This window comes from Nomia melanderi, chromosome 3 (genome assembly GCF_051020985.1).
Source record: "Nomia melanderi isolate GNS246 chromosome 3, iyNomMela1, whole genome shotgun sequence".
Classification (NCBI taxonomy): Eukaryota; Metazoa; Arthropoda; class Insecta; order Hymenoptera; family Halictidae; genus Nomia; species Nomia melanderi.
Genome location: NC_135001.1, coordinates 22,916,098 through 23,201,653, shown reverse-complemented (window position 1 = coordinate 23,201,653; position 285,556 = coordinate 22,916,098). Strand labels below are relative to the sequence as shown.

The following is a 285,556-nucleotide window of genomic DNA, read 5'->3' as shown; positions in this document are numbered from 1 at the left end:
AGCCCGTGAGCTTTATTACACACAAAAGCCGTGAAATTGAACTGTGTAAATGAACCTATATTATGTCACGAATGAGAAATGTATTTATATAATGAGAGATATTTATCACGTAGGTACACGTGATATTTGATTAGCAATAAATTTTCTTAGATAATTGTACTGGAATAATAGGATAAATTATATCAGAATATTCGATTATCATCAGATTATCTTAGATAATTATATTAGAATATTTGATTATCATAAAATTATCCTAGATAATTATATTAGAATATTTCATTATCATAAAATTATCATTCAATTAAATTAACCTAACAACAAGTAGTTCAATTGAGCAAGTTTCTAATAATAAAACACTGCAACTCTCATTTCCTATTACAAGCAAACGTATCTTATATTTGTGTTAAGTTTAATACTTTCTGTAATTGTCTATATTTAATTCCAAAGCAGCAATTCGAAATAAAAATGTTAAAAAATTATTGATTGGAAGGATCGGTGAATGTTTAATTTTTCTTTCGTTTGCAACTAGGGAAGAAATAGCGACACAAGTTATATTCATCTTGGCACTTCCCCCTTTCGAAGGACGCAAGATTTATCGTCATCCGAGTGGAGTCATATAGGGTACTTTAAGAATTCCTGTGGGACGTATTGCTCGTTTTTCCGACGATAGAAAAGAATTTCTGATCCCGATGTCGGAACTACCATCAGAAAATGGATAGAGACAGTTAGAAACGTTTGGGGTTGATCCGGCGCAGAAGAAGCTCATTTATTGTTGCACAGAAATGCGAAAGGTGTTCTATAATTGATGACAGAGTCGAGAAATGAAACCTGAGGAGTGGGACTGAACAAACTTTTCTTCATATTTCGAGAATTCATTTAATACCTGATTAAGACATTATTCCAAGAAAATTGATTTTGAATGTTGGATTGCCTAAATGGTAATAAAAAGTTGAAACGGTCAATTTTAGCAACATTTCTTCATTTTAATAATTTTAGTATCATTTTAGTAACGTTTCAAACTCTTCTGCAACTTCATTGAAAATAACATTAAAGAAATTCTCTGATTTAGAACACAGAAGATTAAAACAGATACAATTTATAATTATTAATCCTTTACACTCGACTGGTTCTGTGTGGACATTTTAAATACGACATTAAAATCTTCGAGTGCAAAGGATTAAGCGAGATGTAAATATTCCAAAGATAAATATAAATTGTTTAATACAAATCATCAAAGAATCGAAGAGTAAAACCAGGAATCTCGATGCATGAATTTTCAAAGCGATAACGTACATCGAAAATAATATATTGCTAAGGAAACAAGAATATTCCATAGAAAATTGCAAAAATACTTTTAACCAGTTAAGTGTGGAATTTAGTTTGAAAAATCTCTCATTGTGCGCGCAATAAAATCAAATAATGAAGTATGTATTTAAAATCTGTCCTAACGAAAAACTAAAGCGAAACGAAGAATTACACGTTTGTCTGAAAAAATAAATAATCCATCGTTGAAAAAGTTAGCGCCATTAAGAGTTTTAAGACGACGTGTATACTCGTCGAACACAGTTAACTGGTTAAAGACAAATCTTTTCGCGCCGGTGACACCGTTTTCCATACAGAAACCGGAATCCCCGTAGAAAAGGAAACGTTCGCAGAGAAATTTCCCTTCATTTGAGACCGGCAGCTTTTTACAGATAAGCTCGGTGATCTGTTGAAAAATATTTATAAAAAGACTTCGCGCGTATCCGTGAGATCAGCGGCGACCTCCGCGGGGTCAAGCCGGGAGCTAAGTGCACGTGCACTCGGCGAATAATTTAAATTCGATTTTCCCGAACGCCACGTCTCGTATGCAAGAAATTTTATCAATATTCGTCCCCGCGATTCATACGCGACAGCTCCGTCTATATATAACGAGCATTAATTAATATTAACACGTTGATTGGAAAACTATCGTCCCGAAATATTCTATGAAACTGAACCAATATACTCGATGGAATGGGAACCGAGCAGAATCCTCTTGCATCTTATCCTATAAAAATTGATTCGCTCGTTGTGTCGAAGTAAAAGTTAATCATTCCATCGGGAAGATTGAAAAATTGTGTCACTCGTATACGATCGATGCGACATTCAACGGATTAACACTGGAAATACCGTATCAGTCAAAATGAGTGGTTTCGATTTTTTTGTTTAGCAATTATTGATATTTTCGAATTGAATATTCGAAATGATTTTGAAAATGAATAGCTTCATTTGAGTGCTATAATGAATGTCTGAAGAAACTGAAAATAATTTGTCGTTACAATTTTTGTAATTGCATATTAATCGTATTAAATGCTCGGTAGTTCTAGTGTTAACGCGTTCTGCCGAATCAGACTCGAGACGAGAATTTCGAATGTAATGGAATAAATATAAATGGCACTGACTTTTCTTAACTGTAAGTAGTGAGTTAAATAACAGGTGAATATTTAGAGACATATTATATGTATCGTAGTGGTATATGTGATATTTTATTTATTGTTCAACGTAATGGTCGTGGAACAGAAGTGGCAAAGCGATTTTTCAGCGATTAAAGTGAATTCGATGTATAAAGGCACCAGCTCGAACGTTCAAAATACGGAGTCTCGAATTGTGAATTTACAGTGCTCGCATAGTATAGTTGGATGAGCGAACTAGTAGCGGGGCCGACTTGGTTTATGGCGGTGTGCGCCGCTGACGACCCCGCTAATCCATTTTGCGAGCTATAAACGTTGCTATAAATGTTGCCTCTATATACCTTTACAGACAAAATGGTAGTAAGAAGTGAATCTCCTGTATTTCACGGTAAATTCACAGGGAAAGTTCAAAGTTACGTAGAAATTTCAATCTTTAGGAGTCTCTTTGAATATTTCAATTTTTTGAAATCGTACAGTACTGTAAAAAATGGTCAATAAAAATATCTCATATGTTTCATAGGAAAATCGCAAGTAAAATTTGAAGTTACATGTTAATTTCATTCTTTGGGAACCTGTTTGAATAATTCTACTTTTTAAAGGTGACAGATATTACTCTAAAAAAATAGCAGACACAGTTGTTCAACCTTAGTTGAAGGTTCTCCATTTCCAAAGGTGTACTATAACATTACAAAAACTAGTAGGTCACCCATTGATGTGTTTACAGCAACATCTCAGCGTAATTTTCCATGATTCTCAATCGAAAAATTCCTAAGAATTCGAAACGACTCATGAAAGGACCGTCTTCTCGATCGTGGTACAGTAAAGACCGTTCCCGAAGATCATTCGAAGTTTTATCGAGCATTGAAAAATCGGCGTCAGTTCGACGCACGTGTGCCTTACGCACTGACATTCCGCGAAACGGTTTTATTCCGGTCACGAGTCATTCAGGGGAAATGAATGGACGTGAGGTTTCCCTTTAGAATCGATTTATTCTTGTTCCCCACCGGAAAGAAATTCGGGAGGGACTCGCGCGTTACGGAAGCTAAAGGGGTGGCGCAGCACGGGGTGAGTAATGGAAAAAAGAGGAGCTGCCAGTTGGCAAGACCGTTCCTCGCCCTAACAATTCGGTTCTAACGAAATGCCTTGAAAATATCAATACACCACGTGTAACACGGTTATTCGGTTAACCGTTGATTTCATTCAATCGCGAAATAATTCTTCCCCTATTCATTGCACAAAGTTTCTTAACCCTCTGCACTCGAGAATATTTTTCGCGACAAATATTCATTATTTTCTGATGAAATATCAATGGTATTCTTTACAATGAATATAAAACAATACCTTGCATGAATTAAGTGACGAAACTATTTTATTTCGATGGTCCATGTGTTGGTAGATTATAGAAAATTTAATATTGAATTTTAAATTTTATCATTTCGCTGGGTTAAATCAAATGCCGACTGAAAGGCGCCTCTCGAGTGCAAAGGGTTAAATATAATAAATCACATTTTCTTGTCTGTAATCCTAAAAATATAGAATTAATCAGATTTTTCTTCTTGTAATTTTGTAATTCCGTAAATGTAGAATTGCAATGAATAGATTCATCTCTAATGAATCACCGAAGATGACATCCCTTCCTGTTACGAAGGAGAAACATAAAACGAATGATTAACAAAAGAATAACCGTGAAAGTACCGATAAGATGATGAACCGTGGCTTTCCAAAAAACTGACGAAATGATGCTGATGCACTCAGCGGTCTACAGGAATTTATGCCTGAATATTGCGGTATAATAAATTTGTCCGCACTCGTGACGATGAACGATTAGGAGGAATTGTGTCAAATCAATAATATATTTCTTATTCAGCGGAGCGTACGGTTGATTAATATTTATGCCGGACGCGACGGTTTAATGTCAGAGAATAAACCGCGAAGTTGATTTTAATTGGGCAGCGGATTTCGTGCGTGCCGAGCGATCTGTACGCATCGTGTGTGCCGGCTCGCTGCGTTAAGGAGTTCATTATGGAATTTACAGGGTTAGTTATCGGTGGATTCGGCTCGGTCGGTGCAACAGGAACTGATCGATCGAGCGAACGGTTTTCAATGGACGAAGCACGATTTATTGTTATTACTTCGTGCGAACAATGAACAACAAAAGTATTTCAGCGCGAAGTTCCTTTGTTATGCTTTCGCATCGAACAATGACGTATTAAAACAATCCACACTTCCTGTACTTCGTTAAATGCGAAAACAACGCACTCGTTCGGAGAGCTCGGCAATTTACATTTCAACAAAGGTATTTGCAAATCATTCATAAAGGAATTAAACATTCAGCGGATAACGTGTCACAAAAATGGCAACGAGAGTAGAATTAAAATTCTGCAAACAAAAATCGGAACCACAAAGGATCAAAATGAAAGAGGAACAATACACTAGAACTACCGAGCACTTAATACGATTAATATGCAATTCCCATAAAAATTGTAACAATAGATTACTTTCAGTTTCTTCGGGCATTCATTATAGTACTGAAATGAAACTATTTATTTTCAAAATCATTTCGAATATTCAATGCTTCGAAGGTATCAATAATTGCTAAACAAAAAAGTCGAAACCAGTCATTTTGACTGGTAGTTCTAGTGTTAAGAAGGAAAATAAAGGAATCTAAGAGATGTTACAATATAACATTTTTCATTCGTGCTAGGGACACCATAAGGGTTAACCCTTTGCACTCTGAAGTTTTTCATTGGAAATATTTTAAGATTTTCTGATGAGATAGAGAGGATATTCTATGAAACTAGCTCGAGGAATCATACTTACATTGAGAGACAAAGCTGTTTTGAATATTTCTCAAATTGACGCATTATACGAAGTTTCATATTAAGTATCAAATTTGATAATTTTATTGTGTAATCAAGTGGTGAGTGAGAGTCACCTCTCGAGTGCAAACGCTTAATACGTCCCCGCAGTATACAAACCACAACTCTATGTCTCCGCTATCATTAACGAGCCAATTGCCATCTAACACTCCCAGAAAATCGAAAAGAAACGCACCTCCACAATCGGAGCGATCAAAACGATACAATATTCGATATCCCGGTGAAATCTCATTACTCCGGCGCGCATTCACGCGGGGAAATGGAAGGCAAACACGCCGTCGGGATAAATTCAGTTGAAAAATTGATCCGAACGAGAAAATAATTTGAAAAAGAGCACTTGAAACGGACGCATGCATTATTCAGCGGCTAGTCAGGCCGCACACCCCCGGCGCGCGGCGTTGATCCCGGGGACACTGTTTTATTGAGATTTAAGCAGAGCCGACGGTCGCCTTTAAATAGCTCCGGAAGCCAGCGGAGCGAACGAGCGAGGGGAGCGGAGGGGGGGAACGAGATAGATAGTTCGCCGGGAAGTTTTCATTCATCCTGTCGTCTCCGGTGGATCATCGTCGAAGTGTTCCTACTCTTCCGTTTACGAAAGAGATTTCGCCGTTCACAGTTGCGAAAGTTTCGCCGTTCTGTATCGCCCGAGTGCATCCTACGGGCCAAGTTTCCCTGGGCGTTCACGTCCGCCCACGCAACTCCGGTGACCCTTTCGCGAACCGTTCAACCGACCCCCGTCCCGTTTGTCTGCCGGATGATAAGTCAGCGGGAAAGATGTCGGCCGACGAGCACACTGGGAATCGAGGACGTGACGTCGCACAAATCATACAAATTCGAGACAACTCCCGACAAACGAGTCCTCGGCGTCCGGCGTGCTTTGCGGACGAATGTCGACGGTTTACCGAGATCAACCTTTGTGTTTGTGATACTAAGTTGCAAACAAATGATTCAAAGTCGGACAAGAAACCAGTATGGAATTTCCTTATTCCATGCTATTTAGGCATTCGACGCGTGATTTGGAGAATCTGCGAAAGGTTTTGTATTGTTCAGAGAATTTTCGTCTGCAAAGGGTTTAGATATATGCACATTGCGTACCGGAAACGAGAAATCTCGTTTTTATTTAAATCTATCGTAATTTTGCGAAATACCACACAGTTTAAGGAAATACTGAACTTTCTTAGAACTGATTACTTGTTTAATATTTATGGAATAATAAGATGTTTGAATATTTTCCATGTAGCGATACATCACGAACTTATAAGTTGATCTCATTGAGAAATCGGCCAGTTTTCTGAGAATTAACCGAGTTTCATCGGTTTTTCTGAAAACTCGGTCGAAGAATGGTAAGCGGCGGGCTCGCGGTTCTTTCGTTTCAATTTGGAAACTGGGTTATGTTTTTCTATTTTTACAGAAACAAATTGTAACGCGTCGAATGCCTTGGGGGTGACCGGTGACCCCAGCCAAATCGAATTACTATAGTTCACTCGGTTAAAATTATTTGAGAACATTTGTATACCACAAATAATGCTAGTGCGGTGATATTGAGCTAGATAAATGTGCAATGAGACTATTGCAATTCAATCGAATAATTCAATATGTATTTTTTCCATTTTGTGTGTTTTGCTATGTAAAATCATGCGGCATTCGACGCGTTGAATAGTGAAACCGGTTTAACAGAGCTGGATTAACAGACACAGCAAAATTATAGAGTTTGACATTTAACATTAAACTTTGTACAATGCGCCGACATGTGAAATATTAAAATAAAGCAGCCTCTTTCTTTAATTTATGTACGATTTCTCGTTAAGTCAGTTTGAAAGAATGTCGTTGGTATTTCATTGAAAAATCTTAAGTATTTTTAATGAGAAACTTCCGGAGCGCAAACGGTTAATACTAATAATAGCTCGAACGTTCCCCGAAAATGACGCTATCCACGGGAGAAAACAGTTTGAAATCGTTCATTAACAATGAGCGTAATTGGGGTGATCACGTTAATGGGCTCGCTCGGCGCGCAAGAAGAGGCTAAACGCGGCTTATTCGGGACGAGCGGCCTGTTCCTGGGCGACTGCCGCGGCCGCCGCCGCCGCCGCCTTTTATGCTCCCGAATGCAGATGAGAAAAGTTTTATTAACTTACGGCGGCGGGTTAATTGAAAATTATTAAATATTCAGAACCGCCGCCGCGGCCGGCCGGCCGGCCGGGCGAACGCGAAATGAAAAACACGACGCGCTGTTTGCCGGAGGATGAATCGATCGAACGTCCTTGCCACGATTAATGCGCGCCGTACGCAATGGGACTGGACGTTTCTTGTTTTAAACGGCAGCAACAAATGCGAGCAATTACCCTGCAGGCTCTGCAGGCGATAATTACTCCCGATTCGTGCGCCGGTAATTGTGTTTCATTATTTCTGATTCTCAGGACAATTGGGACATTCGAATTCGCGAATGCGCGAAGGAATCCCGTTTATACACCGCGTTATATCGGGTGTTCGGTTATTAGTCGATTGACACTCGTTAGAACTCCTATGTTGTCGAAACAGTTTTCTTAATGAAGTTAATTGATTTTCTTATATCACGTTCTAGAAAGTTAGAACTACTCGATAGGATACTAAGAAAAATAATGTTTGAGTTTATGAGAAAAATGTCACCGAAATTTGGGTGACGTAGCAGTGAAAGTGGTAAATTATAATCATGGATAAATAGAGAAAAATTGACATGATGAAAGTGACAGTTGTGGAAATTATTTATTTCTGGAATATTTTTAACGACAAATTTTTCTTCCTACTTTTTCAATGGAAATTATATTGAGTGTATCGTATGTATTCATAATTAAGAAGTGTCAGTAATGTAATGGTTGTTATCTTTAAATATGTAAACAGATATTGCACTTAATAATTTACTAGAACAATGTTTATAATACGATGTGGAACGACGGAATAAAGTGAACGATGAATGAAGCGAGAGATCGGTTTAAACGATCATTTAAATAGAAAGTTCATTTGAAAAGTATCTAAAGTCTGTGCACGAATGGATCGATTCAAAGTATGAACTTCTATAAATATTGTTTCGCCGTCGAGGAAAGTTTTACGCGTTCCACAAAGGCACGACAAGTCTCCATTTAGAGTCGCTGATTTATTGATCGTTTTGGATAATTGCTCCGAAACGAAATGACACAATAGAAATATCACCATACGTCATTACGCGATATGGAATCGTGATTTAATAATTGCTTTACATAAATTATAATTGGACTGCAGTAGTTCGCGCGATAATTCCACGTCATTCGAACCTCATTTGGAAGATGAATATTCCGAACCTATCAATTACTGTTTTGTCCTCGAGGATGATTCGATTATTCTCAGAGACAGAATCTAAAGATAATCTTCTCAAGTTTTACACGGATAAATTCACCATTGAAAACAAAATAGCATTGTTCCCCTTACTTTGTGAATAGATTTCTGGTTAAGTTAGTTTAAAAAACTGTCGTCTATATCTCATAAAAATAAATTGAATATTTCTAGTGACAAATTTCTCGAGTGCAAAGGGTTAATAGCTTATAATCTGCATAATCGAAACAATATTTTCTTCATCTCGCAAAGTTAAACTCTTTAGGGACCGAAAGAAAGTTCATACATATTCCTGAATATTAGAAAAACAAGTTATTTTTGCAGGAAAAGTGCACGTTGAACTTTCTCATCAAAAACAGTGCAAGATGTATATCGCCATTCTTATTCCAGTCTCACAACGGTATTACAATATCCAATTAGCATGAAAAACAAATTTGCAGCACGTTCGAAGGAAATTTAGCAAAAATGCCGGCACACAGCAATTGAGAGCGTTACGACATATAATCAGAGTACGTAATACGATACGGAATAAATAAATAATAAATGAGAACCATTCGGCAGTCAAAGTGTTAAAGAGTCTTCGTCCGCAAAGGGTTAATTTCCAAAGAAATTCATTACGACACACCTAATCAAAGTATAAAATACACCATTAAATAAATAGTACAAACATATTCGAAAAATCATAAATGTACTATCTAAACCGGTACATCTAATCAACCACTGAAAACAATTTCGAATTATGATCACGATGTCCGCCAGTGTCAAAGCGAATACACGAAACACACGCAGGTGAGCTAACCGTGCAACTTCATGGCACCGTTAGTCAATTTGTTAGCATTACGATAACAAGATAGTTTGCACGGGAATAGAATCGCAGCTGCGCAGACCGTAGTGTTCCTGCCTTTAAACGTCTTCTGTTCTAATCAACTAATTTCGTTCCATCCGACGATGCGCGCGGCATGGACCACATGTTGCTCGCGTGTCCATATTGTAGGGGGGACAATTCCAGGGAGCGACTAACGCCGCCATCATAAATGCGATGCAAATGGAGAACGTAGCCGAACGCACAGCAACTTGCGCTCTCGCCGCATGCAATTTTACTTCGGCTAACCGGCGCATCTGGTTACGCTACTCCGCCTCGCGGGTAAATTGGTTGGGACCTCGGGGAATAAGTCTTTGGTCGTTGTAATAACCGGCTCTGTTAAACCGGCCTCGTTACAGCGTGACGCGAACGACACCCGTTACTCGGGAATAAGTAAATCCACGATAACGCGATGCATAGTTACCGAGGCTTACGAATTCGTTCGAGAGAGAACATTCTGTTTGCTTCTGTTAAGTATAGAGGGATGATCATTGAAATTTTACACCGGAATTAACAGTAGAACTACCGAGCATTTAATACGATTAATATACGATTCCCATAAAAATTGTAACAATAGATTATTTTCTAGAACTACCGTACCAGTCAGAATGACTGGTTCTGATTTTTTTCTTTAGCAATTATTGATATCTTCGAAGCATTGAATATTCAAAATGATTTTGAAAATGAATAGCTTCATTTGAGTGCTATAATGAATATCTGAAGAAATGGAGAATAATCTATTGTTACCATTTTTGTAGGAATTGCACATTAATCGTATTAAACGTTCGGTGGTTCTAGTGTTAAAGGAAATTTGATGCATTCTAAATATTTCATTGTTTCAATCCCTAACTATGCTATGTTCTCCGAATGTTTTCTAACACTAGAACTACGTAGCAGTCAAAATGACTGGCTTCGATTTTTTTGTGTAGCAATTATTGATATCTTCAAAGCATTGAATATTCGAAATGATTTTGAAAATGAATAGCTTCATTTGAGTGCTATAATGAATATCTGAAGAAACTGAAAATAATCTATTGTTACAATTTTTATGGGAATTGCACATTAATCGTATTAAATCGGTAGTTCTAGTATCAACAGTATCTAGTATATAGGATCTGCGAGATTCCTCTGCAGCAAGCTATCTCGAGGATAAACGAAATGCGCAGAGGGAAGATCCGCGGAAGATCCGAAGGACGTCCCGCGAGACTTCTTTCCAGCAGCGTGCAGTAGTCGCGCAGACCGTGCAGGTAAGTAAGTAGTTCGTTGTGAAATGCTAAATACCGGCGACGACCCGCGGTGTCTATTTATAGAGCCGGTTGGATCGATATACGTCCGCTATAGAGGGAAGCGAGTGACCTAGGGGCGGTCGGGCGATAGGGGGTAGCTGGCGGCGGAAGGAGAAAAGAGAGAAAGCTCGAGGAAGTCATCAAGGAGAAGGTTGGCCGGGGGAGGCCGGGGCGAAGGGGCCGGGGCACATATGTTCGACGGTTTTTATGCACCATCGCCCGCGCCCAATTTTATCTCGACGTTTCGACACTCTAGCAACGCGAGCCCGACTCGCGAAATTCTTTCAACGGCTGCCATCTTCGTCGCTGATTCGAATCTGCGCCGGGTTCGACGGGTTCTCCGCGTGTATGTGTCTTTCGAATCTACGCTGGGTCTCCAAGTATTTTCGTTGGAGCAGACACTCTTGGCTGGAACGACTGCGGATGGGTTAGGTCGCAGACTCTGTAATTCTAGAAAATCCTTTGACATGGCCCGGAAATTGACGCCCGCGATCTGCAGAACTCGAGTTCGATTTTAGGGGATGGTCGCAGGATTTTTCTGATTCGTTTGATGGTATGCTGTCGAAGGATTGATGAAGTTGTAGTAGGAATAGGGGTTGTTTGCGACGATTTAGGCGAATTGCGGTGGGACTTCAATTAGAGGTCGCTGATTCTTGCGAGCTCGATTGTTTAAGGTTTTCGTCTTTGAATTCAATGATTCGCGATCTTGAGAATTAGAGTTTGTTTTCAAGGGATGATTCGGAGGATATAGCTCAGAAGAATTGAAATGAACAAGCGGATCAGTGTTTGCGAAACGAATTAAGGAAAATTGTGTTCAAGGCGAAGCTTACGATGAAGTTAAGCTTGTTAAGGTTAAGCTTTACGTGTAATTGGAAACCTTCGGTTAAGCTTCACTTGTAATTAAAAATTTGTAATTTCAGTTTTACTTGCAATTAAGAATTTTAATGTTAAGTTCCACTTGCAATCTTTAAGTTTAGGAAAATGTTTTATGGGCAGTGCGATAAATAAGCTGTATAAGAAATGAATATCCGTCACGAAAGAATTCATGAAATTTACAAAATCCCAGATAAAAATTTAGATCACTGATTTTTAAAATGCCCGTAAGAACATTTGCATAAGATACATTAATGTACATTAAGCGTACATTAATTGCATACTTAATAAAGTGTTTTTGGAATTTAATATTACGGGATCAGGAGACATCAAAACTTTTAAGGTACGTTAGGAAAGTGGAGAAAGTTGTGAAGATGTTGCGTTGGTTAAAGCATGGCTTGTCATTAGAATGAAAAAAATTACAAATTTCCACTAAATCCTTATAATAATTCATAATATCAAAATGAGAAAAAATAGTATTCCTCATTCCTGAAAAATTACTTTCAAAATTACATTCCTTCAAATTTAATTCTCAATACTTATAATAAATTTGTACCAAGTATATTTTGCAGATTTTATTTGAAAAATTATGATCGTTTAATAGAGAAGAAAGTTGCTTCAATGTCAATCGACCTAACCAAGACAATTGAGAGCTACTAATTTAACCAGTTAACTGTGTTTGACGAGTACACACGTCATCTTGAAACTCTCAATGGCGCTAACTTTTTCAACGATGGATTATTTATTTTTTGAGAGGAACATGTAATTCTTCATTTCGCTGTAGTTTTTCGTTAGGATATATTTCAAGTGCATTTGGCCTGCATTCAACGAGTATACGCTTCGTTATTTGATTTTATTGCGCGCACAATGACAGATTTTTCAAACTAAATGCCACACTTAACTGGATAAAAAGAAAGATTGTGTATCGTTCTCCGACAAAAATCTGTAAAATTTTGCAATGGTACTCTCGCAGTTTCGGCGAGCAGCGTACACTTATCCTCGAATTCTCATAATTCCGAGCGTTCTCGTAAAAATTTCCGGCCGCTTTGCTTTCATGTTGCCCTGGCTCCCGAGAGTTAACATTAAGCCCGAACATGCCCGGCGCACGAATTATTAACAATGTGTTGCCAGCGAACCGCGCTGTTCATAGTATGCGCGTAGGTAAACTTACGTATTCCAGTAAACTGTACCTCTCTCTAGGCACTTGAGTAGGAACATGCTCGTAATTTCGTATCGCATTGTGTTTCTCGCCGAAAGATTTCGCGTTTACTTTTTAAGCAGGAATGAAACCTCGGGAAGGGACATTCATACATTTCACGGAAACTTGGAGAGGTAACTTGTTGTACTTAATTTTCGGTGAGCTGAATAAGCAATATAATCATTACAGTTGTGCTACTGACGCTTATTATTAATTATGCTGAACTAGAATTGTAGATTATTCGGATAATGTTTCGTTGAAAATGACTGTCCCATTGGAACGGTTGTTATTTACTGTAATAATCAGAATAATAATTAGTTGTGTTATTGATGGTTATTATTAGTTATGTTTAACTAGAATTATAGATTAATCGAATAATGTTTCGCTTAAAATGATTGCTCCACTGAAACTGTTTACTGTGCCAATATATTTTAATTGATCACTTGAGTGATATATTCGAAACAGAAGTGTAATGTTTGCTGTATTTGAGATTTAGGTTTTGGTTTCTTAGTTTCTTTAATTGAAGTAGAACATTTGGCAAATGAACTATTTGATGAGGCAACCAGTTTTCGGCAACCATTTTCTTCTTTATTCATTATTTTCGTTTCTCGTACGTAAAAAGTGTTCAGCCTTGTTGGTACGAGTACGGTCATTAATTATTAACGTTGCAAAACAAGGGAACTGCTTCGGATAAAAGGCACTTAATGGTTCAGTTAAGAAATTCCGTTTGTAAAACCAATCGACGTGCATTACTATTCAGAACCTCATTCCGTGTTTTCTAATTTAAATAAAAACTAAAAGCTCTCGCACTGATTTGATCATTCATTGTTATCACAGTTACCATTGGCAGAACATAATTAGGTATACATTGAAATTAGTTCTCTTCAATGAATACTTCAATTAACACAAAATAATTGTAGTTACGTAAAATAAGTTTCCAACGTGGAAATACAATTACATCAAAAGCAACGAAAGAAAACATAAAAATAATACAAATAATCAGTAATAAATATAAATGAAACTGAAATAACATGAACAGAAACTTAATTTTAATATCTGCACAATGTTGCTATTAATAATTTCCACAAAACACGAATACTTTCACACTGTCAAAAAAGAACTCGATCATTCGCCGAATGTTCCAAAATGTTAATTATATCACTGTCAACACATTAAGCTACCCAATTAAATTAGGCATCGTCAAACCACACACTATTCATATTATTCCACAAGTCTCAACCACCTTCAAATTCATTTATAATATTTATCTACATATTATGTCACAAGCATCGAATTTAAAAACAAAAAACCGACACGGCCTTTCGATCAGTCTAACACATTAAAAACGCGCGATGCGTATGAATGGCGGCGCGCCATCCAAGATGGCGGACGGAGGAACGCCGAAGAGGACGAGCGAGCGCAAGGACGCGCGCGGTTTCGTTGAAAAAAGCTGAAAGTCCGACGTGAAAACCGCGAAATGTGAAGGTTCATGTTTAATTTATTTGAGTCACGGCTCATCCGGGGTGTCACGTTTGATTTCAAAGCGTGCCGCGACCTAGTCTTATATCCTTTTTTTCCCCTCCTTTCATTCTATACTTAACGAACCCCTTTCTTCGCCGCCTCTCCTTCGAAAAGCCCGTAAAGACCCCGGCGACTATTCAGATTGGCGTTAAATCAAAGACCCGTTTGTGCCACTCGTTACTAATTTCTCGCGGCGCGCGCCCGCGCGTCATTATGTGTTTGCTTGGTAAATTGGAAACATTAATTAGACGTAGGAAAAAACTTACCGCTAACGAGAAGACGCGCTGTACACCGCGCGCCGGTTTTAATGAAGCGATCTGGGGGAATCGATTTGTCTAAGGAAAATATATAATTATATTTCATTTGGACATTTTCATTTTTTTTAGGACATCCAGTGTATTATGTTTCTAATGTCCTTTGTGTACGGTAATTATGAGAGTCGGCTGAACGAAGGATTTTAAGATTTTATCGTCCGGCTTGCGTGGATTCGGTCGAATTGAAATAATGGTAGGTGTATTTCGTGGAATATAATGACACTGTTGCATGAGGCGTTCGTGTTGAACAATCGATTGTAAGTCAATTTGAAAACTGTGAAGGGAAGAAACCCTTGTTTCTCTAAGTTCAAACGTAAATGTGGAGGAATGATTTCTTCAGAGGTTTCTAATTAACACTAGGTTTAAAGATATTTATTGTATAGTTTATTCTATTGTTCCTAGAAATACTGATGTTCATTTATTCAGCTCTGGGAAATTCAAAGTTTAAAGATGGAAAATTAGGATACATATTTGCGTTACTGCATTAATCCAAATCGACGTAAATATTTACCAAGTATTAGGAACTACTCGTTGATCCTATGCATACTCGATCGAAGTTCACTAACGTTTTGCCATCTGTAAACTAGAATGGATCGATAGGTGTAATTCTGTCTTCGACACGCCATCGCAGAGTTGCGAAATTAATATGTTCATCCGTGTGATCAAAAAACGAATTTAGAATGATGCTCGAACAGTTCGTCCCGGAAGCAGTTTCACCTCGCGATTTTCGGATTCCGCTATGAAATAAATACGAACTCGTTGTCATGGTGCCAGAGAAACTAATTTAGGTAATGGGAAACCGAGTTGCCTCGCATTAGATCAGAGAGTTGTCAAGGGTTTCATTAAGAAACTAATGCATTAAGATCCCTTTATTAACAGGAAGCGAGCATGGAAAACCGCAGAAGGGAGTTCTCGATGTAAATGATCTCGATCAAACGCATCGCAACAATACCACCCATACAACACTTTTATATTAGGTCAATTAAAAAGTCTAAAAATAGATTTTCTCAAAATTCGAGCACTCGATGACGGTCTACTTTCTTCCGCCAGCAACTTAGTTTTCTATAAACAATCAATTATTTCTCTTCTACCGCGGTCTCGATGAACAGTGCGCGTATAACCAATTTCGTAACCGGACACGATTAAAAAGAAAATGGAGTTCCTATTATCTCCGAGTGAATTCCTGTTCCGTTCGGTTTACAAAAGGAATTTCGAGTCGATCGTCCCGGCGAGAAAAGAAAAGCGAACCAGCTCGCAGTCCCTCTGAAATAGAATGTGCAGAAGCGCCCATTAGCGACCTGTTTGTACACTCCACCGCTGTGAAGTGCGCACTTTCCACGCTACTTCATCTTCTGGTAAGAAGCTGACCTCGCCGAGCGCGAGTCCCCCATTGTCTCCGATGTGAAGTGCATCTTTGCTGGCGGGAAAAAAAGGGGAAAGATGATAATTCTATGTGGACGTGTCTCTTTCACGTTGTCACCTTCCACTCTCGTTGCCATCGGATTTGCAGGTTTTTTTAAAGAAGAGAGCACCCGACAACGGGAACATCCGATGTTCATTCGATTAACGCATCGCGCGATGACGCGGGATTTTCAGTCTATCGTTTAATTGCTAATCCTACAATAATATAATAAATAATAATTATAGCGATATAAATTAAATTATAACAGTCGCAATGAAAACGATTATTTTCTGTTGTAATCGAAGGAGCAACTTTTGTGATGCTTATTTAAAGAAACGAGATTCAGTGTGAGAACAATGACGTGTTACGTCGTTCAAAAATTGTTCCGAAAATATATAAGTAGAAAATAGTATAATATGAATTGACTTATTTATGACCTATAAATTAATTACGGTTGATTCTTTGCACGCTTGTATACCACTATGATAATTTTTTTCTCGCCTCGTGAACACTTACGTGCACATGAAAATAATAAAAGATTGAGAACCTTATGGGTAGTTCATAAGCATTAAATGTAAGTACGCAATTATGCTGTTAAGAAGATCAATGATCGTTCCAGTCGCCTTGAACTTAAATTAATCCGTGAAGTTAGATTAAGGGTTGCACCGTTAACTGACGAACTACAATAAATTTCACGTGACAGTATCTAATTCGAAGTGCTCGTGTAAATTCGATGATTCCTGGGTAGTGAAATCAAATTACACTCCGCTCGGTGGTTATCTCTTACCATTTAACCCTTCTACACGAATGCGAATCACTTTTGCTTAGATTACTTCTGCAGGCGAACACTAATTTCAACGAATTCAATTCAATTACCGCGGACTTCTCGGGAAGAATCGCGTCTGGATAATTCGTAGATTCGAGCGATTAAGTTTTAAATAAGAAAACATTTTGAATCGCGTACTATTTATAATTTTGAAAGATAATTGTGTTTATTGCGGAATATTTACAAGGAATTCGCGTCTGGATAATTCGTAGATTCGAGCGATTAAGTTTCAAATAAGAAAACATTTTGAATCGTGTACTATTTATAATTTTTGAAAGATAATTATGTTTATTGCGGAATATTTACAAAGAATCACGTTAACAGATTTATTCCTCCCTGAATAATTTACCGGCAATCAGAGAGGTGAATATTTAATCCGTAACGACACGTGTAACGACTTCTGCAACGATTTGCATCTTCAACTTTCCGGGTAATTTGAAAGTTTTTTAACGACGACCTTGAACAACAAAATACACCTTCGACATGACACGCGACAGACTTGACAGCGTTGAAATCTATTACAGAGGAAAATGTCTATTTATAAGGAAAAAAAACGTCAAGTGTCCGGGTAGATGCCAATGACTAAGGGAGATATAAAAGAGTAAGAAACACGTAAGAGTGTGTAAAAATAGGAGATTATATAAGCTGTACGGATATATTAAAGCGGAACGCTATAAAAATAGAGCAACTCCTTTGAAACACTGATGTAAATATTCAATAAAATCAAACAAATCAAATTGACGTAAATAAATTAAATAAAGTACATAATTCACCTATTGTACATATACATATCTTGAATAAATTGAGGTTTTCTTATCAGTTATACACTGATAATATTTTTAAAAATCAAAAATTCACGAGCAGAACAAGTACATTCCAAAACGTAATTTCCATTCATTCAATAATTAATCCTTCGCACTCCGAAGTTTTTCACTAGAAATATTTCAACATTTTCTGATGGGATGATATTTTGTAAAACCGACTCGACGAGAAATTCACGTGGATTGGCGGACAAAGCTATTTTACGTCAATATTTCTCAGATTAACGCATTATATGAAGTATAATATTAAATATCAAACTTTATAGCCTCACTGTAGGAAATCAAGTGATGACTGAGAGTCACCTCCGGAGTGCAAAGGGTTAATCTTGCCTCTAACTGAAGTGTAATTAATCGCAATAGACTTAAAATGAAGATTAATGTATCTCATAGAACGTGAAAGCCCTAAATGTTTTTCATTTCCAGGTATGCACCACAACGTACATAGGATTTCACTTAAAAACAGATTTTACAGCCCCTCTTGCGAGTGATTTATTCCTGCTTCCTAAAAACGTCTAAAGTCCTCGGTCATTAATCAACAGAAACATCAACGAAGTAGCCACCGTAACGAGAAATCTCGTTTTTATATAAAGACACTTAGCTATGCGACTTCGCTAATTACCACAGCATTGAAAAAAATATAAAATTCGAATTGATTATCTATTTAAAATATATTACATAACAATATGATACCTGAGGTTTTCTATGTATAGTGATATAAATTGATCTCAGTGAAAATTGCCATCACTGTGTGTAGCGTGCGTGTATGCGTTGTTTTGAATAAACGCGAAAAAAAGATATTAAAAAAAACGAAGTTTGCGTTGACAACGAAAAAATATATAAATCGTCGTTGTTTAAACAAACGTCTATAAAGGGAAGATAACGGAGCAAAGCGTTAAACGCGTTCGTCCACTCGGGAGAGCGCAACGAACAACGACCGAGGTAACCCTGTAACCCAGTGCCACGTGGGAAACATCAAAGACAGATCCGGCCGGAAGATTGAAAGCCGCGTGCTCGTGTGTATAAATTGTCCACGGAGCCGACGGGGGCTGCGCGTGAAAGCAACAAAACGAAACACACAAAGAAACGAAAAAAAAGAGGGGATGGGAAAAAAGGAGCGAGCCAGCGAGCCTTCCGAATCCGCACGCGATGGGCGAGCGGTATTACAGTTGCGGAACACTCGATACACACGCGAGCCGAACCTTTTGCGCGTGTAATCCAATTTCCTCGCTTAGCCCGACATGGAAATTACGGAATTCCTCCGCGCAAATAACTAACCCCCGAAGTCGGTCAAACCCTGCGCGAATATTTTTATCGAAAGTCCCCGCTTTCGTTTCGGGCATGCAACTCGGCCGAGTTATTTTCGGGTAATTGTAAGCTGCCTCGGAAATTTCATAACCGGTCCGTTGGGGTGTTCGAACGGGGGACTGAAAAATAACGGGTGAATTTTCGACTGATCCTCGAACGTGGAAAGAGAGTTTATGGAATGTTGAAGATAATGTATGTGTAATGGAAGATGGAATGGAATGAAACGATTGTGGATTTAGATTTACTTGAGATAGGAAGTAAATTTAACAGTAGAACTACCGAGAATTTAATAAGATTGATATGCAATTTCTATGAAAATTGTAACAATAGATTATTTTCAGTTTCTTCGGGCAGTCGCTGTAGTACTCAAATGGAACTGTTTATTTTCATTTCAAAGGTTCAATGCTTCGAAGATATCAATAATTGCTGAACAACGAAATCGAAACTAGTCATTTTGACTGGAACGGTAGTTCTAGTGTTAATTGAGCGAGTTTGATATTAACATTACGTACTTTAGATCTTCATTTTAAATCCAATTTGTTCACATCTCCTTTCTGATCAAGAGCCGACATTCCAAAGAAAATAACGTTGCAAGTAAATACAAAGAAATATTTGATTCAAGCGGTAGCATCAACGCGTTACGCTTCCTTTTCCACCGAAACCCGCACTTGTCATCGCGCACGGAACAGAAGAGAACAAAAATTGATTCCCGGTTATATGAATTTTGCAGGAAAACGGAAGTAACGTAGGCTCGCAAGAAAATCAAATCCGGGGAATCTTCGTGAATTATTCCGGGGTGTCTGTGTAGGAGTCGATATACCTCCATAAATGATTCCACATATCCTTTGATAAAAGATTGAGGAGAAGAGGAAACCGGCACCTTATCTCGGGAAAGGATCTCGAATTTTTCCAGCGGTAGAGAAAGGGGAAGAGGACCGGCGGCAGCCCGGCCGCCAACCTACCGAGCATTTTCCCTTTGAAAATCTTCATCCCCGGCGAAACTTCAATCCCGAGGAATTTTCGCTCGCATTTATCTTCCGCCGTTCACCTTCGTTCAATATAATTTCATTGTCGCGGGAAAGTAGCATTTCGAAAAGTGTTTCTCAATGGAAACTTATACAACTTCCGGCCGCGGTGGCAAGGGACGCTTTAATTAAAAACGTGAAATGTGTGGACACGGCGCGGCGGAAAATAGATTGATAGTTTCCTGTTTCGTTCCTGCAACTGCGCTGCGCTCAATGGACCGTGGCAAATTGGAAATTCCAAAAATTCGACTTGCTGTTTTATGCTTCCGGAGATCGATATTTTACGAACGTCATCGAACAAACGCTATCAAGGGATTCGATCGTGGCTGTAACATTTCGAATGCGCTGTGATAAAGAAACTTAGAAAATTGTAGGCGATTTTCGTAAGTAAAATAGTAAACAAGAGTTGGGAGTCACGTTTATAACTATTATTACTGTTACTCTTAACCCTTTGCACTCGAGAGCTGACTCTCAGTCACCATTTGATTCGATCTAACAAAATTAAGTGTTATATGTAATATTAAGTTTCGTATAATGCATCAGTATGTGAAATATTTATATACAATAGCTTTGTTTTTTAATTTACGTATGTTCCGTTACTTCGTTTCATACAGTGTCGTCTATGTCTTATCGGAAAGGGTTGAATATTTAGACCTGGAAGGCCTGGAGACTAGCAGCATCGCCGATAGAGTAGTTCCTATCGAGGATGCTGCTAGGCCAATGGCTGCGAAATTGCATTAACGCATTGCCCGCCGGCTGAAATGAACAAAATGGCCCGCGCGCGATGCGTTAAGAACGTTTCGACAGGAAAGAGTTAATGTTTTGATTAGATGCATCTGCCCGGACAGTCGAGCGGCGCGCGCAACGAGAAAATTATTGTGACTCGGTAACCCGCAAACAGCGAGACACCCCATTCCATAAAAGCCGTCCATCAGGCATCAATAATGCAGAAGGGTCGTGGTGTGGCCTTGCCGCGAGATATCGACCCGCGCGCTGATATCGATTCTTTCGTGGAGAAGAGGCGCTGCGAACCCTGGCCCTGTCGCAAACCGACCCACGCTGTTGCGTTCACCTTGCGCCCCGGCGACGCTTACCTTGTAACCTTTTTTCCTCTCGGTTTCCCGGTTTCCGACGAACAGGGGTTGAAAACAATTATGACATCGGCTCTTGCAACGGTTATGGTGAACCGAAATGCAGTCGCAACAGTTGTTAGGTGTACTGGTCCTGAGTTATGTAGATTTCGGGTACCAAGGACTGGTTATTACATTGATTCTATATCGGAATATTAACCCTTTGAACTCTGTAGGCTCCAGTATTGCACCGGTTGTAATATTGAATATTTTAATGAATCAAAGGAACTACCCTAAGATTATTAGATTTTCCACGCATTCAAATTTTCTACTATGGAGGAAAATAAATAATTTTGTACTATGAATACTATAGAAATTAGTAGCAATTGCTGATAGATTACAAAACAACCTGGAGTGCTAAGGGTTAAATTTTATAGTTTTACTGTATGAAATCGAGTGATGAATGAGTCACCTCTCGAGTGCAAAGGGTTAAGTTGACTTTGCAATATTCAATATTTTGATTAATCTTAAAGAAACTACCCTAAGATCATTAGATTTTCCAGGCATTCGAATTTTGTACTATGAAGGAAAATAAATAATTTTGTACTATGAATACTATAAAAATTAGTAGCAATTGCTGATAGATTACAAAACAACCTGGAGTGCTAAAGGTTAATCCTTTGCACTCGGAAGCTTTTCATTAGAAATATTTTAACATCCTCTGATGAGATAGACAGGACATTTCGTAACACTAACTCGACGAGGAATCATATGCTTTTCTTTGCTGCAAAAGACAAACTCTATGGGAAAATTCTCAAGATTTTCGTGGCATTTAACGTGTTAAGGAACGAAGAAGTTCCAAGTGACACCTAATGCGATCGGAATTGCAGCGTTACGGTGGAACATGATGTATTAGATAAGTGAGCGCTGAATATCCACGCGTTTGTAGACTGCACGTAAGACGCCTCGGTTGCTTTATCGCGTCGTGTTTGTTTCCCGGCGAGAAACTTTCACGTGTGGAGCACACTCGAGCGAAAATTGTGCAACACTCGATTGCGAATTAAATGCTGCGAGCGAGGAGCCGAGTAAGTCAAATAATAAATTGATGTGTAAGCAGATTGCGCGAGTGCTTTAAGGTAACTGATTGCAGACTCGCTAAATCAAGACCGACGCGGGAAGCTTGAAGGGGTGAACGCGGCCCTTAAAGTTGATAGCGTCGTTTACACGCCTGCTGCGCCGTTGGATACAGCTCTTTATAATAAATGGCGAATTGTTGTTCCTTGTATGATAATGGCACCACATTTGCGCGCGTTTTATAAAACGTTAATGTGGTCGAATATTATGTTGAGGTAAACGAGACTGTAGAAAATCTCATGGAATTATGAAGTATTCTTACGATAGAGTATTATATGATAATGGAACAGAATTTTTGTGTGTTTTATAAAAAAAAAATATTAAATATTATGTAGTGATAAACGAAGACTATAAAATCTTATGGAATTATAAAACATTCTCTATACGATAATGGAACAGAATTTTCCTATGTTTTATTAAGATATTAAATATGTAATGGTAAATGAACACTGTATAAAATTGTATGTAATTATAAAATAATAACGTGCCGAGTTTATTTATTAAGTTTTCTTAGTGGACTCATCAAATTAATATATTCCTTTCACACTTCCTTTTTTCCTTCGTCTCATAAATATCCGTTTCGACGTTTAATTAATGATTTTCTCTGGCAAAGGACCTAGAAAATTAATTTATTAATGCCTCGCGCATTATGGATGATTTTTCTTAGCCTAGCATGACAGATAATACAAAACTGAATAATTTATTTCACGCGATCGTGAGACTGCAGTGTGAAACGAAGGAAAACAAGCGATTGAAAGCGTTGATTTCGTTCGATCGAAGCAAGTTCTCGCCAAAATTCTTGCTAAGATATAGTTCAAGCGCATTCCATCATTTGCATTGGAATCTAGCAAGTCTATCGCGCGTCTGACAGAGGGCAATCACAAGACAAAACAGTGCCCTTCTCAGAGCATTCTTCCTGTAAATTTCGAGCGAGTAACATTGCAGTGAAAAGATTACGATTACAACCAGTTCCCATCGTTTTATTTCACGCCTATAGAATCCTGATTTACACCATGGGTAACGGCACGCAGCAACCTTTCAATCGAATTACGAATTCCTATGAGTGGCGGCTAGTTTCAACGTTCCAGCGGTGTTTTCGATTAAGACCACGGCCACTTGTTAAAAGGCGGGGAATTGAATTCACAAGGAAATGCGGAGTTCAAGTTTTGTCGCTGAACCTTTTAACTTCACGCTGTTCCTCTGTTATTGCGGACGGTAACGCGTTTAACGGATACTTTCAACGTCTCCTGTATTAATTCGCTGGTTCGTAAGTCATGTCCATTAGGCTGCTTACTCGATTATCTGTTGAAAGTATATTTACTGGAATCGTTCTGTGGTACTTCTAACGACTGAATGATCTGTGGAAATTCTATATGAAATATCTGAAATTCTGTAAAATTTCCGACAATGTTTGTTACAGATACTTCTAACAACTGAATGATCTGTGGAAATTCTGTATGGAATATCTGAAATTCGTGTTAAAAAAGGAATCAAGGTTCCTCGAATATTATTGAGCAAAAACTGTTAAACAAGGCATTGTTTGTGATGTTGAACTCAAGGAGGTCGCGACTAAGGTGGGGACCTCGACCTTATAAGGACAGTTTCGAGAGCTGAGGACTCAGTCCACCGCGAACTCCTGAACTGGGAGGATCGGAGAGGACCAGCAGACACTCCTGAGGTCGCCTGGTACTTCCTGGAGCTTCCTGGACCTCTCTGGGTTTCAGTGGCCTACTCCTACCTTCACCCCTGACTACCAATGACCATCAATGACCATCAATGACCACCATTTTTGAGATCGTAGGCGAGAAAAATCTACCACGAAAATGGTAGCAATACGCGTACAAAGAAAACAAGTTCGTAAATGTTCAAAGTCTGGGAGTCGAAAGACATTGGTTCACAGTAGGCAGATTCTTTCTTTCATAAATCAGTGTGATTCATTTAATTAAATCTTTTCCTCCGATAACGAAGTATCCTTTAGAATACAGAGAATCACTAATTTATAAAATAATTCGATACATGACACGTTCATTTGACGAAGTAATCAGCTGCATAGGGTGAAAGGAACAAAATTTTGATTAAATTGTACAGTTAATGAATTCTTTGAATACCCTACCACTGGAAATTGAATAAATTTTTAGAATAAAGCTAATTGCATCCTGTGAACAGTGCACGAATAATACAAATGAAACAACCATACATTCTCGTTTTCCCGAATAGAAGACGAAGGAAAATAATCTAATCGAAAATCCACTGAAAAGAAACGAACTAAATTATCCTTTAATTAATCCTCTCCCAGAAACGCCAGGAACAAAACCGAACTTTTGAACAGCAATGTACGTTCCTCGCAGCGCATTACCGCGAGCGTTCATTTCGCTTGACTTTCCAGTGACTTTGAAGTTGAAGAAACGCTCCCGGTAATATCCCGCAAGGGCGCGATGGCAATCGCAGCTATGATGCTCGTATCAGCTGAATTACATCGCGCGAGCTAGCAGCGAACCGCCAGGAAAAACATTTTCCACGTCGGAGAAGCATGAATTCCGTTCCCCGTAATGGCGAGTTTGCAACCAACGAAAAATTCTGAGACCGATCGGTCCGACGATACAGAAATCGACGTTGCCTTAACCCTTTGCGGTTCGAAGTGCTCTTGGTTTCTCACTTCGAGATTCACGTCGACGTTAGTTCATTCGATTAGAGCTTAATATGACGTTCTATTTAATTATTTAAGAATATTTGGGAGTCATTGAAATGTTATATACAATATTAAGTTTCGTATAATGCATCAATATGTGAAATATTTATATAAAATAGCTTTGTTTCTCGAGTTACGTATTCTCATTCGTTAGTTTCAAAGAGCGTTGTCTATGTTTTATCGAAAAGCGTTGAACATTTCTAGTGGAAAATTTCAAAGGGTTAATAGAGTAGAAATTAAAACGTCAGGATTCTTCCTTACACCTTATCCTAGCAATCATAGTGTCAAATAATTAACGAAATAACACTAATTTCAGTTTAGTTGTGTGGAGTTGATCCTTTGCATTCAAGATGTGACTCTCACTCACGCATCAATACGTGACATATTGACATAAAATAGCTTTCTTATCAACTTATGTATGTTCTCTCGTCACCTAATGCCAAAGAATATCGTCTATATTTTTACATTTCGCCTGCAAATGGTTGAAAGCATTAATTCAATGAAACAAGTGTTAAAAATAATAAGTCCGATGCGTTAGAATGGAACGGTGAAACGCGAACGTACAGGTGATATTCATACGCCAGTCGCTGGGAAAGCGAGAAAATCGATGTCGCTCGTTTTCTGACTTGTTATCCTGTCGTTCTGTTATCCTTGATCCATCTATCCTTGATCCGTCTATTTCTAGCCGATATACGGGCAATATATTTAGACGTTTGCCTCGCTAATAAATTTTCGTTCGCCCTCGGCGCGCCTTGGAAAGGGAGGAAAACAGAAACAGGCGACAAGCATCTGTACGCAATTTTCGCGAGACCGGTGGTTACACCTAATGATTGATTTTAATGAGTGATAAAGTACAGCCGGTGGAAGGACACTGGGCGTATATAGTTCGGATAAACACGCCTCGCGCTCCATCTGCAACAACTTCCGACGTTATCTTGATAAAAATCATGCGATTTGAAGCTTTGCGCCGTCTATATTTGAAGTGGAAGGTTGCGAGAAAATGGCCGGCTGAAGTTTCGCGGATTATTACGCTCGTATAGATTAAAGATCACGCGAATATGCATCTTCTGCAAATTGCGAACACATTTGTTAAGTAATTAAAGTGTCTTAATTACGGTACTCAGTTGGAAAGTACAGTAATAAAATTGAAATTTACTCATTGTTTGCACGTTTGTGTAACGACGCGATTCTTATCCCTAATTAAACTGACTTTTAGGAATTCCTCTACAAGAATTCCAGAATGCATCCCTCTAGAGATTAATTGATTTGCAATGCGTATTGGCAAATCGGATTCTTTAATCGCTTCTCCGAGAAACGTCTGTTATCTTTTCAATAATTGCAAGAAGAAGACAGGAATGAGTTATTTTTAGTCCGGTGGTTTCAGTGTTAAAAAGAAATCCTCGCTCAAAAGGGATAGTTGAATGGGCGAGGCATAACGTACGAATTGTTCTTTTTTCATTCGTGCACTCGCAAACTCGGTGCTTTGTTGAAAGTTGGGAGTTCTCGTTGCGCGCGATCTGCTCTTCTAATTCCTCGAAACATTTTTGCGCGCTCCAGAGGAACCGTGCACACTTTCTTCCGAAATGAAAGTTTCTCGGGTAAATGTGTACTACTTATGCTGTGTTACACAACTTATTCGATGATGGATTAGATAATCAAATGCTAAAGTAACAATTGTCTTATAATTTCGAGATGCGTCTACTTTGAGCGAGTTCGCCGAAAAATTCGATATACATGTGTCTCCATTTTTGCCCGGCTGAAACGAGCAAACCAGCGTACAGCGTGGCACGACCGAGCAGTATACTTTTCTGCGGCAGTTTTTCTTCGCGCCGCGCTCGGAACCATAGTTATCATTGGCCGTAGCATTCCTCACGCGAAGAACTCTCCGCCCTCTCCCCCGCGGCGGATGTTGTACGCTAAGGAAAGGGAGGGGTCGTATGGATCGCGGCGGTCGTCGCATGATCCAATCCGAGTGATTTAAATAATTTGGCACGCCACCGATTGCCCCGCAGAATATACCGATGGACGTGGTAAATTACTTAATTGCACGGCCTCCCCGACTTCTTTTCTTAGAACGCCGGGGAACGCGGAAAGATGGCCGATACCGCGGCGCATGTAAATGCATTGCTTCCTCGCTCGCCAGAAATTGCTGGACTATTTTTAATGGAGACCTACTACCGTCAATCAATTTCGTAGAACCGATCTCAAGGTCGCACTTGGCGCCACGGAATTTTGTTATACAGCGTGGACTGTGCGAAGGGCGTGTAGAATTTGTTAGAAACATTAGGGAAGATTCTTTCAGACTCGAAGATCTTATCGGTGCGCAAATGCAGGAATTTAGTTTAATTTCTTACGAAAGCAGCTTTGTCGTGATAATAGTGGAATGGGAATCTTGAAATCGATTATTTTCAGTTAAATCTGTTATTTGTTATCTGTTATCTGTTAGTTTCGGTTGTCTGGAGAGAGGTTTTAGTAAAATATTTAATATGGATATTTAAGGAATGAATGCGTGATTGATAATCGAACTATATCGTTTATATCTCTTCGGAAAATCTTGAATATTTCCAGTGAAAAACTTCCGAGTGCAAAGGGTTAATAGAGAAAAGGTTTAAATTTCTTGTTAAACAAGAAAGGAAACGTGTCTTATAAATTGTAGAATGTCGTGATTCCACTTGAAATAATTAAAGAAACGAGGAACACACAGAATTAACCTCGCATGATCCGAATAACTGGATCTCTTAAGCATCGTGTACTTAATGCGCGCGCATTTTCGCATAATAATTGATGCTAGGGCCTGAAGGAGGAATAGCATGTCAGGGGAATATTAGTCGCGCAAATGAACAATGGGATTCTTCTCACGAAATTGTTGCCCGAGTACGCTCGATGTACAAGCCACTCCGCTAAGCCGGCACATTCGTTCTGTTACATCGATAATTGAGTTTCCACGGAGTTCGCATGTGCGACATTGCACTTTTAAATCGCACTTCAATCAACTGCAGTACTTTGAGATCGTTTTTAACCATTACTCCGGCTAATATGCGGGTAACGCGATTTACGAACACTGTGAATTATTGCCAATCAAATTACTACCTAATGAATGAACGACCATAACCAGAAATCAAATTCTCATAAATATTCACAATCTATCGAGTAACTTGGTAGGACAATACCTATTGTATATTACAAGTGAACTTCAAATGATAAAATTCGACTTATATTTGTATAACAATCAAGGATCTCAGCAAACAAAATTAACACACATAAATCCAGAAACATTCTCAACTTCTTTTAAACGCAGAATTACATTTTCGATGTAAAAGTGGATCACAGTTAACGCAATAACTACGTAACAGAAAAGTTCCCTTTTCCGACGCTTTCACTTTTAACGATATTACTCATCCTACTGTCATCAAATTTTTATTATATCATATTACTTGAATAATCTCTCGAACAATCATCCTCGATAACAGCAAAACAGGAACTGAATACAGAACCGTGTCATCCGATTCGGTAGTTCTAGCGTCAGCAGTAAATGATTAATAAAACGAAGCGACTCGTATCAATAATCGTTTATTACTTTGTTCATCAACGATAGTAAAATACTGCCGGAAACGTGCACCGGCAACGTTTGCTCCAGTTTCGCCAGGGTAATATCAGGTTTACTTCTATTCAACGCGGCCCGCAGATGTTTAGCGCTATCATTCGAAAGCTGAATATCACCTGGTACACTGACCCTCATATATTTCTCGGCGAACATAATCTATCCCCCGACGTTGGGGTAGCGTACCAATGGTGCTTAATTTATGGCCGCAGTTTACCGAAGTGAAAGGGTGTCCATATTTTCCGGCCGTGACGAAGAAGCTCGAGGAGGAGGCAAAAGGATACAAATACGATCCCCCTTTTGCCTCTTCGAGACTCCGTGCCTCGCCGGCCATTAATCTCTCTACAGACGTAATAACGCTCGAAGGAACTGGGGGGAGGGGTGGGTTTCTTTCGAAAAGAACAGCTAGTCACCGCAACGTATTCAGAGAATCGATCGTCGAAACTGGAACTCGGTGATTCGGGAATTTTTAACGTGTATTGGAAATTGTGGGTGTTACGTCCTATTATACGAAACACCCTGTATATTCCTAATAATTCTTGTTAGTATTACTGTTATTATTATTATAATGTGTTCTTATTTATTTTGGGGAATATAGGAATTATTTTTATTTTTATTATTAGCCCTTTGCACTCGAGAGTCACCACTTGATTTGATTTGTAAAATTATAGCGTCTTATATATAATATTAAGCTTTGTATGATGCATCGATATATGGAATATTGAAATAGAATAACTTCCCTTCTTAATTTATATATGTTTCCTCGTTAATTAGTTTCAAAGAACATCGTCAGTATCTCATCGAAGAATATTGAATATTTCTAGTGAAAAACTTTCGAGTGCAAAGGGTTAGTAGTATCATTATTATTATTACTACTACTATTATTGTTGGAATGATGATTATTTCTATTACTACCTCTATGTGCTGTAACAATATAACACTAGGATTTTTAGTATTTTAGTAGTTTTCCTTAGGAAATTAGTATCTATTGAATTAATATGCCACTAAATATTACTATTGTAACGTTCGAACAAAACTTGCCGATTAATCTTGACTTTTCCCACGAAAAGAGTGCTTTATAAATTGAAATTGCGGATCATCGCGGAAATAAAATTTCGGGATCGTTCCATGGGAACGGAAACCAACGGAGACTCCGCGTCCCGCAGCTGAGACAGGGATTGTATAAAATTATAATGATGATTTAATAGAATTTGCATTCGTTTTACATAAAATCTGTAATTTAATTACATCGTTAGGGAAATTAGAGCGGGAATTTCGTATTGAGAATGATTAATGCGAGAAATTTTTTCGGAAGTCCCTGAGAAATCTGCTAAATATAAAATTGACGTTAATCGCGACACAAATTCGAGCGGGGCTCATGAATTTTTCACCGACAATAGCGGCGGTGCATGCGGAATTGAATTACAGATTTCTGTATGCACACTCGGTAAGTGACACAGCCGGAATATTGATCAGCCGGAGTGGAGTGTGTCGGTATATTAAGCGCCATCTACGCGCGGACGCGCCAACTTCCTGTTGGCAGCGATGAATCTTTATAAACAATGGTACTGTCAATCGATTCAACGTTGCTTTATATAAATAAGAATTTTCTCTTGTGTTTTATGATTTCAAAAATTCCCTTTTGACATTGTCCGTTGTAGGAAATTATAAAATACCATAGGTGAATTTGCGAGACAGAGTCACAAGTGCAGTAATTTCAAAGTATTTTATTTAAAATCTTCATTGTGTTATCTGGGTCATTTACTTTCTGAAAGTTCTAGTGATTTCGTATATTATTGGTATTATGGTTATCATTATTATCATTGCTACCACCGTTCATTTATTATTACTTTTTACTGTCACTACTTTCTTTCCATTGTTATCGCTATTGTTACTTTCGTAGATATTTTTATTTTCATACCTACTTCATTAGTATTTCTACCATTATATTAATTATCACTTTTACTATTGTGCCTCTATTCGACCACGCTAAAAAATAATTAACACTACAACTACCGTACCAGTCAAAATAACCGATTCCGATTTCTTTAGCAATGAATATCTTAAAAGCATCGAACGCTCGAAACGATCTACAACACAAATAATTTCATTCGAATATTATAATGAATTTGCGAGGAAACAAAATAATCTATCATTTTTCATATGTACCACACATTAATCGTATTAAATGCTCGGTAGTTCTAGCGTTAATAAAAGACAATAACGCACACAAGGAAATCAAACCTAAGTAACGAAAACCAAGATTTCTCCTCGAACAGCCGGTCCCATCCCCGAAAAGTAATAAATCACAGCAACGAAGGAAACCGTAGCCTAAATAACAGCGCAACCATCCGACAATCCATTGAGACGCGACAGAAATAGAACCTCTTCCGAACGACTGCATATTTGCGCAGCTAAACTCATTGATAGGAGTTGCGAATCGAGTTCGAGCAGCGGAAGCAACGCTCCGGCCGCGTCATCAATCTTTCAGAAACGCCGACCGGCCGATATTCCTTAACCGACAATAAAGATTGATGCCGCGGCGTTCCTCGGAAGACAACACAAGAGCCGCAGCCGAGCGGCTCGTTAATCCGCGTTTGACATATCGACGAGGGGCGAGACAGCATCCAAACGAAGCTACTTAGGGGCTGCGCCCACTCGTTCGCGACTGCACTCTCCCCGACTGCCTCTCGTTTCCGTTACAAATACTCCTCGTTACACGTTAATCGATGATAAGGATATGCTGATTATTTACACTGATTCTTCACCGATTTGGATCAGCTTCGGATATGTTCTCAACGTCATCATTCTGAACAACTTCTTCTTGTACTATTACCGCCGTTTGGTCTTAATTGCAACCCCTTGGCGTACTATTAGCGTATTTTGCAACAAAATTGTCCTTTCTTCAAGTGGAAATTTTCTTTGAAGATAATACAATGATAATAGCAAAATAGTTGTCGCTTTGATCCTTTATTGTTTCCTTTGAATGAATAACATCGATTGTTGTTAAATTAACATTATTATTATATGTTATTGTCGAAAATAGAGATGAACATTTCTAGTGTATTGCGAAACTGTAAAGCTTCAAAACTGTCGAATGTTCACTTCTAAAAACTTTAAAGCGCCGATTATTCATGACAATGGTTTTAACAATATATGTCAAGATCAAGGTCATACGAGGGTCACTTTTGTAACTGCCCATTTCCGAATTTTCGCAAATATCTGGAAAACTAGTAACAATGACAACATATATAGGGAGTTGTTCGGAATGGTGACTTCGACAACACATCTCAAGGTCATCTCAATCAGCGAGGAATCGGTGTTGTAAATAATTAGCAAGGATATCTTCGAGATTGAATAGGCAGGCTGGACTCGTCGCTCGCGGTTGATTAACGTTTTATTGGCCGGAATCGGGGGCGGGGCGTCCAATCGCGTCGGTTCGTCAAAGAACGCTGCCGATCGGAAAGCTCTCCATTTAAGCGATACACACAAGAGAGGCGGATTCAATAGGAACGATTTTCTCGTTCGGAATGAATGGAATGCATCGAGCAACTGTTATTGTAACGTTACTCGGACTGCGTCGACGTCGCAGTAACACGATTTGAACGAGGATGCAAAGTGTTTCGAAGTTTAATCGGGAAAAGATCGTAATTAAGGAGTATAACGAAACTGATATGATTTGAATATGAACGTTTTGTCAGAGTTTTTATCAACGTGACAAATACGTAGAAAAATGGGAATGTAATTCATTGTTCTTTCTACTTGCATACGCAACGGATACGAGTACCGCAAATTGGATACTCGTGTTCCGTATAATTGGTTACTGGAATACATTAAAGGATTACGCGAGTTATATGTTTAAGAACAAGATTGGAGTAGCTTAGAAATTTTCGTTATTTATAGAACTGTGTGTTGTCTGGTAGCAACATTTGAAATGAATTTTTAACACTAGGTTTACGGACGTTTATTGTCCGGTTTATTCTATTGTTCCTAGAAAAATTGATGTTCGACCATTTAGATCTTGGAAATTAGGGATTTAAAATTAGGTTATTACGATACCTATTCTTGTAACTGCATCAACCAAAACGGACAGAGACGTTTGCCAAGTAATGTTTATGAATTCAGTATGCGTCAAATTGACGCACTCCGTAAACCTAGTGTTGAAATAAATATTCTTCAGGAAATGGTAACGATTATCAGCATGAAAATCAAACGTTTTTCCATCGAAAGAGATAATACCTACAGAATTCTATAAGTAGCAAATAATTAGAAAATAATTCAAATGTTCAGTGCTTCGACATTAAAGAAAATAATTCCCTAATATTTGTCCTCTCGGATTCGAAGACTACACTGAACAACTCTTGAACAAACATCGTGTTTATCATTACCGTGGCGCGGAGAACAAGAGATCGCAGAGAATGCACACACAGGAAGGTGTACAATTAACCTTTCGACCTCTGGCGACGAGTGCGCGCCCTCAGTTCCATTTTAGAGCGACACGTTTCGCAGCATTGCCTCGTGCAAGCTAATTTCAAGACCAGAAAACGCGGCAGAACAGAAATACTAATGCACCGAACGAAACACGCGCTGTTTAATCGACATTCGATAAACATCGATGAATCGATCGTTATCCGTCGAATAAAATATTTCGAGACGCGGAAGGGTTAATTACGTGGATATTTTAACCCTTAGAATTCCAGGTTGTTTTGTAAACTATCAGAAACTGCTACTAATTTTTATAGTATTCATAGAATTATTACATAGTATTTTATAGTATTCATAGAATTCTTATATAGTATTTTATAGTATTCATAGAATTCTTATATAGTATTTTATAGTATTCATAGTATTAATTAGAAATGCTATAACATTTCTTTGATCTTTTATTTTCCTTGGTACAAAATTTGGATGTGGAGAATCGAATAATTTTACTTTAAGATTCATTAAAATATTTAATATCATAACTGATGCGATATTGGAGTCCACAGAGTTCAAAGGGTTAAAATATCGATTCACGATAACCCGCGCAGCGTGCTCGGAAATTGAAAAGTTGAAATATTCATCGAACGCGAAGACGGCGTTGGCGACAACGATGAAACAGAGAACACGTTACGGTTCACGCCGAAAAACCGTCGGACACGCGTCTAAACATGTACATAAAAAGCGGTGGAGGTACTCACACAGAGAAGTGGTAGAGGAAGCACTTCCAGCCGGTGGGACGCTCGAGGAAATTGTAAACTTGACCCTGGAAAGTCGCTTTTCCAGCGCGCCGGTGCTCCTTCACGCGATAACGGCCCTCCCACGTGCTACGATCGCCGCCGGTGCCCAACAGTAATCTTGGATCGACACCTGAAGGTACGTGAAGCTCGGCTCAATATTGAAACATCGTGACACGCCCGTTCGAGCTGGGAATTTCAATGGTCTTCCGAGGCGCGGCTCGAGAATATTTGAACGGTTGCAAACGGGGTTCAAAGCGGTTGTGTAGCATCGTAGTTTTAAGACAGTGAGAAGGGATGTTTGTGGAGGGAAGGAGAGAATGACTGGGGATGACGGTTAACGCTAGAACTACCGAGCATTTAATACGATTAATATGCAATCTCTATAAAAATTGTAACAATAGATTATTTTCAGTTTCTTCAGACATTCATTATAGTACTCAAATGAAACTATTTATTTTCAAAATCATTTATTGCTAAACAAGAACATCGAAACCAGTCATTTTGGTACAGTAGTTCTAGTGTTAAAAGCGCGAGTCGAGCAGCAGAGCAGTGTGACAAAAAATAATAAAACAGGATAAGCGAAGAGCGATCTGCCAGTCTTCTTTTATTATTATTCATCTAATTTAAAAAATGTTCGATTTTTGTTTAAACACGCGAGTTCCAATTCCTCGTACAGTCATTCTACATAACTGTGATTGAATATATCGATTTCAACGTACCAGTTTCGGTTTTTCACTAACCAAGACTGAAAGACAATTGAAATTTTGGATAAATCGAATCGTGAATGGCGAGCAGTGTGGACCAAGCATAAAGCTCCCGTGTAATTTCATAAGGCTCGCGATGATCGTCCGTATAGTGGCTATTTCTCCGGGAACATCTGAGGCTCGAGTAGAATTTATTACACTCATTCGGCCAGGCACATTTCGATGGAAGGGACTTATTGTCCTGCGGCCCATTTTGCTTCCATGGGATCCTTCGTCAGGGAAAACAACCCCCATTACTAAATATTGTATTGCGTGCCGCACAAGTCACGCGTCGCTCCCACCTATTGTGCGCCACGATACTATGCTCTCACGCCTGCTACATGTTGTGTTTTATTAATTTATGGTCTTTGCTTAGCGTTGGTAGAATACATTGTATTTTATTAATTTATGATGTGTATTGTTGAAACAGAGCATGTTTCCCTAAACGAACTCTGCGTCTGTTACAGTGTTACCTAAGGTTCATCCTTTCGCAGTTTCTTTGATTTGTGTTGCGAAAGGTATTTTTTTTTAACACTGGAACTACCGAACATTTGATACGATTAATATGCAGTTTCTATAAAAATTGTAACAATAGATTATTTTCAGTTTTTTCAGACATTCGTTATAGTACTCTAATGAAATTATTTTGAAAATCATTTCGAATATTCAATGCTTCGAAGGTATCGATAATTGCTAAACAAAAGAATCGAAACCAGTCATTTGGACTGGTACGGTAGTTCTAGTGTTAACGCTTTGCACTCCAGAGGCGCCTCTAAATCACCAAATGATTTGACACAGCAAAACTGTAAACTTTGATATTTAATACTAAACTTTGTATAATGCATCAATGTACGAAATATTGAAAGAAAATAGTTCTCCTTCTCAATGCATGTGAGATTTCTTAATTCAATCTAAGAAAATGTCGGAAGTTTTTGCACTCGGAAGTTTTTCACTTGAAATATTCAATACTTCCCAATTAGAAGCAAACAAGATTCTTTAAAACGAATTTGTCAAGAAATCGCACATAAATTAGGGAACAAAACTATTTTCTTTCAACATTTCACGCATTGATGCACTATACAAAGTTAAATGGTAAATACAAAAGTTTATAAATTCGCTGTACCAAATCACCTCGCGCCTGGGAGTCGCCTCTCGAGTGCAAAGGGTTAAAGAATGATACGTAAATATAGATCACTTCAATCAATCGAATATTTAATTACAATCTCCCCAGATGCACGTAGAATGCAATATTCTCATTCCATTGTTCCATCAATTTCGTTTCGATCTACTCGGAAAAAAGGTGAGCGTCGAATAAATACTTATCTGCCTTAAATTCTTATTCCGAATGCTCGAATTTCTGTAATACTTCCTCTCCTTGGCAGTGGTATTATTATTCCCATCGTTCCTGTCTATCGTAAAAATTCCTCTGTCCACCGGACCGCACTGCATAATCCCGATCGAAATGAAACTGGAAATTTACGGGCACGCCGATATTCGTATCTCCACGGTCGATCGGTTTTTATTTAATAAAGATTATTCTCGAGCGTCGTGCAACCGATTTTCAAACGACGCGAGCGAGAGTCTCCGTGGAAAAAATTCAACACGATTCACGATACTATTCAATATTCGGTATTCACGGGCCACATCGTTTTTTACCATAACACTCGCGGGTCAACAGCTGATCACTGAACGTTTCGGGGAATCCACTGTTTCTAGAAACGACACTGAACTGTTTCGAATAAATTAACCCCCTGCAGGCTTGTCTAACTTTGAAGTCGCATATCAATATATTGGCATCTTGTTGATTTATCTTGTTGTGCACTCAAAGTGGCGAATAAGATTAACCCTTTTCACTCGACTTAAAATTCAATATTAAATTTTCTATAATGTATCAACACACGGAACATCAAAATAAAATAGTTCTGTCACTTAATTTATACAAGGTATTTCTTTGTGTTGCAAAAAATATCATTGATATTCCACCAGAAAATAATGAACATTTGTTGAGAAAAATATTCTCGAGTGCAAAGGGTTAAAAGGAATTTGAATTGTAAGATTTAGCGAGACTCGGTTAGACTTGGTATTATTTTTGAAAATAAAGGAATTATAGTGATTTTCTGATTGTTCGATGCCTTTTGCAACTGAACTCAATCGCGGTTAAAATACGATTTCAATGTGGACGGAGTAAAAAATTAAGGGGAGGAACTTCTGGAGAAATTAGCAGAAGTTCGGAGCGGAAATGACCGAGAAATATTGAAAGGATTCACGATCAACCGTGATTGATTGCTTCCAACGGACATTTCTAAATGAAACGAACATACTAATGAAAGAATATCAAAGTTTATAGTCCGTCTATCTAAAATAGAGAAAGGTTATTTTATTCAAGGAAATTCATTAATTTTAATTCCTACAACTGCGATGAATTCGTTTCTCTTATTTTACGTTCACTGATACGAGCTTCCGATGATTAATTGACAAAAGCGCACACACGTATTATTCCTTGCATCATATAACAATATCTCATAGATAATATTATCCGTCTATTCAAGTAAAAATTATTTCATTTGGAATTCTTATTCTTTCTAGTCGATTATTAAAAATAAAAAATCAAAGGATCATAATCCAAAAAAAAATCCGAAAGCAATGAAGGACAAGTAGAAAGTATTGTACACTGTTATCCAAGACACCAAACATAAAAATTCACCATATTTCAAGAAGTTGACCCTTTGCACTCGATTGGTGCATGAAAATTGTAAAATTTCGTATTTAACATTAAGTCTCGAGTAATCTGTCGATACGTATAATGTGGAAATAAAATACCATTTTGTCCCTTATTTTGTGAATCGATTCCTCGTTAAGTTAGTTGAAAAAAATGTCATCTATATCTCATGAAAATAAACTGAATATTTCTAGTGACAAATTTCTCGAGTGCAAAGGGTTAAACGTATAGATGATATTCACGTTTCATTTGCTAATCGAACACTTTCACTCGCTGTTCCATTTTCTTGGCACGCAGTCCGCGGGGAAGCTAACATTTGAGCGATTTTTTCGAAATTTCTCCGGAATCTTTCGGTAATTTCGAACAGGCTAGAAATCTCACGGAAGGAAATTCACGGAGACAGACGTGATTCATCGGTCTCGTAATGATTCACGTTTTCATTCGACACCTTTCCACGTAAAACTGTCACCGCTGTCCGCGGGAAAGCCGCGCTGACCTCAACACAGCCTGCGGATTGTAACTAATCCAATTACTGGCAAATAAATATCGGGCACACATCGACGTCGCACGGCAAAAACGACCCGTTGCGGAATTGAACTTCGCCGCGCGCGGACAGATACGATATCCGAAAAGCACGTCCGTGGTTGCTGACGTTCGAGCCTCGTTTTAAATCATTGTCCCGCTGGATCTTTACGTGGATTCAAATTTTCAATTGTAATGTTAGCCGTTTGTTTTCAATTGTAATGTTAACCCTTTGTTTTCAATTATAATGTTAACTCTTGGCTTTCAATTGTAATGTTAATCCTTTGTTTTCAATTATGATGTTAATCCTTTGTCTTCAATTATAATGTTAGCCGTTTGTTTTCAATTATGATGTTAACCCTTGGCTTTCAATTGTAATGCTAACCCTTTGTTTTCAATTATAATGTTAACCCTTTGCACTCCATTGGCACCTGAGTTCAGCACACGATGTATAATTTATTTTAATTTTATTACACAAAAACATATAAAAGTTTCCTTTTAATTCATTCGTATGACATAATAGGTATACGTTTCAGACACTATTTACTTGAAACGTTGTAGACAACGCAGAAGATGGGAATATCAAATTTTCTGCAGTTGTTCGAGCTTGTTACTCATAAAATTCAAATAGAATGTAACGAACACAACTGTCCTTAACTTTGTTTTATCAAATAGAAATGATACATGCGAGAAACTACATGATTATAGTTGAAAAAATATGTCGTATACCTATGAATTGAAATAAGAAAAGTCACAAAAATAAAATAAAAGAATAAACATTGTTTTCGACGAGAAGAAAATGTCAGATGCGGAAAACAGTATAATGCAAAGAGATAAAGGCTGATTTAAAGCTCTGTTATTCACGATTTTGTTTGCATATTTAATCGGATGATATTTTATTCCGAACGCGTATAATATTCGTCGGATTCGAACTTTTCGGCCACTCGTTCCTCTGTTGAACGTTTAAATATTGACGGCGCGCGGTATCGGCTTACGTTCAGTTCGTAATGGAAGGGTAAATGACGTCGTATCCTGTCAGCGGAAGCGTTTCAGGGGTTAGGTGCTGGTTACAGTTAGGTTGATAGCTGACAGTGCGAGAGGAATTTCAGTAGAAATTAAGTGGCACGTCGGAGATCGATTAAATACTGGAAAACCATTGTGTTAATACGACTACTTCAACTTCAAGGTAAACGTACACAAGCAGGCGCAAGTACTTTTATACTTGACGTGATCCCATTAAGGTAAAAGCGTCAATAGTTGACCAATTAACGCATTGAGCGCCGAACCCGCGATAACGCGGGATTTTTAGTCTATCGTTTAATTGCTAGTTCCATATTAATGTAACATTTTGGATATGCACAACACAAATCCAAAGTAAAATTTACAATTTTAAATTTTAAATTTACTTTTGCTCCTTCATTAAATAGAGACTCTATGCGTGAAAATATTGTTCGAACTTCTTACTTTATAGAACAAAGCGAGATTTTTTGAAATGATCGAAATTTTAGACATTTTTGAACATTCGATGCTTGGAAGTTCACCATCCTTGAAAATGAGAAATTTAGTAATTGGGGGTTAATAATAACTTAATACAAATGAGAAGTTAATTCCATGTAAAATCTAATTCAGGAACAGAAAATGTTTCGACTGTTGCTTGATTTAGGTTTATTAATATAAGTTGATTTATTAATATGATTTTAGGTTTATTAATATGATTTTAATATAAAATTACATTCTTGAGCGCCTTTGTCAAAAGATTGTTACTTCTAGAAACCTTCACGTTTCCCTGAAGAATGGTCAACTGGTACCAGGTCTATTACCGGTGCCTTTACCTTAATTATTTTATTGATCCTATTAACCTATAATACAATATCATTACGTACAATTATTACCTCATAGTTAATATTACATAATATTTGCTGTTACGTATTACATAATATTACTAAGTTCATTCTCATGCACGCGCAGCGGTACGAAAGTGTCCAAATATTTACGCACGGCAGCGTGTATTTATAACGAACACGAAATTCATTTTACACGAAAAGACTTTTCCACTTCAAAGGTTTAATCGTGTAACGTTAAGTGTTGTGCATAGTGCATCGGGTAGTGGTGCAATCGAAAAGGAGGTTAGGTCCGCGGGGCATCATTTTCGGGGAAATCGGTTTTCAAAGTTTCACGAGCTTCGTCACATGCGAACAGATGTAACATCTGTTGTAAAATTGACGCGACCGCTTGTTCCACGTTGTTTTGCATTTTAAACTGTTTCCCGTGGAATATTATTAACGATGCAACAATCTATTACTCATGCAATATATACAAACACCGACTACATGATGTTATTACATTTTAATATAATTTCATATAAAATTTACAAATATTTTGCATACTATGTTATTCGTTTGTACGATGTTTATATGTTGTTTGCTACGTTATATGTTTATTCGTTCGTATAAAATTGATGAATATTTTATATGTTACGTTGATGATCATTGCTTTTTGCTAATTTCAAGGAAACCGATACTTAGGAATAAGAAAAATCGGTAGAAATCGGGTAACACTGTTGAGAGTTTCCAGCAAGTAGAAACAGCGAGTAATGGCCAGACACAGCATGCAATTCATGCCCGGTAGAACGATTAATTTTCCGAATTGATTTCCACAAAGAGGCTGCCCCGCATGAAAACATCGCAGTAAACATTTTCTAGATGAGTTTACGTAGCACGTAACCTGTTTTACGGTCGAGCTACGGCTTCTGAAATTGCACATTCACCGAAATTCCATGCTTTTAAATGCAATATAACTCCTACGCACGATCATTACCTTCTACCTTAATTCTAAAAATAATAATGATGATGATAATAATAACAAGGTTATACATTTTCCATAATCCTTGTTGTAATTGAAAATAACTTCAACTGAAAATAATAAGGTTACACTAACTTTTCCAACCTCAAGCAGACAAAATGCATTCTGCAGAAAGGGAGTAAGTGCATTGACACTAGAACTACCGTGCATTTAATACGATTAATACGTAATCCTTATAAAAATTGTAACAATAGGTTACTTTCAGTTTCTTTAGACCTTCATTATAATATTCAAGTGAAATGATTTATTTTCAAAATCATTTCGAATGTCCTTATATCCCTTTGCTTTCAATTATGATGTTAATCCTTTGTTTTCAATTATGATGTTAATCCTTTGTTTCCAATTATGATGTTAATCCTTTGTTTTCAATCGTAATGTGAACCCTTTGTTTTCACTTGTAATGTTACCTCTTTGTTTCGAATATAATTACATCGAAACCAGTGATTTCGAGTGGCACGGTAATTCTAGTGTTAAAAGCGAGAGGAAAGAGAAACGGTAAACATGAATGGCTCACCTCCGCCGAAAGTGTCATTGTTGTCGGACTGCAACGTAACACTGGTGTCGGATAAGGGCGACGGAGTTGGCCTTAAGTCCGTCGGTGGTTCCAATCTCAGTAAATCACTTCCGCCATCTCCACCGCCCCCGTTTCCTTTGCCGACCTGTACAATCGTCACATTCAGAGGTCCCCGATTACCTGCCATAAAACAAAGAGAAACCGCAATGAGCCAAGAGACACCGAAATCTGCGCTCCCCAAGGTCGCGCCGGCGCGCAGCGCGGCCGCCCGCGCACAAAACCCGAAAATTCCACTTCACATAACAAAAATCTAAAACCACCAATATGTCGCTAAGTAGTCCTTGCTATGCAAAATGATTTTCATTAAAAAAATCCAAATTTTGTTCGACTAAACTCCGTTTCTGTATTGATGTAACGTTGGGACCGAAATGCAAAGTATCCATTATCATTGAAAAAGCCTCATGATGTCCTCATAATGTAAACAACAATATAAGCACCGTATGTTTAACTGTATACCTTACAAGTTTTGTCTGAAGTATTTGTTTGTGTCACTCGTATTTTTTGAATAATTCAGTTTTATTCAGGAAGCGACCGTTTCGCTGCACTGTGGAGCACAGTGTAACGGACGGCTAATTTAGCTGGAAAGTCTACATTTATATAAATAAACTTATATTTTATTAGACTAACTTATAGTTGGTAACAGTGAACATTATATTAACCCTTAACTTATTGTTGTAATATTTACAATTAGCGTGTTAAGTATTGCGCTAAGTCTCTTGTGTGAATTTTTTTCGCTTGTTATCCATTTTATATATCTATATTATCTATATAAAAATTGCCAATTAATAAATACAGTAACACCAACTATTTAGAATTTTATCTAATTAAATTGACAATCCGTTGCAGCTTTGTTAAGTGCGAACGCAGCAATTGCCTACGTAATTATTATAATTAGACCGCATGTCCTTTTTTACGGGCAACTGGCACGCAAGATAATTATTAATTACGGTTCGAGCGGGATCTCTCGAAATAGATGAAACGACAATATCATTATAAACAGTGTACAGATGTTCGCGCGAACACGCACTTTGAAAATTAATCTAGAACGAAATGATCGATTAAGGAACTTGTCAATTTCACTCTGTTACCTTCGGAATCAAATGAATAATTCCTTTTGCAACTCGGACGAGGCTACCGTTTGATCTATAATCCAGTTAATACCTAACAATCGATCTATCGCGTGATGCATAATAAACCAAATTCATCAAGTGCGTGGAATGGCAAAAACCTTAAAGATTACGGTGGAATTTTCGAAGAATATTTTGCAAAATCTACTGTTTTAATTAATGTTACAAGAAACGTTGAATATTCATGCAAACATCAATATGCAAAATAAAGTACAGTAGATTTTCCGATAGAATTTAACGAGGTTTCAATATAATCTTTAATTTCCAACATCTTCAAAAAGGGAAATAAATTTCTTTCACGTTTTATTATAGTAAATTGATTTCTGATCATGCATATTTACGCAAACGTCTACAGTGTAGCTATATAGTTACAGTGCCGCTCTCTGCAAATTACAGGGCTGCGCTGCAAGTACCTTGCCCACTTAATTCTAGTAACTTTTATTCGTTCCAACTTCTTCAGGACACTCTTTGCATAAAATATTGAAGAACGTACGTTGGCGTACATTTTAGTTTGTTGTTCCTAGAAAAGTTCGTCCATATGGATTATAGAGCAGTCTGATGACGTACCTGTCATCGAGCAATGTTTATAAAATTGTGTCAAATCAACGGTTCTCTTGTATCTAGCGTTAATCACAGTGTCGATCAACGTTTTCTCTCGTTTCGCGTCGCAGTTCATCCGACGTTAACGGAACGAAGTTTCGCGACGTTTTCGGAATGTAAAATCACATCTATTTAGAGAAATAGAATTAATATCGCAATGATAGGCGATAGGGCTCGGGGGAACGTTGCTAAGTGGTAATTAACCTCCGATTTACCGATGCCCGCCAACCTAAATCGAAGTTAAACACGTTTAACCCTTTAAACTTCCTCTCGTACTTCCAATTTCCTTGGAATCTCGGAAATGTTTTTGATCGGGCAGTGCTTCGTGTAACGCGATTAAAAAATTCTGCGTTCAATTTCACGATTACAGGGATTAATGAGGAATTACTCTGCTAAGTAACCTTTTCACCCAGCGCACGCCGATTTTGATGGAACTTGTGCGAAATATGCTTGTAGTTCTCAAGAAGATATTTGTTATATATATTTTCTTATCGGCCAACATCGATTTTCAACGAATGAAAACACCCCTTAAAGTTAAGGGTTGAAAGTATAATATATTTTTTACATTCTTGAAAGTATAGGCTGTAGAAAAGAACTCTTCTTTCGAATTGTTCGCCCCGAAATAAATAATTTAGATCTTTACCCTTCAAAGTTAAGGGTTGAAAGTGTATTTTTTACATTCTCGAAACTAGGGGCAGTAGAAAAATTTTCTTTCAAATTGTTCGCCCTGAAATAAACAATTTAGATTACTACTCCACAAAGTTGAGGGTTGAAAGTATATTTTTACAATATCTCTGAAACCAGGGGTGCAGAAAGGAAATTGTTTTTTAAATTGTTTGTCTCGAAATAAACAATTTAGATTACTACCCCACAAAGTTGAGAGTTGAAAGTATATTTTTACATTCTCGAAACTAGGGGCTGTAGAAAAATTTAGTTCGTTCCGAGGCGAACAGTTTAAAAAGTAATTTCCTTTCTGCACTAGTTTCAGAGATATAAAGAATACTTTAACCTTCAACTTTGAAGAGTGTTCTCGCCTATTCAAAATCGACGTCGGCCGAGAAGAAAAAATACGTGTCAAATATATTCTCGAAGCCTGTGTCTCATGTAAGTTTGATCAAAATTGGCGTGTGCGGGTTGAAAGGGTTCCCTTGTAAGTTCAACTTCCCCATATTTATCTTCCTTCGAAGAATCTGGCTTGCGCAGTAGCGTTTCAATCATTTTTCCATCGCTTTACGCGAGATTCCGCTGTAGAATAACTCGGTGTGAAGCAGAATCGCGTCAACGTGTGACCGAAGGTGTAAGACATTCCGCAAAAACCTCGAGAATCGTTAAGCGAACGTAATGCTCTTAAACTTGTGTAACTGTTTACATGATCTGTCTGATGGTCAGTTTAACTGTATTAAGGTTTCCGTCCACACGCCGCTAATACTTTTAGAAAACCGGAATGGAAGGCGACATCACGCCTGAAGTCCGGCAAATGTCACAGCTCTCCGATTCCACAGATTTCGACGCGTCTATTCACTGAACTCGATCAGGACTTAGCGAAGAACTCGGACTATTTCCTGAACACGCGTCAATGTCGCTCGTGAACCTTAATCCAGATCGCTACCAATACAGGAGTTAATTTGTCATTAACACTAGGTTTGAACGCGTGAAATTGACGCATATTGGATTTTATATTATTTTGTAAATGTTTACGCTGATTTTGATTGACGCGATCACACGGTATACATAATATTAAAATACCTATCTTCGACTCTACAATCAATTTCTAAAAACTTCTTCGTTTTTCAATGAGAATTCATTTTTGGTCTGAAAAATTCAGCGTGGCTTGTATAAGCCCCACGCGGCACGGAACGTGTTAATGAAAAATATTGTCGAGTGCAACGGCTTAGCTTGGTAATTAGCTTGGTAGTTCTAGCTTTAACACTAGGCATATTGGATTTTATATTATTTTGTAAATGTTCACGCCGATTTCGATTGACGCGATCACACTGACGTGTACCCCAATTGCCTACCATCGAATCTCCAGTTTCCACAGTCTAAATAAACGAGCATCGATTCTTCTAGGAATAATAGAACGAAGTGTACAGTAAATGCCCGTAGACCTAGTGATAAACAATAGGCACTATGCGTCGCATTTCGAATTAACCGGACGGTTATTGCGAAAGTTCAGTATCAGACGCGTTCGGTGCGGACTGAGGCATCGGATCACCCTATTTAGACCGCACTCGGCGCCAGTTCTCCCGAGCGTTCGTCGTTTACAGTTGAGCGTATCAGATTCAGCCCACTGCTGCTAATTAACGCGCACACTGAAATTGATTTGGACCTGATCGAATACTATCCAGTTTACCATAGGTCTCGACGGGTTTGAGCCGAGCTCCGTGCAGTATGCGCGCCGCTATCACGGCCAGTCAACGTAGAATCAAACTCGGCCGATTTCTAATTGGTTTTGTCGTGGATGTCGACGGATGATAGACAGTCCGAAACACGTACTTGAGCCGTATCTGGTAATGTGTAGAATATCTTGAAAACGTTTCGTCGTTTATGTATCTCTACAGTGTGATCGCGTCAATCAAAATCGGCGTAAACACTTACAAAATAATATTTCGAAAATTCAATATACGTCAATTTCACGCGTTCCGTAAATCTGGTGTTAACAGATTGCGTACCGACTGTGCGGATGGCAATTTTGAATGAGATCAACTTATACGACTATACATACAAAAATTCAGATATCGTATCTTTAAGTAATATATTTTAAATAGATAATCAATTCGAATCGAATTTAATATTTTCCTAAATTCTGTAGTAAATAGCAACAGTAAGTGTCTTTATAAAAAAACGAGATTCTCAGGCTTTAACATTAAAACTACCAGAGGGGTCAAATGACCCATGCTGATATCTTCTTTTTGCAATTATTAGAAAGATAACAAATGTTTCTCTGAGAAATTATTAAAGAAATTCATTTAGCACTACGGAAATTGAATCATAAATCAATTAAAGTCCGAACAGATGCACTCTTGGAGTTTCTATAGCGAAATTTTCAAAAGTCAATTGAAGTGCTCGGTAGTTTTACAATTACACGAATATGAATCCTGATCGTCTATTTCTACATCTACAATTTCCAAAATCTAAATGAACGAACATCAACTTTCCCAGGAACAATAGAATAAACTGTACAATAAATGCCCGTAAACCTAGTGTCAAGTACAAAACGATAGAAACCAACGCTCTGTGAGTGCAAGAAAGTTCCGTAGATATTCGATAGAAAGTTCAATAGACTATAGATAGAGTGTTACGTTAGAAACAAGGAGGATCCGCGTTACCTGTTCTGGAGGGAGGAAGCAGTAACCCTTGAACCTCCTCTAGAGGCATCGCCTGTCCGTGATGATCTCGGTAAGGCCGATGAGGTCGATCTTTCATGCCTCCTCCCGAACGCGGTGACTGCGTTCGTTCTCGCGTGCTTTCTCGTTGAGTAACAGTCGCGGATTTTCTCGTGGGCTAGGATCGGGGCCGAACTCGATATTCGTTGCGGGAGACGGGGCGAGTCCTGAGGGACTCCTGGCGATGACAACGGACGGTGGTGGAGTGTCATCGCCCCGCCGTCGTCCCTAAGACCATGCCCAAGTCACCAAGAACCGCGGATTACACAGCTTGCACTAGAGTACTCCAAGAAGTTTTCTCTTCCTCGGTTCTGAAACACACGGAACAAACTACTTTCAAATGTCCTGCCTCTGGTAACTTTCTATCTTAGGAAGGTAGAATTTATTCGGTTACTCCATTTTCTATCGTTCATTGTATTTGTAACTGTTATTCTCCAATATACATATATATATGATTTATTGATATTTGATTAAGAAATATGTCGTTCGATTATCTTGGTTCTGAAACACACAGAACAAACTACTTTCAAATGTCCCGCCTTTGGTAACTTTCTATCTTAGGAAGGTAGAATTTATTCAGTTATTGCATTTTCTATCGTTAATTGTATCTGTAACGGTTATTCTCCAATATATATAAGATTTATTAATATTTTATTAAGAAAGATGTCGTTCGATTATTCCAATTTATTTAAGCACTGTTTCCTGTGCAGAAACATCCTATTCTGCAGTGCCATAAATAAAACACGAGAACGATTCCGATATTCTAGACATACTATTTCATGTACTCGGCCATTATATTTCAGCGAAAGCACGTTTGAGCTTCCATTATCGATATTAACCATTAACAGCTACAGCCAAGTAATGGATTTCTCTCTATCAACGAAATTCCCACTCCTTTCGGGGTCCATCGGTAAATAATGTGAAACTTTACTTCGCTTTACAATGAACACATTCGTAGAAATTATTTGAAATTTCTTTCGCGAATGAATATTTCTTTTTGATCAAACTCGTTAGCTTCTACGAGGAATCTATCGATACGAATATGGAATAATATGTTCATGAAAATCTATGAATTGCTCATAAAAAGTGTCGTAGGAATTCTCGTGAAAGATTTACTCGTTTCGAATCAAGAAATGCCTAGAATGACGTGGAATTCTTTAACACTAGGTTTACTGGCATAAATAAATAAACGAGCATCAATTCTTTTAGGAATAATAAAACGGAGTGTACAATAAATGCCCGTAAACCTAGTGTTAAATCATTGTATCTCGAGTTGATATGTTCGTTTGTAAACGATACTACGATTCTCATTCGAAGGATCGAACTATACGCGAAATATCATCGTAACTTCTTCAAATTTAATCCGCGGATCTCGATTGATTGGATATTTTCGTTCATTCTTCATGTGAAGCACTATTATGATGCAATTACACTCGACCAATTTAGGTCGGGTATTGATTGCTACTGGAAAAAAGTTGTTTCTTCTAGGCAGACGTGTGTATAGCCGCGATGGCGCCGATTTCGGAGATCATTAACGGTAGAAATGGAACAAGTAGGGTTCGTACATTATTACGTGTCTCTCCCATTTATAATACTGCCTGCTATCAATAGAGCGGAGCTAACCTAATAAAACCTCATTATCTCTGGCACAGAATCTTCAGAAATAACATTGTGTGCACAAAATAGAAATAAAACTAAAATACGAACCGAACCTTTTTATTCGATAAAATTAAACTTTTTCGAGAGGAAACAATTGACAAGATCTTCGAAGAGAAATGTGATGAAAAAGTGATTAGTACTAAACATAAATTTTACATTATATTACATTATATAGATAATTTGAGCAATTGAAGCAATTGAGAAATAAATCTAAATTTATATCGTACAGGATAATTAGTGTAAGAAGTTTAATGATCATCGATCGCGTTATACGAAGATACATACGAATGACAGATGAAAATACCCGCGGGGAAACATTGATAAGATTATCACGATTTAAATGTCATTTCGCGACTTATCTTGCTGTTCATTCGAGTTGCCCTACCGGCTCGCGGTTTCGTCTGTCTATTTCCACTTTCATGCATTGTTAATGTTACGTCGACCTTCCGAACAATCTGAGACGGCGATCCATAATAAACTTCGACGACTTAAAATCAGATTTCAACTGTCCAATATCTTTGTCCGAGCAAGTTTCGCTATTTGTTCAGTTAATGTCGCATCATTGCCGATCGTTAATCACAAATGAAGGGAACAGATTATTGTCTCCGCAACTTTAATTAGATTTTCAGGCTACTAATCTATATTTACGTGTTCGAATTGTTTCGAGATCAATTGTAAAAAGAAATTTTCAACGAAGAATGGTTTCATTCGATTATTTAAATTGAAACATTAAGATACTACTTAAATATTCTGGAAATTAATAAGAAAAGTCGTTCATTACAAATTATTATATTATAGAAGTAATAATTATTTATTATAACTAAAAATTGCAGATTCTTATGTATTCACAGCGTACAGAATTTTCGAAGTTTCAGAGACTGCAAATTATTATAAAATTTCGAAGTCGTTAAGGGAGACAAAGTGAAACTCTGATTAATTCGAGTGTCTAAATTTGTTCACGAAAAACATGAATCGGCGTAAACATCGACGGTCTAATTATAAGGAGATCGTTTCGTGCAAATAAGTAATGTTGGTATAAATACGATCACTCCGTAAGGCGCAGCCGGTTTTAAACCGGAGTGTCGAATGTCAGCAGTTCAGGAAGTGACCTGGATTTCAGTTTGAAAGTTCCGATTTGACAAAGTTAGTGACCGGGCGAGATTATCAGGAAATGTTGTTGAAATACACGACACAAGTTCACTGAGAAGTAACAGAGTATCTTCACTAATGGAAAGTGAACTCGATAATACAGAACCCAATTTCTTTGTTTGGAATCATCGGCAGATTCTATCCACGTAAGCGCTCTAGATATCCACTCCACCCACAGAAAGAATATGAATAGACTTCAAATTTAATTATGTTCCTCAAAATAAATTTCAGCTATGTTACAAGAGATATCTTATTAATTCGAGATTGTAACTGTCTATTAAAAAATTGATTAAACGACTATAAATACGTAATTACCGAACACTCGTAAAGACCCTGAACACTAAAATTTCTGAGCAGTTAATTAGCTTTCTGAAATTCCTCTATAGAAACTCCGAAAGCGCATCTATTGAGACTTTGATTTACAATTCAGTGTTCGTGTAGCTAAATTTCTCAGAGAAATCTGTTATTCTTGTAATAATTGCCAAAAGACATCAGGAATGTGCCATTTTGACCAGTCCAGTAGTTCTAATGTCAAGTATTTTATTTTACGAAACAAGAACTCCAAACTTCTTACTTCTCGAAACCTAATGAACAGTGATTCCATGATACTTGTAGCACGTAACCAATCGACGTCGAATGAAACCACTAAAAACAATCGTCGCGCGAATCCTTCGGCCCATAACATAATGTATCCGAGCGCTGTCGCTTGATTATAATCGACAGAACTCCTCCACGGTTATTCCGACTTATAGACCAGCGGTTCTCAACCTGGTACGCGGCAAGATTTTTCGGGTACGCGTGTACCATGAAACTGAATCTTCCGAAGACGAATATTGCATACAATATTAGTATCTTCTGCTGAACATTTAAAATGCTCAACAATTCAACTGGAAATGAATTCAGAGATTTGACAAAGTCGCGATGAATTTTGTTTTTAGCTATTCCACGCTGACGTGTACACTAATTTCGTTTGTTAATCATGCGTAGAGTGATACGTTTCGAAACAATCCAATAGGCGTAAGGCAAGATTATCAATGCGTGAAAGACATTAATAATTTTGGAACAGAAACGTCTCGGCGCGTCTTTCCAGCGCAAGTGGTTAATAACACAGCCATTAATTGATTTTTGAAAATTGAATGATGAAACACGCTATTGCAGTTTCACTGCCGCTACAGAAAAGCCGCCGACGTATGTAAATACTCGCTCAAACAACGTTGCAGCATCGATACCGCTGGAGTGATCGGCGTTTACCGTCGCGATGGAGATTGGCAATTTTCCTTCCGAACCGAAGCAGTCGTTTTACGGTGCGTTTACACCGACCGAACGAATGCTCGTTCGACGCCCACCCCCGATTCGCACTCGTTTTACGCGAACGGCAACCGAGCTGTGCTTTTTACTTCAACCCTTTACGATTAGGATCCCATTTCTCTGGTGACTGACAACTACTATCGACGGATAGTTTAGATTTACATTTTATACGTTGCTTTTACATAGGTGATAGGCATATAGGCACTATATTATTACTATAATTACTATACTTGAATATTATTATTATACTATGGCTTCACACAGGTACGTAAGGGGTACATTTAACACTAGAACTATCAAATGATGAAAACGACCAATTTCTACATGCTTCTGCAATGATTGAAAAGGAACAGATGCTCCTCATGGAAGTGAGTATGAAATTTAAAACTACCCAAACTAGATTATCAATCGATCGAAACCTCAACAGACGCAACGAGTTTCTATAGAAAAATTGGAAAATCTAATCGAATTACTCGGTAGTTCCAGCGTTGAATACAAACAGTCATCGCGGGAAGCGCGGAACATAGATTGAGAGTCACTGTTATAGACAGAAAGTTCTCCTTTACGTTCGTGTGTACCCGGTCACCGGTGTGCACGCGTGCACGCCAAAGTGTTTGCTCCCAGTACACATTACGTGCGTGTGAAACGGAATCGATAGGAAATGTGTCTCGGTTACTGGGTCTAGTTCAGCGAAACTGTACAACAACGGATCGCCACCGGTATATAGTCACGCTTCGCCATTCGTGTCTTCATAGGCCGACAGTGACCTTATCGCCGCACGTGATATTTTTCTTTCGCCAATGGCCTTTCTTTCGTACACCCGTTATTACGGCGTGAAGCGATAATGCATAATTTCGAAGTGATGCGAAGTGTCATAATACCAACGCTGTTTCACCAATTCTTTATCGACGCTTTCTCTTTTGAACACCCGTTACCGAGTCGTGGAGTAACCAAGGATTGTAACGCGGCGAAGCGTGTCCATTCGAATTTTCTCGGTTCGCTGTTTGCTTGAACGATTCGAACACTGAGTGTACACCCGTTGTTACGGTGAGATAGTCAAGAATATTTTATTATACTTTTTCTTGGTAGCTTTCTTTCGAACACCCGTTACAGCCGTTTAAATAAGCTCAAATAACATTATAAAAAGCTGAGAAGATCTTTCGATCCGAACCTTGCCATTTCACCAGTAGACTTTCTCTCAAACATCCGTTATCACCGCGTGAAATAATAGAAGATAATTTTAGAGCTTCGCAACGGAGCGTGCCAATGCATCAGTTTGCCATTTTTCTTTTCGCTGGTTACCTTAATTTGTAACTCGTTTAAATGGAACAGTCACGGATCGTATTATGGCATCACGAAGAAAACTACAATTCGAATTTTCCCACTTTACCATTTTTCCTTTCATCGATATGACATATTTACCATACCTTTCAGACACCCGATGACTCGACACGAAACAACCACGTATAACATTGTGCCAATGCGACAAAGTGTCTCGACAAAAACTTCGCTATTTTATCATCTTTTTTCCTCCAGCTGTCCGTCCTTTACTCCATTATGTGTCTAAACAAGATAGCGCACGTGACCTCGTAACGCATATCACGTAACCGGGCTTTATTTAACTCTTCGAGGGATAGTAACAGTAATTGAGAGTACACAAGACCAACTCTAATCATTCAATCGATGGAACAGTGGCTGCGTTTCTAATATTAAAGGGGACATTCTTGTTCGTTCCTTCGAAAACAGCAGCGGGTCAACTCTGACCCGCCTGAGACCGTGCTAAAGGTTACACGTGGAGTGCTAGGTGCATTTTGCAAATAGCAATTCAAGGTTTCGTATAAATACGCCGTGAATTATAAATATGTGATATTCATATATAGACTTTTTTTTCTTCCGTCTATTAACAGCGACAATTAACTTGTGTTCGATGGAAGTTGAAAAACTTTATTAATACCTCGTTGAACAATTTAATAACGACGAAGTGATCTCCTTAACGTGCCTGCATGGGAAAGTCGAAATAGTAAAATTGACAAGACGTTCGCAACGTAAGATACATACAGGGTGTCTACTAAAATTAAATAAAAAAATCATTTTAAAATCCCTTACAAATCCACTAAAATATAATATTAAAAAAAACAGTTTATTACGAAATATAATTCACGAAGCATAAATATCTCACAGTACTTCAAGCCTGAAAATTCAAGCTCGTATTTCTGCATTAGAAATTTAATCTTCACTGTACACACCGTACAAGCGAAAATAAAAATGGCCCCCGCCATCCATCAATTTTCAATTAATCAGCGTCAGACGCTCGAATATCGAGCAACACAAATTTCCCGGCGGCGTTAGAAAAAAGACATAAAACGTCGCGCAGGTAAAAGTATCTCATGGTCAGTGACACATTAACAAGGTAAATGTTGTGACATTATAGGAGTGATCAATAACGTCACGAGTTAACAAAAATAGAGATGCTACATGACAACTTCGAGATGTGGCACGCATTGTTTTCGCGATTCACGTGTGTCTGTGTGTGTGTGTTTGTTTCCCCATGAACAGGAATTTTTACTTTCGCATTAGAGTCGGCCACGCGCACTTTGCCCTTCGACCGCTCTTATTCGTAACACCGAGACGCGTACTTCGAAATGCTTTTATTCGCCAATTTACCGGCCCGCGTACATTTTATTGTTTCCACGCCGCGGCTCTACGTTCTCGAGAAATCTCGAAATTCACCCGACGATGAGGTGCTTTATTTTAGAGAAAAAAAACGATGTCTTGAATTGATTATATTGTGGGAATGGATGTATTTGAATGTGTGAATAAATAGATTGATGAGTGATGAATGTGTGTAATAGATGAATGACGCGACTGTGTGAGCGTTTTGAATGAATGTTCAAAGCATTGGAATGTTCTAGATTATATTGATTTTTATGTTAATAATGTTCGTTTTTATGAATCTAGAATATTCCAAATATATGTGAAGTTAATGCATGGTAATGAAAGAATGTTCTAGAAAGTGTGCGAGTGAGACAGCATCTGAGTATATAAATAGTGTGTGCGATGTTTGATTTAGTTGGAGTTTTATTGTGTGTTGTTAAGAAATAATTATACTGTTTCTAATAGAATTCTCTTTCTCCTACAATATTATAATAAAATTATAGTTTATATATTCTTTTCACTCGTAGTGGAGTGTAAAGTATAGGAAATATAGGATATGTAATGCATTTAAAATTTATGTGGAATATGAAGACAGATCAGAGTTGCATAACGATGCATTAGTAATGGACGTTAGTAAATTATCATTTTCGCTTTAGCATTGTTGCAGGGAGGTCACGCTATGTTACGGAAGTAGCGAGTCAATTAAAAATTAATACCGCGGAGTGTTCATGCATTCACGAGAAGAGAAGAAATACCATTTCAACCTAAACGTGACATATTTTGCTGTTTTGAATTCTCCTTGGAGGATAAAAATGGTCTGCAATTTTTTAGCAAAATGAAAATACTTTATACGTGTCTTTTTAAACCATGTGCAACTATGTGCCAAGATAAATTCAACGACGTACCACACAGTGATCTTCAAAGTACAAGATTAAAAACGAAAAAATATTTCGAATGTCTATTATTTATAACAGAATAACGTTGAATGAATATTTTGATTTTGGAAAAGGAGGTTTTGTTTTATGTATTGCGTAACATATGGAAATTACTTTGCAAATGGTTCGAGCGGACATTCGAAAAGATGAAAGTATGTGCACATTTCCTAATCGACTTCGAATTTTAGTTAAAAAGTTCCATTTCAGTTTTCAGTGTTGAAGCTATAAAAATATTTTACGATTGGCAAGCACATAATAGGAAAATTAATGTCTAATAATAAAAATATTGAGCTGCGAAACTGAAACTATCTAGACTCTTTACGATCACTCACCAAAGAATCTCGGTTTACAACTTTCGACTGGAAAATGAACGATCGAATCTATATGCAAATAAACTGTGAAACATGGAATTAAACTGCAAGGTTGCGCGCGAAGTATCGAGCTCTGTTTGTAAATAGTTGCGTGGAATTAGTTGAACTACCTCCGCCTGTCGAAGAAATTATCGTCAACTGGCAAACAAGTGAAACGGAACGTACACACGTGACTGTGAAATGTTTCACCGCTATTAATTAACATTTCCTTACGAAAATACCTATAAAAACTCAAGAATCATTACACATCCTACTCGTAATACTTTCTAAATTATCAATATTCTGTAAAAAATCGAAATGTTTCAGTATCATTCACACTCAACTAATTCTAACACACTCTAAAAATTTGTAAACATTGGCTGTTGCATGAAAATCGGGCAGAAAATTAAACCACACGAAGCGTTAGTTGAATTTCTTTCATTCTTTCGATAAACTAATCGTAGAATATATAACATTCGAAGCAATTCTAGCATGTTACTCGGTATAACGTGTTTAAACAATTTGTTACACTTCCGTAGAAGCTGTCTCGGGATTCTAGACGTCACGTGAGCGAGGGAACGCCGCTGGGAACAAAGACATCTCCCTTTAGACGAACTCGTCAGTGTCAGTGTAGCTCGCATGAGACGTCTAGTCTACGCTTGATCTAATCGAGCGCCTCGAGTTTTTCATGTGACTGCGACTATACGAGGTCTGCGTCAATAATTTGTTCAATTTTGTGTGTAGAGACGCTGCCGTGTGTCTCGACACAGCTACCTTAAAGGTTACTTCAACAATGAGAAATCATTTTTATTGTTCCGTTCTTTCAGTGAAACTGCTTAGGTTTAATGATACTGCTGGGGTAAACGGAGGCGAACCGGATCGACTTCTCCGGTCGATTAGTTTATAGTAATTAATAGTTCTAATAGCTGTAGTTTATACTGATGAATGTTTTATACTAATTAATAGGTCAACTGATAACTATAGCTTATAGTAATGAATAGTTTATACTAATTAATATGTCAACTAATAACTATAGCTTATACTAATGAATAGTTTATAGTAATTAATAGTTTAATTAATAGCTATAGTTTATGTTAGTGATAGTTGAACTAATAGCTATAGTTTATACTAATTAACAGTTCAACTAATAGCTATAGCTTATATTAATTTATAGTACAACTAATAACTATAGCTTATACTATGTCAATAGGTCAATTAATAGCTATACTTTATGTTAGTAATAGTTGAACTAATAGCTATAGTCTATACTGATTAATAGTTCAACTAATAACTACAGCTTATACTAATTCATAGTTCAACTAATAACTACAGCTTATACTAATCTATAGTTCAACCAATAACTACAGCTTATACTAATTCATAGTTCAACTAATAACTACAACTTATACTAATTCATAGTTCAACAAATAGCTATAGTTTTTACTTTTGTATAATTTCCCGAAACTCAACACAGACATGGTGAACCAAGCGTACATTGGCGACGCCACGGACGCACGCGTGCCATTTATGCAACAGCCGGTTCTTCAAGTTGCACCGGCCATTTGTCAGCCGACGCGGCGCCGGCAGGCGCAGCCCGTTTGTTGTCAATTTAATTAGCGGAAATCGGAATATTTAACAAACCGACGTCCACGCCAGAATAAATAGAGCCGTACAATCGATACTTTCGAAGCCGTAATAATGCATTCTCTTATTTCCTCCTTTTACTCGGTGTCTCCAATAGGAGTGCATTATGAAATGGATTTATTTTTATCCCTTTCGCGTCCCTCCTTCCGCGTTAGCGTCGCTCTAATATCCTCTATTCATTACCATCGCGCGGTGGCAAAGGCGAGACGAGCGGCGACCATCTTAAATAATACCATCAATCAGTCATCAACTCGCTGACACGGGAATTCCGCGCAATTCGCTGGTGCTCGCCGATATCATTTCCACGATTAGTTTCTCGAGCGACCGCTTGTCTATCGGAAAGTAGACGAAGCCAGTTCTGTCACGCGAGTTTCGAAGTCAATAGTAAATATCCAGTGCCCGGCTACTTCGGCATCAATTTTAAATGACTCATTCCTAAGGGTCACGAGTGGACATGTCCCCCGCGGGAAGGGAGCGGCGTCGCAGGAGAGGAATGCTCGTATGAACGGAACCTGGGGGCCGATCGGATGAGAACTTCCTTGTGTGCTTCGACGAAAAAGTTCATTGACACTTTAACCTCTTGGTCTATGATCTCTTTCTCAATTCTGATCGATGCGGCTACTTTCTGATTAATAATTCATTGGGAAAAGAGAAAAATTCTAAGCATATGCTATGCCTGGATTGTGGTAGTCAAAAATGATTTGAACGGGAAGATGGCGATCGTTCTACATACCAAGATTATAAAATAGGAAACATGTAATATCATCATGAAGATACTGTATTCGTTCATTATACTTTGTTTTATTTCATACAAATTTCTTTTCTTTAAATTTGTCCATTTGCTCGCTCGAATGCTTCGGAATCGGTGAAGCTGTAATGCGGCATTGCGTATTAATATAACATATAATTTCATTTCCGAACGTCAATCCAATATTCACATCGATGCTCATGTAATTATATACAATACACTTAACACTGTACACGTACCAAATGCGATACTACAGAAATCGAAATGCCAATCAAACTATTTACTCTCGGTATTATTAGCAATGAGTACTCGATTATTTAATCAAAAAACTAGATTACGATTCTATAAACTTTTTCCAGAGTAAAACTACCGGACGAGTCAAATCGACCCACTTCAGAATCTTTATTTCGCGTGTATTTTGTCGCTAGAAACATTGAATTTATTTTTACGAGATATAAATGACATTTTCGTAAACTCAACGAGGAATCTATTCACAAAATAAGGGGAGCAATGGCATTTTATTTCCACATTTCACGTATCGACAGATTACTCAAGACTTAACGTTAAATACGAAATTTGACAATTTTGATGCGCCAATCGAGTGCAAAAGGTTAATTCTGATAGAACACTGGAAATAAGGCGCTCCAATTGCTCGGTAGTTTGAGCGTTCACTGCTCGTAAAGGATGATAGAACCGATGACTAACAATGTAACCACACACGGGGCAGTTTGCTTTAAAAATGATACTCGCGTAACATCATTACACGTAACGAGGAGCAGCTCGTTAGAATCATTACGACTCGAACGGAATCGATTTCAATCGATTCGCCGGAAAACCGGCTATCACTCCGTTGCGAAGCTGACGTTCGATCATCGATACACGACGAGACCCTTTAAACAAATGACGAAATATTCACGGCCTCGTCCGACAGTCGTGTTTTTAGATTACTCGCGTTTATCTATTCTACTTATCAGGATTGTTAGCCTAACCTAACCTACTTCCTTAAACGATGCGCGCCTTTCTCCGCGACGACCTTCTGGCGCATAATGACATAAGTTGAAAGGAACACGTCTAATTTTCTTTCGCAATAATATGCACTGTTAACCCTTGCACTAGCGTGGACGCAATTTTCTTGCGCAATAACACGACACACGACGCAACTTTGTTGCAAAGAAGTTACGCGTATCAGAGAATCATTAACCAGTTCACTGTGTTTGACGAGTGTACACGTGATCGTAAAGCTTGACACGATACTAATTCTTTCAACGATGAATTCTTTATTTTTTCAAACATGTAACTCTTCTTTGTTTCGCTTTGATTTTTCATTAAAATATACTCCACGTGCATTCGTCCTTCGACGAGTACACACATTTTTCGATTTTATTGCGGAACCAGAGATTTTTCCAACTAAGCTCCACGGTTAACTGGTTAAGGAAACTTAACGTCGCAATTAAAGTTGAAATTTAACGGTAACTTTATGCATCCAAGTGAACACGATACGTATCAGTCGCTCGTTCCGTCCCTAGGGATATTATGAAAAATGACAGTCTCATTTGCGACACGAGATCCTGCGGACGCATCGGAACATGACACGCGCGAGGCCGTTTCAGCAATCGACACGTTCGGATATCTGACTTGTGACCTAATAAATCTACTTCGACTATTGCGATAATTAATTCATACAGATGATATGAGTGTTTAGGAAAATATCATTTTATGAACGATATTTCTAATGCACGGACAATTGTTTTCATCAACTTGCATGTTTCTTTTAATATAAATTGCGATATCTGATTTGCGATTTAATGAAACTGATTTGACTATGATCATATTTAATGTCAAAGTAAAGGTCACAGTAAAATTAATCATTCTTTCCGACCTACTTTCGTATCTTTAACGTGATAACTAAGAATAAAGGAATACAACAAAGTTCTAAGATGAATTACGTATCACGAATGATACAGATATTTAACAGAGAACTTTGCATGTGATATAAAAAGCATAAAAATACACCCATTCCCTTTTTCTTGATTTGTGAATTTTTATGAACATGTGACTGTTCTTTGCATGTAATTATATTAGAAATGTAGATTTAACAGACAAAAGTGGAGACATAATACGAAGCGAAGTTGAATAATAAAATGTAGAACGAAAGTTATACAACGATAACAGCAACTTTATTCTCCATGAATCAAATAGATGGTATTCCTAACTTCATAGAATATTGTAGAGTGTCACACGGAACAGTCCGTTGAATCTATGCTTGTTTCACTGAGAACAAATATCTGTCACGCTCAAGTGCCACAAAGTACGACTAAACCAACGTGTCTGTCCATTACTGTATCATTCTACTTGTTGCGAACATTACAGCAGTTCGCTGTCATTTTGGATTTATGTATTCAAAACATTTATAGAAATTTATGTGAGTGATATTATACACATAAAAATGAACGAAAAATATAAATAAAATCAGTCGTATAGCCAACACTATTAAATATAAACGAAAAACATAATATCTAAACTATAGATTTTATGAACTTGAATTTATAGTTATAAGTTCATAAAATAAATAAATAAAAGGTTCTACAGTTTTTCAAGTTTCCCAAAAATACTTCACTACAAATTTTCGATTTTTTTAGAAAATATACAAAAGAATTTTATGTGGATACAAATATGTACATTTTATATATAAGAATCGGTAACCTTGTGTTTAGGTGAAGCAACAATTTTTAATGAAAAGAAAACTGAGAAAGAGAGGCTGAAATAATATTCCTTCTCCCGATACTATTAATCAGATTATAATGATGGAATATTCTAATAAATTTCACCGTAATTTGAAAAGGTCTATTTATTCGAGGATTTACGATATCACTCCTCGGAGAAGCCTACGAATTTATATTCACATTAAAGTTAGTGCCGGCACGCCGCAGATAAATCGATGGCTGCATATACTTTTAATGAAATCACTTATCTCGCATCATCATGCCGCAGCGCTGGAACGATATTGTAATCAATTCCACATCTTAAACTACGAACTCCGAGCTGAAGGCGATTTATAATGGAACGGAGGAGACAAAGGCAGCTTATTAAGAACAGTCGCGACAACCGGAGATTTATAAAAGCCATTCAGATTACATCTGACATTTCATTAATTCTGAAATTATATTTTCTCATGGGAGGGTTCTTTGTCAAAGGAATTTACGCTTCCAAACGATTATATACACAAAGTGTTTAATTGCGTGTAATAGAATATTTCGAAGATGATTATACCAGACCAGGTAGAACGATAATTATGGAATTATCTTCTAATGTGTGTTCTACCTTATTAGAATAATATAATAGAAGATATTAATTTATAGAAAATTCTAAAGTTGGTTAAGTTCCATGAGGTATCAATTATTATATAAACTTTTGAGTCTAACGATTTTTATAATCAGATATTTCGCAATGAACGTAGCTCAGAACGTGTTACATTTACTAATTAATTAATTGACTCGTCTTTCATGATTTTTCCTCGTCAACGGTGGAACCACGTCATCGAGAATAATAGCCACGTAATCTCTAATCCATTTGTTTTAATGAAAACTCTGTTTCAGCACATTTCTGTTGTCAGTTTCATAAAGTTAGTTACTTTAGAATCCAGATAATTTTTCCCATAATCAAAAGTGCACCACAATTTCAGAAAAATTAAGAACTATCAGATCAAAGCGTCAATTTTTCAACAGTTGCACATTTCTGTCGTCAGTTTTATAAAGTTAGTCACTTTAGAATCCAGACAACCTTCCCTATAATCAAAAGTGCACGACGATTCGAAAAATATCAGGAATCATTAGGTTAACGCTTCAATAGATCGACGATCGCGATCCATTCAGCGATTCTAATAAAGCAGCACCGTAATCCGTGAATCAGAAATTCCTCAGGCGTCGTGCACTTCTGGGAGTAATATAAAACTCGCCGTAACAACCGGTTCGTTTTTCAAATGGAAACGAACGTCGCCATTTCCATCACACCCCATCGGGATCTCTAAAGAAGAAGCATGGACGTGGCCATCGCCGACGCAAGAAAGAAGGAAAAACGACCTATTTCTATTTCGGTTCCAGCGTTCGAAGTTGGAAACAAAGAGAATTCGTTCGGTCGATGGAAAAAGAAGAAAGAGAAACCGTCGACCCGAAGTTTTATTGTTGCGGCAGCAGTTCGCTTTGTCGCGGCGCTAATGTATGTTCGCTTCTCGCGTTGCAATTTTAATTCATAAAGAGCCCTCCTCCTTGAAGAGGTAACCTTTAGAACTCGCACCTACGTTACAAAGTTCAGTTCCATTGTGCCAGGCAATACGAACTCTGAGATTACGAGAACTTTCGCGGAATAAACATCGACTATTACGTTAACGTTGCTGTTACTCGATGATTCTGTTCTACGGAATTTCAACGGTAGATTCACGGATGATTATTCTGCATTTTATTCTATTGTTCCCGGGAAACTACGTGTTCGTCTGTATAAATCGCGAGAATTGTAGCTTCAAAACCAGAGTATTCCATCGCGTGTTCGCGTAATTGCGCGAATCAACATTGGCTTGAACTTTGACTAAATAACGATTAAAAAATTCTATGTCAAATTCGCGGATTCTGTAAATCTAGTGTTAAACGCGAACAAATCAATTCTTCGATAGAAGTTACTGTGCCCTTCATCTGGCTTTTGATCAATAAAAAATTTGATCAATCAAAATCGACTTGAACTGTGACTAAATAACGATTAAAAAATTCTATGTCCTTCAAATTCGCAGATTCTGTAAATCTAGTGTTAAACGCGAACAAATCAATTCTTCGATAGAAGTTACTGTGCCCTTCAACTGGCTTTTGATCAATAAAAAATTTGATCAATCAAAATCGACTTGAACTGTTACGAAATAATCTTTAAAAAATTCGATATCCATCAGAGTGACTAGTTCCATAAATTTAGTCTCGACTTTATCGAAACTACTCTGCAGCAATAGAACGAGAAAGTTTGTCAAGTGTCATTATTAAAAAAATTGTCAAATTCCAGATGTTTGTGGGATCGATTCAAAACTCATTGGAAGGTGTAAACCAAGAGACTGAGCTGCTCCAAATGACCCAGTAACCGATCTCACCTAAAAGTGTACACAGTTTACGACAAGGCCTGATTGAACCCTGACCCATCCATAAACTGTCCAAACAAGAAATAGAGTCGGCCTATTCGCCTTAACGGAAGCACGTCCACCACTGCAGGACGAGCTACTTAATTTTCTCCTGTTGTTCTGTGAACATTTCTGACCTACTGGTCACATTGTTCTGTCGGAGTTGTAGGTTCATTGTTTATGAGAATCTTCTAGGGCAACAGGAGAGGCGCCCCTGTCTCGAGAAGTTGAAGCGTCCAATAAGTTCCTCCGTCGTTCTTTTGAAATATTAAGTTAGTCAGTTTTGTCATTTCACTTTTTCGTGATAATAAATATTACTGATGGGATAACTAAAAATAATAGACAATTTTCGAATGAAACAAGAATAGTTCAATAGTTAGAACTACGAAACTACCAAGTCAGAATTTCTCATTCCTCCTTTTTGCAATTATAAAGACAGATGTTTCTCTGAGAAATTATTCAAGAAATTGATGTTCGATGTGCAAACTGAATTATCAATCAATTAGTCATAACAGAAGCACTCTTGAAGTTTCTATAGAAGAATTTCAGAGAGTGAAGTATATATCAAAAATCATTTTATTACTTTTATCACTGTTATTGTTCGTAATATTTCCAATCAACGCGTTAAGTAATGTACCAAGTCACTTCTGTGAACTTTTTTATGCTTATTATCTGTTACGGTATTTTTGGCGAGTCAACTTGACATACTTCCGGTCCATTAAGGGTTAACAGAGTGAAATTTTTTTTGAAACTGCATTTAAAATTTATAGGACCTTTTAGCCAACCTAATTATATCCCTTGGATATTCAGCGTGTAATCTAATTTATAAAATCGAATCGAATTGATGCTACACAGTTATTGTATTCAGAATGATCGTTCTTGATACGAAGCCAGCGACTGTTGTACTCATATTTCATTGACTCTGGAGTACAATGTTCCCCCTGCAACTTTACGCTTCGTTGACCTCCTTAAGATCTCATTTGCATACTCATCATCCTACAACGCTACCTGCGAGTAACTAGACAAAGAACAGCGATGACGGAGTCACGCGACGTTACGGGGCACGTAATCCTGTATTTCGAGGTAATTACGAATTTGCACAAATTTTACGTCCATTCTTGCTCCCGGATATTCGTACACGATGCGTAATCTAACGAAGACTAATTGGCAGCTCAAATGAAAATGAATATTAATAGCAATAGACCCTGTAATTCCGATATTTAAATTTCTTCCATATCAAATATTATATAGATAAAAATACGACTTATACAATACATAATCAACAACTTAATCGTCGCACTATCAACAATGACACTACCAAATTACTCAACTAAAATTACCAGAGGAGTCAAAACCACCCATTCCTAATGTCTTCTTTCTGCAGTTATAAAAAAGAGAACACCTTCCTATGCGAAATTATCAAAAAAATTATTCTAAATTATCTATTAATTATATATAAATTATTCTATTATCGATTAGTCTAAATAGGTGCACTCTTAGAGTTCCTACAGAGGAATATCAGAAAGTCAATTTAACCCTTTGCACCCTTTACAGAGTTCAAAGGGTTAATATTTAATATTATACTTTGTATAACGCATCAATCTGAGAAATATTGAAATATATCTTTGTTCCTCAATGTACGTGTGACATCTCTCCGAGTTTCACAAAGTATCGTCGTTATCTCATCAGAAAATGTTAAAATATTTCTAGTGAGAAACTTGAATTGTTCTTGAATTAAATATGAATACTACGAGACAAAAATCCCTCGACATGCGTAAGTAACTATAATTGATTATAGCCGAAGAGAAAAACTGTGATTAACGATCGTTCCGAATGAAATCGTTAATCACTCGTGTGGCCCACATTTCCCGGGCGCTAAACAGTCCCACGTGTTCCGCCGGAAGCTTACGTGAGCGTAGCGCGAAGTTTCCAGTAAAAAGAGGGCTAAAAAGTTTCCAGGGAGAGACGAGTGCGTGCAAGGGGCTCGAGGTTTGCCGCGGCGAGTCGTCGTTCTTATCACTTAACGCAAATTAATTCGCCGATCACAACTGTTTCGACCGGCTATTAACATAATGGAATTCCACAATTTTATTTCGGCTCACGTAACCACGGCACAAGCGCCGAACTTCGACCCGATTACTCACGAAACGCAACCCAGCCGGTTAGTCACCCCCGCAAGTTATTGACTTGCGGGGTAAACCACCGAAAACTCGCGCAACAGTGTGCCGCTTTCGGCGAAACCCGATTAAGACGCTCGAAATCGGCTTACCGTGCTCGATACTTTTATAGGAGAGATATCGAAAACATTACCAATGATTCGCTGATGTTGTTTCTCGATGAGATTCTCGTTCGGATATTAGGTCGTCCCGTAAGTAATGCGATTTTCTCGTGTCTCCTTCATTTTTTGAAGTAATTGAGATACTTCTTTTACAATGCTATTTTATGATGGAATATTGATAGATATTAAGGTACTTGAAAATTTTAGTTTTAAACAATTTCAACCCTTAGCACTCCAGGTTGTTTTGTAATCTATCAACTGCAACTAATTTTTATATTCCTAGCGAAAATTAGAAATAACATTTCTTCGATCTTTTATTTTCCTTAGTGCAAAATTTGGATGTGTGGAAGATCTAATAATTTTAGGGCAGTTTTTTTAAGATTCATTACAATATTTAACCCTTTGCGGACGAAGATTCCCTAGAGTATACGAAACCTTCTGTAGATTCCGCCAAATCACACATCGAGTGCCTAAATAATGTAGAATAAGGAAATTACGTACTGATTTCTTACCGTTTGAGTAGTTGAATCATTTGTTTCCTACTTAATATCACAAACATGAACGTTAGATCTCGGCAAAGTGTCGACACTCGTCCGCAAAGGGTTAATATTGTAACTGGTGCAATATTGGAGCCTGCAGAGTTCAAAGGGTTAATGAACGAGGAACTCTTTTTGACCCTTTGCGAACGAACGTCGACATTTCGGCGAGATGAAACGTTGATATTTGGAAGACTGAGTCGCAGGCGAATAATCTAATTACTCGACAGCAAGAGATTAGCACGTAGTTTCTGTTTTTACTATTATTTCAGCAATCGATATATAATTTAGCTTCATCTGTTGGTTTTTTACATTTCAAAAAATCTTCGTCCGCAAAGGGTAAATTTAGAATCCCTTCTTCGTTACTCGTAGATCGTCTATCAACGCGTTGCAATTAGGTTAAAAATAGTACCGTTATGTGAACCTTTTCAGAGAGAAGAAGTATGGAGAAACCGCACTTTTTATGGGAGAACGCAATATAATTAGGCCTGTTCCTGCAATCTTTTGTAATATCTTTAACCCATTAAACGCAACGCGGATTATACTTAATTCACGTTGCGCTTGCCCAAGGGTTGCGTGAGTTCAACCTGCGAGCAACTAATTTTGCTGGAAAGCTGTTCGCAACAAAATTTACCGTTTGCGCTGTAAATGCCAGTTGCGCTGGTGTGCCGCGTTCCCGATAATTGTTTCGGGAAATATTATACCGTAAAATATTGTGAAGTGTGAATAAAATACATTGAAAAAGATGTAATCTGATACTTCCGAGGCATGAGAAACAGTCTTAAATTTGCCTTAATAAAAACACTTTATTCTTATCGCGCTGTTGCGAGCAAATGCAACGGTGGTTTCGCAGTGGAAAGGGTGAATTTGAATATTCAAAATTGTAGTATTTAAAATAAAAAGATAAATATAATTAGAAACTGTAATATAAGAGTACGTCTTTGTTTCCCACTTAGACGTCCAATTTTGAATTTACTAAAACAAACTAATTTGAATTAATTTAAGTTTACTGTTACTAATGCGGGAACCAGTGGAAAAATAAATATTGTACCACAAAGATGAAAAATTGAAATTGTAGAATAACGTTCCATGGTAGAAGTAGCATTTCCGAGAAACAGACATCGGAAATTTCCATGACGTGTGTTGCACTGGTGCTTGCAATAAGTAGAAACTGCATATAATGAACAGACACGTTAGCCAAGTCCTATTCAGTGGTGCACGTAGTTGGCTGAAATTCAACCTCAATTTTTGTTGAAAAGGAAGCGGACCACGGAACGATTTTATTTCACGTTTTTGACTTGACTTCTCATTAGAAGCGAAAACGTAGATAGGAATCTTCAACAGTGTAACGTTCTCGTTCCTTAATGAAATCTTCGATGGAAACGATTAAACAGGTTTTTCATTAAACTTTGGAAAACTGTTTTAACGACGAGCTCCCGGTGCGAGTAGCAAATTCTGCTTAACACTAAAACTATCGTACCATTCAAAATAACTAGTTCCGATTTTTTTGTTTAGCAATTGCTGATATCTTCGAAGCATTGAATATTCGAAATGATTTTGAAAGTAAGTAGTTTCATTTGAGTACTATGAAGAAACTGAAAATAATCTATTGCTATAATTTTTATAGGAATTGCATATTAATCGTATTAAATGCTCGGTAGTTCTAGTGTTAAGAGACATGGATTATTTTATGAATGAGAAGCACCACCTGTAAAGCATTAACCCTTCGCGAAGATTGTTGAAAGTATACAAAACCTTTCGCAGATTCTGTTAAATGAAACAGTGAATGCTTAAATCATGGAGAATAAGGAAACTGTGCACTGATTTCTTGTTGTTCGAATAATTCGATCATTTGTTTGTAACTTGGTGTTCCAAACATGTAAGTTTGATCTCAGCAAAATGCCGACATTCGTTCGCAAAGGGTTAAAGAATTCATTTATCTTTGGACGTCTGATTTGACCTCTTGCCCAATGATTCATTTCTCAGCTGTGCTTGACAGAACAACATTATCGTTAACCCCTTGCCGTACAATGACGAGTGAGACTCGTGATGAAGATTTCTAAACTAATTTAACGAGAATCAATGTTGTTCATTACCAACTATTTTGCTATTATCAATCTATTATCTTCAAATGAAATTTCCAGCTGAAGTAGAATGGAAAATTTTGTATTTCTTACAAATTGTTGATAGGAAAATATTACACGAGCTTAGTAACAAAAGTAAATAGTACGCCAAGGGGTTAATGGAGGAAAAAAGAACTTTATACTAATTCTGCGTCTACTACAACTGTTAAAGATTGATATGATAAACAATGACACGTAATTTATGTTGAAAATAAATGACATTTAGATTTGTTGAATTCAATTTAAAATTTTCACGAGTCTGACACGTTATTATAAGGGGTTGAGGTAATACCAGAAAATTATTCCATTGTTCGGAGAAAATACACATTATCGAATGTGAAAAACGTATCGTGGCATTTATTATTCATTACGCGATCATGCAATGTTGTCGATTTTCGATAATGCGATCTCGGTAGAGACAGTGTGCAGAAATAGTACTGTAATAAACGTGTCTTTATTTTTAGAAAGACAATGAATTCTTTCGTCGACAATTGATATTGTGTCCACTAATATCATACACAATCTATAATTAATAATGTTAATTGAGGAAACCTTCACGTTGTAATAACCATTAATTTGTACGTTGCGAGGATACATAAAGCTGTACGCGTTAAATTATCTACAATTTCAATGGAGATTAGAAAAATGAATTTTTCCAACGTTTCTAATAATAATGAAATTTAAGAACAGTCCAATGATTCATCGCTCTATCGGTGCCCAGCTCTAGTGGACACATATCGATCACATTATTTGCGACACTGATAGTCAATTTAGAAAATAAACGGCCATCGGAGGTTTTTTTTATTTTCCGCGTCCCATTCGCCGATAAAATATACAGCTCGACAAACAACCAGCAGCGACAATAAAAATCAAACATTGAACGAAAACAGTCCCTTTCAAACGGACACCAAACAAAACGGGTATATATAAATTTAAATTAAACTTATTCACAATTCAAAATGGCACAATAAAATGGCCACTGTAACAGCGTTAAATTATTTACCGATCTAGATGCGCACCGCAATCAAACGGAATGACAAAATCCACGAATTTCCCGTACAATGAATTATTCAGCGATTCCCGTTAATCATTCAAGGCCGCGGACACCTAATTACCCTGATCAGCACGGGGGCCACCGTGTTTTACCAACCTGCCAATAATCTTCACAAACACCATTCCATGCGAGCCTGTACGCAGCTCACGCGACGTACGAAGCGTTCCACCATACGTTTCACGGTTAACCTAATTTCCCCGATAATCATCATTTCGATTCTCCCTCGCCGAACGGCGCTAACGCGAGCAGAAAAATACGGCGGCATTCGTTCCAGTGACGTTTCCAGGTACGATCTACAATCGAGCCTACGACAACACGGTTAATTCGCGTCGAGACGGTATTCTCAAGGTGCCGTCAACTAACCGCGAGTTGGTCCCTGTTCGCTTAACCCGTTGCCGTACAATGACGAGTGAGACTCGCGATGAAGATTTCCAGACTAATTTAACAATCAACGTTGTTCGTTACCCACAGATCAAAACACGAATATTCTGCTATTATCAACGTATAATCTTCAAATGAAATTTCCACTTGAAGAATGGACAACTTTGTTGCATTTCCAAATTGTCGATAGTAAATTACACGAGCTTAGTTACGAAAGTAAATAGTACTGAAACAACGTGACATCCACGCTGCACGAATGCCGTACACAGAAACGCTCTCAACGTGTCACGAATGCATTTGGCATGAAAGATCGGCTTCCCTATGGATAAAAAGGAAACGCTTACCCGTTCGGACAAAAGATGACGCGAACCGTACGTGAACCAGCAACGACGTATCCCGTAGTGAACCGGTTCAAGTGCCTTGCATAGCAGTTCGTGGACACGGTGCGCGATTAGTCCTGATCCTGGTCGCATCGATTGTCACACGGTCACTGGAACGTTTCGTACGTTCACCAAAAGAGACAACGAGAACAGGCGAGAACAGGGGAGAGAGAGAAGAGAACGGGACAACAACTTCCGGTGCCGCGGGGTTGCTCGCGGAACGTTCGAACGGTGTACGAGGAAAAACAACACTGGTTACGGTGGCACCTGTCAAACGACGACAGACACGTGTACCCAGCGATGCGTTCGCGTGCGCGCACGTGTGTACCGACCCGGACGTGTGCACGGTTCACGACTATCGATTGTGCGCGAATACCGTCGGCAACGGCGGCGACGTGCCGCAAAAAATTGATGTGGTCCCTGGAGAGAGGATACTCTTTGGCCAGCTACCACCACCACCACCATAGACGGCTTTTCTACGGAGGAGACAACTTGTCCTGCGGCGATACGGACGGACAGCTCTGGCAGGAGGCGTGCACGCGCGCCTCTGCCCCACGCGCATACGGCCACGCGCACCCCTCGTTTAACCTCTTCGGCCTATTAGGCAGGCGCGCCAACTGCGACGCGACGAATCTTACCAGACGTTTTGTAAACAAATGCCGGCTCGAGCGGGCTCCCGTTTTTTCGAATTTGCCGTTGAGCGAGGTTGGCGAATTTTATTTAACGGTTCGTTGATTATGTTGTATTATGTATTCTTTCGGAGAAAGAGAATTGAAGTTTGAAAATTCATTGTATTCTAGGCCGGTAAATCTTTTGAAGATGTTAGGAAAATGAGAGTGAAACGAGTCATTGAGTTTCTAAATGTAATGTATATATAATGGAAGTAATCATTTATAATTAATGATATAGTTTATTGTTTCTGTAATATGATTAATCATTTATAATGAATGATATAGTTTATTATTTCTATAATATAATTTAGAATTTATAATAACAGTGTCTATAGGATTAATTTCATTCTCATTATGCAAAATATAGGATTACGGCCGTCACCAATTTGTGACGCTAGTAGCGAACGTGTTAACGCGTTTCGTGTTACGGGAATTTTGGCTGTATTTTGCTTGTCGACTGTATTCATTTTCAAAATAAAATATTAACCCTTTGCGCTCGAAAGTTTTTTATTGGAAATATTCAACATTTTCCGACGAGATATAGACGACATTGTTCGAAACTAATTTAACGATAATTCGCAGATAAATTATGCAACGAAGCTATTTTATTTGAATATTTCACATGGCAGTGCAAAGTTTCATTTGGAATACTAAATATTCAAGTTCATAGTTTTGGGGTATCTAATCAACCGGTGACTCAGTCACCTCTCGAGTGCAAAGGGTTATCACGCTGTAGGTCGGCTAAATTTCAGCTGCTGAAAACGCAAGCGTTGATGACTGTATTGATATATTTCGAAACATTGAACAAATCAACATTTGTAACTTACGACAAATAATAAGGAATTTGATTTTGTAATTTTACTTTGGATTTCTGTTGTACATATCCAAAATGTTACGTTAATGTGGGACTAGCAATTAAACGATAGACTAAAAATCCCACATTATAAAATGTGTTAAGTTATATTCAAGTTTTTCGTCATTTTTATAGATTTTGATATTCTTCCTTCCTGTTCTCGCTGCTTTGAAAAGGTACATATCACATCACTGAATTTCTTATAAGAATGATTTACGAATGAATGAAGATGAATGATTTAAATACACGGGTAGAATAATCCCTGCAAATAATGAATGAATCGTACTTATTAATGAATGTTCGAATGTTGCCCAATTCTGCTTTGAATTAACGAAGATCGATTTGTATTGAAATTTTTGTATATACTATATGGATTATTTATATGAACATTCAAGATGTCACGCAAAATTCAAAATTAGATTAACGCTAAAACTACCGAGCAGTGAAAATTGAAATTCCTCTAGAGAAACTTCAAGAGCGCTTCTATTAAGACTAATTAATTTATAATTCAATTTGCGTGTGGCTAAATCAATTCCTTTTTTATTTTGAAAATCATTTCGAATATTCGAAACCAGTCATTTTGACTGGTACGGTAGTTCTAGTGTTAACGCAAACGATCTTCCGGTAGACTCTTTCGGAAATCAGTTTACAACGTATCACGGCGTTAGCTGCTTCACTAACAAACGCTTAACTCGAGCACTGCCGCCGTCGCCGTTACCATTTAGATCGGTGGCGCGTACCGATACGTTTTAAATTATCGATCGCCGACCGCGTGAGCCAAAAACACAGACAGCACCCCACCCACTGGCACCTGTATGACCTCGCTGATTCTGGAAGGGAAACTTTTGTTCTATAACGTCGCCTAAGGCACGAGAAACTTTTACCATGTGATCGTAAAGATGCCAACTCGGAAGTATGTATATACGCTCGAAAACAACGCCACTCTAAAGCGAGACGGTATTTAACGAAATTGAAAAGAACCGGCCGGCGAATTTAGTGGCAATTAGAGCAGCCGGAAACAGTGCACGGGACTAATTGAAATAGTTAATTAATTTTTGTCGAGGTACCATTTTTCTTTAGTGCGACAAGTCCTTTTAGTTTAATTAGAGAAAATGGAATGTAAATACTGTTTCTGAATTCTAGAAGACGAACGCTCTTTTCATAATCAAAATCGGACACAAAAGTAATATAAAATACAATTATAAATTCGTACCAAGATAGTAGCAACCGTTGCAATGAGATGAAAATCGAAAGACAGTATCTTAATTACATTCATTACCTAATACCCGATGCTATTCGTTTAGACAAAAAGCTTAAATTACACTATCTAATTAAAAGAACGGAGCATTACTCGTTACTTTAATTTCACTCGAAACGTACGTTTACGTGAAATCCGACGAAGCAGCTGATACTTAGAAAAATGATCGAGCGTTCTAATTAAAGCCCCGGCACGATAGAAATCGTGTATAGACGTCGACGTTCCGTGCCCCGAATTGTTCGGCTATTTCCATAATAATCGTGTCCGCGTAACGCAAAAGCCCGAGAGCCGAGCGTACAACAGCGTACACTCGAAAGTTTCTGCCTTCGAGTTCAAGTTCCTGGTACGCCTCCCCACCATGCTCTGCTGTACTCGTTTCGTTTCGACTCTCATCATGAATAACTTGAAAATAGAACTAAACTAAGTCCGCTTATAAGCATTGTCACAAACGAGACTGTACAAATGCGCACGCTGTAATTCCCACCATTATCATCTAAAGCGAACCACTAGTGTCAACCTGATAAAAGAGAAATGCGCGCTATAGATGCAGCGTAATCAAACGAAAAAAAATGGAAACAACGGCAGGAAGTAAGTCGTCGTTGTCTTCGCGAAATTCGTATTTTTCGATGCGTTAGCAGATGCATTCGTGTAGGTACACACATTTACTAAGACATTATGCTGAAATCATACATCATTGATGATCAGGTTCAGAGATTTTCGAGAATGTTCTCAGCGGACCGGCGACTTGATTCTGAACGCCTCGCGTTCCACGAGCGTTCAATTTCGCTCGCATTACGATTAAGAGACACGTGTGGCACACGCAATGGTTCTTTCAGCGGCTATAACACCTGACTCCGATGACGACTCCATGACGAAATTCCTGAAACGAACGGCGGCCTACCTTCCTCGCGATCCATACTACCCTTGCTAGTTGAACATCCGCACAAAAGTTAGATCATAGTCCACGAATATTTCATTTCATACACTCAAGGACGAGAAATCGTCCCAGTGATACTTCCACGTGATCGATCAACCTTAGGTGACTGCGTCGGTAGTAAGTTCCAACGCTTTCATTTTACTATACCTCCGTTAATCTTGGAATCGTAAATGCCCGAATAAACGTGACACGTAGCTGTATTTTCAATGACACGTGCCAAATGACATTATTAATGAACGAGCGGGGCTGTATTCTCGAAAGGTTCGTTTACTCGAGGTACTCGCTCCTGCGAAATTAAAGGAACACCGGTGAAATCGGTTTTGCAATCTTCATTTTCCAGCGAATGAATGGTAAAGTGTTCGTTCAAATAATCATTGAAATAACGGGGGAAACAATGGAACGGAGTCACCATTAAAAGTGTATATGACACGGCATTCAGCGACGAGAATGAAACATCGATCAGTTTACAACTGTTACGGAAAAGAAATTGACTGCTCCGCCATTGAAACTCGAAGTAATTTCCTTAGAATATCGTTGAATTGGAATTAATGAGCAACGTCTAAATTGCTCTCTGTAATTAAATCATGCGTGTTACAATGTTAAGCTCGCTACGCGGATGCCAAAGGGAGGAAAATGATATTAAACACATTTCGTCGTGCGATGCGATAATTACTATTATCGAAGGTACAGCGATCGCTATCGTCAAAGGTAATTATTGCCGCGCCCTGTTCTAGCCCCGGCGAAATCTATAACTTCCAAACATGAAACGCGTCAACTTGAATTAGCGTTCACGGGAACGGACACAGCGGGTTCGCTGAACCGGAGGAATGTTTAATTATAAAATGGCAAACTTGTCCCAATTAAAAGCGACATTTCGTGAAACGTCGCGTCCGAGTGTACAATAAACTCGGCTGACATTTAAAGTCCCATTTGTCTGACTGGCGTGCCCGCGCGACACGCGTACGCCCTCGCACGCGCGGAAATATAATTGCACCCTGCCATCTTTGTTCCCCGCGAACCACGACCTTGTTTCTTTTTCGGCGGAACATTCGACAAGCTGACAATCGCGGGACAAGCCTTGTTAACCCTTCGCTACTCTATAAAACGTCCGTGAGAACGCTTTGAATTTTCATTCATTCCCGCTTCCCTTCTCGCGGCTTACGATTAGCCCGTTGTCCTATGATCTCTTTCGCAACCGTGTGCTCGATGAAATTACTTTATCGTTGATACATTCGTTGAGAAAGGGAAGAACTTACCCCATTTATTTATTTACCTGGAATCGCTCTCCCTCAAGCTTTATCAGCAAATGCGCACTGTCCATCTGCGGTTGTGATTTATATTGTGCAAATTTCTTTTTCTTTAATATCGAAGTACATGATTAACCAGTGATAGACCAGTAATGTTTCATTTATATGGAAACTAAATAAATAATATGTAGATTTCATTGAAAAATCTGATTTGAAACCCTATGCATGTATTAGTACATATCTAGAAATGGAAAATCCTCGTGGCTTTTTGACAATGAGTGAGTTTTAAGTTGGTATGTTACTGTAATGAGACGGTAAACAATATTACAATAATAAAATGCATTATTTAGAGATTATTATTTAAAAGAAAACGAAGAAACCTTGTCGTAGGCTTCTAATCGTCTGATTACGGTGCCATACAAACTTAAAATTCATTTTACTAAAAACGGAGGACCATTATCAAGAAAATAGCCACAAGGACTTTTGATTTCCAGATATCTACTGCAATATGCTAGGGTTTCATTAAAAAACATCCTTTTTTTCGATTAAAAAAACTTTTTTTCATTAAAAAATAGACTTCCACGTCCTTGTAAGAAGCGAGTCAGTCGAAATTTCGATAAATGCACTTCCGTGACTCCCGCGAAAGGGATGGAAGCCAGTCAGTTCCAGGGTTAGGGTTGACAACGATGAAAAAAAGAAGCGCGACACGCGTGTGCCGCGTTCGCGTGCAACAGCCGAGGTTGCGATCGATTCGCGAGTGAAAATTCTTTGGAAAACACTGAAATCAGATGGAATCACCGGCCGATCCGATGTGTTCCGCCGATGAAAAGATCGCCGTTGATAAAAATGGCAACGGGGCGGCACGGAATCGAGTCGCGCGATGTCAAGATGCGAAGCCGCGATAGCCTGCACCGTGGATAGCGAAATGGTTCCCGATAAGGCGAACTTATCGGCGGCGATCTTTCCGCGGAATGTGATCAACGCGAATCAATAAACACCTTGAACGCCCACGACGCCGTGACTAAACGGAATTCCGTGCATTTATTATATTCTCTACGTTTAACACATTGCACGCCGGCCCCGCGATTTAATTGCTGAATTGCCCCTGTCGTTTAATTGCTAATCCTACGGTAACTTAACATTTTGGATATGTACAACGCAAATCCAAAGTAAAATTACAAAATCGAATACCTTATTCTTTTCCGTAAGTTAGAAATTTCGGTTTGATCGATGTTTAAAAATGTATCAACATAATCGTCGACGCTCGCGTTTTTAGTAGCTGAAATTTAGCCGTACAATGTGTTAAGAAATTTCCCGTTCCACGGTAACCCACGGAATCGATGGAACAGTGGACAGAATGACGTTTTTTTATCAGGCGAGCGTCTTGGCGGGTAATCCAGTGATTTCACGATGATGGTTACCTGGGGTCGGAGTTTATTCCTTGGCGACCTGAACGGATTTTTAAGAAGATTGGGTAATATTTAATTTTCATTTTAATTGATGATTAATGATTCGTTTAATGTGAAAGCCTCGATGAATGAGTAGATGTGTATAGTAGGAAGAATAATGGAAATGACGTGCAACTGATTTTATATTGATTGTATTCGTTACGAACTGATTTTTATGATCAAGTTTCTGTGAAATGATTAACGAGCATTCTATTTTGGAAATTTGCATTGTTAAGGAGGATTTTGAGTATCTTGATCAATGATTGTGAATATATTTAAGTTAGAATTAATATGTAGTTGAAAAATATATATATTTAAGAATGTGTAGATATTTTTTCAGGAGTAAAGCAACTACTTTAACCGCTGTAGATAAGGAGTGCCCCAAATTTGATAAGATATCATTTTCTTTTATAGAAACACGGCATATCTATATAACGGTCTGTTTAAAACATAAAACATGCATTCCAAGAAAAAAATAAATAAAAATTTTGACAAATTTTTAATGATTTTTTTTAGATACAGAAGAGCTGAATTAGATTATGTCTTGAAATATGAAGTTACGTAACAAAGATGAGTATATTGTTTATCATAAATAAATACAGTTAGTCATGCGTTGTGGGAAGTAAATAAAATAATTATATAACTTACTCGGTGTCATCAATATTCTCGGGAAAAAGTACATTCTACTTTTATGACAATGTAGACGGCGCCAGTTGACAGTGTTTATTTTCTTAAAGATCGATATGTTATTCATTGATAATATGAATGAAAATAAGAATCATTAATTAATGTACACAACAAATTGGCCGTTTTTCATTACAATTTCATACACAAAAGACGTATACATGGAAAATTGAATTTATCGATTGCTGAAATTTATTTCTCATTTTATTCAGCGTGTGAGTAATAAAGCTATGGAACAAACAAATGATAACGACAATGTAACACTAACATCGAACGAAATTAAAGGACCTCAATTATACGAAAGACATATATTTTATTCACAACATGGTAAATATAAAGGCAGATCTCGCAGTCGCGTTTAAATTCCTTTTCCTTTGTCGAGTACCGCACCCGCATACAGATAATTACTACGTAATTACATACACGTATAAAAATGTAGATCAAACGAAATCCTCGTAAAAGAGCGTGTTCAAACAACGACATTGTAAAGTCAATTAGCACATTGAGCACCGGGGATTTAAGAAACATCATTCGCTTGTATCTGATCAATGAGCAGCCAAAAAAAATATTCAAAACATTATACACTTTCGTAAGATAGTACATTTTAATTGCATATTCGTAAAATCCAGAAATGGAAATCCAGAAATCCGCATTATTGCGGGGCCGGCGCTCAATGTCCTCGTAGAAAAATACACTTTGCGTTCCTGAAAAACCGTAAAAGCTCCAATACTTTCATCGTTTGCATCATTGAGTATTTCTAAATTGTGCGTCTTCAGTGTAAATCCTTCAGTGTACTCAAACATGTACTTCTATTGCTTCCTAGGCACGTAAGTTCCATAAACGAATACTCGACTAGTCTCGAAATTTCTTCCGTGTACCTTAAACATCTTCGATATTATACTTACAATAAAATCACTCGCGTATCGTTAATAAAATTACTCGAACTATAACTTCCGCGAAAATAAGTAAACATATTTCCCAGCAAACTCTTCAAGACATTTTTCTAGGACCGCAGATTTAATTCACATTTGAAAATCACAGTGAAACAATCTGTCCAGAGATACTTTGTGAAATTTCTAATTTGTTCTAAGACTATTGAGGTTTCTATTCTCGTTAGAGTAGAAAGCTCAATAAATCGAGCAAACTTTCATTCGAGTTAGTGTAAAGTAGCTCATAAAAGTTCGCGTCATATATCATAAGTATCAGTGTAGAAATAACATGATTAAGTTTCTGATTTCCAAAAGTTTGCATTGGTAGTTATAATTGACTCTGTCAGCTTCGAAATGTTCGCAGCGGTTGCAGACTGTGAACTTCGTTGTGAAGCTTTCAGAATGTGCTTTGTAGGCAGCGTTGCGAAGCAAACAATTCTTTTTCTTCCGATGAAGTCACCAAGCGTTTCGCTTCGTTGCTCATTGGACCGGCGCGAAATTGTAGACAGGATATTTCGGTGCGAAATGATTCGATATGCCGAACACGTGCTCGGACTCGCCGCGTTCCCATAGACTCCTCGCGCCTTTGTCCGACTCGGTGTACGTCGGAGGAGCTGAAAAGTTACAATGCAAACATTATTATTTCTTAGATTATAATTTATGCTGTATATCTTAATTGTTAAAAGTTGCAAACAAATGATTCCACTATTCAAACAGCAAGAAACCAGTACATAATTTCCTTATCCTATATTATTCACGAATTCGATGTGTGATTTGGCAGAATCTACAGGTTTTGTATACTTTAGAGAATCTTCGTCCATAAAAGGTTAATGTTGAACTTTGTATAATGCCTCGATACGTGAAATATTGCAATATTGTAAAATATTGTAAAAAAATGGTAAATATTTCCACTGAGAAACTTCCGAGTGCAAAGGGTTAACAATTGAGTAATATTGGGAAATATTTGAGTTCGTACGCAGATTCGGATACAAATTCGCCGTTGGAATTCCTTCCGGTGGTGTCCATCCGATTGCTGGCGATGCTGCTTCCATCGGTGGCGCCGATGGAGTCTGATAATTCACTAACGGCACGGTGCCCACGAATATGACAGTGCTGTTAGATAAATTTCTGTGATACCTGAAACACAATTACGTATTTCGTTCATCTCGTGTTCCGTTTAATTGCTATTTCAGTTACGTCAATCCTCTATAGAAACCGAAAATAATCTATTGTTAGAATTTTTATAGAGATTACACATCAGTCGTATTAAATCCTCGGTAGTTCTAGTGTTATACAAACTCATAAGAACATTTCGACATAGATATTTGATATAAATTTACATTCATTTATAAATCAAATCTGGCAATTCTTTAAGCTTCCATTGAACCTGTCCCAACGAAAACATGGCCGTCTCCCTCAGAAAATTTTGATACTAACGTAACTTTATACAAACTCATAAGAACATTTCGACATTTGATATAAATCTACATTAATTTACCCAGCCCCACAGCCTGTATCCGCGAAGTGCCTCGCATAAAATATGATTTCTATTCTATACGAACCATCCTGATACACAAGCGACAACCTTGAGGTTGTACTCCAAGTCGATGATCCCGCAATTCGTGAGATTCGACGGCGGCAGCGGGGGAACTTCAAGATTCTGCTCGTAGTCGGCTGTTCCTCCGCCCTCGACGGGACCTTTGCCAACTTCCGCTACCACGATCTCCTCCGTTCTCGTATCGACGCTCGGCGTGTTCGCGCGGAAGGTTACGATCTAGACTTCACGATTCATTATTATTATCAGACGCCTCGTGCGCCGGCCGAGTGTTTCTCATCGAGAAACGATGCAACTTCCGTATACCTTGGTGAGAATGAGCTTCACCGTTTCCACCGTGACTCCGGACGCGTTTTCGACGTTTATCTTGATCGGCATCGACTGCCCCGGTACGTAGCCTCTCACGGGCAACGAATAATTAACAGTCAACGGCGGCGTGCCGCAGCATAGACAGCAGAACGTTTTGCTCATTTCTTCTTGGACCTTTTCCTGGGTAGAAACAGTTCGAAATTAGAATTGTGTGGGATTCTAATGATTAATAATTTGAAAAGTTTTGATTATTCATTTTATCGTTATTGGGTAGAAAGATTTGGACGGTTGGTAACTTTCATTCCCTCTGATCAGTCATTCTAATGATTAATAATTTGAAAAATTTTGATTATTCATTTTATCGTTGCTGTAAGGAACGTCTTAGATGGTGACATTTTTCTCTTGCTCTCGTTTTAACAAGGTAAATCATAAAAATAGAATTTTGAACAATATTCTGTGATCCAGTGATCAACGTGTCATAATTATTCTCCAATATATTCTATGTTTGTTATATTATGATTTCAAGTAAAATAGTGTAATAGAAACACTGATAATAACTGCTAATAATAAACAAGATAAATTCTTATCCAATGCAAAATACTAGAAACTTATTTCTATAATCTCAATGTTCCATGAAACAAAATATTATTCTATAATATATTCTATAATATTAGAAAAACCTTTTACTAAAAATATCTAGAGCTTCTAATAAAAATACTAGAAAAACCTCCATTATAGAACATTGAATTAAATAGCTCCGTGATGACTCGGACTATTAATATCAACATCCTCTTAAGACAACAGGTTATTAATATTCGAAGATAATAAAGAAAGCAGCAAACGCACCGAAGCCCTGGGCTCTTGGTTAAGGTCGAACGGTTGTATCACGGTGAAGGGACTCTTCACTTCTTGATCGAATTTCCAGGGGCGGTCCAACGTTGCCTTGACGATGTACCGAACGTGTCCGAAATCAGACTCGAAACTGCTCGGAATATTCGTGGGTAGAGCGCACTGAAACGGGAACTTGTGTTCCCCGCTTTGTACCTCGATCTCGGTGCCTGCACGAGAAACGAACAAATCGTTAGAGGATCGTTTCGCTAAATAGAATAACTTCGGAGGAGAATCTTACCCGAAGACGATCCGACTAGATAATATTTCGTTTCGAAATAGTCCTCGTGGGCTGTGACCGTTTCGGTTCCTTCTCTGTACTGTCCTCTCTCGTCCATTTCCTGCTTGTCCGTCGTCCAACAGGTATTCGCGAAACCCTTCACTTTCACGCTGATCCCTGCGGGAATATTGCAATGTAAATTTCTCCTGTGAATGACAAGAACGACCACGCGTGGTTACGCGGATTCATGGTTCACCCTTTGCACTCGCGATAGATTGATAGATCTTGCGAAAGATTATGAATTAAATTTATACATTTGTACAGATACAAGACTAAGAGGCTCCTCGAATCTCGAGGAATATATCGTTTTAACCTTTTGCACTTGAAAAATTTGTCACTAGAAACATTCAATTTATTTTTACGAGATATAAATGACATTTTTGTAAACTAAGTGTTGTATATTTCATTGTAGTTTGTATGTTGCAAGTTTCTGAACAACTTGTGTGCATAATAAATAACTCGTTTGTTTCTGATAATAGAAAACTCGTAAGACAAGAAGATTACTTGGTTTGAAAAAGACAACACGGTTGTGAACATGAAAGTTCACAAAATTTCCAAGTTACCAATGTCCTTTTAATGACATTGAACGTCTTCGTTATCGTCGCATAATAATTGAATATTAATAATCAAAAATCCTATTAACACTAGGTTTACGGAGTGCGTCAATTTGACGCATACTGAATTTTATAAACATTACTTAACAAACATATATGTCGGTTTTGGTTGATGCAGTTACAAGAACACGTATCGTAATAACCTAATTTTAAATCCCAAATTTCCAACATCTAAATGGTCGAACATCAATTTTTCTAGGAACAATAGAATAAACCGGACAATAAACGTCCGTGAAGCTAGTGTTAAGAGTGTTCCAGAGGTAAATTAGATTACATAAGCGTCAAGTCGGGCATCGCCGGAGGAAGAATCGCAGTACAGAGGAGAGCAACGGGCAATATATCGAGAACAATGTGTAACGGACACAAACAAATGTCTCGCGGCTGATCATCGGTGTCCGTTTCCACTATGCGGGTGTGCATGGTCGAGGCTATAATTAAACTGCACCTCGTGGGAAACGAGCGAGGAAAAAAGAATCACCGCTGCGTCGCGGTGACAGCAGTCCCGAGATGTGCATCGTATGTCACTTACAAATTAGAGCGAAACTCGAAATAGAATATTCATAAATCTCGCCGCTCGTCAATGGCCGCGTTTCACGGTTTCGACGTCGGGAAACACGCTTCGATGGAACACCCATGGCTTTCCACGAAAGAAAACACCTTCATCCTATCAGAAAATCTCAAAATTATTGTTAAACCATCCTCGTGATGCTCAATCTCATACAACAATGCTTTCAGTTATTTATAACAATACTTTAATTAATCTCATAACTCAAAGCAATGATTTTGAAATCAGGAAACGCTTCAATCGAATGGCTTTCCATGAAAGAAAACTCATCTCATCAGAAAATCTCAAAAATATTCCTGAACCATCTTCGTGATGCTCAATCTCATAAAACAATGCTTTCAGTTTTTTATAACAATACTTTAATTAATCATAACTCGAAGCAGTGGTTTCGAAATCAGGAAACGCTTCGATGGAACACCCATGGCTTTCCACGAAAAAACTCATCTCATCGGAAAATCTCAAAACTATTCCTGAACCGTCCTCGTGATGCTCAATCTCATAAAACAATGCTTGAAGTTTATTTTGACAATACTTTAATTAATCATAACTCAAAGCAACCCTTCCAGCACCCATAGATCACCTATATTCTCAATATTAACACTAGATTTACGAACGATAATTCTACACTTTAGTTTGATTTTAGAAATCTAGATCTAGATCGCGAAAATTGTAGCTTCAAAATTAGAGTACTACAATGTGTATTCGCATAACTGCACGAATCAAAGTCGACTGAAACTATTAAACAATGTTCATCACATTAGTATCCGTCAAATCAACGGGTTCCGTGAATCTAGTATTAAAATCCGAGGAAAAACCATGACAGTAGAACCATCATCGAATTTAATAGCACGCTAACAATCTAGCTACATGAAAAAGGAGAAGAAACGTAGGAAAACGTGCTCGAACTGTACTCCAAACATCGAAAATTGAGTTCATGCGTAATCGAAGGTCTAAAGAATTCCAAATACTCAATCAAATCAATCTCCCAATTGCCAAAGCAGATGTCATTTCCATCAGTCCACCCGAATGGACACCTGTCACACGGTATATCAGCGAGAAACGTGCGCAAAAACGCTCTGAACCCGTTAGAACAAACTCCTGCGGGCTCCACATGATTCACTCGGCATACTCGGAATAATTTGAGCGCGACGTACCGCGGACCTTCTTCGTGCTGTCCAGAACGACGATAATGTTTCCGCTGACCGTCTGCCCTGGATAATAGGTGTTCCAAGGATTGTCGAAGATTATCCGGAAATCCTTGAGCCCCATGGTCTCTGCGCCGGCACGGAACGCTGGTTCGATCCACTTATTCGGTGCACGGTCTTCTACTTCTTCTTCTTCTTCTTCTTCTTTGGTGGCTTCCCTTTTTTTAATTAATTCTTTCGCTCGTTCGACTCGCCGGGCAAGAGAGCAAGAGAGAGAGGAGGAGGCGGAGAGAATGGAAGACGTTTACAGCACACGCGTACGGTCACCGTCGCCGTTTCGTTTCACGCGAAACCACACGGTGCGGCTATATCGAGCCGCTCGTAAAAGCCGGTCTGATCGTGCGCTTACGAGTCCATGCTACTACTCGATATTTGTCTTCTGCGCAGATACCAGCTGACGGAGCGCACGGGGGAGAGAACGCTGCTACAGATCGTTCCAGGAATGCGTCACCCACCGCAGACGCGATCGACGAAGGGAGGATTCTCGGGCTGACAAGTTTCGTATTTTATGGCGTTCGATGACGCACGATTTCCTGCGGAAATATATGAAATGGGAAAAGTCATTTGAATTGTTTTAGTGGATTGCGGTGGTACTCTGGTGGAGTTGTATTGATTTTGGATCGGATACAGGGATGCGTTTTGTTCTTGGAAATGATTGTTCTACCGAGGAATCTGATGACGTGAATGGTCACTTGGGACGTTGGATCATGTGGCGAAAGTTTGGAACTATGGGATTTTCACGAGTGGAGAAATAGGGAACTGAGAGAACTGGAAAGTTAGGAAATTGGGAAACTTGAGGACTTGGAGATTAGAAAACTTAGAATTTGAAAATTAGGCAACTGGAAGACTTGAAAGTTTGGAACTTTGAACCTAGGAACCCTTGAACCTCGAAAATATTAGTCTTCGAGAATTTGAACGTTCTTAATTGGGAAACTGGAAAACTAGAAAATTGGAAAACTTGACTACTTGAAGATTAAAAAACTAGAAAATTTGAAAACTAGGCAACTGGAAAAATTGAAACTTTGAATCTACGAACCCTTGAATCCCGAAAATATTAGTCTTCGAGAATTGGAACATTCTTAATTGGGAAACTGGAAAACTTGAAAACTTGAAAATTAGAAAATTAGAAAATTAGAAAATTAGAAAATTAGAAAATTAGAAAATTAGAAAACTAAAAAATTAGAAAATTAGAAAACTAAAAAATTTAAAACTTTGAACCTCGAAAATATTAATGTTCAAGAATTCGAACAATCTCAATTACGGATACCATTCGAATGACTCGTAGCCCGAAAGCCATCTCTTGTGAAGTGTCCTGTAGAATCGTATTCCACCGACGGTGACGTAACAACTCCTGGCGACCTCATTGGTTAAGCATAGGTAAACATGCGCTTAGGAAAGTCACGTTTTCGCGTATATGTCCGTGGCGATATTCACGGATAATACACGCATGCGTTATTCCGCGTAACGTGACGTCATCGCGGATAACGGGCAGATAGCGATGATGTAATTGACGAAGACGCCACATATTAATGGTTCGGCTGGACTCAACTCGTACGCGAGAAAGTAGGGTCAGAAACGTCTGTTTCGGCGAGCAAACAGAACGCGGATCAACAATCGCAACGTTATTTACTTTAAACTTCGAGCTCCGTCCAAGTTCGTTTACACCTTATTTTCATAATATACATACAATCGGTACAACCGCGGCTAAGTTATATATTTAGCAGGCAAAACGGAAGGTTCTATTTTAACGCTAGAACCACCGTAACAGTCACAATGACTAGTTTCGATTTTTTTGTTTAGCAATTATTGATATCTTCGAAGCATTGAACATTCTTTATTGGAAAACTTGAAAACTTGAAAACTTGAAAACTTGAAAGTTTGAAGGTTTGAAACCTTGAACGTATGAACCTCGAAAATATTAATCTTCGAAGCATTGAACATTCTTAATTGGAAAGCTGGAAAACTTGAAAACTAGGAAACTTGAAAGTTTGAAAATTTGAAAATTTGAAAATTTGAAAATTTGAAACTTTGAACCTACGAACCCTTGAACCTCGAAAATATTAATCTTCGAGAATTTGAACATTCTTAATTGGAAAGCTGGAAAACTTGAAAACTTGAAAATTGAATATTTGAAATGATTATGAAAATAAATAGTTTCATTTCATCTATTGTTACAATTTTTATAGGTAGTTCTAGCGTTAAACACGACTGTACACGTGTTCGAAAATTCAGTTGATCTCCGAACGATATGTAATGCATAGAAAAAATTGCTCTTGAACGCTGTTCTTTACAATTCGATCAATTGAGACTGGTTCGATTAACGCCTGCGATATTTATAAACGGATCACGGATATTTCTGCAAATACCGGTTTTTATATAAATACTTAAGGAAAAAAAAGGTTAAGCTGTGTTATATTCTTTACAGCAAGAATTTCCAGGAAGTAAAAATAATTTCAAAGTGCACGTATCTTTCTTTAACTTTCTCGTTGCGTTCTGTTAATCTTTGAAAACTTTCGCGAGTAATTTTGGGTAATTTTGTAAGGTGAATATGATATGAATAGTTTCTAATTATAATGTTAATCTTCGTACAACATTCTTTAATCTTTCTAACGTGATATAAATATTGATGAAACCATGAATGCAGTTCGATTTATAAATTTCGTAACAGCAAATCGGATGAAAAATTCAAGGGATGCACATAAGGCATGTCGCATTTGAGTGGGCAATATTTTACGGGAATTTATAGTCGTCCCGAATATCGTTGCACGTGTCTTTGAAACACAAAATACGAACATGTCCTGGTGGAATTAATTTTACACTTCGAAATACGTTCAACTGAAATGTATTTTGAACGTTTGAATGAATTAAGTGGAATTAAATATCAATACCATGTAATCAAAATCAATACTTATACGAATGTCGTAAATAGACTGTAAATGTATGTCATAAATAATTTTATAAATGCTTTATAATTCAGTAAAACATGTATTTTTTACTGACGATCATATTGGAGTGAAATAAACATACTAAACTTCGTGTGAATTCTTCTATTTACTTTCAAACAATTGCATAAAATTCTACAGGCATTTCTGAATTTTCTTTCAAACAATTGCATAAAATTTTACAGGCATTCCTAAATTTTCTTTCAAACAGTTGCATAAAATTCTACAGGTATTCTAAATTTTCTTTCAAACAATTGCATAAAATTCTACAGATATTCTTAAATTTTCTTTCAAAATATTTAACGAAGACATTTTCCACCGTTCCACAACGAGCAATTAAAAATATTCGTTTCGAAATCTGTATGAAGAGATCTGAAACAGGAATAATTTGCGAGGAATTAATTTAATATTAATTTTTAAAAAGTACCAGCACACGTCGCATGGAAACCGGATGTTAAATTTAGGTCACCTCAGACGGCATTCTACCGTAGAAGTTTGAAAAATCAATCTTTTTTCTGCACATTTCTAAAAAGTAGAATTCAAACATTTATCTATAAAATGCATCTGCAAATGTCTGAAATGAACAATCATTTGCACTATCGAATGTTGACTGTTTATTATTACTATTACAAAATGCAGGCAAACTACTGCTTCAAAAATTATTTTAATTATACGCGAGAGTTGATACGAACTTCGGTTTGCGAACACGCGTAGAATTTATTAATTAAACGTGCCAACGAAACGTGGAGAGCAGTAATTAAACATTTTAAAAGTTCCTTCACTGTAAACGAGTTATACACGAACCTAAGGTATAAATAGGATACAATTAATCGATAACTTACCAAAAAAAATAATACACCAAGTAAAGAGGAAAAAATATTCTGCTTAATTGATTTTATCCGAAGCTATTTCCAATTTTCCCCGAATAACTGAAACATCATGTTCAGCGTTCTTCTAATTGAAATGAATGAAAAGGGAAATCTCTCGACACTTTCCAAACCAATTAACACGCCCGTTGCCAGTTTCACATATTTATAACGACTGCCACTTCATATTTCACGTGAGAAAAGCCAAATGAATTTAACGTTCCTTTTCATTCGATCTCTCATCTGATGATTGCTCGGATGAACATCCTCTCAAGAATCACTTTCCATAAATTCCCAACCGAAAAATAAATCTTACATTCCCTATAAATTCGTGTAATATCTTCTCGATGATTGCGATCTAATATTTTAAGCGATGGAAGTCAAATGAATTTCAATGCATTTCAATATTTCTTCCTAATACACTAATATTTCGTATTTTTTACACACTCACATAAATGATACGCAATTTTATATATATATATACACAGACAATATTATTATTATTATTATAAATATATAATAATATTGTCCATATTTGCATCAAAAGTCGTAACGCACATTATTTGACGTTATCTAATAACTATATATATTTGAATGAATTAAGACTATATAAATTTTTTTCAATATTTTAATAAAATACAAATTTTTATTCAATAAAATAAACCTCCCAAAAAATAATTTCTCTCATCGAAAGTCAACCCAAAGATTGATTAGCTTTTCTCTAGAACATTCCTCCCAATAACCAGAAGTAACAGAAAAATCGTCGATAAATTCTGCACTCCGTGCACCTCTCGCCGAGGATTACTGCCACGATCAAGCTACTTTAACGTAGATAATCTCAGAACCTCCGGAAACACCATCAAACTACCCTAATCTCGCTCTACCAACACTACCGTATTATATAATGAGATACAGTTCTCACGAGAAACTCCATCGATCTTCGTTCAGCGTGCATCGGAAAGAATCTCGCGTCGCGCCCGAAAATTGGACATGAAAAACTCGAACAATAATCGAAGATTACAACATACAGCTAACTAATGCGTACTCTATAAAACGATTTCCATTCGAACCATACAAATTTCCAGCAAACAAATCTATTTCTCCATTTCTACGTCGAAACCGAAACGCGAAATACCCATTGTCATCGAGAAACCTCCATAACACAAACAAAAATCTAACCACCATGCTTAACTGTACACCCTACAACTTCCCTCCGAAGCATTCGTCTCCAGCATCGATACCTGTCGAATCATCGAGTTTCGTCGAAGAGACGGCCATCCGGCCGCACGGTGTGCGTCGAGTCCATTCCGCGATGATCCACGCCGCGCGGCCGAGCGACGTCACGTTATTCCGCTCCGGGGGTGGTTTTGGCACGGCAGCCAAGGGTTTCGCCCGTGCGTCGCACGGCGAATCGATGTCGCATCGATTCGCGGTCTTCCCCGGAGTGCATCGTCACCTGCGCCGAGATCCTTCGTTACCTGCAGGAAAACGGCCCTTCCCTGCGCCCCGCGTCGGCGTCGGCGTCGGCGTCGGCGGCGGCGGCGGCGAGCGGCATTGTTTCTGGCGTCGCCTGAGTCGACGTCGTCCTCGTCGTCGTGGCTCGGTTCCTTTCTGGACACGGTTCATTCCGCGCAAGCCCAGCCCGTTACTATTGATCCGAGGCATTTCGTCCGATGGTCGCCTCAGAATACCACCACGAACGGTCCGCACACCGTAAATATTCGTTCAGTGCGCCGTGGCCGAGTGACTTACGCGGATAAAAACTGTTCAAATACGTGGAAAAACGTGGCCGAACATGGTCGGAGGAGCGACGGAGGATGGACCCCTTATTCGACCCGTCGATTCCGGTGAGTCTGCCTTCCCGGTTGCCCCCGGGTCCAGCCATTTCTCCGTTTTCCACCCTTTTCCACCCTTTCCCTGCGTGTCGCCTGCCCGGGTCCCAGGATGCTCGCCAACGGACGCATTCTGGGACCCGCTCGCGCGATTCCACGGGCGACGTTGCTCCCCGGAGTTCGAGATCGGGGCCGGATCGGGATTATGGCGCTTTTACCGATCCACGGAGGACAGCTGTTACCATGCCCATGGTCACCCTGATCGGGGTGTTCCCCTTGCTCTCTCGGAGCATTTCTCGCCGCAGGTTGTTCCGCTCGACGGTAGCTAGACCGTCGCAGGCTCATTCGATGCAGTCATTGTAGAGCTTCGCCGGGACTGTAGTGGATGAGTCAACGCTGGTGTATATAGTGATAGCCCCGCGGATCGGTACCGAACACCCCGCGGACCATGTGGTGGTTCTGGACGTTGCGTGATTTTCGGCTCGTTGCGAGAGTGTTCGTCGCGTTTCTACTTCGTTCTCTGGTAGTTTGATCAACCGATTGCGAGAAACTTTCTTGGGTGTGTTAGCACGGGCGACCGAAGCATGCCTGTATTTCGACGTTCGGTCGAGTACGAACGGGAATGGAATGCTTTATTAGGCAGTCAGGTTTCCGTAGAATCCCGTTTCACCGGGACGCGCGTTAAATCAGACGCGCTGCATCAAGGTTGGAAGCCTCGCTCGACAAAGTCACATTGTGCAATCGCGTCGCGATCAACCCTCGTACCCCCTGCGGTCGAATCTGCGCGTTTCCATCGAGGAATAATCGTCGATCAACGTGCTCGTTGTCAGCCGATTATTCACGATTTCACGGTCTTTCCTTCGAATCCTCGCCCGGCGCGAGTGAGTCATTCTCTCGGATGGAACGGTCCGCCAGGGAATAAAAAATTCATCGCGGCTGCATCTCTGTAGCGTGTAACCAGGCGCGGACGGTCCCCGTCGTCGCGTTCCGTTCCCATCGATTCGAACCCGGTCGACTCGTCGCGCGGCGGATTTTCCAAGAAAGCCGAGGGATAAACAAGGAATCCACGTAATTGCAGTGTCGACGACGACGGTGGTCGCGCTATGCATCGGCGCCGCTTTTCTACTTTGCGCCGTCGCGATGACCTGGTGGCTTTGCCGACGGCGTCGCGAGCACACCAAACTGAATTCCGACAAGTCTTTGGCGTTCAGACCGCCGCATAGGAAGCCGAGGGCGGTGAAGAGCCCGGGCAGCACCAGCCACTACCTGAAGAAGAGTCCGAGCCCGACGGAACCGGCCAAGAGCCCGCCTGGCTCCGCCGGACAGACGCCCAGCCCGACCGGGTCGCAGGCGTCGAACCCTTACTCCCAGCCCAGGACACCTCAAGGTGCAGGTGAGCATACCGATCCCGTTCACCCTCTCGCGACGGGGTTACTCTCGCTGTCGGCAGAACAGCGCGACGCGAGAGGGTGCTCGTTCGAGGCCTCTCCCTTGTTCCTCGGGAATTAACCCTTCGCACTCCGAACAATTTTTAATATGACCTTTCAGCAACTCCGAAACAGTTTTAACACGAGCTACGAGCGTGCCTCTGCAAAAGATTTAACCCTCTCGCGACGGGGTTGCTTTCGCTGTCGGCAGGACAGCGCGGCGCGAGAGGGTGCCCGTTCGAGGCCTCTCCCTTGTTCCTCGGGAATTTTAACCCTTTGCACTTCGAACAATTTTGAACACGTTAAGCGCCATGTCAGTCATAGGTGACTGACGCTTCTGAATGACTGGAAAACAATCGTAACGTACAAGATAACCGATGTGAAATGATAATGTTTAGTAACGTAATTATGTTGATGATAGCGTTGTGCAAACATTGTAAGGTCAAATAATTAATAATTGTTCCTGCTTTTCTTTGCTACTATAGAAAAACTCTACGGGAAAGCACTTAACGTGTTAATATAACCTTTCAGCAACTCAGAAACAGTTTTAATAGGAGCTATCAGCTACGAGCGTGCCTCTGTAAAAGATTTAACCCTTTCGCGACGGGTGCCGTGTATATACGGCAGCCACTTTTTCGTCCACAGAGACTGACGCTTATGTACGGCAGTCATTTATTACTTTACAGCGGCTCACGCCGTCTAGATACAGCAGTCGCTTATTGGTTTTTTTATAATATTATTTTATTTCAATAGCGAACTCAAAATAAAGCTGTAAATACATGGATGGCGAAGTATGGTTCACTTGCGCTTCGAACGACGACAAAGTAAGGTCAATCGCGCCGTCGCGAAAAGTGGCAAAGTATGGTCAGTCCCACTGTTGCGAAAAGCAGCGAAGAATGGTACAGGTGCGCCGTCGCGAAAAGGTTAACGCTAGGTTTACGGGCATTTATTGTACGCTTCGTTCTATTATTCCTAAATGTTGTTTTCAAATGATCATCGTTTCGTTGAGTGAACTATAGTAATTCGATTTGGGGGGTCAACTGTGACCCCCGCAGCATTCAACGTGTTAAACAATGGAAGAAAAGAGAAGTGTACATTGAGCTATTTCTGTTCGAGAGATAAAATCGTTTGTTTGCGACTTGGTCTCCCGAACTGGTGAATTTCATTTCGTGTCGACATTCGTCGGCAAAGGGTTAATAATAATTTCAAGAGAGACTATTTATTTCAAAATCGATCATTTTGACTGGTACACTTAGTATCTCTGGGGCGTATCTCGGAGTGAATCGCTTCTTTTTGATGAACATTGTTGAAGGATCCGTAATTTGTAATGTAAACAACGATTGTATGTTTGATTCTTTGAAATTCTAGAGCTTGCTAAACGAATCGTTAGTTTTGAATAGATACTGTTGAAGAATGCAGCATCTTGAGATGCCAATTTTATTATTACGATTACAAAATGAACTGAAATATTCCGGGGATCGACCAGCAAACTGGTTCTTTCCGATCGACATCGTTGAATAAAGATTTAAGCAATATAAATGCAAATGCCTTATTTATTCTTCCGTGATGGATAGCAAAATAACTCTAAAGGTTAAACACTGATGACGGAGGACCAGTGTTTCATCGTAAAACAATTTGATATTCATTATAAAATAACAGTTACACGATTGCCATACAATTACTATAAAAGAAAATAACGAAAAAATAACAAAAGAGAAGGATAATGTAACGCAAACTCAGTAGAAAGTAAGAAAAATGCATCTGTTTGATTTTCGGCAGGTTCACCGGCTCAGACGCCGTCCGGCGAGGTTACTCTGAACATCGAGAATGAGCGCGACAAGGCGGAGATCGAGAACAATGAGAAGACGGAACGCGAGAAGAACCACACGACCAAGAACAACAAAGACAATCTGGGCCAGCTGATGTTCAAGCTGCGCTACCTCAGCGAGCAGAACGCGCTGCGCGTGACCGTCGTCAACTGCAAGGGTTTGCCCGCGAGGGAGCAAAACGCGACCAGCGACCCTTACGTCAAGCTGAAGTTGCTGCCCGACAAGCAGCACCAGGTGAAGACGAGGGTCCTTAGAAACACCAGAGACCCGGTCTACGACGAGGACTTCACCTTCTTCGGGATATCGAAGGACCAGCTGCAGGTACAACTCATTAACCCTCAGCACTCCAGGTTGTTTTGTAATTTATCAGCGACTGCAACTAATTTTTATAGCATTCCTAGCGAAAATGAGGAATGCTATAATATTCCTTCGATCTTTTATTTTCCTGGTACAAAATTTGGATGTGTAAATCGAATAATTTTAGTCAATATTGTCCGATTCATTGGTTAGGTGATAATCTTGTGAAATTTTCAGGAAAAGAAAGAATTGCGCGAGAGAAGATTTGAAAATGGGTATCTCGATACAAAAATAGTTTTACGTTCATTATATGACTATGTTTGCTACAGAGATTAAATACCCATAGAAGAAAGACGATTAATTTTAACTTGAAGAAAGATGATACATATATTTATGGAATTCGATGTTAAAAGTTTATCGCGAGTCCCACTCAATGTTATAAGGCAAAGGGTTAAACTTATATTCAATCAATCAAGGTTGCTCTTTAAAGCCTACAAGTCTTCAATTACCAAAGCAATATGAAACAACCAGAATCTTTTAAACATTACATATTACATATCGTAAAAAAAATGGCTTGTCTTCAGTTACGAATTACATGTTATGTCATGGGAAATATCTATAAAAATGTTCACATTTGGCCATACGTAACTTTGTTGAACAACATAATAAAGATCAATATTAATATTTCATTTCGAAGGGAGAAAAGGAGAGTAAAATTCCGATTATCACAGCATCGAAATGATATTAATCTTTTCTTCTTGATTTCAATGGTTTGAATGATTGATAAAACAAATATCTTCGTTATGGTTCGCAGAAAATTAGCTTGCACTTCATAGTGCTCAGCTTCGATAGATACTCCCGAGATGATATCATCGGTGAATTGACGTGCGCACTATCGTCGGTATCCGGTTTGGAGAACGCTGATAACCAGGAGATATCATTGTGTCGAAAAATTTGCCCCAGAAGCCTGAAGGTGAGGAACAACCCGCGAACGAGAACCCGATATTGATCGAGGGACCGTCTAAAATAATATTCATGAATATTTTAACGTTGAAAATATCAGAAACGCTGAAAATAACGGATGACAAAAATAACGGAAAGGTAGAATGACAGCTTTCACAGTTTCACCAATCACGAAGAACCCGGTTGAATGCTTGAATAAATCAACCATCCATTTGTCTCGTATCCGTCAGTCATTGCAGATTTTAAGTCTGCGAAGTTTCAACGTGTTGACGAATTTAATGCTAATGGAAGTTTTCTGTATCAATTAAATTAGCCTTGAGACCAAGAATTTCTATAAAACTAAGAATATATATACTCTTAATTAAATAGAAATTCAATATTAAGAATTTTCTCGGTTTTCGAGAATACAGATTTTTAGAGTACGCTTGTTGGTAGATCGAAGAAAACAACACCTTTTCTTCCAGATTCAATCGCAAGGCAGAGGAGAACTGCTAGTGTCCCTTTGCTGGCAACCGATGACCAGCCGATTAACGGTCGTCGTGCTGAAGGCGCGGAATTTGCCGAAGATGGACGTGACAGGCTTGGCGGACCCGTACGTGAAAATCTATCTTCTGTACAACAATCAGCGCATCGCCAAGAAGAAGACGTGCGTGAAGAGACGCACCCTCAGCCCCGTTTTCAACGAGTCCTTCGTTTTCGACATTCCGAACGGCGCGGACGGTCTGAAGAATGTCAGCCTCGAATTCATGTTGCTTGACTGGGATCGTGTTACAAAGAACGAGGTATGCGATTTACAAATTCTCCGTTAACCATTTATTTTAGAAACAATTTCAAACATTTCACACTTTCGAGATATCAATAATTGCGAGACGAGGAAACCGGAACCAGTCATTTCGACTGGTACGGTAGTTCTAGTAAAAATAAACTAAATTTACAAGCACCGATCAGTGACCACAGTCAACGTGTCATTCATCTTCAACTTACATCCTTACGCGTCGATTCCTATTTAACACTAGGTTTACGGAACGCGTCAATTTGACTTTGAATTTTATAAACATTATTTGGTAAATGTTTCAATCGGTTTTCGTTGATCCAATTACTGTCTATTTCTACATCTACAATTTCCAAAATCTAAATGAACGAATATCAAGTTCCCCAGGAACAATAGAATAAACTACAATAAATGCCCGTAAACCTAGTATTAACCCATTCCTCGTAGCCATTTCAGGAGATTGAAATTTCCCTGAGAGATTCTCTAATCACAGTAAATTACGCTAACAGAACCAGACCGTCGACTGATCGATTTCACGTTACAGGTGATCGGACGGCTGGAGTTCGGCGGCGCGGATTGCCAAGACTCGGCTCTGAACCATTGGAGAGAAGTTTGCAGCTCGCCGCAGAGGCAGATCGCTGATTGGCACAAATTAAGGGAGTAGTTAGTACGTCCCGGGCCCATCGATTCTCTCGGAATCCCATCTCCAACTATCCGAAAGCCCCACATCCTTCCTCCATTATGAAACCACCGAACCGACCCCCTTGAAACCCTATGATGAGGTAGGGTATCTGTTTTGTAAACCTAATACTCGATGTATATTAGGCTTGAAGCGAGTGGCGGCACGTCCACCCGCGATCGATGCAACTGCGGATGCACGCGCCACGCGAATCGGTATCGTAGTTACACCTCAAACCGAAATGCGCACCAATCCGTGCGACTTTGACGCTTCTGAGTCAGGACGACGCAGGCTTCTTACACCGTGCGTGTTACAATGCAAACGAACGGGAAAATGTCGCGATTGTTTTCGAGGAACAGAGACTCGATTGAATCATTTACATTAGTCGAACAACCATCGTCTGTACTTTATCAAAGAGGGTTGAATATTTCTAGTGAAAAACTTTCGAGTGCAAAGGGTTGATAAAGAAAAGCCAGTAGTCGTTCTATATTAACCCCTTGGCGTACATTTGTTATTCGCGGCGTTTAGAACGGAATATTTATTCGAAATATATTATATATATGATATTTATTACTTCACACATTCATTATAACATCTAAACGAGACTACCCCTTGGCGTACTATTTACTTCCGCTACTAAGCTTGTGCGATATTTTACTATCGACGATTTGGAAATGCAACAAAATTGTCCACTCTTCAAGTGGAAATTTCATTTGAAGATAATACATGGATAATAGCAAAATATTTGTTTCTTTTGATCCGTGTAGACAGAGAAACTTTGTCCTGTTACTTTGAAAACAATCGCCGCAGCGGCGTTCGCCTGCAAACCACTCGCGCGCATTCCACGCCGCGTTTTTACCCGCTGAAGTAACTGTGTATTTTGATACAACTGGCTCGCTGCGTGCAACGCGTTGCGACACGTTTTCGAACGATGCTGTAGTTAGTTGCACTGAGATATGCAGTTCGCGGTTCAGCGGGGAAAACACGACGAGTAACACGTCGAGTGTAGAACGTTTGTGTTGTCCGAACCGTTTGAATTGCGCGCCTCTTTCGTGTAAAATGGCGGTCGAGCGTACTCGTGCGGCGAGGAAATAGTAGGGGAGATTTGCAGGTGGATAATTAAACGAATATAATTTTGTTGTGGACGTATAGACTGATATTTAAGAGGAAGGAATGTGGAAAAGAGAAAACTTGAATTCTACGATTTATTGAACTCCAATTAGAATCCATCTTCAATGGAGATTTTGTTATTTGAAAGTGTTTGTTGTTTTTGAGATCCGTTATTTTTGCTTAGTTAGTTGCATAGAATATTAGCGCGAATATGGTAGATGCAGTATTCATTGAAATAAGATTGTTCGTTTATAGATTACGATTTTTCTGACTGCACGAGCACTTTCGTACGCCATTACGCGTTACAGAGTTTTCCGCGTACTCTGTTATTCTCTGAGTTGAAATTATCGACTCAGTCCAATTTGATCAAAAAGTTCTATACGAACACTGTAACTTTGAAAGTTTTCTGAATATTTTCGTCAAAGAACATTGAGCCGCAGCATATGCCCTGAAATTTTGGTATCTCGACGCTTCGCGCGTCGGAAGCTACAAAATGTTCGCTGAACAATGAGCAAATAACGTAATGATTGAATAGTGAAACGAACAATGGTATCGGTGAGTTCGGATCGATCTCGTTTTCTATATCGGAGACCGTTCGATCTAGCGGCAAGTGAGCATACCCGCTGTACGCAGTTGCAAACGATCGCGAGTGCAACGCATACAAAATGCTTTATGATATAAATATAGTTATTTAAGATTTCCGACCAGATGGCAAAGAGGGAAGGCGAACGAAGCAGTTAACTATTAAACAATCGAGCAACTGTCGATTATTGGATACTACTGTGGCGAGCACAGGGTTGCGTTTTCTCGAAGATCATTGTCTTCTTTTTCGATGTTGATTTAATCGAAACAGGATCCTTAGTTCTTCATGTTAGACTGTCCAAGAAGCATTCATCGTTAACGGAAACAATTTTAAACAGCACGCACTTGCGAGTCGGATGAATTTTTGAGAGATCACACTCCGAATTTCTGTTCGTCAATACGATGGAACGTCGTGAAACAGATGTCTGTTGATTTCCGCCATTGAATTCCACGAGCGAACTCGGCAAGAGAGAAAGAGAGCGAAAAAGAGAGAGAGAGAGTGAGAGAGAGATTCGAGGCTAGCGATAAAACACATGTAATATGCGAGCATTGTATACCGGCAAGATCAGTGGTTCTCAATTCAGACGTCGCTGTAACAGATTATCGAATAAAAGTCATGTTTTAATAGCCAATCGTCGCACGCGAATTATGTTTGAAACTGAGCGTTCACTTGATTCGAATTATACTGTTGTCTTCAGCCAAGAAGCTCTTCGGAGATTTGTCGCGCGACTCCGTCGAAATTCCGACGGCCGCCGTTCTAAGTAAGATCGATGTGAATTAATCGTAAAGAAAAAGAAAAGAGAAAAAAGAAAGCTATCTATCTATCTCCTTCGTTATTCGCGTAATGGAGTCACTCTAAAGATCGATGTATCCTAACGACACGCCGCAACAAATTCGAAGGTGAATCCACGGAAAAGAAGGAGAAAAACGTTTTACGGGGAAAACTTCATTTCTCTTCGGTTCGATTGTTTTCCGCGCTACTTGCGACACGCTGAGCGACAATTGCGATTTCATTCGGCGAGACTCGGGGTCTCGAGTGAACGGAGAAAGGCCGCCGACACAAAATTTAGAGTGATTCTTGCAGAAGGTATGCGCGTACCGTGAGACGATCCTGAAAAGGTCGTGAACCAATGACCAAAGCTTATGAGACGGCTTCGCAATTCTTCGCGCCTGTTCCGACTTCTTCTCGCCCTGAACACGATCCGCGTGACCGGACAATTAACGGAACCGAACGGGGAACCGGGTGAACGCTCGAACAGGTTCACCGTGTACATCCACGGAACGGGCCGGACGATTGCGGGGCTGTCTTCAGGTGCTATCGAAGGCCGCTTCGCGATTGTAAATATGTAATTTATGTTTAAAATAGAAAAAGAAAAGGGAAACACGGAACCTTTGTTTGATTAAGAACCGACGCGCGGTTTTGATCGCTGCATCGATCAACGGAGATATTAACGGGGCAGCAAGGAACCACGGGACATATGGGTGTCAGAGTAAAAGTATAGTAGTATCCTCGTTGGTGTGTTTGGGACACGATGGTCGTGTGGTCGTGAACAACGCGAAAGGAATAACCGCTTCCGGCGTGCAATTGAATTTATTCGTGAAAACGCTGTGTCGCACGATATTATTCGACTCGAGAATATGTTAGCTGACGCGAACGCAATTGATGGATTCCGTTTTCGAGGGTTTCGCTATCGGACAGACCGCTATCGGTTGGATTCTCGGATTATCGTTGCATTCCGTCGATTCGCTCGGCGAATTTTCGACGCGCAGATCAATGTATGATTATCGGCTAGAGAAACAGAGTAAGAGAGTAAGAGAGAGAGAGAGAGTGAGAGAAAGAGAGTGAGAGGCCGATACGTTTCCGTCTGTGTCCGCGGGCGAAAATTAAATTTAAACACACGCACTCGAATTATTATCGAACACGATGTATCGTATTTAATTGCGCGGGAGGATGTTGCACGTTTGAGCGCGCCCAGTTTTTTGCATGTACACGCGTACACGTACACGTACACGTACACGTACACGTACACGCACACATATACATACACGGACACACACGTACAGAGAACACACCATTGCGATAAATAACGAGTACCGAATAACTGTTAATTAATATTAGAAGTATCGGGCAAACACCAATCACAGTTTGAAGTTACTTTAAACTTTAAGGATACCTTGAACCACGTCCAACGCGTTCGCCACTAGCAGTTCGTTTTAGAGATACCGTTTCTTTAACGTTTCGTCCAAGTTACGAACGACACGTGAACTTTGTTGCGAATCGGTGATGTTAATAGAAACCGTAAATAAATTGGACTGTATATAACAGTACGATCAATCGAACGACACGAACGACAGGCGTCACTTTTATTTTGACGGGAGATCGGCGGTACAAAAGAAATCTAAAAGGAAGATCAATTTCCTTTGTGTTAAACCGCACGCGTGACAAAACGCGTAAGGTTATCGTTATTTTTACGCTGAGTGCGAAGCGCCATTGGTTGGAAACGCGTGACGCTGGTGGCGAACGCGTCGACCTTTAAACGGTTAACGTACCTATGATAAACACGTAGCGGCGGGGCGGATCGCGAGAATCGTCCGCTCGACGAATAAAAAAGAAAAAGAGAAAAAGTGTAAAGTAACTTTAGAGAACCATCCGCGCGACGAGCCGCGCGCGCGCATTAAACGAAGAATTTTACTCGAGAGACGAACGAGATATGTTCCTAGGAATGGATTTTAAACGCGTCGACCGCGCACGGCGGGCAAAGTAGACACGCAGCAGCGGATCTTCAAACTTCAAGTAGATCTTTGCCGGATATTGAAACGTTCACGGCGAATCGCATAAGTATTACGTTACATACCGAGGAGAAGCAAACACGATTTAGTTAGCACGCACGACGAGAACAGATCGATCAAGGCGAACCGGACGACTTCAGCCTGAGTTTAGAGTTTCAACGGATTCCTCGGTTCGATTCGGTTCAGACGGATATCGCTAAAAATTCCACGCTCGTCTAAATTCCACGTGGACTGAGCTTAACACGTTCATTGGATCGGCGGAGGAGCCACGCGCTCGCGCGCGTCAGACTGGTCGCATCGGAGGATTGTAACACGGGAATCATCAATGAAAGTGTTAAGTCTTACCAGACAATTGTATATTTTGTTTAAAAGCGAATAAAAAACCAAGATAGACAACAATCAGCAGCGTTTTGAAAGCAACGGAGAGGGCAGTGAACATTTCGTCGAACGGGGAGGCGGACTCGAACCGCGCGGCAGCGCCTCGAAAGGGGATCACCGGCGAGATCCGATGAATAATTCATCGCTCGCGAGTAAATGGTTCATCGAGGCGAACGAACCGGCGGGTAATTAACTCTTTCGGCGCGCTGCCGCGAAACGATCGACCGGAAAACGCGAGATGCTCGAGCGTATCCGACGCGAACACCGTCGGCGTCTCTCGCCCGCGAAAGAGGAACGGTTCAGGACACTCTTGGAAAGCGGCGATTTATTTTTCTTATAGCACCGTACATTCTCGAGCAGGGCTAAGGGTAAACGGGACCTTAGGGTTGTCAGGGGAAATCGTTCGCGGCAGGGAACGCAGAAACGGGGGAGCCACCGCGAACACGGCGCACAGTGCGGCCGAACGGCCGTTTTCTGGACAAAACTTGAAAAGCATCGGTGATATGAGAGAATGCTTCGGACGAAAGTTGTAAGGTATAGTGCTGAGAATACGATGGTTATATTCCGTTTAGATGGATGGTTAATGCGGGGATATTACGAAGCTTTCTCCGATGACAATGGAGACTTCGCGTTCCGATCCCAACATCGCACGAACAGAGAAACGGAGTTCCTTCGCGGAAAACGTTGATTTTTCAAATGGAAATCATTTCGTACAGCAGGAACTGCCTGGCGACATTGGTAACCTCCAATGTTCGTCGCGCGAATAGCCGGATTTCGGGGTTTTGTCCACAGGCGCGCTGTGCGGCGCGCGAACCGTCAAAAGCACGAAAGTATAGAACCGCGACGACGCCGTCGCGAAGTATCGCACACAAAGACTCGACGAACGCACCGAACACGCAACGTTCACACGATAACGATAAGTATATAGCGAAGAGAAAGGAAGGCGCGGAGAAAGAGCAAAGGAGAGACGAGCAGGCGGCGAGGCACGCCTGGAGTCTCGACGAAACGGAGAAACCGAAGGAACAGGCGTCGCACGATCGAGAGTTCCGGGATATTTATTTAATTGCTATACAATTACAGATGTAACTATTGTAAGGGACGACTATAATAAGTAGCACGTAGCGAATTATCTCGTAAATGAACATATTGTCCGGCGTTCTAATTAAGCTCGGCGCCGATCGGCTCGACGGTGTTTCTAAGATCGCCGGCTCGCCGACGGAAGAGGAGAGCTCCTCGGGATCGGTAGTCGTGCTGCAGCGTATCCGAACGTCGCCGCGGAATGCTGGAAAATCACCGTTCCCTTCTCACACGGTTCCCTTCCTTTCGTTTTTCTCGGAGCATCCGCCAAACGGAACGTCTACTCTTCTCCCTCCCCCGCTACAACGACAACAATTTTTTGTACCGAAACATAACGATGTAGTTGATACTCATTTATGGAATATAGAAGGATTCGCTTCGATCTGACGAGTTTTTTCCCAGTTTTTTTCGTTTGCGAACACAACACGCACGATCGTCCAGCTAGAATGGAGACTTCGGACGCTGAGAACCTGGCGAAACGATTTTTCTTCGTTCTTTTGTTTCTATTCGAAGGTCGGTGCTTTGTGACGATTAGCTGGTCAAAGGGAAATTGCCACGAGAATTTTCATCTTCGGTTTTTTCATGGAAATTAAGAAGCAGCTCGTTGTACGTGTTCGATTCTCGAGCGAACGTCGATATTGCACCGAGTATATCAAGAGGTCAAGCTTCTAGCAAAACGGATATTCAGATTTCTCGGTTCACGAGCGAGTCGAAGTCGCTTGAATATATTTCGCTGGTTCTTAAACAGTTGGACACGATCCTGGTCGTGCAATCAACACTCGCTCTTCTAATTGCGCCTCTTTTGTTCCACTAGAGACTGAATTTCATTTGTTGTACATCTTTTTCAATTGTCGAACGAGAGGAAGACATGAACTCCATGTGAAGTGACATATTTTCAAGAACATGCTATTCTTTTCAAACTAAGGAAAGTTTCGAGTAACAAAGTAAAGTAATAAATCAGGGGATGCTATACTGCAGCATCGTTAACGCGTTCAGTGCCACGTGTACTATATATTTCTCTAAGAAAATATTTTTAGCAAGAACATAAAGGAACATGAAAATATATAAAACTTACCAAAAACTTGAATGCAAGTTAATATTTTACAAAAAAACTCAATACAGTTCACAAAATTTCACCGAAATGTCCGTGGCACGGAGCGTGTTAATAATTAAATAGCCGGACACGCTGGCAAACAAATGATTGTATATAAATAATAATTAGCATCGAGTCGGTGGATCACTCGCGGATCTCTCGCGAAGAAAAATGTTCAACGAAGAAAGTATACCTCTACATATCAGCTCGTATAAATCCGTGGATCGTCCGTGAAAATTGAAATGTTTCGTAGTCCGCGTTGCACACTGGTAGCTAGACTTAAACGAGATTTGTGCTAGCCGAAGAACGATAGTACAAAACACAATTAACGTTTCCACGTTTCTAGTTTCAATCTGAACACGAGGAATCATTTGGCGAATGCATTTCGAATTGAATTAACCCTCTATGGGCCGACTTTTTGTTCATTATTATAACAAAATCTATGCAGTAGAAAATTAATAGATATCCACATACGAATACGAGTTAAGAATGTATCGAATAGTTTCAATAATTTCATCAAACGAGTATATTTTGTAACTTTCAAGTTACAATGACGAACTTTCACGCCTGAGCGTATAAAAGTTGAAGTTAACTGATTATTTAATTTTACTCGCCACTTTCAGTGCAAAATGAAATAAATCAACAAGATTCCAATATACTAACACGTGACTTCAAAGTTACATGGGCCTACAGAGGGTTAACGCGAAATCGGCAATGCGCTGGACACCTCGACGACGAATGGCCGACGTCCGAAAATGGCTTCCGGCCTCACCTAAGCAATGGCCGACATTTTTCTTCGCGAAACGCAATGCGTATTAGACGGAGACGCTCGATAGCGTTCAATCCCTTGTCGTATTAATTATTTTCGTTTGTATAACTTTCTTCTAAATTTGGGAGATATACAGAGAAGTTGTTTGTTCCACTGTGAGTGTAAATTTAGTTCGAAGGTAATGAATTTGTACTAGTAAAATATTCAGTTCGATGCGTTAATGAACAGTATTGGTTTCCGATGGATTAATTTAGAAATGTTCGCGAAGAGTCTCGTCATCGTACGGCAAGGGGTTGACGAAGAATCGAATCGAAAGGAATCGGTGCTTTTCACGCATTCTGAAGAATCATGTACGCGTGTAGACACGGCGCACGAAGGTATGCTGTGTACGGTCAGATTTAACGGCTGTGTGGTCAATAAAATATTAGAATTAAACTCGTCGCCGATGTTCTTCCTCTGAATCGTCCTGTTCCTTCATTGAGTTTCGTTCCCAGTCGCGTTCGCGTTGGTCGTTTAGAATTGAATCCTTCTGTTTCGGTGGATCCGATGGAACCTGGTGGTCTAGGAAGAATTACCGAAATCGTCTTAACCGCGAAAATTAGAAATGCTGTAACATTCCTTGTTAGTACAAAATTTGAATATGTGGAGAATCGAATAATTTTAGGGTAGTTTCTTTGAGATTCATTGAAATATTTAATATTAGAAATGCTGTAACATTCCTTCGATCTTTTATTTTCCTTAGTACAAAATTTGGATGTGGAAAATCGAATAATTTTAGGGTAGTTTCTTTAAGATTCATTGAAATATTTAATATTAGAACTGGCGCATGGAGCCTACAGAGTTCAAAGGGTCAATCTAACGAAGTCTCGAGGAAATCCGTTGTAGCTCGCGCAATCTTTCGGCAAGAACAAAAAGATTCGAGAAGAACATAACGGAAATGATAACTTTGGTGAAATGAACCGCGAGCTTTATTTTCCTCTTTGCTCGGCGGGATACCACGTGAATGTTTACTCGATATATGCTCGAAGTTAACCCGCGAAAATGTGTATTTGCGCAAATGTCCGTAGTCTTTTTATAACACGCTAAATAAAGATACAATTGAAACCACACATTGTCCAAATCGTGCGCCGTCGGTTTCCGAAAACTCACCCGAAGCTGCTGAACTAGAATATTTCATTTCCAAACAGAAGAATCTATTACAAGAAATCAATTTTCATACTTTAATGTACTCTTATTCGTACAACGTATTTACTTCACTTATACTTAACTCGTTCAAATTCAATTAATCAAAGAATCTCTAGAATCAATAGTATGAATCACGAACTTCGCTCTGTTATCAACTGTTAACCCTTTGCACTCGGAAGTTTTTCACTAGAAATATTTCAAGATATTCGAATGAGATAAAAACAACATTTTATGAAACTAACTCGAAGAGAAATCAGGCGTACATTCAGGAACAAAGCTATTTTATTCGAATATTTCTCAAAATGACGCATTACAGGAAATATAATGTTAAACATCAAATTTTATAGCTTCACTGTATGAAATCAAATGGTGAGTGTCACCTCTCGAGTGCAAAGGGTTAACAGCGATACGAAATTTCCAAAAGAAAAAATCACTTCGCACAGTGGCGAGTATCCGTTACGAGCGCGTCGTAAATGTGGACGTTAAATACACGTGATTAGGTACATAAGCCGGCATGCATTAGCAAGTATCTGCTCTTGTCTATAAATAAACTCTATTCATGATTTGAACTTCCTCCTGCGCGAACCGGTACGCCGGTTAGTTACTGCTGATTTCTCTCTGAAAACGGACGATCGCTGGTTCGGATAAGGTTCTTCCACCGCGGCAACGTGCGCGATGATAATTTGATCGAGCGTTAATTACAATTATCGGGACCCGTTAGGTACTCGGTTCATTACTCGTCCAATTAAGTTTCATTTGGGAACGTAACCAAAAGAATTACAGTGTAAATCGTATACGAGAGGAGCATTAAACGTTTCGGTTCACTTGGAATGAACTGTTCACGCTGTTCGAGTCGAAGCGAACCTGATTTCTAATTGAATATCATCCAGGTGGAATCTTCCTGGTGTTCCTCAGATAAGTATGCCGTGTTTCAAATATAAGTTTCTTTCCGTTTGAAGAATCGAATCACTCTCTGGTGGGTACAGCCGTCTAACGCGGAAAATTAACAATAGAACCACCGTACCAGTCGAAATGACTGCTTTCGATTCTTTTGTTTAACAATTATTGATATCTTTGAATTGAATATTCAAAATGATCTTGAAAATAAATGGTTTCATTTCAGTACTATAACGAATGTCTGAAGAAACTGAAAATAATCTATTGTTACAATTTTTATAGGAATTGCATATTAATCGTATTAAATGCTCAAAATGACTGGATTCGATTTTTTTGTTCAGCAATTATTGATATCTTAGGAGCATTGAATATTCGAAATGATTTTGAAAATAGTTTCACTAGAGTACTATGATGAATATCCAAAGAAACTGAAAATAATCTATTGTTAGAATTTTTATGGGGATTACATATCAGTCGTATTAAATCCTCGGTAGTTCTAGTGTTAAGACACAAGGGAATTACATAAGATTGGGTCGCGGTATAATATGACCGTAGCCGTAGACTAAATACGGTGTGCGTCTAAATATACTGCGCAAACTAGAAACGGCGGGTCGCCTGTGCAAAGATAAGAGAAAATTGTAGAATCGGTTTCGCTCGCGCGGAGATACTTCGGTCTCTCGAGAACGTTGAATTTCAAAATTCCCCGAACACGCATGCCTGTGGCTATTGTCGGCTAACGCGGCTGTCTGTAATTATTTACTATTATTATTATTATTTTACGTTATTTCCACTCGTGACAGGTACAAGCACCAGTTTTCAGTATTTTAACCCTTTGCACACCAAAAATTTATCACTAGAAATATTCAATTTATTTTTATAAGATATAGATGACATTTTTCTAAACTAACTTAACGAGGAATCTATTCAATAAGGGGAACAATGGTATTTCATTTCCACAGTTCACGTATCGATTACTCAAGACTTAATGTTAAATACGAAATTTTACAACGTTGATGCACCAATCGAGTGCTGACTGAGAGGCACCTTTCGAGTGCAAAGGGTTAATAGAATTCACGATGACAAGAGTCATCTTCAAGGGTCAGATTTAAAGATGAAGTAAATGCACCAATAACTATAAGCAATTAAGATTACATGAATAGAAATTATTTAATAGAAATGTTTGCATTTGTAATATAAATATGTCCTCGTAGCCCCGACTAATTATTGGCACGTTCACCTTATTTTTCACGTAGACGAAATCATTCGTCTTCCGCCATTGTCGCGTGCCAATAATAATCACGCGTCGAAGACTGAGGACAGTCGGTTAGAGCAGAATCGTACTAATCCCGAGAATGCTGTAGGCACGGAAGAAAGCGACTCGTATTTCTCTATTTACTTTGAACGCCTCTACTTTAACTAATTTTCTGTCCTATGGAAAACAAGCTTCTCGAGAGCACCATCAATGGAATCTCAAACTGTTTGCGCCATTTGCGGACAGTTCGCGACTCATAAGTGCAGCGCCTGCGAGAGTGTTTACTACTGTTGCAAGGAACACCAGAGGAAGGGTTGGAAGAAGCATGCCGAAGTCTGCAAACCTTATAAGGTTAGACGTGCAGTGAACAATGTTGACAGATGGTTCACCCTTTGAACTCTGTAGGCTCCGATAATATAACATTTTTTACTGAAATACCAACGACATTCTGACTTAACGAGAAATCGCACATAAATTAAAGGAGGCTGTTTTATTTTAATATTTTACATGTCGATGCATTGTACAAAGTTTAATGTTAAATGTCAAACTCTGTAATTTTGCTGTGTCAAATCAGTTGACTGAGAGGCGCCTACGGAGCGCAAAGGGTTAATATTTGAGAGTGTTCGCCGGTTAGAATTCATTTAAAAATTCTTTTCAAAGTTGGCGGAGGATCAAATTTTGGGTCGTCATTATGTAGCCACGAGAAATATCAAGGTAGGAGAAATTATTCTGAAGGATGAGCAACCTTTGCTAGCTGGCCCCATGTACAACTCCATACCCGTGTGTCTTGGGTGCTTCACAGCGCTATATAAAGATAGTGCTGTACCTTGCTCAAAATGCGGATGGCCTCTTTGTCCGGACTGCAAAGAGCATGGATTGGAATGTGATTTCACTTGTTCTCGCAGAGACGAGAAGGTGATTATTATCTTGACGAAATATATCTACTGTAGACTAGTGTATGAATTCCCTTTCCTCTATCTTGACACATTTCGTTCCGGGTAATTTTCAGAAAACCGTAACGATGGCAATTTTCAGAAGACCGTAACAATGGCAATTTTCAATGAAATCAATTTATATCATATTTATCTAAGGCTGTGGTAATTAGCTAAGTTACATAGCTAAGTGTCTTTATAGAAAAACGAGATTTCTTATAATATTATTGATATATTTTTAAATTAGAAATTTATAACTTATGACACGGAATGAGGAATTCGACTTTGTTATTTTACTTTGGATTTGTATTGTACTTGTATTGACTAACAGTTAAACAATGGACTAAAAATCTCGAGTTAGAGGGAGGCTGGCGCGCAATGTGTTAAAAGTTAATAGAAAAGATATACTTTACTAATAAAGAAGTTCATTCAATTAAAAGTCAAATGGTTTCATGAATTTTTATCAGCGTATAATATACAGTTCAATAAACATAAATAAATTGTACATCATTGCAGGTATCCATCACTAGGTTTCCCTACACACATCCGAGTTACCAGTGTATAAATGTCATAAAAACGTTATCCATGAAACACGCCAATCCAGAAGTTTACAAGAAGTTACTATCCCTCGAAAGCCACACTGATCGAATTAACGAGGAGAAAAGTTTCACCTTCGAGGAAGCAGCGAAAATTACACGTTTCATCAAAAGATTCTTCAGAGCAGATGACATAACCGAGGAAGAAATTACACGAATTGTCTGTATCTTGCAGGTAAGGTAATGTTCGTAAATGTTTGCGAAGAGAGGTCCTTATTTTACCTGCTCAGAAATTAAAGATATTAAATCTGAACCTAATTATTACAGGTTAATGGACACGAAGTTCCTCTCACCGAACCGCCGCACATTGCAGTTTACGAATTAGCATCGTTAATCGAACATAACTGTAAAGCGAATTGTTCGAAGACCTTCACCGATGAAGGTGGGCTAATTATTCACGCAGGAATGCCTATTGCTAAGGGTAAGGTTATTTCGTTAAATTCCAAAATTCACTTACAATATCGATACGTTAATTTTAAAATTTAAAATATGTTCAAATGTTTAAATATATTAAAATATTGAGATTTAGTAACATGTTTCAATTAAGATAGTCTATGCTCTATATTAGTTTCCTAAAAATTCTTTGTATTTCAGGAGACCATATTTCCATCTGTTACACAGATGCACTATGGGGCACTGCGAATAGGAGACACTATCTCTCGCAAACAAAATTCTTCGATTGCATTTGCGATCGATGCAAAGACCCTACAGAATTTAACCTTATGTTTAACGCTCTGAAATGCAATAAAACGTAAGATATCGTAAGTTGCGTAACACAATAGAGTACATTGCAATACACACAGGAAAGGGGATATCGAATTTTACACATGGACCAACAGACCTTAAGTTAATTACAAACGAGCCACACGAGAAAGAAAGACTTACATTTTATATTACATACACTATTCTACATTTTCCATACGGATTCATGTACAGTATTACAAATCATCTCTCAATAGCATCAGAAATTCGTGGAAATGAATCTACAATAACACGTGATCGTAATTTGTAACTATTAACCCTTTGCACTCGATAATATTTTACATGAAAAACGCCGCTCGAATTATCTCGAGTGTGCAAGTTAAGGGGTTAATATCGAATTGAAAACTTTAGAAATTTGCTGCGTCGAATCAGCTGTGCAAAGGGTTAAATAGAATTCTTATGTAGAATCGTAATGTTCAACTTATTTGTAGGAATTGCACAGGGTATACATTGCCAAAGACTTTCCTCACACAAGAACAGCAACCGTACGTATGTGGAACGTGCAAATTATCGATGAGCTACGACGAAGTGGAACAAATTCTAGAAAGGGTCGGCGTCGACCTGTCGAAAATCAAAAAGAACGACGTCACCGCGTGTAAAGAATTTTTGAGTCGTTACAAGAACGTTCTGCATCCGAATCATTTTTATAACGTCGACATCATTGTCGCTTTGGTTCAGTTAATCGGTCAACAAAATGGAGGACTGGCGACGGTCGACGAGAATCTCCTGATCGAGAAAATAGAACTGTCCAAGAACCTCGATAATTTACTTCGAATTCTCGTGCCCGGTAACTTGATAACTCCATCATTCTCTAATTTCACGATTCCAATGGCATTCATTATTAGATGTACGACACCTTTTCGTTTATCCGAACGTTATCATGGTTGGTCTGATTTTCTTCATAGTGTCACGAACCGATTCGTAACAGTTTCATAAGATCATTATGAAAAATATATGAACAAACGTTTGTACATGTAACGCTAGTGGTTGAGACACGACTACGTTTTTGTAGCTGCGCTTCAAAATTTCAAACACCGAGCGCAGTTACTCGACAGACTGCTGGTCGAGCGATTTTTTAAAGTGGGATTTCAAATTCGAAATTTTCTAGGTAGAATATTCGAGATTTTCAAAGCAGTATTAATAACAAGATAATTCGACGACACGGCAGAGTGTTAGACGCGTACTGAATATGTTGCATTTTCAGCTGAAAATCGAATTCGGGGATTAATTCTTTATGAAATGCACGCAGCTCTTGCAGAATTTAGTAGGAGGCACACGGAAGAAGGCACCTTGATATTGTTGATGGTAAATATTTTGCTACATTGTTGAGAAGCTGTGCATTCTAACATGTTTTATTTTTTTGCTTATTTGATAGGAATCAAAGAAGTGTTTGCTTGAGTCTTATCAATTATTGAAATATGAACCGAAGGTTCTTCCGGAAGGAAAATTGGCGGAGCAAGCTAAGCAGAATATACAAAAGACAAATGAAATTTTAAAGCACCTCAATATCGACTCCTGAAACCACGAATAATATTAGTTACACGATATGAATTATTTTCTTCCTTATATTATATTTCCCTCCACCCTTGTTACGTATCATAATAATATTTATTATATATTTATTATGTTAATCTTTGGAAGTAATCACCTGTATAAATATATAGATAATCTTTCTTTAAGTATCATTTTTATTGAATTATTCCACGAAACTGTGGTTTCGTTCGTTATTTATAATCCGATGAAAAATTAATTGATAAAGTACCTTTTATAGATAAGTTATGCAACCTTTATATGTTAACTATACAATTTTTTCGAATATAAGAGATACGAAGCTTGACATGTAAAATTTTTGACATAAAAGAAAAATATAAGTTTAAGTGAAACTCGAAAAAGAATTAGATCAGTATTATTATTGTTGTTTAATTTTATAAAGTTGAAGTTGATATTCGTTTGTAATAGGTTATGTTACAGTATTTACTTTGTTAAAAATTGCAGTTGATAATTGTCTAAAATAATCTATACTTTAAAAGAAATTTAATTTTTGTTTTCAAAAAGTATGTCTCATATAAATAATGATAGTACTATTAAAGAAAAGAAAGAATTGAATTTTGATTCTATCTTGAAAGAAAAATGGGAAGAAGCTCAAAACAAAGGAATATTTCGTTATGTATTAAATATTAAAAGTTCAAAAATATTAAGTGGAAAGTATCAATTCTTAGCTCAGGTAATATAACAACTTTTAGTAATATGCTTACATAAAAATTAAAATATACTTACAAATTTAAAAACCAAGTATAATTAGACGCTTAATTGTTGATTTTAGTTAAACATTGACCGTGGTTGTAATAGAAGGCTTCCTGAAAATATCACTTCAATGACACAGTTGTTTGATAAAGAACGTTTCAATTTCACTAAAATTTCTTCAGAAGAGAAAATAATGAATTTAGATGCTGAAAATGAAGCAGATATAATTGCAGTTAATATTAGTCCACTGGAGTATTGTCACTGTTTATTGTTACCTGAGAGATGGAAACAGTTACCTCAAGTTGTAACAAAATATAGTCTGTACAAAGCTTTAGATATATTTGCATTAAGTCACGATTTGTAAGTAATATTATGTTCAACTTAACAATATAAAATTGATATAAAAATTAACATTTTAATCGCTTTTTATTTTTAGATATATCCGAATGGTATTCAATAGTCTCTGTGCTTATGCATCTGTAAACCACCTTCACTGGCATCTGTATTATCTAAATCATAAGATGTTGTTAGAATATATTGTAAATCAATTTTGTATACTTTATATACTTTAATATTCTTACATATTATTTAATTGCATACAATAGTTTACTACTGTTATTATTTTCGTTTTTAGGATCTTGATGACTTTATGGGTCCTGTACAAATTTTAAAGAACTACCCTGCAAATGGATTTTGTATAAAACGGTTAAATGTAAAAAATATAGATGAATTTGTCAATTGGGCGTTTTTAGTCATAAACTATTTACAAAACAAGCAGATAGCACATAATGTTTACATTACAAGAGCAAAAGCAGATTCTGGAAAAGAATATGAAGACCTGAGGATTTACATTTGGGCTAGAAAATCCAGCACAGGCATAAAAGACACTAGTGTTTTTAATGTAGCATCTTGTGAATTGTTTGGACATTTATCAATAAAATGTAAATATTTCAATATTATATTTCATAAAAATAATAATTGATTTCAATAATTGATTAAATAATTTTATAATTTTACAGCTGAGGAAGTGTATAAAAATGTATCAGAAGAATATGTAGCAAATTTTTTTAAGGACATAACAGAAGAACCCTTTTCACTCATTTTTGATGAAGTAAAAAATTTAATACAAAGGCAACTGACTATATGAAAACTATTACTATGTTAAATTTATGTATGTTCGAAATATCTTGTAATTGAATTAATAATAATGACATCTACTATAATGCACAGAATATTATACCTATTTCTTTTCCATAAAATTATAAAATATTACTTGTTCTGTATGAACCATAAACTTTCAACTGACACTTTATCTTAACATTAACTTATTCATAAAAAAAAAAACAATTTTCTACACTGTAATTAATATATTCAAAGAATATTGTGATTTATATAATTTGTAACATGAAAAGCCTTACGAACTACATTATTTTTAATACTCTAAATGCTGTTAGTAATGTAAATGTAATAAATATTCAACATTTTAATACATATAATTTAATTTATTGGCAATAACTAAAAGTTCTTTTATTAAACAACATTAAATTTCACACCAGTTTGAGTTACTAAAATGTGAAACAATTACTATACGTAATGTTGCAAAATATTAACAACGTGCGGCAATAACTGTTGCACGTCGTTCATCTACGCAATTAGAAAATTCTTCAACTAAATTAGAACACTTCAAAATTTCTTTGGGATACTCCTGGTAACACTTCAATACCTTGTCTATACTTCCCAAACATGGTTGTACAGTATTATGAATATTCACATTCTTTTTATCTGTAAAATATTAAATTATATAATTTTATAGTATACTTCAGAACTGATATATGATATCAGTCTAATATTTATTTAATATTTTACATTACAATAATACATACCACGATCCACATATAACTCTTCCACAGCCTTTTTATATTCCTCATTTATAATTTGATTAATTTTCACGTGATTTTTCTCTAAGTTTTCTAATCGTTTTTTCCAGTATTGATCTTGCTTCAGTAGCTCTTGCTCTTTTTGTTGCTGCATTTCAAGAGCAGTTATTGTCATTTGTGGATAATAATATGTTGGATATCCAGAACTCACTGGTGTACTTCGACTTTCAGGTGGTGGTGAAGGTATATTTTTATTACCAAGGGGTTGTGCCAAATTAGGCGATTCTAATTCATTCGTTGATTTGATATTAGCTTCATTTGCTTTTTGAGTCAATCGTTGTACAATTGAATTAGATACTTTAATAACATCTATATCATCTTCATTATTAATAGTAAGTCTACGAGCACTTTGTCCAGCGCCCATTTTAATAGTCCTAACTTATTTTATAGGAAAATAAAGCGTTTATTGTAAACTAGCCTCGCAAATTTAATTCAGTTAAATATGTATAAAAAGGTATATCTGAAACATCAAGGAAAATTGTTATTACAATAAATATAAGCTATATATGCATATACTTCTCTTAAATTAATTACTTTAGATAATCTATAATAATATCTCTAAACATAATACAAATAACTATCATTTAATAACAAATTTTATGTTATCCATTAATGTATAAATTATTAGAATATTATTCATTTATAGTTATGGCAATACATAATATTTTTTACATGTTTACTATTTAAGTTTTTAAAAATAAACATAAATATAAACATAAATAAGTATGCTGAAAATTTGTACTTATAGTCAATGACTCTATTCTTTCCTTGAGGATTTTATTTTTGGAATAGTACTTATTATAGACTGAATATGACACACTTTTAATACTAATATTTCATTAAACGTAGCAAGACATATTTCACTACTATTAAATATTTGACAAAAACCAATATAACCCTACTCGAATTCATACAATGTTTTATCAACAAATCTAATTTATTTCCACATTTCCTATCATGTTATAAATTAAAGTATAAAAATATTCATAAATTTCTATATGTTTCATTAACTATAGAATATTAATATCAGTACCAAATCATCACGGACACAATTCATCATGTACATTGCCAATGTAACTGCAATTGTATTTTTTCATTACTACATTCTTTTTATTCCTTAAACTATTTTTATTCGCCAATAACATTATAACACTAGACACTAATTTTGAAATATAAAATTGTACTCTAATTATTTCTTCCAACAAAACTTTACATTACCTTAAGTTATCCTTTTACATAATAGTGACCATTTTACTTATACTTTCAGTATATATTATCGTGTATTAATTTTACGCACGGAAGATCCTGATTTCATAATATTTGATTAGAAAAATAGTATCAATGCGCATACAGAATTGCATTACCTATCATTAACACCGGTTCACATTAGTGCTTAAGTTTTCCTTGGATACTTACGTTAAAGTACCGCGATATTTAAATTGTAAGAATAAATTCATCTGTGGTAATATTGTAACATATCAATTTTGATTATTAGATATCTTGCGTGAGATAATTGCCTTGTACTATTTATTAATACGTTTTACAATTTAATACAAATTTAAACAAATTTAGAGAGAATCTTTCGTCGGTGTTCTCGCTGTTAATCCATGAAGTAAAAGAGTCTAAGAAGCTCGCAAGCTCTTTTTTCAATACTCTGAAGTATACTACAAAAAAAAAAATGACCTTTGACATAAGCGCCACCTTGTGACGTTATTTATAAGCGAAGACTGGTTTATAGTTTCGTTAAAGATATTTATACTCTCTCTATTGAACAAATATTTTGTGATCAATGGTATAGTTTCTAGTTCGCGTTAAGTGTATTGGCAAAGAAAAGTGCAATTTACAACGAACATTCAATTAATTTGATTTGCTCGAGAAATATTGATACGACAAAGAAAACGTGGTTTTCTTTGAAACAAATACATTAGTACCAGTAAACTATTTTCTATTCTCACTTCTGTTGGATTTCATATATTTTATTGTTCATCCGCAACGATGAATTTTCATTAAAAAAGGAAGTAATTCTGGTCTTCAAAATCTTTGCGTGAAGCTGAAACTTAGAGTGCTGCAATTTTTCTGAATAATTATCACATTGCATGGTACTAAAACTTCTTACTAAGAATTGACTTTTAATGTTTCCAATAATTCAATGAGTTTAGTGGCAAATAGTGTTTAATAATATTCATTCGTATCTATGTATTATGAATTTGTCGATTATCTTATGCCTGTCAGAAATATGGCGAAATTGAAATACACAATTTGGGGTCTCTCTTCTAATTTCGTTGCAAACCGATACTTTTCACGTTTATTGACGTAAGTAATATTTTGGTTAAGTGTTTTATTTAATTTTCGAAGTGTAATTAATTTAGTAAAAAATATATTTTAGAACATTAACAAGAATTTAGTATTAACAATCAATTTTGATTACTTTTGTTCATAGCATGCATTATATTAGACATTTAATTTAGAATCATTAAATGTCCTGAAGTAATTACAAAAGTGCATTATTAATAGAATGATAAAAAATAACTATTATTAGGTCTCCATGGTACAATGTATCTACAATTTCATCAAAGGAAATGTCAACTGCAGCAGCAGTTAAGTCAGAAAATGACATCATTATTACTGATAGCTGTGTTAAACGTTTGAAGGAAATTACAAGTGATAATGCATATTTAAGAGTAACAGTAGAAGGTGGAGGTTGCTCAGGTTTCCAATATAAATTTGATTTGGACACAAATATAAATGAAGATGACAAGTAAGATTATGTAGAGTTGATTATGATATGTCAGTATTTGTATTTGTTATAGAAATTAATTAAATATGTTACAGGGTATTTCAAAAGGATGGTGCCAAAGTGGTTATAGATTCAACATCTTTAGAGTATATTAAAGGAGCAACATTAGAGTATCATACAGAGTTAATACGCTCTGCATTTAGGATAACAAATAATCCTTTAGCCGAGCAAGGTTGCAGCTGCGGGGCTAGTTTTTCTATTAAAGTATAATGGTTTCATTGTGTATAGTATATTTAAATTTAGAGCAAAACGATTATACTTGTATCACATTTATTATTCCTTTTTTTTTGTTGGGAAAATAATAGTGGAAACTTATAACACTTATGCTAAAAAAGTTTGTTTTCCACTTTGATCACAATTGTTACATATTGTATATTTAAAGATATTGTTATGTGTATGCTTATGTATGTTTATTTTATAATAATGTAAAATACAAACAGAAGCTTTAATTTAGAATATAGACAAACAAATTGTTCAGTTGAAATTGTAATAAATTGACTGTAAATATATGTAAATGTTGATATCATATACTTTATGATTTCATGTAAAATGTGGGTTGTTCCATTACAAATGCTCAAAAAATGAACATTAATAATAATTTTTATTTTAAATTCATAAATGATATAACACTGATTTTATATATTAATGAGGATATGATCAAAACTTATAATTATTGTTTTACAGGTATATTGTGTTTAGAGGAAATTAAAATTACCAACAATTCTGATTACTTTGAGTTGCTGATGGAATGTTAATAATAATTTGCAATCTAACCTATATCACTTCTGTTTCCCCTTTTTATTGTTCTGAAAATCAATAAACCCTGTAGGAAGTGTCGAAAATATTAACATTTCTATTGATCAATAATTAGTTACCTTATTTGCAAGTTCAAACTTCAATTGTTGTATTTCTTCTGTTTGAGAAATAAGTTTCTCATTCATGTTTGCTAAATGCTCACTCATAGTACTAAGTTGAGCTTTGTAATTTCCTTCTTGTATTTCTTTATCTTTCTGTAAAATATTACAGTTTGAAAATGCTTCTGAAAGTGCAGACTCACATTTTTTTCTCTTTGATTCACTTGTATCTAAATGAACCTGCATAACTTCACTCTGGAACAGTATTTTTAAATTGAACATTTAATTGGTATCTAATGCAGTCCATACACAAACATATAAGATAAAATAAGTTAATTACATTAGCAGCCATAGCTAAATTTTTAACATGATAAATATTTTTCTCTGTTATTAACTTATCAATCTCTTGTAGAAAATAATCTCTGATTTTAGCTTCTCGAGCTTCAATTTCTTCTGGTATAGGAAAAGGTACTGTTAATCTTCCAATCTGTTATAAAAATCATGTAATTAGGTTAGTTGGAATAAAAAACTGTGCGTGTGTGTGTTATGTTATATATTACCATATTATTTATTTTTGTTGGTTGCAAAGGTTCACACTCTACTGGCTCATCACTTAAACGTTCTTTTTGTTCTATTTCCTCATATTTTACTTTGAGTATATGGTACTGTGCTTTCCAGTAATTCATTTCTTTTTCCAAGTCACATGATTTAGATAAATCAAAATCATTGTTATCTTCTTGTGCCTTAGAAGACCTGCCTTCACCAATTGATTTTGATGATCTACGTGAAGCCAATGGCGATGAAACTGGAGATTGTTCTATTTGACGATGATTAGAAAGTCCTATTCTAGTATCCAACTCATATCCATCTCGTTTACCTTCATTACTAGACCACGATACGGTTTCTTCTTGTTTTTGTCTTTCAGTTAACTTCCTTTGTAAGTCATTTCTTTCTATTTCTAATTTGACTATTGTACTCTGATACTGACATTCTAATTCAACTTTAGATTTCTCACAGTGATCTAATTTATATTCTAACTGCTGGATTCTTTCATTTAAACTTTCAATTTCACTGTCTTTATCACTGATTTGGGATAATAATTGAGCATTCTCAACTATTTTCTTCTGAAATTCTTCATCTAAAATATGATTTGGCGGTGTGGGTATTTGGCTCTTACTGTCTGGTAATTTATTTTTCCCTTTCTTGGATTTATTTTGCGCTTTCTCAAGTTCCTCCTGTAATACAGTTATACGTTTGGTTAATTGTTGATTTCGAAAAGATAAGCTATCTAATTCCTGATCCGCTCTTCGAAGTTCAACTTCTTTTTCTTTTAATTGTTCACGTATATCCGCATTACGTGTTTGTTCTTCGATCACAGCCTTTTTTAGAACACTTGCATGAGCACGAATCTAAAAATTAAATTTTTTTATATCAATCTTCTGATACGTATTAAAAAATATTAAATTACAAAGGAAAGCAACTACAATGAAATAAATAAATAAATATTAAACATTTCTTTCCTTACTTTTGAGTATTCTGTAGCAATTTTTTGATATTTGGTCTGCAGTTGCCCATTGACACCCTCCATTACTTTCTCCACTACCTTCTACTAAATATGTTATTCCAACCTTAAATAATTACTAGAAATTGCTCATTGTTGTAATGTCTGTCACAGAGTACTTCTTGACAGGAAATACATACATGGTACTGTACACTGTCGTGATTGTAAACGTCAAATGTCAACGAGACACGGTTGAAAACAAGTAGGGAATACCGTTCGTAGAAGGAGAAGCCATATGTATTGTGCATACACTAAATTCCTTCTAAAGTTTTGCAAACGAACAACATATATCAACAAAACGCCCACAATATGACATACCTTTACGGAAAATTTTATATACATATATTCAGTGCTAACTGATCTTCAATTGTGAAGGCATCTCACTGAAGAGAAGTTAGTTGTTAGTCGACTTTCAAATCGAACACTTCCGATATCTTATCAACTAATGATAAGCATTTCAAAACGCATTTGCACGGATTTAATTAGATTCAAAGTTTACGCATTGCTCTTTCCCACTAATGATTTCGATGTTTCCTTGATCTTGTTATTTCAATATTACACTCCGCCTAACCAACGACCTACGAATTTCAGCTACCGTTAGCACGAACAAAACGTCTATATATTTCGTATCGCGAGTACATAAGTTGGCGGGAAGAAAATGCATAGATGCACATATTTAAATGAGTGTTCCAAATTAATCTGCATTCGATATTTGATCTTATTCAATTTTCGATCTCCAACCTTCGCAGTATGCTTTTACGACATTAATCTGTATAACGAGTCGATAGAAAGTTTGGAAATTTATTGCTCTATAAAGTTTTATGGAGTTTTATAGAGTTTTATAGAGTTTTATATAGTTTTATGCGTAAAATACTCACGGCAGATGTGCAGTGCATAGTTAATCCGATTTCTACTAACAACCCTGAAATCCTTATTGTCGGCAATATCGAGATCGACACCAAAATGGTACCGCGATCTCATGATCCCCGTAGCCGTAGGCAGAAAATCTCATAAGCTGCAACGTCTGTACATATCTTGAGTCTTTGGTCTGTACTAATAGCTTTGGAAGTTTGACATAGATGGTGCAACGTACCCTTTTCACTTCTTACAAAACAGGTGATAATAAAGAAGACGAGAAAATGTTGTGAAAGTATAATATTATTTAACATTGAATCTGACTTGTGATTAACAGATTTAGTTAGAATTTTATAGTTCTACCCCTATACTTTTTACCGTATTTATTTTGTTGACGATCAAAGTACGACGTACACCACTGAATATTATAGCACAAGAACGGGAATGTCAGACTAGAGTGGATTAGTATTTTAATCATCACTATACAATATTCGATGGTATTTCAAACTGTCGATTCGATTCGAAACGTAAAATACTTGTCTGTTGGACCTTTGGAAACAATTACTCTATAATATCAAATAATCCGATAAAACTATTGTTTCGTTTAACGTTTGCTTGCTGCATTTAAGGTTGTCCAGAGTATCAGAAATTTTAGTAGAGTTTCCTACCTAGATGTTACACAGATCTTTCCTTTGGAAGGAGACACTCTGATCCTTCGTGGCAGAGGATGTTTTTATTCTTAAACGTCGGTGTGAATAGTATCTGTTTCTTGACTGAGACATTGTTTTCTTGTTCCACTCGATTGACAGGTTTAATGTAATTGCCAGTCATGGATATACGAGGTATAGAAGTTACAAATCAGTTACGAGTAAGTAAATGTTCTGTACTTTTATTCTGGCATTTTCGACTTTCGTAGGTATCTTATCGTGTGTAATAATTTTAAATCGGAGATCTTGAAGGATTATATATGAATTTTGTCTTTGTTACTCAATAATGGCCCATCACGATTATCGGGTCAATTTCGAATCATTTACTTAGCCTTATTCTGAAGAATTTTATGTTTAAGGGATACAACAATAATTTTGATGTACGATTTAATTTGTCTCGTAACCCATGTGTATTTGTTCTTATACATTTCGAGCGCTCTAAAAGAAGGAGAATTTAGCGTATAAACTATTATAAAAGAAATAAATTAACGAAAAATTCGAGATTATCATGTTTCTGCAGTTCCAACTCTGCAATTTAATACAAGAATTCTACTATACTTTATAACTTGTTTTGTGCTTTTAATTAGACTGAAGGATGCTTCATTGTTTTTTTTTTCAGAGCGCCATTCGTGCTAAATTATTAGAATTAGGAGTCAGATACGACGAAGAATTACCAGATTATATTTTAGTAATGGTTGTAAATAAAAAGTCTCGTCAACAAATGCACGATGACCTATACCTGTTTTTAGAGAATTGTACAACACCGTTCGTGGATTGGCTTCACGACCAAGTGTTAAAGAAATTACAAAAAGTTACAGTAGCCAAAAGAAAGTCGTCGAGAGAGTTTGTTCCTACAGTTGTAGTTAAACAAGAGGAAGAAAGAAAAAAGAAAAAGACATCGACCACCTCCTTTTTGGAAGATCAGGGTGTTAATCAAGCTCTAGAGAAGTCTTCCAGCAAAAGTACAAAGGATGACAAGTCATTCCATAAACAAAGCGGAAAAACATCTGTGTCTAGTCAAAAATTGGATACAAGTCGAGCCAAAAGTGTAGAGAAGTCTGTGAAAAGTACAAGCCATGAGATTAAGTCAGATATTGGATCGAATCATAATGTTGCTCAGCAGTCCGTGTCAAGGAAAATACAATCTAATGACAGTCAAACAGGAAATGTAAATAAAGAAGCAATTGTCGTAGAGACTTCCAGTGGTAGGTCGACAGATTCTCGTATTGAATCAAAAGTAGACGATGCGTCATCTAGAACTCTGAAAAGGCCTTTGGATACAATAAATAATTATCGTGACAGCAACTTGGAAAAGAAACAAACTGAAGCGAAACGATCAAAGATCGAGGATGGCGAGGAAAGTACAACGGAAGATAACGCGAGAAAGTTAAAATCTTGCGTCAACAAACCAAAAATTACTTCCGTTGTCTCCGTGAAGAGTCGGCTTGGCGTGGTGTCACCTAGGAAGAAATTTGAAGTTCACAGAGAGAAGGCAGACAATGAAAGTCGATATCGACAGAACGAGAAGCGCGTAGAGAAGCATAGATTCGAGGGTGTTCGTAATAATAATAACTTTCAAAGGGGAAGGATTTTCGAGGCAGACGAACGTACAAAGAGGAATCGCGAAACTGAATCGAAATACAATGACTTGGATAAGATTAGCAGTGACATAAAGACACGATTGGGCAACTCTAAAGTTGAAAAGCCACAGAAGAACATAGAGTTAAGGGACAAGGTGAATTCAACTGTAAAGCCGAAATCAATTGGGAAAACAGTGGGCACGATTAAAGATCGTTTAGGAATCGCACGTATCGATAGGGCGCAGAAACAGTTAGGGAACAGAGAGCTAGTGGAATTCAAGAGTAAACCGTTGGAGCAGGATCGCGACACGTTAAGTAACAATAAAAATATCAAAACTAGATTGGGACCATTAAAAAATAATTTTCGACCAGTGAGTATTAAAAGTGGTTTCAATTCGACAAATAGGCGTTCTCAGAGTAGCGAGGACGAGGATTATCTGAATCTGGGCGCGGAAGAGGAATTGGACGATGACGAGCAGTCTGCCGGAAATTCTGGTCCCATCAAATCTCACATAATAGCCGTGAATAAAGTTCTGCCAGAGAAACTTGAAACGAAACGATTGAAGTCGTTAGAGAAAACCAGCAAGGAGTGTAGCGACGCGGAAGACGTGGAAGACACTAAAATACCCAGCAAAGTAATCGTGACACCGAGGCCGTTGAAACCACTGCAACCGACACAGAAACGCGCCACGCAGTCTCTGCTGTTGCGAGCCGTCGCAGAGGCCAACCAGTCTGTTGTTACTCAAAAGAATCCAGAACCGTCTTTATTGGTGTGTATAAAATAAAGTAGACGATGATGATAAAAATAGTTGTTTTTCTTCTTATTGCTCATATAATCTGCTGTATATTTACAAGGAGAACACATTTCCCGTGTAATTGTTTTATTGAATTGCATTCGCAGGACAAAAAGCAAACGTTGAAACGTCTCAGGCTTGCAGCTGTACGAGATGTGGGGCAAAATTTGTCGGTTCATCTGAATTCTAATAAGAGATTGGTCATGGAAAAGATCCAAGTAGAATTAAACACAGATGTTTCTGAAACAAAATCAAAACCTTGTGAGTACTTTTATTTCCACGCTGGAATTAATGAGTATAATGCTGAGTGCTCCTCTGATCCATTTCATATTGCGTCATCTGTAGATGTACAACAGTCTGTCACCGAGGAGCATATGGGTGTGGTAATGTCATTGTTTCAACGAAGCGACGACAACCAGAAATTTTTAGTCACTTTGAACGGATACAATAACAACCTTATCAAGGAGAAAGCCACGTCCGACGACGACGAACGCTTGGAAATGGAGGTAGTTAGTCGTAGCCGCAGTTAGTTAATTATATCACTCGAACTTTCTTTAGCCGTCTTAACACTATTTTCGTGAATCGTGTTCGAAGGTAAATGAAGACGATGAACTTGTGCTTTTAACAACACAAAATGATGTATATACCCAGAATGAGTCAGAAACGTCTGTTTTTCAAGTAACCGAAGTGGATGGTGAGATGGATGCGAATGGAAAAGAAAGAGCGGAAGAGAATAATGAAAATTGTAACACCGAGAATGTCGAGAAGACTGAAGAGGTACCGAGGAAAAGGAGAAAATTAAGTCCCATAGTGTATAATAGATCTCATTCGCCCAGTCCTGCAGATTTGAAGTCCAGCACGTTGACAAATCCATTGTTAAACAAACGTAAGTGTCTCTAACGCGACATATACAATTATCGCGCAACACAATTAGTTTCTCTAATTTCCTAATCTAAAGATTATCTACACGTTTATGTACCGAGCGTTCGCTGTTTCAGATTCAGAGAAAAAATCGCTAACAGAGAACGCAGTGACGGTAATAGACAAATCGAAGGAGAAGTGCAGATACTGGCCGAACTGTACGTTGGGCAACAAATGCGCGTACCTTCATCCCGTTGTAATGTGCAGGTTCGCATTTAATAATCCTCGTTTACAGTCATTGTATTTTACTTGGTTCTTCAGCCAAGCCTTCATTGTCCATTGTGCTCTACAAGTTTCTATCGTTTTCCGCAGCGTCTTCCCCGCTTGTAAATTTGGAGACAAGTGCGCTTACAGACATCCTAAATGTAAATTCGGGCTGGCCTGCACGAAACTGGGATGCGTGTTCTCCCATCCCGCTCAGCAGTGCAAGTATCATCCGTTCTGCACCAAGCCGGCTTGCCCGTACTCGCACCCGGCCCCGGCCACCGTCGAGGCGTCCACTCAGAGGGCGAAGTTCACGTGGCGCAGGCGAGACTGAACGGGCCGAGTATTGTACAGATGTACAAATTCTTTCGTCTCCTAGCCGAACGGCGAACGGCTCGTTCGCGGACAGGGTTACCATCGCGGGATCACGCGTCGGGATCGGACGCGAGCGTGTAGCGACCGCTGCAACGATGCGGACTGATTCCGAGACGGACGGAGCCGGTGTTACTGCCAGTCGCATTCCGAAGACGTCTTACCGCGCGTTCTGTATTATACCGTTTCGCGAGTAACTCTAAGTAAACAAGCACAGCCTTCACAGTCTCGAGCAGCAGGGTAACAATAGTTATTTTCTTTCTTTCTATCGCCCTGTAGCTGTTAACAATTGTACGCGATGGTATTTCTGCTCGTGCAAATTGTACAGACCAAATAACTCCGGAATATATCTTGAATCATAAACTTGAGAAGAAATCTCGACATTCGGTACTCTCTTAATCTGTATTATACGTACACATACATACATACAAACACATGCATACGTAAACAAGCACATACACTTACACGTACACGCATCGTACATTCATACGAGTATATCGGTATACATGAGTATCATGTAATATTGACATACGTTTTGCATTTGTCAAGTAACGATCAACATTCGCTCGATCTTTCATCCTTTGCGAATCCAGTCGAATGGATTTCTGGTGAATCGCGTTCGTTTCGTTCGGTATCGCTTTGTCTCACGACAGAATATTAATGTACCTTTGCGAATCGACACACCTTCTCGATTTATACGTCCGGCCATCTTCGCGGCAGTTCATTCTTTTCTATCGTTGCCTCAGACACGTTCCATTTCAAGAGTTCTCACTTTGCGTATTCAGATTGATTACGAGCTCTATTTATTACTCGATGGCTGTGTAATAATCGTGATGATTCCATTTTTGATCGAAAAGGTGTCCGAAGAAGAGTCATTAGGGGCATATTTATCGTACACGAATGCAGAAACGAAGGAAACAGGGGCATTCAACGTTTTACGATCGATCGGTACGTTCCGTCGTGCGTTGCAAAAATATGTCATTTCTGCCAGAGTATCTTTATTTATGTAAACGTAGAACGTAACAGTGCGTTGATCATGCGACCATTCGATCGACCCCGGGTGTATTTAATTTAGCATGAAAGTCGATTCGTGCCGATTTCTCAATTCTTCCAGTTGGTTCTTCGTCACGATGTGCATGCACTCTCGACGTTCTGTCAGTATTTTACCTATGTAATGGCCACAGATATTTTTAACCCTTTGCGGTCCGAAGTGCCCTTGGTTTCTCACTTTGAGATTCATGTTAGTTTATTCAATTACAGCTTGATATGACGCTCTATTTATTTATTCCAGAATATTTGGGAGTCATTGAAATGTTATCTTTAACACTAGAACTACCAGATGGGTCAAAGTGACCCATTCCTGATGACTTTTTATACAATTACCGAGAAGGTACAGATGTTTCTCTGAGAAATCGTTAAAGGAGCTGATTTAATAGTCCCCACACTGAAATATAAACCAATTGAAATCTTAACCCTTTGCACTCGACAATATTTCTCATGAAAAATATTCGTTACTTTCCGACTAAATATTAACGATACTTTTCGCGACTAACACAATTGATTATCTTGTTGTTTTGCGTTGATACGTTACACAAGGTTTAATATCGAATTGAAAATTTGAAAGTTTGCTGCGTTGAATCAGGTGGCGATTGTAAGGCGCCCCTCGAGTGCGAAGGGTTAATAAATACACAGTTATAAGTTTTAGAAAGAAATTTGAAAAAGTCAGTTCGAGTGCCTGGTAGTTCTAGCGTGAAATGGTACAACTGTGATACTACAGATAAATGTAGAAAAAATTGTCAAAACAGGTAGAGGTCGCAATAAAACGACATGGGACTGCTAAGGGTTAATGAAAGGCAACTGGTCAGAGCTGGGTAGGATTAGCCGGGAGATTAAGAGACGTGGTGCTTTTATAATCCCCATACGGCGACCCTCCGCTCGACCAACAACAACTGACCTACATTTATGGCACGTTAAGCTACCGGAAATTCTCGTGGAAAGCTGTCCCATACATTTTGTTTCCACCAGGATCGTCGGATTTTGTTGCAGACGCTCGTTTTCCTTTTTGTTTCCCAACGTAATGGATTAAAGTCGAAAATGTACACTCGACGCGACGCACAGAATGCATCGAGCGTGAAGGTAGACGGAGGGTAGAACGGTTTGTTCGCAGAAGGATACCGAACGAAACGAGACACGTCGGAAAAGTGAAACTTTTTTGGCTTTCTTTTACTTTCTAGTCTTTAAGCCCGTAGACGGTACAACCGAACCATCTTATTCTTAGAATTCTTGTCCTCGTTTCAATGCATATTTATGTAATTCTCTAGTTAATTAAAAGCCAGCATTGTTCGATCATCGACACTTTAAGGCCGTTTTATTATTTCTTAGGCGCCATCTTGGCGGACCTCCGGCGTTAACCCCTTGGCCTATGATTTCTTTCTCAACTCTGTTCGATAACTTTGAACTTTGTCGTTAATAATTTATTGGAAAAAGAGAAAAAGCCTAAGCATATGTTATGCATATTTCCTTTCAAGTATAATAGTTGTTTATAGAGGAATAATATTTACTTCGAATTCGAATGAACTGAATAATATATATATATATATATTTGTTGAATCATGTTGAAAATCTTGACGAGTCTCACTCGTTATTATGGGGCAAGGGGTTAACAGCCATGTTATCCAAATTCGGCTGACATTTTTCCATCGACTTAGAGATGAATATTCTTGGCGAAGTATCGAACGAACTGAATTTTGTTCGATCTATTAAATACAAAGAACACTAGAGCAATGGTTACGAAGAGTTTTGATTTTTTAGTTTGTTTGATAATGAAAATTGTTTTCATTGCGTGGAGGTATTGGTAATCTATTCGGCAGTCTACGTGTTAAAGTTTAGTGGAAAGCCACGTGAAAGAGAAGACTTTTAAGCTCGCAATGCTTGCTATTACTGAGATCCTCGTGTGATCGCAGGCTCTTGAATTGAAGCTGATGAAACCTATTTAATTATTCATATAAAACAGTTAGAACTGTTCGAACTGGAAAGTCTGAAGAAGCAGAAGAAGCAAGAATCGAACCCTCGTCGAGGTTTGATCAAATTTTGTTAGGCAGCTAGTGACAATATTCAGCCATTTATGATCAAAGTCAAGCCTGGATTGTGATAGTCAAATGATTTGAACAGGAAGATGGCGATCGTTCTCATATCAAGATTATAAAATAGGAAACATGTAATATCATCATGAAGATACTGTATTTGTATCGTTGATAATCTTCGCGAGCCTCACTCGTTATTATAGGGCAACGGGTTAACGCGGAAGCGACTATCTAACGTCGATGGAATAATTCACACGACAGTCGATATTGCGCACCGTAAGGAAATTTCAGAAAGAAAATCCCTCGGACGTACGTACGTGTATCCTCCCAGCTTATCTTATCTGAGGAATTGACACGGTGCCTCTCGTCAGAGCTCCGTTGTTGCGATCAGTTTTCTTCTGAAACTCGCGTGGCTAACTCGCCGAGTCACGTGAATTCGCGCGTTCGCGGACGCGTTTTAGGATTTCGCTCGGCTAAATCGCGCGACGAAAGTGCGACCCGCCTCCCCTCGTCTCCTCTCGTCTCCTCTCGTCACCGGAAACGTCCGTCTGTTCGTTTATCTCGAGAAGTACACGCGACCTATCGCATTCTGTACATTCTTCCGACGTTGTTCTCGCTGAGAGGGTAAGACGAGCTTTTCATGGGGAAATCTCGTCGCTTTCAACCCATCGTCCACTTTTCTGCGAACAATGTTCGATGAAACTCCCCGATCGAAGAACGGGGATCGTGTGTACGAATCGGTATTGCACCTGGGAAATCGGTTGACGCTGGAACCAGGCAGGTGATCACCCTCCCCAGAATGTCATTTGCAGATATTGAAATTGAAGATGCGAGAGATTGTAGAATGTGTATCTGTACAGGCGCGAGGACCAGAGACTCTCGAAATCTCGAATTTTGTTGGAATTTTCTGAACTAATTTAACGAAAATCAATGTTGTTCGTTACCCACGGATCAGAGCAAACTATTTTGTTATTATCAATGTATTATCAAATGAAATTTCCACCTCAAGTAGAATGGAGAATTTTGTTGTATTTCTTACAAATTGTCGATAGTAAAATATTACACGAGCTTAGTAAGTAAATAGTACGCCAAGGGGTTAAATCAAGTGGTGACTGAAGGTCACCTTTCGAGTGCTAAGGGTTGAATTCGGATTGATGGCAGAGAGTACAAGTTTATCGGTGAAGTACAGAAAGACTATCTCGTAGGAGTTTCCAAAAATCACAGGGGCGAAGGTTCTTTATGAGGAAAAGTCGGGGTGGGGAATGGACCGTAATTATCCTCTCTCGGCAGGGTAGTTGTCGCAGGTCATATGCGTGTATATATAGTAGGAGCGAAGGTGATTCTGATTAGTAGTAAGGTTTTTCACCTGCACGCACCTCGAGGCTACAGGAGTGTTCACGACGGAGTTGAGTTTAACACCGGAGAGTATCATCATGAGCATCGAAGGCGAAGACGTGGACCAGGTTGGCATTCCGTTTAATACTCGAATAATATTGCTTATTCCTCGCTCGACTACATTAAAGATATCGGTTGCATCTTGGAAGTCCGCGCAGCGTTTTCTCTATTTTTCGGAGACCACGCGAAGAGTAGATAACGAGTGGCAAATTATCGGAACTTGGTTGCACCTGGTTCGACAAACGTAGTGAAAGTTTTTTTTCCAGAAATACTGAAATATTGTTTATTCCTCGCTCGACTACATTAAAGATATCGGTTGCATCTTGGAAGTCCGCGCAGCGTTTTCTCTATTTCTCGGAGACTACGCGAAGAATCGGAGATAACGAGTGGAAAATTATCGGGAGAAACACTTAGTTGCAACTAGTTCGACAAACATAGCGAAAGAGAGTTGATTTTCCGGAAATACTTAAATATTGTTTATTCCTCGCTCGACTACACGGTAAAAGATATTAGTTGCGCAACGTTTCCTATATTTTTTTTTACGGAGACTACGCGAAAAATCGGAGATAACGAGTGGAAAATTAACGAATGAAAAATCGGGAGAAACACTTGGTTGCATCTGGTTCGAAAAACATAATAAAAGTTTGTTGATTTTCCAGAAATACCTAGCAGGAAGCGCCGAGATTCCCGAGTACCAACCGGAGATCGATCCGGAAGTCGAGTACCGAGACTTCACGGAGGAGAAGCTGTGGACCCCGAACGAGGACGTGAACGCGTGGATTCCTTTCTACATGTTCATGGCTCGCGCCGTCTTGACGTTCGTCCAAGAGAAGACGGGAATCCCCAACAAAGAAGCGATGGAGAACTCCTGCATCGGTTACGCCGAGCAGTACGTCACCGATGTTCTGCACGACTCCGAGTATTCAGCAGAGATCGCATTGAAGACGCTCGTATCGAAACAGCTACCGAACAGGCTGATCGCGAAATGGACGCAAGCTGAAATCGTAAGTCGAAATTTGTCTACACTTCTTTGTTTCGCGATCGAAGAAACGGATCCGAGTAAATCCCTATCTTTATTTTGTTAATCAAACAAATTTAATCCCAGCAAGGAATTTCAAGCAATTACAATTTCTTGCTGGTATCGCATGCCAACGGATGTTCCGATTTCCGATTCCGATTTCTGCTTCTGAAGTATATCTCAAGTGATCGAATCGAATGATTTCATTTATTTCGTCTATTTCCAGCTGTTCTTCCTAAATCCTTATCCTTATTTTGTAAATCAAACAAAAATTTAATCCAAGCAAGGAATTTCAAGTAATTGCAATTTCTTCTTGCTGGTATCGCGTGTCAACGGACATTCCGATTTCCGATTCCGATTTCTGCTTCTCGAATATATCTCAAGTGATCGAATCGAATGATTTCATTTATTTCGTCTATTTCCAGGAGCTGTTCTCCCAAGGACTCGCCAGGCACGGGAAGAACTTCTCGAAGATACAAAAGGACGTTCTAACTTGTAAAGACACGGTAAGCCCTCTCCCGATTGGCCCGTTCTCTTGTCTGTTCCTCAATTTCGAACAAGCTCGAACACTTTCGAATCGCGTTGCAGAAGGAGATCGTGGAGTTCTACTACACGTGGAAGCGGTCCGAGTCAGCGAAGATGTTCCGGAGTTGCCGTGACCGAGGTCACGTGTACAGCAGACGTTCCCTTCTGTCGACGAAACTCGTCGCCGGCGACCTGTCGTTTTCGAAGGTGATGACCCGCAGTGCGACCGCCGCGTCGAAGACCAGTGCCTCGGACGACAATGGAATCGAGCGAACGCGGCTCCTCCGCGTCGTCGACTCCGCGGAGACGCCCTCGAAGCGCAAGAGGAAGCGACACAGCGACCCTACACCGATTCGATGATGGCGCCTTTCGCAGCGGCAGCTTAGCTGTAAAATTCAGTGCTGTGCATCGTGACGTGTCGAGATGATTGTAAATAACCGTCGTGAATATATATATTTTTAGACGATACGTGTACGTTTTCGACCGGGCCTCCGATCAGTGACGAACGTGCAATAAACATGATGTTTCGAATATTTCAGTTTATTCCATTGGGTCGGTTGTTAAATAAAATTCTCGTGTTGGATGCTAGCACACTGTAAGGATGTAGCGGCGAGACTCCTCGGTGTCTGTACGCTCGCGGAGCGTCTCGGATGCGAACGGAAAGTCGAGACGGCCGTGCTCCGGAATACTCTAATATTACTGATTCAGTCGCGCCGCTCTATGGCACGTACCTGTGATACGCGGCGCGTTTCACATGCATCTCGTTCCCCGACCGATTCGCGCGTACAGGATCCTACGTATATGATTCGATCTATGGGGGAACGCGAACAGCTTCGAGGTCTCGGTGTCTACGCGGTTTATCACAATACGCATCGGGCGATATAGGTTCGTTCGGTGTGTCCTCGTGGTTTACATGTTCTCTGCGAACGTTCACCGACGCGTGTGTCAAACGTCGAGTCGGCAGTGGTTCCGTCGCGGATCCGTCGAGAACGCGAATCAACGAAAACGACCGAACGGATAGAGAAGGGAAATTATTCTTTCGTAACGCACCGTCCGTGATCGTCCGTCGTTACATACACGCGTGTAGACTTGCACACATACGCGCAGACACGCACATATACACATCCGTGGGCGCACGCACATCGCTACCGCGTTTGCCGCGCAGCATCACACGTATTTTTCGTGCCCCGACCATTCCTTACTTGAATCGCCACGAAAATTAAAGAAAACTAACATATCGTATTACTTGAGTCGACGAGTCCGATCGTTTGCAATGGCCTCGCGCAAGAGAAGAAACAGATGAACCGACGCGATCGACCGATCTCTCTCGACGCGCGACAGTCGCCGTTGATTCGCGCGTGAATCGTCGCTGCTTGTTACTTTTTATAATAGCGAATAACATAAATACATTATTAAGAATACTAGCAAGAAACATAAGTGTACTTTATTCGACAAGCCCCTCTCGTTTCACTCTCGACGCGGAATCTTCGAGACGGCTCTTGTTCCAACGGTTCGAAGTTCCGCGTTGAGAGCGTTAACCTCTTAGGCACGACGCGCCACTGTAGTGGCTTCGTCGCTACCAATATATCATAGATCGTACCCAATTGTATTACTAACTATTAAATTGTTAACACATTGCGTACCGGTAACGAGAAATCTCGTTTTTATATAGACTCTTAGCTACGCAACTTTGCTAATTACCACAGCGCCTGAACAAATATTAAATTCAAATCGAATTGATTATTTAAAATATATTACATAACAATATGATATCTGAGTTTGTATAGTGATACAAGTGGATTTCACTGAAAATTTCCATTCGCACGATTCAGCTTTCTGAAAATTACTGGTACGCAATGTGTTAAATTATGTGTATCACATCTTTCAGAAAAATTAGAATTCAATCATCGAAAACTTCGTTCCAATGTACTCGCGTGGAGAACATTGTCCGTACAGAAAATTCAGCCGTGCCTAAGAGGTTGACAGCGAGACCTTTCTTCCCTTCCGGAGAACGAACGACCGGTGCCTAAGCAGTAAAGAAGGAAAAATAAGAAAAAGATCACCGACGCTGTTCGCCGGTGAGCAGTCGAGTTGAGGAAAATCGTTCAAGTGGTCCGTAATGCTTTCGCGTTTAAAAACCCTGTTCCCTGTCGCCGAGTCCTTTCGTCTCGCTGTTCGGCCGCGGTCGTCGAAGAGTCGAACCGGGCCGGACCGTTTTCCCGATACGGCAAGCATTTCGTGCGATTGTAACGATTCCGCTTACTCCTCCCCCCGGCCCCTCTCCATTTCTTTCATACTTTCTCTATCCTACTGTTTTTCCCTCTCACTTTTGACATTTCGCGAAGGCAGATGATACTTCATGGACGAGAAGATGTCGCGTTGACGAGAACAGGATCGCGCGATCCCGTTTCTCTCGCGTACACGCAACCATATCCTCGAACGCAACGCACAATTTTTTTTATATTAATTTCACTTTACAATAATAATATATAATATAATATAATATAATATAATATAATATAATATAATATAATATAATAATAATAATAAAAATAATATAATTACAAATAATTATTCGTAATATTTATTTGAATATTTCACTAGATTTGTAGAATATGTCTCTGTTAGTTTTTATTTTTTTTGCCCGCGATTAGGCTCGACGTTGCCAGGGTGCGAAGGCGCTTCATGTTTTTCAGTTTTTTTCATTTTTCGATTTTATCACAGGAGTCGATTCTCGACCGCGCTTCGGAGTGCCGGTTGCTGGAACGACGAGGCGGCGGCGGCGGGGCGGCGCGCGACGAATCACCCCCGCGAAAGGGAAGAGACCTTCGAGGGGGGTACCGTTTCTCGCGCCGAAGGCGTGGTGAGAGTCCCTTTGTCTCGCGCCACTCTTCGTATTTACATTTTCACCATAGAATCTCAAACAGTTCAAACCACACCGATCAACAAGCTTATCCTCGAACAAAAATAAGGAATTCCTTCTCTATTCTCCCCGATACTCTCTCTCTCTCTCTCTCTCTCTCTCTCTCTCTCTCTTTCTCTCTCTCACTCTCTCACTCTCTCTCGCGTACCGAACCGGAACACGCAATCGAAATCGAACGGAATTCATTCGTTGCCGTCGTGTTCCGCGTAGTCCCCGCTCTCGTCGAGATTCCTCCCCGAGTTCGGGATCGGTGCGCGCGTCCAGTGAACCGGTCGAGCCGTGAATCTTGCGAACGTCCGCGTTGTCGAGAAAGGCGATTAGCTAGGTAGGACGAGACAAGTTCGACGACGATCGAGCCGTCCCCGTGTTTACGGTCACGCGACCTACTCGCTCAGAAGGTTCAGCTTCGCCTCCGACGTCGGTCTATCCGAGCCGGAAACCTTACAGTCTAGAAATGTCAAATGTAAAACGTTTTCCGATAGACCAACGCTGGATCGAAGGAAGCGGCGGAACGTCGAAGGTCCCGTGGAATATCTCTAGTCGACCGGTGATCAACCGTCCCGAGTCGGTCGTCGTCCACGCTCGCGTTGTCCGGTAATCGGATCGTCGTGCCGCGCCGACGGAGTGCTCGATGGGACGCGTCGAGCGCGCGAGTAACGGTCGAAAGGAATTATTTACACCGCGATACGTCATTCTGGGAAAGCACAGGATCACAGCCACTGGGTGAGGCAACCGCCGAACCACATGATCACTATGGGAACGAGGTACGTCGTCAGCGCTCGCGTCAGAGACATTTTTGGTCTGCACGCGCCGCTGTCCGCGGTGGTGGTGCCGTTGCCGGTGCTGTTGCTGATGCCGGTGCTGGTCTCGATGCTGATGCCTGTACTGCTGTTGTCGCCGCCGTTGTCCGCGCCGACGCCTCCGCCCGCGGATTCCGTGCCGCTGCCGGATCCGGACGAGGGTCCGGTCGCTGTTCCGGAGCTGACGTCGCCGCTGCCGTCGCCGGGCTTGCTGGGTATCACCGGCGGGGAGAGTTTCGGCAGGTCCGGCTGCGACTCCTTCGACTCGTAGCCCGAGCCCTCCTTGAACCCGTCCTCGTCGTCGGTGATGGGGTTGTCCTGGTCGATGCCGTCGCCGGATCCGCTGCCCGAGCCGTTCCAGTCGGTGTCCTCTGAAATTCCGAGCCATCGGCTGTAGCTGTCGCGTTTCCGGAACCAAGCGAGCGCTAGCTTATCGCGAATAGCTTACCCGTGTCTATCCAGTCGACGTCCTGGCCGTTGAACGCGGACTTCAGCCTGTTCGTGATGGTCGTCAGCGCGAAGATCTGGTCCCGGACGATGGTGGGCCGCGGGCCGGAGCTGCGCACCTCCGGATTCAAGCTCTGCGTCTCGCCGTTCGACGACACCGGGTATATGTACCTACGACGAGACGTGTTTTCATCGAGCGAAACGATCGAAGGAGTCGCGCGTACTTACTTGTCGACGTGCGTGCCGTTCCAACACTCTTTGGTGTTGCTCGGCGGGACCACGAGGCCGTCGTTGCACAGCTGGTACGGCAAGTACACCCAGAACTGCCTGGAATCGCGCACTCTCTGCCGTATCTCCTTGACGAGCTTGTCCAGACTGGCGACGGTCGTGCCGCGCTCCTCGGGCAGCGTCTCCTGGTCGAAGTTCAACGACTCGAGCTCCAACTCGCGGTTGTCGCTTCGCCTGCGCCTCCGTCTGCCCAGAATCGGCCGGCCGCAGCCGGCGAACACCCTCTGCGAGACGTCCTGGCCCGTCTCCTGGAAGTTCATGATCGCCTCGGAGATCTTCAGGTTGATCGGTCGCATCAGCATCTCGATGTTGAACGGGCCCAGCAGTCGGTCCGCCACCTTGTCCACGGCCTCTGGAATCCGAGCGTCGCAATTAGAACGGGCGCGGCGGAGGAAGCTCGGCGCGGCCCTTCCGCGGATCGAGAAACGAATCAGAACGGAACGTCCGCGACGCGCGTTCCGCTCCGCTCGCGACGCGACGCGACGCGGTGCGTCGATCGCGCATCGAACCGCGCGAGCCTATAATTACAGCGGAACAATGGACGGGAAATTACTCACCGACAAAGTGATTCCATTCAGCGTCCAGTGCCGCATGCTGCGCCAAGCAACCCTTCATCACGTTGGCGCACATGTCGCCGCACGCCAGCACGTTCCCCGTTATCCCGCTGCACGACGGGCAGACCGTCATTCTGGTGAATGCAGCTGCACAGTCCGTGGACGGCTTCAACTGCGAACACAAAACGATTTTCCAGCTGTCTCGGCTTTACGCGACGCGACACCGTCGACTGCTCCGAGCTGGCCGGCTCTCGTGACGAGTCGAAATTCACGGTTTCCCGCGCGTTTCGCTAGGGAGACGAGTCGAGCCTCACCGTTTGCATGTTCTTCAGGATGTCCGCGGCCACCGTCAGAGCTTGGCTGAACGCCCTGGTCGCGACGAACGATCTCTTGATCTGAACGCCCAGTTTCTGGGGCACGTCGCCGAACGGTCTCATCTCCTTCATACTGTCCCCTACGCACTCCAGATACTTGTTGTCGAACTTGTACTGACTGTTCAGCACCGTGAACATCTTCAGGTAGAGGGTATTGTAGAAGTTGTCCATGGCATCGTTCAAGTTCACCTGGAACACAACGGTGGTTCATCGACGTGCTCGATCGGCATGAAATACGGAGATAGTTAACACTAAAACTGACAGACGGGTCAAATGACCCATGCCTGATGTCTTTTTGTAATTATTAGAAAGGTGACGAATGTTTCTCTGAGAAATTATTAAAGATATTCATTTAACACTACGTAAATTGAAGTGTAAATCGATTAACCCTTTGCGGACGGATGTCGGCATTTCGATGAGATGAAATATTCATGTTTGGGAGATTAGCTCGCGAACAGATGATTTAATTAGTCGAATAGCAAGAGATCGGACCGCAGTTTTCTTTTCTATTAATTAAGCAGTTGATAAAGGTTAAAGTCTGATGCACTCTTGTGTAAAAGGTTAAAGTCTGATGCACTCTTGGAGTTTAAGCGAAATTGTCAAAAGTCAATTGAACTGCTCGGTAGTTTTAGCGTTAATCGTTATTCGGAACATCTCGAGTAACGTTTCACTATAGTTTCGCCTCGAGCACTCGAGACGGCAGCGCGTTTCCACCGACCGAAAAGGGAAAACAAAGAACGGTTGTCCGGGATTACCGGTTCATAGACTACCCCTATAGTTTCCGATCCGGGCTAATAATCGAGCGCGCGCTCGAAGGGCTAATCCTGCAATCCGGCGGACGTATTATCGAGTCGGCGCGTCGGCGAGGCGTCGCGACGAAACGGACAGAAGTGAAAGAGAGAACCGATGAAACGACGGGATACAATTCGCCGACGGAATATCTATATCTATTGATATCTATATCTGATATATGGAATATCTTTATCTATGGATATCTATATGTATCTATATATATCTATATTTATCTATATCTATCTATATATATCTATATTTATCTATATCTATCTATATATATCTATATTTATCTATATCTATCTATATCTATCTATATCTATCCATGTCTTATATATGGAATATCTATACCTATGGAATATCTATATCTATAGATATCTATATCTATGGATATCTATATTTATGGATATCTATATTTATGGATATCTATATCTATGGATATCTCTATCTATAGATATTTATATCTATCTATATCTTATATATGGAATATCTATATCTATGGAATATTTATATCTATAGATATTTATATCTATCTATATCTTATATATGGAATATCTATATCTATATCTATCTATATCTTATATATGGAATATTTATATCTATAGATATCTATATTTATGGATATCTATATCTATCTATATCTCATATATGGAATATCTATATCTATCTATATCTATGCTCGGCTCGCGATACGCTCGCAACGTCGCTGGCCGACGCGGCACTCGATGCGAACGGACGGGCTCCGCAAAAGGGTGAAAGGGAAAGCACGCGGGTAGGGGATGGACATAAGTAACGTAGGACGCGTCCTCCGGTCTTTGAAAATCGAGCCAGCCCGCCGCTATCGATCCGGTCTATCTCGCTACTCTTCCGGCGACGCGGCGTCGCATAGTGCTGTACTCGCCCGATCTGGCCGGACAAAAGTCCATTGTAAACATTTCACCTAAACCGAAAAGTTGCTGCTGCTTGGGGTAGCTGAATATGTATGGAACAATGTCCTATAAACTTTGGTTTCCTCGGAGCATTCGGAAAATGCTGAGTTATCCTGGAAGTTGGACATTTCTCGACTACCGTTCTCTTCAAATTTCACGTAATATTCTTCAAGTTTCGAGGAAATTGTATGGATTTTTCTTTTGTATCAAAGATTTCAGATAAGCACGGACTGCACCTTTAAACCTTATCGGACGAAGATTCTTTGAAATGTACGAAACCTTCGAGAGATAAAGATAAATTATATATCAGTTGCTTAATTAACACTTCGACTGCTACGCAAACACTCATCAAAACTCCCATGTACTCAAAACAGTTTTCTCCATTAACCAGAAACCGAGAAATCAAGATTCTTCTTAATAATTGCTCCAGTATCTTTCTCATATCTCATATATCCAACAAAATTCGGTTCGTTCGATACGCCACGAAAAAAATTAATGCCCACGTTTCTGTAAAAAATGTCACCCGAATTCGGATGACGTGGCAGTCAAAGTGTTAATAGAAAAAAGGGTAGCTACGTGATGATCTCGTGTGATCTACGTGAGATTAGATTCTCACATTTTCGAAATGAATTCATCGACCGTCTCTTAATTATTTCGACCGTTCGTCTTCGCCGAAATTTCGGGTCAGATCTGTACGAGCGAAGACAGTGCCCGGCGTAGAAGCGAGAGAAACGAGCTCGGTCGATCGCGTTTCGCGACCCTAATAACGGCTTTGTCGCGAGTGTACACAAAAACTCACCGTCCCCTTGGCGTAATAGTTCTCCAGTTCCTTGAACAGATCCATGAAGACGTACGAGTTCTGCTCGTACAGCGTACCGTACGTTCTCCTGTACATTTCGTGGAAGATACTCTTGCTGTCCGCCAGCAGTTGTTTGAAGAAACCTGAGAAAAGCGAAAAGAATGCGTAAGAAGTGCTAGAAACGATACTTCCGTTGGAACATGTTATCGTAACGGCTATACTTTATTACCCTAACCTAAACCGTCTGCGTTCGATTTCGTTGAAAACACTCCGTTTTTAACCGTTCGCATTCGACAGCTGATTCTTAGTCACCACCTGATTGGATATAGTAAAATTATAAAGTCCTACGATCATATTAACCCTTTCAGGACGAATATCGACATTTCAGCAAGATCAAATTTCCATATTATATTTGGAAGAGTAAGTCGCAAACAAATGATTCAATTACTCAAACAGCAAGGGATCAATGTATAATGTCTTTCCTTGCTATCGTTTAAGTAATCGATATATAATTTAACTTCATCTGCTGAAGAAACGAAACAGCTTCGTTCCTCAGAACGCGTGTTTTCTCATTAGATTATTACAAAAATAACAGGTGTTTCTCTGAGAAATCGTTAAAGAGATTCATTGAACAATACGTAAACCTAATTATAGATGAACCAACGTTTCGATGGTCGCACTCTTGAAGTTTCAATAGAGGAATTGCAAAAAGTCTGAGACGCACCCTTCGAGTGCAAAGGGTTAAGTACACGGAAGCGAGCGAGGTCTGTTCGATCTTTCGAGTTGAGAGGGTCGCGGAACGCCGAAAGGAAAGTTGGTTAAGAACGACGTCTCGCGTTCCCGTCGGTTCGAATCGGCAATTGCGGTCGAGCCACCCTCCTGCGACCGTGCGGACCTTCGCGCCCCGAAGCCGGTTCTTATCGTTGCTTTAGCCGCGAAGAATGTGATTATAATTCCTTTTAACGACGTTGAGGGAACGAGAAGCGGCGAGCCCTCGCGCGACGGATTCGTCGGCAGCAACGTTCACGCCCCCGACAAAGAGCCCACCAGACGGTCGCCTCTCCTCTCCTCTCCTCGCCGCGCGTCGCTCGGCGACACGTTGTTCCGCTTCGCGCGAAAGGGGAACCGAGTAAGTACGTACTTTGTAGTTACGTGCGCCGGCAACCGCCGCGCGGAACTTTGTCGGAGATTTGAATTCGAGGCGCGCCCGCCTATTATTCGCCGGGGACGCGAACGCTTTCCCCGTTCTCCGTGAAAAATCCCGACAAAGCCACTTTAATCGGGCTCTGCCTCTCGAGCGCCGCGCGCGAAAATCGTTCGATTCCCGAACGAGACGACGAACCGAGCCAGGAATCCGATCGATGCCCGACCGACGATCGGAAGGGTCGTCCGACCCTCCCTACCGTCGCGTCCACCTCCGTCCATTGTGCAGCCAACTATTTACTCTGTCGGAGTGGAGTGTAGATTAATGAGGAGACAGTAAAACACAATTCACACTCACGTTTTGCGTTCGCGGAAGTATCAAAATCTGGTATTTATTCGTACCTTTATACGGTTGTACGATGTACTTTTTCGAGTAATGCGTCGGCGGTACGATGCTCCAGTTAACACATTGCGTACCGGTTAATTTTCAGAAAACTATATTGTGATGGCAATTTTTACTGAGGTCAACTTATATCACCATACATAGAAAAACTCAGATATATTGTTATATAATATATTTTAAATAGATAATCAATTCGAATCAAATGTTATATATTTTCAATGCCGTGGTAATTAGCGAAGTTACATAGCTAAGTGTCTTTATAGAAACGAGATTTCTCGTTACCAGTGCGCAATGTCTTAGTGGAATCTCCAAATGCCGTTTTTCTACTGTTCCAATCGAAAGTCGGATGTCGCTCGTCTGCTGCTGTACCCGCGCGCCGAAAATGCTCCAAATATGCTTAAATGCCGTCCGCCACATTCCTCTGTTTTACCGAGGTTTATACCCGGTCCAAGACAGAGAACCGCGGACGGACAAATCGACGAAGTCGCTACGACTCTCTTCGCGTTTCGCGGCGCTGAAATATCTGCGTTTGGAGCTGTCTCTTTCTCGTCCCACCTGCTCCTTCCGTCCGTCCCTCCGCTCGCGGCTCCTTCGACTCGTCCACTTTCCGTCCCGATTCTCTTCTCCCTCTGTCGCCGGCTGCGTCACCGCACTCGCATCGCGGCAAGTGGAGAGCGAAGTGGGTAGGTAGCTAGATGCGGCTAGGCAGCGGCGGCTCAAAGGGAAACGACGCCCGATGGAGAGGGCGGCGCGGGCGCGAGAAAGATCGAGCGTCGCCGGTGGCAGGTGCCGCGAACTCCCGCGCCAGGTAATTTCATTAACGAGAATCATTAGGGCCCGTTGCACCGTGCAGGTTTTCACCGCGGCGTCGTCTAATTTTCGCGGCGTCGGCCAAAGCGACCAACACGGCCGGTCCTCGGTTCGTTTCGTCGTTCGCTCGTTAGTCGACTCGCTGCGTACCGTTCGGACGCTTTCGATCGTTTCTGTGTACGGTTTAAGGTATGCTGGCAACGGAGAAATCGGAGATACTAGGGAAACGTAACGTCGTTTAACTCTTTGATCGCCGCACGATTTTAACCTCTTAGGCGCGGCTGAATTTTGCGCGGGGCTGTTTCTCTGTACGGCAGGAACTTAAACTTCGTACATGCATCAATTTGAGAAATATTCGAACAAAACAGTTTTGTGCCTCGATGTAAGTGTGATTCCTCGTCGAGTTAGCTTCACAAAATATGCTCTCTATATCATCAAAAGACGTTAAAATATTTCTAATGGAAAACTGCCGAGTGCAAAGGGTTAAAATGATGCTAATTCTTTCAGCGATGAATTATCCACTTTTTCAGATACATATGTAATTCTTGCTCGTGTTGCTTTACAATTTGTAGGTGCATATAAATTATAAAACAAATCTTAACATATCATAGGTGCATTTGGCCTGCGTTAGACGAGTATACACTTCATTATTTTATTTCATTGCGAGCATTATCTGAGATGTCTCAAATTAAGTTCCACAGTTAACAGGTTAAAACTCTCTTCGAATCGTGCTATTTTAATCGACAAAATGATCGAGCTAACAGCAAAATAATCTGAACCGATGATACTTCGTGGTCCACCCTGTATACGGTATAGTATCTACTTAGCCGCGTTCCACGGCACCTATGGCCGCGAAATCGATTAAAGTCGCGAAAGTCTAGGGAGGCGGTACTCACCGTGAAACCTCGTCGCTCTCGTCGACAGGATCTGATGAAGTCGCTGAAGAGTTTCTTTGGTGGCTTTCTCGTGTTTGTTACGTGCCCTCGCCTGTAATCTCACCTCCATGTCCGCGGAGCAGCAGACCTCTCCGCCGCTCCTCACGCTGCCGCATATTTTCAGTTCCTTTGCTGGAAAAACGAACGAAAAACGAGATTAAAGCAGCGTTCAAACCAATTTCAAACGAGGTTAACCCTTAACCCCTTGCTGTACAATAACGAGTGAGATTCATGATGGAAATTTCTAGACTAATTTAACAACGATCGATGTTATTTATAACTACTTTGCTATTACCATTGTATCATCTTCAAATAAAATTTCCACTTGAAGAATGGACAATTTTGTTGCATTTCAAAATTGTCGATAGTAAAATGGTACGCGAGGTTAGTGGCGAAAGTAAATAGTACGTCAAGGGGTCAAAATGCCGAGTGAGGTCCTATAGGGAGCCCAGAGAGCATTTATCCTTAATAATTTTCTAAGTAATTTTTTGTAATTTCTCATATTTTATATTTTCTCTTTTTCCATCAAGTATTGCGGATGATTTGTCTATTCTAAAAACACCGTTATCTTGTTTTTAACTACGTGCTGATCTCTTGCTGTTCGAGTAATTAAATCATTTTCAAATTTCTTTAAACTAAAAAAAATTGTTAGTATTCATCCGAAAATTTAAACGTCCTTCAAGCTCCGGATAGATTCAAGAATACAAAACTCAAACATTTCTATCCATACGGATACAATATTTTAAACGAGATTCCACCTAGAGACCTCTTAAACACAGTTAAACATTCCGAATTTGTTAATAACAATCAACTGAAAACTTCCGATAGTTTTCCGAGCATATAACTCCAATCTGCTTTGTATTCATATATTTTCTACTCCAAAATGTCACAAAATCCTGCAGTTATCCAGCAGCTTCGGATTTTTCGTATCCTTGGTTCCGTTCCCGAAACGTTTCGAGCAAAAGGTCCTTCTCCTCTTTGTTTCCGTTCCAAACAGCCGGAGCCGGTGGATAAACTCGACTCGAAATTTTCCAAGTTCGTCTTCGCGAGTTTGAAACGGATGGCCGACCCGCCGCCCGCGCTCCCCAAGAAAACAGTGGGGCGCGGCGTTTATTTGTGCTCGAACGAATCGTGATTACACGAAACTCCGACGCGGGCGCAGCTTCCGTGATTTACGGCAGATACGGCTAATTCGTTTCCCCGTTACTTTCCCGGCCCGCCGCTTCCGGGAAGCCGGCGGACGGATTTCCCGGGAAGCTGCTCGCGGTCGCGATCATCTCGAAAAATTGATTCTCGCGTGGTCGACACACCGAACAAAGCCGCCTTGCGCCCTCCCCCGTCCCCGAGCGCTCCTCCTCGTCGGGCAAATTCAATTTGCTCGGGTTAGAGAGATGACGTTTCGTCGGACTCGGTCGGATTTCAAAACGCGCCCGCCACGCGACGAAATCGCTTCCCGACGTCTCGATGAAAGGATCGCAGCTCGAGGCGGCGAGGCGAGATCAATTCGAACTCGTTTAACTCCTTGTCCTATGATTTATTTCTTAACCGGTTAACTGTGGAATTTAGTTGGAAAAACTAAAAACTGGTCATGAGTGTAATAAAGTTGAAAGATGGTGTAGTCGTCGAACGCAGGACGAATGCATGTAGAGTATATTTTAAGAATTATAGGATCATGTTAAGCTTTACGATGACGTGTATACTCGTCAAACACAGTTAACTGGTTAATCGAAAATAATCTGGTGGTAGACTCTTTTTCGTTTCGTTCGTTTTCTCGGAAAGTTACGATATAGTTAAACTATGAGTCTTTATGTAAATTTATGGCTTTATTAAAAATTCGAATCCTTCTCATCTTCTTAGAATAATCCTTCTTGTTGTCTAAGTTTTCGTACCTCAAAGTTGTAACGGAAGAATTCGAATATTTAACACTGGATGAATATTCAATGTTCGAAATGATTTTGGAAATTAATAGTCTCGTTTGGATATTATAATGAATGTGTGAAGTAATAAATATTATATATGTGTAAACATATTTCTAATATATTATAATATATCTTATATATTATTTCTAATATATATCTAATATATTTCGAACAAATATTCCGCCGCGAGCAACAAACGTTTGCCTCAGGTCACTCTGACCTTGATTCGCCCGCCGCGCGAGTGCCGAAGCGAGTGTCTTCCAAGGATTAAAGAAATAATAGCAGCAGCGAGGAAACTTTCCAGCCTCGTAAATGCAATCTAGTTTCCAAGAACCGGGGTAGCGACGACGTCAGCGTGTACACGAAGGGGATCGAGGGTGGCTTCGAGTTGTTTCCTTTCATTCGCGGGAAACACATCCAACTTCGTGTTGCACTATTTTCCAGACACTTTGCATCGGACAATGGAACGAGATTGAAATGGAATTTCCTCGGGTAAATCGAGTAAACCGAACCTGGACAGATCTCCCAGCAAAGACGTTCTCGTTTAACTCGGTCCGAACGAGTCGCGAACCCCTCTTTTATACCAACGGTGCACGAGTGTGTTATCCGGGACCATGGGGAATCACCGAAAACAATGACGTCCGGTTATCGCATAGCTATAGTCCGACAGAGAAGACTTCGCTTGTCTTGAAAGCGAAAAAGTCAGGGAAGGAAACTGGAACGCGACGAAGTGAGGTGTTAACGATAGAAAATAAAATTTATAATATCACCAACTTCATTCTCTATCGTTTCATCTTGCTTCGTTGCCTTCGGTGTTCTTTCAATTTCCTTGCCTCGCTGACTTTTCAACTTTTACCAGCGAAGTCTTTCTCAGAGCATCGCGGTTTAACCCTTTGTAGTCCGAAGTGCTCTTGGTTTCTCACTTAGAGGTTCGCGTCGATGTTAGTTGATTCAATTACAGCTTAATATGATGCTCTATTTATTTATTCAAGAATATTCGGGAGTCACTGAAATGTTATCTTTAACACTAGAACTACCAGATGGGTCAAAGTGACCCATTCCTGATGTCTTTTTATACAATTACCGAGAAGGTACAGATGCTTCTCCGAGAAATCGTTAAAGGAGCTGATTTAATAGTACCCACGCTGGAATATAAAACAATTGAAATCTTAATAAATACACAGTTGTAAGTTTTAGAAAGAAATTTGAAATAGTCAGTTCGAGTGCTTGGTAGTTCTAGTGTTAAATGGTACGCACAATGGTGACACAATTTTTAACGTAATCTGGAACATTCATTTCCTCGGCGATGTATCGAAGTTTTATTGGATGTACGAGGCAGATAAGGAAGATAGTAGTGTAATCGTTACGAAGAATATTGACTCTACTTTCTGGTTTATTAAGAAAACTGTTCCGATTGCATGGGAGCTTTGATGAGTGTTTACCCGGCAGTCAAAGTGTTAACAGTTTCGACTGCACGTCACCAGAACCCGGATGACACCATTCTTAACGTAATCTAGAACATTCATTTTCTCGGCGACGTATCGAAGTTTTATTGGATCTATGAGATATAAGGGAAGTAATAAAGTAATCGTTACGAAGAATCTTGATTCTAGTTTCTGGTTTATCAAGAAAACTGCTTCGATTGCACGGGAGTTTTGATGGTTATTTTCTTGGCAGTCAAAGTGTTAACAGGCGACACCATTCTTAACGTAATCTAGAACATTTATTTTCTCGGCGACGTATCGAAGTTTTATTGAATCTATGAGATATAAGGGAAGTAATAAAGTAATCGTTACGAAGAATCTTGATTCTAGTTTCTGGTTTATCAAGAAAACTGCTTCGATTGCACGGGAGTTTCGATGAGTGTTTACCCGGCAGTCAAAGTGTCAAGGAAGTTAATTTCCAACGAATCGCGACTCCGCTGTCGCGTCGGCTCCGGTTCGAGCGTGCCAGCCAGCCAGCCAGCCAGCAGTCTCCCCTTTATTTCCAACCCCTCGCGACTCGCTCGTCCTCAACTTTCAAACGCGGCGTAAAAGTAATCCTGATTCGTTTCCGCGGGATTGACCGTGTCGCCTGGGCTTTCTCCCACCTCGTTTCCACGTCCCCTTTCCCTGCTTCCTCCACTTCCGTCGTTCCCTTTCCCGTAGCTACCTGTCCCAACGTCGTCGGATCGATGCGACACGTTAACGAAGAAAATAATTCGCGACGGCCGCCTCGCCGCGGAAATACGAGCTCGAGTTCGGCTCGAGTTCCTCTTCGAAACGCGAACCCTTTTATTTCCGATATCTTAACGATGGGATGGAACGCTTGGACGACTTTCCTAAGGCCCTGTTGGATTACCAATCCACGTTATACGAAGCACTGTAAGCGATGGGTTTAAGTTCTTCAAGGTTTCGTTGCAAACGTTGCACTTGAACACAAAGTGAAAAACGCTCAGAGCTATCGTTCGTAGCGGTGTTCAGCGCAAGTTTCAACGTGTATGATCGGGGTGTATAAGGGTAATATTTCACAGAACTATAAGTTGAAGTTACTAAACATAAATTCCTTTGGTAACTTGCGCGATTACTCGTTGACTTTAACCCTTAGCAGTCCTGTGTCTAGTCCGACTCGACATTCCATTTTATTGCAACCTCTACCTGTTTTAACAATTTTTTCTATATTTATCTGTAGTATCACAATTGTACCATTTAACCCTTTGCACTCGAGAATATTTTTCTCGACAAATATTCATTATTTTCTGATGAAATATCAATGATATGTTTTACAACTAACATAAAGGAATACCTTGCATAAATTAAGTGACAGAACCATTTTATTTCGATGTTCCATGTGTTGATGCGTTACATAAAAATTTAATATTGAATTCTAAATTTTATCAGTTTCATTTGTCAAATCAAATAGCGACTGAAAGGCGCCTCTCGATTGCAAAGGGTTAACCCTTTGCGGACGAATGTCGACATTTCGATCAAACGAAATGTTCATATTTGGAATACTAAGTTGCAACCGAATGACTTAATTACTTAAATAGCAAGTGACCAGTGTATAGTTCCCTTTTTACTGTTTAAGCATTCGATGTATAATTTAGCTTCAAATGTTCCAAGCTTTGTCTACTTTAAAGAGTCTTCGTCGGCAAAGGGTTAAAGGTAACATTTCAATGACTCTCAAATATTCCTGAATAAATAAATGGAGCGTCGTATTAACCTGTAATTGAATCAACTAACGTCGACGTGAACCTCAAAGCGAGTGCACGTCTTCCACTCCAAAGTCTCCAACGACCATAACTCTTTATTTCCAATCGGGTGGCTCTCAATCGCGGGCTAGCGACGCGGGGTGGTTTTTCCGCAGGCCGAACCTAACTTTCCTTTCCCGATAAATTGCTCGAATGCCGGCGAACGTGAAACCCTAGACGAGAAAGACGAGGCATTCGACGAACCGCCGTTGAAAGCCCTTCGCGGCAGACAACGAGACGCGACCCTCGTCGGCGGAGCCTTGCACCGCGCGGCTCGAATCCTCGAGTACGCGCGTATTCGCGTCGGCAGACGGAGTCGCATCGCGACGCACCGCGCCGTTTGTTAACGTCCCGACGTCGCTAAGACGCCGGGATTTCCGTCGCGACAAGCTTCCTTCCTTCCGTGCCGAGTCGCATTCACCGGCGACACTCCATCGACCGGATACCTCTTTTTCCGTTGTCGTTGTCGTCGTTGTCGTCGCCGAACAGACTGTTTTGGCAATCCAGTTGGATAAAAGTTCCAATTGGTATGTAACTCATGAAAATAAATGAAAAGCTAGATTTTCTTGAGAAACGATGTATAATATAGATATTGAATGGTTTGTGTTTAACCTTTTGCACTCGAGAGGTGACTCTCAGTCACCATACAATTTGATATACCAGAAACATAAAGTCTTACATATAACATTAAGCTTCTTACAATCCATGAATTTTTGAAACATTGAAATAGTAACTTTGCTTCTTAATTTATGTACATCCCCTTATTCAATTTGTCTTAAAGGATGTCGTCTGTAACTCATTGGAAACTGTTGAATATTTCTAGTGAAAAACTTCCGAGTGCTAAGGGTTAATAAAAAAAACGTAAGTAAAGAAATTGTAAGGATTAAGAGATTTGTTGGTATGTTCATTGGTCTTTGAAAACATTGACAAATTTTAACTGCAAATATTTGCAATTCTGCATAATCTTATGATGTTTCTTTAGACGTAAATATCGAAATCATAAGGTGGTAAGTAGAAAAATTGCAATAGGAGCTCGCATTGCTTAATCAAAAATATATAGAAGAATATGATTCTATATGTTACAATTTTTTTACTTATACTCTTTCATTAAATTAAATAAACTAAACCGTTCAATAGAATTATCAATTCTCATTGACATTACCCATCGTTTCTTAAGAAAAAGCTGCTATTTATTCATCAGTTACACATCGATCTCGACTTTCGCCCTACCAGATCGCCGAAACAGACCACTGTGCGCTGACGATCGCAGAACCAGCGAATGTTCACGCGAGACAAACAACCTTCCATACGAGCAGATTTCCTCGTTTCCTCGAAAAGCTGCTGGAGATATTATTTTTCCACGAGCGAGCGCTGCCGATCGCCGTCGCGCTCGTTCCAGCGTACAAAAATAACTGCTGCATCGAGTAACAATTTCGAAGGTAAGAGAATCAACTCCCCTTTGTACGCACCGGACGTCGCGTCTGAAACGCTAAACTTAGATCGGGGACCGGTGATCGATTCGTTCGATGCGCGCGTACGTGCCGCACGCGAGGAACGTACGTCGGATGAGTTTCACGGTCGATCGATTCCGGATTAACTCCACCGTGAACGCTCGCAGATTCGTTTTCATAGTTTTCGCTGTCCTTTTTTTTGTATTTTTTTTAGACGAAAGGTCAACTCGTGCACCGCGTTATCGATTAGCCGGGTCCACGGTGCGGAGTCCCCTTCGAAAATAGTCGGGGAACGCGACGACGGACCGTTGGGAATATTCGTCTCGTCGCGCGACGGCTCGAAACAGGGAGAGATCGATATGATCGGCGGAACGACCGATAATCGGGAAATTCTCGGGACGAGGACGAGGACGTGGACGCGTCGGAATGTGATTATCGGCGTTTCTCCTCGTGAAAATCGCGACGCAGCCTTCGCCGATCGAAACGAGCGACGACGATTCGCAACGTATCCGCCGGAGGATTCGATTCGGCGACCGGCGCGGCGCACGCGGGCGAGGAAGGGTTGCGATTCGATTAGAGATCACCGCTGGGAAGGCTGGCAGCCGGCGAGCGTTCGCCGACGGCAGCCAGATGTGGCAATATTCCGGGGGATATTTACCATTTAAGGAAATTGGAAGGTGGAGAGGATCGCAACGATCAACCGTGTGAATCGGGAACTGTTTTTTCCTTCTCGATGAAGGTTTCGAGATCGTAGTGGAAACAGCGAAGTGTTTTCTAGAAAATAATCAACTTTTATCGACGTTTCCAAGGGAAAAGCTCGTTACGCTTTTCTGGTACTTTTCTCTTATGTATATAATATTATATGTATATAATATATGTATATAATATTTATTACTTCACACATTCATTATAATATCTAAACGAGACTATCAACCCCTTGGCGTACTATTTATTTTCGTTACTAAGCTCATGTACCATTTTACTATCGACATTGTAATAAATACAACAAAATTGTCCATTCTACTTCAGCTGGAAATTTCATTTGATAATACATTGATAATAGCAAAATAGTTGTTTGCCTTCCGTGGGTAATGAACAACATTGACTCTTGTTAAATTAGTTTAGAAATCTTCATCACTCGTCTCACTCGTCATTGTACGGCAAGGGGTTAATGATAGAAAATAAAATTCATACTGTTGAGAATGAGCATGAAGTATATTTTTAAATCTTCATCGCGAGTCTCACTCGTCACTGTACGGCAAGGGGTTAATTGTACGAAAAGTTCCTCGATTTCGACGTGGAAACGATGTTCTCTAGCTTCGGTGCAGGAGAGATAAAGAGACTGCGTAAACGGAGGCAGACAGCCGGAAGAACGGGGAAAAATGGAGAAAATCGAAGGCGGGAGACGGATGGAGACGGTTGGACTCTCTCTCTCTCTCTCTCTCTCTGTCTCTCTCTCTCTCTGCATCCGAGAGGGTGGTAGTCGGAAAACGAGGATGGTCGGGAGAAGTCCCGGTCCGAGGCGAGGCGGACGGATGGTCCGACCAGCCTATCGGGAAAACTATTTCCCTCTGCGGGTTATTTTTCCGCGCTTTCCATTATGTAGAATGATGTTGCGCCGTGCGGCCCGCTCGTAGAGTGACGTACCCGACGCACGCGTGCTTTCCGAGCGTCGGCCATTACGGGATCCTGCCGCGAATCCCCATTAAATATTTACGAGCGAGCCGAATCGGCCCCGAGTGGCAGCTTGGAAACGCTGCTCGCTTCTTGGCCGTGTTTGCGCGAGACCGATCCCTTCGCTGGTTACTCTCGTTGCTCTCGTTGCTCGTCTCGCGTCGCCAGATTCGGACAAAACCCTGGCCAAACGAAACCGAGGAGTTGGGATTTATCACGGAGGTCACGCTCTGTTAACCTTCTCGCGTTTCGCGGATTCAATGCAACTCGATGCTTTCAATAACACGGGACAGAAAGGAGTTTTAATGAAAGGAGTCGATCGTTGCGATAGGGGCTTTGTATTCTATTAATTTAGGGCGTGCAGACACTGAGAGTTCGGATGTTCCCTTATCGGGCATGCTGAAATTGTAACTTGTGCGTTACAATAGTATTTTTTCATAATACATTGTGTATTCGTGTTTCCTAGACAATCTAAGCGCACCGCGAAATTATAGTCTCCTTAATTAATACTTTGACTGCCACGTGAACACTCACCAAAACTCCCATGTACTCGAAACAGTGTTCTCCATTAACTAGAAACTGAGAAATCAAGATTCTTCTTAATAATTGCTCCACTATCTTTCTTATATCTCACATATCCAACAAAATTCGGTTCGTTGATACGTCACGAAAAAAATTAATGTCCACGTTTCTGTAAAAAATAATGTCACCCGAATTCGGAACTACCCTAAAATTATTCGATTTTCCACGCATCCAAATTTTCTACTCTGAAGGAACATAAAAGATCAAAGAAATGTTCCATTTCCTATTTTCGCTAGAAATACTATAAAAATTAGTTGCAGTTGCTGACACATTACGAAACAACCTGGAGTGCTAAGGGTTAATTTATTTTTAATAATATCGACGTCCGCATAGTTATCTCAATTTAAACGATGTCTCGCAAAGCGATATTACAGGACTAGATTAACGTTACCCGACACAAGTGCCCTCGGTACCCGCGTAATTATCCGACTTCAAACATCGATAACAAGGAAACAAAATGAAACATCGGAAAAACAGATATTACATTACAATACAATTATTTCCCTATGAAATCACATGAACTGTATTTACAACATCACGGAAATCGACGTTTGATCGTCGAGTGTTCCGTCCCGCCGTGCGTCGCGCCGGAATAAACGATAAAACAGATAAAAGGGAGGAGTAGGGGCGACGGTGCAGCCGTGGAAACGCCAGCGAAAGTCTCGCCGCGCCAACCGACAGCAGCGGCGTGCAACGGATTTAGGGTGTTTTAGGGCGAAGCTTAGAGAATGGGGTGAGAAGACGACATAGGGTTGCTAGGAGACACCCTCTTCCACGCGTTATATCGCATTACCCTACGCGACTCGTAGGGGACGGTGAATCGGTTGCGCGAGGCCGAGACTCGTTTCCTTGCCGTGGTTCGAGGGTGTCTGCTCGGGTCGCGACAAACTCGTGCCCGAACACACCATCTTCCCCGACCTTCGCTGGCCACGCGACGGCCGAGCGCGTTCCGCTCCAGTTCACTCGGCTCCTCGGTTTCCTCTCGATCGTTCCTCGTTGGATCACCGATTTGCGTTTGCATTCATATTGCTGCGCTGGGTGGGTCCAGCTCGCCCGCGAGATAATTATCTACTCAAAGTTATTACAGTTCTATTTACAATTCCTTACAAATTTACAATATTGTAGTGAATGTTTGAATGAGTAGGAGACGCGCGTTCCGCTCCAGTTCGCTCGGCTCCTCGGTTTCCTCTCGATCGTTCCTCGTTGGATCACCGATCCGAGTTTACATTCATATTGCTGCGCTGGGTGGGTCCAGCTCGCCCGCGAGATAATTATCTACTCAACGTTCTCACAGTTCTGTTTACGATTCTTCGCAAATGTTGTACAATATTGTAGTGAATGTCTGAATGAGTACGAACGCGTGAATGAGTGAGGACGAAGGGGATAGAGCGACAGGTGAAAGATGCGAATGGTAATGAAACACAATCCACGCACGTTTTGTATTCGCGGAAGTATCAAATCTGGTATCTATTAGTATTTTTATACAGCGCGGTTGTACGGTGTAGTTTTTCGGAGTGGCGCGTCAGCGGTTCGCTGGTTCAGTTAATAGTGGAATCTCGAGACGCCGTTTTTCTACTGTTACAGTTGAAAGTCGAATGTCGTTTGTCTACTGTTCCGAAGTCGCTACAGTATGAAGAATGAAAGAATGCGAGTGAGTGTTGATAAATACGAGTGCCAGGAGAGAACGAGCGTTAGTTAGTTGAGCGGCGTCAAATAGAGGAATAATACGTTTACAAAGAGATTGCTACAATATAGTCTTTACGATACGTCCTTTCTTCACGTACGCTCGAAGACTGCTCGCTTGTCTTCGCTTACTCTGGCCGACTCCTTAGCGACTAGCTTATTTCAACCGCCTTCGGGTCCTAAGGGTTGGTTCAGCCGTGCGTGCTGGAGGGACGAGTTCGATGCATCGCAACCTCGTCAGTTCGATGTACAACAATATCTAATGATTCAATGTTTTCGGGCGTCTTCGACAAAACCACCCCCGAACTCTGAGTCACGACGATCGGATGCATATCTGAAGCTTGGTCATCCTTTCCCCTCGATATTTTAACAGAATGCAGCTTTCGCGTCAGCTCCATCGACCCATAGGCTAAAAGTACACAGGGGTAAGACTCTTCCACGATGTTCGGGCCACCTCGGCTTTCGACGCTAGGTCATTATTGGCGCGCGGCAGTAACAAAGGACGGAAGCGGGACTGGACGCGATGAAGTGAAACGTAACGATAGAAAACAAAATTCCCTATGGTTGTTCCCTGTAGTCCTTTGTTAGTGTCGCGCGCCAATAATGACCATGCGTCGAAAGTCGAGGTGGCCCGAGCGTCGTGAGTGGAAGAGTCCCCTTGGCCCTCTGGACTTTCAGCTTGGTGATCGATGGAGCTAACGTGAGAGGCGTATCCTGTATAAATAGCCGAATTGCAAGCAGCAACAGCATTCGAATTCTATACCTAGTACCGAAGCTCTGTCGAACTGCTTAGGGAGCTTTGTATTTACGCTGTCGTCGCTAATAATTATATATATTGTATTTAACCGTGCGACTTCAGCACTGAAATACACTTACATATTACTACATTTCGTCTCATCGATATTTCCACCCAGTATACAACACTCGCCTCGCGATACGGAAACGCTGGCAAGAGAAAAAAACGAAAAGCTAGTCCCTAGGAAGAACCGAGCCGACCGGGCAATGCGAACATCGGACGAACTCGATCTGATCCCGAGAGGAACAGGCAAGGGGTAACGAAAAGGGCGCGCCGGCATAGCTCGGGTCGGACTAACAGGTGGCCCATAAAACAGCGAAGCTTTCGATAAGCCTATCGCAGCAGCGGCATCATCGTCGCTCGACGAGCGATGCTTCCCTTTATTAGAATATTCGAACCTCTTCCCCCGATTCCATGAGCATTCCCGAATGACCCCGCAAGATCGGTCATCCCTCCTAGCCCTGTTACCAGGAAGTAACCAGGAAGTAACCAGGAAGCAGCCGAAAGTCGGCGTTCCTGTATCCGGTATTCTATATCGGGCATTCCTCAGGCAGTCGCCCTACGCGTTGTTTCAACGGCAAACCGTATCTCCGCTCGGACGGCTGTTAAAATAAATACGTCTCGTTACATAGTTTGAAACGAGGAGTTTTATTTCGCGTGGAATACAACAAAGGGTCCGTCGACCCGTTCGACAAGCTCGCTATGTTTAGAAAACGGACGTTGTTGTCGTTTGGTCAGTGCTCCCGCGCCGGTTCCCGCGCCGGTTCCCGTGCCGCCGTCGATCTAAACTCGGAGCCCGACTATGGTAAACACAGACGTATTTTCCGCTCTATAAACCGCGCGGGAGGGTCCAGCCGGCGCGGAACGTTTATCCGAGTTTATCCGAGCGTAGGTGGAGATTCGATCCCGGAGTCCGCCGCGCCGCGTCGCGGAACTCGGAGCGCGTTCGCTGTACGCTCGTCGCTGAATACTGGTCTCGCCGCGTTACCCGGCGATCCTCGTGGAATCCTTCGGGAAACCGTCGCTCGCGGGAACGCTGGAAGCGGGCGACCTTAATTTAGCCGGCGACCGAATCGGGGTGGATCGGTGGTGCGCCGTGGCGACATACGGGCGCCCATTCGGTGAACCGATGAGGTCCACGCGTTAATATTTCATCCCGCGTCTTGGACGCCCCAGCGTCGAGCAAACACGCGCACGAACACGCGCGCAAACATCAGCGCGTCCGTGCCCGCGGTATATTTATTTTATTCGACCCCTCGCATTCGAGTAACGAGCTCTCCGTCGCCACCGAGCGTAATTTGAAACGCTCGCGGCGCGCTCTTTTCGCGTCCTCCTAAAACGTCTCGAGCTTCGAACGACGATTCGAAACTCGGTTTTTGGGAAGCGTCCTTTCCGAGGCAAATGCGAGAGGAAAAATGAAAATGTCGACGCGGGATGATGGACAATGGGGTACGCACGATCTGGCCGAAAGTTAGTTTACAAATTTTACTTGAACCGAAGAATCGTTGCTGTTTGAGATAGCTGAATATATATGGAACGATGTCCTAGAAATTTATTTATCCGAACACTTGAAAAGTTCTGAGCTATCCCAAAAGTTAGGCATTTTTCGACTATGCGTTTTGCTCAATCATTATATAAATATTATTTCATACAGTTGTAGAACTTCATGAATGATCTCGTCATAGATCGGTGTGCATCTATAATTTTCTACATCTCGTAAGATAATATTTCACAGAACTATAAGCTGAAGTTACTGAACATAAAATAAAACAAAAATAGTTGATTTTAATAATCAGTAAGAAGAAAACAAGAGAAAATCCTGAAAAATGTGATCCACCATATTACAATACAATTATCTCCCTACGAAACTACATAAATTTTTTCCTTTACAACACTAAAATCGGCGTTTGATCGTCGAGCGTTCCGTCCCACCGTGCGCCGCGGCGTTCGCCGAGTAAAAATGTTCACCTATAAATACACGTACGCTGCAACGAGTTCGAACGTATCTCGTCGGAACGCGACGCGTTTGGCCCTGACTTTCCCCGTATCGAAGATAAGCCATAGTCGAGTCGAAGTTGTTCGTTCGAGCGCGACGTCGCTCGACGCGCCAGCTCGTAACGGCTTCGACGGTTCGACGATTCGTCGGATCAGAACGAGCCAACGCGGATCGGCTGCCGCAGACGATCGGAACTTCCGACTTTCGTAACGCGCGTCGTTTGCGGTCGATCGTTCCGAAATCTCGATTGTTTAGTCCGCGTCCCAGCTTCCCGGACGGCGATCGCTCTTCCAACGATACGACCCGGTCCCTTGCGCCACGATAAATCGTTTTCACGACACCCGGTCTCGGAGATTTATGGTTCTCAATGTTTAAGGAACGACCGTCTCGACGAGGCACGGTCGCCGAACGACAGCCGAACGACCGCGATAACGCCGTCGGGATCGCGTTCCCGCGATACCGAGACCTCGCCACGTTTCTCTCGACAGCTTCCGTCGCGACGTACGATAGCTGCGACACGGCGTCTCCAAAAAATCCCGGAGCTGTCCAACTGTCTCTCCTCGAGCCAGTATCTTAACCCTTTGGGGCGCCTTACAGTCGTCACGTGATTCGACGCAGCAAACTTAGGAAATTTTCAATTCGATATTAAACCTTGTGTAATGTATCAACGCATAAAGCATCGAAGTAAAATAGTTCTGTCTCTTAATTTATAGAAGATGATCAATTGTGTTAGTTGCTAAAAATATCATTAATATTTAGTCAGAAAGTAATGAATATTTTTCATGAAAAATACTGTCGAGTGCAAAGGGTTGAAAACCGTTCCCCACTACCTCTACTCGAAAAACTACCCGAGACTACGTACCTGTGTAAGATCTATACTGCACTAAAATTGTCCCGATTAGGATAAGTAAGAGAACATTCAGTAGGACAACAGTATATAAACAAAGTGAGGAAACTTGAAAGTTATAAAATATATTCGTTCGATGGAATTATTGAAACTATTGAATACATTGTTAATTCATATTCATACGTGGATATTTATTAATTTTGCGCTGCATAGACTTTGTTACAATCATGAACATAAATTCGGCCCACAGAGGGTTAACTCAAAGAAAAATTGCAAGTGAATTGAGAAGCAAAGCGTTTTATCCCAATATTTCACACACTAATGCATCACATACAGTTGAATATTGAATATCAAATTTTATAGTTTCACTACATGTAATCAAGTGGTGACTGAGAGTCACCTCTCAAGTGCAAGGGGTTAGTATCGAAAGTGAGAAGAGAGAAGATGAAAGGTTTCAGGGCTGTTCTCGCAACGCGGAGCAAGCACGGGAAGGGTAAGTTTTCGCGAGGGGAGTGTCACCGTAGTGGCCGCGGGCCCCGATTTAGACACCCCAGCCGTATGGTTTCGATCGGAGGCGAATTCGGCGCGCGCGTGCCAGGCGAGCCGAGAAACGAAAGCAAAGCGGGTGGTCTCTCGCCTCGCGACAACTCGCTTACTTCACCGTCGGGAGATTCCATGCGGATCGGCTGACAGTCGCGATGCTCTCGAATCAACGAGGGTCGACGGCACTCGTCTGGGTTGGGTCTACCCGGAACGAGCGTATAATATCGTCGAGTTCGCACGGTGAGAACGATGAGATCATTCGCGTTCTATGAATCATCTTCGTCCGGCTCGCTCGCGTCGAGCGGAGACCGGCTCCGTAACTCCGAGCGCTTCGAGCCGTCCTTTCGACCTTTATCGGCCGCGGACGAGGGGATCGAGCAAAAATCGCGACGACGGACGAAGCGGGGAACGAGCAGAGGCGGCACGGCGCCAGGCAATTTTTTAATTGCCATCGAGTCGATGCGTCTTCCCACTCGAGCCTCGTTCCTCGGCGCGGCCGCCTCGACGAGGATGTTTCGAGTTGTGAGCCGCAACGTTGTTACCGGTAACCCGGTTCCGGCGCGCGGTACGTTCACCCTCGGAGCGGAACATCTCGTTGAGATAATGCATGCGCGAAAACCGTATCGATTCGCGTCTCCCGGTTGCTCGATCGTTACGGAGTGGCCGCGAGCGGAGAACAATGAAAGAGGGGAAGATAGCGCGCGGCATAATTCGAAGACCGTTCGCGTGGTCGTAGATGGGAACCGATTTGCGGGCGGCACCTAGCCGCGTCTAGCTGCGGGCAGCGCTCGCCCGACGGGGGTGGGAAAAGAATGGAACGCGCAGCGATTATCGAACGCGCCGCGCGGCGCGGCGTCTGCGAAACGGACAGACGCCACGACTAAAATGAACGCAGAAAGGAACGCGTGGCTCGCCGCTGCACCGGCACGCGTCGTCGGCTTTTGCGCGACCGGCTCCGGAGAAAGAGGAGACGAGCTGGGATCTCTAGAGGAAAATATCGCCGATTTCCCTACGATGTCGCGGCCGGTCTCCCGCGGGCAGCGTATCTCTCGTCGACGAACAACGACCCCGGCGTCTTTCCAGTTTTGCTCGGATGAAAGGGAGTTGCGACGCGTGTTCGCATCACCTGCCCAGCAGTTGCCAAGCCCGGTTGCAGCTGCGCTCCGCTGCGCGCGAGCCCGACCGACTGGACAACCGACGCGTAGGCTGTTTGCACGGTCCAGACGGGTGGAAGTCGGCTTTTAACGCGTTAAACGCCACGGAAATCTTACGCGTTTTCCCATAGAGTTTGTCTTTTGTAGCAAAGGAAAGCAGGGGCAATTATTAATTATTACAGTCATTTTTGGCTTTCGGGTGAGAGCCGTGTCTAATAGGAATATTTTCCCGACGTTTCGCCGGCATTGCATCTGGCTTCGTCAGGGGGCTAAGGCACACTGATACTGATACTGATCATTAATTATTTACAATCCTTGCAGTGCACTATTACCGACTTTGTTAGGTTATTAAACATCTTCATTCAACAGTGGTTGTCTTGTATGTTACGATTGTTTTCTAGTCATTCGGAAGCGTCGGTCACCAGTGACTGACATGGCGCTTGACGTGTTAACCTATAGTGGCTCCGTCGCTACCAATATATCATAGATCATACCCTATTGTATTACTAATCATTAAAGTAAATTGTTAAAGTTAAATTATGTGTATCACGTCTTTAAGAAAAATTAGAATTGAATCATCGAAAACTTCATTCCAATGTACTCGCGTAGAAAACAGCATTGTCAGAACTCTGCCGTGCAGAGAAACAGCCCCGCGAAAAATTCAGCCGCGCCTAAGAGGTTAAAATCGTGCGGCGATCAAAGCGTTAAACGACGTTACGTTTCTCTAGTATCTCCGATTTCTCCGTTGCAAACATACCCTAAACCGTACGCAGAAACGATCGAAAACGTCCGAACGGTACGCAGCGAGTCGACTAACGAGCGAACGACGAAACGAACCGAGGACTGCCCGTGTTGGTCGCTTTGGCCGACGCCGCGAAAATTAGACGACGCGGTGAAAACCTGCACAACCTGCAGGGAAACAGCCCCGCGCAAAATTCAGCCGCGCCTACAAGGTCAACAGTCTATCGTGCGATTCTTGCTGTTGAAAGTACCCAATGTGCGAGGAATAAGGTACTAATAATGTTTTCTGCCTCCGAGGATTCGAAAAGTGACGAGTTTGCCGAGTTTTGGAATTCGTGCATCTTTTATATGTTTTGGAAATGGAGTTTTCCTTTAGCGTCAAAGCTTTTCGAGTATTATATACCGTGTCTTTAATATTTCATTACCCTTTTACCGTGAATCTCGATGTAGATATCCACATTTTAATGGAATTAGTATATTATCGATGTTCCTTACGGTTGCTCTACTTCGGGAATGATTTTAGCTCTAGAATCGGATTCCAAACTACCCTTGCTGGAAATAGCTAATAGATTTGAAGCTACTCGATAATCTCTGCAAATATTTCTTCATGATATTAGCCCTTTGCACTCGAGAGGTGACTCTCAGTCACCATCTGATTTGACGCAGTAGAATTAGAAAATTTGTGTAATGCATCGGTGCGCGAAATATTGGGATAAAAAAGCTTTGTTTCTCAATTTACCTGTGATTTCTCTCTGAATTCATTTAAGAAGAACCATCGTCTTTGTCTAGCTGGAAAGTGTTAAGTATTGCTAACGAAAGGGTTACATAATTTCTAATCAAACGTACGAAACGCATATAATTCATACGAATAAATTCATTGTTATACAGCACATAATTACAGATAATTACATCGCATTCCCATATTCAGTTGTAAAGACTCGAATAAACCTGTTCTTAATTTCGGCCGCTGGAGCACCCCACTTTGGACGGGCCGCTCCGCACAAAAGTCCGGCGTTCCCTCGCGCGAAAGCCTCGGGCCTCGGTGTCGAATCGAGGAATTCTCGATACTCGTCGTCAGCTGCCTGGAATCCAGTCCTGCCCTTTCTCTCGTTTCAGGCCATTAAGATTTCATCCGAACGTCCCCCGCTAACGAGCGATCGGGACTCGGTCCGTGGGAATCTCTTTCGCTCACGAGGATCGGTTCCCCCCGAATCCGCGATCGAGTCTCCTCGGTGACCGCGGAAACGGCGTCGCGACACCCGAAAAGCCAGTCGGGATCGGTCGACCGCCGATTCCATTAGACTGCCGGTTACCGCAGTCGCCGCGAATCGAACGATCGATACTACTCGCGCGTCGGCAACGATTCCATCTCTCGAGAGTCATCGAACCGATAAACTCGCCGAGCATTTGCGTGAATCGTGGCGTCGCGTCTCGTCTCGTCTCGTCTCGTCTCGTCTCGTCTCGTCTCGAAAAAACGAACAACGCGAGGCTGGCGGTTCGAGTGGAGCGCGATCGAGAGACGAGGATCGAACGAATCGAAGGCGAAGTTTAAAAGACGAGAGGAAGTCTCCGGCGTTACGATACGAGAAAAAAACACCGTACGACGCGAGGCGCGAGGCGCTCGACCACCGGTTCTCCCGCCGCCCTTCTTTCTTCTCCTTTTTCTTCCCTTCGCTCGTTCTCTCCTCTTTTATTCCCGTCTCCCTCGAGCACGCTCGTCTCCCTGCTTCCACCCTTGTCCGTGCGTCGATGGTACGAGGTACTCGTTCGCTCGCTTATCGCTCGCTACTCGGTTACAGGCTGGCGGCAAACGGCCAGCCCGCGTCGCGTTTCATCCTCGTTCGTCGCGAGGATCGACGCGTAACCGGGGAAGTTTAGACGGACCTGATTAGCGTTTGCACGATCGCGTGTATCGAGTCGCCTTCGAACGCCCTAATCGTTTACTCGTCCGAGATTCCATCGCGATCGTTGGAATCCAGTGATTAGTATACTATCTAGTAATGGGTTTCGCCCGATCTGAGTGGTTGAAATTAGAAACTGGTTTATATCGAGCTTTTACTACGAAATATGAGAATGACATATGACAATATAATAATATGCAATTATACGACGTATAACGATAAATCGATTAACCCTTTGCACTCCGGAGGCACCTCTCAGTCGCTAATAATTGATTTCACACGGCTAATTGTAAAGTTTGAGGTTTAATATTCAACTTCGTATAATGCATTAATATGAAATATTGAAAAACAGTTTCCTTCCTCAATGCATGCGCGACTTCTTGTCAGATCAATTTTGGAAAATTCAACTGCAGCTCATTAGGAGATATTGAGTATTTCCAGGGAAAATTTGTGGGGTGCAAAGGGTTAATAAAAATTACGTGTAATTTCATATATTTGATTGAAAATTATATATTCATTTATGATATATTACACGATATAATATACAATAATATAATGTATAATATACAACAATACAATGGTAAAAAATATTATATTAAATCATCTGATTGGATTTCATTATGATTATTGCACATTCATCCGGTTGAATGCCAGCGCATTAGCTGGCATTATTTATAATGTAGAAATGTTTCCAAATAATCATCGCTTAATTCAACGAACTACAGTCATTCTATTTGGTTGGGGGTCACCGGCGACCCCTATGGCATTCGACGTGTCAACCCTTTGAACTCTGTAGGCTCCAATATTGCACCAGGAATAATATTAGATATTTTAACCCTTTGCACTCCAGAAGTTATTCAGTAGAAATACTCGACATTTTTTAATCAAATACCAACGACATTCTTTCAAACTGACTTTATATAATATTTTACATGTCGATGCATTGTACAAAGTTTAATATTAAGTGTCAAACTCTATAATTTTGCTGTGCCAAATCAATTGGCGACTACCCCAAAATTATTAGATTTCTCACAATCCAAATTTTGTACCAAGGAAAATAAACAATCTAAAAAATGTTATAGCATTTTCCATTTTCGTTATGGATACTATAAAAACTAGTCGCAGTTGCTGATAGATTACAAAACCATCTGGAGTTAAGGGTTAAAATTCACTTTTGGCCCGGTTCACCCCCGGAACACCCCACTGCGCGTCGATCACTTCGAAGCGCGTACTAGAAGCAGCGTGTGTTCCGACGCGAACGCGTGTACGGACGCGTCGATTCGTGCTCTACGCGTTTCACGCGGCGAAAGCTCTGTCCCGCTTTTCTCTCTTCTCGATTGCCGGACAAAACATCGTGCGAAACGGAGACGGAGCAGGGACGGAGTGCAGGGCGACAGCGTGGATAACGCGTACGAAACGGCGTCCCTTTAATCGATTTAACTCTGTAGTGGCGGACAGTCGAGCTCGAATCAATCGACGGGGTCGAGCGGCACTTTGTCTCGGCGGGCGTCGAGTGTCGTCGATCGTGGACGCTTCGACGTTCGCGCCGCGAGCAAACAAATCGAACGGGGTTCGCGACACCCCGATGATGGAGTGATGTACAGTTGGGAGATGACTCGGTGTCTAGCGGGGGCGAGAGGTGTCTCTGTAATTTACAGCTTCGCAGTTTTCATTGGTTACACGATACGTGTAATCGTATCGACGAAGAGAAAATTAATACCAAAACTACCGGACGGGTCGAAATCACCTGTTCCTGATTTCCTCGTTTCGCGATTATTACAAAAATAACATGTTTCTCTGAGAAATCGTTAAAGAGATTCATTTGACAATACGTAAACTTAATTAGGTGCCTCTGTAATTTACAACTACACAGTTTTCATTAGTTATACGTGTAATCGTATCGACGAATAGAAAATTACTAACACTACCGGATGGGTCAAAATGACCTATTTCTGATTTCCTCATTTCGCGATTATTACAAAACTAACAGATTTTTCTCTGGGGAATCATTAAAGAGATTCATTTAACAATACGTGAGCTTAATTATAGATGAATCAACGTTTCGGTAGTCGCACTCTTGAAGTCTCTATAGAGGAATTAACTGCTCGGTAGGTTTAGCGTTAATCATTCCAAATATCAGGAATTTCAGCTACCGGAATAGCCTCGAAGCTACTGTACGTGATTCGCGGTCTGCGTATCATAAATACAGCACTGCGATTTGAGATAGATCCTTCCACTGTGCAATTACGTTAGATTAGACTATAATGCGCACAGCTATTGATAACAGAGAAAGAACTGAACCGCCATAATGGCGTACCGTTTAGAAAGATGATACACACGAAAGCTATAGTGGCGTACAGTAGCTAACAGGTTAACACTTTACCGGTCGCTGTCGCGTACACGTGATTATCATTCCGATGTTTATATAGGAATACATATTGATGCTATTTTTCGAGAAACAATTGCTTCCACTGTTCTCCCTTCCCAATTTACCAGATCGTCTTTTGTTCAAATCTTTTAAACAGATGCTTCTTCCGTTAGTTTGAAACTATCTTTTGCTGCCTTCAAAGGTTGCAAAGTATTAACTCTTAGCACTCTAGATAGTTTTGTAATCTATCAGCAACTGCAACTAATTTTCATGGTATCTCTAGTGAAAATGAGAAATGCTATTATTTTCCTTCTCAGTACAAAACTTCGATGCGTGGAAAATCTAATAATTTTAAAGTAGTCTCTTCAATTCATTCAAAAATTTGATATTATAACTGGTGCAATATTAGAGCCAACAGAGTGCAAAGTGTTAAGAAATAACGCGAACAGAAAACTAGCCGATAGAAAATGAAAATGATCAGCCTCTCAGCCTAGCCTTCGATCTTAACGGCGAACGATCCGAAATATGCAACGCGCCGCAGTGGCTGCCGCTTCTCGGAAGGAAAAGCCAGATCAAATTTCCCACGGCCTAATGGAAGTTTCAGAGATGCCGAGAAAGGAGAGAGACTCGCCTCGCCTCGCCTCGCCTCGCCTCGCCTGGACTTCCGCTCACCTGTGCAAGGTTGAGCACCATCCCCGTTGGAGCCGAACTCTCCCACGCGTCTACCGCGTCGCTTCTCTCTCTGCCCCCCTGTTTTTTCCCTTTTCTCGCCTGCCCCCACCGCTCGATCGCCGTCTGCTCCATCCTCGTCCCTTCCTCGGCTAATGTGTTCTTCACCACCGGGAACCGGGCTCTCTCCGTCCCCGTTCCTCGCGGCGGCCGCCACCGCCCGTCTCGCTCTATGGTATGCTTTGAAATCCGCCGGCCGAGGTGCCTGCAGCCCTCGACGCCCCTGTAACCGCGGCTCGAGTGGCTCGAATGGCTCGAACAGCTGATTCGCGAAAGGGGTCAGCTGCCCCGAAATTCGCGAGCGAGCGGGCCGCTCTTCGCGGAACGATAAACGCGGCGCGGAGATACGGAACGAGAGATCTCTCTCGCCGTCGCCACTCGAGGACGCAAAAAATACCCGCGATTGTTAGAATCCTCGGTACGCTCGATGGTTGAGAACCTCTGCGGACAGCGTACGAGCCGCACAGTGGCGCCTTTCGACGGAAATGGCCAAAATTTGGCTGCTCGAGTATGCAGCTTTTCTGATGTGGATTTACCGTGTGCGCTTGAGTGCATCGTGTCGTTTGGAGTTTGTGAATATTGGTTACTGAGATATAGACAAAGATGGCGAAATTGAGGGGATCTTGATGTCTAGGAAATTGGAGCTCGTTTAATGGGTTGGGGAGAATTTGTGTTAGCGTATTTCTTATTTAGAACACTTGGCTGTTAAAATAGATGGCATAAGCGTGTATTAGACATTAAAATAAAGTAAAGTATTGTTCAGTTTATCCTTGTAATTCCTTTTTCAATAGACTCGAAGCTTAGTCATGTTTTAACAGTAGAACTACCGAACAGTCAAACTGATTTTTCGTTATTTTAACAGGAGAATTATAAGAATGCGTTTATTGAGATTTCAGGTGGATTATCTCTGATCATGTATGTTACTGAATCAAGTGACTTCGTGATTTCTTCGAGTAGCATTTATATCTTTTCAATAGTTGTGAAAAAAGAAATCCAGAATGGGTCATTTTGATCTGGTAGTTTTAATAAACCGGAAGGAAAACAAAGATGAGTGCCGAGCGTCACGCGGGGATAAGTTTCACGATATCGTGTAACATGTCGAGTACGATGTCTCGTTGAGAAAATTTGCACAAATTTGTCCCACTTCGAGATATTTAAATTTAAAGTGCTAACGAGGGGTATATACAGTCCGCCCTATTAGATCGTATTAACGACATCTCTGCTATTAGTAAGATTTCTATATTCGTAACAGTTTAATAGAAAATAAGGAAATTTGTCCAAATCATTAATGCAACCTCGTTTAACGGTATTTTCGAAATTAGCACTTGAAGCTTTAATTTAGAGCGTTCAATAATTTATATTTTTCGAAAGTTTCTCACTTGAAATATTCAATACTTTCCAATTATACACAGACAAGATTCTTCGAAACGAATTTATCAAGAAATCACACATAAATTAGGGAAAAAAGCTATTTTCTTTCAGTATTTCACGTATTGATGTAGTAGACAAAGTTAAGCGACAAATATAAAAATTTATAGTTTTACTGTATCGAATCGTCTCAAGCCTGAGAGTCGCCTCTCGAGTGCAAAGGGTTAATAGATCGAAAACAATCGATTACAAAAATTAGCTTGAAAATTACGTTTATATCAGTGATATTAGACCCTGCATTTTGAATTCTCCATTCTTCATAGGATATTCCGATTGAGCAACTCCAAAAAAATACCAATTCTTATGAAAACCCCATGAAATTATGAATTTCAGGCAGCTTTTCATCAAAAAACTCCAAAAACAAAAATACCAATTACGAAAATCCCATGAAATTATGAGTTTCAGCCAGGTTTTCATCAAAAAACTCCAAAAACAAAAACACCAATTCTTACGAAAATCCCATTAAATTATGAATTTCAGTCAGCTTTTCAAAAGGCACTGCGCTGCTCCCGGAAGCTGCTGGGAATCCATTCCCTGTACAATCTACAATTTACGAGTTACGAGACGCATCGGTCCATGGCGAGCGGAAATTCCGTCGGTCCGACGATTGGCAAGTTTACGCGTGTCGGTAACTCGTCGGGTAGATTGATCGCGATCCCATGAAACTTCGCGAGCGATCGGCGAACACCGATCGGACCAAAGAGGCGAAAGAAACGAACGATCGCCTTCGCGGATACCGTGGATTCGTCTTCGAGACGAGAGCCTCGGGGAAGCATCGATTATCGGATCGATATAGCCCGAAGCTGCGATTCGAAATAGGCATCTGTCGATAGTGCCAGGGATATTCGCGTACATAGATACAAAGACGATGAAATTCAAAAAGGTAACCGTAATTTCTGACGGAGAAGATACGCGTAAACATGTAAACGCTCGGCGAATTTCCCGTTTCTGCCCACGCGGGTCTCTCGGTTAAAGGTTTCCATCGTTTAACAGACTCTACCCGACCTTTGCGTCGAACCGATGACCTTTTTACCGCATCCGCGAGCGAAGTCTACCGTTTCACGACGCCCTTTGACACATTGTTGACCGACAATTTTACGCAGAAGCTGTTCCGCATCACCGGTTATTACTTGGTAAATAAATGTGAAAGTGAAACGATATAAATAAACTTCGATGTACTTTGTTTGTATAGAATGCATTGAAATGATGCACTGAATTGAGTACAGTGGCGTATGAATGTTACTTGTTAGATCGTTTTTGAGACTTTTACATGGTAGGATTTAAGAACTTTTTGTTGTTATGATATATAAAGGACATTTAGTTATTCTTTGAATACACAAGTATGAAGAGGAAATAGTACGGCTTCTTTTGTAGTATTCGTCCATATAAATATTGTGGGAATGGATGTATTTGAGTGTGTGAATAGATATATTGATGAGAGATAGATATATTGATGTTCTCTATATGTTAATAATGTTCGTTTTTTTATGAATCTAGAATATTCCAAATATATGTGCAGTTAATGCATGGTAATGAAAGAATGTTCTAGAAAGTGTGCGAGTGAGACAAGAGTTAGTATTTTATTGTGAGTTGTCAAGAAATAATTATACTGTTTCTAATAAAATTCTCTTTCTGCTACAATATGTCATTCATTCTATTAACAATTCCTTTAAACTCATCAAAGAAAAATTCCAAAATCGATCTGGCCGGGAACTTTTAAACGCCACTGTATGCTTCACGTAACTTTGAATATTTCGCTTTTGCAATATCCCATATTACCCTGCGTTTCAAAAGTTAGAATGGCTAATGCAAACAGTTAATTCATGACCGGTAACAACGTATTAAAATCCGTGTAAACTCCAGGTAACTCTGAATTATTTATCAACATTAAAGTAGACTGTATAGTTGGTGCTCGAAGTTTGACTGCGGCGACCTTAGTCGCTAAAATTAGTGTACAGACAAATGTATAAACCTAAATTAGAAACGCCCTTGAACTTGCAAAGTCTCCTCGCTGTGATGGTTTCGAATCTCTAACAATCCACGAAAACGATCCGTCCACGGTTTCACGCGGCTGCAACTTTCGGCGAGCACTTTGCTAATCGCAGTCGAATTCACGCGCGGTTTCGAGCCGAAAGCTTCAGGGCGGAGGTGAACTCACTGAAACCGCACGATCCACCGGTCGGATGCTCGCGATCCTTTGCGGGACTGCAGCCAGCCCCAAGTTTTCCCATTGAGAGAAAAAATTTCATTTGTCCCACCTTTCACGAATTTCATTCTGCTCTTCGCATCTCTCTCTCTCTCTCTCTTCCAGCGAACGTCGAAAATTCCGTTCCTACTCGAGGCGGCTTTTCCAACGGAACGATCGGGAGAAGAATCGTCTGCGGCGCGCGAAGTATCCGTCGCCGGCTAATCGTCGCCCTTCAGGGAACGCGGGTCGCCGGCGACGCGATGGCACGGCGATTAATCGATATCTACCCTAGACGAAACACGCCAAGAAGAATGCCACCTTTCCACCGACGCGTGCCGGGGGTCCGCGATCCGTCGACGCTGCGCGGAATTCCCCGAGACGTCGATCGTCCAAAGCGAAAGCGTCGAGTAAAGCCGGGCGCGCGGCGTCCGTCGTCGAAGCCGCTGAAAGGCGAGAGGACGCGCCTGAAAAGAAGCGTACTCGCGAGACAGCTGTGTCCCGCTACCGATTCCGGAGTCGCGTCCATTTTGAAATTGCCGGCAAAGTTCGAGGACCGAACGGAGCGGACGGGCCGAAAGGAGCGAACGAGGCGAGCGAACGGTCGCCGGGGGGAGCAGGTAGAGCGAGCGGACACGCATAAACGTGTTCCCAGGAGCCGGAGATATTTCGAAGGGCGAGATCGTCCGATTGTTTAGACTCGACGGGTCGTTCGGGTTAGGCTACTCTCGTCCCGATCCTCCCCGTTTCCCTTTCTCCTTTCATTCTTGCATTCGATGCAGCTCATTCCTGTCCACCCTTTCTCCCGTCCACCCACCCTCTTCCATCTTTCTTCTCTGCGGTCGGTCTCGCTCACCCACCCCTCCTTCTCTCTTGCTCCCTCTCATTCTCTCCCCCCTGCCCGTCCTTGTCCGCTGCCTCCCCGTTCCTTTCGTTCTTTTCTTGTTTCATCCCGGTTGATTTTTTTCGTCTGCGAGTCTCGCATACCTGACCACCGCGAGTGCAGTTGCCAGCGATGGCCGCTGCACTCTGCCTCCACGTTTTCGAACGATTTATCGTTCCAGTGCGACTGTATTCGTAATTGTAAGGGACGCGGCCCGTGAGACCGCGCCGCCGTTTTCGTCGATCGCTTTCTCGTCTTCGATGGATTTCACTCCGGCCGGGGGAATATTCGGGGAACCCGCGGGCACGTCCGAGCGGACGGAAACGACGAATCGGCCGGACCTCGCCTCGCGATGGGAGAATTCTTCGATCGAGCGATGTACCGGGTGTTCTGCTGGTACGAGGGATGATTCTACGTGGAAAACTGAGTCGGGAATGTGGAGAAAAATTTGTGGGTACGAAGCTTCGGTTTTGAGAAAATAAGGGTTGAACTTTTGAGCACGCGTGCTCGATCCAGTTTCTGCTCCAAGGATTTCGCTATCTTACTCGACCGAGTAGGAGAGTATTCTGTACTTTTTACAACGTTCGCAGACATTGTCAATATATCTCTTGCATCGGCTCTGCTTTCTTCTTATCGTTATGCAACAGTCGGGGAGCGAGACGCTTTTTAAACGAGAATCATCTTGGCTGCGATGTAAAATGTTACAGCGTTCGAACAATTGAAATTGCATAACGATAAGTTAGAAAACGTTCGACGCAATTTAACCCTCTGTAGGCTGAAGTATCTTTCAAGTCGCATATCAGTATATTGGCATCTTGTTGGTTTATTCCATTTTGCACTGGAAGTGGTGAGTAAAATTAAGTAATCATTGTAACTTGAAAGTTACAAAATATATTCGTTTGATGAGACTATTGAAACTATTGAATATATTATTACCTCATATTCATACGTGGATATTTATTAATTTTGTTATAATCATGAACAAAAATTCGGCCCATAGTAGGTTAATAAAAGCACACGTTTGCAACGTGGGCATCGTTTCCAACAGTTCATAATTAGTCGAATTCCTGAAAAACGCGCGCTCAAACGTTGAAACCAGTTTTCCTTGAAAACGGAGCTTCATACGAAAAAATTTCATTCTACATCTTCGGTTCAGGTTCTCACGTGGAACCTTCCTCCGTCCGCTCGTACCACCGGTTGCGGTGCATCCTGTACATTCGACGATTATCGGGACGACCGTACGTTCTCGGGAAAAAAGGCATCGCCGCGACTACTATCGAGTACTTCGGAGCGCGCGATGCTCTCTCGCCGACGTTCGATACGCGACGAGACTTCGTGTCGGAGAATAATGGTCGCGGGTAAAAGAAGAAGCTGTCGGAAGGGGGCCATTAAATTTACGACATCCGCGCGGTATTAGTGGACCGCTGTTGCTCGTTAACGGATGAAAAATGAAGCGTAAGTGCTCTTTCGTGCGGTCCGAGTCGCGTCGGCGTCGACGAATGAGTCTGGTCGACGCTTATCGTTCGACGCGATCTTCCCCGTCGAACGGTGCGTCTGTACCCGGACCCGATCCGGCCTGATTTGTCGCTTTTCCTCGCGTTTCCTCGCGTTTCGACGCGATCAACCCCTTAACTTGCACGCTCGAGTTAATTCGAGCGCGCTGAACAGGCCAGACTGCGAAAATAACAATGCGAAAGCAAAGGAAAAAAATCGTTTTATTGGTATTTATCATTTACATGGGATCGTAAGCTATAACACTCATTTATTCAAGAATAAAATATAGCCTTTTTCCATGGAACAAAAGCGCAGTATATCAAAATTAATTGTTCTTGGCCGGTTTTTTTCAAAAAAACTGTGCAAGGGGTTAATACTAGGTTTACGGAACGCGTCAATTTGACGCAGATTGAATACATCTACGATTTCCGAAATCTAAATGAACGAATATCAACTTCCCCAGGAACAATAGAATAAACTGTACAATAAATGACCGTAAACCTAGTGTTAACAGTTAGCCAACCGAATGGGGAGATCTCCCAGTTTTCACTTAGCAACGTATTGCCTTTTATTCTGTTTACCTTTTCTTTTATTTGGTAAGTCTTGAAGTGAGATTATTTGTAATTTATCAAACGGTTTTCATTTTTACAAAACACAGTTTCTAACCGAATTAATTGAATGGGTTCAATTGAAGATAATGGAGGAGGTTGTAGTTATAGTTCGTAGAACGACGAAGAGAATATTGCCCAGCCTTTGGTCACCTACGCGAAAAATGATTTTCGCGGTGCGTGACGCGTGTCAGCGACGGACATCGCGTCCATCGACCTGTCGTACAGTGGGCATTTTGCTCGATCTGAACGGTCAAAATTAAAAACAGGTTTATATCGAGCTTTTACAATGAAATATGGGAATGTAATAGAATGATGCGTAATAATATGCAATTGTATGGGATATAACGATGAATTCATTAATATAAATTATATATAACTATATATTCTAGAAGCAAAAAGCGGACATTGTATGCGGAACATTTTATTTTTCACAATCTCAAAACCTATGATAAAGTCATTCTCGAAGTAGTGCAACTATAAGAAACATCGACGATAAAAGGTGATGAATTATTAAAGGCACAGTATATACATACTTGACAAGCTTCGATAACGAAAATTCTCACATTTTCAAAGCGTACAAAAGTGCTACGAGGAATTTCAAGAGCAAAACATATAGTCGAAGACTACCTAACCTTCGGGAAAGCTCAGCACCTTTCTAGTGCTCCGAAGATAAAGAACTGATTAGGACATTATTCCTCGCACACTCATCTATCTCGAACAGCAACAATCTTACAGGTAATATAAAATTCAAAAAATTGTCGTTTACCCGCCTAGATCATGCAATACTCCTCTGTACCGCAAAGGCCATTCTTCCGCTCGTCCGCGATCGAAACGCGAACGCGAACGCGATAAGGGCGAAGGACGTGAAGCAACGGGAACTGAGAAAAGGGAGAAGGAAATAGGAAATGAAAAGAGAAAGGGACGCGAAGGAGTCGGGTCGAACCTCGTCACAGAACCAATCTGCGCACGTCAAAGCTAGAAATGATGACCCGACGACGAATCGCGACGCGGCGCCCTCGCGAAACAAAAGGGAGCGGAAGGTCGTCGACTGTGGGAAGAAACGTTATCTCTCCCTTTCCCCTTTCCCCTTTTTCCATCCTCGCTTCCCTACCCGTTGGTCGCGGCATTCCCGAGATTTAACCCTCTCCCGCGTTCTTTCTGCCGTTAGGTTCCGCGACGAGGCGAGACCTTTCTCTTTCGCAGCTTTTCATTTGTCTCGTCCGTGCCGGGCTGGTCTTTCTTTTCCGTGTTCGTTGTTGCATCTCGGCTGGCGCGGATGCACCCAACGCGACGCGTCGTAAGAAAAGACACCGTCGGAAAGAGCGAACCCATGGAAACCTGGGAAACCGTGGCACGTTCTCCGACGTGAGACGGTCTCACGGTCCTCTCGACTTTCGTTCGAAATCCTCATCTCACGTTTACGAACGGAACGAACGTCGACGGCCGGTGAGTTTCTCCGGTAAATTGGTTCGTCTTCTGATCGTCCTCCCGACGCCCCAATCTTTCGGAGAGACGAACGCAGAAATGGGCGGAGCGAGGAGCACGAATAAAAGAGAGGCGGTCAACGGTGCCCCGAGAAGATCGCCGGAAGAATTAAGATATCCGTTGTTCGATCGCGAGCCTTTTCCTTCCCTCTCGGTTGTGGAAGAAATTATGCAGGAATCCGTAACTACTCGACCCGATCCGACGCGAGGCGACGCGACGAGCCGGGACGCGACGGGTCGATGAAATTCGAAGACGCGAACGACGCCAGCCGACTCATCGAAGACCGAACAGGACGGGGGAGAGGCTGCGATTGCTCCTCGAAACGGATGGAAATTAGTTCTCCAAAGTATGCGTAATTTCTGAATTCGAGTCTCGGAGCGATCCTACGGGGAACGGGCTCCGAACGACACGAAGCGTCGTCGAGCAGACGTGGCGCAGGGGGATAGTATGCTCCAGGCGGGCTGAAGTCAATTTTAAACATTTTAACCCCCTGGAGTACTATTTACTTTCGCCAGTATGCTCGTGTACCATTTTACTGTTGACAATTTGGAAATGCAAGAAAATTGTCCATTCTTCAAGTGGAAATTTTATTTGAAGATAATACGATGATAATAGCAAAATAGTTTGCTTTGATTCGTGGGTAATTGATCCGTCGTCATTGTACGACAAGGGATTAACGAAACAGTACAATCTTTGCTGCTTGGGATAAGTAAATATGCGAGGAATAATGTCCTAATAATTTTTTTATCCTTGGCACACTCGAAAAATGAGCTTTACCGAAAGCTAAGCATTTTTCGAGTTCTACTCTTGAAATTCTTCGTAGCACTTTTGTATGTTCTGGAAATGCGAGAATTTTGCTTCGTTTGCTGCGTCTTTAATAATTCATTATCTTTTTACCGTGAATCTCTATGTAAATATCCGCATTTTAACCCTTTGCACTCGAGAGGCGCCGGGAATGATTTTAAAAGTTCTCCATATATAATTGTCAATCAAATATGAATTTATATGAATAAGTGTATTATTATAAGCGAAATAATTACATATTACTATATATTATCATATTACATTCCCACATTTACGTGAGAACTCAATATAAACCTGTCTCTCAATTTCGACCGTTCAGATCGGGCAGAATATCCCACTGTGCGTCGCTGGAGCGACGGCAGGTGCGACTGTCGATCGGCAATTCCACGAGCAAGGTTGATAATTTGTCAGGTACACGCGACACCGGCGTGACCATCGCGAACGAAACAGGTCTGCGGCCGGAAGAGCGCGTCACGGTGAACTCGTCGACGACCCGACCATACATTATAACGGAAGGCGACCGCTCGGAGGTCCGTCCGAGCGATCGGAAGAAGCATTAAAAATTTCACCGTCGACGCGACGGCGGGACCGTCCGTTCCCGATCCAAGGAAAGCCAGGCGAAAATCCGACGGCCGTGGAGGCGAGTCGAAAGGCTTCCCCGCGGGCATTACTTTCGCGAATTGCCGCGAGTATTCCTCCTTTTCTCCGGGGAACGGCCATTGTCGCGTGGGAGTGGCTTCGGCGAGACCCCGGACGTTTCAACGTTATTGGAACTTTTAAATTTCCCTTCGTCGGCCGTCGCCGTCCCGTCGAGGAGTCGAGGGGTCGGTCGCCGCTCGCGTCCCGCCGACGGTGCTTTCAGCTCGCCACGGTTGCGATCGAAGAGATCGTCGTTAATCTCGAGGAACGCGGGACAAAAGGGATTCGAGAAGTAATTAAAGAGCAGACGAGCGTCCGATGCCGACGGTTTCCACGACGGACACGGAAACGCGGCGGCAAAGTCGATGGAAGCTACGGGCATTGCGCCGGGGAGAGAAAGGAGGCGCGCGACGAAAAGGAGAAATCCCGAGGGGCGAGCGAGACGGAGGAACGGGGAGGAAGAGCTTTGTTGGAAAGGAAAGAGAGGAAACTGCGCGGCGAACAAAAAGATATGGGACGGAGAGGAGAAGGAGAAGATGTCGCGACGATTAAGAAAGAGAGGAACGGAGGGACAGAGAAAAAAGACGAGGAAAACGCGAAGAGCGGAAAAAGCTCGAGGAACGAGCTTCGATCCTAGTCCTCCTCTGCCGTCCCCGCAAATATTTTGTCTTCGGCTGCCGCTTTTTCCACAAGGTATTCCTCCTTTCCGTTCCGGCTCTTACCGCCCCCATTTCACCCTTGCCCCGTGCTCTCTCGTCGAGTCGACGTCGAATTCATCGTTAATCGTCGAGGGGTTAAGTACCGCGGATCGACGAGTACCGAACGCGACGTCGCGTTCCGTTGCACCGGCGGGGAAGGAACGAGAGGCATCTTCAAAGTTCGGAGACGCGCCGATGATCCCCTTAACGTGGAAGCGTTCCGCCGACTTTATTGCCAGCCCGCCCGCAATAAACTCGCATCGAAATGCACGTCGCCCATCCGAATAGCAGCCCCGCCGGACGGCGATCAATTATGCAGTTTCCTCGATGTTCGTCGATTCCGATCGAATTCCGAGCGAGCGGAGGCTGCGTTGACGCGAGACGTCCGAACGAGACAGGTGACGATTGCGCGCGTTAACCCTTAGGTTAGTAATAATTTTAGGGTAGTTTCTTTAAGATTCATTGGAATATTCAATATTATGACTGGTGCAATGTTGGAGCCTACTGAGTTCAAAGGGTTAATTATATATAGGTAAAGAATGTGAATCTACTATAGCATTATCATTTTATTTCGTCAATTACTTATACACTGATATTTAGAACTTCTCGTTTCTTAACTCATTGTTAACCAATGATGATTTCATACTGAGTTATTTACTCACGAGTATAATATTCTCATAACTCTCACAATACAATTGCACTCTCTTCCGATCTTCTCATTTTTTAAATTATTTATTAACCAACGGTAATCCCATTCCTTTTTTCGATCGAATATTTTCATAATTTCCAACAATATGGTTGTGGAAATGGAACTGAAGATCGCTGAAGATCAACTGCGATGGATAATATTATACTTCGGTGAATTGATCGAACGCTTCGGTGATTTTCTTACCTAATGATACTCTAAATGACGAGCTTGAGCATCGATGCATGCTCTGAAGCGTTGCGACACGGATAACAAGACGCGTTGAATGTTCCGATTGATCGCGAAGTAAGTTCTTGTTATAAACTACTTCGTTTCTTCTCTGGTTGGTAGCTCGTAAACTTGTTGCTTATACGAGAATCCATGTGGTTCCAGCATGACGGGAGTCCAGTTCATTCTGTATGGATTATTACAAAAATTCTCACCCGAGGCTTTGGAAATCGTTGGATTGGTCGGACAGGAAATCACAAATTGCCCGCATGTTGCCCAGACTTAACACCTTCGCGTTTTTATTTATGGGGAAAGTGAAAGCAACAAGTTTACAGCGAGATACCAACCACCAGAGAAGAGACGAAGCAGCGTATAACAAGAACTTGCTCGGCGATCAATCGAAACGTTCAACGCGTCGTGTTATCCGTGTCGCAACGCTTTAGAGCATGCATCGTTGCTTAAGCTCATCGTTGAGAGAGCATTTGAATTAGCACCGTACCATTAGGTAAGGAAATCACCGGAGCGTTCGAGCAATTCCCTAAAGTAGAATATTTTCCGTCGCAGTGGATCTTCGACGATCTTGAGTGACCTTGAGTCGTAAGCTACTGTGCGCGTAGAGCGCCCTATGAGACAGTGCATAGAAAAGTAGGCCATTAATTGAAAAATGGTTTAACTGATCTCTAAACGTACACCTATAAGAAAACTATTAAGCCTTTGCACTCGAGAGGTGACTCTCACTCACCATTTGATTTCATACAAAACTATAAAATTTGATATTTAATATTATACTTTGCATGATGCGTCAATTTGAGGAATATTGAAAGCAAATAGCTTTGTCCCTCAATGTATGTGATTTCTCTTCAAGTTACTTTCACAAAATATCGTCTTTATCTCATCGGAAAATGTTAAAATATTTCTAACGAAAAACTTCCAAGTGCAAAGGATTGACCCTTTGCACTCGACAATATTTTTCATTAAAAATACTCATTACTTTCTGACAAAGTATTAACGATATTTCTCGCAACCAACACAATTGATTATCTTATATAAATCAAGAGACAGAACTATTTTATTCCGACGTTTCCTGCGTCGAATCAGGTGGCGACTGGCGCCCCTCGAGTGCAAAGGGTTAGCATAGAATTGTATCACCCTAACCAATCAGGTTTTCCCTGGCACATCTTTTTCCATCGCCAATAGTAATCGAATTGTTCAGGTGGCCTGCTTTAGATGCCTCGCCCTGTATAATACGTGCGTACGATTCGCGAACTATAGGCACCCTTGGCCCGAGGAATGCGCGGTGGTATAGTTTATGCATTGACCACATTCCTCTCCCATGCCTTGAAACGCTCCTCTTCCACCGTCTCTTTCATTTAACACACCTACGTTCCTCGGGGCCCCGTTCTACATGGTCCGTACATGGACCCCGCACATGGCCCTGTACATAGTCCCGTACATGGCCCCTGTCCGCTCTTTTACTTTCGGTCCGGAGAGTCGATGGCACGCCCCCTTCTCTTCCCTTCCCTTTCCGCCCTTTCCCCCCTGATTCTTTCTCTCTCCTCCTCTCTCCCCATGCCTCGCACACGTACATTCCGTTTTCTCCCGGCCCCTCGTCTTTTCCGAAAGTCAGACACTCTCCACGACGGTTTTCACGGAAACGAAAACGGAATCGCGAATTCCGCGGGCAACCGGTTCGGACGGTCGACGGGGGGAGGCTCGCTCGTTTTCGGTTCCAGGCAGTTTTCGGCGGACGTTGACCATTAAACGAAACCGCATTCTTGCCTCGGATCCGACGGGCTCGTAAACACGAAACTCTTAATCATCGGACAGCGGAGGAGCGGGCCGCGCGATAATTCGCGAAGACGCCGCGACGAGTGCACCGACTCGTCGGGCTCCAGATAGAATCTCGGTAGCGAAACGGTTGCGCGGCGCGACGAGTTCGAGAACTGGTCCGTTTAGATCGCGGGAATTCCACGGTCCTCGATCCGGGATCGAAACGAGCTCGACCGTCCGCCGGCGTAGCGACTCGATCGGCGTAGTCTCTCGACGCATCTCGCGATCGCTTCGATCCTCGAGGGATCCCGGCGCAGCGGAGAGCGCGGCGAGTGGGTTTCGGATCGATCGACGGGGCTGGCCGGTCGATTAATACGTAAACGAGTCGGCGCGCCTCGACTGCAGATTCTAAAGCTGGACTCCCATTGACTCGGCGAGTCGTCGTGGTCGTTGTCGTCGGGCAGGAGTTCCGCTCGCCTCGGGATTCCGGTCCCCTGTGCGCGCACGCGTGCTCGCACCTATCCCCACCGGCCGACCGAAAGTGTAGTTAAATGTGGGAGCGCCTTAGGTCAGACGTAATAGCGTGTTGTCGAGCTGCAGGTTAAAACGGCGGCGTACCGGCAGGCAGGTTGAAACGGGTAAAGGAATGTCGGTTTCGAGAGAAGGATAGCGGCAATCGCCGGGGAACGGGAGAAAGGACGGGGGCCAAACTGGAATCCGGTCTCCCCGTCTTTCCGTCTTTCCTTCCTTCTTCCCCCTTGCAGCCCATCTTCCTTTCCACTTTGCTGAAACGGACCACCGCCACCTTCTGCTCGCTCCTCGCCAGATACGGATTACCAGATACCGACTACCGTGTCCTCGTTTCGTTCCTCTAGTCTTCTCTCCAGTCATCGGCTGCTTCGCAATCGACTCGCCTCCGCCGTTCGATCCTCTCCCGTTTCGGTTCTGTTCCTGTAAAATTCGAGCGACGAGAGTCCTCCGCTCGCGATCGTCTCCGCCTCGGTCACGGTTCCCGGGTTACCGAACCCGACCGCCGGCAACCGGCCAGCTTTTCGAAGACCGCCGATCGAGGTCGTCCTTTTCCTCGACGCAGCCCGACTTTCTTTCCGATCCCGTCGCGCGCATCGAAATTCCGATTAATCCCCGATTAACCCGTTCGTTTTTAGTCGAACATAACTTTAAAATGCATACGCGCTTTTTTAATGGCAAACAGGGTCTTAACCCTTTCGCGACGGCGCGACTGACTATACTTTGTCGTCGTTCGAAGCGCAAGTGAACCGTACTTCGCCACCAATGTATTTATAGCTTTATTTTGAGTTTGATATTGAAATAAAATAATAATATAAAAAAACCAATAAGCGACCGCCGTATCTAGACGGTGTCAGCCGCTGTAAAGTAATAAATGACTGCCGTAAAAAGCGGCGTCAGCCTCTGTGGACCAAAAAGTGGCTGCCGTATATACACGGCACCCGTCGCGAGAGGGTTAAATCTTTTACAGAGGCACGCTCGTAGCTGATAGCTCGTATTAAAACTGTTTCTGAGTTGCTGAAAGGTCATATTAAAAATTGTTTGGAGTGCAAAGGGTTATTTCCCGAGGAGCAAGGGAGAGAAGGCCTCGAACCCTACTCGCGCCGCCCTGTCCTACCGATCATTTCCCTTCCTCCCGCGTCATCCGAGCTCGGAGAGATTCGCCCAATATCCAAGTATCGAGGATTTCATAATCAATTCCTTGATTACTCTAAATCAGCCGACGCACGGCGCCTCTCTGCTACTGGTTGCGATCGAGAACGAGCAGAAGTCGGCGAAAGGATCGTCGTCCGGCGACGAGCATGGACGGGGCCGTTTCGGTCGTTTTAACGATCGCCCGAGCATTCTCCCCCGGTACGCGAGCGAGTCGGCCGACCAGTTTGCCACCGAAGCCGAGCGAAGCGACGCGTCGATCTCGCGGAACGCGTGCCGGTGTCGGACGAGCAACGAGTTTTCGCCTTGAAAAACAACCACCGGCGCGGCAGCCGGGAGATATCGAGAAACGACTCGGCCGAGAATGTTCTTTCCACGATTAGTCCAATTAACAAGTTGCTTCTGTGAGGAATCGCCGAATGCGCGTTCGCTCGGACGCGATGTAAAAGATACCGCGAGTGTCGGGGAACGTGCTCTTTCGAGTTTCGAAGGGGGCGAGACATAAGTCAGCCTAATCGCTCGGTAGTTGTAGCGCTAAAGAAGATCGAGAGCGGCTCCGACCCGAATAAAGATTCCCTCCTTTAAATATTTGAGTCGCCTCGCGTTCGCCGTACGTGTAAATCACACGCGGCGTGTGTGTACCTATATATCTCTGTCTCTCTCTCTCTCTCTCCTCGACGCTCGCTTCCCTCTCTTTCGATCGCGATACCGGAGACGGAGCGATAAAAAATTTATCAAGCAGCGACGATTCTGCCGCGATAGCGAGCAGCGGCATGGACCGTCGCCGTGTGTACCTACCTTGTCCGTTGAAAAGCAAACACGGTTATTCAACGGCGGTCCCGGTGCCGGCGACCGCAAAAGACGCATGGTTTCCGTGTTACGCGTTATTTATTGGCGCGCCGCGTCTAGGTTCCGTTATCGTCCAATCCCGAATCCCGCGGAATCGTTCGGCTAAATGCACCGAGAATCCGCGACGGCCGATCGAAGGCGATTCGGGTGATAAACGAACGCGGCCGGATGCATAGTGGGACTGAACTCAAATTTTCAATCTGCTCGAGAGGACATTTTAAGGGTTTAAACTTTGGCTTATCAAATTTCGAGGAAGTCGAACGACATTAATTGAAACAACTTCGGAGATGGGGAATATGTTCTAGAGGAATTCGATTTTCTTTGAGATTGACGTACTTTGATTTACTATATTTTCGTCGCGGATAAGATTATTTAACCTTTTGAACTCTGTAGGCTCCGTATTGTACCAGTTCTAATATTAAATATTTTAATGAAGTTTAAGGAAACTACCTTAAGATTATTAGATCTTCCACATATACAAAGTTTGTACTGCCCCTAAAAACCTACCCATTAGTGAACCGTAATTTCATCCCGTTTCATCGGGGGTCACGTGGAGTCACAATGAATTTTTATCTCTATAAAAAGTGTTTGCAAGAACTCGCAGCAATAGAAGTCATACCGATGCATTTGACTTAATGTATAGAAATTCGGTGACGCGAATAATACACTTAAAACTGTGGATGTATTTGCAAATAGGAAATATTTCAAATCAAATATAGAAATCTGTTTTGAGGCTTTATACAACATGCGATGCTTAAAAACACATTCTGAATCAACTGACAAAGTTTCATTTTTTTATGGAACCCCATAAGGGTAGTTTCTAATGGTACTAAAAATCTAAGGCCACAGTCGGATTCTGCAATCCCGAAAGCTCTGTGAATAGGTTGTTTCGTAATGATGGGTATAAAAATAACAGAAATATGAATTTAATTCGTATTTTTACGATTCTGTGCGACGGTCCGGCGAAAGCCTGTACATCGCGCGCGCGACAGCCGAAAGGAATTTCGAATCGCGTCGAACCGCTCCGGCTTTCCTCTATTTCACGTATTTCACCTCTGCCATTGCCTCTGCTTCGACGCGACGCGTCCGCCCGTAAAAACTCACGAGCCAGAAGTAACAACGTGTACGCTTTCCGTTCGTTTCACCGTAAACGTGTGTCGCCTCACACAGACTTGAAACACGCGCAGACCGTACATGCAACATATTTTTCTGCCTACTGTTCTGAAATACCGACATTATCAAAAATTCCCGGATGCATTAGCGGACGGTCTACTACTAAATTATATAAGACTGCGACATGAAAAGTGTATGTCTTGGGAGGCCAATTTTTACGATCTTAGTGTTGCCGTCTGTAAAAATAACACCGTCGAGCTTAGAGAGTTAGTTTTATAGGAAATTCATTGAGGCTGCTAAAGTGCTCGACAAATCGCTTACAATCAGTAGGCCTGTTGAAGTCGTCAGAATTCGAATTCTAGATCGTATAGTCAAAATGTGAGTCATCGATTACTCCATTAAATAGTTACGTATGAAATATATTTGTTCACTCATTTGTAAATAAATATTACTTGATTTTATATTAACATAATACATAAATATTCAATGAAAGAAATAAGTATCGGTAAGTTGATGCAATCTCTTGTGTAATTGGTTTTATCTAATTACTACATTCTTCCGTAGGAAATTCTTTTATGTTAAAAATGTCTGTGCCACCTATACTTAGATATAAATTACACGTGTCTCGCGTATATGTTGAAACCACGACCGTTAAACTAATTCTGAAAAAATTAGTATCATTCTAAATTTTAAGATGACGCATACACTCGTCAAACATAGTTAACCGGTAAAATGCACGCGCCTTACATATTTGTTGCCGCTAAATCGTACGACACACTCGCAAACGCGAAGTACACGCATATTCGATTCCTGCCGGGAAGCATAAAATCTTGTATTATTGGTAACGCGGAGCGCGACAGCAAAATGGAACCCTAGACAAGAATTCCCATAAGCCGCAACGCCTGTACGTGTCTCAAATCCGTGTGCGTTACTCCGTCGCTCGTCGTACTCGACGCGACGCGTTTTAGCGGGACTGAGAAATTTCGTTCCGGAGAGGACCGTCGAACCGGGAAGACGCGTACGAATACCAGTACGAATACACGTCGAGTACTCGCGTGCAAGCTGGGTCCAGAGGGATGGAAAAAGAAGCGGAAGGAGAAGATAGCTCGCGAAACAATGGCCGAAATTACCGGGCGAAATCGTAGTCGAGAGGAAACGGCTGCGAGACGCTGGATTCGAGTAAGAATCGGCTCGTTGCTCGGCCATTGTTCCCACGCCCGCGCGATAAAGATGTCGTCGGATACCCTCCACTGTCCTGGCCGGAAATACGACATCCGATTTATTCGATCGTCGCGTCGATACTCGACGAGCTTTCGCTTCGTTTCCGCGCAGGATTTCGCGAAGAATGGGACAACCGGGGTTCAACGAGTCAACGAAGGCGATCGGTTACCGTGAACCACCGGGTACTCGGCGAACGCAGTGACCTCGATTGAAAATAACTGCGTTGAAATCATAACGTGTCGCTTCAATTTGTAACCTTACCGCTCGATCGAGACGAGCGGGATCTCCCAGGTCGACGATTATCCGAAATTCCGTAGCGTTAAACGGCGCGGACGATCGCGACGACACCCTTTTTCCGAATCGACGACTTCAACTGTCGGTGAATCGGTACCGAGAACGCGGTTACGCGAAATCGCGTTTTCTTTTCGGACAGAGATAGCTCGTCGCCGGGTCGAGCTATCGGGCAACGACACGAAGGTTCCTTTCAACGACTCTGCTCCGACTCGCGTCTCCTCAGATAAACGTCGCCGATGTTTCTTATCAAATTTATTAGTGGGGAACGCGAGGCGGAACGCGGCTCTGCGATCCGGAAAAAACAATCCGGACTTCTCCGCTCGATTTTCTCTGGCTCGATGCTCCATCCGCGAACCACCGAATCGATCAGCCGCGTGCAACGTTTCGTGCCGCAGCATTCGCGACTTCTCCGCATAATTGGCAATAGCGATCGATGGGTGTTCCCCGAGGATAAAACGAACTCTTACTCTTTGCGTTCGCTCCGTCGAGAGGCGCGATACCATCGATGTCAACGATGGAATAAGAAATTGGTACGAAATCGGTACGCACCGTGTTTTTCTTCGCGTGGACGAGAAGACTCCTCCGTGCCATTAGGATGGCCAAACTATCCAACTATCTTTCGGCTCTTATCGCGGTGAAATAGATGGCTTATCGGTCGGACGGGCGAACGAACGAAAATCGTCGACGCGAACGGCCTCGAGATAAAATTAAGAATCCGTCGAGTTCTTACAATATTGCTTCACGATTTCTACATTTTCTGTGAGCAAACTGTGAGGGAAACCAGCCTGCCGCCGGCGAGACTGCGAGCGAGGACGCGAACGAAAGGGCCGGGAAACCCGAAGAGCAATAATCGTATTTGCCAATCCGATTTTCGCCCTTATCGTTGAACGCGAACGCGACCGAACGTTATCTCCGTGGATCCGAGTCGCCGGATAAACAGGGATAAGTAGAGAGATTTACTCCTCTTCTATCTCCTTTCTCTTTTCGCCGTAAATCGTTGTAAATCATCGTAAATTATCGTAAACACCGTAACGTCCCGATCGAGGAGATAGCTTCCGTTCGTCGCCGTTCGGATCTCGTACTTACCTGAGGCAGGGAAAAGGCTCCGAGCGAAACGAGAATCGTCGCTTCCCTCCAGACCCCGAAGAGGTCCCGTAACGAACCGCCGTACAATCGCGGCAAAAATTCGTCGTGTTTGTTTTCCAATTCCGTGGATATTTGCTGAACGCGAGTTAACACGTTTCACGCCTGCTGTATCATTTGTGGTATATACACGCAATTTTTTGTTCGAAACGTTCGAAACGTAAAGAAATAACATCAAAATACACGTGAAACTCACAGAAAACTTGAATGGAACTGAATATTTCATTTAAAAAATCAACGCACTTTATAAGTAAGATATAATCGAAATTTCCAGTAGCGCGGAATGTGTTAATCGAACCAATAACACTAACTACCATGTGTTTAATACGATTAATATATAATCCCCGTAAAAATTGTAATAGATTATTTTCAGTTTCTTCAGACAGTCATTACAGTAGTCAAGTGAAACTACTGATTTTCAAGATAATCTTGAATGTTCAATGCCTTCAAGATATCAATAATTGAGAAAAAAAAATCGAAACCAGTCATTTCGACAGGCACGGTAGTTCTAGTGTTAAACGGCGTATTGGCGAAAACGGTTCTACTTCTCGAGGTACCGATTTTTAAACGGGGAGAAAAATGGGAAAACGAGGGAAAAAGAAATGGAAGCCAACGGCGAAAGATCGTGACCGTATTCTTCGAAGGAAAGTTTCCTCGCGATAGGTGCACGTTCATAGGCTGTTCGAGTACCTGCACTCTGACTCGCAGCCGTGGCATTCCTGAAGTCTGGTTCGCTCGGTAATTATGAGATATTAGCCGGTAATTTATAGCTGTCCGAAGGACCTTCTCGAAGGTAGGAGCCCTCCTCGCGATCCTTCCTCCGCCGGTCTGGCCCGACCGCTTCCTCGCCTCCTCGCCTCCTCACCAACCTTGCCCTTCCGTCCGTTTTTCTTTCTTTCTTTCTTTCTTTCTTTCGTTCGTTCTTTCTTTTTTTCATTCTTCCCTTCTTTCGATCTTTCATTCTTTTCTTCCTTCCTTCGCGGGTCCCTATCGAAGAATGCGGTTCCTCGCTTCAAATCGAGGTCCAGAAGGTCAGCGTCGCATTTATCCTCTCCGCCCCGTCTTTCGTGTTTTATTTCCCTCTTTCCCCGAGCTCGCCTCGGCAAGTGTCCTCCACCGGTGCCGGAAGTGACCGGCGGATAACACGGCGATCGTTATTAGCGTGCGACGCGAAAGCGACTCCGTCGACGCCAAAAGACACCTGAATGCATCGACGATTTCCCAGTCAGCGTTCGGCAGGTATCGCGAACGAACTGCGTAAACTACTCGAAAGACGTTTGTCTACGGTCGGCGACAAGTACGCGGAGAATAAAAATCAGCGAACGGACAAAACGGGAAAAAGGGCTTCTCGACGGGAGGTACGAGGCGAAATTCGAAAAGACGCTCGAAGGGCAGTTTCCTTGAAAACGGCGACTCGTCAACGCCTAGGTAGCTAAACTGGCAGAAGAGATTGCACCTTTCGAAGTGTCGCCGTCGACGCGTGCCGGGAATATCGCAGGAGGAACGAGAAGCGCGCGGAAGGTGGTGAAAGTGGGATGGTCGTTACTCCGCGACGCATCCACCTATCCGTAATCGATTCGACAACGTCGTGCGTACGCCTTCGCGGCTCGGTGAAATTATGCGAGCAACCTGCCATCTGTTCTCTATTATCTCAATAACATCTGCGGTATCGGGAATGGCGTGAGACTTTGTTCGGGCTGCACGCGCAAACTTCCATGGGAGAGTCCGAGCCGGCGTTTATGCTAATCCGAGCGAGGTGCGCGTGACTGCGGCGGACGGAGAGAGGCGTCGGGTTCGAACGCGATGCGAAAAAACCGAATGCTTCGAGGGAGCGCGGCGAGTCGTTCGCCTCGCGGCTGCGGACCGCCGCCCGGCCATTCATTCGCCGGCACGAATTCGAATCTTTCGATGGACCGAACGGATCGATGCGCGGTTATGGACCGACGCAACATCGGTATTTCGCACCGGCGTCCGCGTTCCCGCCGGGTAGCTACCGTTCGACTAATCCGCGGAACGTAATCCTCTCGTCGAGATATCATCGTTATCGTTGTTACAGGGAATAATCGCGTTGCACGCCGCGACGCGATCGAACCGGCCGCAAACAGCCGCGCGGACGAGGAGGAGGATAGAGATCGGAAAGGGTTGGATGTTCGCCGTGACACACGCATTCCTCGGACGCCGTAACTCGCGCAGCATCCTCCGTACACCCCGAAGCCGCATACCTCCGCCGCGCGTTACTTGGTCGGCTAGTTAGCGTCGTTTCGCGATGCAAAGATAAGAAACGAGCCAACCGGCAACCGTGCGCCGACAGAGAGAAAGAGAAAGAAGCAGAAAGAAACCAAGGAAACTGTTCCACGCGTGTTCGTCTTAATTCTGCATTCGCCGGGTGTTCACGGAGAACGCCTGCTGCCGACGGCTGGCTGGCCGGATCGCCTCGAGCGTACGAAAGAAGCCGAACGATAATACAGATAATAACCATAACGACAACGATTTCGCGTCCGTCGCGAGAAGCTGGGGAATAAGAGAAAGGCAACGACCGACGGGAGAGGCGAGGCTAATCGACGGTTGGCAAAGATCGCTGCGAACAGCGCGGAATGCGTCTGACACGCGTCACGTGCACCGCGCCGTGACAAGTTCGCTGCTCCCTTCCATCGATTTCCTCCCCGGAGATGCTCGTCGATCGTATCAACGTCCGCTCCGCATCTCGACAAGAGAAACAAAACCACCCGCGAAAATACACGCGAAAATGACGCCGTATTTCGGCGTCAGACGGAGATAACGGCGAGAACTGCCCATGAAAATCAAATTACCCTCCACCGAACCGACGAACCGTCGCTTTTCGCTTCCGCTCCCCAAAATGGTTTCGCGGAAGCCTCGACAGAATCTTCGTTCCCAGTAGCCCGCAAACTACCGGCCGAAATCGGTTTCGCACGCAGAAAGGAGAAAAAGGGGTGAGCCAGGGTGTAAAGCGCCGCGCGATCCCGAGGGAACCGCCGATGCCCGGATTCGTCGACTCTCGGCCAACCATGGGAACGACGAGATCGGATCCTCGAGGACTATGGGAACCATGGGAACCGAAACCATTCAAGTTCCAGAAGGCGCGCAGCGCGGCGTATCGTCAAAACCGTCTCGCAAAATTCACGCGTCCTTCCGCTCGCTCGCGGAGTCTAGAAGACTGACCGCGGAATGCGCGTCCTGCCGGAGGAAACCGGATAGTCCTAACGAAAAAATTCCCGATCGCTTCCTACCGTTTTCGACGTCCACAACTTCCGACTCTTCGAAAAGCACCGCTCACGCGGAAACTCGCGCCAATTTCCCAGACTTCGTCAAACTTCTTCGCTGAACGCTTTGACTGCTACATCACCCGAATCCGGGTGACAGCGTTTTGTACATCAACTTAACGATGAATCTTCTCGGTGGCGTATCGGAGGGACCGAATTTTGTTAGATGTAATAAATACTGAAGTGACAGTAGTACAATTGTTACGAAGAATCTTGACTTTCTGGTCTCCGTTCTATTAAGAGAACTGTTCCGCTTGTATGAGAGTTCCAGTGAGTGCTTATTTGGCGGTCAACGTGTTAAGTTGCTCCGAGAGAGCGGAGATCGTTTGGTCGTCGAACGGGATCCGATTTTTCGTGCCCGAAAGACGAGAGAATAACGATCCATCGAGTTTGACAAACTTTTACGAACACCTGTGGAATCCAGCTGCTCCCCTTCGCCCCGCAACGTCTCAGGCTCCGTCTCGCGCTCCACGGAGCGACCACCTGTTTCGAGCGGCGGCTAATATTTCTTAGCGCGCGCAGATTCGTCCTTCGATTCGGAAGAGATCCGGGTAGCTACTGTTCGACTAATCTCCGGAACGCAATCTTCTCGCCGAGGTATCGTTATCGTTGTTACAGGGAATAATCGCGTTGCATGTAACGCGATCGAACTGCCCGCGAACAGCTGCGTAGACCCGGAGGATAGAGATCGGAGAGGGTTGGATGTCGTGACACACGCATTCGTAACGAATCCACTCGCGGAATGGGAAGGGCGATTCTCTGCGCTCTAAAAATCTGCTTGCCGTCGAGCAAACGACGCGTTCGCAAATAGCTGGCTACTGGAGATCGGAGCGGCATCGGCGAATAAACGCGATCACTGTTGATTCGGTGGGAGAATCGAGATGGGTATTTCGGAGCAGTTGGCCAAACACCGATGGCCGACCGGTCGTCAATGGTTAACGAAACCAAGAGGACCCGTGGTATGCGCGCATCGATCCAGCTAACGGCAGACGCGTTTGGTTAGTACCGTTCGAACCGTCCCTTGATTTCATTTTCATTGGATCGGTATTAGTCCGGTGCGACGGGAGAGCCGATTCGGATCTGGAATCCGGAATCTGGAACGTTAAGGGGGAAACGCGGCTGTCTATCCACGCGTGTATCGCGCTGGCTCGTCGCGATAGCCGGGTTTGATTAAATGGAAGAGGACAGGATCGAACGTCCCCTTGAGACCGTGGCGACCGTCGTTGCAACGGTCGGAGATTCATGTTTTCGATTCCTCGGATCGAGACACGACCCGTCGCGTACACGATTCTTCCCTATCGCCGCGATGCCGATAAACGCACCGTCGAAACTGTACGGATCCGATTGCGCCGGCTGATAAGGTCGCTGAAAATCGTCTCCATTGTCTTCCTACGAAACCTATCCGGACAGCTGACGAACGGACCAATAAACGAGTACGATTGCACCGAGGGATTCTGTTTGAGTAGATTCGTCCGATAAGAGTACGCTGTATCGGTTGTAGAATAGCTCTGATCGTTGGGAAACTGAAACTACTGGAGTTAAGCTGACCCTTTTCTATTTTCTTTCATTAGAATTAAGGGGTTGCGAATGCTCTTCGGAAAAGTTGCTAAACGAATTGATTTGGTAGCAGGCAAAGTGAATTATAAGATAGTTGATATGTGAATGGATGCACTCTTCGAGTTTCTATGCGAAATCAAAGGAACGTTGACTCGACTGCTCGGTAGTTCCAGTGTTGACTAATGATCGGAGTGAACTCCTTGCCTTATGATATGTTTCTCGAGTGTAATTGGTACAACAGTTCGTCAATAATTTACTGAGAAAAGGTGAAAAATTCTAGGTATATTCTATGCATATATTTGCTACATAATATAATAATCGATATCGGAAGAATAATAAGTTGAATTCAAAGGAATCGAGTAATATTTATGTGTACTGACCCTTTGAACTCTGTAGGCTCCAATGTTGCACCAGTTATAATGTTAAATATTTTAATGAATCTTGAAACTACCCTAAAATTATTCGATTTTACACATCCAAATTTTGTACTAAGAAAAATAAAAGATCGAAGAAATGTTATAGCGTTTCTAATTTTCGCTAGGAATACTATAAAAATTAGTTGCAGTTGCTAATGGATTACAAAACAACCCGGAGTGCTAAAGGTTAAGCTCTGTTTAAAATATTCATCACGAGACTGAGACGTTATTATAAAGCAAGGGGTCAATAAACGCGAGTCGAGACGTCATTGAAACTGAAAATTACTCGAGATTGGTTGTATATTTTATTTTGCGAGTTTCCGTTCAAAAATAAAAGAAACGTCGATTCGACTGCTCGGTGTTGGATGACTAATGAATGAATTAAACATGAATCGGAACATTGTTGAAACTGAAAAGTACTCGAGATCGGTATATTTTATTTTGAGAGTTTCCGTTCAAAAATAAAAGAAACGTCGATTCGACTGCTCGGTGTTGGATGACTAATGAATGAATTAAACATGAATCGGAACATTGTTGAAACTGAAAAGTACTCGAGATCGGTTGTATATTTTATTTTGCGAGTTTCCGCTCCGTCGATTCGACTGCTCGGTAGTTCGTGTTGAATGACTAATGATCGGAATCAAACGTGAATCGAGACGTTGTTAAAACTGAAAAGTACTCGAGATCGGTTGCATGTTCGACGACGCCTGGCCGAAAGAGCTTGTTACCGGTCCGCGTATCAAATTCCGACGTGGCGCGCCGCGACGCGACGCTACGCGGCAAGGCAGAGCGTAGCGAGCAAAGCGACGGCGACAGCTCGCCAGATGTTTCTCGCGCTCGTCCTTCTTCAGACTCGTTGACCCCAGGCCGTCTCACGCGCGCAACCCGTAAACAAGTTTACTCGAACGTGCTCGGGAAAAGGTGTTCCGAGTGGGCGATGCGCTTTCATTCGACCGACGCGGGCGAGTCTAAACGCGATTACAGTCTTCTTTCAAAAAAAACCGGAGGAAACACGTATACTCTTAACGCTAACCGTACCGGCACTTCTTCCACCGTAAAAATGTCTAATCACAAAAATAAAGGTAAACAAATTAGACGATCAATTCTCTTCTAATTCAAGCATGAACAAAAGACAAATTTATAAAAAGTTAAATGAACGAGACGCACAATTTCAAATTCCATCATTTAACCGGTACGGTTAGTGTTAATCACACAATGTATATATTCAACAAAAAACCAAATCGGTCAGCTTCGATACGTAGCCGTTGGATTCAATAATATCAATTCATAAAAAAGGTTAATATAAAAGTCGATAAAAGCACAGGTGGAACGGCAGCGTTCAACAGAATAGAAGCGTTTTAGTTTAATTTTTCGATGCGTTTCCTCGTGAAACGATCGGATAGGTCGAAAACTATCGCCGCTTCGAGCGTTCGCTCGGCGTTGCTCGCAGCCGCGCCACGCCGGTAAAAGAAAATTCGGGTGTCGGAGCGAGGAATGTACTTACACGAGATAGCCTCCTTGGGAATGTCGCTGGCAGGAAAGCCCTGTGACTCGAAGTACGGCCTGACGGGTTCGCATTTTAATCCGGCGTGCACCGTGTCCGTGACGACGCTAAGGAGCAGCAGAACGCACAGTATCGAGGACACGCCACTCATCGTCATTCTCGCGGGGATCACACGCGACACACTCACCAACCGGCGCGAGAACCGATACGCGAAACACGAGGCTCGCGTTCGAACATTCGCGGCGAAACGGGCAATTGGTAATCGCCGATCGGCTCGACGAGAGCTTCTCACGATTCGAAACGAACCGCGCCACGATGGTATCCGTGATAACCGGGTGCCGACTTGAAGAGGGACGACCGCGATATACTTGTGTATCCGTCAAGGGGGATGCAGTGCGACTCGATTCACCGTGATGCGTTGCGATGCGATGCGATGGGACGAGACGGGATGCGTTTTATGGTGCAAACGATGCGATGCGATGCAACCCGACACGACGCGACTCAACGCGGCAGAGTGAAACGCTACCCTCACGACGAGACGAGACGCACTGACCGTCTCGCAGAAACGAACGCGTGCCGACAGTCACGCGCATGCGCTCTGACGCGCACGCGTACTCCTCTACCCCATAGCGGATTCGAAACGCAGCGCGAAAACCGGTCCGGCGCGTTTCGAACGTTCCCGTCGAGCATACCGTTGACGAGCGTCGAGGGGAAATTACGAATGGACACGTGAAATGTCAAATACGTTTATATCCTCGTGCATTGATCTTATAAACAATTGTACATAAATGTATTCTCATCAGTGGACGGCATTGATACCTTTATGGTTGGACGGAATCGAGATCGTCAACGTCGGAGGTGAAAGCGGTTGAGAATGAGCATCGTCGAGAACTCCAACGTTGACGATCGTGTTTAAGGAAATGACGAATTGCAAATTAACACGTTGAATACCATGGGGGTCACCGGTGACCCCCAACCACATCGAATCACTATAATTCATTGAATTAAACGGTGTGACTGTTTGAAAACATTTCTATGTTACAGATAATGCTACATAATACAGTGACACTCAGCTAGATGAACGTGGAATCGCAACATAATGATTCAATATTATATTTTCTCCATTCCGTGTATTTTCCTCAGTGAACTCGTGCGGCGTTCAACGTGTCAAAGAAGCATACCGTCGGTCAGCGTGAAACTAAAAGTGTGAATCGTGAGCGAAATCCAATCTACATATACGTGACGGTGCTGTGGCATAAGGGGCAAGCGTTGATGTTGACGACGTCGCGCTCGCTGGCAACGTAGTGTCTGCAAACGGTGCATATCCAAGTGTTGCTGAGATCCATCAACGGTTTCCCGGACACGATGCAGGCGGGAAACCTGGTGGCGCAGTTCGGACAGGCGACGCACCAGTCCGGCACGAGACTCTCGCAGTTGGCGCACTCCGCCTTCGAGCTGCGAGCGTCCTTCGGATTGTGCTTCGTGAAGATCTCCACCGCCAAGTTCTCGTACTCCTCCCTGGTGGATTCCAGGACGGACTCCAGCGACTCCAGCTTGACGAAGGCCTTCGAGCAGACGGCGAACGCGCGGTCAACGGCGCTGGCCAACGCGAGCAAGCAGTACACGTGCTCCGGTTCCAGAATGTCCTCGTACTCCCGGAGTCGCAGCGCGGTTTTCATGGCGGCGTCGAAGTTCCCCGAGTATATCTGCCTGTGCGCCAGCAAGAAGAAGTGATACGCTTCCGCGCCCCTCCAAGCGTTCTCGATCACGCGACTGTCCTCGTTGTTCTCCGCCAGGCCCATCACGACGTTGCTGCGAGCTCCTTTGACCGAGGGCGCGCCGTTGATGTGCTCCTCGATCAGCAACGCCGCTAGAACGTAGATCTTCTTCACGCGCAGCGGACTGATCCTGCGTATGGCCTGCTCGTCGGCCAGACGAAGCAGCAATTTGGCTGCCTCGAGATTGTAATTCGCCTTCTTGTACAGCTCTATCGCCTGCAGTCTCTTGCCGTTTGAAAGAAGATGGTTCGCGTACTTGTTCAGCAGCTCGCCGATCTGCGCCATTTTGTAGGTCTTGGCCAGCTCGACGGCCTGGTCCCAGTGATTCAGACGAACGCACGTGTCTACGGCCAACTTCACGTCCCCGTATCTGATGTAGGCCGCGACGGCTTGCGAGCACATGCCCACCGACGCCAGCAGTCTGGCCACCGTCTTCAGCAGAGGGCTCTTGTCCGGCAGTTGCTGCACCGTTCCAGCGAGCTCCACGAAGTCCTCCAGTTTGTAGTAACATTCGACCAACTTCTCCAGGTTCCTGCTCTTCTCGTAGTACTCCTTCGCTCCCTCCCAATTCTGCCTCTCGGCGTAGTACTCGCCGATCTTGTTGTAGGCGTGTTCCATCTGTTTGTCGGACCCGCCGATGCCCATCTTCATCAGCTGCACCACGCGGAAGTAATCTCCCAGTTTCTGTCGCAGCGAAACAGCAAGGTCCCTTCTGTCCATGTCCAAGTAGAGCTTCTCCGCCTCCTCGTAGTTGCCCAAGTACGCCGCCACCTCCGCCTTCTTCAGCTGATCGTTGTGCACGTTCTGCAGACGCTTTATGAACTGTATGCCCAGGTAATCGGAACATCGGACCATCGCGTTCTCCGCTGTCTCCAGATCCAGCTTCTCGAGCGCCGACTCCGCCAGCAGACGCCACAGTCGAGGATGCGGATTGTCCTGGATGAAGTTGTTGGCTTCCTTCGAGCCAACCTTCACCAGCAGCTCCCTCGTGTCCCTCAACGACTTCACTTCTAAGTCCACTATCAACTCTTTCCTAGTGTCCTCCGGTTTCTGCATAAGGTCGTCCAACAGGACACAACGTATCTCTAAATCTCGGAACGAACATATGTACCCGGAACACGAGATCGGCTCTTCGGGGTCGAATTCCCTCAGCACGTACATTCTGGTCTTCTCCATGATGGCCAGGAGCGTCGGATTATCTTCCGCCCAGCACATGGCCCATACGTCTTTCCTTTCGAACTTCTTTATATCCTCCGTCGATCCTCCGTCTTTCGAGCCTGTCCTCCTGGAATCCGTCTCCAGGTCCAGCATCGTCAACACGCCGTTCGAATCCATGACGGAGGCACGGGACGAGTCGCAATTGATCGATATTTTGGAAAGTTTGCATGCCGTATTGTACCGGTTCGTGAGAGTTATTTGCGGCAGGGAGTACCGCTGAATCATGCCCGATTCTCTGCCGATCAACAGGACATTTTCCGTCGCGGACAGACAGCAAATCGGGTCCATGGTTGCTTTCGTGTTGATCGGTGTTTCGAACGACCTGTCCTTGTCCAGGTCTTGAATGACTTCCGTCACGCCCGTTGGCGTCTCGTCGATGTGATAAATCTTCTCCCTCCTTGCTTTGCCCGCGTGCAGCGGACCGTTGTGCGGACTGCGGTAGTTCCACACGAGAAAATTATTCTTGGATGCGGTGATCACGAGGCTGTTGGTCATGCTCACCCATAGCGGCTCCAAGTTTATGAACTTCGAGTCGATCGGGGTGGCTATGGAATTGCAAACCAAAAGCGCGAATCGTTCTGAACCCTGCGCGGGGTCGTTCATCACTGCCAGTACACAATGCTCTCCGTGCGAATCTATCGATATCAGTGCTCTCACGTGTTTCGTGCAACACGTGTTGTTCACCGTGTTCCAAAACATAATGGAAATACCGTCCTTGCTGATCCTCTCGTTCGTGTACACGACCGTTTTGCTGAAATAAGTCCATTTGTAATCTAGTCGAATATTTGCGAAATATATGTGCGAATCGATGGACAAAGCTACTCTGAGAGACCCTCCTTCCCAGGCGCAACAGGTCACCTCTCTACCGGGTACTCTCAGCGTTCTCATGTGTTTACCGAACGGCGTGTAAAACTGAATCACATTCGTGTCCTTTGTCTCTCCGTTCCCTAGTAACGGCATCATACCTGTCACCGCCAACAGTGAACCGTAGCTGTTCCAACAACACCATGCAGTCGTCACGCCGGTCTCAAGAACAATCGGATTGTCGTCGTTCGTGTTTCGCATCAATTGTATTTTGCCGTTTCTGTAGCAGATGGCCAGAGTCGGGCAATCCAGAGCGACGTAACCGTTCCTACCGTCGTACCACTGTAAGGCCACTATTGTTTGACTCTGGCCACTGTTCAGCGGTATCGTGTTCAACTTTGTTAAAAATACTCCTTGATTATCGTACAGATGAACTTCGCCATTTTTCAAACCAAACAACAACAGTTTTCCATCTGGAGACCATTGGACTGCGGCAAGAGATATACCCTTCAATTCTTTCCCCCAGATTCTGTTACCATCTACTGACCCAACGATAACAGTTCCATCTTCGTAAACTATGCAGATTTTCAGTCCATCGGTACTCCATGCCATTCCTTTTACTGTTGATTTGTTGCAGTTGTTTATCATTTCGTCGTACCAAGAACCTTTGTACAACATCCAGACAATTATTATTCCATTCTCATCGCTGGAGGTCAGCTTTTGGTGCTGTTCGTTCCAAGTGACTACTTGCACGTGACCATTATGTCCCTCCAATGTTTGATTCATGCTTAAGTTACTAGCAGCTGTTATATTACGAGACTTTCCACTACCGGTAGATGGATTGGGATTTGAATCAACCCGAAGCACTTTCAACAGACCATCTTCCCCGCCGACTGCTATGTAACCATCCTTCTGATTCCATGCTAAACAATTAAGGCGGAAATTGTTTGGTATTGCAATCTTTTTACTCAAGTAGACAAACATTTTGTTTGCGTGGGCTAAATAATGTGTATAATGATGGATCAGTATAACATTCTCTTATTTAAATTTCTGAAAAGGAGAAAACGATGAATTACTCACGATCACGTTTACTATCTCATTCGTCAGTTATTTTATTATGCTACTTACGTTACGCAGATACTTGTCGATTAATAAACATATTTATCGATGTGAATGACAGGTCAGTGTTTATTGTATGACTCGAACGTTTGTACAATATCTACATCCTGTTATGACACGTCCCATTATACAAATAAATGGAACGAAATTTATTGGATGAAAAAAATGTAATTTCATTGAGAGCGTAATGTTTTTCAATGGAAAATTGAAGTAAAGAAGTGAAAAAAGGTTGATGTAAACAACAGCGTTCAATCGAATGCATACATTGAATCGGTGTACGTCAATTACAGACCCATTCACAATGCACACTAAACATTATATCATTATTGCTCATTGGTGTACTACAGAGGTGTCTAAAAATTTAGTTCTTAATATAAATTAATAGTAATATACATTTAAATAATAAATATACACTGGTATGAAAAATTGCCTATATTCAGACTGTTGTAACTTTTTGAAAAGATCGGTAACGTGTCTACCAGTTTGAGCGTTTTGTCACGGATGTCGCTACCAGCCAAAAGCACAGATTTTCGAAAACAAATATTCTTGTTGCTATATGCATAACATGCTATATACAGAACAGCATGGATTATTCATTGTATTAAAAAATTTATATACTAAAATGAGAAAAGAAATTTCCTACAGCGCATGATCAATGTCTTCTTTCTTGAGTTTAAGGCTAACTTAAAAGGAACTTACAAGTTCTATTTGTTAGTTCTATCTTACACTTTATATGGAAATGTCTCGTGTGCCAAAAAATTATCGAAATAAGGGAGAAAAAGGAGTGAATCGAGGAAGGAGTCCCTGCTATGAACCACTTAGCACCGATCAATACTGGTCAGCATGGATCTGCATTGATCTGAAATGGTCAGTAGTGTTGGTAGTGGCCAACGGTGAGGTAGGAGCAGACCATAATTGAGGTAGGATGGTCAGAGAGGTCCAAGGAAGACCAGAGTCTTAGAGAAAAGGAGATAAATGAAGCTAAAGAGTAACTGCTCGATACACTCTAACCGGATAGGAACTATCTCAATCGGCGATAATGCTAGTTTCCAGGTCTCACCACGTGGAGGTTGCTGCGAACGAGACCTAGAGAGGGTGGAAACTGAATTTCATCAACGTCTCTTTTTAATGCTAAATCTTATTTTTAACGGTCGACGTCTTCCTTAGCCAACTTAATTCTAACGTTACTTTAGCCTTAACGGATAACTTAAATTATACATTTCATCGCAATAACAATGGGAGTGAATCAAGGAAGAAGTCAGTAAACGTGATGACGGTTACCTGATCACGGTAATTGTTTATTGGCTACGTTCTGGTAACTGCTTATGATTGTTCTCCATTGTGTCCGTAATTACGAGTGAACAATATTGAGATTATTCTCTTTGTTTCACTGTATTTGACTGTCAACCGTCATTTATAAGATACCGCATTATTTTACTGCTGAAACGTCACCTTGCGACGTTCGATATAATGAGTAAAGAATTTTTGATATCGGTAATAGTGTACTAATTTTCATTGAAATTTCCAACGTTTTTGATTCTCATTCTTATCGCTTATAGTGCTGCGATGCAAAACCAGCCTTTGTCGATATAACAGAGCGTAACATGAAAATGGTGCGGAGTATCACCGGGATCGGTGATTAAATTTTACGTCGCATGATATGTCTATGCAATACCTCGTCTCTGGTGCTATGGACTAACGGTCGAATCAATCGGTAAAACAGCACAGGATCGTCTCAAATTACTGCTTCCTGTTCGTGCCTCGTTCGTTGAATCACGTTATACAAGTTTCTAACGATAATCCGTTAAAAATGCCATTTGTTTACGGTATATGCGAAACGCCCGGTTGCAATAATGTGGCCAGTCTTCGGTGTCCAACTTGTTTGAAAATTGGTATACAAGGTTCTTATTTCTGCACCCAGGTAGGAAACCATAATTTTCTAGGTTAGGCCGTGAAATGAGTTAAAGATCTTCGACACCTCTTAATGCTTGATACTTTTATTCACATCATGTGACAGTAATGACGAAATCTCATATTTCGAATCCTACTTATATTTACTTAATTATTTCAACAATTGCCACTATTTAGGATTGTCTTTAGGTTTTATTATTAATATGGTACCTGCACGTGCGTGTATCGTTTATAAATATTAACGTTGCAATATTTTAATTCAAATAAGAGTGAATAATGCATCAGTAATATTTGTTTCTCCTATCTGTAATAAATGGTTTTGCTTTGAACATCAACTGCTTTATACTATACACATGTACAATATGTATGTGTACATATTGTTGATGTGTTTCAGGATTGTTTCAAAAGTGGTTGGAAAATACATAAAATTATCCACAAAATAGCGAGTGAGTTTATTAGTCATTTTTATGTAATACGTGTTTGTAACAATGAATATTAACCCTTTGCACTACTTTGATGAGTCCCACTTGTGATCATAATTTTGAATAAAACATGAATGTCATAAGTGAAACTTAAGGGTATAATTTTACGCCAAATATAAATATTATAAGTGATCTCACTTATCAGCTATTACAATTGTGGCCTGTATTTTGCCCAGCTAAAGGGTAATGCAATGGGTTAAATGTAAGAAATAATAAATTATTGTTGATTCACAAAAGTGATTATATTGTATGAAAGTAACTACAAATATTCTACATAAAATAAAATCAAAATTATATTTTTTGTATAGGAAGAACAGGTGGAGATACATCTAATGAATATAATCCATGGCCCTATTATCATTATACTGGACAATTAAGACCTTATAAAAAAGAACCTCGTCGAGAAGTACCTGAAAGTATTAAACGTCCAGATTATGCTACACATCCAACTGGTATTCCTATAAGTGAACAAGCTGTTCGAGATTATGCCCAGATAAAAGTTCTTGATGACGAGGAAATTGAGGGTATGCGGGTAGCTTGTAAGGTATATCTATTTCTATAAATTTTACAAATCCTAAATTGTATTTAGAATTCTTTGAACTGCATCAAGTTGTTGTATATCAAAATTTCTTTCTTTTGAGTATACTTTTATTTTCTTTTTAACAAAGAAGGGAGGCATAAATCAGAATTACTCTCATAGCTTGGACGTGAAGTGTTAGATGAGGCAGCACGTACCTGTGATGTGGGTGTTACAACTGCTGAGATTGACAAAGCTGTTCACGAAGCTTGTATCGAGAGGGACTGCTATCCATCCCCCTTGAATTATTATCAGTTCCCAGCTAGTTGTTGCACTTCCGTGAATGAAGTAATTTGTCATGGTATTCCCGATACCAGACCACTTCAAGATGGAGATATTTGCAATGGTAATATATATTACATTTTATAAATATACCTTTAATTTATTTAAAATAATTTTATAATTGTTTCCCCTTGTAGTTGATGTAACCGTGTATCATAATGGTTTTCACGGTGACTTAAATGAAACGTTTCTAGTCGGTAATGTGAAACCAGAAGTAAAGAAATTAGTGGAAGTTACTTATGAATGTTTAGCGAAAGCTATCGATATCGTTCGACCAGGTGAAAAATACAGAGAAATTGGAAATGTTATTCAAAAATATGCGCAAGCCCATGGGTGTAGCGTAGTGCGCAGCTATTGTGGTCACGGAATTCATCGTTTATTCCATACTGCGCCAAGTGTACCTCATTATGCCAGTGAGTATTCTCTTTTTAAATTCATTTGTCACTTTTACTTTCTTCTTAATATAATGTTCCTTTTAATATAAATTCTTTGCAATTGTTTTCAGAAAATAAAGCTGTAGGCGTTATGAAACCAGGGCATTGCTTTACTATAGAACCAATGATATCCCTGGGCACGTGGAGAGACGAAACATGGCCAGATAAATGGACAGCGGTCACTGCAGACGGTCAATGGTCAGCACAGTTCGAGCATACGCTGTTAGTTACAGAAACTGGCTGCGATATTCTCACAAAACGGCTCACCGACGACGGTAAACCGTGGTTTATGGATCGATCATAGTAATATTTCCTTATAAATTATCGTCGGGTTATGACATTTTAAATTTCGTGGATATGCAAGCATTGTACTGCTTAAATACCCTTATTTCTGTTCGAGTGAGATTTCGTTTCTCAAGATTCACTTTCACTTACACGCAAGCGACGATAATGGCATTGGCCAGCTGATAGTCGTATCCTGTAAGATATTTTTTATTGAATACTTGTTTCATTGGCTAGTTTTATAAGGCGGAGGAAAGAAGGAGGTAAAAACTTGTGATCCTTGATGAATAAAATCTCGTTAGATGTTTTCGTTTGTACCTAACCCAGAATGGCTCCTATACCATATAGAATTACCTCGTTGATACATATGTACATATATAAGTGTAACACAAATTGGTGATGCGCAATGATTGAAATAAAAAAAAAAAATTCAATTCTGTAAATCAATCGTCTGTTCGTCTTCATTGATATAATCGAATTCGGGTACAACAACGATTACCTAACAATAAATAAATTTCAAATAAATTATCATGTCCCCTAAACAGCGGCTGTTCCCAGTGGTACTGTCAACGAAAGTCGTCTGTACGCAAGAAATATTCGACAAAGCGGGTGATTCGTGCCGTAAGGAGAATCTGCTTTTGCTTTCGTTCCGTTCTTTTTTCTAAGCGCAAGTCCCGTCGACATACTCCGCGGAAACAGCATGCGAGTTCCCATTTCGAAGTTACCTCGCTCGTTATCGAGTAACTTACACAAAAACCCTGAACTGTAGCTAACCGGTTAATAGGATTGCAATAAATATTCACGGTATATACAGAATACTCTGACAACGACAGTTTAAACCGTGCTCTTCGGGTTTAAACGTGAACCGTACCCAGATGTCGACTGTTCAGGCGTTCTACCATCGGACTGCGAACTCGCAATATCTCCTTCATCGCTCTCGTACTCGTACTCAACATCTGCACTTTCTTGGCCATCGTCATTCTGCGATTCCCCGTTATTGTACTCATTCTGATCAGGCACCATAATTCTTAGAGGTCGTTTATTACTGTACACGCTACTCTGCCTTTGACGATGCTGCTGCCTATCGTACTCCTTTCGTTCTTCGTATTGCTGCTCTTGCAGTCGTTGCTTCTGCCGATTTTTCATTCGATCTTGATCGGACTTGTAATCGTAGTTTTCATTAATCTGTTGATTCGTCTCATAATTCTCGTGTTTATGATTAGAAGGTATAGATTCTTCATCTTCTACAGTCTCTTGATGTTGTTGTTGTTGCAGCTGCTGCTGCTGTTGTTGTTGTTGCAGCTGCTGCTGCTGTTGCTGTTGCAGTTGCTTTTGTTGTTGTTGTAGCTGCTGCTGCTGTTGCTGTTGCTGTTGTTGCTGTTGTTGCTGCTGCTGTCGAAGTTTTCCTATCAATTGACTGTTAACGTTCCCAGCTGCAGCTAATGCTGCTAATTTCTCAGCCGCGTCGCGATTCGGCAGTGTCGTGTAAAATTCCGTGGAGATGGCGTCGTTATTTACCGCTTTGTTGAAATAGGTCGCCTGCTGGTTCTGGTCGTTCGTCTCGTCGTACTCGATGTTATTTTCCAGCGGCTCGGAGCTGTCGCCGATGTACGGGAGATCTTCGTTCTGCTGCAGATTATTGCCTTCCTGGTTCTCCTCGGAAGCCTCCGAGCCCACGTTGTAATTCATATTTACCCTCCCGTCGACGTAATCCTGATTGAACAGAACCTGCTGCTGCTGTTGCTCCTTGTTATCTTGCTCGTCGTAATTGAATGATTGCATCTGGGGCTGCGAGAAACCTGTTACTCCAGTAGGCTGGAAGAATTGACCGAGTTGCTGCTGAAGTATGTGCTGCTGAAGTTGGGGTTGTTGACCTGGAATCAATGCGCTTCGATTTATCTTGTCACTTTGCTCGTGTCTTTAGTTTCAACTGATACCCCGCATCGATGAAACTTCATTTCTTGTGATTTCATGTATTATCATTAATGCAACGTTCAATTAGTTCAGCAAGAAAAAAATTCCATGCATCTCATAACTATAACCACGGCTTATATTGCGAGAGAAAAGAATTTATTTCGCGCATAAATAATTAAAATATGGGAAAATTACGAAACAATGAGTAATGTGGAAAAAATGGCAGATTTTCCATTGTATTCAATCGAGGGTATTCCACTATGACTTTTCACCGTAAGTTCATGTAAGTTTTCTGTATGCATCTTTCAATGAATGTATTGTTCAAAAGGAAATGAGTATCAAACAGAATAAATATTCTATTCTATTATATCTATTATATATCTATTATATATAATACTATCATATTATATATAATAGGATATATAATATATATAATAGAATAGAATATTTATTTTGTTTTATCCTCATTTCTTTTTGAACAGTGCATTCATATAATATATATATTGATTAAATATATATATCAATATAAAATATTGATTTCGAAAATTGGCAATATTTCACAAAGGTTTCTAACAATACGCGTGAAGTGATTGTCCTAAAAACATTACTTCTCGAAATTTAATTGGAACTGAACAGTGCACGAACATGTTACACAACCACTGTATAATCTTGTATTACCTTACCTTGTATGTGAACCTTACCTGTTTGATATTGCTCCGGCATCTTTTGCGGAAAGCTGTTCAAAAGATCGTAGAGCTGGGTAGCCGAGAGCGGAGGACCGGCCGGTGCCGGATGACCAACGTGTAAATCAGGTATCTGTTGATTTATGATGTACGGTGTTTGGCCAGCAGTTTCGGGGAATCCGACGTGTAGAGAGCTGTGAAGATTCGTTTGCATCGGTAAGTTCGGTTGTCCTAGTTGTATATTAGTCCCGATCAGTCCGATATTCGACGCTGGTTGATTACTCAGATAGACATCGTTCGTCTGTAGATCGGGATTCACTATGGTCGACAGTCCTGTCGCGAATTCCGGAGGCAGGAACGTTGGTAGAACGGTTTGATAATCTTTCTGATTGATATCGTTGGTTTCGGTAACTTCGTAGTGATGTGTCGGCGTTGGACTGGTCACTGGCTTCTGCGGTGCTAAGCTTGTGCTGATCGTAGCGATGTCGAAGTTCGGTAGCAAAGATCCTGAAAAGAAATAGGAAAATGCGGTTATATTTATATTTTATCCGAACATTAGCATTTTTCCATTTAATTTTTAACCTTGGTTAATCTTGGTAAATGGCTTCCCTTGTATCAAATAGATTACCTTTTCGTACAATGAGAAACGAAGCTCTTTTATCCCAATATTTCACGCACCGATGCATTATACACCAATATTAAATATCAAATTTTATAATTTTACTTCATCTGATATTTTTTGAAATTAACTCAAAGAGAAATCGCATCTTCGTCTAGTTAGAAAATGTTAAGTATTTCCAACGAAATACTTCCGAGTGCAAAGGGTTAACCGTAATAAAATATCAATGTACCCAAAGATAATATTCAAAAGTTCTAATCCAATTTCCAACGAACCGTGTTGATGAATCTTGTAAGAAGGGTCAGTAGTCTGCTGACGATGTATCATCTCCTGCGCATTGGTCTCTCCGTTGAAGGGCTTGTCCATGATGCTCAGATTCGGCGCGGGAATCGTATGAATCGGTCCCTTGTCGTCATCCACGCTACCCCTGTGCGTCGGTGGTAGCACCGCGGCTTCCGGTCTGTACTCGGGACTGTACTCGGGCATTTTGTTCACGGTGTGAAACTCGTTGACCGGCGGCCGCTGGGGAAGAACAGCGTGATTGTTCATGGGAGCCCGAATCGGCATTTGGCTCTGCCAGATAGGAGCGGGTATGTTGAACATCGGTGGTCGACGTATCCTGAAACGAGATTTCTTATCACGGCTCGCAATCAACGTTATTTATTTTATTTTATTTTGTTTTACTTTAGCTTTGCGACTCTGTATTTACTGTTATAATTTAGTACTCTTATCTCTTCCATTTCCTACATGTAGCTATGTAAAATTAACTCTTTGCACTCGGAAGTTTTTCACTAGAAATATTTCAAGATTTCCTAATGCGATAAAGACAACATTTTATGAATTTTGTTTTGCGATTTTGTATTTAGAAAAAATTATTCGATTTTCCACATCCAAATTTCCTACTGACAAGGAAAATAAAAGATCGAAGGGATGTTATAGCATTTTTCATTTTTACTAGAGATACCATAAAAATTAGTCGCAGTTGCTGAATAAATTACGAAACCATCTGGAGTGCTAAGGGTTAATCGATTTAGCCAATTAACGGGGCTCTACGGCTAGAACGCACTCCGAAGTCGCGAGTCGGGGGATTCACCTGTAGTTTAAAGGTTTCTGGTGCATTCTTTTCGGTGGGAAATTCCCGTTGATGTACATCGTGTTCCCCGTGGAGATCCTATGGGCGATCGGCCAATTCTTTTTGAAGACGAGCTTCGGCGGCGGCGGCGGAGGTAACGGGGGCCTTCTGATCTTATACCTGGCTTCGACGAGGCAGACACACAGGACCAGCGACCAACATATCCAATTCGTCGCCTGAAATTTGTTTAATAGAGCGTGTCGGACGATCGACTATTTTTAGTGGGAAACTTGACTTGCGGGATGGGTTATCGCCAGTTATTGCTGCGTGTAACGGTCTGCTGATCCTCGCGCGCACCTATACTGCCGCTCGAAAAATATTGGGACAGCTTATTCGATTAGGCAGATTTTTTAACGGAAAGTACATGTAACGAATGTTCCAATTTTCGTGTTATTTTGAGTTCGCGTGCGTAGATATGGGGCAGCTTATTCGATCAGGCAGATTAAAAAATCTTTAATGGAAAGTATATGTAACGAATGTTCCGATTTTTGGGTTATTTTGAGTTTGCATGCGCAGATATCGGAATGTATTGGGATTTTAGATATTAATATCTTATTAATCATTTGAAATTATTATCTGACACTGTTTTATCTGGTTTCTATTACTCTGTCTTTGTTGATACGTATTTTGTCAGAGACGAAGTGTAAGAATCGTGAGAGTATAATATTTCCAAGGTGAAAATTTCGCAGGCTATAAATAAAATCGTTCGAAATGTAGGAATTATATAGAAAGTGGAACGCTGCTATTTGTTCGAAGAAAATAGGAATAGAATAACATGACAGAAGGAAAATCTGTGATAGAGAATTTGTATTAATTAGTGGAAAAGTATGCTGAACTACATTATTTCGTCGTATTTTGTTTGTTAATGGATTTCTAATTGAGAACTAGTATTTAATAACTATGTCTTCTATTATCTATAGGAATGTTGTATCTTAAATTATTGTCAACACTTCGGTGAATTTTTTTCACTTTAGTCGAAAAAGTGCAAAGTATTAATATTGAAATTAATATCGTACGTTATTAAGATAAGACTAATATTTCATATAAAAAGCGTTAATTTTGTGTCAATTAGGAAAGATACATAAATCTCAACATTTTATGATTAATTAAAAAGTAACCGTAAAAAGTAACTGTACCCAGGTATCATCGAATATTAAACGTTGATGTGTTTACGTGATATCGAATAATGTTATATTTTTGAATTTTCGTAATAATTGGTTTCAATTTTCATGGCCAATCTTTATACTTTTTCGTTAGCGACGTTTAATAAGAATTCGTTCGACGGAAATTTTATACTTGAGCGGAACAGAATTTCAGAACAGGTTTCTATTCATGATTATGGGTACGCGAAGAATTCGTAACGATCGGAAAAGCAGACATTTTAAAACCGGAAATACAGACCTATCGCGTGTCTTACGGTATTCACATATCAACACGTGCACCTTCCTTTATTCTTAGTATAAAGTCAGTACATAGGCCAGCGATCCTCAAATTTTCGAAACTGATCCAGAACAGAATGCGATGAATAAAGTATTTCATGATTATCTCATATTCTTCAAATTTCCATGAAAAATCTAGCTCTAATACATATATATATCTTTATTTCATTTTTCTGAAGTTTACGTAAAATCCGTAATATTTTATTTGTCCAATTACGTTAAAATTATTCAAATGTTTGGCGATCAAACTTGTTATTTCAGGTGAAACCTTCATATCTCTGAGATGAACATTTAATTTTAAATCCGCTTTGAGGCGTGCAAACCATGCTTAGTCGATCGAACCGCCGATAGAACCTTCAGAAACCGGTGTAATATATTTACAGCCCCTTTGACAATATTTACACCTTATAGAATCTGTAAAACAAGTGGCGAGAGTGTTCGTTTCTTTCATCTTTGTAAAACCGATGAACCGAACTTTTCCTCAGACAAAAAATCTGGCAACACACGTGAACAATATCACAAAATTTATTACGAAAACAACATTACAGACCTCCACCAACACGATTACAGCCAAAGTAAAATTTCAAAGTACTTAATAATTCCGGGAACTTCAGCAATCATTCCGCAACGTGAATAAATTGATTTGAATGAGAAAGGAACAATCCAGCCCAGTAACAATCGACAATAACAAAACGCGTTTAGCTCGCACGTATCGTTTTGTTAGACTGTTTTTTGTATTCGTTACTATTCGACGTCGCGTGTTACGGCGAACAGTGACTTCAACGAGCGCAACAATGGCCGTCCATTGTGACGCGCTGTGTTGTAGTTTGAGAAACGCTGTCGCGGGCAATGAAACCGAAGAGAGAAGTGCTGCGTGTTGTTAGCGAACAAAGTGGGACGGTGTGCCACATCGATATAGGAAAAGCGAGGGTAAGAAGCCGGTGACGAGTGCGAGGTCGAAAAGAAAATAGTCGAGCGTGGAAATGATCGTCCGGTTCATATGGATTAGAAATGACGATCGTAGATGCAACATGCGCAGCGATCGTTAGACTTCATTTTCACGTCTTTAATGCGCCTCTTCGAGGTGGATCGTTCACTGTCGTCGGAACGGACGAAGAATTTCTCGTCTGTTACGGCGCCATTAGTTTCAATGTCAGCGCCATGTTTTCGAACACTTTCGTCAATATCATCTCGTTCGTAGTTTACCGTGTTTAGAAATAAATTCACGATGTTCAGTCGAACTTTCTTTTTACTAATTAATTAATTTGCATTTACTACATATTTATATATATATATATTATTTATATATTATTTTGTTATAATATTTATATTATAATTATAATATAAGATTGTAATATAAGATTATAATATAAAATTATAATTATAATATAAATATTATAATATAAAATAATATAAAATAATATAAAAATAATATTATAATATATAATACTATATAGTAATTAAATATATAGTAATATATAGTAATATATAGTAATATTATAATATATATAACATAAAGTAACTGTAATAGAAACTTTTCAACTGATTGCGATCACTCAATTCATTCTAACTTCGTATTTTACAAGCGTTACGCAGTTTCATTTGCATAATTCTTCCGTATTACGCTAATATTTGTAGATATTTAATTCGATAAGGAACCATCGCCAATGCAATTTATTATATAACACGACATTACCCTAGTTTCTTATAATTGTGTCACAATCGCAAATTACAGTCTTCCTCGTTCCTTGTTAGTCCCGTTTTCAACGAAGGAGGTATTTCCCGCAGAACGACCGTAGAAATGCCTACTTCCCGTTAATGATAACACTCAGACATCGGCCGCCTATTCTTTTTTCGTCGCATAACGGAACAAGTTTCTATATCGGATGGTCGGATCTATTAACATGATTTTTCAATCGGAATTATACAACTGTATCGTTACAAGTCGAACCTTCTGATTTAATATCTGCGCGTCGAATTGGATAAAAACATTGTACGCCGAACGAAAAACGGTTGTGCATCGGAAGGAATTATAATTCATTACCCACATGCAGCATTCGTTAACATATGCTTAAAGCGATTAGCAGTAAATCAGCGACCGATTAATCAACGAGAAACATGTGCTGGAAAGATTAAAGAGATAATTAATGTGTTAAGATGTCGTTACATCCTATTATATTCAACAAATTTCAATGAAACATCGTTAACGTAACTTTCTCAAATTATTCCTAATTATTCACTCACTTGTTACACTCAATTTCGTATCGTAATTTATCTTTCCTACAGTTACAATTTATTTGCGACTATATTTACCTAGGTATATAAAATTATTCAGAAAATCTATAAATAAACTACTTAGAGTCTCTTAAACCTGGTTGTTCGACAATGTATCTCTGTAAATACTTATCAGGTTTCAATCTTTAAATCACACGAATCGACCATAATTAATTTAGATTATATTCTCAATTCAAACTAACGATCACTGAATCGTTGAAAATTGAAACGTGTTCTTTCCAAATAATAATAATAATAATCGTATCAAAAGTTACTCACCTTCATTCTGGTGTCCTTAAATAAACGCCTGCTGCGATCGAATTCCTATTTCCGAAAGAATCACAATGAACTTCTGCGTTTGCACTAAAAAATAATTATACAACGAGGAAAATTCCAGGAAAATCGAAAATAATACCGGCCAGTCGAACGATCCAGTGGCAATCAGAAATAATCGAATACAAGTTCACGCGCGCGATGATTGGACGTTGAGGAAGCACTGCATGTTCTGCACGCAATTAGGTCATTGTCCTTCATTTATACTCGCAACCCGGCGAACGTATCATCGAAGGCCGAAACGCTGCCTCCTACCTTGACTCTGACGGATAACAACTGCTTCGAAATGCGGAACGTAACCGGGAAGAGTAATTGGTTCCATGAATTTTACCGGAATTCACGATTTGCCATTGTTCGTGCCGCCGCCGCGACGGAGTCGTTGCATTACATCGAAAAGTAATCCTTTTCGGCAGGATTTTTACATTTTTCAGCAATCCCTGGCGACATCTTCCGGGAGGAACGGGTCGGATAAATCATTCTCGTGTAGCGATTCGTGATGTTAATACGCGGGTCGTCGTTAAAATTTTGGGAAACGATGAGAGTCACAGATAAGTCTGAACTAACGAGGTTTTATTGTCTTTCGTTTTTGGTTTTATTGTTTTGTATATTTTCCATTGTGTTGTGTCAATGTTCTTTGAAAATGTAAAGCTTTACGAGAATGACTATGCGTTGAAAGTTTCTCGAATATTTTTCAGTAACGTATTTCTTGAGATTGCGATGATTTAGCAAAACGATTTAAGTTTTCTAGATTAGAGAGAAGTTAGCTTCAATTTAAAAAGTTTCCCTAGTTGTTTATATTAATAAGCAATGAGTAGACGATAAATGAAATGAATAAATGATAAATGAACAATAAATTAAACTAATAAATAGCAAAACGATCTACGTTTTCTAGATTAGATAGAAGTTAGCTTCAATTTAAGTAGCTTCCCCGGTTGTTTGAATGAATAAGCAATGAGTAGACGATAAATAAAATTAATAAATAATGAATGAACAATAAATTAAACTAATAAATAGCAAAACGATCTACGTTTTCTAGATTAGAGAGAAGTTAGCTTCAGTTTAAACAGCTTCTCCGGTTGTTTGAATTAATAAGCAATGAGTACAAATAATACAAATAATATTTAACTACCAATCACAGAAAATAGTAACATACATTGTTATACAAAATAATATAAACAGTGCAAGCTTCCATTTTAAAGCTCAAACTCCATTAATTAACTCAGTAATCAACAATTTAGACATCAGAGTTCTACAGAGAAGCAAATGATCGCAATCAATAAAATGCTCCATTTCTGCTTCTTCCTATGGAAACATCAAAAAATCTATAAAAACTATAGTCAAAACAATAGATAACTCTAAGGAATGTCTGATCACCGATTTACGCAACGATCCTCAACGGAATTGTTAATTGTGTAACGCGTACGATTTAGGCGTGCTCCACAACGCGTTATGGCGGAGCGTAAAAAAGATTCAGGATGACAGGAAAGTCGATTTGCGAGTGCATCGTTGAGCCCGTGCAAGACGACAGATGGACAGAACGATCGGGGACCGGTCAAACGCCGTTTCTCTCCATATCCTGCTACTGGATTCCCTCGTGAGCGTACACCTGTGTGTGACCAACGTACGTGATCCAGTGACCCACTATATTCGCCGGTGCTACGTGAGCATATGACTGAAATTATGCGTCTTATCATTCACTGTTCCACGAACGAGCTGAAAACTTTTCTGCTTCCTCCGCCTACACGCGTCTTCCTGTGGACACCGTGTGATCGATATAATTGAATTCATTATTATCCGCCGGCGATAATATTTATACTCCACCGTGGAATCGTAAAATCCGAAGTGGGTTAAGAATTGAATCAACTTGCTACGATTAAAGTCGTATTTTGTCGTTCCGTACTCGACGGATGGAAATGTTTCATTTATATTTTAATCGTGGGGAAAACGTTATCGGAAGAATGCTCGTCTCTGACCCTTTGCACTCGAGAGGTGACTTAGTCAGCATTTGATTTGATACAGCAAAAATATGAAGTTGAATATTTAGTATTTTAAATGAAACTTTGTATTGCTATGTGAAACATTTAAATAAAATAACTTTATTACTTAACCCTTTGCACTCGAGAGGTGACTTTCAGTCGCCACTTTATTTGATAGCAAAACTATGAAGTTGAATATTTAGTATTTTAAATGGAACTTTGTATTGCTATGTGAAACATTAAAATAAAATAACTTTTATAACTATAACTATTATAATAACTATTATAATAACGTTATCGTCAGAACCAGCTTCAAACAATGTCGACTATATCTCGTCGGAAAATCTTGAATATTTCCAAGTGCAAAGGGTTAATTATCCGGTGTGAATAAAGTGAAAGTCATTTTTCCGTGACGTTTCGGTACTCCATAACGATATTTCAGTATTCCGTGAGTTTCTTTGTCGAAACGATCACTACGATCACGATCATTTGAATGTCTGATTTTAATTTTGAAGTTCACTGTACCTTCTCTCCTTGGCGCTCGACGAATGGGAATCCCATGCTTTCCAACGCACGATATTCGTCTCAAATGAAGAATCATGGAATTCAATCGATCATTGCGGACACTGTCGCGTTATTCGTAATATTTCAAGCTGTCGAGGCGGAATGGAGATAATACCTTTTCCAACGAACAGGATACGAGTTTTAACCCTTTGCACTCGAGAGGTGACTCTCACCCACCATTTGATTTCATACAGTAAAACTATAAAATCTGATATTTAATATTGAATTTTATATAATGGGAATACAATAATTTTGTTCCGTCGGAAAATGATAAATATTTGTAGTGAGAAAGCTCCGAGTGCAAAGGGTGATTTCTCAAGTTAGTTTCACAAAATGTCGTCTTTATGTCATCAAAAAATGTTAAAACATTTCTAACGAAAAACTTCCGATTGCAAAGGGTTAAAGGGGACGGAAGGGATGCATTAATCGTCGCTCCAATAAAGCGAGAATTCTAACAGTAATAAACAAATGCATTTATTTATAAACGCAGGAACTAAGTACGTTTCGCATGTTCGACAATATTCATACAGATTTCTCATAACCAATTAATCATACGGGTAACATAAATACTACGAAGTTTATAATCGCGTGTTCCAGCCGATGTTAGGCAACAAAGTGGAGCACGAAGCAATCAATATTTCTATGGCCTTTATCGTTAGCTCGCAAAATTCCTTTGCTCGTATGTACAAAATAAACATGTTACAGCTCTGTTCGTTGCAATCGCAGCGTACACGGTCGACAAGTCGGTACTAAGTCCATCAACGAGGCGCAACGGACAAATTCGCATTCGAAGTTACGCGAAGGTACTAGCATCGCCTCGTTGTATTTATCACAAACAACGCACGACTATTGTAAATATTTGCCACGCTAGCCTGACTCGTGCGCAACTGTCCAACATTCTGTCGTTCGCATGCAAAACCGCTTTCTTTTCGTAAATAACTTCAAGAAGATTCGTCCGCGAGTAACGGGCCCGACCGCGAAGTCTGCCTTTGCTGCCTTGTTCCGCCGACTCGGTGAACGCGAGGCTGCCCGTTCACGCTGTCGATTCGTGCGTTCGCTTCTTCTCGTCTTCGTCGACCTTATTGCGGAATTCCGCAAATCCGACGCAGCTAAGCGAGCCGATTTGCTTCTTAGCCATCGCAGGCTGCAACTTTCATGTCGAATTACGCTCTGCTTTCTGAACCCGCTCGCGCGGGGGTTGGTCGCGTAGTATAGGTCACTGAAACAGAAAACGAAGATGATAGCTGATGACTAGTTACATGAATATATTGGACATGAGTAAAGTTTTTTCAATTGCATGCATTGTATTTCTCATCGTTGTACATTTTGTGAGAGGCATTGAGAGTTTACTAGAAAGATGGAACAGCATTTGTGGATGAAATATATTTTAGATTGAAGTCAGTTTTGTTTACTTTAATTTTTAAGAATAAAATATGTATGAGAATATAGCGTTATTTATGGGATGAGCTAATACAAGTTGCATAAACGTTGTATGTTTGGTTACAGATAGTGGATAACCGATAGGTTCACGAAATAATTATTTAAATTATTAAAATTAGTTAAAATACAACGATAGCTGTTTATATACTGATGGAAATATAAAAGATATATTTTAACGATAAGGGAAAGTACAATAAGAAATACAATAAATTCTTTCACTCCTGTTCAATCGTTTCCTTTGTATTCCTTTCATCTATAATTATTCTTTCTTGTTAATCAAAGTTATTATTAACCGGCGAATTTTTATACAATTATATTAAACGAAACCGTGAGAAATACAAAATTTTAAATACAATCAGATCCGATACTCTTCTTGAATATCAATATATTGAACTTATTGACGTGAAAAACAAATCTCTGTTTATTCTGCATAAAAATCTACAGTATAACTATTAGTATCCTAACGTTAATCTTAATGTTACATGTACAGCAACTTTAGCACTCTTATGATACATGTATATACACATAAATACCTCTCATGATCGCGTTACCCTAAATTCTTCTGGTACAAAATTGTATACTTAACCCTTTGCACTCGAGAGGTGACTCTCAGTCACCCCTTGATTTGATTTGCAAAATTACAAAGTCTTATATATAATATTAACCTTTGCATGATGCACCAATATGTGGAATATTGAAATAAAATAACTTTCCTTCCTAATTTACATATGTTTTCTCGTTAATTAGTTTCAAAGAACATCGTCTGTATCTCGTCGGAGAATATTGAATATTTCTAGCGAAAAACTTTCGAGTGCAAAGGGTTAATATACACCGTGCATTTCTGTAAAACTAAACATTGCATGGCAACCTAGACAAATAATAACCGCACTCTCGTAACAATATTACCTCGTTAACGTGTCGCTTTGATGACTAACAGCGAATCATTGTTATCCCTTCTACGCCCACAAACGGACAAACTTTGAAAAATGAGTAGTAACAATGAACGAAGAACATAGTTATATTCTAACTATCTTATACTTAACACATTGTTGACCGGAAATTTTAAAGCGCAATTTTTCCAGCGCAGGTTACAATTTTTATGGGAATTGCATATTAATCGTATTAAATGCTCGGTAGTTCTAGTGTTAAACAAGAAACAACATTTGCCCTTCGAACGAGGGAGTGAGATGAGAAAGGCCTAACGATTGACCAACAATATTTACGTTCGTATTACAGTAGAGTGACAATCAGCCAATGAAAGCGAAGACAAAATGACGTCTCTGCTTCATGCAGTCTAGTTTCCTCTTCTCTTACTTAATTAAGCGACGTTAACGAAATAATATCGTACTGCACACGGTGTTAAGAAATGTTTCGTTGCTAATAGTGGATTCTATATCTCTAGATTATATCTCCAGAACATTTCTCAACACCGAAACCACCAAATTAAATCGACTTCGTGCAATTTCTTTATAGAGACCAAGGTGCATCGACTCGAATCGACAATGCAGTTTGCGTATCGCTAAATCAATTTCTTCAATTCCTCGGAGCAACATCTGTTTGCGTATCGCTAAATCAATTCCTTCAATTCCTAAGCAACATCTGTTTGCGTATCGCTAAATCAATTCCTTCAATTCCTTAAAGTAACATCCGTTTGCGTATCGCTAAATCAGTTTCTTCAATTCCTTAAAGTAACATCCGTTTGCGTATCGCTAAATCAATTTCTTCAATTCCTGAGCAACATCTGTCCTTTTGATAATTACAAACAGAAGAAACCATAGATGATTCCAAGCCATCCACTAATTCTCGGATCAACCCCCACATCCTCTCCCGCTCCAATTACCTGAGTCCGCAAGTCAGTCTCTCAGACTACCCCCGTGGCAGTCTCATGCGTCTCAAGACGTCGTTGACGGACCTTCTCCTGTTCGCGCTGTTGCGTCTCCTGTACAGACCGTACATATCAAACCCAGCGTACGGTTGCAAGAACCCGTGACCTTGCCAATAAGCCGGCGCGTAGGGGTTCAGCAGCGGAATCTTCAGCGGTTCCTGCGTGGCAGGGGCGTAAGCACCCGGAAGCAAGGGCGGCAGGCCATGGAAATTCCCATGAGGCTGGAGTTTCGGCAATTCTAGTCCGTTCAGCGGATTCACGGTGTGCACTTTCGTTGGCTCGATCTCGGGCTCCGTGTCGATCGACACGCTGCCGTACACGGACAGGTCGTTGCCGGAGGTGTCGACCGGTAGCTTCAAGTTGCCTTTGATAGGCAGCGTGTACCGAATGTGCACCGGCGGGTACTCGACGCTCTGCTGGATCGACAGCGCGTTGTGGCCGCCGACGGGCAGGCCGGCGGCCAACGGAGGATACGCCAAGTACTCGTGGCCCTTCTTAGCGTCGTCAAAAGGGCGATGGTGGAGAGGAACTTCGTAGCTGGACGGGGGATGCGGCGACTCCACCGGGTGCTCCGGTTGACCGGGACCTGGGAAACCGTGCGTGTTCCCCGAGACGGTGTTCTCGGTCAGCTCCGGCGGAGGGCCGTGGTACTTGTCTTCGTGCGGCGCAGGCTTGCGGGGATGCAAGTCCTCGTGCTCGTCGTGGTTTTCCGGCTCCGTCGGCTTCGCGATCAGCAGGCCCGCGTGCTCGCCGACTGTAAACGTAACGTTTGTCAGTGGGAATTCCGATCAGTTTTATGGGGTTTGTGTAACAGTTTTAGTGGAGTTGAGTTGGAATGGCTATGCGTGGATGATAAATTTAGGGGATTTGGTGGTTTTTGTCTCGAGAATCCGCAAAGGGTTAAAAATGGTTGTCGAACAAGATATTTCTGGAGTTTACAATTTTTCAATAGAGTGAAGTTGTGTGGAATGTCATTTGGTTGCGAACGAAAGGAAATTATGAGGTAGACAGTGAAATATATTCGAGAGTATACTTAAAGAAATTTGGAAAGGGTCGCAGTAAGATATCACGTTAGACAGTGTTGGCTCGTTAGACGGTGTAGCATGAAATATGTGGCTCGCCCAGTGGTTTGGTAATTAGGAAATATTGCTATATATTTGAGAATTAATTTACTTATTGATCATTTCAATATTTGTCAACTTTGAGGACGAAGTACCTTGAAGTACAGGAAACGTTTAGCAGAAGAAGCTAAATTATATATCGATTGCTTAGATAACTGAGAAAAGGGAACTACGAACTGGCTTCTTGTTATTCGAGTAATTAAATCACCTGTTTGTGACTTAGCATTCGAAATATGACTGTGCAAGTGAAAACGGCAAAATTATGGAATACAGAATTCGTTATTTTGATTGCTATATATGTGTCGTAATAATAACTTATAGCTTTCGAAACTCTTTTGGAAAGTGCTGTTTTCAGGATTTTAGCGATGAATGTAAATTTTTATGATCTAGGAAATTAAGGATTTCAACGTAACGATGACACAGTCGTTACATAAATGAATAAAAAGTGTTCGTTTATTGGAACGCCATGGGAACACGCACAACTTTTTCTCCTGATCTTCATTAGCGACGGAAGAAAGGAAGTATGTATTCCGCCGCGTAGGCCATCAAACCGACGAAAAAACTCATTCGGTGAAAGCTAGTTACGTAAAAGTTTCGATCTATTCCGAGATTTAGCCAACGGCGAAGGTGCATTAAGGAATCATTTCGAATTTTTAGAGCGACAGGAAGATCCCGCGGAATGATATTAGCATAAATGAAAGAGATCGCGAGTTGAAAGGAAATCTGGCAGCGAGCGGGATGACATTCACTCTGGGTCGTATGCGTAAAAGAGTAAAGGTCTCTCAATTTAATTTCTCAATCGTGAGAAATTTGGGAGTGTGGAATTATACAAAATGCACACGGGACAAGAAAATACATAATATATAACTTGGAAAATCACAAGTGCATTGAGGAGCAAAGCTATTTTACTCCCGTGTTTTACGTATCAAGCCATTTCACCGCGTTAATAAGACGCACCACAACCTTCCCGAGAAACAGGGACATAACTCCGCCATTTTTAAATATTTTGAAAAACAAAAAATACGTTGTAACAGAGAAAGAATATAATAAATGATAACCATAGTTTCAAAAATGTGAAACAATCCTTTCCTTTTCAAAAAAATTCATAAAGATCAGCTCGTTTTCATCCGTCTAAAGGTATTTCCCCCCTCAAATCAAGTGATGACTGAAAATCACCTCCCGAGCGCAAAGGGTTAATATTTTTAATAAATTCCAAGTGTTTCGGTAAACTTAAAAATTCGAAAATTCAAAACTTCGGTAAACACTGTCGAAAAAGTCTCTAAAATCTCAAAAAATCCCTCGTGAAAGCTGATACTTTTTTCTTCGCACACGACCCTGTAACGGAGTGAACCTTTTCCATGAATGAATCACCGAATGACGATCGCTAGCATGGTTCAGGATGCCACTGTGGAATTCCGAGCTGTCTCTGCCGGCCCCACTCAATCGCCATGACACACAGAGGAAAGTTCCGGAGATTAGAATCTCGTTTGAAAGCGAAGACTGCTCTTACTTTCTTTATTTCAAAACGTACAACCGATCCCTGCAGGATCCGGCGCCTCTCACCCAATTTTTTTCTTTCTTATAGACACACACCGAATGCATTGCACACTCTAAACGAGAGCTGTCTTTATTTTCTTATGTGCCTCATGGTAACAATATACAGTGTGTGACAAGAACAACTAATCAGTCGAACGTTTAGGAAAAAGGTTATACCAAAGTGTAGGTCTACTTTCCAGCAACAAGAGCAACATGCATTTAGGCGTTTCATATTGGAATATATGATAAGATTAATGGTCGTGAATTATTTCTTGTTAAATTAAATGATTGATTTTTTGAATTAATTAAGAAGAGTTAAAATTATAAATACATACGATTGACTAAATGCTACTGAAATTTCTATAATTATTAATATGTTTTGAATAATAATTGTAAATGGAACTATCGAAAATATACTTTCGATGAATAATCATCTATTTGCTGTTAAATTAAATGGCTGATTTTTTTAATTAGTTTCAAACGTAAGAGAGTTAAAATTGTAAATACATACGATTGACTAAATGCTATTGAAATTTCTATAATTAATATATTTTGAATAATAATTATAAATGGAACTATCGAAAATATATTTTCTATTGAACATTCTAATAACGATAAAAGTAAAAACGCAGGCAATGCGGTGAACGTATGTTAAAAAAAGAAACCCGAATTACATTTAGAAGTTAATGTAACGATCATTTCGTAATAACATGCTTGCCAATGCATCGAGAAAAGTGCGTAGGAAGTAATTCACGTGTTTCCTCATTTTAGATTTCTTACACCTCTCATTACACCAGATTACTCGCATGCTTCGAATTTTTCAACGATTAGAATTTTACATATTTTTACAGATACTACACCCATCGCATTTTCTTGCAAATACTTTCCAACAACTTCCGTTTTCTGCATTATCTCGGACAATAAAACAATCCCCTATTAATCAGCAACTTTCTGAAATGATTTCTTCTAACGATTCAACGCAGACTCGAACGTTTGCCTTTCCTTTTAAGTGAAAAATGTTCCCCCGTGTGAAAAAGTGAAACACGAACGTTTCCTTTAATTAACTTCGATATTGATTTGACAAAATGTCGAAAAAGGTCTGTTTCAACGTTGAAAGCTTCGGTGTTTTTGCTTTTGTCCCGGAAATTGGGCGTGGTTATAAAGTTCGAAGGAGTCAGTGGCAGCGTGTAGGGTTATCCTTAGGCTAAGTAATGCTAAGCAGGAACCGTAATGATAGAAAGTCTTACCGTCCGATGACGATTCGTAATTCGAATTTGCGTGGTAACCATCGGTTGGCTCGCTGTACTCCTCGATAGAAGGCGGAGGTCCGTCATAGCTTTCCTCGTGACCTACCGTTTTATGGCGAAATTAGGTCAAAAGTATGGAAAAGCGACACTGTTAGTGAAGCAAACATTTCTGTGCTTTCGAATGCAATATATTTAAAGGTAACTCGATATATTTGAACAATTAGCTAGCATTTCTCCTGAAAAGTCTTATTTACTTAAAGGAAATATAAAGTAAATATAAAAATATTTATCTCGAATTTAAGACTATTTCAGTTTCATTCCACTTTTGTATCAATGAACCTTTTGATTTATTCGAAAGCTTTCTTAGTTGCTAATTTTTATAAGATAATTTACATTTCTTAATGTTGCAACGATACATGCAGTTGCACGAGTTCATGCTGTATGCGACTCTCAATTAGAGCTTCCTAGAAAGCACATCATGAGGTGAGTTTAATTTATTCAGAATAAATATAATTAACGATTCCCAGATTATTATATACTTTTACGACTATTTATATAATACTCTCAAGTGTCGAAAGTAGCGTTAACATACAAATGTTTATTCTACGCTATAAACACAAAATTTCATTTTCCCCTAAAGAAACGAATATTTTTAATAAACCAGGAAATGAAAGAAATGCGATATGGTGAAATTATTTGCTAGCCCAATAGTACATTTTTTAAATAACCATATGTAACTTACGACTCTCATTAATGTTACACGGATAAATGAAAAATTTAGTTTAAATATAACCACAAACCTTATAATGATAAATTAGAAAATTCTTTTTAAACAACTATAATATACGTCTCATCATTAATGTTACATTAATAGAGATATATTATTGTTATTTAAAAAAAAAGTCTTTTAATATCTCTCGACAGTGTTATACCTACTGACAAGTTAGAAAGCTTCTGTTTAAACAACTGCAATATGGCTCTCGTTAATGATTACACCAACTCAGAAAAGCAAACAACGAATAGTCCATAACAAATTCTCTGTAAAACTTACCACCTTCTGGAGGATGTTCGTAAGCATAACTAGTGTGCGATGGTTCCGGTGGGTGCACAGCGTTCTTCGCGATATTACGTCCCAAAGACGTGATCGCGTCGCCCGTCGACGAAATAATTTTGCCCTTCGTCGAAACGAGGTAACCGCTCCCCTTGATAAGCTGACCTTTCAAAGCAATCACACCGCCACTTATGGCTTTTACCGCCTGCATTAATGTGCTAATGATCGCCTTTTTGAAGTCCCAAACGTCGAACTCCTTATGCCCGTACTACCATAGAAAAATTCCATTAAACTAAGACTAAACGCGCATCGCCAAGTCGATCAGAAATGCAATAGAATCGTTGCTTTATTGAATATTGTAGATTGCTTGGTACAGCATTGATTATTATAAAACAGCCTCTATTCTAACAGAACGAAATGCTTATATCATAGTGACAACGTGCAATCTTCCTTCATCTTTTTCGCATAGCCGATATACGTTCGCCATCGATAGCGATCACGCCCGCAAAAGATTCTCCTTCGATCCTTGCAGCATTCTTTTTTCGAATTTCAGTCTTGTAATTTGATCATCGTGAAAATCCCTCCGTCGTGGAGCTGAGTTTTAATTACGAATACATTCGAGTCGATGCGACACGTTGGTAATTCTCGTCTGAATGGATCGAACGATCGTCAATTGTACAAGAGAATTCGTATCATCGAACTGTTACCGGTCGAGCGATGTTTTCCGCTTGCGTTTTGCGGGAACAATTATTTTCTGACGGAAAACCGAGTCACGGACGTTCGAAAGCCGATCGAGTAAGGGCCGATGATGAGAACCAGCTGAGATTTCCCTCCATAACAGCGACCTCGACGACCCAGATCGCGATTTTCTTCCGTGCGGTATATATATCGAGATAACTTCTCTAAGTCTAGTACAATTCTACTCTATGCTGCTATTCTAAAAAAAGAAAGTATCCGTGCATCGTTTGATTTTCATTTGACACTTCTCTCTCGAGGAAGTTAACCCTTTGAACCCTGTAGGCTCTAATATTGCACCAATTATAATATTAGATATTTTAATGAATCTTGAAACTACCCTAAAATTATTCGATTTTCCACATCGAAATTTTGTACTAACAAGGAAAATAAAAGATCGAAGAAATTTTATAACATTTCTAATTTTCGCTGGGAATACTATAAAAATTAGTTGCAGTTAATTAAAATCCTTTGAAGAAATACACCCTTCTGATATTGATAAGAAATTATGAATAATTCAGTGGAATGCTTTGGTAGTTCCAATTTTAACCCTTTGAACTCTGTAGGCTCCAATATTGCACCAGTTATAATAGCAAATATTTTAATGAATCTTGAAACTACCCTAAAATTATTCGATTTTCCACATCCAAATTTTGTACTAAGGAAAATAAAAGATCGAAGAAATTTTATAACATTTCTCATTTTCGCGAGAAATACTATAAAAATTAGTTGCAGTTGCTGATAGAGTACAAACCTATTTGGAGTGCTAAGGGTTAACTCTTCACCACTCGATTGGTGCATCAGAATTGTAAAATTTCGTATTTAACATTAAGTCTCGAGTGATCGATACGTGAAATGTGGAAATAAAATAGCATTGTTCCCCTTATTTCGTGAATAGATCCCTCTTTAAGTTAGTTTAAAGAAATGTCATCTATATCTCATAAAAATAAATCGAATATTTCCAGTGTCAAATTTCTGGAGTGCAAAGGGTTAATACTGTCGTGTTCAAAATTCTACGCGAATCGCAGTAATTCCTGCTCGAACTGATTCCGACTCGCGTCTCGAATGGAGCACTCGAAAACCGTGCGTTATAATCTCAGCCACTTTTCAAGTCAACCAGCCGACTTTCACTAGCGGGGACTTCCTAAAAACTGCGAATGGTAGAAACGCGCGATGCAGACTCAATTCGAAAACGGTACCGACATTCTACCGCGCGCCGCTCGTTTCCGTGTTCCGGCCAATTGAGGATTAATTTATTCGGAAATAATCGCCGATGGAACGCAAGCTTTTACCTGCGCCGCGCCGCGCAACCAGAAATTCAACGCGGCGTGGAACGTGAGAGCGATTCGTCTCGCCGCGCCGATCCCCCTTCAGCCAATTACCGATTCATCGGCGGATCCAACGGATTTTTCAGTTTCAACGATTTTCGACCGAACGAAATACAATTCGATTGGAATTCGATTGAATCGAATGAATATTTGTTGGTATTTACTCGACTTGCAATCGGTTTTGAATAAATTCGATTTTTATGGTTAAAGAGACTTATATGGGGTTTAAGGACGATGGAGCAAGATCTCTTAACGGTCTGATTTTTTTAACAATTACGAATATACGGTTCATGTAATTTTAATGAGAATTTTAACACTTTACTTACTTGGAGATTAACACTAGAACTACCGAGTATTTAATACGATTAATATGGACTTCCTATAAAATTGTAACAATAGATTATTTTCAGTTTCTTTTCAAAATCATTTCGAATATTCAATTCGAAGATATCGATAATTGCGAAACAAACAAATCGAAACCAGTCATTTTGGTACGGTAGTTCTAGTGTTAATTGGTACCTGTACTGTACTTTATCAAAAAAGATGATACTCAGCAAAATTATTCAACTACATTTTTCAGTAGAAAATTCATCACCTTGATAAACATGTTATTTTAGCTAAGAAAATTTCTAATCGAACTAGCAGCAGATAATTAATCACTTTGTCCATAATGGACACAAAAACCAAGATTACCTCAAAACTCCAACGCGCCGATTCCACGTCCCCAAAATTGATAAACCAGTATCATAATCGCGTCAACCCCAAATATGGATACAACCACTAAAGTAAGTAAAGCATTGGTCTCAGAACAGCATATAGAAACTCCGAAAACTGCTGAACCCCGTCTAACAATATCCTGGATCCGCCGCTGTTAGAAAGTAAGGTGGAGTCACCAGTAATTGACCTGATATAATGAATAGATATGCTGCAGCACCTACCGACAACTCCGAAACACTTTTACCTGAATTAGACTGTGCATCGTGAAAACCAACAATTTCTTTCATTAACGTTGCTTGTCTTTCTCTAGTTTCCAACGTGGAATTTGAACTTCTCATTTCTATTTGTCCTTTTGCTCGTGATCCCTCGTAATCGTTAAATAAACGATATTAAAGCAATCACTTTTACTGTTTTTGGTTTCACTATAAAGAAGCGGTCAATTGCCAACTATGCAACAGACGTTCAACTAATAATTTCCTCGTTTCAATAACATAACTATTCCAAAAGAGCTCAAACAGCATTTCTTAAAGTCTCTCCATTTAACCAGTTAACTGACGAGTATACACGTCACATTAAAATCTGATGCTGATTCCTTCAACGATAATCGGTTCTAATCAAATTTAATATTTTCTAAATGCTGCGGTAATTAGAAAGGGTACGTAGTTAAGTGTCTTTATATAAAAACGAGATTTCCTGTTATCAGTATGCAATGTGTTAACACATTGCGTACCGGCTTTCAGAAAACTGAATCGTGCAGATGGCAATTTTCACTGAGGTCAACTTATATCACCGTACACAGAAAAGCTCAGATATCATATTGTTATGTAATATATTTTAAATAGATAATCAATTCGAATTAAACTTTATATTTCTTCAACGTGGTAATTAGCGAAGTTGCATGGCTAAGTGTCTTTACATAAAAACGAGACTTCCCGTTGCCAGTACTTAATGTGTTAAGATAACGTCTATACTCGAACGCAATTAACCACGAAATTTGACACTCGACGTGTCAATTTTCAAGCGTGCCATCACTCTAAATCATTCCTCAACGGATCAACCACCGATACCTCCACCGTACACGAGTCGAGCCCTCGATTACCGCGTCGCGTGCGCTTCGTTACTCTGTCGAATAATTACATAATTACCGGGTAAGCGGGTCCGTAGTGTCCGTAGTGTCCGTACGCCGGTCTTTTCTGCTCGGTCGATGAGGACGAGCTCGACGAGGATGCTTGAGCGGAGCTGGTCGCGGACACCGACGACGATCCCTTCGACGCGCTGCCGGACGCGCTGACGAGCCCGCCGATCAATCCTTTCGCTATGCCGCTGATCAGACTGGTAGATCCTTTGATGATCCCTCCTGAGTCGGATCCGGCAGGCTGGTCCCCGTAGTACTCTCCGCCGTAATGCTCGTGCGCGTATCCTCCGTATCCCTCGGGCGGATGCTCCGCTTCCGGTGGTCCCTCGTACTCCGAGTAAGTGTAGCCGTCGCGCTTGGTCCCGTGGTCAGCTTCCGGCGGCTTGTGCTCGCTGTAAGCGTGTCCGTCGCGTTTCGCCCCGTAGCCGCCGTCCGCGCCCGATCTTTTTATCCTCTCCTGCATCAGCGCCATGTATTTCGGGTCGGCCAGCAACTCCATCACCGCCACTTGACCCCTCCTGACGATGTCCTCCTGCAGGTCCTCCGGCAGGACTCGGTAGATCTCCAGAGCCACGCGACGCTCGTCCAGGTTCGCGTTCTCCGGAGCCCTCGCCGGCTCGAGCGACTGCCATTGGTCGGTGGACGCGCCTTCGCTGGACGACCTACGGTACGGCGCCAAACGCTCCAGCTGCGCCGACGCTCGCGACAGCAGGTCCTGCTCAGCCGACTCCGCCGCCTGCGATGCTTCGGCCAGGGCCAGGCAACAGGCCAGCGCGAGCAGCTGCGGACACTGAAACGTGGAGATGGGTCAGTGCCTGGCTGGCGAACGCTCGTGCAATGAAACGGCCGGATTTGGGAGAGGAGTTTGAGTGCTCTGGAGATGGGGTGATGGAATGAGAGATTGTAGTTCGGAGTGGAATTTGATTGAAGGATGATTTTGGGAATGAAGGGAAATTGGGTTGAGATGTTTTTGTTTCAATGGGTTGTGGGAAGTATGGAGATGTTAAGTTTGCTTGAAATTTGAGAAGAAGATACTTCGTTTGTGCTTAGAATTAACCCTTTGCGGACGATGGTTGGATTGCTCTGACGATGGCAATGATTGGAATGCGATGGAGATTGTAATTGGGAGTGGAATTTGATTGAAGTAGGACTTTGGGGATTGTAAATGGGAATTGGGTTGAGATATTTTTGTTTCAATGGGTTGTGGGAAGTATGGAGATGTTGTTTTAAGTTTGTTTGAAGTTTGAGAAGTATACACTTCGTCTGTGTATGGAATTAACCCTTTGCGAACGAAGGTTTTTAGGAATGTACAAAACCTTCAACAGACGGAACTAAACGATTCAATCGCTTAATCGATAGAAGAAAGGAAACTGTACAGATCTCTAGATGTTCGAGTAATTAACTCACTCGTTTGCGGCTTGGTCTTCCAAATATGAACAAAATGTCGACAGTCGTCCGCAAAGTATCGTTAATATGTGGGGCAATTACAAGTGAGAGGGGCTGGTCTCATTTGCACTGTCAAATGTCTAGATTTTCAATTGTTTTCGGTAGTACACTGAATCTTGCACGCAATGTGTTAATAATAATATTTTTGCAGTGAATTCTTTCCCTTTTCAGTATGTAGCATGTCCTACGCTGATTAAAGAATTGGAGATATTTAATAAACACCAAAGAATAACAACATATTTCTTTTAACGAAGAAATTTCGCAGATCCTTAAGTATAATAGGTTTGTAGGGAACTGTCGCATGCGAGTAAGTGGTACGAGTATATTTGTGCGCAATAAGTTAGCCACGGCGAAATGTTGTAACATATCCGTGAATTTATAAATCAGTCGGGCGTAGAGCATAGGAACGTAGAATGCAGCAAGTGGAGCGGTTCTTGGTGAAAGTCACACGAGGACGCGCGTCGTAGGGTTCCGCTTTAGAAGATGTCCATGTATGTGACCGCAACAAACGGCGATGTTGACAGAAAATTGCTGGTTTCACGGAGTAATATAGAAAGAAAAAGAAAAGAAGAAATTGGTGCCGGCAAAACGACGGAATACATCTGCGTGTACTGAAAGTTTATAAAAATGTCCTTCCTCTCTTATTATAAAATGAAATTCAACGACTCGTTCTGTGTTAAAGGTTTCTCGCTGATTGCGATCTTAATAGCGCCCGCTCGGTTTAACGCGGAAAAACTAGTTTTCTCACGTTCGAAGATTAGTTAACTACCTTTCGAATCATTCATCTTACTATAATTAAGAACAATGCAATTATTAGGGTAATAATTAATTTATTATGTGAAGTTATAGAAATATATTGGAATTTATGAGATTAATATTATAATAATATAATTAATTGTATTATATTATATTGTAATAAAATATTAAGAATATAATAAATATTATATTATAATAAAATAATGAATAATTTATTAATAATATTAATATTATTTATCATCCATGAAAAAAATAACATACTATTGGCTATTTAAATTGTAATGGCTATTTAAATTGCAATAGCTATTTAAACTGTAATTTCCATGGTTATTTAAATTGTAATTTCTGAAAACCCAATGGTCACTACTGTTTACTATGACGAGTATACTCGTCATGACACAAAATCCTGCAACTTCTCTATGAATATACCCGTGAAACGCAGTTAACCGGTTAATCAACGTTTCATTGGAAAACCACGAATACACGCGGCGAAGAAAGGAGTTTCGGATGCAAACTGTTAATTGGTCCTGCGGTTCCCTGTGCTTTCGGTTTCATTACTGTGGCATAACGTTCATCAGCCGCGACGCGACAATGACTGCTCTTGTGTGAACGCGAAGGGAAACCTCAGCCAACGTCGCCTGAAAAAATGATCGAACAATTTCCCGTGTGATGCGGCGGGCGAGTTTCGTCATGCGCTTTCCGTGAAAGAACCGAGAGTAGTAACACCATCGTAAATGACTTTCGCTTCGGCAACTGCGACTCGAGATGAAAGGAGTCGAGAGCGAACGAAATTGTTGCTTTTGCACGATTAGATTGGTTGGTCGCGCGGAAATTTAGATCATTCGTCGTTTCCATTTAAATGATCGTTCCGCGGATGATTGAGTGTCATTTGCGTTCGTACTCGGGGCGTGGAGGTCGATCGGAAATATCTTCAGCAATTATAACTTCTATGATGGAGGAATTTAGAGACCTGCTCCATTTTGTTATGAAAGATCTACTGTCAACGCATAATTTCCAAGATTTTTTAGCAATTATTTATATCTTCGAATTGAATATTCGAAATGATTTTGAAAATAGCTTCATTTGCGTACTATAATGAATGTCTGAAGAAACTGAAAATAATCTACTGTTACAATTTTTATGGGAATTGCATATTAATCGTATTAAATGCTCGGTAGTTCTAGTGTTAATAGAATATATTATTCTATTTTCATCATCTATTTAACCATTCTAGTTTCATCTAACGATCTCGTTATTTTATAAATCTTTCCGCTTATCTCGAGTTTATTATCATTATAATAATTCTGTTATTTTATTAACTCCTTCATATTTATCTCGGGTTTATTCGATCCTTGATGTTTAATTTTGGTGATGCGATATCTATGAGGAAATAAATTTCGGATGCTAGAACGCTTGATAAGATAATGTAGGAAAACACGGAGAGGTAGAGATAAGAGAACAGAAGAATAGCTAAGGGAACTACAGCGAAAGAGAAAGGAAAACGAGGAAGGAGTTGCAATAAGGTAGAAAGTAAAAGTTAAACCAAAGATAAGATTAAGGTGGTATTCAAGAAGAACATCTGTTGCCTTTACAATAATTTCAAAAAGAAGAAATCAAGTCTAGTGGTTTCAGTGTTAATAAACTTAAGAAATAATAAATATAGATTTTATTTTCAGCTTCACAGCCAGGAAAAGTGGACTTGATTTACAATTGTACCCAGACCCATTCACTCCTTCCTTTCATTCATTCCATTCGTTACTTACCCTATCTATATTCTGCTGTGCAACCGAAAATAAAAAAAAACATACAAATATATAATATTTTAAATTTATCCTTAACGCTAAAACCACCAGACAAGTTGAAACGACCAATTCCTGATTTCTTCTTTCTGCAATGATTAACCCTTTGCACTCTGTAGGCTCCAATATTGCACCAGTTATAATATCAAATATTTTAATGAATCAAGAAACTACCTTAAAATTATTAGATTTTCACGCATCGAAATTTTGTACTGAGAAGGAAAATAAAAGATCGAAGCATTTATTATTTAACAGATCGAGAAATTAACCATTCCTCATTTTCACTAGAGATATAAAAATTAGTTGCAGTTGCTGATAAATTACAAAACCATCTGGAGTGATGAGGGTTACAACGGTTATTTCTCTGAGAAGTTATTAAAGAAATTTGGCATCATTTCGAATGATCCGAAAACCGATCAGAATCGACACTCCGATTAACAATTATACTCGTACTTCGGTTCTTCGTAATTATTTCAACTCACTGAAACCCCTCGACCCCTCGATTCCTGTCGGAACTCGAAACTCAAGTGACAACGGTTCGAACGAAACCAGAAGTGTCGGTGACCGGTGAGTTTTATTGTTTCCGCGGCGTTTTCGGTTAACCGCCGATTCAGCTGAGAATATTTCCTACAACGGACGAAAGTGACCGGCGCGTCCTTGGTCTTGCACTTGGTACAGTCGACGTTTAACCCAGTTTCTGCCGTACGCTCCGGCTTGAGGCGTTCGAACGTGCACGGTCGCCGCGATTTCTAAAAAACAGCGAAGAAACCGGTGCCACGTACTTGCACGAGTAGATACCAGCCCAAGGCCCAAGCGTTGGGTCCTTTCGACACTGGTGAAACGTATTGGTCTAGTGAAAGAACCGCGGATCACTTCCGGTTTGTGGACCGATCCGAAAATCAGCGGCGAACGCGACGCGCGCAACTTTCTTCGCGCTTCAACACGTTGACCACGAGAATTTTCAATTAATTATTAATCAGTTTGTATTATAGCTCTTGCGTTACAGTGTTATTTCATTACTTATGTAATTAAATATTTTGATTAGGTATCAATTTTCTTTTTGTAATTGTTTTCGCACAATTTGGAAGTTCCGGTCACCGGTGACCATCGTGGCGGTCAACGTGTTCACCCTTTGCACTCGGGAGTTTCTCACTAGAAATATTTAACAATTCTTGACAAGGCGAAGACGATATTCTCTGAAACTAACTCAAAGGGAAGTCACAAGTACATTGAGGAACAAAGCTATTTTGTTCCAATATTTTATTCATAGTTCCAGTTTAGTTATTTATTTGTAGTTCCAGTTTATGCATTACTGAAATTTATTTCGTAATTCCCCGCAGAATAATTTGTATCCTTCTAACAATACTAGAAGAAATCCAAAATGGATCAGTTTGACCCGTCTGATGGCTTTAGTGCGCCTATTGAACTCTTGTTCTATGAATTCTTTCAAGTGAAACTGAAAATAATCTCAAATATTCAGCACCTCGATGATATCAACATAAGAAACCTAAAACCAATAATTCCCGATGCTAACATCGATCGAAAGTACCAAAGACACATAAACTACACCTAAACAGCAGACCAAACAAATTAAAAGAGCGGCTCGTTTGCAAAATCGGCGTCCGGCGAATGAAAATTCCGCGCAAACAGGAGTCCCGAAAGATGCAATTTGCATTAGGCAAATGACCGCTTGCGCGGACAATGATCCTCGTTTGCACTTTTACATTCCCACTGCTGTGAAGATCAAGGAGATTCATAGCGCGAATTTCTCCATTGTGGTGTGCGGAAGGTGTGAGCGACGATGAACGTGTTTTACTTTCACGTGGGTGTTGAACTTAACGATTCTCGATCGGACCAGCGAAACCGTCCTGTAAAATCGACTGAACACCGAACCTCGCTTCAGATCTCCATTAAACCTGCCGCACACGAGGGAACGACGGAAGAATTAACGAGCGACGACGCGGAGAAGTTAATTGGGAATTAACCGACGACGCCGGGCTAAACAGAGAAACGGAATGTCGGGGAATGAACAACACTTCACCACACATGGTGCAGCAGGAATTCTGAGCACAATGATCTTGGGACGCGTACCTTCATCGTTGACTTTCACGGTAGATCGGTAAAAGGATCACGGCACTCTCACTGAACTCACTGGCCATCACCATCGAGTATTTCCTCTCTTTATACCAACTCCCACCTTTTTCGAGCCACGGAGAACGTTGCCCGGCTGCGGGATTTTTTTTTTTTTCCAAAATTCGGATCGCCGCTTCTCGTCGATCTGGTTTCCCGTGTCGTCGTTATTGTTTTATGTTGAGCGATCGATTGATTTATATTAAGCACGATAAAAAGGTTACACTGAGTAAGTTGTGAGAATTTATTACGGAAAATGGTGATTATTAATCGTTCGGAACTGTCAACGGTAAATCTAGTAATCTCTAATACGCTTCAGGCTTGTTAAGATTGGAGAAATATCACGGCTATTACTGTGAATGTGTAATTTGGAATAAATCAGAATTCCGTTGGAGGATAAAGTGACTGGGAATAAATTGTATAAATTAATAAGCTGGCGTCGGAAAAGTGATTAAGTGTAGATAAGTAACATTAAATATTCGCGTGAGATATTACAAATAAATTCTAAGTTACTGTATATAAACAAATGTATAATATTTAACGTAAAGAAAAAAAGAATGAAAATTCTAATATAATAGAATTGTTTAACATTAAAAGTACCAATCATTTTATTTTTAATATGACTGGTTTATAATATCTTATAAAAATTACAAGAATACGTTTATTACATTTACACGAGTAAATGATACATTTTACATTTTCTCAGCAAAGTATCTTTATAGTTTTAGTAATCTTGAATTAAGAAGTCATTAATGGTTCATTTTCAAAGGTAATTAACGATCTTTGCTCCAAATCGTTCAATTTTCTTTCAAGTGTAACAAGTCTGAAATATAGTAATTGCCAATCGTGTCATCGGCGTACTTTCTTCGATTGTCACTGATCATCGATAACGGTAACCGAGACAAAAATTTACGATGCAACTTGTGCATGAACGCCGGTACATGCATACATAAATGCATACTAAAATATGTGTAGTCGCTGGGCGAGGAAAGAGTAGAAGGAAGACGCTTCCTTTTAGTCGGACTGTTTAAGTCTGAGCACGCTAATGAAAGCAACCCAGTAAAATGTTGATATATCCGACAGAATAACGAGTAGCTGGTTTTTACTTGATTCTCATTGAGCTGCACGATATTTTTGATATGCTCGTTGCGTTGCTTAAATAGATTTCGAGTTGCAATATTTAGCAATAATCGCGGTTTGTAAATACCTTTAAACCTGCATATTAGGAATAGTATTTGTAAATTTGAAGTAGATGAATTTTAGTATCCTTAGATTAGAAATAACAATTAACTAACTAGTAATTAATTATTTAATGAACGATGTTTACAAGTCAAATTAATAGTAAATTGTAATTGTAATTAAGTTGGGGTATCGCTCTATTTCCTTTCAATACTCTCCTTCAAAAGTTAGAAGCTTCGGATTTCTCGCAGCAACTTTATACCCACAAAACTCAATCCGTCTCTCACGAGACGGAATAAAACGAATCGCCTATATCTATCTGCAAGAGTGACTTTTCACGCACAAGACGAATAACATGTGTTTTTATTTTAACTTTCATTTTATGCTACCAAACAGAACACGATACACGTGGCATTAAATAAAATCGCTTTTACTTCTCCCAACAAAGTAGTACGCATAACACATACGTAACAAATTTTCAAAATTAATCCCTCCACAAACAAACACTCAGTACAAACTTTGAATATTTCATTATATAGATTGAAGATCTAATAATCTTAAGGTAGTTTCTTTAAGATTCATTAAAATATTCAATATTAGAACTGGTGCAATATTGGAGCCTACAGAGTTCAAAGAGTTAAATATTTGAATGAACCTTACAGAAACTGCCCTAAAATTATTCGATTTTCACATCCAAATTGTCTACTAACAAAGAAAATAAAAGATCGAAGGAACGTTATAGCATTTTTCATTTTCACTAGAGATACTATAAAAATTCGCTGCAGTTACCGATAAATTACAAAACCATGTGGAGTGACGAGGGTTAAAGTTCTGCCCCGAGGAGAGTGAATAGAAAGCTTGCGAATCAAAAAAATCCTGCTATCGTGTGTACCCGGCTCTACATGTTCGCAGTGAATGAATACTTTTGCATCGCGCAGCATGAAAGTCGCATTTTCTGTTCTACAAAGTAGTAGTTTGATTATAGCGAGCGGCACGACGTATCGTAAGTAATGCAATCCGACGAATTCGATTCTCGTTTCCTGGCTACGTTCTATTCCGCGATCGTACCGTATTCTTTCGCATCGATCATCGTTTCTGCCACGGTTACTTTTTATGCAAGACTTAACGAGAATCTAGTCGACCAGCAAGCTTTAATCTTGCAGATAATTCGTGTAATTAGTATACTGATAATCAGGGATTTTTGTGTGCCCGATCACTTTCCGCATTTGAAATTGTATACACTAAAGTATGCTCATTAGGTTTCGGAATCAATATAAATATTTAATACCAGTTTAACACTAGAAAATGACACTATGAAAAATATCTCACTGTTTGATGTTAAACTGCAAAATATACTTCTCGAGCATTAACACTATCTGACAAAAGTATAAAATCACGTGTGAATTCACGTTAAACGAATTCTGTGTAATTAATTTAAATCTCTTATATGGTCTTCAGATTCTCTATATGTAATTTTACTACTTGAATGTACTCATATTTTGCAGTTTAATATCAAACAGAATTACTTTTCATTATTTATTTCTATAATTTCTACAAACCTTCTAAAAACGTCCGATTCAGCCTATCAATATGCCGTCGTTAATATCCATCTTGTATTTTTGTGCAGTCTTATTTGAACTTCTTATTGATCGCATTAGAAACCGGTAAGGAGATAAAATCGGAAATTCCTATGGTTCTTTACATTAATTTACATCAATTAATATACCAACGTTGAATATCATTATTCCGTTATTTCAACGAGTTCTTATCGATTACATCGGAAACAGTTAAAGGAAATGGAATAAGTAATTCCTACAATTTTTTACGTCGATCTATAATACTAACATAAAAGTTAATCCTCACTTCGCTATCTCTCCAAATAGTTTGGTGCAAGTATTACAGTAAATTTTCCAGTATAGTAAACATACCGCACACTTGCTATTTTCGAATTAGCACAGCCGACTATAGTTTCGCGGTTGCCGCCCCTTGACATTACGCTCCTCTTAGCGGCATTAACGTAACACGGAATGACAGAGAACGAACTATTTTCAAACGAGAGAAATCGTTATACATTGATGCGGCGCCGCAAGTTTCAAACGAAGCGAGGAAAAATAAGAGGGCACGTGAAAGGCGTAGCTTTAGAGTGATGTTCGCCGTCGATAAAAATAAAGGTCTTAGAGAAAACTATAAAAGCTGAAAGTATGCGTCAAAAACCAAGTGTGTCTACTGCTGCAGAAAACTGTGGATTGCGTTAGATATACTGTGGACGAAATTCTTTCAGATTCCAAATTTCTGCGATAATAGATTTATTGAAAATTTATTGAAATAGTTTCATTGGAAGGTGAAAGATGCAAAAGTATAATAGGTGTAGAAATTGCTAAATTTAGTACGATGAATTTGAATCTTCGACCGCTGCTATTGGTAATCAGCAGTGATGATTATCTTCTACAATTCTGATACTAATTATAAATATAATTATTAATTATTATGTTATACTGATATTGTAATTAAATGTTATATTATATTCTACTAATATTGTAATTATATATTATATTATATTCTACTAATATTATAATTATATTTTATATTATATTCTACTAATATTGTAATTATATATTATATTATATTATATTATATTATACAGGAACCACATTTCCAAATTCTAGTACCAGAAGGAAAAATTTACTTGCGATCACTTCTTTACGACATAAATCTGTGTATTACTCGAAATATATACGTTTATTTCCATTTCGTATACATCATACATCAGTATTAATCTTAATATTCAAATAATACGTGTAGATGTTCGAATGAACCATCATAGTCCTACTTTTTCAAGAATTTGTCACCCAGAAATTCAATGTGACAGCAGCAGTTCGCCGGAAATCGGAACGAATCCTGGCTCATCAAGCCATCCGATCCCAACGACAGAAGTTGACGATAGATGTACTTCTGCTTGCACTTTGTCACGTAACCCTCGGCGAATCCCTCGATCACTCTGCACGGTTTGTCTTCTTCTCTGAAAACATTGCAAACGAAATTCGAATTTCATTTGTGCAGCGAATTAGAGAAAATAACAACAACTTTCGCGACATTTGTAAGATAATTCCAAAGTAGACGTTTCGGTACTTACAAGCATGTCTCGATGCGTACGCTTTGTTTCAACTCTTCGTGATTCACGATGTACTTCCATTGGTTATTTTTAGTGACACCGGATTTGGGAAATACAACTTGTTCCTGGAAATATAACGTTAGAAATGTTGCTTTACGAATCGATATCGTTTCTGCGTCCCTCGTAATTTATTGAATGATCATCCAGTTGTAACGATTAAACAAACCCTTCTTGATGGTTGTAAAAGATTTTTCTTAGTTCTAAGAATTTATTATGCAACAACTAATTCGATATTATTATCTAGAGTAATATAAATAAAGGGAACTAACCACAGACACACAGAGCGGCTCTTCTTCGGGCCCTTCCACTCGTGGAGGGGTATCCATCTATTCAGTGACAACATAGAAAATTAAATATAAATATTTCACTAATTTTTACATAATATTTTACATAAATATTTTTACACAAATAAAAAACTGTAACAGGCTAACAAATAATTAGACGGTCTAACGTAGACTTCATTTATCTAGAAAATTTTGTAGAACGGTGAATTACATGTATTATTTATTAATCAATGTAGAAGTATGTATGCGATGTTGACATCTGACTAATATAACAATAAAATATTGTTATTAACAATAAAATATCTACGAACCTCATCGCTGTACCCGTACAATTTAAGGTGAGGATTTTTTGCCAACGCGGCCGCAACCAAGTCTTGCGGATAATGCGGAATAGTTTCGCAGAAAGTTCCTTTCCCGCAAGTTGGGACTGCTGTAGTAATTAATATAATATGGATAATAGTTGCACGAATAAACAAACATTGCAACAGTAAAACTTACATATCGATTTTTATAGAAAATAACTTGAAACTCAACCCTTCGCGGACGAAGATTCTTCGAAATGTACCAAACCTTCAGCAGATGAAGCTAAATTATATATCACTTGTATAATTGATAAAACAAAAGGAAACTGCGCGCTCTCTTGCTGTTCGAGTAATTAAATCATTTTTTGTGTCCTAGTCTTCGAAATATGAAAATTTCATCTCGCCGGAATGCCGACATTCGTCCGCAAAGGGTTGATAGTTGAAGTGTTAATTCATTAACACTAGATTTATGAACGTTTATTCTATACTTTAGAATAAAGTACAATAGAATATTGTTCCTAGATAACTCCATGTTCGTTTATATAAATAACTGTTACTAGATAATGTTTAAAAAGTTCAGTATCCGTGAAATTGGCAGGTTCCGTAAATCTAGTGCTAATCTATCGGAAATCATTGTTTTCATTAAACGATACCTCTGAGTAATTCTTCATTGAACTTCAATTGAATTGTCGATTCCTGAGAATACCCATACGATTCAAATATCAGCTGCAAATATTAAAAATTGCATAAAACACAATGTCTTCGTCTCTCTCGCTGAGTCATTCAATTCCTTATAGGAACTGATCCTGATGATTATTCTAGAAACAATCTTATAATATTTAAATAAGTAATTAATCGAGAAAATGTTGGAATTACATAAGATTCATAACATGTTCCATTAGATATAACAGTCATTAACCCTTTGCACTCGAGGGGCGCCTTTCAGTCATTTGCTTGACCCAGTAAAATGGTAAAATTAAAAATTCAATATTAAATTATTAAAATGAATTATTATTATTATTTAATGTATCAACATATGTAACGTCGAAATAAAGTAGTTCTGTTAATCTATGCAGAGTATTTCTTGTTGTTGTAAAAAATATAATGAATATTTGTTGAGAAAAATATTCTCGAGTGCAAAGGGTTAATATTACGAAGACTCTCGTTATTCGATTTACACAAATAGAATTATCAATTAAATCTATAAAAACTGAAAACCTCATAGTACACATTTCAATTATCAGCTACTGTTTGAAATTTTTATTGATTGACAAGATCGAGACGGTGATGCTAACTTCTGATTTGGATAGAAATCGGAACGATAAACTTGCTCGGCTAATCTTATCTGTGTGTTCCGTAAATACTTAGTTCATTAAACATATATATCTTTAGAAGCAAATATTATCAATTTAATTATTTGACAGGAGGATAGATTATTGCGACGCATTGATATTGAAAACGGAATAATTGGAAAATTCTTAATCGCCGTACGGTCCGGCGATTTCGTAATTGCATCGAATTTACAAAATTAATTTAATCGAACGTTGTACAAGGGAACGCTGAATGGAATTATTAACGAAAGGAGTGTTTAATTTCTATAAATTTTGAGGATCTCACCAGAAATAACGTTCCTATCATTAACGCCATCGAATTTTTCACCTGCTGGATACTGGTCGGCGACGCAAATTTCATCTTCGTTAGGAATTTCTCGATTAATTTCACTATCGGTTTGAAAATTATTCACGCCGTCAAAAATTCAGTCGCGTCGAAATGTGCAACTTTTGATTTGAGCTCATCTTGAGCGATGTTACTCGCTTCATTTTAGAGGAACAAATGTGTCGAGCCACTTTCGCGACATTTCAACGACTAATCTCATAACTTTATATCAATATCCACGAAGAAATGAAGATTAGACAGATATATGTGTTTCGTACTAACACTTTGCGCTCTTTAACCGAATATTTTGAAATTTCGAAATTTCGATATTTTAATATTTATTTTATTGGAAAACATCTAATTTCACGCATCAGTTAGTCTGTTATTACGTTTGCTATTTTTTTTGTCCTCAGTTCTTATAACTGTAACTTTAATTATCTTATCGATTCATTTTGATAAATTTACAAACAATGTATAATATAATAATATACAATATAATAACAATTATTGAGCTTAATCATTTATGTTACAAATACATTTTATTGGAATCAATTTGTAACTGTAATAAATTTTTATGTTAACTATTGTAATTAAATTTTAATGTACAGTATGTAAAGAAAAAGTCATTCGTAATTAGTAATTATAAAAAGGATGTACGTAGTGTTATAAATTTATTATATTATTTTATATGCATTTATCTTATATTTTCTATAATTATTTATCATACAATTTAAATTAATTTTTGATGTTCTGAAATATCTATTTTGTCATTTTGTTCTTGATAATATTAGTAATAAAAACCTTCTTGAATAAAGAATTTTAATATCTAGTATTATATGAAAAATATATTTAAGAAAGATAATTATTATGATTTATATATATATACTACATAATACTAGTTAAAGTGGTTTGATTTGAAAGCGGGAAAACGAATTTTGAATTTATGAATGTAACTAGATAATAGGTATAAAATATAGGGACAAACAAGCTGCACAGAAAGAGTATTTAATTCTTGAAATTTCCCTATATAACAGCGAGTGCGAGTACAAGACTGAAGTAAACTGTAGTTACGAGCGTCGGATTGCTTCACTTCGGTCGATTTCGCATTGCGTCCAAAGAAAATCAGAAAAATGTCGAAGAGGAATCCAGCGGACGAATATAGAAAAGGTTTTATTCATTTTATTTATTATTGTATCACGTGCATTTGGTAAAATAACATTTACTTTCAACCTTGTTATAATTTCAATATCTTGTCTTCCTGATTTGTTTTCGTTATTGATTTCATGCCTATACTCTTTCCCATAGGAAAGATAAATTTTAAACCCTTAACGTGCAATATCGATACAACACGAACAAATTGTAGGTAAAAATAAACGTTCACTTTTCATTTTATCGTCTGAACTCCGTTTCATACTTCTTGTGTACCGTTTTTCATGTAAAAGCATCCTGCAACCATGTGCCAAAGAATGCATCCTACTAATAAAAACGGAGTAAATGTTAATCTTATATAATAAATCTGTCTAATATGTGTATATATGTATATATACGTATGTATATATATATATACACATATGTATATACATGTATATACACATATGTACATATATGCATATATGTATATACATGTATATTATATACAGTTATTTCTCTTTGACCATTTACTGTATTTACATGAATTTTAATTCAGATGGCTAGGATTATACGGAACTTCTACTAAGCATGCCGCTTAAATATTTCCGGTTAAATAAACAGCGTTGTTTAACTTGATCTGAACTTTGCCAGTGTTTGACGTTGTCAGGGTCAAGTATCTACAGAGCAGAGGACTCCAGGGGGGATGACAGAGGAAGGGATCGTTCTCCACTTAGATCGGATGACCGCGATGCCAGCAGCTATAATCAGAGTGACGCAAAGAAACAAAAGCTGACGTTTGCATTTGGGAAAAAAAGTTCAACAGAACAAAAGAAGGGCATACAGATAAAACTAGGTTCAACTTCTGTGAGTAAATGCAATTTAAATCATTTCTGTGCAACGCAAGAGTATTCAGCTATTATTTAAATTTGTTTTCTTAGAAACCCACTGTAAAAGCAACACCAGTACAAAGGCCAACGGTAGCATCGGTATTTAATGCGGATGAAGATGAAGAACCTGAAGAAATGCCAGCAGAAGCTAGGATGAGAATGCGTAATATTGGGCGAGAAACACCAACCTCAGCAGGACCAAATTCGTTTGGTAAAACAAAGCAAGGCTTTTGTGATTCTAAAAAGATATTTGAGAAAACACTGAAAAAAGCAATGGAGGAAGCTAATAAATGATTTCTTCCTTAATATATTTTTTAATTATTGTTAATTGTATATTAATTTTACATAAAATGCAACAATTAATAGCGAAATTCTTGCTACAATTATATGCAAATATTTTTATCAACTTTGCGCATTTTGTCACCAAAAATTATAACAAACTCTTACTTCACGTTTTACGATCTTGAGATTTAATTAAATATTAGCTGTTTGTTAGCAATAGCTAACACTAAAAATACACTTGAAATGTAACATTTCATTATCGTAAACAAATATACATATGTAATAAAATTGTACCATGTACTTTACTATGTTCATTTCAAGTTGTGTAATAATAAATGAAGAAAGCAACGAGTTGTTTAGAACATATAAGAAAGTAATATAATTTATCTTGTAACTTATACAGTGTATGATACAAATAAAAACAAAGCTCTAATTGATTTTATTATTTTTATTTAAAATTTACATAATAAAATTATTTCCTGTTCTGTTGACCCTGACGAAGATCCTGAAAAAAAATAAACAATCATGAAAACATAGTAGAGGTTGTTTACAGTTAAATACTAAAAAATCTCTGCACACTAAATGCATTGATCATTTTTTAAGTTTTATGTTGCCATAATTACCCTTGGGAAATTGCGAACTGGTGGAGTTCTGATGCGACGGTTTGCTTTAGATCTATTGCGAACCACTTTAGAGTGAATAGCGCAAGAAACACAGTAGTGCAGCTTAGCATATAATTTTGGAAGCTGGTATGCAGAATAGAAGCTAGCTTCGGTTATATCTCTTACTGCAGCTGCTTCTACAATGTTACGAATAACAAACTTCTTGATGGCTTTGTCTTTTGGTACACATCGTGCACAGTTAGTACAGCGAACAGGATTTACATGGCCGCGACCATGCTTGGCACGTCCACCGTTTCTGCGTTTGCAGGTCTAAAAGTAGAAAATAATAACAAATAAGTAGTATACAGACTGAACAAATGTAGTACAAATTAATATTTATACTCGTAAGAATTGAAACGAAAATATTTGTACTTAATTAAGTTAACATATTTTGTTTATATAACAGTAGTTATTGATCACTCGTTAATCGAATACCTTTCAGAAGATTTATTATCTATTAAAATACTACCGGTGACTTTCCTTGTAAAGGTTATGTTCACACATTTACTGTTTTTGGTTATACATAAAATAAGTAAACAAATCTGACTTTTATACATAACAAATGATACATTTTAATATGCTACGCATCACTATGTAAAATAAAATTATATTCTTTGCAGATACAATATGACAACCACATGGCTTCTAATCATTTAACAAGTTAGTTCTTCACAAATATATCGCAAGTACTTCTACATATGTAATGAATATTATCTTTGCATTATATTTCTGATTGAATCAACCGTTATAAAGTAACACCAGGCACAATGTATTAAAGTAAAGAATTTATAAATAATAAATAAAAGACAGTTACCATTCTGTTTCGCTAGACACAGAAGAAGGATCGGAAACAACGTTCAGTAGCAATACATAAAATTGTGAGTCAAATCAGTGTATTTCCGTTTATATAAAAGTACCCCACTTTTAGTATAGAATTTGTGTGGTATACTACGTTTTAATGGTGTATGATTTAATTATTTACAGGAAGCAGTTAATCTGGATATTTGTAAAATTAACGTTTTTACTTTTGTAAAACTTCCATTGCTAACGATTATATGAGGAGGGTAATTCAAAAATTACGAACATTAAATTCTTATTTAAATGAAATATATGACAACTACACGTGATAGAAAATATTTAACTTAGTAAAATTTATATAAAATATAGAAAATTACTTAATTCCGTGTCCATACGAATTAACAGATAAAATAATTAACTCTATTCAAAATCTGTCACCAATTTCTTTTGTTTGAGAAATTTATTCTAATGTATTACAAGTACTCCAATAATAAAGTGGAAATATTAAAAACTTTACTTTTGCAAAATATATATGAATACTTAAAAGTAATCTACTTTTAGAATACTACTAAGTGATATTCTAAAATTGACCTTACTTTCAGTCTGAAAGTAAAGGTAAAAAAATATTAATAAAAACTCGTTAAGGTAATTTCGTCTGCTTTAATATTAGATAAAATTTAAAATGAAATTACACACGTAAATTCCACAGATTAATCATGTCCGAATAATATAGACCAAGTCATCCAAGTCATTAAAATCTACTTAGATAATTATAAGTAGGATGGATAGGATAGGTTAAAAAATGAATATTATAACTATTAGTTTTATAAATAGTTAACATTATTATATTGTTGTTAGTATTTTTAATTATACATCATATATAAAGCATAGTAAGTGCATTAAACGTTTGTGTAAAAATGAACACATATTGATTTCATTTTATACTACAATTAATTGTGACAATTATGCAAAACAATAACGTGAACAGGAAACCTAAATCCCAAATATAGTTTTAAGTTCAAATTTTGTAAAAAAATTAATCGTTTTAAAATTAACAGTACACGCCATATGTCTTTGTCGCCAAATTAAACGTTATTTCGAATTTTAATGTGCAAATGTTTCTTTTATATTAATTCATAATTTTTATGAGTCATAAAAATAATTTCAAATTGCATAAACATTCGAGAATTGAATGATTATCGATAATAAATGTTAATTTCAATTTTATTAATATAGTAAGTTTTGACAAATTTCAGCTACAATTAAAGTTAATTCATATTTTCATGTAGTAAAAGTAAGGAGTTGAAATTATAACGTGTAAACACTGTCAATAATGATACTATAAGACATATTTTATTGAATATTTGAGTATTAGAATATATACACAATCTATTTACACTACGTAAGGTGTTCTAGAATTTCCTGAAGACATTCATATTAAATTATTATTATATATTTTTTTATATTATACTACTTTACCACAAAAAGTTAACGTATTAAATCTATTATTCGTATACCTGGATATAAATACGGAAAAAGAGTATTTTTCATAGTACGATACAATTTCAATTAATTAAATAACAGATTGTAGTTGTTAGTCTTATCTTCATAAATACAGAATTAACAAAAAAATTAGTCTATAATATACATTAAGATGGTTTATTTAAGAGAAATAACGAAATGTAAATGGACTGTAAAAATCAGTCTAAAGAGAGCATAATACTTGCTTCTTATAGCTTAATTATCGTCAAATACCGATAAATACGTATAATATAACATGTTCGTAGATCCGCCGAATACTTTTTAACACATAAACTTGATGCAATTAGCAGCAGCACGATCTATATGTAACTAGTGAAAAAATCGAACGTAAATGCTACAGTTAATGTTGCACTGAACAGCATAACATTACATTGGGTATTTTTTGTTAACATTCGTTATCTATGTACTATTCACTTAATATTGTGTTACATGTATTATTGGTTCTTCATCCGTTTACTTAAGCACTGCAATCCTGTAAAACAGAGTGTACTTTATTTATGTAAATATTACACGTAAAAATTCAAATAGAATAAAAATTAAAAATATACTTGAATTAATTTCAGTTTACTTTACTTGTCACGGTATCTTTCGTAAAATAAATATCTGTCTTTACTGGTTTATTTATTGAAGTTGTTTTTGTTACCTAATTAATATCGAAGAGGATTACTTTATGTTGTACTTGGCTGAGTGGTAGTTTTACATTGTGCTTCACTTGCTCGAAGCTTTTCAAGCCTGTGCAAGGGATCCATTAGGCTCTTTTCGTCGTGTCCAGCAGAATCAGCTGTGTCTATAAGATATAAATAGTGATAAATGTAATGATATTAAATAAAAGACTAAATTTATTTTAATATCTCACAAAAATTATTTACCGGTTGAGTATTGGTTATTAGTCTGTGATATAAGATTTTGATTTTTTCGTGCTTGATCTATATCTCTTAATCCTTGTTCTATGAAGTCTTGGAAGAATTGATGAGACCTTAATAAGAAAGGTTGTACATCGGCTTCAGGATATTGAAGTTTAAAATCATACAACTGCATTAAACCCTATTAAAATAGAAGGCATGAAAGTATTGCATAAATATTAATGGCGTAACAATGTATAAAATATATTATATTACATACTTCTTGCGTGTGCTCTTTAGATCCAATCTTTTTAAATATTTCAGATAATTGCTGATGAGTGAGCTTTGATAAATGTTCTTGGGTCTTACCGCTATTACTTGATTTCATCATAGTTCTTGGGTTATTAACTTCATCAGGCTTAAAAGTCTATTAAATGTTATAATGCATTAGAATGTAGCTATTTTAGCCGGATAATAATTATTGTATAAATATTTAATTATACTAACAGCTATAAGTCTTATAAGGTAAGTATGCAATTCCGATTCATTAGTGTTATTTATTCGAGTCAGGTGACTCAGAATTGTACTGCCCTTCATGCGTGTCATACTGTGAAGAATTGTCTTAATTGTCCGTAATGGGGTGTCAGATTTTCGTTTTTTCCACCATAAAGTTGGATAATCCTGCAAAACATGAACTCGTAATTATTGGACTTTCTCAAACGAATGTTTATATTTTGGGCAAACAAGAGAAAAGGGCATACTTTCAAAAACCGGTGAACTTCCAAGAGAATGGTATCATAATTTAAATCTCCAGCCCAGTTAGGAATGGTTTTCACTATCTTCCATAAACACTTCATAACCAATTCCTCGTATTTGGAAGGTTCATTGGATTCAGCACATCCATGGAGTAACTTTATCAAAGCACTAAATAAATAAAATATTGTAGAAATAAAATATTCAAGAAATATTGGATTTTTCGAATTTAATTACCATTATTAAATATTCATTCACAGCTTTTGGTATTAACAGTTTTTTGGCCAGGTTTCTCAACTGAGAACTGTATCCAATTATCGGATCATTTAATGAAACTAATTCTTTTAAATTATTGAAGCACGTGAATATCTAACTTTTTAAATATTTATTCTATTGAATTTTGTATTTCTGAAAATTATATGTGTCTATAAATAATAACTAATAAATTTAAATCGCCAATTTGAATCCCTGGTCAATAAAATGTTAATAAAAATATTGATGTTAGGATTACCATATAATTGTGGTATGATTAGAATTGTCGATTATTTTGCAAACAATATTGTTAATCACACGATAATATGCATCAGCTTGGTGTAAGTGATGTAATTTATGTTCAGCTAACAAACTGATCATTTGATCCACAAGTTCCTTTAAGTGGATCAATGGAACATTTTTTCCAAGAACCCCGCTATCATAAAACTATAATATACAAATAAAACAATTAAAATATTATTATATTATGTCATGTATGTTCATATAAATCTCTCAAAACCCTAATAAAAAGCTGTTTAATCATTAATATCTATATAAATTTCCATATTTTAGTTTTCTTAATTTTTTTCATAGACTTCCAAATGAATTACAAGAATGTATTTATAGAATGATCTTCATTCGTTTAGGCGCTGAGAGATTAAAAATATATATATATTTATTTATTTTTACCGCTAATATAACCATAAATGTGCTTCTAAAGCCTTTGGATATATCAGTCCCTCCTTGTTGCAAAGGATACGTTTGCAAAAGCTTCAATTGCATGTTTATCGAACCAATAAATTTATCCTCTTTAGATTGTAAGTTCAGAACTTGATGAGATTTTATCAGCTACAAAAATTAATATAAAATAAGTATATACACAACAAATAAGATAAACAATAAGATGCTTGGTAGAGATACAAACATTATCAATACTGTTCATTGACTGTATCGCAACAGCTAAGTCTAAGCTAGCCATTGCAAGAATTTTGCGTTCAAGGCTATCTTCTTTACTTGCGTTAGCTGTATTCAATTGCTGTGTTGCCATCGACGATTTAGATACCAACAATTTCGGTGGAGAAATTGGTATCATCCTAAAATGTATTAAAATTATTTTTATTAAAATTATCATTTGCTACTAAACATGTATACTTTTTACATCTAAATAGATGGATTGCTTTACAGTTAAATAGGCAGTAAATAAGTACTTACGGTACTTTTGGTAGATTCATAGTATTTGGAGATTCGAGTAAAGCTTCAAGCTCATTTAAATTCACCTCTACAAGAACCGGATTGCTGAATTTCACAGGTGCCTCGGATTCAATCTTTTGCAGATAGTCCATATCAAGTCCAAATGGACCCGTTATTTTTTTCTGCGACGATGCTGAATTGTTCCTGAATAATTAAATGAAATTTAAATTACTTCCTGACAAAAAAGTTCTGTGAAAAAGATATGTTACAAATTCTTTCTGTTACAAAACATTCAAGCTACAAAACATTAATCTTTTTAAAAGGTGGAAGGAAATATGTAATATGACACAATGTTATAAATGTCAGTATGTTTACAATACCACAACAAGTCATTAAAAAGACAAATAGAATGAAGATTTATTTTCCTTCATCAAAATGATATCAGTTTACTCTAATTGGAAAAAGCATTTTTTAAATCATAAATTACCTTACTAAGTGCAATGTGAATTAAAAAATTCAGAAGATAAAAACATTATGCAACATTTTTATGAAAACTGAGTTATTCTAGTAAATCAAAAGTAATATGAGATATTTTTTCATAATTTCTAATTTCACTTTGTCCTGTAACAGTACAAATACAAAAATACTTTTTGAACTCTTTAATTATTGAAACTATATATATGTATATGTACACACATACGTACACACATGTATACAGGTAAGATGATCTGAATAAAATATGATTACACACTTGGACTGTACAATTTAAGAATAAATCTTGTATCTACATAACATACTAATGGTTTCATTTTTAAATCGTATCTAGATCACACTAATTATTTTGGTTAACCGAATTAAAAACTACATTTATATCACAATCGGTATACATGCTTAACTATATAAAGTACTCCAAATTTACAATTCTCAAAAATGAAAAGTAACTTACGCATGTTAATTTTTCTAATTTTTTTTCAATGAATAATAACAGTCAATTTGGATACTTCATACTTTTAAAACAAAATTCCAAACAAGTAAAATCACGACTTGTAGCCTACCTAACTTCACAGACTGTATTATATTTCAAATTCATTAAACTCTCTTAATATAAAAAATAATCCATTTAATGTAAAATTACCCACGTGTTTTATACACTCGGCCCTCAATTTACGCGGTAAATTAGAACACTATTTACACGGTAGTTTTCACGTGCGATTTTGTTTTCTGAAATGTCATTATTTTGTTTGTTCGCCTACGTGAAATAAATTTATATTTCTAAACCTTATACCATCTTCTCTTTCCAATATTTTGTACTCTCTAACAACAGACTCTATTTACGCGATTTTCATTCACGTAAATCGAGAGTCAGGTGTACAAATTTTTGTATATTGTCATATGCTCAATTCACGTTTAACTAGCCTCGATATTCCATGTCTGTGTTATACAACCTTAATGTATTTGTATCCTGCAGTTAATCGCAACTGCACCTATTAACACCAACACAAATACTCCACTCCTGGATATGTAAATTGTTAGCATTCGTTAGCCACACACACTTTAGATTTGCTACCTTCTGACAGACACGTTACTTGGTTTATTTATATTATTTATGTTTCATTAACCCTTAGAGTGCTGTGGGCGCACATATGCGTTCAGCTAAAGCCATCGGTGTGGACTGTGGACGCATATATGCGGCATCCTACACGGAGATAAACCCAGAAGAATTGGAGGAAAGTGTAGAATGAATTTTGTGGCTTATTTTGAAAATTTGTTCTGATGAGATAAAGTATTCAGTGTGGTCCACACTGTTGGATTCTAACTTGTTACGTTGGAAATATTTAGCACTCTAAGAGTTAAGAATATGCAGTACAGTGGCATTTGAGAGAAGCAAAAGAATAGAAAAAATAAATGAATAGATACGGCAATTATACGTATACCCGCCACCATAGCGTGAACACACTGCAAACGAATACATAAGAAGCACGAACATTTTAATGTTATCTTCTCGATTACTTCGAGGCGAGGTGATGATAACTTTTACTGGCGATGTTTTCGAAGATTGTTCATTAATCATAGGACACGTCTGTATTTCGTCGGATGTGCTGTCTGGCGTTACTGCTTCTGTCTCTGTTACATGTTCCCTGAAGAAGCATTAAAAAGCAAAGTCGTGCCAACATAAATTAAATTGAAAAAAAATCGTCGCAAAGAAGTAAAAATATTATAAATTTTTGTTTTCTTAATCATAATACTGGAGAACATTTAGCATTATATGAATGAATGCATTAATCTACAAAATATGATTTTATATATATATATATATGTATTTTGCGTGCAACTAAAATTCGATTGTGTGTAGCAATAATATGTTATACATACAATTCAGTTTGTAGTGGTAGAGGTGGTGGTGGTGGTGAAACAGGTTCTGTTTCAGATTCCACTTCTTCATTTTCTTCTTCGTATTCGGTTTTAACGTCTTCATTGGAAGCAATAGGAGTTGTGGTTGTGGGGGGTGCAAGTTTGTTTGCTGAAGCTGATTTCGTTGGACGATTTTTAGCAGCCCTTTTGATACGTTCGTCTAGTAATGACTGATCTTTCTCGGATATCTACAAGTAAAATATTTAGAGAAATAGTAATATGCTTTACTAAGGATATTTTCTACAAAAAAAAATATATATATATGTATATAAATTATATATATATTTTAAATATATATATAGGATTTCCTAGGAAATATATAATAGGATTTCCAAAAATATTACTGTTGATAAATCTTAAAAAGTATTATTCCAAGTAATACCTTCAATTGCTATATTTAGAATAAGATGTGTTCTTCACTGGAAACATTACCTGGCCAATAAGTTTATATACTCGTTCTCCTTGAAGGAAATATGCCTGAACGATACAATTCAAAGCAGCATTCCGAACAGAATTATCACGATCTGCTATCTGTTTCGCTATTTCTTTCAACGCCACATTTGGAGATGGTTGACAAACGGATAAACCATAATTTTCTATAAGGGAACTTAATTGATCCAAGCATTCTAAAAAAATAAAATTATTTAATTAAACCCTGATTACACGTATTCACATTACATATTTATATACGACGTTACCTGTTCTTTGACGAGCATTTTTAGATTTTAAACCTTCCATTATATATGAAAATAGTTTGCTTACTGGATACACCAACGCGATTTGTTTAAATAATGCACGAACTCCATTACGTACCGCATCTTTTGGATCTCCAATCTAGAGGAAATGTTCACATTAGGTACATAAATATCTGGTAAAAGATACACGCATTAATTAAGAAAGACATATAGAAAACTGTACTTTAATAATGAGATATGGAATAAACGATGCCGCTTCGTTTTCCAACATATGATACTGATCCTCTATTAATAGATTAAACACCATTCGCAAATATTCTAGACCTTTCAATAATACTGAAGGATTTGTGTCAAAGAACCTTAGCGTTAACCACTTGAGAATAAGATCTAAATTTGACACCAATGCTTTGCTGTTGTTAGGTAAATCCTAGAATTCGTAAAAAGAAATGTCACATTAGGTAAATACAAAATTAATGTCCATTGAGAAAGATCATTAAATGTGATGATACCTCGATTGTTCGCGATTACAAAACGGTCAAACATAAAACAACACGCACACAACTTTGATGGATCCTTGAATTTTAACATGTACATTCTATATTCACTCAAACGTTATGAACAAAAATAATCTGTTCATAAAAGTATGCTCTCTAAGACAGTTTAAGTTCAATTTAAAACATTTTCCAAACAATCGATAAAAATTCAAACAGTACATCCTATGTGTAAATAATTTGAACATGTACCTCGGTTAACGCTTCAATAGCTTTGAGATGGTACCGAAAATCTGCGTGAAACATGTTTTCCAATAAAGTTTTGTTCACACTCGCTGTAGTCATGAGTTCTTTCAAAAGTTCAACAAACTCTTCCCGCGGTGTCGTGAAGTTCCATTTCAAAACTTTCAACTTCTGTTCGTCGATCACTCGTTGATGTTTGAGGTTATTCGTAACCAACAAAGGACTGGTGTCTGTGTCGTCGTCCTTTTTGCGCGCACTGCCAGGTTTCGATCCAGCTTGATTCTGTTTAGGTTTCACAACCGTCTTCGCTGCCTTCACAGCTCCTGCACTCTTAACGACCTTCCGGTTGCTTTCCTCTACTGGCTGTTTCTTAGGCAACGGTTTCATAGGTAAATTTGGTCGAGACTTATCTAGCGCAGCAAGCACTACTGTCCTAGATCCAGGCTTCAGTTTTTCTGTATTTCTAGCCATCACTTCGTAGGAAAGGTGAATCATGTAACCCAAGACTGCTTCTTGTGCGTTCTTCCGGACGTCGGAATTACGATCCTCTAAATTATTATACAAGTATGGAAGACATACGAGAAGTTCTTCTTTCGGTACCTGCTTGACAGGAATCAACGGCAATTTTTGTGCTAACCAATTCCATAGCTCGGCCCTGAGTACCGGTGACCCAGACTTTAATGCATCACCTATCATTTCTCCATCGAAGAATTCCTTGTAACCACACTGATCCCCCCATGTGTCTATGCATGATATTGCTGCTGTTCTGATCCAGTTTTTACTGTCGCCCAAACATTGTATAAAACCAGGAAATAGAACTCGAATATGTTGCTTCGCTGGTGGACCCATGGCCACGGCCAATGACTGACATATGCCTAAGGTTGACTGGGCTATTTTACTGTTACTGTCAACCAAACGCAAAGCTAATCCTTGAGGCAAATCACCAATAGAGCCTTTAATGAATTTCGCTTCTGAAATGATGGTACTCACTTTCTGCAAACCTTCGTTTCGTACCTAATGTTGAAAAAAACAATTGTAAATTAAAAGGAGACTGGATAGTTTATGATAAATAAACAACGACTTACTTTCCAATTTTTGTCGGATAATTCATTTAGCAGGCTCTCTGTGATTTGATTACTAACGTCAACTCGTGGAATGAGATTATTAATGTCAAGTTCGCTATTACTATTAGATTTCTTACACACTTCCGTTTCTTCGTCATCGTCGTCACTTGTTTTGGATTTTTTGCTTTTCACTCCGCGAATTGGTATTGGAGGAGCTTTGCCGTTGTGCTAAAATTTAATAGTTTATCAGTTATTATAGCTACTATTCATTACATCACTGTTTGCATTAAAGAAAATTGATATAAAAATGCAGCTGAAACTGGCAATAAGAATATTACCTTTTCACATTCTTGTTCAATTTGTTGACGTAGAGCAGGTTTTTCGTTCTCAAAAAACATAAGTAGTGGTTTACCCATGAACATGTATAATGTACCTAACAATGTAATAGCTGAAGTACGAACGCCAGGATTTGTTGCTGCAACTGCTTTTTTGATGTTGTCCATTAATGATTTAACACTGATACTAAAACATATATATAGTAGAACCATGATAGTATTTGTTTGTTCAAGATGCATTCCTTGAATAAGTTAAATACCTACACACAACCAAATTCTGTAAGACCCCTACATATTAATGATAATGTCTCTTGTTGGACTTTCGGATTCTTCTGATTGAAAGCGAATGCTACTATTTCATCCGCAACATATTCGAAACTTGTTGCTTCTGCTATTGCTAGAAGAGTCTCGCCTGCGATCGTGCTATTTTTTGCGTCTCCCAATTTCTCTGTTATGTCCATGAGACAATATTCGCAAACAGTACTGTAAGAAAAAGAATTAAATAAATAGCATGATTATCACTTTACTCGATAATACAATTTAATGTATAATATTATGATAATAAAATTCGATAACATATATATATATATATAGAATATGAATCTTACTTTGAAAATGGAAAATTTTCTGCCAAATACTTCACAATTTCCAATCGCAATTTCAATACTTGGAAATTTGTGTCTTTAAAACCTGGCTTTTTTGCTAAAGTTCGTACAATAACTTGTGTGGGTACTTCTGACGAGTTCATTTGTTTTACGAACTAAGAAACATATAATTATATAATATTGTAATTTATTCATTTTCGTAAGTCCAATTTTAAAAGAAATCTCAGTTACCTCTAAAAGTTGTTCAACTGCAGATAATCGGGTCTTCCAATTAGTGTCAACAAGACCCGAAAGAATGTCTGCTGGTAAATACTGAGTAGCCATTTCATCTATTTCTTCAGCGCTATAATTTTTCTCTGTTTGTGCTTTTACTGTAGACGACTTCTTCGAAGCAGCTAAAATGAAACAGAAACAAAGCGTTATTCTGTGTAATCATTGAGAATTTTCTGCTACTGATTTTAGATATTTAACTACCTAAGTTTGTCATAGACGAACCAGATGGTTTTTTAGCCAGAGGTTTTTTGGTTGTACCAGTATTTGGTCTTTTTTGAGGTTTGGAATCTGGTTCTTTAGTTTTTGCTGCTGATTCAATTTTGCTGGGTGCTGTATTTGGTCTTTCTACACCCATTTTCGGTGCACTCTGAACTTTAATATGTATTACAGCTTTGTCTGCGCATTCTTTTATCTAACAGATGTAAATAAGCGTATATTAATAAATTCTACACAGAAAGAACAACTGTAATTTAGAAAGTACCTTTGACATTTTCAAATTATCAATGTCTGTAATAAATGGTGTCATAGCTTTCTCGCCAATTAGTTTCATCGCAGTGCCAAGAGCCTCTGCAGAAGCATCTCGAACTGATGGATCTAAAATATATTTGTTTAGCATTATATTATTTAACTCCAAGTAAGTACCCAAAAAAAACTCGATTTCAAGATGTACCTGATTCATTTAATGTTTTTAGAAGTGCACCAGTATATGCTTTCAATAACTTCTTATTTAAGCTTTGCGGTGGTGTACGAGCAAAGCACCTCGATAAATAAGCAGCTGTTTCTGTTTTAACTGCGGGATTTTTATTTTCCAATGCTGCAAGTGTGTCTTCCAGTAAAACATCGATAGTAATCTAATTGAAACGATAAGCAGTAACTTTATTATACACAGAATACAATACTTGATAAATATAAAGACAATATTTCATAGGATGAATTTAAAATAATAATATTTCTTATACTTACGCTAAGAAAGATAGCATCAGCAGCATCTCTGAGTGCTTGCACAACATTTTGCTTCTTCTCACGAAACTTTTCCAAAATCGACGAAAGACAAGCTGTTGCATAAGGTTGGAATCGCTTTTTAAGACCTATAGCTAGCCCGGCTAGACACTTTCCAGCTAATGCAACAACTAATACATTAGTGTCTTTAGATATAACCTGTACATAATATTTTAAAGAGTAAATAACATAATAACAAATCATGTATGATTCAAGCAATGTTTACCTTTTTCAGAGCCCTTACTACGTCTCCATAATCACCATTCTCTAACTTTGGATTTTTTACAAGAGTCTCTAAAACTTCTAAAGCTTCTTTTCTCTCTTGCCATTTTTTAGCTTCAAGTTTATCATAAAAATCTTTGGGAAGTTTAGAAAGAATATCAACCGGCTCTAGTAATTCATACGGATCGATTTCTGGTACAGAAACTCCATCGCCATCATCTTTACCATCTTACATAGAAAGTGTTTTGTATTAGACACAAAAATGCAAATGTAATGTAGATTAATTTTATGGTTATTTACCTTCAATGACATCAACTGTTGAACTTGCTGCACATATTTGCTTTGGTTTCTGAGATTTCAGAAAACGGATTGGTACAACTCTTTCCTCTTTAAGATTATTAAACTCTGCTTCTAACTCGGTAATTTGTACTGGTTTTAATGTATTTAACTGTTGTTTCAATGGAACACCTACCCACCTGTATATGTATAAAAAGAACAATGGTATTATAGAAATATTCATATTCTTTTAAGGTAATTTCAGAATGTTGTGCAAATACCTATAAATCTCAATGACCATGAATTTGCCTTCATCTCTAACCATTTTATCTCTGTCTTCTAGAAAACCAGGAATTTTTTTGATCAGAGGCTTTATGTTAATTACTTTTGCACCAAATTGTCTGTACCATTTAAAAAAATTAATTAATAAACACTTATATAATACAAATATAACAATATCTTTTGCTTTATTTGATTTGAAAAGCATCAACAACATTTAATTACCTTAAAGCCAATGTTAAAGTATTAATACATGCAGCAACAATTTTTGGATTTTTCGCTTCAGTCCCTTTTAGTAATTCTTCCTGAACAGCTTCATGCTTCTCAATTTCTATGTACATTAATGTTATTTGTACTGCCAACTCTTTTGTTTTAGCTTTTGGTGCTGCAATACATTTAGTAACTATTCCATTCATAACTTCACCAACAGTCCTATAAAATTACAAAAAAATCCATATCATATAGAATTTTAGAATCAGTGTATACAGTAATAATGTATACAAATCATTTATATAAATAACAACAGAAAAGTAACACTAAATAATATACAAATAAATATGTGTATTAATTTTGATACATGAAACTTACTTTCCTGCAACTGCAGCATTCTCTATAAAAGCTAATGCTGCTTCCAGTCCTTTTTCTTGCGCCGCAGCATTACTATCTACTACAAACTTTTTTATAAATCCTAGGAACTTGTTCCACTCAGGCGATTTTTCATCGTCAATACATTGAAATGTATTTACGCATTCTTTATAACCATGCAAACGTGCTCTCCATAACTGTATAATATTAATTCAAGAAATTATTAATAATTCCACAATAATTATTAAAAGTATACACTTTGATAAATTAGAAATAAAAGTACAACACGTATTACCTTATGCACACATCGTTCCTCTAACGGCAGCTTAACATACTCTGTATCTTGTTCCATATTCTAAAACCTGAGAGAACAACTATTTTACATGACAACTGCTTAATATTAATGATTATTCGATATTATTTCAATTATGGAAGTAAAACAACATAAATATAAAGTATGCATCATAAATATAGGTGTAGTACATAGAATAACTAACAGACAACGTTTTCGTATGTTTGTCAATAATAATTATTCCCGAGAGACGCGTTTCAAATAAATAAAAGAGGCACAGTTATAAGTGTCACGAGCTAAAACTTGACGTTGTTTCCAAACCTTATAAGGCAGTAACTAAAAACCTAGATTTCATTATTGCATTCGGTAAATAATTATACTTGAATGACACAAATAACTTTCTTCGTGGACACGTTCAAATTATAATAGACAAATATTGCATACTCTAAAATAATTTATTGTGTGTCGATATGTTTGAATATCAGTGATTCATGTATTTCGTAAGTATCGAAAGCAATAGCAATGTGTTGTTGCAGATACTTCTTGCTAGGTCGAACGTGGAGAGACAACGATGACTCGTGACAGGAGGAAGTCTCGAGTACTGGTTCGAAGGATTTATAATTAAAAACTCGAACTTACCTCACAAAATGAAGATATATGAGAATAATTTTCGACAGGACAGTCAACGTTCGTAAAAAATCGTTGACTCAATACATTAGAACCGTTTAAGTAGCCCAGACTAAGGCCCACTGTGACCTTTCGGCAACCGTTGAGCCTTTACATTTAATTTTCAAATAGTCTGCGAAGTCTTCCTTACAACCGTCAAGACTAAACGTAAACGAAAAGACAAACAAAACAATCTTTCGAAACTACATATGAATTTTGCGAACCCGGTCAATGTTGCAGTTCACCAGTTTCGACGGTAGATGGTACTAAGAGCGAATTTCTTTTGTTCGCCAGCTTATTTCGCACTCTTACCGTTATTTTCAAATATTTGAAAGACGTGTACGATTTTGGCAATTTACCTCAGCTTTTACGAAATTAATTTAACGTACTAGAGATATCATCGCCAAATAGTTTTGACTTGCATATTTTCATCGTGTAATAATTGCTATAAAAATATCAGAAACAAATTGAAATAAAGTATTGTAAAAATCAATGGATGTCATTTCTTGAAACATTAACGCGTATACTTTTAAAGTTTTTTGTATTGTTAATTTATGGGTAACTTATTAATGATACATTAATTATAAGAAACTTTTAATTGGTTTTATGCAGGATATAATACACATATATCTATTTTATATACACTATAAAAAATTAAAATGATATATTTACGTATATGTCTTTTTCAAATGAAAATAGATGTATTAAAAACAAGAGTAAATCAATGTACTATAATTAATATTAATTTTATTTGCAAATATAACTTTAAAAGTAATATAATATTCAGTCCCCATAAAATATAGATGTTTATTTGTACAGATCATACATGAATTATAAAGTAAAGTAATTATTTAGAAGATTGACTTGAAATAAAAATAATTGGGATTGTAATAACTGTATGAACTAAAAAATGTTCAAAGTGAACATGTGTGTGAATAGTATAAGAAAATGAATGCGTTGTAATTAAATGATAATTGGAGATGTTAATTTAATGTTTGATAAGTAAGAAAAGTATACATTCGATTATTAACTAAATGCAACAATAAATTTTGTTTATATGTTTTGTTTGCTAGTTTATTACAATGGGATTATAAAACAAGCGAATATTGCCCGTTACATGTACGAATGTGTTATGCACGTTAAATCATGAATTGTGGCTACAAGACATTGAATTGTCTAGTTGATAATATACAAACAAAAAAATTTGTATTATAACAATTATCGATTTATTGTTAGAAATACTACGTCAAGGGTACATTTACAATCTACGGTAATGCTTATAAAATAATAGAAAATCGTTCGAACCTATGCAATACATATAAAAAAGTACAGTAATGTCCTTTTCCGCTGAAGCATATAATGTGTATAACATGAAGTAAGTTAACACATTATTATTCCAGTTTTGGATTAATTGCTAATTCTCGTGTGGTTAGCGTCAGCATAAATTTGTAAGATACGTATGTTGTTATCATCATTCATATTACAAGAAAGCAGCAATGTGAAAAAAGATAGTTCATGTCATAAACAAATGGCCAATAGTATATACTTACTTTTATACAAATATAAGTGTTAGTACTCTAAAGTCTAGTACTGCTTTCAGAATCAAACATTTTGGACATGTAAATGTTTAGAAACAGGTTTGGAGCAGTACCAGAAACATATTCACAAATTTTTTGAAAAGTTTATTTATCCTAAGTGATATACAAAACAACCATCTCTTTTATAACTGTTATAATTCCCCTATAATAATACAGAAAATTCTGTCGTAATTTTCAATATCTTTTTATTAATTATCTCCATCAATTGGATACCTTCGTATCAGTACAATTCATTTTAACCAGCTATGTTAAAATTATGCACATCTGCAAATCAGTATTAAAATATTACAATTTCATATTTTACAGTATTCGTCCTCTAGCTCCCTCTAAAACAGGTTTTTATTTTTTGCTTATATAATCACACAATTATCCATTATATGACAATGTGCAGGGGAGATGAAAAGCTTTATGTCAAAAAGTAGTGGTTACCTGCTGAGCCAAATCAAGGTGCAAGTCAGTCTGACTGTAACAAAGCCTCTTGTATATTCGATTTGCATACCAATTATTGGCCACGAAATTCACACGTCTGCATTACCTAGCCGGTTTTGTTTTGGTATGCTTCTTACACGGTTGGCTCTAATCTCAATGATTAAGATCTGTACATACTAAGATCTAGGAATGTTAATATTACAAGAAACCACAATAATTTATTATAATACAGCCTGCTGTACACCAGATGACTCGAGGCAGTACAAGACACGCCCTATCTTACTTTCTTAAACAATGAACGGAATCACATGATTCTGAAAGGATTTAAACGTATTTCCTTTATTGGAAAAATGAATGTGAGAGGGAGGATATGACGATGGTAAGGGCAGGGACTACTTCAATTAGATAAAACTCAAAAGAAAATACAATTCTAGTTTGGTACGTCTTTGAAGACTGTCAATTCAAGCCAATAAGAACAAAAATTTATATCATTTTTATATATACTATTCTAAAAAAGATTGAGATTATAACAATTATTAAGACAACATAAATATAAATTCATGATCAGCTTATAAAATGTATCGGATTAATTTATCCGACCATCGAAAATCGTAAGAACAAAAAAATTGATTTTATATGTAATATAATAGGACTTTTGCAATATACCACTGCTCCATGGCTGGGTTGTTGTCCTAATTTTCTTTTTGATTTCGAAAAGTTGTCAATCAGAGATACTTGTTTCGATTCCAATTACTTATAAGCTATATAAGGCTCAATCTCCTGGTTTAGAATACATTGTTAGTGAAAACTATCACATGTTGACGCAGATGTAGAATCGAAATTGCATTTAAAATATACTTATCCTAATACTTACAACTATACGACACGTACTTAAATCAATTACATTCATACAAAGCAGCCCCATGCCCCACCTGCGACAGATTTGATTTAAAGAAATGTTCTGTACAAGGATATACAATAAGTCTTCTTACACTGACAACTGACAACGAATGAACTGAACTGATAAATATCAAACTATATCGAGTGATACCGCCCAACTATGGAGCCGCCGTATCCTGTATTACGATTTGCAACTACGTTAGCTTTTAACATAGTCTGGAGACAATGTCAACAATGATTGAGCCCCTGCGCCTTCCACCTGATACAAAGTGGGCACCATATTTCTTTTCATTCTGCTATCCTACGCCATTTTACATGTTACTATCAATATGTTAAAATACAAATATCACTCATACGATCTTCTCTCGCGCCTCGCATACATACAATTTTAAAATAATTATTATAATCGCGGGTATTTTAATTATTATTGTAAATAATCGGGGACTGGTGATTAGTTATTCGATTCCCTAGTGGTGTAAGTACGCTCACGCTAAGGTCAATGGTACGTACAGTAGGTGAGGTATGCTTTCAGGATCAAGGACACGGGGTGATAGATGAAATTTCGTCGTGTATCCGCTATTCATCGTCTTCTTTATACTCTTCTTCACTGTCGCTTTTTACAGTATTCACTGGATTTGCTACAACGGGTGCACCATCCTTCATTTTCTTTTTGTACGCAGTCATTTCCTGAGTAATAAGGAAACAAATATAGTTTGTACAAAGTTTGTAAAAGAAATCAGAAATTAAATGTTTCAGTACATTTATACATCAAAGAAAACATATTTATATCACGACTTTTTCAAACTAATAGACAATTTTGATAAAACTTTCAGTCTATTGATTTCACTCTCTTAGAAATAGCATTTTGGGGATCTACCAGTTCATTTAATACAATTCAATGTAATTAACATTTGAACATGATACTTTTGTATTGTTGCATATCAATGTAACTGAAAAACAGAATACATACCTTTTCATATCGAGCTTTGTCTTTCTCTGCCATAGCCTCATACTTCGATTTGGTTTCAGGATCTGCATCGGACCATTTTTTGCCTAATTCCTTAGCAATATCGCCTACACCAAATTCGGGATTCAACATCTTCACTTTTCCACGCTCATCATTACAGAACCAGAAGAAGGCCGATCTGAAACACGCAGTATAACATCAATTTTCCAATATATCTACTCAATGTATTAATTCCTCTATACGTGCCCTTAATTTTGAAAATAGTCCAAGCCACTTCAAGCATCAAAAATCATGTTTTCTTACAAGTTACACAACGTTATACAGTCATGATAAATTTTTATTTTCAAGACTGAATATTCTCTGAAATATTTGTTTACATAGTATACAAATATCTGTTAATCTATGTAAATATAAAACTAACTTTCAAAACTAATGGCACATACGTAAGTACACAAGTGTAATAGACTCAAACGATGGTCAACTTTCCATTTTAAGCGTACTATATTCTATTATACCGTTACTAATATTTCATGTTTGATCGTATACTTACAATGACCTCTTGGGAGCATTGTGATCTTTGATGTGTTTGCGTTTTTTGCCTCTGCCTTTACTTTCGCCTTTAGGTGGTGTGTAATTCTGCATTTCCGCATCATATCTCTTCTTGTCTTTTTCTGCCATTTCATGGAAACGCTTTTTCTCTTTATCCGACATAGTCTAAAATCACAGGCACACACACGTACAAAAATTATTAGCTTCATAATAAATAATATTCACTAATCATTCCTAATGATTATTAACAAACAATTAATCGTACTTTCTATTTTTCAGTGTTCACATTATATAAAATATTATATTCATCAATAATGTATATTACATAAGCACACACATGCACTATTCTATTGTATGTTTTCACATAATATATCCTTTTATCATTTAACCTTTGTATTTTTAAGTAAACAATATTACGTAATCCTTGTCTTGTGTCATAAGTATCAATAGAATACAAGTGTATTTTTACCATCTCTATTATGCCATGATTGCTTATAAAATTGATTATCGTTGGATATTGGAAACTGGAGGCGTGGTAGTGGATTTATAATAAACAAAAGCGGGGTTGGTTTTCATGGAATAAGTCGAGGAGATCAGGAGACGAAAACGAATTGAAAACGAATTGAAAACGAATTGAAAACGAATCTGAAAATGCATGGAAGTTCATCAGTATTTTACAAAAACACAAAACTATTTTGATAGAAAATTAGCTGTTCCTCAATTTTCTTCAAAACGTTTTTAAAACAACACAGGTCATTTTCAGATAGCCTATACATATTATTATTACTAGACTATAGATTGTATGCATATGTAAAATTTAAACTGTAAACGTTTATGGAAATAGGGATTTTTATAGAGAAATCTACAGGAACTGAATTAAGTTCCTTTCTTTTGTGCTGTATTGAAAAAAGCTATTAGATTTCAAGCAAGGTAAATATCTCATTGAGATATATTTTTTTACCATAACACATCAACATTAAACCAATTATATACTATGCTGTAAAGACAACTCCATAGAAGACACAATCATGATAAGACTAATATAGAAACAGACTGTTTGATTAATGCGTACCTTTGTGAGTCAATTTACAAACCATCGAATTTACATGAAAAACTGTAGGATAATTACTATGATATCAATCTGAACTGAGTACATATAATCAACTCTGTATGTTCCTTTTGTAAACTACTCCTTAAATAAGATCATACTTCACCTAATGCATGAAATTTATATTGACATCATCTGTAATCATCATCTGTGTATAATAAGGCGAAAAGCTATTCTTATTGTACTTTTTCTTGTGTAAACTTCCTGTATGGAGATTGGCAAAATATTCCCTTATGGTTTTAATCAAACATATTTGATTCATGGAAACCCATTATTACAATACATGTGAGTGTATCTTAGATTTATATATATAATTTAGATAATTTTCCTGGCTCTATTTCCAATTTCTATAAATAAGTTTCAACATCATTCAAAAACAAATGAATAAATCATTTCCCTTATTATGACTTTAATCAAACATATTTGATTCATGGAAAGAACCCATTATTACAATACATGTGAGTGTACCTTAGATTTACACATATAATTTAGATAATTTTCCTTGCTCTATTTTCATTCTCTATAAACAAGTTTCAACATTCTAAAACAAATGAATAAATCATTACCCCATACTCTTCCATTGAAAAATAATAAATTGAATAAAAATACAGTCAAAGCCAAAGAAACAAAGACTTTATTACTTCGCATAGTTTCCTTTCTTTTACTTGAAAATGAAAAAGCTTGGAAATCCTACTAACAAATAAAATATTGTAAAATTATTTTGAGACACGTTATATAGCGTTAGACAAACTGTAATATTTCGTTTTCCAAACGGCTGGCATTATTTTCGGAAAACTTGATCCGAAAAGTTCCATCTGCCATGGAAACATTTCACGAAAGGTCGGGCTAAAAGTTTGCAGCTGCTCATGCTAACATTTCGCCACGATAACCGGAAGGTCAACGCCTTTAATCCTTCGAAGGACCATGTGGCCTGAAGTCCATAAGAAAAGTGCGCGGCAGAAAGTGTCTCCCACCCTTTTTCGAGGAGTAGGATGGCCAGATGTTAGTGTGGCACCTGTTCATAATGACGTTGTTTCGCATTTCCAAGTTCTTTCGCCGAAAAATATGTCTGACGTTTTCTTTTTCAACTGTCCCATCCCTCGTGACATACGCGCATCTGTTGTGCGACTGCTTATCGCTAGATTGCAGACGTATATGCAAATTCGCATATTTGCAATTTACAAAAAATTATAGTTATTAACCCCTTAACTTGTACGCTCGAGTTAATTCGAGCGCGCTAAACAGGCCAAACTGCGAAAATAACAATGTGAAAGCAAAGAAAGAAAATCGTTTTATTGATATTTATCATTTACATGGGATTGTAAGCTATAACGCTTATTTATTCAAGAATAAAATATAGCCTTTGTCCATGGAACAAAAGCGCAGTATATCAAAATTGATTCTTTTTGGCCGGTTTTTTTCAAAGAACTGTGCGTTAAGGGGTTAATTCCCTCTTGGAACAAAGAGTGGATGAATCGTGACACAGTCAAAGCAATTGTGTACTTGAAACACAATTATATAAAGAGAAATAATTTAATTGTAGAAATGATTGATCTCGAATTAAACATGATACAATAACGATAAAGTTTTCAACGAGTGGATCTTTGAATAATTATAAATCAATGCAATGCAACAAAAGCTAAATTGAAGACGAACGTAATAAATATGTGAAGAAATTGCTAAGTTTTACGCAGTTATAAGTTTTTGCAGGCTACCTATTAGTTAACGTTTGGAATTTTATTGTATATTTTTATACATTTTTATAATCTTTCTGAATATAAATGTAAAAGTACAATGAACTTGTCTTCTAACTTCTCTTAAGTAACTTCAAACTCGTGTTGATAAATTTATTATTCCTATTCTCACTGGAAAACTCTGAAACTGTTTTAGATTACTATTCAATAGATAATTGTATATTGACTTGCAGTAAGAGATCAAACAGATAAGCAAATACTGTGTAATTATGTTTTTTATTCGTCAGGTTTCTTGCTCAGCAAAAATAGAAAAAAGTTGATAACTTTTATGTGCTATGTACGATAATAAGGTTGAATTGCTTCGCTTAACAGTCACTAGTGTGTACTCATAACAATGTAAAAGAAAAGAAAATGAAAACTCAGAATATTTCCAAACGTACATTAATACTATACAATATTTTTTCTGTTGAAAATATAGCAAAATTATTGAATAAATTTGACTGAGAAAAATGAACCAAGAAAACTATATTTTTATGTAGAATATAGATATTTTAAAGAGTCTTACAAACCAAAATAAGATGAATGATTAACAACGAAATTACAGTCTTCCTTTTCCTTTGAAATTGTTTAAAATTCTATCCAAATTATAGACGTTTGCTGACTTCATAAACAATATATTTATTAATGAATGGTAATGTAACATTCACTAGTTCTGGTTTAGCACATTACCATAAAAAATATTCCTGTATCGTACACTTGCATTTGCCTTGTTAAAAACAAGTCATTCTCTCCCATCGATCCTCTGAATACACAAAAATGATTAGACGTTCGAAATGCTGAAAGTTATTAGTAAACCGTCAAACGAAAGAAACAAGTCTTAATAAGCACGAATCGAAAAATCAATATTTGCACAGGTATAAATAATTCTTCGTTTCAATTAAAGCGAGGAAATTTGTTTGCCTTTGATTCTGACAGAAGAAAACAAATCATTAATCTGTCTCTCTTACACTGCATGCGCATGTATCATAATAAAGTATTATCTTATCCATCGCCAGAGAAATGTCAATTACACGTCCTTCTAATCAACGATCAATGAAGTCGATAAATTACGTGAAAAAAGTGAAATACGCGTGAAACAGACAGAATACTGACAGGAATTTTTGAGAGAGCGCGCAATCCTCTCGTACGAATATGTGAAATATGTGTGAAAACAGGTGAAGGATATATGGAAAACTTTCTGTAATCACAAAAAGAATTAGCAGAGTGATAATCCAATGTTTTTATCCTACAGAATAGCTCTCGTGGTGAATAGAATCTATTCTCGCTTTAACTGAAACAAAAAATATTCATATCTTGGAAAATATTATTTTTTGGACATGTGTTTGTTGAAACGCTTCTTCTCCGTTTAACGAGCACTATTTACACTTACAACTTAAAACTTTCCCTCCATTACCCTGCTTTAAAATTCATTGTTCTAATATACAGATGAGAAAATGTAATTTCACTACCACAATTTATAAGATGAACAGTAATACTCATTGCATATATTTTTTACAGACTCAAAACATAATTTTGGACAAGAATTTGAAGGAGCTTTAATGATCTTTTATTTCTCAAACTTTTTAATTTACTTCATTTTACGTTCCAGTATTAACTCTTTGCAATGCAAGATTTTTCTCAACTATACAGACTTATTTTGCTATTAATAATTTTCCCTAACATCCAGAAATATTCTGTTCATTGTAAATGCACATTTGAAACCGAAACTTTATATTTCACATAAACTATGAGACACAGTTTAAATTATAATTTATATAATCACCATAAATCTCATTCATCGTTATACCATAAGGAATCCAAGAATTAATCCAAATATATCAACAAGAGTGTGCTTTCCAAACATACTGAATCATTTAACACTAGATTTACCATCATTATACATTTCATTGCGTTGCCAGAAAAACAGATGTCCGTTCATACATCAGAACTTGAAAAATGGAGAACAGCAAAACATTTGCATGAATCCGCATCCACTAAAATTAGTACACAATGTTTATCAAATTCAGTGTTCAACTAACGGGTGTCCTAAATCTAGTGTTAAAGAATCGTTGTTCCCCTCCTGGATAATTAGACAAATTGGAGATTCTACGATTAAGGTTTTGGTCCGAAGTGCTCTTGGTTTCTCACTTTGAGGTCCACGTCGATTAGTTCATTCATAATTATTCATCAATAATATTTGGAAGTCATTGACACGTTACCTTTAACCAGTTAACTGTTCGACGAGTCTACACGTCATCGTGAAGCTTGACACGATACCAATTCTTTCAGCGATTCTTTATTTTTTCACATAAACATGTAATCACTATTTGATTGACTTGCAAATGTCCTGCGTTCGATGAATACACGCTCCATTTTCTTATTATATTGCCCGCAGCATGAGAGGTTTTTCCAACTAAATTCCACAGTTAACTGGTTAAATGGTGCAATTGTACTACAAATAAATACAGAAAAAATTGTTAACGCTAAAACTACCAGAGGGGTCAAATGACTCATGCCTGATGTCTTCTTTTTGCAATTATTAGAAAGGTGACAAATGTTTCTCTGCGAAATTATTAAAGAAATTCATTTAGCACTATGAAAATTCAATTGTAAATCAATTAAAGTTTGAACAGATGCACTCTTGGAGCGAAATTTTCAAAAGTCAGCTGAACTGCTCGATAGTTTTGTTAAATGGTACAATTGTGATGCTACAAATAAATACAGAAAAAATTGTTAAAACAGGTAGAGATTGCAATAGAATAGAACGTCGAGTCTGACTCGAAACAGGACTGCCAAGGATAAAGGTTTTGCGGTACTTACGAAGCAACACTGATTCCTTACCTTCCACCTCATTGCACACTTTTTGGAGAACTCTCGGAAAACGATCTTCTCTTCGGGATGTTTCTTTTTGTGCTCCTGACGACATGTCTGCACGAAGAACGCGTATGCTGTCATCCGTCCCCTAGGCTTCGAGTCCTTTCCCCTCGGCATATTGTCTCGCTGTTGTAAGCCTTGAGCGTTATTCTGCTGAAGATTATTTTGTTGCTGCGTTAGCTGTTGTAGTTGGTGCTGCAATCGAAGAGACACGAGTCGCCATTATTAATATGCCTGAGTATCACGGAACGCGTCGAGAACGATATATCCACCGGTTCGTTCGTTTCTTTCAGTTCAACCCAGTATAATCGCCTATAAACTATCCGATTTTATCAGGTTTCTATTATTTTTTTTTTTTCTCTTTCTCTTATTCCTTCCACCAACTTCACCGATTATTATATTTCGTTATGTATCATCGTCTTACTACATCGTGTTCGGTATCACACGCAAATAAATCAAAGCAACCGTTAACGACTTCCTTTTGGAGTCTTTTAAAGTGGCTCGGTAAGCAAAATCTCGTTAGGTTCGTGTTACCGACTGTATTTCTGACCGCCGAGAACGAAAAGCCATCATTTTCGTTCCACCAATTTTTCGTTCGTCCACGCCGATATTCTCAAGATGTACGGAGAACAGAATTATAGAAAACATTAATCTTAAAGGTTAATCGCGTATTAACCTTTTGAACATCTGAACTACTGGAAACAGATTACCTATTAAAATACTTCACACGCTTGTAATATTCCACAGAAATCAACGGGAATTTTCGAAATACCCAAGTTCGAGAACTTATTTTCCCTTTTCCATTTTTCTTTGTGCAAGTTCCCAAGAATTTCCCTTTTATATTGAAAAGTTAAGGAAAACTTTTAATAAGCGATTTACACGTAATTAACTCTATCAGGATGATAGTTTATAATTTGCAGATAATTTATATCGATAGTGTAATATTTTTCGGATCATTTGATACGACTTTCATTATATTTGAGACAAGCTGCGAATAACGGGTGACTTTTCAAAGTGGTACAGCTACATTTTCGTATCGTTTAAACATTTAATGAAGGGGAATATAATTAGGAGGAAAGATTCTATATGGAAATAGTCGAAAGTATAAGTTTTCGTTTTTAAGATAAAAATTGAAAATTATCCACTGGCACGTTTCGAAATTAACCGTACGTTGCACGGGATTGTATCCTACACGACAGAGTAAATCAAAAATGTAGAATAACGCTCGTTCGAAACCTCGTTTTCGAGAAAATCCGGTTTGAAAATGTGTCAGGCAACAGCGTCGACCGCCGACGTATCTTTGAACCCAATTTTTCTCGAAAAGTAGGACTCGAAGAAATTGTATTCTGCATTTTTTAAACTCGATATTTCATGCTAAATAATAATACGCCAACTGTACACCCGATGTTTAATTTCCTTCGAAAACAGTTAAGCGTACTCGACAAAAATTAATTTTACAAAAACGGAGTCTTAAACGAAAAAAAAGACAATCTACTGTAACCAGGTGATTTTTAAGGAATGTCCTATCCGGTTAAATTACCAATTACAAGAGACCCTTATACCGCGGGATCCTTGATTAATTGCTGTTTCTTAACTTTCATCGACAGGTGTACATATAAAATGCAGGGGTTATAAGTAGACTGCGAATTTTATGGCTTCATAGCGCATACAATTGCCTATAATAAAACGAAAGTGTTAATAAACTTTTTATCTCGTTTTCCATTATGCGGAATTCCCCGAAGAAAAGTCTAATTACAAAGTTTGTGATCGAGACGGATTTTTCTCTGTCGCTTTAACAACGAAATTTGAATAACGAATATTTATTCGCGATATAAATAATATCTCCTAATATAAATAATATACCTCGGAAAAACGAAGAATGCCGGAGGAATTTAATGAAATCTTCGTTATAACATTCTATTGTATTTCGAATAATGGCGAACGCTATAAATGTGAAAAAATCTACAGTCTATTTACATGAGTCATATAGGTGACCCTCCCTTTGTTTCGAAATAGAGTACTTGAAAAAGAATTATGTGACCTGCTTTCTTTCACTGAAATAAGACACTGTTTTTCCCCTTTCGAGATATTTAAGAGTTCGCATGTGGACATGCACCAATATGCCGCCGCTTCGTTTAAATATGCGTATGTAGATTTACACTTCGTGTATATGCTAAACACTTTTCGAATAGATCCCTGCCTACTTACAATTTATGAACTTGTTCAAATAAAGCGGGAATAAATCTGCTACTCTTCGTACGTAACGTCAAGTTGTACTTAAATAAACTCTATTGAACAATCGAGAAATATTTGAAACAATCGTACTCAGCTACGTCACTATTAATATTTATAAAACGAATGAGTCACGTGTACATAGAATATGAGAATCAAAATTAATGAGATTTTTCCACGTTGACAGAGTTAATTTTTAAAAAGATTTTTCCACGTTGACAGAGTTAATTTTTTAAAATGATTTTCCCAGACATTTGTTACGAATACTTTATGTTCTTCGATATTTTATTAAAAAATAGATAAAAAATAGACCTCATAGAAAAAGATAAAAGAAAAAAATATATCAAAAATAGACCTCATTTTAAATATTTTTTACTTTGATGCTTTTGAATGAGTAACTTTTGTTTTAAAATTATTCTGCTATCAAGTGTTCAAAAATTAAGATCTCTAATAATTCGTGAAGAAAGTGTAATTTTGAATTTGGTTACCACATTAAGAATATTAGCGTCGATGTCAATTAAAAGATACTTCTTTTCGCTTTACGAGAAGAGTTGCAAAAAAGGAATAAAAAATGAGAAGCAAGTACTATCCTCGTTCCTCATTGGATAAACATGAGAATTGAAAAGACGATTTAAAAGCAATACCTCTTTCTAAATGAGCGGATATACTCGAACAAATGTTCAATCGGATTAATTGCTTAAACATCAGCGTGGAATTTCTTTTATTTTCCTTGACCAGCTATTCGAATGAAATTATGTTTGCATTCGATTAGCTATATACCAGAAATGTAGAATTATATTTTTTCCAACAATATATGATTTGAAAATTCCGTGGTTCATACGTTTATTTGCATATCTTTGAAATAACGATCATGCACAGAAACTGTTTTCTTTATACTCGTTGCCTATACTTTAAAAACCATTCTGCAATAATATTTTGTATGCAAGTTGGACGAAGGAAAACGATGACGTTGGAGCAGCAAAAATATTTTTGTTTTCTAGAAGACAGTATTTAAACTTTAACCTTTTGGAAATTAGATTATAAAAATATAAGTCAAATTTGTAGTCCACTGATAAAACATTAGACATTAACATTGTAAAATCATTAACTTTTCTCAAAAATATCAAACCGACTTTCAAATCGTATTTTTTTATTCAACGTCAAGTATTCAAATAGTTACTGCATAGTAAAACAATAATTGTAGAGTCAATTAAGCTTCCACAGAATAATATTCGACATTTTTACTTGCGAGACGCTCATATTAGAAAGTCATTCTTGGCGATATGCTAATTTTCAACTTGATTTGTTGCCCATATTAACATTACTAGTTTTCAATGTAAATATATTACGAAAAACGTAACGCGCGTCGCGTTCCATGCGAGACGCAAACAAAAAAATGTTGTCGACTTCCGTTCCGTTATTAACGGATTAAATACTGTTCAAAAAATTAACTTGTAAATAACAGTTTAACGATTGTTCGAATACCACGCACGTACGGACACCGCGCGAGCAGAAAAAGACAAAAATCGAGGTTGAATTTCATTTAGTAAGATTAAATCTTCTGGATGTAGATAAAATTAGACCGCATGTTAGCAGCTAACGAACGATCTGATAGAGATTGGATGTCTAGATCTTCGATATAGAGTTTCATTGAACTATTATACACACGCGAGGTGGATTATGAAAAATGAAAAGCAAACAAACAGAATTCAGCGTAACGATAATCTTAGGAATGCCACCAAAAATCTGATACAACTCTTAAACGGATGTTCAATTATTTCTATGCAAATTGAACGTATCAATGGGACACGCAAATACGTTTAAAAGAAATTCATTAAATTGACTTTAATTGACTTCTTCAAATTTTGAATATATTCCGAAAAGTATATATATAAATTATATATCTATAACGTATATTATTATCAATAATAATATATAAATATATATATATATATATAAATATTATATATATAAATATAAATATGATAAAAATAATAATATACTGCGAACTGTTTAAGTTATCTTATTATATAATATTTATATATATATATTTTATATATATTTATATTTATATATATATCTTACTTTTCGGAATATATTATTATTATCATTATTATATATATATATAAATATTATAATAATGATAATAATAATATATACCGAAAAGTGAGATAACTGTTTAAGAGTTTCCCAGCGTATTTCAGAATCCTATAGAAAGAATTCTTTATTTCGAGAGTACAATTACGTTAAATAAATATATACTGGGCTTGTTAATTATCATTACACACGGTATACGTAAATTGGCCTGTAAGAATAAGAAGTTATGCAAATTTATAACACTACACGATTAGATTCAGCTGAATTGTGCATTTGCCTCAAACTTACCGCAATACTTGGCTGTTCCGAGTATATTTCTTTTAAAAATACCATATAAACCTTAAAATAACACTATGTAAATCACGTTCAAGGATAAATTGTAAAGATTTTGGCGATAAACGTGTGTGTCTCGATGTAACTCTAGAATTATTCTATTCGAAATTTGTTGAGTCTGCCTCTAGACATTCTATTACGGTACGCTATCCCGAGAAGATTGAGATCAAAATGGAATCCGACGGCAAACAAAAATTTCATGTAATACGAATGCAAATTTGCAATTTGCCAGTTAATTCACTGGCTCGCATCGACTCTGTTATGCGCCGGCTAATAAATTCTTCCTTATTGTTTTTCCGTCGTACGATAAAAACGGTTATTAATTGTTTAGTTATACGTTGAAATTCTATTAAACAGTGAATCGTGTTCGATGAATTGGCTCGCATTGTTCCAACGCAGTTACGATATATAATTATGATATATATATATTAATTATATATCTATAATATATATATATTATTATCATCATTATAATATTTACATATATATATAAGTTATCTTACTTTTCGGAATATATTATCATTATTATGTATATATAAATATTATAATAATGATAATAACAATATATTCCAAAAAGTAAGATAACTGTTTAAGTTACCTTACTATATATATAAAAATATTATAATAATGATAATAATAATTATACCGAAAAGCGAGATAACTGTTTAAGAGTTTCCCAGCGTATTTCAGAATCCAATAGAAAGAATTCTTTATTTCGAGAGTACAATTACGTTAAATAATATATTCCCTTGGGTTACTTTCGTATAGGAAAAATAAATTTGCCTAATCACCGGCGTTGTCTCAGGCCGGTTATACAGAGAGAGAGTAACGTTGTTTGCGCATTTTTATTAAACAATTTACGTCATGGGTAACGATACTCGTAATTACGATTCCACGGTGAGATTCGTGCGCGTTTATAGCGTACACACACCGAACAAACAAAGTACAATAAAACGAAAACTTTAATTAAGATTGATACAATTTTTATTCCGTTTCTGAATTTAATGAACGCGGTAATAAAGTCCTCGCTGAATCTGGTATTTTATAAAAAGCCTACAAGAATGAGAACATGCATATAAGCAGCAGGCGAGTACGAACGAGAGAGGCCTGTTAATTATTCCTCCATACTTTTATGTATCAAGTATTAATTGTACGCTAGAGACGGAGGCGTATTCTTTATATGCCGGAGAGAATAATTTTTCCTTCAACTTGTACCTCCCCCCCGCGCCCGCGCGCGCGCGCGCGCTCGCCACCGAGAGCCCGCTGAAACTTAATCGTTCTCGGAATCAATTGAAATGAACTGTTCGAACGTCAGTTTACGAGTACAAAGGGAAACACACGCATTCAGGAATAGTTTCAACGCATGGTTGATTCCTATATACGATTGCAACATTTCTTTTGTGTTCCGAGTGTTCTTCAATCTTGTTTAACATGCACGACGGTTGAAAAATATGAAATATTATTGCCTAATTCCTGTATGGCGAGGTAATTACAAGTTTCTTTGGAAAACGTGGGAAATATGAAAATCTAGGTCTACGAATTTCCATCTGGGAGTAATTATATTGATGCTAATTTTCAATTATTTATCATTAATTAGCTATCATTTTCAATAGTGGCAGTATTTGGTGGTTCTTCAATCTTGTTTAACATGTACGACGGTTGAAAAATATGAAATATTATTGCCTAATTCCTGTATAGAGAGATAATTGCAAGTTTCCTTGGAAAACATGGGAAATATGAAAATTACGTCTACGAATTTCCACCTGGGAATAATTATATTAGTGCTAATTATTTAATTCTATCATTTTCAATAGTGACAGTGTTTGATGGTTATTTGGAAACTTTTCTGCCAAAATGGAGTTAAAAGTTCGTCCAATGGTGATTATTAACTATAGAATTTCCGAAATACAGATAAATAAAAATATTGAAAGGAAAACTAATACTGGAAATATATGAATTGATTTGTTGAAACTACGAATATCAATTGCGCTTTTGTTGATAAAACAATTCCAATTGAAATTCGAAACTATTTTTAAAGTGATTTTATTGATTCAATTGAAGGTATTCCTTTATCACTCTGCTTGACTCGTTTCAAATTCCGTTCAGAAACGTCGATTATTAGAATACACTGTTTCCTGTAACCAAGAAGCAGTTATGAAAGGAAATTGTTATAAACAAGATTGAACACCTGAAATCAAGAAATTCTAGAAATTGTAATCACTTCTTCGAAATTCATAGTATGAACGAAATGAAAATCAATCAATTATAGCCAATATATAATATTACACAAATGACTTCAAATTTTTCGTTATTCCACTGAAGATTTATCAAGCATAGTACCAACAAAACGTACCTTGGGCAAATATAAAAGTTACCTACTTTCTTTTTCCAAGGAAACTAATTGAACCAGTTCAAAGACGTACAAAACAAAATGGCAGCTAAAGATAGCTACATCACCTACAATCAAATAATAATATTCAAACAATAACTCGCTAACACTGCAAATTTCAAAAAAGTCTCACAAATAAATATTGCAATATTCTATAACATTGCAGTATGCTATAAATAAATGTACCTTCCTAAAATTTTCAATCACAAATTTGTAAACATAATTATATAACCCGCAGCGTCATAGATAAGTTTACCAGCAGAATGGATATAATTATTTTTTTACTCAGAGCATTTTAGCTTACGATTCAATTTTTACAACAATCTCATTCGATATGTTACGCGTGCACACGTGGAGGAACGCGAGCTCCGGCCTCTTCCATTTACCTCTATCACCGTAATCTTGAATTTTCGGACCACTTTCCGACTTTCTCTTCGCCCGATAGATACGGACTTCAATCTTAACTTTCATTCCAGACCCGCTTTTGATATTGCTCCAAATACATTTTCGATTCTCCGAGATACCGCGAATATAATCGTCTCCATATTCAAATACAGACGGCAAAAATTCAATATTGAAATATAAACAATGTCAAATTTCAGAATAATCGTTTCGTTCAAAATGAACGTTCCTTGGAAACGATACCTTTCGCTCAATATTTACATAGACTCGTATCGACTAATTGTCTTTCGATTGGCATTCGTGAAACTAGAACCAAACGTTTTCAAAAACGAGAAAGTCGATACACGGTGTTTATCGATACCGTTTATACGAATAAATTTCAATTTAAAAAGCATGTCAAAAATGTTAACGTTCGTGTTTAGTTAATTTTATTTCCGTCATGCTTTATTTATAGATCCGTTTTATTCGTGTCTTGGTGTATTTTCAAAGCAGCGCGTGTGTACGTCGGTAATTCTGTCAGCCTTACGAATTAAAATTTGTCGCGGGTCTGTGTCTCTAAGATAAGAATGTTTACATCGACTTCTATTATTCTACTCGGTCGATATTCCCGGCTCGAGGTGTACACAAGAGAGAAAAAAAAAAAGGAAAGAAGTGTTGTGACCGAGGAGGCTTGTAAACGAAATACAAAATACCACTACTGTACCGATATTTTCCGATCACATCCAGATAGCCATTGCCGAAACAGAGATGTGTACCAGACCTGGACATAAATTATTTGATGTAAAATATAAAGGTATTCGAGACAAATTGCGAAGTACAAAAAAAGATTTGGAACGAACGTAAACAGTCGAAACGTTTAACATGAATATACGGAAATAATTGAAACGAATGTGAAATATATGAAAAAATAAAACGTTTCGAACGAATATAAAACGCAGAGATATCCGAACTGAATGTGTAAAATATACGAACATTTCAAATGAATATAAAGTACCAAAAATATTTGAAATAAACGGAAGGTATGAAAGTATTTAAAACGAACGTAAAGAACGAACAGAAATCGAAATGAACGTAAAGAAAATTTTAAACTGACGGTTCTTTGACGAATAATGAATTCATAATCGAGTACAGAGCTCCGATCTTCGATAGAATCGTGAACTTCGAGATATTATGCATTTCCAGTTGTGTAAAATTATTTTTATTGCTTGATAGGATTATACTGTGAAATAAATGAATAATTGACGAATCGTTTTTGTTCAAACTTTGATAACTAATTACTTGGAACTTTCGTTTTGTCGTGTGAAATAATTATTGGACGTGAACAAAAGTAATTTTATCCTTTTCATGCCCAAATCTGGTATATTGTCGTACTCGTGTTATTAGAGCTATCGTATTTAAAAAATTTCTTCAATATTCCAATGTTACATAAATTTTTCAATCATTTTGTTATTTCTTAACGATTCGTAGTTAAGCAGCTTATAATTTATCAATCACTGAACAAGACGGAAAATTCTTGATAGCATAAAATTGTAAATCATGAAGCCGTACTCTATTATTGAATAAATAATCACATTTTACATTTACATTTGAGACGCGGAAAATCTTAGAAAAAACACGTCTTCTCCAATGCCTGAATATTCCCAGTACAACGTAGATTCTTAAAATGGTTTAAAATTCAGATTTAAATTTGTAGATCTAACAAATAAATATTATAACATTTTGTCATAAAAGAAACATTTTTTGTATAATTCCGAGACATGTTTCTCTAATGTTCAATAATGTTAGAAAATGTTGACAAATTTTAGTGATCAAAGTATTATAAAAAAAAGATTAGTACTAAAATCATTTCATACCTGTTTCCATTTTGCATTATTTTCTCAAAGTTATACATAGAAAGAAAACAAATTGAATTAACCTTCCGAGCAAGCAGCTCGAATAATTTACCGTTAGTACCCGGTATTCAAAAATATTATTCGACAGAAAAATATTTTATAGCCCACGCTAGAATACGCTCGATCGAAATTTTCTTTATTGTAAGCTTATCAAAACCGATATCGTTCCACTCATTGTAAGAATTGAATGCTCCAAAAATTTCGTTCAAACCTTTAAAATTATATGAATATAAAATTGTTCGACTTTTAAAATTTGTCAATAAAACAGCAGTTTTTTTCGTTCTCTTCGATATAAAAAATGTAACCTTGTAGAGTAGCGTTATAAAATTTATAAGAGGAATTCAAATGTTCGAAAAATGTAAGAAATATGTAGAAATGAATTTTTCTATTTTCCAGGTGTTACGAATTTCTAAATTCCCTTGGAAAAAGAGTAAGAGGAGGGCGTCGATATTGCGTACACCTCTGAATAAAATAAACGATTGTTGACTGTAGGTAATTTCCATTTACAGCGAAGAAAGACGACTGCAGGAACAGAAATGGCTTAAATTGAATTTTCAGGCAGACAGAAACCCTGGAAAATAGAATTCTTTCTTTTTCAGCAGGGGCAAAGCATGCCCCTTTCATAGCAAATAGGGAGACTATTGATCGAAACTTTTGTATCTAATTACGAAGGACTGAATTACAGGTCGTAAAATGAATATATCCCCGCTCATTCATAATCTTCCAGGGAAAAATAAAATTTCCATTTTCCCGTCCGAACATGCGAAAACCTCGTAAACTGACAATTAAAACAAACGTATATTTATAATCGTACGAAATTCTTGATCTCAAGAAATAAAAAAATATGACGGTTAATAAATTGTTCACCAAGAGATTTTTACTTGAAACTAAAACCTTTTATCCAATTCTGTCTTTCAATACGAAGAGGTGCCTTTACCAAAATTTTCATTTCCAGTCAGAAGGCAATTAATCTTAAAATTATTATTAAAATCTCAAGAATTTTCCGAACACGCGAAAACCTCGTAAACTGACGATTAAAACAAACGTATATTTATAATCGTACGAAATTCTTGATCTCAAGAAATAAAAAAATATGACGGTTAATAAATTGTTCACCAAGAGATTTTTACTTGAAACTAAAACCTTTTATCCAATTCTACCTTTCAATACGAAGAGGTGCCTTTACCAAAATTTTCATTTCCAGTCAGAAGAAAATTAATCCTAAAATTATTATTAAAATCTCAAGAATTTTCCGAATAGAGAACAATTTTGATTTTCGTGCGAGAATTCGAAGGTAGAAAAATCTAGCGTTAATTTTCTGTTGCAAACGACCCAGAGACGTCGATCGGTGTGATCGAAAACGAAAAAAAGAGAAGGAAGGGAACCGGGCCCAGCGCGGCAAGAGCCGCTGTACGAACGTACATACGAAGAAGGCCGCACGAAACCCGGAATCAATAGCGGACAACGGTCGGTGGGGCAAGGGACGCGAGTCAGGATGAAACGCAGACGGTCGTGCGAAAGCAGCCACGATAGAATCGGTTATTAAGATTTTCTGAGCACGGGAAGGGCCGATCGCCATCGAAAATTCCGAACGCTTTAGTCACGACGAAACGAAAAACGTTATTTCACCCTAAACCAATGAAATTCACAGGGAACGACGACTCTTTCATTCCGGAAAAATTCCACTCGAATGTAAAATGTATATAAATAGCGGCGCGGTATAGCCGAAAAAAAATCTCGACTCATTTAGACTGTCCAGGTAAATAATTCCCTAACCCTGGTCGACAAGGGTAAACCCACCGGTAAATACTTGACGAACGATTAAATTCGTAACTGTAAACGAGCGTGATGATTTCAAACGTGTACGAACGAGAAGAAAGTATAAAACTTTCACGATTTCGTGTACTTTTTCCCTTCGACTGTAAGAGATCAAACGAAAAATTACAAGCGTCAGGTTACTTCCTCGTTTTGTATCGTGAACGCACGACGGAGTACCGGTTAGATTTTCAAGCCGAAAATACGATAAAACTCTGTATACGATGTATCTCGCGTATACGAACGAGTAGCTGAAAGATTATTAAAATTGCAGAGAAAAAAACACATGTGTACTCGGTTTCGAGTAAATGTAAAACAAAAAACCATCGTGTTCGCATTTATCGATGCAAAGAAAGAAAAAAAGATTGCTAGCAAGTAAGAATCGCAATGTGACGCTAGTTAGGAACGTCGAGTCTATTACTTGAATAAGACTGCGAAACCGCTGGATAAGGAACGTTAAGACCTATCCCGGGTTCTTCGTTCCAAATACATAAAGGAATTTACGTTCGGTTAGAAACAACCGAAAAAACTATATACGTGTATCCATATATACATATACGTACATATATATATACATACACATACAGAGACGAGGTAAGGAAAGAGAAAGAGAGAGAGAGAGAGAGAGAGAGAGAGATAGACAGAGAGAGAAAGAAAGATATAGTGAGAGAGTGAGAGAGAGAGAAAGAGTAAAATGAAGAGAATTAAGAGAGAAAAAAAGAAGAAAAAATACAAGAAAATAAAAGTGAAAAAAAGCAGGCAAGAACGAGAAACGAAGAAGCATATTATAAAAGGGGGTCGATCGTGGTCGCAACATACCGGGGACATAACGGGGGGCGTGGACGTTTGTGTGGTAATGGGCGAGAGGTGCTGCTGTTGTTGGCCCTGCAATTGCTGATGCAGGTTGTTCTGTCCGGCGTCCATAACTCCACCTGGGTACCACCACTGTACGCCAGGCGGTGGTGCGGAAGGTGTACCTGGTACACCTCCGCCAGATCCGGGCCCCGTTCCTAATCTATAATCATAGCCTCCCCTCATGCAGGAGCCAACCGGCGTAGACGTCGAGACGGGATTCGACTGCGTGCCCGTGGTGGCTGGGTTCTGAAAGCTGGAGGCCATCTTGTAGGAGAAAAGCTGCTGGGTAGCGGCAGCGGTACTTCTAACGATATCCTGATGATGCTGCTGCTGTTGGGCCTGCTGTTGCTGCTGCTGCGATAGCTGTTGTTGTTGGTTCATCAGGTGTTGGTGGAGATTCTGTTGTTGCTGTTGTTGTTGTTGCTCGGCCGATACAGTGTTCAGGCCCGAAGACCACCAGGCGGTACCACCGGAGGCATCCTCGCGGGTTCCTGGGCTCGCTGTGCCCCAGCCACCGGCTACGCGGTGGTGTTCCGACATATCGTACACGCGGACGATCTGTCTGTCACTTCTTCGGCCTCGTTCGCCGAACCGTCCCACCGACAACGAAAAGAAGAAGGACGCACGAAGAAAATTACACGACTCACGCACTCACACCACCACGCATACGCTCCTCTGTCTCCCTCGTACAGGACATACAGGCACGCACACGCTGCGCGCGCGCGTACACGCACGCACGCACTCGCTCTCACTCGCTCTCTCTCACAAGGTGTATGCACGGACACCGCCACGCATACATGTACACGAACACGTACCCTCACATTCGTACGGAGTCTTGTTCGTCGTGGCCGTCGTGTATCGCCGCGACACGCACTGCACGCGCTACCGTGCTCTCTCACTGTCGTCACACCACGTTTCTCTTGTCCAGCCGGCGCACTACACGATCACTACTAGTACTCCTGGTAGCACAGGCGGCTTCATACACGCTTTTTCCACCGATGTATAGGAGGAAGGTCCTCGTGAATACGTACGTTATACTTGGGATGCGGTCTCCTCGACGCTACGCTCAACCGTTCGTTAGCTCCGTGAGTAGGTACGGCGGGTAGAGGAGGAGGGCGGGCGGGTGGGTAGGGGAGGGCGCTCTCTCTCCCCTTCTAGCTCTTTCTTTTTCCCTCTGTCTCCCCACCATCGACAGATACAGAGCGTCTCTCCGTCTCTCTTTTTCTCTTCTCTTTCTCTCTCGTCGCGTCTCTCCTCTCTTCGTTTTCCCTTCTTGTTCGGTCTCCACGCCTATCTTTGTCTATCCATACGCCTGCCTCTCTTTCTCTCTCTCACTCACTCTCTCCCTTTTTCTCTCGTTTATTCGTTCTTTCTCTCTCTCGCGCACACTCTCTCTCTCTCTCTCTCTCTCTCACTCGTTCTTTCTCTCCGTCTCTCTTCCGTCCTCCCCTACGTACTTATGGGAGCCTTTCATTCGAGAAACACAGCGTTTCTTCTCGATGATATTCTGATCAAAGTATTAGGCATAAGAAATAGTATTCTCATTCATTTATGCGCACACTGTTCTCTCCTCCCCTTTCGCAAGATTACATATATATCTCTATATACAGCGTCCGTATATATATATGTATATGCGCGTCGTCGTACATATAAACGGTTGTATACGTGTATATATATCGGCGTTTCTTCTCTGGAAACGTGACGTCCCTTTTACTTGCTTGTACACACGCCGCTAATTACGCACTCTATGCGACACCACGCGCGCGTAGAGACGCAATGCTTCTTTTACGTGTATATATGCACACCGACGACGACTGCTGCTGCACAGTGGTAGGGAAACGCGTAATAGCTTTTTCACATGGAGAAGCTTACGCGCGGATTGCTTCTCTCGTCACCGACTCTACACGCGATGCCGCACACACAGAGGGCGAACCTGGCGAGGACGGGCTGGCTGGACGCTTGTATATTCCCTCTTTCTCTTTCTCCGACTCCGATCCCCTTCCATTCGACCCGAAGTCTCGCTCGCTACTTGTCTGTTCGTCTCTTTCTCCGCGTCCCTCCGTCCTTCTCCCTCTAGCGCGAGCTTAGCCTTCCTTCCAGCGGACGCCGGCGAACTCGTACAGCGTTGCCAAGCCACGCTTTCACCCGCCCGCTCACAAAGGAAAACCCGAGCACGTCGACCAATCGAACTACATTACACCGGTGGTGGGGATGGCGGGAGACTACCACTACCGACGTCGAGGCAACGCCGCTTTCTCTCTTCCGTTCGTAGAGAATTCGAGAGCCATGGCTCGTAGTCCCTGGTAAGGTAGAGGGGCAAACGACTGCAAACCCTTCTCTACCCTTGAAACTCGAGGTCAACTTTTAGGCAGAGGAAGAGAGCGAAAGGGAGAGGAAGATACACCGACTCTCTGACTTGTCTCCGTGCGCTCTTTCTTCTCGCGCCTTTTTTTACCCTTCTTAGTTTCGTTACACTGCTACGGCCACTGGAATTTGCTCCACATTGGCACTTCCTGCTTTTCGCGCACCCTTTTTCCTGCGTGTCAAGTCGCGGCTTTACCGACCGAAGAACTCTCTTGTGCTCTCCTCTCTCTGTTACTTGTCCGTCGATACGGAAGAACTTTGAAAATTTCTCGGGGATCACGTGACACAGAGAGGGGACCTCTTTAAGAATTTTCTTTCGACGAAACGAGATTTTACCGGTTCCAACGAAATCCGCCTCGTACTCGCTTATAGAATACACGTCCTCCGTGCACGGGGCACCCTCTTCCGTTCTACTCTTAAATACAACATGTATGATGCTTTTAGAATTGATTCCTCGGCGGAATAAACAAACGACTAACGTTTCACGCGAAACCGTGGCCAACGGTTCGTCGCTAACGCAATAATCGCTTAGCCAACGAGATTTATTTTCCCGTGATCCGTCATCGTTCGAATCACCCTAATACGATCGAACGAAATCCAAGCTAACGGACAGCGATACAAAATAAACCATAGCATCGTTCGATGAACGCCGACAACCGTACGTATGAATGATTAATAAAACTTCTGTTCTTCGGAACCGATGGAAATCCATTAATTGAAAGGTTCTGTCGCCGCGGCGCGTTCGGCACGTGTTGCCACGTTACACGTCCGAAAATTTCAGACGCCACCGGCGGAACGACGGGGCAATACCGAAACCCGCTGTAACTCGGAATCGCGATTTTTCCAAGTTACGCGCGTGGAACAAGAGAAAATGAAAATGTATATCATAGGATTTATACATCGGGCTTCCTTTCTTCCCACTCAACCCCCAATCAAGAGAGGCGGGTGAGTCGGAGGCAACCCGGCGAACCGAGAGAGACGGAGAGAGACAGAGAGAGAGGAGAAGAGGAACCGGGTCCGGGTCAATAAGACGCATGAGCGAGTGAAACAGAGATGGAGCGCGAGGGGGGAGAGAGAGGGAGACAGAGGAACGGCGGAGGGAGCAGGCCAGCAACAGCGCGGGAGAAAGAGAGAGGTACAGCGACCGCGCATTCCCAGGGCTAGGCAACGTAACGAACGAACGAACGAACGAACGAACGAATGAACGAACGAACGAGAGAGCGAGCGAGCGAACGAACGAACGAATGCAAGAAGGGGCACTACGGTGAACAAGGGAAATGGTGGAACGGCAAGAAAAAGAGAGGCACCGATGACGAAAGGAAGGAGGAACAGAGAGAGAGAGAAAAAGAAACATTCGACGAAAGAGAAAAGGCACAGCAGGCAACGAGAGCTCTGGCTTCAAATTCTCCGGCTCGCGTTGGTACCGCGATGTTCGCTCGAGCGAAGCGAGCCGATTCCCACCGAAACGAACCGATCTCCCGCGGAACACGCGATTCCGAAAGTCCGTCAATGCGAGGGAACTAAACGATTTGACGATACAATCTCGAATTTAGGAACGTACATTTTTCCGAATCAGAGGAGGCCAGTCGGCTTGGTTTTAGTCACACGTTTCTCGGGATCGTTGGATTTTTTCGAGTCGATAAATCCGTTTGGGGTTAGCAGTCGCTTCGACGGGCGATCCTATCGAATGTTTGCAAGACGAAATCAGCTCGGAGTCGGACGCGTGCGAGCATAGAGGAATATTGAAATTTTAGAAAGATAGATTGAAACTTGCCTACTTCGCGGTTATATATAGCGTTTGTGTCGTAGTTAACCTTTGTAGGATTCTGTTTCTTTTCGTTGATAGATCTGCTCTCGCATTCTTGGTAATACTAATCGTAATCGATTTCAATAAAGTGAAATACAAACCTTTGTATATTTGTTACGTGTGGGAATGTTGAGAAATGTAACGTAATGGTAAATCTGTACAGTTTCTACATGGTTCACGAAAAACATTTCATTTGATTTTTCGTCGTTTCGATCCACGAATTACAGTCTAATGATATCGCGTTTGTTCTCGACTATGGCAGTTACGGTATTATTTTAAGAATAATTTCTTTATCAGTTTTGCTTTTATTAGGATATGTGTACTCTTCTGGAATGAAGGAAACCTGCTTTACTTTTGAGTTTCGTTTTCATCGGAAAATGTTCCAATCGAAAGTGGATATCAGTTAACAATGTTACATAAGGCAATTTATAGAGACGAATGTAAATTCCACGTGTATAAATAAATTGGTCATCTAGTCAGCATTTGCATTTCAATTGGAGAAGGTATCTAATCAATGAATTGACAGACAACGTCAATGGCACAGAATTGCTAAAACAGAAATGCTGCCGTACTTTGTCGCACAAATAATAGAAATATTTTCCGTGTCTTTTTTAACGATTTATCGTTAGATACTTTCAACGTTTCAAATTATAATTATTTAATGAGTTAATTAAAAATTAGTGATTATTCCTATCTTAAGTAATCACTCGAATGAACATGAAAACTTGATTTTCAAATGACTACCGAATTAATGACAAAATAAATCATCAAGTTTCATCAAATTTCGACTTAACTTCTATCTCGAAAATAAATCCGTCATTTCAAAGCAAGAATTTCTATACGAATACCTGAATTCACATGAACGTTCGCTATTCGCCAAAGTTTTAATTAAAAAAGAATGATAACAATCAAATGGTCCGATTGCATTAGAATAAAAAATTTTCTGTAAAGAACTGAAAAATCAATACCTAAATTTCAAATATACGAATATTAAATTTCCGAATATTTAAACTATTTTCATTTCATGGAATATACGTTGATAAATAATTGCAGTATCTAAAAATCGATAAACCATGAAACTGGTAAAATTAAAATATGAATGGTATGGTATTTTTTGTATGTTATCGGGTTTATTGAGTAAAACTGCTTCGATAATATTTAAACAATCACGGCTCTCATGAAATCTGGATAAGATTTTCACGTTCGATCGGACGTGTCATAATTTCAGAGACACACTGATATAGTATTTTATTTATACGACGGGAAAAAGTATACGATACATCACATGGACTAATGCCAAACGAATACGTATATGTTTTCTATTGTACGCGCGAGAACATCGTGTAGGCAAACAGCTAAACATCGAAAAGAAAACTGCAAAGAGAAATATTTAACCCTCTATAAGCCCGTGTAACTCTGAAGTCACACATCAATAGACCAGGTTAACACACTGCGTACCGGCTAATTTTCGGAAAACTGAATTGTGCTGATGGTAATTTTCACTGATGTCCACTTTATCTATTTAAAATATATTGCATAACAATATGATATCTGAGTTTTTACATGTGTAGTGATATAAGTGATTCAATAGATATAAATATAATAATTTATATTTTGCAAAAATCAATTCGAATTAATATTTATATTTTTTTCAATGCCGTGGTAATTAGCGAAGTTGCATAGCTAAGTGTCTCTATATAAAAACGAGATTTCTCGTTACCGGTACGCAATGTGTTAAATTGATTTATTCAATTTTTTATTGCAAAACGACGGATGACATTAAATGATTAACACTAGGACTGCCAGAGGGGTCAAATGACCCTGATGTCTTTTTGCAATTATTAGAAAGGTAACAAATGTTTCTCTGAGAAATTATTCAAGAAATTCATTTACTACGCAAATTGAATTGTAAATCAATGAAAGCCCGAACAGATGCACTCTTGGAGTTTCTATAGCGAAATTTTCAAAAATCAGTTGAAATGCTCGGTAGCTTTAGTGTTAATCAACTTGAACTTTTATACACGCAGGATTTTGCGTCCAACGTCGTTGTAACTTCGAAGTTACAAAATATATTCTTTTTAATGAAACTATTGAAACTATTGAATACATTTTTCATTTGTGTGCGTATATTGATATTTATTAATTTCATACTGCGTAAATTTAGAGGGTTTCTTCAATTTTATTTAACAATCTTTCTTTCGTGCAAGTGCTCGGTCCGTATATTCGAATGGATTCGAACCCAACACTGCCTATGCAACGTTCTCCTCCTTTTTCTTGACAAGGAATAAATGGTAATTGCGAGCTACATGTTTATATATATACGTCTATAAACATATATGTATATATACATACGTGTATGTGTCTAGATGTGTATGTAACGTTCAACGTGCTCGTCAGTATTACGCAAAATCACTTTCAGTTTTATTATTCCTATATTTAAGTCTGTTCTTCTACTCTTTCAATCGTTACTTCAGTGGGAAGTTTTTATGCGGTCCATTAAAGTTGTGATAATAAATATTTGAAGAGATTGTTTAACCATTCCTTATTCCCTCTTTGGTTAACCCCCTGTAGGACCATGTAACTTTGAAGTCACGTATCAGTGTATTGGCATCTTGTTGATTTATTTCATTTCGCACTCGAAGTGGTGAATAAAATTAAGTAATCAGTTAACTTCAACTTTTATACGCTCAGGCGTGAAAGTTTAAAGTCGTTGTGATTAGAAAGCACCTTCAAAGTTGCTTCATTAGATATAAATATAATAATTTATATTCTGCAAAAATGTTAAGAAATTTTACACACATTAAAAACAAGTAGAAAAATCTTTACTTACTAAAAAACTGTCAATATGTAGCAAATTAATTATTCCACATCTTTGTCCAATTAGTGACGCTAGTTTTGTACAACTATTTCATTTCTCGCGATACCTCCGGAATATCTTCCAAACGTTACGCGTGACGTTTCCATTTTCAGGATCTCGTTATCGGCGCATAAACGAAAAAGGATTGCATAATAGTTAACAGTAAAATACCGAAACGTACAGTCGCTCGAAACGGTTAAGAGAAATGCATAGATCTTTAGAAATATAGAAGTTGCTCGCGAACAAAGCAACACCAGGAAGTATTTCGCAAAACGGTTATGTAACAATACTACATTATGCATAATCCGAAGTGAATTTGTTACTGTTAGACGCTTATCCTTCTGGATATCCGTACGTTATATTGGCCAGTATAAAATATCTCGTTATTGCTCGATTACAACGTGAAATTTCACGAAGCAACGAGGTTTTCCAAGCCTCCGAGTTAAACAAGCAGAAAAATGCTGCAGATTTAATTCGCAACCGGGAGTTCTGTTACACAGGATATCCTTTATTTAAGTTTTCAAGTAATTCACGAAAATAATCATTTCTTTTGTGTACTGAAACAAGTTGCCACGATAAAAATAGTGTGCTATTGCTGAACTTCTCGAATGAAAATAGGAAACGGTAAAATATTAAGTATTATAAACATATAGATCATAAAATAATTTTTACCGTCTGTTTCTCATTGGAACATTTTTTACGTGTAAACTCGATGTGAACTAAAATTGAATTTTCTTTGAATAAACAAATATAGGAAACATCTAAGGAAACTTTCACTTAAAGTTTTCACAATCAGGATTCATTAGTAAACCTAGTGTTAAAAATAATATAGAATATTATAAAATTTTATAGAAGTATCAAATCATTATAGAATTTTATTCGAACACGAACAACTGAAACAAATATACTTTCCGTCCATAGATTCTCTTCAATTTTGCACGATTATGAAAACAAATGCATTCAAACATGATACAACATTTACATGTTAGAAGGTAATCACTTTGCAAATTACTGCACGTGTCTCGTTATGTTCTTTTGTTCGCGCAATACATAGCGAAGAGCAATTAGAACAATGTAACCGTTTCCCAGTGTAACGAAAATTAATCGGAAATTCAAATCGGGAATCATACATCGTCGATTTTTACCAGAATCCAGGGAATAAAATATTTCGAATAAAATCGGCGAATTATCGATTAACGCGCTCGCGAGAGATAGTTATATTACAGAGATCATTTTATTGAATTCTCAGGGCGAATATCTGAAATTCTTCGTTGTTATCAATTCATCGAGAAGTTCGCCGCAGAGAATGAAATTTCCCCGGGCCGGCCGTCAATCTAAACTTACTAAGCAGCTCGAGTATTTGAATTTTAAATTCTGTCCTGTCCCGATCTCGAAGTAATTCGAACGCACGCAATTTTCTCGGATGCAATTCATATGGAAGCAATTACCCGAGGAAACCCGCTGTTTCGACGTACAGTAAATAGTTATTCAAACGTCGAATTTGTTCGCTGTCATTCTTATTGGTCTTTCTTTCTTTTTTTTTTCTTTCTTTTTTTTTGAGTATCAATATTTCAATATCAACTTCTCACCGCAACGTGCAGGACAAAATGGAGCTGTTTAGTATAGTAAATTGGCTGCGGTTGCTTATGCATTTATGCGGAATTTAAAAGTGCAACATTGCACGGAACGCACATGATGTAGAAAAATGTGCGAACCGACCCGACAGGGCTGTTTGTAATATTTATTGAGAAAAGAACCCATTCTTGTAATTTATATTTTTCCACTTGCGTTTTGACCCTTTGAACTCTGTAGGCTAGAATATTGCAGCAGTTGTAATATTAAATATTTTAATGAATCTTAACCCTCTATAGGCTCGTGTGACTTTGAAGTCACATCAATATACCGAGTTGAATTGACGTATTTAATTTTTTATTGCAAAACGACAAACGACATTAAATGTATACACAGGCGTTTTTCAACGTCATTGTAATTTCAAAGTTACAAAATATATTCGTTTCAATAAAATTGTTAATTTGTGTTCGTATGTTGATATTTATTAATTTCGTACTGCACAAATTTTGTTATAATCACGAAACAAAATACGACCTATAGAAGGTTAAAGAAACTACTCTAAAATTATTCGATTTTCACATCCAAACTTTGTGCTACCAAAGAAAATAAAGGATCGAAGAAATGTTGCATTTCTAATTTTCGCTAGGAATATAAAAATTAGTTGCAGTTGCTGATAGGTTACAAAACAACCTGGAGTGCTAAGAGTTAAGTAATCGGTTAACTTAAACTTTTACACGCTGAGGTGTGAAAGTTTGTCATTGTAACTTGAAAGTTACAAAATATATTGTTAAAACATATTCTTCGATGAAATTATTGAAACTGTTGAATACATTCTTAATTCGTATCCGTATGTGGTTATTTATTAATTTCGTACTGCACAGATTTTGTTATAATCCTAAAAATTCGGCCCATAGAGGGTTAATTTACACTCTCGTAATTAGTGTCTCAGCGCCGCGACCAGCCTCCATAAAAATACCATTCCGCCGACATTGAAATTAGAACAGATCCTCTCTCGTATCTGAACGACGTTCTGTTGTCCGAGCGAAGTGCCTCCTGGTAACAGATACGTTCTCCAGTTGTAAATATGCAGTGTTTACACACAACATAACGCTTCACTCGGTTCGATTGAATAAATCCCGTCCATCGCGATTCAGCATGGAATCCGACGCGGTCGCTCGGTTGTATCGAAAAATTGACTCCCTGTATAAATCGATGAAACTGAACACCCCCTCCCTCGGCACTCCCCGGTGTTCCTTTCATATTTTCTTCTCGATAATTTATTATTTTAGCCGGATAACCGTGGAATTTAGTTTAAAGAATCTCGTATTGCACGCGCAATAAAATCAAACAATTAAACGTGTACACCGGTCGGACGCGATGCGAATTGCAGCCAGAACGCGTTTCGATGGAAAACAAAAGTAGAACGAAGAACTACATGTTTCCATGAAAAAGTAATTTATCGTTGAAAGAACTCGCATCGTTTCGCCTCGCTCTTAGCCCTTTGAACTCTGTAGGCTCGATTATTGCACCAGTTGTAATATTAAATATTTTAACCCTTTGATTTGAATATGAAATATTCATATTAGGAAGACTAACTCGCGAACAAATGATTTAATTAGTAACAGTAAGAGATCAGACCGCATTTCCTTCTATTAATTAAGTAATTGATATGTAATATAGCTTTATATGTTGGTTTCGCATGTTTCGAAGAATTTTCATCCGCAAAGGGTTAATGAATCTTAAAGTACCCTAAAATTATTAGATTTTCCACGTCCAAATTTTGTACTAAGGAAAATAAAAGATCGAAGGAATATTATAGCACTTATAATTTTCGTTAGGAATATAAAAATTAGTGAAGATTTTCAACGTGGTTCAACAAATATATGTATTACTCAGTTCATTCGAATTCAAAGTGAACATTATTCCTCTGTAATCATTTATTACACTTAAAAGGAAATACAGGCGTAACACATGCTTAGAATTTCTCTTTTCCTAAGAAATTATTAACGACAAAGTTCATAGTTATCGATCAGAGTTGAGAAAGAAATCATAGATCAACCAACTTATATCACTATAGACACGAAATCTCAGATATATTGTTATGTAATATATTTTAAACAGATAATTCGAATCAAATTTAATATTTCCTTTAATGCTGCTATAATTAGCAAAGTTGCGTAGCTAAGTGTCTTTACATAAAAACGAGATTTCTCGTTGGTATGCAATGTGTTAACAGAACTTATTCGACAGATTCGATTGAAAATTGTGTAAGGTATTTATCATAAATTGATTGTATTTATTGAATTTCAAATATCCAAGACTCAAATAACAAAAGAGAAACAAAGGAAACAAACGGCAATAGCTAAAGGCCAAACGGGGAAACTACCCCATTCGTTTGCGCAAGGCGTTAAGATAACGCGTACACTCGTCAAACGCGATTACCAGGTTAAAATAATGTAAACTGTACTCGAAAAGTCATTCGAAGAGTCAAGCATCAGGATAAGCACAATTCTTACAAATTGTAAATAGCAACATAATGGAATCGAACAAATCCGATTCAGATTCTACAGAGGCGCAAAGGTTTAACAGGAGAAAAAGGTGATATCATTCTATTACCCGAAAACTCGCTCGTACCGAGCAACCGGTATCCGCTAAACAAATTAGTGTGGTTAATTAAGAAAAATTAAAAGAGACCGGATCGAACAGTTGAAACGCGAGATCGCGAGAAAAAAGGGGAATCCAGCAACAGCGGCAGCAGGGGCAGCGGCAGCAGGAGCGACAGTGAATGGTAATTCAATTCGTTTTTTGCAGATACGTAGAAATAATTCAAACGTTCGCCTCCGTTGATATCGTATAAACGCGATTAACTAAAGAGAAGCCGCTGTTTCGACGTCTACCTGGGTTTTTCGGTACGGATAATTACACAGCCGTATTATTTTCTGCGGGTTCTGCCAATCGTAGAAGGTTTTACGTCGTAAAGATAGGTTCGATTAGGCTCCGCAATTACCGTAAACATTCTTTCTAGCTTCACCCACATACCTGACAGGAATAATACAACGAGATTGGCTAAATAAAAACTGGTCGGACCGGGTAACTCGGAAAAATCGGCGGCCGGTGTGCGCCTCGAAAGAACCCGTAAACAATTACTTATATTGCCGGTGTGTATTCTCTCTCTCTCTATGCGCGGCCCCCGTCATTTGCTCGAGTTTCAATGGTTTTTGTCCGCGGAAAGACGGCTGCGGATTTCTTCCCCTATAAAGTTATTAAAATATATACCCGCGTACACACCTTTACGACACGGGGACCGACCGTTTCGTCAACGCGCAAACGGAACGTAAACCGATTATCCGTACGCCGATCTCTCTGTCTATAAATATCAAAATCGAATTATTATTATTATCAATATTATTATCATTATTATCCGGCGTCGTAAACCAGCTGACGAATGCCGGTGTATCGGATAGCTATTAATTAATATTGTGCGGCGAATTGTTCTAAACGAATCGTCGGGGAACGATCGAGCGATCTGCATTTCTTTCGAATATTATCGAAATGCTTTACTTTTTGATATTGAGATTTTAACCTTTGGACTCTGAATTCTTTTGGGTCGAGAGAAATATCCGTTTGCACTCGGAAATTTCTCGATAGAAATATTTAATATTTTTTTGAATTGAAACGATTTGAAACGAAACGTACGAAACCTTCAACAGATGAAGCTGAATTATATGTCAATTGCTTAATTAATATAAGAGAAAACTATGTGCTGATCTGTTGCTGTTTCACTGATTAGATTATTTGTCCACAACTTAGCCTTCCGAATATGAATATTTCATCTTATCGAAATGTCGACACTCGTCCGCAAAGGGTTAAAATTGTCTCGAAGGGAAAACACAAGTGTATTAACCCCTTGGCCTATAATTTCTTTCTCAACTCTGATCGATACAGCTACTTTGCCATTAACAATTTCTTAGAAAAAGAGAAAAATTCTAATCATATGTTATGCCTATGTTTCCTGTTAGGTATAATAAATGATTACAGAGGAATAATGTTTACGTTAAAATCGAATGAACTGAGTAATATATATATTTGTTGTTGTCGGACAAGGGGTTAAGGAACAAAGCTATTTTATTTCAATATTTCACGTATTGAGGCGTTACGCGAAGGTCAACGTTAACCCTTTGAACTCCGGAAATTTTTCACCGGAAATATTCAATATTTTCTAACGAGATACAGACATTTTCTCAGATTGAATTAAATCTCACATGCACCGAGGAGAACTATTTTCTTTCAATGTTTCGTGCATTGATGCATTATACAAAGTTTAATATTAAATATCAAAGTTTGCAGTTTCGCTGTGTCGAATCATTCGGTGACTCAGAGGAGCCTGGAGCGCAATGAGTTAACACATTGCGCACCGGTTAATTTTCAGAAAACTGAATTGTGCGGATGGGAATTTTCAGTGAGATCAACTTATTTGATTGTACATACAAAAATTCAAATATACTGTTATGTAATATATTTTAAATAGATAATCAATTCGAATGAAATTTTATATTTTTTTCAATGCTGTAAATAGCAAAGTTGCACAGCTAAGTGTTTTTATGGAAAAACGAGATTCCTCGTTACCGGCACGCAATGTGTTAACACTATTACGGACGTTTATCGTACAGTTTATTCTGTTGTTCAAAATGAATATTCATTCGTTTAGATCTTAGAAATTAGAGTTTCAAAATAGACATTTTCGATAATTATTCTAGTAATTGCATCGATCAAGCGTTAATTTTGCAGCGTCGAGTGTACTGTGAATTAATAAAATCTATTCTACTTTTCAGTTTTGCTCTGGATACGAAATTTATCAGTTCCTCCTGTGTTCTTATCGTTTCGCTCGGCGAGAACGAAATATTCTCAACATCGGTTTCGAGGACGATTTTCGAAGCCGATCGAGAATTTCAGTACGAGTAATTCTGATAATGATTTTTTACTGTTACTCGATAAAGATTCGCAATAATGCACGGTACCCCGCGCGGATACACAAGGATTAATAAATATGAAGAACATCTATGTGGGTCAACGGTGCACGGGAATATGAAAGTATGCCTTACGCCGGTGCAATAATTACGAAGTATCAAGGAAACTCTTTGAAGGAGTCCGAATTTTATCTTTCACCTGTGTCCGGTTCTCGTCGGTATAACATTCTCTACGATAACAATATTTAACAATGTTCTGTCGATTATTGATATCGTTAAATAGTGTGTCGCATGTTTACATTATGGTAATATAAATATGCAACACGTAAATTTTCAATATAATGTAATATTATATTGTCAAATTAATTTTATTAATTTTGGTCGAAAATTAATAGTTTGTCAAACTATAATTGATAATATAATATATTATTATTATATAGTATTCATAATATTCATCATAATTCGACAAACTATTTTCAAACATAAAATGAATGATATGAAAGAGCAAAATAAT

General features: G+C 39.2%; 20 protein-coding genes across 37 annotated transcripts; 8 read left to right on the top strand and 12 right to left on the bottom strand.

Moving 5' to 3' along the window:
- Window positions 1–33,759: 33,759 nt before the first annotated feature.
- On the bottom strand, window positions 33,760–69,680 carry LOC116429213 (uncharacterized). Its single transcript, XM_031981898.2, has 4 exons — window positions 68,652–69,680; window positions 46,279–46,646; window positions 41,163–41,342; window positions 33,760–33,932 (listed from the first exon to the last, which is right to left on the bottom strand). The coding sequence occupies exons 2-4, from the start codon at window positions 46,373–46,375 to the stop codon at window positions 33,760–33,762; spliced, it is 450 nt and encodes a 149-aa protein (XP_031837758.1). The 5' UTR covers window positions 46,376–46,646; window positions 68,652–69,680.
- Window positions 69,681–76,078: 6,398 nt separating this feature from the next.
- Window positions 76,079–109,502, bottom strand: LOC116429381 (arrestin domain-containing protein 17). Of its 3 annotated transcripts, none has more exons than XM_076365955.1 (7): window positions 109,438–109,502; window positions 79,708–79,863; window positions 79,425–79,636; window positions 78,576–78,758; window positions 78,277–78,488; window positions 77,691–77,851; window positions 76,079–77,328 (listed from the first exon to the last, which is right to left on the bottom strand). In XM_076365955.1, the coding sequence occupies exons 2-7, from the start codon at window positions 79,802–79,804 to the stop codon at window positions 77,195–77,197; spliced, it is 999 nt and encodes a 332-aa protein (XP_076222070.1). In that variant the 5' UTR covers window positions 79,805–79,863; window positions 109,438–109,502; the 3' UTR covers window positions 76,079–77,194. The 3 variants fall into 3 exon arrangements, with proteins under 3 accessions (XP_076222070.1, XP_031838147.2, XP_076222069.1); XM_031982287.2 differs by lacking the exon at window positions 109,438–109,502 and adding an exon at window positions 82,080–82,532; XM_076365954.1 differs by lacking the exon at window positions 109,438–109,502 and adding an exon at window positions 80,251–81,287.
- Window positions 87,357–101,971, top strand: Syt4 (Synaptotagmin 4). The gene is made up of 6 exons (XM_031982281.2): window positions 87,357–87,785; window positions 88,849–89,163; window positions 90,977–91,347; window positions 92,138–92,296; window positions 92,751–93,068; window positions 93,603–101,971. The coding sequence occupies exons 1-6, from the start codon at window positions 87,734–87,736 to the stop codon at window positions 93,720–93,722; spliced, it is 1,335 nt and encodes a 444-aa protein (XP_031838141.1). The 5' UTR covers window positions 87,357–87,733; the 3' UTR covers window positions 93,723–101,971.
- On the top strand, window positions 103,300–108,826 carry LOC116429378 (SET domain-containing protein SmydA-8). 6 transcript variants are annotated; one of them, XM_031982278.2, is made up of 9 exons: window positions 103,300–103,317; window positions 105,062–105,221; window positions 105,531–105,785; window positions 106,319–106,573; window positions 106,666–106,819; window positions 106,993–107,149; window positions 107,592–107,947; window positions 108,365–108,465; window positions 108,536–108,826. In XM_031982278.2, the coding sequence occupies exons 2-9, from the start codon at window positions 105,081–105,083 to the stop codon at window positions 108,677–108,679; spliced, it is 1,563 nt and encodes a 520-aa protein (XP_031838138.1). In that variant the 5' UTR covers window positions 103,300–103,317; window positions 105,062–105,080; the 3' UTR covers window positions 108,680–108,826. The 6 variants fall into 6 exon arrangements, with proteins under 6 accessions (XP_031838138.1, XP_031838136.1, XP_076222064.1 ...); XM_031982276.2 differs by lacking the exon at window positions 103,300–103,317 and adding an exon at window positions 103,329–103,640; XM_076365949.1 differs by lacking the exon at window positions 103,300–103,317 and adding an exon at window positions 103,329–104,366.
- On the top strand, window positions 108,909–110,623 carry LOC116429382 (GDP-D-glucose phosphorylase 1). The gene is made up of 5 exons (XM_031982289.2): window positions 108,909–109,384; window positions 109,484–109,764; window positions 109,841–109,943; window positions 110,039–110,345; window positions 110,424–110,623. Exons 1-5 carry the CDS (start codon window positions 109,217–109,219, stop codon window positions 110,549–110,551), a joined length of 987 nt encoding a protein of 328 aa, XP_031838149.1. The 5' UTR covers window positions 108,909–109,216; the 3' UTR covers window positions 110,552–110,623.
- Window positions 110,624–110,885: 262 nt separating this feature from the next.
- Window positions 110,886–112,963, bottom strand: Chchd3 (Coiled-coil-helix-coiled-coil-helix domain containing 3). Of its 3 annotated transcripts, none has more exons than XM_031982292.2 (3): window positions 112,758–112,963; window positions 111,288–111,801; window positions 110,886–111,186 (listed from the first exon to the last, which is right to left on the bottom strand). In XM_031982292.2, the coding sequence occupies exons 2-3, from the start codon at window positions 111,703–111,705 to the stop codon at window positions 111,011–111,013; spliced, it is 594 nt and encodes a 197-aa protein (XP_031838152.1). In that variant the 5' UTR covers window positions 111,706–111,801; window positions 112,758–112,963; the 3' UTR covers window positions 110,886–111,010. The 3 variants fall into 3 exon arrangements, with proteins under 3 accessions (XP_031838152.1, XP_031838150.1, XP_031838151.1); XM_031982290.2 differs by lacking the exon at window positions 112,758–112,963 and adding an exon at window positions 112,560–112,739; XM_031982291.2 differs by lacking the exon at window positions 112,758–112,963 and adding an exon at window positions 112,375–112,543.
- LOC116429384 (iron-sulfur cluster assembly 2 homolog, mitochondrial) lies at window positions 112,764–114,666 on the top strand. Of its 3 annotated transcripts, none has more exons than XM_031982295.2 (4): window positions 112,764–112,782; window positions 113,574–113,654; window positions 113,881–114,099; window positions 114,174–114,666. In XM_031982295.2, exons 2-4 carry the CDS (start codon window positions 113,578–113,580, stop codon window positions 114,346–114,348), a joined length of 471 nt encoding a protein of 156 aa, XP_031838155.1. In that variant the 5' UTR covers window positions 112,764–112,782; window positions 113,574–113,577; the 3' UTR covers window positions 114,349–114,666. The 3 variants fall into 3 exon arrangements, with proteins under 3 accessions (XP_031838155.1, XP_031838154.1, XP_031838153.1); XM_031982294.2 differs by lacking the exon at window positions 112,764–112,782 and adding an exon at window positions 113,101–113,440; XM_031982293.2 differs by lacking the exon at window positions 112,764–112,782 and having other exon boundaries at window positions 113,102–113,654.
- A 56-nt stretch (window positions 114,667–114,722) lies between these two features.
- LOC116429380 (uncharacterized) lies at window positions 114,723–117,832 on the bottom strand. 3 transcript variants are annotated; one of them, XM_031982283.2, is made up of 7 exons: window positions 117,647–117,832; window positions 117,432–117,577; window positions 116,518–117,131; window positions 115,553–116,401; window positions 115,333–115,479; window positions 115,014–115,247; window positions 114,723–114,944 (listed from the first exon to the last, which is right to left on the bottom strand). In XM_031982283.2, the coding sequence occupies exons 3-7, from the start codon at window positions 116,578–116,580 to the stop codon at window positions 114,918–114,920; spliced, it is 1,320 nt and encodes a 439-aa protein (XP_031838143.1). In that variant the 5' UTR covers window positions 116,581–117,131; window positions 117,432–117,577; window positions 117,647–117,832; the 3' UTR covers window positions 114,723–114,917. The 3 variants fall into 3 exon arrangements, with proteins under 3 accessions (XP_031838143.1, XP_031838144.1, XP_031838145.1); XM_031982284.2 differs by lacking the exon at window positions 117,647–117,832 and having other exon boundaries at window positions 116,518–116,620; window positions 116,694–117,131; window positions 117,432–117,576; XM_031982285.2 differs by lacking the exon at window positions 117,647–117,832 and having other exon boundaries at window positions 116,518–116,620; window positions 117,432–117,511.
- Nab2 (Nuclear polyadenosine RNA-binding 2) lies at window positions 117,598–124,347 on the top strand. 4 transcript variants are annotated; one of them, XM_076365945.1, is made up of 8 exons: window positions 117,951–118,276; window positions 118,735–120,005; window positions 120,102–120,465; window positions 120,597–120,750; window positions 120,835–120,995; window positions 121,084–121,375; window positions 121,488–121,617; window positions 121,723–124,347. In XM_076365945.1, the coding sequence occupies exons 1-8, from the start codon at window positions 118,238–118,240 to the stop codon at window positions 121,946–121,948; spliced, it is 2,637 nt and encodes an 878-aa protein (XP_076222060.1). In that variant the 5' UTR covers window positions 117,951–118,237; the 3' UTR covers window positions 121,949–124,347. The 4 variants fall into 4 exon arrangements, with proteins under 4 accessions (XP_076222062.1, XP_076222061.1, XP_076222060.1 ...); XM_076365947.1 differs by lacking the exon at window positions 117,951–118,276 and adding an exon at window positions 117,598–117,669 and having other exon boundaries at window positions 118,865–120,465; XM_076365946.1 differs by lacking the exon at window positions 117,951–118,276 and adding an exon at window positions 117,602–117,669 and having other exon boundaries at window positions 118,735–120,465.
- A 147-nt stretch (window positions 124,348–124,494) lies between these two features.
- Window positions 124,495–128,368, top strand: LOC116429178 (arginine-glutamic acid dipeptide repeats protein). The gene is made up of 4 exons (XM_031981802.2): window positions 124,495–126,532; window positions 127,124–127,468; window positions 127,908–127,988; window positions 128,071–128,368. Exons 1-4 carry the CDS (start codon window positions 126,503–126,505, stop codon window positions 128,365–128,367), a joined length of 753 nt encoding a protein of 250 aa, XP_031837662.1. The 5' UTR covers window positions 124,495–126,502; the 3' UTR covers window position 128,368.
- Window positions 128,369–129,604: 1,236 nt separating this feature from the next.
- Window positions 129,605–187,389, bottom strand: dlp (glypican dally-like). The gene is made up of 8 exons (XM_076365948.1): window positions 186,786–187,389; window positions 139,166–139,336; window positions 135,914–136,056; window positions 133,334–133,582; window positions 133,023–133,191; window positions 132,406–132,817; window positions 132,179–132,348; window positions 129,605–132,101 (listed from the first exon to the last, which is right to left on the bottom strand). The coding sequence occupies exons 1-8, from the start codon at window positions 186,940–186,942 to the stop codon at window positions 131,641–131,643; spliced, it is 1,932 nt and encodes a 643-aa protein (XP_076222063.1). The 5' UTR covers window positions 186,943–187,389; the 3' UTR covers window positions 129,605–131,640.
- A 126-nt stretch (window positions 187,390–187,515) lies between these two features.
- On the bottom strand, window positions 187,516–192,295 carry Oseg4 (intraflagellar transport protein Oseg4). The gene is made up of 2 exons (XM_031981817.2): window positions 191,714–192,295; window positions 187,516–191,635 (listed from the first exon to the last, which is right to left on the bottom strand). The coding sequence occupies exon 2, from the start codon at window positions 191,567–191,569 to the stop codon at window positions 188,015–188,017; it is 3,555 nt and encodes a 1,184-aa protein (XP_031837677.2). The 5' UTR covers window positions 191,570–191,635; window positions 191,714–192,295; the 3' UTR covers window positions 187,516–188,014.
- A 1,103-nt stretch (window positions 192,296–193,398) lies between these two features.
- Window positions 193,399–195,979, top strand: LOC116429172 (methionine aminopeptidase 1). Its single transcript, XM_031981795.2, has 6 exons — window positions 193,399–193,625; window positions 194,010–194,061; window positions 194,406–194,641; window positions 194,798–195,020; window positions 195,094–195,369; window positions 195,462–195,979. The coding sequence occupies exons 1-6, from the start codon at window positions 193,515–193,517 to the stop codon at window positions 195,692–195,694; spliced, it is 1,131 nt and encodes a 376-aa protein (XP_031837655.1). The 5' UTR covers window positions 193,399–193,514; the 3' UTR covers window positions 195,695–195,979.
- Window positions 195,980–196,108: 129 nt separating this feature from the next.
- On the bottom strand, window positions 196,109–204,234 carry LOC116429171 (uncharacterized). Its single transcript, XM_031981794.2, has 6 exons — window positions 204,149–204,234; window positions 204,013–204,057; window positions 199,982–200,196; window positions 199,164–199,507; window positions 198,288–198,776; window positions 196,109–197,546 (listed from the first exon to the last, which is right to left on the bottom strand). Exons 2-6 carry the CDS (start codon window positions 204,016–204,018, stop codon window positions 196,507–196,509), a joined length of 2,094 nt encoding a protein of 697 aa, XP_031837654.2. The 5' UTR covers window positions 204,019–204,057; window positions 204,149–204,234; the 3' UTR covers window positions 196,109–196,506.
- Window positions 204,235–207,604: 3,370 nt separating this feature from the next.
- Window positions 207,605–224,950, bottom strand: LOC116429225 (uncharacterized). The gene is made up of 6 exons (XM_076365512.1): window positions 224,894–224,950; window positions 218,812–219,591; window positions 214,887–215,154; window positions 213,836–213,937; window positions 209,887–210,685; window positions 207,605–207,825 (listed from the first exon to the last, which is right to left on the bottom strand). The coding sequence occupies exons 1-5, from the start codon at window positions 224,897–224,899 to the stop codon at window positions 209,913–209,915; spliced, it is 1,929 nt and encodes a 642-aa protein (XP_076221627.1). The 5' UTR covers window positions 224,900–224,950; the 3' UTR covers window positions 207,605–207,825; window positions 209,887–209,912.
- Window positions 224,951–228,771: 3,821 nt separating this feature from the next.
- Window positions 228,772–231,932, bottom strand: spz (Spaetzle domain-containing protein). Its single transcript, XM_031981963.2, has 6 exons — window positions 231,487–231,932; window positions 230,523–230,595; window positions 229,879–229,997; window positions 229,553–229,609; window positions 229,245–229,348; window positions 228,772–229,130 (listed from the first exon to the last, which is right to left on the bottom strand). Exons 1-6 carry the CDS (start codon window positions 231,559–231,561, stop codon window positions 228,938–228,940), a joined length of 621 nt encoding a protein of 206 aa, XP_031837823.1. The 5' UTR covers window positions 231,562–231,932; the 3' UTR covers window positions 228,772–228,937.
- Window positions 231,933–232,556: 624 nt separating this feature from the next.
- On the top strand, window positions 232,557–234,262 carry LOC116429176 (PEST proteolytic signal-containing nuclear protein). Its single transcript, XM_031981800.2, has 3 exons — window positions 232,557–232,692; window positions 233,324–233,520; window positions 233,595–234,262. Exons 1-3 carry the CDS (start codon window positions 232,656–232,658, stop codon window positions 233,835–233,837), a joined length of 477 nt encoding a protein of 158 aa, XP_031837660.1. The 5' UTR covers window positions 232,557–232,655; the 3' UTR covers window positions 233,838–234,262.
- RpS26 (ribosomal protein S26) lies at window positions 234,259–235,468 on the bottom strand. Its single transcript, XM_031981801.1, has 3 exons — window positions 235,302–235,468; window positions 234,449–234,757; window positions 234,259–234,330 (listed from the first exon to the last, which is right to left on the bottom strand). Exons 1-3 carry the CDS (start codon window positions 235,302–235,304, stop codon window positions 234,298–234,300), a joined length of 345 nt encoding a protein of 114 aa, XP_031837661.1. The 5' UTR covers window positions 235,305–235,468; the 3' UTR covers window positions 234,259–234,297.
- Window positions 235,469–236,934: 1,466 nt separating this feature from the next.
- msps (msps cytoskeleton-associated protein 5) lies at window positions 236,935–249,556 on the bottom strand. 2 transcript variants are annotated; one of them, XM_031981980.2, is made up of 32 exons: window positions 249,276–249,556; window positions 248,640–248,706; window positions 248,348–248,541; window positions 247,985–248,191; window positions 247,762–247,881; window positions 247,505–247,680; window positions 247,209–247,432; window positions 246,947–247,141; window positions 246,654–246,834; window positions 246,465–246,577; window positions 246,185–246,395; window positions 245,942–246,105; window positions 245,714–245,865; window positions 245,370–245,588; window positions 245,109–245,292; window positions 244,792–244,998; window positions 243,716–244,720; window positions 243,196–243,399; window positions 242,976–243,111; window positions 242,710–242,903; window positions 242,239–242,465; window positions 241,851–242,003; window positions 239,887–240,069; window positions 239,600–239,768; window positions 239,365–239,523; window positions 238,934–239,121; window positions 238,431–238,593; window positions 238,177–238,350; window positions 237,950–238,096; window positions 237,697–237,871; window positions 237,471–237,614; window positions 236,935–237,299 (listed from the first exon to the last, which is right to left on the bottom strand). In XM_031981980.2, exons 2-31 carry the CDS (start codon window positions 248,694–248,696, stop codon window positions 237,496–237,498), a joined length of 6,000 nt encoding a protein of 1,999 aa, XP_031837840.1. In that variant the 5' UTR covers window positions 248,697–248,706; window positions 249,276–249,556; the 3' UTR covers window positions 236,935–237,299; window positions 237,471–237,495. The 2 variants fall into 2 exon arrangements, with proteins under 2 accessions (XP_031837840.1, XP_031837843.1); XM_031981983.2 differs by lacking the exon at window positions 241,851–242,003.
- A 1,512-nt stretch (window positions 249,557–251,068) lies between these two features.
- Window positions 251,069–273,577, bottom strand: LOC116429356 (high mobility group protein DSP1). The gene is made up of 5 exons (XM_031982232.2): window positions 271,440–273,577; window positions 259,428–259,655; window positions 253,747–253,910; window positions 253,200–253,374; window positions 251,069–252,916 (listed from the first exon to the last, which is right to left on the bottom strand). The coding sequence occupies exons 1-5, from the start codon at window positions 272,013–272,015 to the stop codon at window positions 252,806–252,808; spliced, it is 1,254 nt and encodes a 417-aa protein (XP_031838092.1). The 5' UTR covers window positions 272,016–273,577; the 3' UTR covers window positions 251,069–252,805.
- Window positions 273,578–285,556: the final 11,979 nt, after the last annotated feature.

Coding starts and splice junctions, on each gene's coding strand:
- LOC116429213 (XM_031981898.2), bottom strand. CDS start 46,375: ATGAAAGATCGACCTCATCGGCCTTACCGAGATCATCACGGACAGGCG. Junction 41,343..46,278: donor GCTTCCTCCCTCCAGAACAG/GTAACGCGGATC, acceptor GTTTTATGGCAG/GTAATCGGGGACCTCTGAAT. Junction 33,933..41,162: donor CAATGACACTTTCGGCGGAG/GTGAGCCATTCA, acceptor ACGTACCTTCAG/GTGTCGATCCAAGATTACTG.
- LOC116429381 (XM_031982287.2), bottom strand. CDS start 82,194: ATGGGGCTCAAGGATTTCCGGATAATCTTCGACAATCCTTGGAACACC. Junction 79,864..82,079: donor CAGCACGAAGAAGGTCCGCG/GTACGTCGCGCT, acceptor ATATTCCCGCAG/GGATCAGCGTGAAAGTGAAG. Junction 78,489..78,575: donor TGAAGCTCATTCTCACCAAG/GTATACGGAAGT, acceptor CGTGAAGTCTAG/ATCGTAACCTTCCGCGCGAA.
- Syt4 (XM_031982281.2), top strand. CDS start 87,734: ATGGTCGGAGGAGCGACGGAGGATGGACCCCTTATTCGACCCGTCGAT. Junction 87,786..88,848: donor TATTCGACCCGTCGATTCCG/GTGAGTCTGCCT, acceptor ACGTAATTGCAG/TGTCGACGACGACGGTGGTC. Junction 91,348..92,137: donor TATCGAAGGACCAGCTGCAG/GTACAACTCATT, acceptor TATGGTTCGCAG/AAAATTAGCTTGCACTTCAT.
- LOC116429378 (XM_031982278.2), top strand. CDS start 105,081: ATGGAATCTCAAACTGTTTGCGCCATTTGCGGACAGTTCGCGACTCAT. Junction 106,574..106,665: donor GAATTGTCTGTATCTTGCAG/GTAAGGTAATGT, acceptor TAATTATTACAG/GTTAATGGACACGAAGTTCC. Junction 107,948..108,364: donor ACTTCGAATTCTCGTGCCCG/GTAACTTGATAA, acceptor TTGCATTTTCAG/CTGAAAATCGAATTCGGGGA.
- LOC116429382 (XM_031982289.2), top strand. CDS start 109,217: ATGTCTCATATAAATAATGATAGTACTATTAAAGAAAAGAAAGAATTG. Junction 109,385..109,483: donor AGTATCAATTCTTAGCTCAG/GTAATATAACAA, acceptor TGTTGATTTTAG/TTAAACATTGACCGTGGTTG. Junction 110,346..110,423: donor TGGACATTTATCAATAAAAT/GTAAATATTTCA, acceptor ATAATTTTACAG/CTGAGGAAGTGTATAAAAAT.
- Chchd3 (XM_031982292.2), bottom strand. CDS start 111,705: ATGGGCGCTGGACAAAGTGCTCGTAGACTTACTATTAATAATGAAGAT. Junction 111,187..111,287: donor AGAGTTATATGTGGATCGTG/GTATGTATTATT, acceptor AATATTTTACAG/ATAAAAAGAATGTGAATATT.
- LOC116429384 (XM_031982293.2), top strand. CDS start 113,536: ATGTATTATGAATTTGTCGATTATCTTATGCCTGTCAGAAATATGGCG. Junction 113,655..113,880: donor TACTTTTCACGTTTATTGAC/GTAAGTAATATT, acceptor AACTATTATTAG/GTCTCCATGGTACAATGTAT. Junction 114,100..114,173: donor AATATAAATGAAGATGACAA/GTAAGATTATGT, acceptor AATATGTTACAG/GGTATTTCAAAAGGATGGTG.
- LOC116429380 (XM_031982283.2), bottom strand. CDS start 116,580: ATGGAGGGTGTCAATGGGCAACTGCAGACCAAATATCAAAAAATTGCT. Junction 115,480..115,552: donor CAACAAAAATAAATAATATG/GTAATATATAAC, acceptor TTTTTATAACAG/ATTGGAAGATTAACAGTACC. Junction 114,945..115,013: donor AGTTTGAACTTGCAAATAAG/GTAACTAATTAT, acceptor ATTGATTTTCAG/AACAATAAAAAGGGGAAACA.
- Nab2 (XM_076365944.1), top strand. CDS start 118,238: ATGGATATACGAGGTATAGAAGTTACAAATCAGTTACGA. Junction 120,751..120,834: donor TGAAACAAAATCAAAACCTT/GTGAGTACTTTT, acceptor CGTCATCTGTAG/ATGTACAACAGTCTGTCACC. Junction 120,996..121,083: donor ACGAACGCTTGGAAATGGAG/GTAGTTAGTCGT, acceptor TCGTGTTCGAAG/GTAAATGAAGACGATGAACT.
- LOC116429178 (XM_031981802.2), top strand. CDS start 126,503: ATGAGCATCGAAGGCGAAGACGTGGACCAG. Junction 127,469..127,907: donor AATGGACGCAAGCTGAAATC/GTAAGTCGAAAT, acceptor GTCTATTTCCAG/GAGCTGTTCTCCCAAGGACT. Junction 127,989..128,070: donor TTCTAACTTGTAAAGACACG/GTAAGCCCTCTC, acceptor ATCGCGTTGCAG/AAGGAGATCGTGGAGTTCTA.
- dlp (XM_076365948.1), bottom strand. CDS start 186,942: ATGACGATGAGTGGCGTGTCCTCGATACTGTGCGTTCTGCTGCTCCTT. Junction 132,818..133,022: donor TGAATGGAATCACTTTGTCG/GTGAGTAATTTC, acceptor CTCGGATTCCAG/AGGCCGTGGACAAGGTGGCG. Junction 132,102..132,178: donor CGTCGACTGGATAGACACGG/GTAAGCTATTCG, acceptor TCGGAATTTCAG/AGGACACCGACTGGAACGGC.
- Oseg4 (XM_031981817.2), bottom strand. CDS start 191,569: ATGTTTGTCTACTTGAGTAAAAAGATTGCAATACCAAACAATTTCCGC.
- LOC116429172 (XM_031981795.2), top strand. CDS start 193,515: ATGCCATTTGTTTACGGTATATGCGAAACGCCCGGTTGCAATAATGTG. Junction 195,021..195,093: donor AGATGGAGATATTTGCAATG/GTAATATATATT, acceptor TTCCCCTTGTAG/TTGATGTAACCGTGTATCAT. Junction 195,370..195,461: donor AAGTGTACCTCATTATGCCA/GTGAGTATTCTC, acceptor AATTGTTTTCAG/AAAATAAAGCTGTAGGCGTT.
- LOC116429171 (XM_031981794.2), bottom strand. Junction 199,508..199,981: donor CAGAAACCTTTAAACTACAG/GTGAATCCCCCG, acceptor ATCTCGTTTCAG/GATACGTCGACCACCGATGT. Junction 198,777..199,163: donor TTACAAGATTCATCAACACG/GTTCGTTGGAAA, acceptor ATTTCTTTTCAG/GATCTTTGCTACCGAACTTC.
- LOC116429225 (XM_076365512.1), bottom strand. Junction 215,155..218,811: donor ACTACGGACCCGCTTACCCG/GTAATTATGTAA, acceptor TTTCTATGGTAG/TACGGGCATAAGGAGTTCGA. Junction 213,938..214,886: donor CGAACATCCTCCAGAAGGTG/GTAAGTTTTACA, acceptor ATAAAACGGTAG/GTCACGAGGAAAGCTATGAC.
- spz (XM_031981963.2), bottom strand. CDS start 231,561: ATGAAATTTGCGTCGCCGACCAGTATCCAGCAGGTGAAAAATTCGATG. Junction 230,596..231,486: donor TGATAGGAACGTTATTTCTG/GTGAGATCCTCA, acceptor TAATATTTGCAG/CTGATATTTGAATCGTATGG. Junction 229,610..229,878: donor TGTACGGGTACAGCGATGAG/GTTCGTAGATAT, acceptor GTCACTGAATAG/ATGGATACCCCTCCACGAGT.
- LOC116429176 (XM_031981800.2), top strand. CDS start 232,656: ATGTCGAAGAGGAATCCAGCGGACGAATATAGAAAAG. Junction 232,693..233,323: donor AGCGGACGAATATAGAAAAG/GTTTTATTCATT, acceptor TGACGTTGTCAG/GGTCAAGTATCTACAGAGCA. Junction 233,521..233,594: donor TAAAACTAGGTTCAACTTCT/GTGAGTAAATGC, acceptor TTGTTTTCTTAG/AAACCCACTGTAAAAGCAAC.
- RpS26 (XM_031981801.1), bottom strand. Junction 234,331..234,448: donor CAGTTCGCAATTTCCCAAGG/GTAATTATGGCA, acceptor ATTTTTTTTCAG/GATCTTCGTCAGGGTCAACA.
- msps (XM_031981980.2), bottom strand. CDS start 248,696: ATGGAACAAGATACAGAGTATGTTAAGCTGCCGTTAGAGGAACGATGT. Junction 242,004..242,238: donor CTACCACTACAAACTGAATT/GTATGTATAACA, acceptor ATGCTTCTTCAG/GGAACATGTAACAGAGACAG. Junction 237,615..237,696: donor TAATAACCAATACTCAACCG/GTAAATAATTTT, acceptor TATATCTTATAG/ACACAGCTGATTCTGCTGGA.
- LOC116429356 (XM_031982232.2), bottom strand. CDS start 272,015: ATGTCGGAACACCACCGCGTAGCCGGTGGCTGGGGCACAGCGAGCCCA. Junction 253,375..253,746: donor AATGCTCCCAAGAGGTCATT/GTAAGTATACGA, acceptor TGCGTGTTTCAG/ATCGGCCTTCTTCTGGTTCT. Junction 252,917..253,199: donor ACAAAGCTCGATATGAAAAG/GTATGTATTCTG, acceptor CTTATTACTCAG/GAAATGACTGCGTACAAAAA.